This window comes from Ranitomeya imitator, chromosome 9 (genome assembly GCF_032444005.1).
Source record: "Ranitomeya imitator isolate aRanImi1 chromosome 9, aRanImi1.pri, whole genome shotgun sequence".
NCBI classification, from domain to species: domain Eukaryota; kingdom Metazoa; phylum Chordata; class Amphibia; order Anura; family Dendrobatidae; genus Ranitomeya; species Ranitomeya imitator.
In genome coordinates, this window is record NC_091290.1 from 13402036 (window position 1) to 13690393 (window position 288358).

General features: G+C 43.5%; 3 protein-coding genes across 4 annotated transcripts; 1 reads left to right on the plus strand and 2 right to left on the minus strand.

Annotated features, from left to right (window-relative positions):
- Positions 1 to 21417: 21417 nt before the first annotated feature.
- Positions 21418 to 154385, minus strand: SLC1A2 (solute carrier family 1 member 2). 2 transcript variants are annotated; one of them, XM_069739525.1, is made up of 12 exons: positions 153962 to 154194; positions 56422 to 56561; positions 50715 to 50867; positions 46469 to 46719; positions 45939 to 46095; positions 45123 to 45249; positions 42883 to 43116; positions 36815 to 37009; positions 33927 to 34061; positions 30957 to 31185; positions 28945 to 29015; positions 21418 to 22584 (listed from the first exon to the last, which is right to left on the minus strand). In XM_069739525.1, the coding sequence occupies exons 1-11, from the start codon at positions 153976 to 153978 to the stop codon at positions 28980 to 28982; spliced, it is 1674 nt and encodes a 557-aa protein (XP_069595626.1). In that variant the 5' UTR covers positions 153979 to 154194; the 3' UTR covers positions 21418 to 22584; positions 28945 to 28979. The 2 variants fall into 2 exon arrangements, with proteins under 2 accessions (XP_069595626.1, XP_069595625.1); XM_069739524.1 differs by lacking the exon at positions 28945 to 29015 and having other exon boundaries at positions 153962 to 154385.
- Positions 154386 to 161045: 6660 nt separating this feature from the next.
- PAMR1 (peptidase domain containing associated with muscle regeneration 1) lies at positions 161046 to 202172 on the minus strand. Its single transcript, XM_069740172.1, has 11 exons — positions 201788 to 202172; positions 196242 to 196418; positions 193697 to 193825; positions 186145 to 186259; positions 176585 to 176802; positions 175778 to 175885; positions 171746 to 171958; positions 165229 to 165295; positions 164733 to 164977; positions 164008 to 164300; positions 161046 to 162764 (listed from the first exon to the last, which is right to left on the minus strand). Exons 1-11 carry the CDS (start codon positions 201864 to 201866, stop codon positions 162228 to 162230), a joined length of 2181 nt encoding a protein of 726 aa, XP_069596273.1. The 5' UTR covers positions 201867 to 202172; the 3' UTR covers positions 161046 to 162227.
- Positions 202173 to 266829: 64657 nt separating this feature from the next.
- FJX1 (four-jointed box kinase 1) lies at positions 266830 to 268993 on the plus strand. Its single transcript, XM_069740365.1, has 2 exons — positions 266830 to 268578; positions 268663 to 268993. The coding sequence occupies exon 1, from the start codon at positions 267266 to 267268 to the stop codon at positions 268439 to 268441; it is 1176 nt and encodes a 391-aa protein (XP_069596466.1). The 5' UTR covers positions 266830 to 267265; the 3' UTR covers positions 268442 to 268578; positions 268663 to 268993.
- Positions 268994 to 288358: the final 19365 nt, after the last annotated feature.

The following is a 288358-nucleotide window of genomic DNA, read 5'->3' on the forward strand; positions in this document are numbered from 1 at the left end:
TTGGTTGCCTTGGGTGTTTCCGGTCAGGACTTTAAGGTATTTATGTTACCAATGCTACAAGACAAAAGTTTTATAATTGACCTATGTTAGCTGCGGTAAACGCTGTTCCAGATTTTGCATCGGGGGCCCAGATGATTTCCTTCTAGGCCCTCTACTACAACTATAAACAAGTTCCATTTTTAAGACAGGAGGTCCATAGTGTCGTCATCTCGATCAGTTTTTCTACTCTTGCCTACATTAATGTCAAGGTTTACATGGTGGAAACCTCAACCACTAGATTTTGTCCAGTTGTTGCTACACCTACAACTTCCCATAATTGGAATTCTAGGAATTGTCCATTCATGGGTCACAGACTTTTCATTGACCAAATTTCCAAAACTAAATCTTAACCCTAATAAAGGAGATCTTCTGCAAAGTCATCTTGCACTGAATATCTTTTTTTTTTGGCTGGGAGGCTGTTTCTCGGCATTACTTTGGCATTCCTCTTCTTTCTGGCACGCTATGGCATGCTGTACCATGTTGTAAGAATTCCTGGCTTTTCTAGAATTTCGGGAGACACCCAGGTAAATCTTCTCAGGATGTTAGATCATTCACGATGATATATCAAAGACGACTGCATCCATGTACAGTAGGTGCAGCCCTTGTTACAAATTTTACATTTGGGCTCAGAAGCTTAAATTTTCGCCTCCGTCTTCAGCTAGTGGGCACCATTAAAGACCCCTCTCTGCTTTCCTATATGGCTGGAAGGGGTTCAAAAAATAGAGGGGCGAGAATATTTTAGCCAGTTTAAATGTTACTAAGTCAGTGGTAAAGGGTTTTTAGGGCAAACTGTATAGATGTCACAGAGAAGGATAATAATAATAATAATAATTTTATTTATATAGCGCCAACATATTCCGCAGCGCTTTACAAATTATAGAGGGGACTTGTACAGACAATAAACATTACATCATAACAGAAATACAGTTCAAAACAGATACCAGGAGGAGTGAGGGCCCTGCTCGCAAGCTTACAAACTATGGGGAAAAGGGGAGACACGAGAGGTGGATGGTAACAATTGCTTTAGTTATTCGGACCAGCTATAGTGTAAGGCTCAGGTGTTCATGTAAAGCTGCATGAACCAGTTACCTGCCTAAGTATGTAGCAGTACAGACACAGAGGGCTAATACTGCATAAAGTGTATGAGAACATGATGCGAGGAACCTTTTTTTTTTTTTTTTTTATAAATAGGCCACACAGGGATCGTTAGGTTAATGCATTGAGGCGGTAGGCCAGTCTGAACAAATGAGTTTTTAGGGCACGCTTAAAACTGTGGGGATTGGGGATTAATCGTATTAACCTAGGTAGTGCATTCCAAAGAATCGGCGCAGCACGTGTAAAGTCTTGGAGACGGGAGTGGGAGGTTCTGATTATTGAGGATGCTAACCTGAGGTCATTAGCGGAGCGGAGGGCACGGGTAGGGTGGTAGACTGATACCAGGGAGGAGATGTAGGGTGGTGCTGAGCCATGGAGTGCTTTGTGGATGAGGGTAGTAGTTTTGTACTGGATTCTGGAGTGGATGGGTAGCCAGTGTAATGACTGGCACAGGGTAGAGGCATCGGTGTAACGGTTGGTGAGGAATATGATCCTGGCTGCAGCATTCAGGACAGATTGGAGCGGGGAGAGTTTTGCAAGAGGGAGACCGATTAGTAGAGAGTTACAATAGTCCAGACGAGAATGAATAAGTGAAACAGTCAGAGTTTTTGCAGAGTCGAAATTAAGAAAAGGGCGAATTCTAGAAATGTTTTTGAGATGCAGGTAAGAAGAGCGAGCCAGTGATCGGATGTAGGGGGTGAATGAAAGGTCAGAATCAAGGATGACCCCAAGGCAGCGGGCATGTTGCTTTGGAGTAATGGTGGAACCGCACACGGAGATGGCAATGTCAGGCAAAGGTAGGTTAGTAGAGGGAGAGAACACGAGGAGTTCAGTTTTTGACAGGTTTAGTTTCAGATAGAGGGAGGACATGATGTTAGAGACAGCGGTAAGACAATCACTGGTGTTTTCTAAAAAGGTCGGTGTGATATCGGGAGCAGAAGTGTATAATTGGGTGTCGTCAGCATAGAGATGGTACTGGAAACCAAATCTACTGATTGTTTGTCCAATAGGGGCAGTATACAACGAGAAGAGTAGGGGGCCTAGGACTGATCCTTGAGGAACCCCAACAGTAAGGGGAAGGTGAGAGGAGGAGGAACCAGCAAAACATACAGTGAAGGATCGGTCAGAGAGATAGGAGGAGAACCAGGAGAGAACGGTGTCCTTGAGGCCGATGGAGCGGAGCATAGTGAGGAGGAGCTGATGATCCACAGTGTCAAATGCTGCAGAGAGATCCAAGAGAATTAGCATGGAGTAGTGACCATTAGATTTAGCTGTTAGTAGGTCATTAGAGACTTTAATGAGGGCAGTTTCAGTAGAGTGTAAAGAAGGATCCCCCACTTGGGCTACAGAATTGACCTGCCGGGAAAGTGTGTTTTATGGTAAGTAGAGAAATTCACCAGCTTTGTTGAATTTTTCTCCACAAATTGAATTTACGACAAAATAATGCCCAGAAAATGCCTGTGTAACCATCTGAGGTCTCCTAGGAATATATTGAACAGTTTTTAAGCTCTTCAGCACAAACAAAGCCAAATTAACCTCCACATATACGGCTATGGGTAAAAGGATGATAGCTGTTTTTCACTGATGAGCTGTCACACACTAACGGTACAGTTTATTCAGTGTTCTATGGCTTTCTCTACTTATCACTATTGCTAAACTATGACGTCCTCTCACTCTCTAGGTTCACCCCAAAATAGCTGCAGCATTTCCTGCATCGGCTTTTATACAGGTTATGATAGTCCCTACTGATTGGCTATGGTATACCATGTGATGCGATAGCTGCAAAGCATTATGGGTAAGCCCACGTGGCCACTCCCAAGGTGTTTGAAACTTCTGTGGCTGATGGAATAAATTGCTTTCTGTAAAATGATGTTGAGCACTTTTTTGTGCTATTTGTGCAAATTGAATTGTGAACTCTTTACCTTTGCTGGGTCCATCATTTGCTTCAATTCAATTAGCTCATGTCTATTAGCAAGGTAATAATTTGAATGGCTGACTTGTACTATAACAAGTTTGTGCCAAGCCACAAATTACTCTTGTTATATTTTCTGATCTTTGAGGCTTTAGAAGCCAATCCTGCAGCGGGCTTGCCTAATTTGAATAAGGGATTGTGCAGTGCTTGAAATTCTGTTACTCACCGTCCCTGGCTTTAGTTCTGGCTTCCACACTTGTCTATAGTTCTGGACGACTCAGGGTGCACCTTTGAGATCACACTCCCAGACTTTACAGGAGGGCTCAGGTGGTGGCAAGCCACCTGAGTATTCAGGTAGTTGGAGAATTTTCTGTTTGACCATTCCTTCTACTGAACTTAGTCACAGTGAGTTTCCTGATATACTGTAATTCGCTCTGCTACATTGTTGGGCTCTGCTAAATCAACAGTTAGTCTTCTGAAAAACTCAATTCTGCTATGCTGCTGGGCTTGGCTACATCAACAATGACTTTTCCACATACTAAACACTGCTAAGTTTTTCTAGACTGTTAAATCTGCAGTGAAACTCCTTTCCAACTCAAGTCTTTGACATAGCTGTGCTCTGCTTCATCAGTACAGTGAGTCTTCTGACCTGCTCAACTCTGCTACATCATTGATCTCTGCTATGTCGATGAGTCTTCTTTGCCATGCCGTTGTCTTGGTTCCACTTCTTCAATTTTCCTTCGGTGAATCTCCAGCTACCCTGTGCTTTACTACTTTGCTCCTCCAGTAGCCGATCAGTCAATACAGTCTTCATTGATCCGGCATGTCCACCTCACTGCACAAAATGTCATCTGGCCATGCGGCTCAACAATCGGTCATCCAGACCGAGGGCTTTGTGAATCCACCTAGAGAAGCATGATAACGGTGGGATTCCGCCATCTTTATCACCAAGACCCAAGAAATCATCACAATGCACACAATACGCCTGTTGTATCTGAGACTTCAAAGCATAGAAAAATCACAGTGTAGCTAAAAAGCATCAATTCAACAAGCCTCCCAAGAAAGAACAAAGAACACAAGATGAAAGCTTGACAAGCTCAGAACCACAGGGATAGATTGTCCCAGCTCCTCCCGTAACTACTGGGTGATGATAACACACATTAGTTCTAGAATTTTAGGTCAGAACATGGGAATGTGGAGTAGCGACTTGTATAAATGGGGTCACTACGAAGGGACACTGTCAGCTTGTGTCTTAGGTATCTTGATGAGTACAAATATAATGTAAAAGCCACAAGTAAACTTTCAAAAGTGATATTTTAATACATGACCAGGACTTTTATTACTTGATTCACTGCACTACAAAACGTTCTATATGGGGAAAACTAACTTTTATCTAAATTCCATTAAATAACTTTTCTGGTAACAGAAATTTCCACCAAAAATGATACTAACACAAAAACACCAAAACACCAAACACCAAAAATGACACTAACACAACTCCTGTTGTCTTACCCATGAATACATGAATGACTAGCAGTTTGCACTTCAGAGCTGCTCTTCAACATCTGTTTTCTAATTGGAGACAGGAAATAGTTAGAACGGCCATTGGACAATTATCATTTATGGTCACTCATACATCCATCTTGATACAAAAGCCAAATGCCCATTTTTGCCCTCCCTGTAATCTGGCTTTAATGGACCCTAAAGTAGCATGTATACAACTGACAACTTTCGAGAGAAAAAGAAACCTGTAACCAGGGCTTATTTTTGGAGTAGGGCTTATATTTCAAGCATACTAAAAAAAAAATCCAGTAAAATCATGCTAAGGCTTATTTCCAACATGGGTCTTATTTTCAGGGAAACACAGCAGTAGGTGTAGAAAACTGTCAAAACTAATTTGTGATTGTTGGAGACAGGCAGGTCCAAATAAGGACAATTATTGTCCTTGAAGACTGACAATAGGTTTCCAAAAATATTCTAGAATATTTATAAGAAACCATAATGATAGCTTACAGGTTTCTATTTCTTGATGTTGGACTTTATGACGAATGTTGTTACAGGCTGTACAGAAATTCTTGTATTTTTGTCTTCATGAGATATATCAGCATATATTACAATTATTTATCTTAATTACCTCATTAATATGAACATTTGGCTTAGATGCGTCTTGGCCTCAAACTGATATGTCCTTCATCAGACCAAGATTGAAAAGTTCTCCTGAGATGAATTTGGAGCAATGCTGAAGGCTGTCTTCTTTGGCTTTGTGCTTGGTCTACATTTCATGAGACCATTGGAGAACCTGCCCTCAAAGGAAGGGTCAAAGCTTTTTGTGTTGTGTGAAGGTCAGAAGATATGATACTTGGACAAAAAAAAAAGTCTTACATTGGATTCTATATAATCTGCAGAACTAAAACAATTTCCATGTTGGCTCATGATTTTAATTAGATGTAATGTTTTTTTCTTTGATGTGCGGGATATGTCTGGTCATGCCAAGTTGTTGCAGAAGTGACTAGCAATAAAGTCTGCAGACTAAACCCTCATGATTCAAAGAAACACAAGTTACATGATAATTGTATGCAGATTCCAGATTTTTCTTATGGTCCCTGCTTAGTCCAGTATATATATATACAGTTAGGGCCAGAAATATTTGGACAGTGACACAATTTTCGCGAGTTGGGCTCTGCATGCCACCACATTGGATTTGAAATGAAACCTCTACAACAGAATTCAAGTGCAGATTGTAACGTTTAATTTGAAGGGTTGAACAAAAATATCTGATAGAAAATGTAGGAATTGTACACATTTCTTTACAAACACTCCACATTTTAGGAGGTCAAAAGTAATTGGACAAATAAACATAACCCAAACAAAATATTTTTATTTTCAATATTTTGTTGCAAATCCTTTGGAGGCAATCACTGCCTTAAGTCTGGAACCCATGGACATCACCAAACGCTGGGTTTCCTCCTTCTTAATGCTTTGCCAGGCCTTTACAGCCGCAGCCTTCAGGTCTTGCTTGTTTGTGGGTCTTTCCGTCTTAAGTCTGGATTTGAGCAAGTGAAATGCATGCTCAATTGGGTTTAGATCTGGAGATTGACTTGGCCATTGCAGAATGTTCCACTTTTTGGCACTCATGAACTCCTGGGTAGCTTTGGCTGTATGCTTGGGGTCATTGTCCATCTGTACTATGAAGCGCCGTCCAATCAACTTTGCAGCATTTGGCTGAATCTGGGCTGAAAGTATATCCCGGTACACGTCAGAATTCATCCGGCTACTCTTGTCTGCTCTTATGTCATCAATAAACACAAGTGACCCAGTGCCATTGAAAGCCATGCATGCCCATGCCATCACGTTGCCTCCACCATGTTTTACAGAGGATGTGGTGTGCCTTGGATCATGTGCCGTTCCCTTTCTTCTCCAAACTTTTTTCTTCCCATCATTCTGGTACAGGTTGATCTTTGTCTCATCTGTCCATAGAATACTTTTCCAGAACTGAGCTGGCTTCTTGAGGTGTTTTTCTGCAAATTTAACTCTGGCCTGTCTATTTTTGGTATTGATGAATGGTTTGCATCTAGATGTGAACCCTTTGTATTTACTGTCATGGAGTCTTCTCTTTACTGGTGACTTAGAGACAGATACACCTACTTCACTGAGAGTGTTCTGGACTTCAGTTGATGTTGTGAACGGGTTCTTCTTCACCAAATTAAGTATGCGGCGATCATCCACCACTGTTGTCATCCGTGGACGCCCAGGCCTTTTTGAGTTCCCAAGCTCACCAGTCAATTCCTTTTTTCTCAGAATGTACCCAACTGTTGATTTTGCTACTCCAAGCATGTCTGCTATCTCTCTGATGGATTTTTTTTTTTTTTTCAGCCTCAGGATGTTCTGCTTCACCTCAATTGAGAGTTCCTTTGACCGCATGTTGTCTGCTCACAGCAACAGCTTCCAAATGCAAAACCACACACCTGGAATCCACCCCTGACCTTTTAACTACTTCATTGATTACAGGTTAACGAGGGAGACGCCTTCAGAGTTAATTGCAGCCCTTAGAGTCCATTGTCCAATTACTTTTGGTCCCTTGAAAAAGAGGACGCTATGCATTACAGAGCTATGATTCCTAAACCCTTTCTCCGATTTGGATGTGGAAACTATCATATTGCAGCTGGGAGTGTGCTCTTTCAGCCCATATTATATATATAATTGTATTTCTGAACATGTTTTTGTAAACAGCTAAAATAACAAAACTTGTGTCACTGTCCAAATATTTCTGGCCCTAACTGTATATATATATATATATATATATATATATATATATATATATATATATATATATATATATATATATATATATATATATATATATATATATATATATATTTTTAACCTACATGCAAGGTCACATGGTCATTGGACCTTAAAGGTCGGTCATACTGTGCTATAGATGCAAACAGGTCATCAGGTCTAGGTTTTGTCTATGCAAAATAGTCTTCTACCAAAAGTAGTGGGATCTACTGCCATACAACTTGTCAAAAACTTGGTCAAGAACATCTTGGAAGCCATTTTGTACCTTCTTCCTTCTCCTGCTTTCCTGGTACTTATTGCACAATGAATGACCCCAAGATTTAGTGGTCAAATCGTAGGGTAATAATAACACCTTTTTTATAGTTTCCCACTTTGTTAATGTGTGTGTGTAAAAGAATAGAATCAGTTTGAGCTTTATTTAGTATTTGCTGCACTATGTGGTCTTCACAAACCCTGTGAGATAGTCTCTTGGAAGAGTAAATGGGATCGGAGAAGTGTAGATGTCTACCCAAGTGGTATAACCCCTTGTAGGCTTCAGGAGATGTATGGTGGCACTTATGGTGTACCTCTAATTCTATAAAGTGCTGCTCCTCTATGATGTGATAGTGAGACACCATATGAGAGTACTTGTGTCATACCGAATGCATGCTACATTCGTCAATGTGAAATTCTGAAAATTTCTCTAGGTGCCTGGTGTGACATGGATTACCAATATGGAGGAGTCAATGCTGGATCATGGTGTCATTTCTAGAACTCAGTCAGGAGCAGGACAAAGTGTGTTGGCTCCCCAGAAACCCCAACTCTTCATCTCTGTTCCCGAAAATGTAGTATGCTAGTAGCCAGATTGGCTGCCAATCATTTGCACATTTGCACTTTTCAGAGTGCCCAGAAGTCAGGTCTCGTCCTCCACAATTCGACCCAGGTTTGCACACTCACAGGTCAACTAATCAAGGCGTTATTACCATGAGATATCCGGCTCATCATCAGTGCACTCAGAGGAACCTCTCTGGAGCCAACGCTCGACGGATACAACCGTTCATAATCCTCCATACCACTGATTTCAGAATTCATGTACTTCTATGTTTTTCATGTCAGCATCCAATCCATTACCCGAAATCTTTTCCATACTTTCAGAAGAGTAGACGTCTTCTCACTGTGGTATGTCGCTGGGATAAGGCGCACATGTTTCACATTATCCATATGGTTTGCAGCTGTCTTAATATGGCTGTATCTCTGTGTGCCGAAGCAGTGAGGCGCCTGATGCCTCATACCTGACGAGCAGGGGGTAGTGCATGCGTGCTCTTTATTACCATGTATACTGACCTTCTGTAAATCTGAAGAATTTGGTCTTGGGATGTCGTTATTGAAGAGTGTTTCCAATTTCGACTCTGTTGAATTGCAAGATTTGAAAAAATACTAAGCTTGGATTCGATATTGGATTTGAAGAGGCAAAAAATGGAATTGCTTCCACTATCTTTAAGCAAAAAAAAAAAAATGTCCTCCCGTTTTGTGTATACAGCTCAATCGCAGATCTATAAGTCTGGTTAGAAGCATTGTAAAGTGGAGCCTGCAGTCACGTGCTTCTCCGAGTCTCCTCTCCCTTATAACCAGTAGTAGGGCAGCACGGTGGCGCAGTGGATAGCACAGCAGCCTTGCAGCGCTGGAGTCCTGAGTTCAAACCCCACTAAGGACAACATCTGCAAAGAGTTTGTATGTTCTCTCCGTGTTTGCGTGGGTTTCCTCCGGGCACTCCGGTTTCCTCCCACATTCCAAAGACATACTGATAGGGAATTTAGATTGTGAGCCCCCTTGGGGACAGTGATGATAATGTGTGCAAACTGAAAAGCGCTGCGGAATATGTTAGCGCTATACAAAAATAAAGATTATTATTATTATTATTATTACTGGAATGAAGATGGAAGAAAGTAACACTTGACTACGAATTCCATCTGCACAGGATGTGTTTGTAGTCTGTCACCATGGAGACACATCATTTTATGTAGAAGCTGTATACACAAAATGGTTAAAAAAAATTTTCATGACTAATTTACAAAGCTTTTACGTGCATTGGAAAAAGAAAGTATTCATACCCTTTAATGTTTTTCCATCTAGAGATACGTTACATTTCGCGTCCTGGGCTCGGTCTATGATTTCACATGAGAGACTAGAAGAAGAAAGGACTTGCCCACAATTTCTTAGAAATTACTCATTTACAGAAACTAATGAGTAATTATCAAGACGTGAACGCTCACACCACCGAATAATGTCTAATAAAAGCTATAAAACATTAGCGAAACCTCTTCTTGTTGGGTCTTAACACGATCTTTGCCGAACAGGTTTGTCTTGTGACAGGTGGTTCTTGGACCCGTCTGCAAGTTTAGGTCTCAGATTTTGGTTTTCAGTTTCAATTAGAAATATGTTTAGGAAGGGACTTTGTGCACACGTCCAACCAAATTGTACAGCAAGTCATTATTACCCAAACAGGTTCCCCAGGTGGGTGAGTATCCTGCAAGTATGGGCACTGCCATTTTCGGCTGTTGCCCAGAAAATCACTTTAAGGCTATGTTCACACAGAGTTTTTCCAGGAGGTTCTGTAGCAGAAACTGAGCGGAAACTTTCCAAATCCTCTTCCAAATATGAAAATGGTTCAAAAACTTTCTTCTCCTTTTCTGCCTCGAAAACTCAGCAAAAAGACTCTTTGTACACATAATCCAAGGGTGAAGTCAAAAACAATGAGAAATATGGAGGAAGGATTCTCCTCTACTTCTCATTGCTGGATCCACTTCTGGCTTTGGTTAAAAAAAAACAAAAAAACTGCATAAAAAAACAACAGCGGTAGTTTTCCCAAAAACGCTGTGTGTGAAACCACTGGAGCAGAATCTGTCCAAATCCTCCTCAAAATTCCAAGAAAACTTGTAGTTTCTGCTCAATTTTTGCTCCAAGAACTCTGCAAAAAAAAAAAAAAAAAAAACAACGACCAACTCACTGTGTACATAGCCTAGAGAGGTATTGGGTTTTGGTAATCCCTTTCATGAGTCAACAGTGGTTCACATTTGGTTCAGGAGGGCCATGTAGGTTTGAGGACTTGTGGAGTATACTGCACACGTTAGGAGGTAACACAATTTTAGCTCTGAAAAGTGGTTGCCACCTTTGATACCATGTCACCATCCCTTGGAAAAGCATAATTTCTGAATGACTATTTAAGGACTTGGCAATGAAGATAACCCAAACTTGCCAAATCTCCGGAAGTAAGAGAAGACCTTAAGACTCCAACAAATCTCAAAGATTTTGCCGAACCTTGGTGAAACCTCCTAGAAACTAGTGATTGTGGGAGGTTTGTTTGTCCAAGGAGCCTGGAAATGGGATTAGATGAGGTTGGAGAAGCTGGCATTAGTGAGAAGGAGTCATGGCTTCAGGAAAAGGCCATAGTAGCCATTGTAGCCATAGTGTTAAATTGCCAGTATGTAGTTCTTCTTCTCCTCTGCTTCTTGCCTCAGAAAGTTGACAAGTATGAGATAACTCCTTTTCAGATTTCCATTAAACATCACATTGGCGATTCTCAACTCTAAATGGCATTTGCTAACTATTAGAGTTGAGCAAAAAGAACCAAAGGTCCAGCAGCCAAGTCAGTAGTCCATCCCCGCAAGGCCACATATCTGCGAACATCCACCGACCTGCCAGCATCCCTCTTCAGATTAGTGGTCCAGTATGACATCATGCTTGCATCTTAACATAGCAATGATGTCACCCTGGGGGTTACTAATGAAAAGAGGCACCAACAGTGCTGGCAGGTAGGAGAAGATTCACAGGACCCTGGTCCAGCAGCCAAGTCGGTAGTCCACCCCCACAAGGCTATATACATGCGAAGGTCCACATCCCTGCCAGCATCTCTCTTCAGATTAGTGGCCCGGTATGAATTCATGTTTGCGTCACAACACAACAATGATGTCACCTTGGGGTTATTAATAAGAAGAGGCGCCAGGTAGAAGATTCACAGGACTTTGGTCCCATGGCCACGGACTACCGACGTAGCTTACAACTATCACTTCTATACATCGTATAAACCTCTGACATCAGGAGTCAAAACACTGTTTTGTACAATCTGATTGTTTTGGTAATTTTTCTTTTTTGGTACCCCAAGAGTTGGAAACCATGATGAGCTTAGAAGAAGCCACATATGGACCTTGATATCTATGTATTCATGGACCAAAAAAAACAAAAAACAAAAAGAAAACAGATGCTCCTAGTAGTATGTATATAAAGGGCTAAAAGTGGAGTGCCCCTTGAAAAAAAAATAGTTCATATCTGAAATCTTTTTATATTGTGCAAGGATGTTCCTGCTGCTACAGTTGTAATAATTTACTGCATCCCAACTATGCCGGCAAAAGTCAAAAGGGCAAAAGGTGAAATTTGTCATTTTTTCTATCTGATAAAAAGTTCAGAAGGGAAAAAGCTCAAGGTTGGTCAGGTCGGGGGACTTTTGTAACAGCCCACATGTGCAATTCTCAGTATTGTGGGGAAGCCTGCTGTTTGTGTTGTCCTTCCGGTTACTGAACATTGAGGTTTTCCGTTTGATGTATGTACAATCTTATAAGTTAAATATGCTTCTGCTGTTTATGAGGTTGATTTTTTTCAAGTTGTTCAAAAACAATCATTTTTGTCAAGAGGAAACCAAGTCAGGAACTGCTCCTTATTTGGTGAGTTTTTGGAGACATTTTTTGCTTCCTGAGGAGTTTTTAAAAAGTTTTGGAAGTGTTTTTTTAGCAGACTTTTGATTGGACAGTGCAGTGTTTGGAGAAGGATCCATCAGGATAAGCTTCAAGGATGTGGCTTGCATTTTTTTTTGTTTTCAACCAAGTGTTTTTCAAAACCTGTGTGTTAAAAATACCCCTCAAAAGACTTCACGTACTTAGCTACAAAATACTCATTAAAAGACTCAGTGTGCACGTACCTTAATGCAGCTTGTAGCACCAGCTCAGATCACTGGTGTCACGGATCCCTTCTCTGTGGTGTTACTTATTTGTCACGTGCCTGCTCTCACATGTGACTTGGGGTTGTGCCTGCAAGGGTTAATCTATCTCCCCACTCTAAGTCCAGCATTCAACCTCTGTCCTATGCTGTAATGGGAACATAAATCACACACCCACCCAGGCCACACACACACACTCATACACGCTGCCACCGCTCATCAAATACACGGGCAATGAGTCCCGGAACTAATAATACTAATAATGTCTATCACTCATAAGGCTCACACACCTTTAGGCTATGGATTCTTTTAGAACATCCAAGGTTCAACATGTTAAAGTTTTATACTTTAATAACAAAGGGTTCAGTGCTTACAATAAGAAAAAGGTATACAAATATGATAATAAAAAGACATACAACTTTTGCAAAACAGTATAAAATAAAGAGGAGAAACTTACAGAAATTATCTAACTGGTAGTTGCTTCTGCTCCCTGAGGGTTGGACGAATGTGGATTGGATCACACCAGCTTCTCAGGCTGCCCCCATCATGTGAACACAATTCTCTGCAGCCTTAATTTATAACTTTGGTCTGGAGGTCAGGTTTCTAGACCGGCCCCTCAGGTTAATATCATAATTGCTGGCTTTCTGATTGGCCACGGCCGCGCTACTAATGAATATATTATTTTTCTCTTGAGACACTTGTTAAAAGGTTCTCAGGAATAGATACCCTCAGGCCACAATTAACATATCCCCTCCAAGACCTAGGAGGTGCCAAATGTTACCTTTCTTCTGGGCCCTAGCTAGACCTCCTGGTGAGATATGGAGACACAATTCTACTAGTCCCAAGGAAGTGCCTATTTACACCTAGGTGCGACTTGCCTTCAGGACAGATGTTACATTATCACTAGTCACACATATAACCCTAGACATATGTAACTACACACATATAGATATATATATATATATACACATATTTCACCACAACTGGGTTTTGAATTCCTGTCGTTGGTCTTAATGATTCATTTTAGATAGAACATTTTTGCTTTACTTTTTTTTCTCTGAAGTTTAAATTCAGATTTTTCAACTTTTAAAAAAATATTCTTAACAAACAGAGGAGTAAATTAAGTAGGTAACAGCTAATGGCGCCATCTTTCCTTCCTAATGAATAACCATTTTTTCTCTCTCCTATGGGCCTATAGCAATATGTTGTTCCTGTTTTTGACCTGGTCAATACATTCCCCATAAGGTAAGCCCCTTCTACATCTGTGAGGGAGAATTATATGTATACTCACCAACATTTGAAGCCAATTTGTGAAAAAAATTTTTTTTAAATCCAACCTACTCTATTCCAAATCAGACCATTTTTTCTGCAACTTAAAATAAGTGGTGGGACTATCTCACAAAAAAAGGAATAATTGAAGGGGAGTTAAACTGGAAAGTAAAAGTCGAATTGGACCTCGAAGAGTGAAGAATTTGTGCAAATTGAGATTTTAAATCAGTTTTCTTAGTCTATGTTATGAATTCAAATTAGTTCCCTCAGTGCAGGAGGATGCTCAGTGGATGTCACCCAAGTATCCTCAGTGCAGAGGGTGAAATCCATAAGATTTCAAATAGAATGTTATTTTGGGGCACTTCTGGTACTGAAGTGTGACTTACAAATCTTGCACAATTTTGGATTGAAATGTTGCCATTGAGTGTGAAACATTACAGGTCTTCCATTTTCAAGAATTGGACAGGAAATGTTTAGAGGCCGGTTTACTAAGATGAATTAAGCTTTAAAGCAACTTCCAATATATTTTACATCTGGATCTTTTTAGCCAATCTGGTTTCTTATTTGTCATATCATTGGCTCTTAAATTGCACATGACTAATACAGTAAGATTTTTATATGCCAATATTTTGATATTTATATTGCTTGCTTGCATGTTTTTGCATCTACTTTTATGGAGGAGAGGTCTCACGGCGATCTGAGCCTTTTCATTTGTTTCAAAACTACGACTCTCAGTGTTATTGCAGCAGCATGTTAGTTAGAGGATGTGAGTACTTCGTTTTTGCAACAGGTTGAAGACAACTGCTCTAAGGACACTTTTTTTTAAGGGTCTTCAAAAATCGATACTAGGCCCTGTTTCATTATTTCTTTATGCTTATTGTAGTGCATCGGATCACAAATCCCACCACTGTATGAAATTTAATGCACCAGAAAAACTTTATATCTTGATGTACCTGGAGCAGATCAGTCACTTGATCCTTGGTCCTTGACTTTATGACCAGTGACGAAGCTGAAAATGGACCTTCAAATCGGTTGGTATCTCTGGACCTCCATACAAATTTCACAGCAGGGCCCCACCTACCATACACCACTTTTATTAATAGTGTTCTATTATGTGGCAAAGAAACCTTAATTTGGACCACCTAAGACAGTACAGTAGAGTCTTGGTGCCACAGTCTGAAGGTTCTCTATGACAAAAATTCAGGTTTACATCCTTGAAGGACTTTGGTCTTCAACTTACGATTTTCCATTTGTTGCATGACTACAACATCCAGCATGCATTTTTGGTGCTGTAGTTGTACAATAGCTGGAGACTCAGAGATTGGAGACTTCTGCTGTAGATCATAGCTTGCCACCAACATCGGTTCTTCCTTTCATTGCAAACACATTTATAGGCCTGAACTTCTCAGGCCATGTGCCAGCTGGACAATGAGGATGAGGTTTGGAAGCGCACAGAATAATGTGGGAAAAAAACACAAGAGCTACTGGCAGTCCATCGGATTTACTCTCCTATGACTTTCCATGGATTCCAATAGTATAGTGGCATGGTTTCAGGATGCTATGACTCTATCGGGCTTAACTGTACCTGGGTACATGGCACCGAAAACATGGCAGTGTCCCAGCTCTGGAGACATCTATTGGAGTTATGTTTACGTCTTCTACAAAAGAACTAAGTGGAGCAGCCGGATGGCATTTTCCGTACCTGTGTGCATATCATTGAGTTGTCATAAAAGTGGTTGACCGATAGGCTGCCATGGAATGCCCCAAGATGGGTGCTGAACTTGTGGGAGGCAGCGGAAGTTGATAAACCTGTATGAAGAACTCGTTCCATTGAGGCCCCAAGTGGAGGCATCTAAAAAAATGGTGGAATCATTAATCCAACCACTAGGACCCAAACCCCTGTAAGGTCACATGTAGGACAGGTTTTAGGGTCGGTAGACATCAATGGAGAGAGTCACGTTCATTCATGGCCAACTCTACATGGCTTCTAGGTTCAATGTTATTTCCGAAAGGCCATTGGTTGACCTTAGTTTTTCAGAGGGGTGGGCGACCCAAAGGTAAACAGTTTGTATACTACCTATATACAAGATAACCGGTGAGGAGCTGATGCCTTTTTTGCATTAGATTGGAATAACTGATGTGGGCAGAAATAGTGGGTGGTGGAGGCCCCCTAGTTTCCAAAATATTGAAGGTCGCAATGGGCTTCTGAAGAAGAATGTTTCCATTATACATTATGGCCCCAATTTATCATTCCCTTTGTGTCTGTTTTTTTTTGTCTGGTGTTGTGTGTTTTGCACTTTTTTTGTTTTCTCTTTACCCAATTGTGCCAATTTGCGAAATGAGCAGTAAAAAGTTGCAAAAACAGTTCAGGAATTAGGACAAAAAAGGACTATTTTTGACTTCATGAATAGGAAGCACCATTTTAGGTATTTACAAAAAAAAATAACAATTCATACAAGACAAAAAAGGAAAGGGACTTAAAAAAAACAACAACAATTATGAATCAGGGACCACAAATTCTCCCTCCCTTCTGCCGAAATGAAAGACACCCAAGGTCATGAGGCTTTATATACCAACATTTATTAATATGTACATTAGAGGTACGACACTTAGCGAATTATATTATATTCATATCGTCATGTATAAAGAATTTTCCAGTTTTATACATAAGTTACAGAAAAAAAAAAGATGTGACACGGCTTGAGAGCATCACAGCAACTTTCTAGAAATCTCAAAAGGCAGAAGTTTTACACAGTAACAGCACACGTCACGAAGGAGAAGTCCTACATGTCGACATGAGAAACACAGGGAAGCCTGGACTTTCTCACTTATTAGCCATCCAATTAACAATATATGCAAGTTTTGCTAAAATTTAGATTTAAAAAAAAACAAAAAAAAAAAAACACAGAACCTACATTGTCAATCAATTTGCACAAGTACATCTCAATTATAAATCCCTTTCATTTGCAGGGAATGGACCATATATTAATATTGTCGACGTGAAATCATTACAATTACAATAAATGGGTTATATATGTTTTTTTTTTTAAACAGCGCCACTCTTGTTCACAGGCTGTGTCTGGTATTGCAGCTCAGTCCCATTCCTTTTATTGGAAGGGAGCTGAAATGCCAAAAAACATCCTGTGAACAAAAGTGGCGCAGTTTTAGGCAGAAAGTAGTTACGATGTGGCTTAGTCCCATTGGATTGGATTGGATGGAACTGCAATACCAGATGTGGACAATAACGGCGCTCTTTCAGAAAAGAACCGCCATGTTTTCTGATCCTATACAAACCCATCTACCGCTTTCATTGGGTGCGATTTCGACATGAGTGAAGTTTCTTGGCCGCAAGTTGGAATTTGCTACTGATCTTACTTATCTCCAGTCGCTATGACATGTTATTCTGATGATGGCCTGTAGAAGACCGGTGATGAAATTCTAGAAAGTTAATGATTCATTATGTTTTTTTTTTATATTGTAGTTTTATGTTATCACTTTCATCCACTTTCCAGACTGAGCCCGGCACAGATTTCCTTCCCGTTATTCCATCTGTGACATAGGAATTAACCAACATCGGTCTCATTTTGATTGGCGTTCTCCATTAATGGGGTTGGCTACCTAATGTGGACTCGGTTCTGACGTTTGGTAGCAAGAAAATATAACATTTCCTAATAGGTGTTGATTATAAATTCTGCAGTCTTTTTTGTTGAACAACAGCCCTTGAGCAAGCAACAGAGCATCTGTGAATGTGCAGCTAGACTTTTACTGACCTCCAAGAGTAGGGACTGACGGATGAGCTATTGAATCCAGCACACACCTTTAAACTGACTCTCCACCCTGGGACCGAAAAGGGAGTATATAATTTTTTTAGGGAAGATGACAGTATATAAAAAAATGTTTAATCACTTTTTAATCCTAGGGTCAATGGTCGCTTTAAAGGCAGACATACAAGGGACGATTTCTGCCCATAAAATAGGACTAATAGACTATACAGAAGTCAATCGGTGCTCGATTGGTCCACCAACTGTATGGGTGAAAACTATGGTTCTGTCCCCATACACCATAGATGATCCAATCGTTGGCTGATTGGTGACACAAATGATTGGACCCTTAGTGTCAATAACATGATGAAAAATACCTGGAAGAGAAGACTGCCAAGATATTGAGATCACAAGGAGTAACCTTGAATGGAGCCATAGTGGAACCATCTGAACAAATTTTTATCAGTTGGAACCAATGGAGTAACTCGAACGTGATGATTGCCCTTACCCCTAAATAATTAGCATGAGGGTATCTCCTAATGGACATCAGAGGAGACACTCTTATGCACATATTCGCCAGAATTGATAATTCTGGGAAGTTTTGTGAGGAACTCCTGAGTAAATCGAGGGCTCAACATGTCCTACTAATTAGAATCTTGGGAGGTCAAAGCTCCGGCTCAAGAAGACTCTTGTTGGTGTAATATCTCCAATCTTCTACTCCCCTTCCATAATGTGCAGGATCACAAAAAAGAAAGCGAAAAGCTGCAGCTGCATCCCCCTCCTCCCTCACCTCCATGTCTACCCTTTACTGTTTTACACTAAATAGATTTTTTTTTGCTGGCTAAGGAGGTTTCTAAACATTTACAGAAAATCTGAAAGCAAAGGAAAGGGAATTACAGGCTGTTATTACAAAACTGCCATCGATAGGTACACTTTAAGACAGAAAGGAGAGCCTTAAATTTCCCAAGCTAACCTCGTAAAGTTATCAAACCTAATGTCGACCTATGAGAGTCCATTTTGGACAAAAAAATAATAATTCTACCCACCTGAACTTAAAGATACATTTCACTCATTTCTGGCCAGTGAAACGGCACACTCTCCTTGGAGGGAAAAAAACAAACGACAATTACCATATCAACTTTGTAAACTACCAACGATTGTGCTAAATTTTCTACCAACTGTATCTGTTTCTAATGCTGTAACATGCCAAAGTTACCTAATAAAAGTTCTACTTCAGCTCCTAATCTCTTTTTGCTACATCACGCATCTAAAAAAAAAATAAAAAATCACTAAGCCACTGATCAGAAAAGAAAAGAAAAAATAGACAAAAACACAAAATAATAAAAAATGTAAATATTTCCATTTTTACGGCCATTAGTACATCACAAACTGGAGTAGTCACTCGTCAGTAATGAAACATCACAAGCGTTGCTGCATACAGAACCGTCAGACACATTCAGAACTATTTACAACACGCCGGCTGTATATATGTATAGCTTATATACACGTCATATTGTATTATACGTTGGTTACAAGGGGCCAAAAAGAACAAAAAACATTGATGGGAATACACAAACCGAAATGTTAAGAAAGCATTGTGAGAACACACTAACACTTTGCCGAACTTTTATTTTTCACGGCCATATCTACGATTATCTACTTAACAGTGCGAGAGGCACTTGATCCACTCTTCTGCACAAAAACAGGCGGATGAAGCTACCAAACGGGTCTACGACTAGTGATGCTCAATGGAAGCAACCGATGAGAACAACGATTTAACATTAATCTATGAAACCGCTTGGGGGGGAGGTGGAATTCTTCAACCACAGCAAATTCAAATAAAAGAAAGTTGTAAAACTTCTTGGGCAAAAGTAAAAAGTTCCTGGAGAAGCCACCGAGGTTCCAATTCTGAGACCAGACATTTGGACCCCCAATTCTTGATCTTGACATTGTTGGAAAACAAGGCCATGGAGAAGAACAGAGTATTTTACCAAAGGCTACGTCCTACAACATATTTAGCCACCAACTTTCCTAATTCTTTGGGGACAGTTCAGGGATTATTCTACCTGTTCACAACTTGTGCCCTTAGGGACTTTGCCACCAGCATTGAATGTCCTTTTTGGACAAAGTGATCTATACTGAGTTATTTCCTTCATTCGAGACCCTCAGCCAGAACAGAGAACCTCTCCAAAGCCCAACTTTAAACTTTTCATCCATTTTTATACTATTTTATCATCATTTCCTATTATTTTTATTGAAAATTCTAAGGTGGTTGATCTCCACAAGGGTCTCGAAACACGTAACGGGAAAATTTGACAATATCGAAAAAGGTCAAATAGTTCCATACCAATTCTACAGTGTAAGGTTTTTGGGGCATTTTACTAGAAAGGGAAAACTTTCCAAAGGTTTGAGGTAGTGGTGTCTAATATGTACGTGGTCCAGTCATTCCCAATCCCAACCATGCAACACATAAATTTAGTTCACTGAACCTCATGTACAACAATCTTAGAGGAAAAAAAAAACAACAACAAAAAAGTTGTCCTGTCACCTATAAAAACTAGAAATATGGATTCCGGTTGAGTTGGGATACATAACGCTCAGTACATCCTCATGTAGAATTTTTTTTTTTTTAGGTGGAAATCCAGTAAGCCAAAATTTTTATCAATCTTTTTTAATATAACGGAGGGAGGACTGGAACAAAAATCTAAAAAAAAATAATAAGAATTAAAAAAAAGACTTGTAAAAGTCTAAATCCTGTTAATCCCACATGGAATGTAATTTTCAGGAACACATTATCCTGAGGGCGATTTTTATAGGAATGAAAATCCCTGGTCCCGTTACCCTTATATTTGGTCCATAATTTTAAAAGGCAAAGTAAGAGCATTGTAAACCATATGACATTTCTGGCAGTATATTAACCATCATCCTGTTTCATAATGTTTTAGGATGAAAATCTCACTTTATGAGATATTTCCTGGTGAAATGATCGATCTGTTGTGGAACTATTGATGGGGGGGATGGGGTATGCCTGGTGGTGGGCTGGCTCTCATATATGTAGACAATGCAAGTTGATAGCGATTATTGATCCTAATATTTAAATAAACATAAAATAGGCATTTTGCCATTGAAATCAATTTTTTTTGGGGGTGGCCTTTCCACTGTGTTCTATAGGGGCGGAGCATATAGAACACTTCATTCTGGTTCCAAAATAGAATATCGGAATGAGTGTAACATTTATACAGAGCAATAAAAGAGATTGGGGGGGGGATGTAATTATCCAACCTTGACTTTTTTGGTTGCTCGATAGGAAGAACCACCAGCGTCCGCTGGATTCAGAAGTCAGAAGCTTTGCAAATGCAAGAACTAGATGGATCAGATCACATGCATTATGATCATTGTGCGCTCTAGTGTCATTGTGCTTTCTTGATTTGTGCTTTCCTATGGTCCATGATGACCCATTTTTGGAGAAAGGAGTGATGCAAAAAAATTACCCCGGCAAAATTCTAAAATCATCTACGGATATAAATTGAAAAAATCTATATCAAATATATCTTATTTTTTCAATATTAATTAAAATGTATTATGAGAGATGATATTTCAAGGCTATAATTTAGCGCAGGAGGGCGCGCTCGTGGATGGTTATTTTTTAACACAGCACCTGCCATTGCTATATACAGCATTGCAAGATGCAAGGTGCCATGTCAACGGTCTCCGGAGTAATGCGTGCCACCCTAAGACATGCGTGCGCTAAGTAGCTGCCAACATCAGAGGCACTGTGCACAAATTCTGCAATCGAAGACTTTGTAAAAATATATATGTGCTTATCACTTTTCTCATGTATAATGGTGTGAAATAAGGTCATTTTTTGTACAGAAAAAAAATCGAATTAGCGGGATAAGAAAAATAATTATTTAAGCTTTTTTTTTTCCTGCGAAGAGCTAGGGAGAAACTTTCAAGACTGAGTTTCCTTAACTTTCTGAAGATTCTTAATAAAAAAAAAAACATCATCAGTCCAAAGTGACCAATCAGTTCGGGTCTCATTTCCTGAAGTGTACAGTAACTGTTTGTTAAAAAAAAAAAAGTAAATAATTCCAAATTTTTCATTTTTCTCATCCCTTATTGCATTACTCTGAAAAGGTGCAATACAAATGATTAAAAGCAAAATAAAAGAATGATAAAATCTACAATATATTCAATCTAATTGTTTTGATCTCTTTTAATTTTCTATTTCTAAAAGAAACTGTAAAATTCCTGAAATATTATATTAGTATGTGCTGTAATAACCATGAAAGTTAACATATTCTAAAAGGTATTTAGCCAAAGGGAATCTGCTAATCAAGCAAAATAATGAAAAGGTTAAGAAAACATTTGGGTTAATTATAGAAGTATAATATATATTAAAAAAAAAAAAAAATTCACAAAAATAAAATACGAAAAGCAAAACAAACACCGTAAAATACAAGATACACTGAATTAATACAAGTTACAGGTTTCTGAAATTCGAATAAAATTTCACATTTTTAAGGAAACTTTATCAAGAACAATAACAGCAGTGCTAAGCCATGAATTATTTTCCTGATAACCTGGAAATATATTAATATAAAATATATTATATAGAATCTTGGCTAGATGGTCGATGATTGCATGTATGAAAACCGGGATATTTCTTCAATGCTGATAAGGACATTGTGCCAGGAGTACAGCAGGAAGACTGAGAAATATAAGATTTATGACATATATAGGACCAGCTAGGAGTAAAATACAAGACTCCGGTGGTGCTCGTTGAGTAAACTAGTTGGCCACCGCTACGTAATACCATGTATTTATATTGAAGGTAGATCCCAACACGGAACGGATAGGAGACCAGCCATTGAACGGAATGTAGTGAACACTGTCCTGTAGACCGAACCCTCCCAAACTCTGCACGCTTGATTCCTGAGTCCTTACAATGAGGTGTGAGGCCATTCAATCATTCTCGACACCCCAAGACCAAGTCAAGTCATTGGTCTGGTTTTGCCCATTTTGCATATTCGGATGCCCAAAAAAGGTTTTCTGTGCTATGACTTTAAGGGTTGTGCTGGGTAGCTATGGGTGTAATGAGATTCATCAGATCATACTTTATCATACTCTTCATGAAGACAGGCCGTGGCGGTGGGATTCTTTCACCCTTACGCTTCCAGAGGTTCTTCGACTACAGCATTGAAGTCTGCCGTTTTGCCGTTGTTTGCCAGCGTCACCTGAAAATGATCACGGTTATGATCTGTCTCCAAAGAAAAAAAACAACACCAACCCCCCTCCCCCCAGTACACTCGAGGAATGACTCTCAAGCACGATTGTGTCAAAGGTGGATGGAGATAGTTTTAGGACATCTATCATTAGTAATGCTGAAATAACAGTTAGAGAAGAGCTTTTGGACATATTAACCACCAATGAAAGTAGGTGTGTAGGTAAAGTGATATCTCAGGTCTAAGGTCCAAGCCACCAATTCAATGAGAAAGAGTGGAGGTCAAGTGATGACTTAGGTATTAGGTTCAAACCACCAAAGAAAGTGGAAGATGACCTTAGGTATGAGGTCTAAGGCAAAAATGTATGTGAAAATGTAAATAAATTGGTATCTTAGACATGAGGTCCAAGTCACCAATAAAAGTAGAAGAAATGTAGCCAAAGCAGAACTTCAGGTATAAGGTCCAAGTCACAAATGAAAGTGAAAGGTGTGTAGGTGACACAATACCTTGTGTATGAGGCTCAAGCCAAACATATATGTGGAAGGTGTGTAGGCAATACGATACCTTAGGTATGAGGTTCAAGCTTTCGAAATTCCTTAGGTTTCTTCACGATGCCTTGATGTTTTCCCCACTTAAGGACTATTGGCACTCTTACATTCATACCTTAGGTATAAGGTTGAAGCCACCAATAAAAGTGTAAGATGTGTTGGTAAAGTGATCCCTTAAGTATGAGGTCAAGCTTTTGAAAGTCCTTGGATTTCTTCAAGCTGCCTAATGGCATAACCTCTGGTGTTTCAAAAGCTTTCAACCCAACCTATCCAGGTAGCTGAGAGAAGACACCTATAGTATGATGGCTAATTGCTTCGAGACCTCAACAATGGCTAATTATTTATTATTTTCAACACTTTTTAACTAAATTTGCCTCACTTCATCCATAAATATACCAAAGGGCAGTCTAATTTCATTTCCCAAGTCTGGAATGGTCCGTATTTGTTGGCCGATACCTCCATATCGGTAAAACTAGTCATACTGGGCCCAATATTTTTGTGTAATCTGATTATTAGGCTAATATTTACACCATGTAGGGGACCAGAATGGGCACATCTATGATCAAAGGAATAAAACTATGAGCACTCTTTCCATTCCTTATTGACTAGAGAAAAAAAAAACCCAAAGCACTTGCTTTGGGATGGGTCTACAAACGGCTGACGTTCTAACAATAGTTGGTAGAGAAGACAAACCCAGTATTGTGGTCCCAGAGCTCTCTACATTTTCTAAGGATCTTGGGCCTCAAATAAATCTGTAATAAGGTGATACCTGCCAAACAACATATTTTAGGGGACTTCTAATGCGATAGAAGGGCATTACAGTCCCCTCGGATACTGGTGCCCAGGTGTGGCTTCTACACCTATGTGACATGTTGCTCATAGTGTGGCTAATGAAGGTTTAGTATTTGTAAGGGGTCTTGACAATGTTGTTAGTGCAATGAAAGAAAGAAGAATATTTACCATGCAGCAAGCAAGCAAGCACATTTATTAACCCCATGCAGGAGAGGGTGTCAGCTTCACACATGCACATAGCAGGCGACAGCAGTCAGGGAGACGCAGGCGGCAGAATTTAGCAAAGTTCCTTTAATGCATGAAAAAACAGCGGCAGGATTAGCGTCACTATAGAAAAAGTGCAGCCGTGTTACAGGTCACATTTTCCAATCATCAATCATTGCTTCTTATGGTGTCAGTCAGATCAATTATATACAAATATATACAGTAACATGTAACAAGAAGTGACGGGGGCTGGAGGGTAAGGCTGGAATAACGTGGCCAGGCTATCGGGGCGGCGTACATTTACCTAATAAGCGAGGAAGAGGCTCCTTTCATTAAAAAAGCGGCTCATTCAGCCATAAGTGATGCGAGGAGTGTAAGTGATCCGTTACCTGAACTAATCTCATTTATTACAAGGAACTAAGGTCGCCTTACACCTATAACATATGTACATTAGTTATTTACAAAATTGTACAAAATTAACATTAATTCTATTATTTAAAGGCGAAATTCACCTGTAAATATTATTTAGCCTTTTATACATAGAATTATTCTAAATATAAAGTTGTATCACTTTGTAATTATGTTACTGATCCTGCATTAAGTGCAGTGAGTGCAGCTCTGGAGTATAATGCAGGATGTAACTCAGGATCAGTAATGTATTGTATCTACACAGTGACTGCACCAGCAGAATAGTGAGTGCAGCTCTGGAGTATAATACAGGATGTAACTCAGGATCAGTAATGTAATGTATGTACACAGTGACTGCACCAGCAGAATAGTGAGTGCAGCTCTGGAGTATAATACAGGATGTAACTCAGGATCAGTAATGTAATGTATGTATACAGTGACTGCACCAGCAGAATAGTGAGTGCAGCTCTGGAGTATAATACAGGAGGTAACTCAGGATCAGTAATGTAATGTATGTACACAGTGACTGCACCAGCAGAATAGTGAGTGCAGCTCTGGAGTATAATACAGGATGTAACTCAGGATCAGTAATGTAATGTATGTATACAGTGACTGCACCAGCAGAATAGTGAGTGCAGCTCTGGAGTATAATACAGGATGTAACTCAGGATCAGTAATGTAATGTATGTACACAGTGACTGCACCAGCAGAATAGTGAGTGCAGCTCTGGAGTATAATACAGGATGTAACTCAGGATCAGTAATGTAATGTATGTATACAGTGACTGCACCAGCAGAATAGTGAGTGCAGCTCTGCAGTATAATACAGGATGTAACTCAGGATCAGTAATGTAATGTATGTACACAGTGACTGCACCAGCAGAATAGTGAGTGCAGCTCTGGAGTATAATACAGGATGTAACTCAGGATCAGTAATGTAATGTATGTACACAGTGACTGCACCAGCAGAATAGTGAGTGTAGCTCTGGAGTATAATACAGGATGTAACTCAGGATCAGTAATGTAATGTATGTATACAGTGACTGCACCAGCAGAATAGTGAGTGCAGCTCTGGAGTATAATACAGGATGTAACTCAGGATCAGTAATGTAATGTATGTACACAGTGACTGCACCAGCAGAATAGTGAGTGCAGCTCTGGAGTATAATACAGGATGTAACTCAGGATCAGTAATGTAATGTATGTACACAGTGACTGCACCAGCAGAATAGTGAGTGTAGCTCTGGAGTATAATACAGGATGTAACTCAGGATCAGTAATGTAATGTATGTATACAGTGACTGCACCAGCAGAATAGTGAGTGCAGCTCTGGAGTATAATACAGGATGTAACTCAGGATCAGTAATGTAATGTATGTACACAGTGACTGCACCAGCAGAATAGTGAGTGCAGCTCTGGAGTATAATACAGGATGTAACTCAGGATCAGTAATGTAATGTATGTATACAGTGACTGCACCAGCAGAATAGTGAGTGCAGCTCTGGAGTATAATACAGGATGTAACTCAGGATCAGTAATGTAATGTATGTACACAGTGACTGCACCAGCAGAATAGTGAGTGCAGCTCTGGAGTATAATACAGGATGTAACTCAGGATCAGTAATGTAATGTATGTACACAGTGACTGCACCAGCAGAATAGTGAGTGTAGCTCTGGAGTATAATACAGGATGTAACTCAGGATCAGTAATGTAATGTATGTATACAGTGACTGCACCAGCAGAATAGTGAGTGCAGCTCTGGAGTATAATACAGGATGTAACTCAGGATCAGTAATGTAATGTATGTACACAGTGACTGCACCAGCAGAATAGTGAGTGCAGCTCTGGAGTATAATACAGGATGTAACTCAGGATCAGTAATGTAATGTATGTACACAGTGACTGCACCAGCAGAATAGTGAGTGCAGCTCTGGAGTATAATACAGGATGTAACTCAGGATCAGTAATGTAATGTATATACACAGTGACTGCACCAGCAGAATACTGAGCGCAGCTCTGGAGTATAATACAGGGTGTAACTCAGGATCAGTAATGTAATGTATGTACACTGTAACTGTACCAGCAGAATAGTGAGTGCAGCTCTGGGGTATAATACAGGATGTAACTCAGGATCAGTAATGTAATGTAAGTACGCAGTGACTGCACCAGCAGAATAGTGAGTGCAGCTCTGGGGTATAATACAGGAGGTAACTCAGGATCAGTAATATAATGTATGTACACAGTGACTGCACCAGCAGGATAGTGAGTGCAGCTCTGGGGTATAATACAGGATGTAACTCAGGATCAGTAATGTAATGTATGTACACAGTGACTGCACCAGCAGAATAGTGAGTGCAGCTCTGGAGTATAATACAGGATGTAACTCTGGATCAGTAATGTAATGTATGTACACAGTGACTGCACCAGCAGAATAGTGAGTGCAGCTCTGGAGTATAATACAGGATGTAACTCAGGATCAGTAATGTAATGTATGTACACAGTGACTGCACCAGCAGAATAGTGAGTGCAGCTCTGGAGTATAATACAGGATGTAACTCAGGATCAGTAATGTAATGTATATACACAGTGACTGCACCAGCAGAATAGTGAGTGCAGCTCTGGGGTATAATACAGGAGGTAACTCAGGATCAGTAATGTAATGTATGTACGCAGTGACTGCACCAGCAGAATAGTGAGTGCAGCTCTGGGGTATAATACAGGAGGTAACTCAGGATCAGTAATATAATGTATGTACACAGTGACTGCACCAGCAGGATAGTGAGTGCAGCTCTGGGGTATAATACAGGATGTAACTCAGGATCAGTAATGTAATGTATGTACACAGTGACTGCACCAGCAGAATAGTGAGTGCAGCTCTGGAGTATAATACAGGATGTAACTCTGGATCAGTAATGTAATGTATGTACACAGTGACTGCACCAGCAGAATAGTGAGTGCAGCTCTGGAGTATAATACAGGATGTAACTCTGGATCAGTAATGTAATGTATGTACACAGTGACTGCACCAGCAGAATAGTGAGTGCAGCTCTGGGGTATAATACAGGATGTAACTCTGGATCAGTAATGTAATGTATGTACACAGTGACTGCACCAGCAGAATAGTGAGTGCAGCTCTGGAGTATAATACAGGATGTAACTCTGGATCAGTAATGTAATGTATGTACACAGTGACTGCACCAGCAGAATAGTGAGTGCAGCTCTGGAGTATAATACAGGATGTAACTCTGGATCAGTAATGTAATGTATGTACACAGTGACTGCACCAGCAGAATAGTGAGCGCAGCTCTGGGGTATAATACAGGATGTAACTCAGGATCAGTAATGTAATGTATGTACACAGTGACTGCACCAGCAGAATAGTGAGTGCAGCTCTGGGGTATAATACAGGATGTAACTCAGGATCAGTAATGTAAGGTATGTACACAGTGACTGCACCAGCAGAATAGTGAGTGCAGCTCTGGAGTATAATACAGGATGTAACTCAGGATCAGTAATGTAATGTATGTACACGGTGACTGCATCAGCAGAATAGTGAGTGCAGCTCTGGAGTATAATGCAGGATCAGTATAGGAAATATAGTAAAATGCACCATTACTAGATACATTTGCGGTATAATCCTGAGACACTTTACTTCTTCTCTTTATGGTGTCATTGCTGCCAGGAAGTTGTAGCTTTAAAAGCCATTGCTAGATTTAGAGGCGACCCTCCTGCAGGATGACGCTTTACTGCAATAATGGAATTGAAAAGGTGTCAAATAGATTCTATTAAAAGTAGAAATTGACACCTGGATAACACGTTATGTGAAGATGTGAAATTTTAACAAAAATTTTCTCTGCCATTTCCTGGCAGAAAATTCAGTGACATTGCTCTGCTTGGCCTACATACACTCTTACAGATAATTTTTATTGTCTTATTACATCTAAAATTAAAAATGAAACAACTTTACAATAGATCTTAATTAGTGATGGTGGGGGTATATTTCTTTATTTTTGCTATTTGTGTAAAATCCTTCTTCAAACGCCCGATACTATGGAGGACTCATCGGGTCTATGCAGCACACGGGCAGCCCATTGATTTTAATTAGAGCTGTGCAATACCTCTTTTGTCCTGCGGTGGCACTGTAGGGAAATCGAACACCTGCTGCTCAGATCCTCACCGATCACTGGTGATCATTGAAGTTTCCATTGCAAAATTTCAACCTACAGTATCAAATTGTCAAGAGAGGGTCTTTTCTAACTTAAAGGGATTGCCCAAACTTGACCACCCATTTAAAGTCTTCCATTTGTGGCAAGGACTTTTTTTTTTTTAAATAGTAAGTTTTTACTGATAGACATCACTAAAAAAGGCGACGGACTAGGATCCGCTACATCTCCCCCTTAAGGGCTCGTCTGTGCCTTACCTTACATGCTAAGGTCCCCGCAGAGAACACAACACCTACAGACAGGTCTGGTATTCGACTCGGTGGAAAAACTGGATACACGGGAGCGTTGGAATATGGAAACATGACAAAATGCACCGACATTTCAACAACAACAAAACATCATAAAAATGTCCCTCCCGTCCGTAAGAGGAAAGGGTGTAAGCATGCGTTACAAAAAAAAAAAAAGAATTACAAAGTAACAATGAAAAGATGATTATACAAAAATATACAAAAAAAAGTATCATGCAAATATCGCCATTCCACCCCAAATATAATAGAGCGGACACACGGAGCGGTGACCGGAGTGGTGAGTGCAGGAAATCTACGATCTGCGCACAGTGGGACAATCCCACTATAATTCCAGCCTATATTACATGCATAGATGTATGTACAAAATCGGGTTGGCATCTCATTAACCCCTTTGCTGTCAAAAAAAGTTGGCGTTACACTGTTTTGCAACAGGAAACAAACCCCTTGACCAGCAAAAAAGGCACAACATAATAACAATAATAAGAAGAACTACTACTCTCAGCAAAACGTATAACTTTCCAGACAGCTAATATGCTACCGCAGTGTTCCCCAAGTCTGGTCCTCAAGAGCCACCAACGGGTCATGTTTTCAGGATTTCCCTAGTATGGCCCAGGTGATGGAATTAATGCCTGTGCAGGTGATGGAATTAATGCCTGTGCAGGTGATGGAATTATCACCTGTGCAATACTAAGGAAATCCTGAAAACATGACCTGTTGGTGGCTCTTGAGGACCGGAGTTGGGGAACACTGTGCTACCGTGTATCATGGAAGAAGCCTCAGGCTGCAAGTTATAGGAAAAACCACCCGTAGAAGTCTATGGGGTCCTACTGCACCCGTGCTTCTGAATTCATCCAGCGGTATTCAGAGTTGTTTCTCTCCTTTTTTGGGGGGGAGTATTTTGTAGATATTCTACCTTCAAATCAATACTAGAAAATAAAAACTACATAAATCATATTTATTTTAGATTAAAAAAAAATTAATAATTTTACCCTTTAATGATTGCAATATTTTATTTAATAAAACTTATCAATCAGTTAAAATAAATCGTTAAAATCATTTTAGTATAAAAATAAATTTTAAAATAATATATTTAATACATGTTAGCTCATTTTTAATGATGGTGTAGGTTTTATTCCTTTTAAAAAATTAATTATGTAAATAAAAAATAAATAAAATATATAAAAAATTACATATATGTACAATATATAATAATATAGTGTATATAATATAACTATATATGTATATATATTTTTATATACCGTATATGTATATATACAGTAAATATAAATCTAAAAAATATATATACACAGGTTTGTATATAGTTTGTATAATATACAGCGTGTATAAGATATATATGTGTGTGTGTATATACATATAAATGTATATATATATATATATATATGTACTGCATATTATTAAACATATCTGATTAAAACAAAAATAAAATATTAAAATAAATAATATTTTGATATAAATGCTAGATGGCTGTGTTTTTTAAAGGGCTTTTCCGGTTGAAAAATATAATGTTTTCATCTACCCTTGTATAACATTTTTAAGTTCAAAAGGAAATTCTAAAGGAATTGTGTAATTCCTAATTTAACCTGCGGGGGCACTGTTGGGAAACTGAACACTTACTGCCAGGTTTCTCCATTGCAGTTGGATTAATGATCCATACTGGCGTACTTCTCAGCCTTTTGCCAATATTTCGGAATATTCCCCATTTTGTCCTGCTCGCTATTCCATGATACACTGTAGCAAAAAGGGAGGACATTTGCGTATAGCAAGTTCATTAAGGGTTACAATGTAACCATTGGAGGTTGGGCCACTATATTGGGGGTGACTTGGCCTGTTGTAATTGCAACAGGAATAAAACATACAACGCGACCATTGGGCATGCGGGTGCAACCCTCGTAGCATGCAGTCTATATACAGGTCTCGATATCCATAAAGGTGAACGGTACCTTGCAGTCGTCGACTACAACGGAATTGTGCGCTGCGTAAATGCATTGGTTTGAGTTATTCTCCCTGTGGTTTTTCATGTCGTCATAGATGGACTGAGTCTTGGTCATTTCAAGCTCCTGCTGTGCGTGCTGCTTATCCAGATTCTCCAGCTCTGCCTTGGATAGATGATAGACTATGCCGGCACCGAAGGAGTCGCCCACCACGTTGACAGAGGTCCTCATGCGGTCCCTTATATTGAGGAAACAGAAGACTTATTGGTACATAAACCAGAACACATACTGGGTCTTATACACTGCTCAAAAAAATAAAGGGAACACTTAAACAACAGAATCTAACTCCAAGTAAATCAAACTTCTGTGAAATCAAACTGTCCACTTAGGAAGCAACACTGATTGACAATCAATTTCACATGCTTTTGTGCAAATGGAATAGACAACAGATGGAAATTATTGGCAATTATCAAGACACCATCAATAAAGGAGTGGTTCTGCAGGTGGGGACCACAGACCACATCTCAGTACCAATGCTTTCTGGCTGATGTTTTGGTCACTTTTGAATGTTGGTTGTGCTTTCACACTCGTGGTAGCATGAGACGGACTCTACAACCCACACAAGTGGCTCAGGTAGTGCAGCTCATCCAGGATGGCACATCAATATGAGCTGTGGCAAGAAGGTTTGCTGTGTCTGTCAGCGTAGTGTCCAGAGGCTGGAGGCGCTACCAGGAGACAGTCCAGTACACCAGGAGATGTGGAGGGGGCCGTAAGAGGGCAACAACCCAGCAGCAGGACCGCTACCTCCACCTTTGTGTAAGAATGAACAGGAGGAGCCCTGCAAAATGACCTCCACCAGGCCACAAATGTGCATGTGTCTGCACAAACGGTTAGAAACCGACTCCATGAGGATGGTCTCAGTGCCCGACGTCCACAGATGGGAGTTGTGCTCACAGCCCAACACCATGCAGGATGCTTGGCATTTGCCACAGAACTCCAGGATTGGCAAATTCGCCACTGGCGCCCTGTGCTCTTCACAAGTGAAAGCAGGTTCACACTGAGCACGTGACAGGCGTGACAGAGTCTGGAGACGCCGTGGAGAGCGATCTGCTGCCTGCAACATCCTTCAGCATGACCGGTTTGGCAGTGGGTCAGTAATGGTGTGGGGTGGCATTTCTTTGGAGGGCCGCACAGCCCTCCATGTGCTCGCCAGAGGTAGCCTGACTGCCATTAGGTACCAAGATGAGATCCTCAGACCCCTTGTGAGACCATATGCTGGTTCGGTTGGCCCTGGGTTCCTCCTAATGCAGGACAATGCCAGAGCTCATGTGGCTGGAGTGTGTCAGCAGTTCCTGCAAGATGAAGGCATTGAAGCTATGGACTGGCCCACCCATTCCCCAGACCTGAATCCGACTGAGCATATCTGGGACATCATGTCTTGCTCCATCCACCAACGTCACGATGCACCAGACAGCCCAGGAGTTGGCGGATGCTTTAGTCCAGGTCTGGGAGGAGATCCCTCAGGAGACCATCCGCCGCCTCATCAGGAGCATACCCAGGCATTGTAGGGAGGTCATACAGGCATGTAGAGGCCACACACACTACTGAGCATCATTTCCTTGTCTTGAGGCATTTACACTGAAGTTGTATCTGCCTGTAATTTGATTTTCCACTTTGATTTTGAGTATCATTCCAAATCCAGACCTCCATGGGATATTCATTTTGATTTACATTGATAATTGTTATGTTTTATTGTTCTGAACACATTCCACTATGCAATGAATAAAAATTTGCAATTCGAATATTTCATTCAGAGATATCTAGGATGTGGTATTTTAGTGTTCCCTTTATTTTTTTGAGCAGTGTATATTAAATTGGACCAAGAGGAAAATCATTATTGGTGCAAATATTAACCAATCAAGTGCATTATTGAATATTGTCAAAAATACAAAATTAAAGCACTGGGCCGGTCTTCCACATCCAACATGAGCAACGACTGAGGTGGCTGAGCCGCTTGTGACATTCACCAGAGTCAGCGCCCAAATCCAGGGGGTAGAAGTAAAACAAAATTTATTCTGCCATATACAAAGGTGACAACGTCTCAATCTTTAAAAGGTCTTTAGCAAGAACTTGATGAAGACCTTCTAAACGTGGAAACGTTGTCACTTTTGTATATGGCAGAATACGTTTTGTTGTACCTCTACACCCTTGATTTAGACGCGGACTCTTGTGAATGTACTGGATTATCTTCAAGTAGGTTCCTTGGAGCTTCTGACCTTGCGTCCTTCTAGAGAATGTTGCCGACTGCCCCTTTTATTCCTATGCTGAGCCGGTTGCGAGTCTCCTGATCAACAGCCTCATTTATGCCCATGAATGGAATGTCAGATGTGAGAAACCGGCCCTCTTCCCAACTTGGCACATTTTTTAATTTTTACCTATCCAGAAGATAGGTGGTATGTCTGTTTTCTGAGGGCTAACCACTGCTTCTGAAATGCCCCATCAAAATGTAGCAGTAACCATGCAGCGCTTGCTCCATCTATCTCACAGGCAATGCACGGCCATGGCTTTGTTCTTATTGGTTATTTCAGAGGCCCATTCTTGGGATCGATGGGATGCCCAGTGCTCGGACTCCCAGCAATCAGCAAGTAATCTCATATCTTGCCGTTACGTGATAACGTATGAGTTGGGAATAACCCCTACCTCATCTATGCCAACCTAGGAGAACCACTGACTACAAGAGGCCATTATCCCAAACTGTCAAGCCGTAGAGACCATGGGGTAGTTGGCATCGTCTTATAATTAATTCTGCCAATTATTCCTTCCCCTATGACTTCTGTGACAATCAATAAGAACCAGTGGACTCCCAATTTCTATGTATGCTATGTACATAGGGTCACGTCTCACGCCTCTAGAAAGCCATTTTCAGTGTACAGTAATCTTGGGTGGTCGTTTCCAGGAGGTTTCACATCCGATACTTACAGCAGCCAGTCCACAGCGACGAGTAGACTGATATCCTGGGTGGGCAGCCCCACAGCCGTCAAGATCAGAAGCATGGTAACCAGGCCGGCACTGGGAATACTGGCTGCTCCCACGCTCGCTAAAGTGGCCGTCAAACTGGGAAGCAAAATACAAAATGAAAAGTGAAAACACAGAACTGTAGACTTCTGTGATGACTGGAAAAGTGAGAAGACACTACATAGTAACATAGTAACATAGTTAGTATGGCCGAAAAAAGACATTTGTCCATCCAGTTCAGCCTATATTCCATCATAATAAATCCCCAGATCTACGTCCTTCTACAGAACCTAATAATTGTATGATACAATATTGTTCTGCTCCAGGAAGACATCCAGGCCTCTCTTGAACCCCCCGACTGAGTTCGCCATCACCACCTCCTCAGGCAAGCAATTCCAGATTCTCACTACCCTAACAGTAAAGAATCCTCTTCTATGTTGGTGGAAAAACCTTCTCTCCTCCAGACGCAAAGAATGCCCCCTTGTGCCCGTCACCTTCCTTGGTATAAACAGATCCTCAGCGAGATATTTGTATTGTCTCCTTATATACTTATACATGGTTATTAGATCGCCCCTCAGTCGTCTTTTTTCTAGACTAAATAATCCTAATTTCGCTAATCTATCTGGGTATTGTAGTTCTCCCATCCCCTTTATTAATTTTTTTGCCCTCCTTTGTACTCTCTCTAGTTCCATTATATCCTTCCTGAGCACCGGTGCCCAAAACTGGACACAGTACTCCATGTGCGGTCTAACTAGGGATTTGTACAGAGGCAGTATAATGCTCTCATCATGTGTATCCAGACCTCTTTTAATGCACCCCATGATCCTGTTTGCCTTGGCAGCTGCTGCCTGGCACTGGCTGCTCCAGGTAAGTTTATCATTAACTAGGATCCCCAAGTCCTTCTCCCTGTCAGATTTACCCAGTGGTTTCCCATTCAGTGTGTAATGGTGATATTGATTCCTTCTTCCCATGTGTATAACCTTACATTTATCATTGTTAAACCTCATCTGCCACCTTTCAGCCCAAGTTTCCAACTTATCCAGATCCATCTGTAGCAGAATACTATCTTCTCTTGTATTAACTGCTTTACATAGTTTTGTATCATCTGCAAATATCGATATTTTACTGTGTAAACCTTCTACCAGATCATTAATGAATATGTTGAAGAGAACAGGTCCCAATACTGACCCCTGCGGTACCCCACTGGTCACAGCGACCCAGTTAGAGACTATACCATTTATAACCACCCTCTGCTTTCTATCACTAAGCCAGTTACTAACCCATTTACACACATTTTCCCCCAGACCAAGCATTCTCATTTTGTGTACCAACCTCTTGTGCGGCACGGTATCAAACGCTTTGGAAAAATCGAGATATACCACGTCCAATGACTCACCGTGGTCCAGCCTATAGCTTACCTCTTCATAAAAACTGATTAGATTGGTTTGACAGGAGCGATTTCTCATAAACCCATGCTGATATGGAGTTAAACAGTTATTCTCATTGAGATAATCCAGAATAACATCCCTCAGAAACCCTTCAAATATTTTACCAACAATAGAGGTTAGACTTACTGGCCTATAATTTCCAGGGTCACTTTTAGAGCCCTTTTTGAATATTGGCACCACATTTGCTATGCGCCAGTCCTGCGGAACAGACCCTGTCGCTATAGAGTCACTAAAAATAAGAAATAATGGTTTATCTATTACATTACTTAGTTCTCTTAGTACTCGTGGGTGTATGCCATCCGGACCCGGAGATTTATCTATTTTAATCTTATTTAGCCGGTTTCGCACCTCTTCTTGGGTTAGATTGGTGACCCTTAATATAGGGTTTTCATTGTTTCTTGGGATTTCACCTAGCATTTCATTTTCCACCGTGAATACCGTGGAGAAGAAGGTGTTTAATATGTTAGCTTTTTCCTCGTCATCTACAACCATTCTTTCCTCACTATTTTTTAAGGGGCCTACATTTTCAGTTTTTATTCTTTTACTATTGATATAGTTGAAGAACAGTTTGGGATTAGTTTTACTCTCCTTAGCAATGTGCTTCTCTGTTTCCTTTTTGGCAGCTTTAATTAGTTTTTTTAGATAAAGTATTTTTCTCCCTATAGTTTTCTAGAGCTTCAATGGTGCCATCCTGCTTTAGTAGTGCAAATGCTTTCTTTTTACTGTTAATTGCCTGTCTTACTTCTTTGTTTAGCCACATTGGGTTTTTCCTATTTCTAGTCCTTTTATTCCCACAAGGTATAAACCGCTTACACTGCCTATTTAGGATGTTCTTAAACATTTCCCATTTATTATCTGTATTCTTATTTCTGAGGATATTGTCCCAGTCTACCAGATTAAGGGCATCTCTAAGCTGGTCAAACTTTGCCTTTCTAAAGTTCAATGTTTTTGTGACTCCCTGACAAGTCCCCCTAGTGAAAGACAGGTGAAACTGCACAATATTGTGGTCGCTATTTCCTAGATGCCCAACCACCTGCACATGACGTGCATTTAAGCGCCTGGGGCTTGAGCACTTCCGTTCCCATACCTTGGTGCCAAAGCCAAAACATAAATGTGATCTGACTGTGACAGTAGCCTAAAATGTTCAATACAGTAGCTAGCTAAAGGTTATGGATACCCTAGAACTGATTTTATCGTTTAGGAGTTTTCAATATATAAAAATAACCAACTTTCTACACAGCCTCTTTAAAAACGCCCTACTAGTGTACTGCTGTAGAGCCTGTGCAACTCCCTTCACATAGCTGGCTGTGCTGTTGCTTCTAATAAAGAACCTTAGATATGTAGATCATGTTTTTCCATGTCAAAGATGTCCATAGCCTTTAAGTTTGTTCCCATGCTACTTACCTCACTGTTACAATCTGTCCTCCGTCCAGTATCACACCGTTCATCTGGGCAATAAAAATAGCTGCGACAGCCTCATACAGAGCAGTTCCGTCCATGTTAATTGTAGCTCCAACAGGGAGCACAAAGCGCGTTACTCTTTTGTCAATACCCAAGTTTTCCTCCAGGCAACGGAAGGTGACGGGCAACGTTCCGGCACTGCAACACCCAACATTTATATTGTTAGGGTTAAAAGGACACGTGAATATATGTAGACAATAGAAATGTTCACATTCTATGAGAAGGCTATAATATGAACTAATATTCTACAGCAGGACCATAATGCTTTGCACCCTTCCAAAGCCTAGAGACATCTAATATAAGTAGATATCATGCTCACAGTGGCGGTATTCAATATATTGTGCGGTATATCTCATATAACAGTATTGAATAACTGCAATAATATTACTTGGGTTCTCTTACTCTCGCCCTCTTCACCTCGCCTAGTTTTGTCCACTCCTCATTTACCCCTCTGACCCTACCTCCTCATCTTTGCTGGTAATGAGGTTCCTCTTCGTGATGCTCCAAGTTTGCATTCTGTACTTCTTAGTTCTAACCCTTCTTTTTGGTGCTTCCTTTTTTTTAAATTACTTTTTAGGTTATTTTTGTAGGGCAAGCTTTCTCCATCCAAAAGAAGGATAAGATGAAACCAAGTAAGATATCGGCGACACTTTTCTAAGGACCCTGTAGTTGGTAGGATTATGGCCTCCACGAATAAACAATGGACATTTTTGCATCGTCGTCGTGAAGCATTTTGAGAATGCTCTAAGCAAGATTGACCTTGTATATAAATAAACCCGCAGTGTACTATGTATATTGCGCCTCTGGGAATGGCCTCTCTCCAGAGGTTCTCAAAGCACATGAAGCTAAATATCAGCGAGCAACTGTGAGAAAGTAGATCGAAGCTGGTGGCTGTGATGTATGAAAGCTATCTCCATCAGATCACTTCCATTTTGTTCTGCTTCTTCACACATGGTTGCATTTTGATTGTTTGTTTTCATACATTTTTTATGCCTTACTGTTTTTTTTTTTTCATTTTTAAAGTCAGTGGAGGGGAAAACAATAAGAGCATGACTACAGCGCGGTATTAAAAAAAAAAATAAACAAAGGTGCAATACAATACCACAGCAAACATGCCAAAAAAATACTGAAATGTTGCAATTACCCATTGGTAGCAAAGGTGTCCTAAATTAAGCCAGTGCTGATCTCTGTCTGCCAGAGCAATCCACCGGCCAGCCATGCGACCAGCTAGCTAGGATAGATAAACTAAAGGGGAACTACACAACACATTCATTTGTTGCTCCTATTTTATGATTTTGTTGATCTCCCCTTAGTATAGTTCATCAATATCAGGTCAGCAGGATCCTCTAGTCATCAGCTGATATGAGGTGGAATACCTATCCTGGGGTTTGGTCATCAATGTCATAATCCTGGACAACCCCTTTAAAAGTAGGAGTGTGTGGCAAATAGAATTAACAATTCACCATATAGCACTGTGGACACTGTTTGTATTGGTATGTAAAGATTACGGGCATGGTATGGCATTTTTTATGAATGGTATAGGAGGGTATTTATTTGGATACTCTATACATTACTTATACTTTATTTCTCCGGCAACGTATGATATTTTCATAAAGAGCGTAGACTGTATTTATACATTTTTACCTGTTTGACAATATGTACTTGCATGGTATACAGCACTTTTGGGATCTATGGCACTATTTATCTGGCATCATGTCACATTGTCTAGGCTCTGTATGCACTATTTATCTGGTACAGTGTTGCACTATCTAGGCTCTGCATACACTATTTATCTGGCTGGTATCATGTCACAAAATCTAGGCTCTGCATACGCTACTTATCTGGTGTCATGTCACATTATCTAGGCTCTGTATGCACTATTTATCTGGTACAGTGTTGCACTTTCCAGGCTCTGAATACACTATTTATCTGTTAATATGTCACATTATCTAGGCTCTGTATGCACTATCTAGGCTCTGTATACAGTATTGATCTGGTACAGTGTTGCACTTTCCAGGCTCTGAATACACTATTTATCTGGTAATATGTCACATTATCTAGGCTCTGTATGAACTATTTTTCTGGTACAGTGTTGCACTATCTAGGTTTTGCATACCCTATTTATCTGGTATTATGTCACATTATCTAGGCTCACTATGCACTATTTATCTAGCACAGTGTTGTGCTATCTAGGCTCTGAATACACTATCTGGTATTATGTCACATTATCTAGGCTCTGTATGCACTATCTAGGCTCTGTATACAGTATTGATCTGGTACAGTGTTGCACTTTCCAGGCTCTGAATACACTATTTATCTGGTAATATGTCACATTATCTAGGCTCTGTATGCACTATTTATCTGGCACAGTGTTTCAGTATCTAGGCTCTGCATACATTATTGATCTGGCACAGTGATGCACTGTTTAGGCTCTGCATACACTATTTGTCTGGTATCATGTCACATTATCTAGGCTCTGTATGCACCACTTATCTGGTACACTGTTGCAGTACCTAGGCTGTCTGTACCATTTATCTAGTATCACACTGCACTGTCTAGGACTTGTATGCACTATGTATCTGGTACTGTGTCACACAATGTATCTGGTACAGCTTTATACTATCTAGGGCTCCATTTTTACTAGTTATCTGGTATCCCGTCACACTATCAAGGCTCTGTATGCGGTATTTATCTTGTACAGTGTCGCAGTATCAAGGCTCTGTATACATTATATATCTGGCACAGTGTTGCACTATCTAGGCTCTATATAAACTATTTATCTGATACAGTGAACTATCTAGGCTATGTATACACTATTTACCTAGTATCATGTTGCACTATCTAGGCTCTGTCTGTACCATTTATCTGGTACCAAATCACACTATTAAGGCTCTGTATGCACTATTTATTTGGTACTTTTTCACACTATGTATATGGTAGAGTGTTGAACTCTCTAGGCTCTGTATGTACTACTTTTGGCTACGTTCATATTAGCGTTGCGCGCCGGTGCGTCGCGACGCACAAAAAACGCGCGCAAAACGTGCGCAAAAACGCTGCGTTTTGCGATGCGTGCGTCATTTTTTGACGAAAATCAGACGCACGAAAAATGCAACTTGTTGCATTTTCTTGCGTCCGACGCTAGCGTCGGAAACGACGCACGTGTCGAAAAACGCCACCCAAAAAACGCACGCATCCCCTATGTTAAACATAGGGGCGCGTCGCCGCTGCGTCGCCGCTACGTCGCCGACGCAACAGCGACGCACATTAGCGGAACGCTAATGTGAACGTAGCCTTTCTGGTACTCCTTCACACAAAGTATCTGGTACAGTGATGAACTATCTAGGCTCTGTTTACACTATTTATCTGGTATCACGTTGCACTATCAAGGCTCTTTATGTACTATTTATCTATTTATCTGATACTCTTTCATATTATGCATCTGGTACAGTGTCTTGCTATATAGGCTCTATCTGTGCTATGTATCCAGTACTGTGCTTGACTATTTATCTGGTATTGTTTCGCACTAATTACGTGGGCACTGTATTTTTTCACAATTCTACTTCTACCACTGACGTTTTGAAAAGTTTCCTTATTTAATCCACTAATTTTGGAAATCAGCCACTACTAATCATTTAGATTATCTGCACAAAAAGAAACATTTCAAACTTAAAATACAACGTGAAAAAAAATCCAGTGAAAATCAACCAGAAAACTGAATTTACTAAAAAGAATGGAAAATGCTCCAGCTCCTGTAATAGACAATAACCAGGAAGGGAAATAGATTTCTGCTGTGTTTTTGCCAAGGAAAATAAATGCATGCAAGCTTCTAGCTATTGGCGGAGCGTGTCTTCAGTGCAGACAGCTGCAAAATATCAGTCAGGGGCTCAGATTACTGCGCTAACAGTTTCCAAGCCAGCGCTCAGTAGTGAACTGGTGCAAACAGGGTGTGGAGGGCGAGATCTGCCTAATAATGGGCAATAATGGCGCACGTTAACCAATATTCACATCCAGTACAACTTATAAGGACTGACATCCAGCTTTCCAAAGACCATGAATGGCAGCGGGATCTACCGAAAGCTGGATGTCAATCGTTATATGTCGTCCTGTCCCGTGGGGCCCAAAAGGACTGTAATCATAGGAGCAAAGTTACACTGCACAGTGTTATTTAGTAGTATATGGTTGTATTATTTATAAGACATATTGTAGTATTATATGGGCTCTTTAAGGGAGTATTATTTGGATTTTGCATATTTAGACACTGTATAGCGGTATAATGTAGGCTGCAGGTGACAGTATTATGTGCACTATATATAGTAGTATTATCTTGTCACTATATGGCACTATTATGTGCACTATATATAGTAGTATTATCTTGGCACTATAGACAGTATTACATGCGCTATATATGTTGGTATTATCTTGGCATTATATAGCAGTATTATGTGGGCTGTACACAATAGTATCATCTTGTCACTATATTTGGCAATATTATTTGGGCTGTATATGATAGTATCATCTTGGCACTATATGGCTATATTATGTGGGCTGTAAAAATAGTATCATCTTGTCGCTTAATAGCAATATTACATGGGTTCCATATGGTAGTGTTATCTTTCTCCTATATGGCAGCATTACTTGGTCTCAATTTAATATTGTACTGACATCATATGGTGGCATTATATGTGCTTTATTTAATAGTACTATTTTAGTACTATATGTCAATATTGTTTGGATTGCAAATAGTATTATCTTGGCACAATTTGGCAGTATAAAGTGGGCTATATATGGTAACATTATCCTGGTACTATAGAGCGGTATTACAGATGTTGCAATTCTTAAAATTAAAAATATATCCCGGGAAAGAGTTTAATTGGACACTGAACCATACAAGTTTATTGGCTTTTGCTGTGCTAATATTTTATGCCTTGATACCTTTCTTCTGTGTTAGTTTAAGAAAAACTGCATCCGTACGCCAGGTATGTTGGCTGTATATGACAGAGTTATCTTGGTTGGCACAATTTGGTGGTATTATTTGCCCTCCATATGATTGTATTATCTTGTCACTATATGGCGGTATTGTGTTAGCTACATATGGTAGTATTATGCTGTAACTATATTGCAGTATTGTGTCAGCTACATATGGTAGTATTAGGTTGTCACTATATTGCGGTATTGTGTCAGCTACATATGGTAGCATTCTATTCTCACTATATGGCGGTATTATGCCAGCTATATATGGTAGTATTATCGTGTCACTATATTGCAGTATTATGTCAGCTAAATATGATAAAATTATCTTGTCACTATGTGGTTGAATTATGCGCACGCTCTATGATTATATTATTTTGGCACTATAGGGTGATATTGTGTGAACTAAATTCCATGGTATTATTATGTAGGTTGAAAATAGTTTTTCGTTTTTTGCTTCGGTCTACATTTGCAATAAAACGGACCCCGAGTGTTAGGCAGTTTTTTTAAACTCTTGCTTAATTTCCTCTATAGCTTTAAGTATATCCATGAACAAGGAGGAACAGGATGAACTGTGCAAAAGCAGCGGAATATCCGGGTTGTATAAAAGTTGCTCTTGTCATTCTTATTATAGCCCTTTATCCCTCAGCGGAGCATTGAGGCAGAGTGTGGAGTAATGGGTCTATGAGTCTGACTAGCTATAGGGAGGTAATGCAGGGGTAACAGCTGGTCACCGACCTATCTTCGCTTATGAAAGTGTTTTTTTCTTATGGAAGATCCCCTTTAAGGATCATGTACATGGATTCTATCAGCCCCATACTGTGCTGCCATATGTTCCCTGTATGAGACTATGTCCCATAACACGGCGTTTAATGGAGTATGTCATATATAAAATTAGAGACACATGGGATCACAGTAGACATCTATGTGCACCGCATGGCGGCTTTATACAACTTCAAGCTTCTCTGGAGCCATAATACGGCCATGCATGTAGACCCGCCAGGATAGTTAAACCTCCCAAAAAATAATATGGGAACACTTACCTAGAAGCCGTACCAAGAGCCGTGATCCAGGCCTGAAAAATGCCGGCCAGAAAGGAGAATGGACTCTTCCTGGTGATTATGAAGTACAGAGACGGCAAGAAAATGCCTCCATGGATAATGAGGCCCACGATGACGGTGATCATGTACATTCCCAGTTGCCTGGCAACAAGCTCCAAGTCTTTGATGGCGATGATTTTCCCACAGATCAGACAAGCGATACCGAAGGGAGAATACCTGGAGAGGAGCAAAGGGGGACAAATACATCTGAAATCGTCCACATCCATCACTCACATAATGTGTTATACTATGCCCCGCTTTACCACTGGACTCGCGATCGCGGCCTGACCACGGCTGGTGGAGGCCCCTTGACAAAAAAAAAAAAAATGGTGGTGGCTAGAAATGAGAGAAGCAATTTAGGAAAAATTGAATTTGACTCAAATTTCAGAAAAAAATAAATATTGGATTCACTTCCGACTGGCCCCGTTTTTACTGGATTATAGAGGTTTCGGAAGGAGTTAAAAAACGTTCTCCTCGGCCTGGACTTGTCCAACCACCGCCAGCCTTTCCATGTCTTCTATCTCCATCAATGACATCAGTCGCGCCCCTTGTGACCACACGCGGCTCAATGCACTTCAATGATGCGGGTCGTGAACCAAGTGATGAAGTGATGAAGTAGACAAGAGAACTGATAGGAGCAACAGCGGTGATGGGACAGGTATGGAGAAGGCAGAAGAAAGGGGAGGATAAGATATGTAGTTTCTTAACCCCCTTCCCGAATCAATTCACATTCAGTTTATCTGATACAAAACTAATTTTCAGCCTTGAATTGAGCAAAATTGTCTAAATCCAATTTTGGGAGATTCTTTCAACTGTAATGATGGTCTCATCAACGGTAGAACTACCTGCTAGGCCAACCATGGATATGTTCTCAGTGGGGAGAGTGAGATAAGCTGCGCCCAACCAGCCTCGGTGGTGGCATATCTCCTGTTAGAACAAAGCATCAGGCATATTGAAATTCAACACGCCTGATACTTCTTTTCCCTTGCAGTTGATCTCAAGGGAAAGACATTATACATCAACTTAGGTGTTTTCAAACATTTTTTGTGCTGAAACTCTCCAAAATCCTTTTCAAAAACATCTTGCAAAAAATCTTGAACAACTAGTTTGTTTGTATGGCAAATCCATTTTGCTGTTCATATAAGGAGTTATTTCTTTTTTTTCTGAATAGGTTTTGAAGTCCTGAAGGAAAAATCTCCAAACTAGGCACCGTCCAAACAAAAGGCTGCAAAAAAAAGTTCCTCCAAAAGGAAAAAAAGTTCCCCCAAAAGGTTCTTCAAAAAGGAGCATTTCCCGAAGCTGGTTCTGTTTGAAAACTCTTGGCTTTTGAACATCTGAAAAAAACGTAGCCTTACTCTTATGTATTAGGTACTTTGTGAGATACATATTGGTGGAGGTCATATCTCAAGGACAACCCTGATGTGAACTTCTGATCTGTCCAAGTCGTTGCCGGGTGGTTTTCTTCCTTCAAGCTATAGTCATTTGGCAGGCAATCCCATTTCTTGCGTCTGCAAATTTGTGCCCAATCAATTAACAACTGTGACTGGGCACCAAATTGTAAATATCAAATAAGTCTGCAATGAGGAACCAGATGTGCTTCCAGAAGGAACAAAGCAAATGGTAATTTGTTAGACTGGGAACTCATTGTTCTTTGGAGACGTTCTCCAAATTTTCTTTAAGGAGAGATCAATAAAGCTGTGTCAGCCTTCTTCCTCTGAGATCATGGATGTCTTCCACCTGTAACAGGTCCAGAATTTCCCCAGAGACCTCATTGTCTCTCAGAAACTGGGTCTGTGGCTTTTAACAAAGAATTGACAAAAGACCTTTCGGTAAACAGGAAATTTGGCTTGCATAGAATGGTCATTGTTAGTGTGGAAACTGGGTCTGACACACATTGTGAAATAACGTCTGCTTGACTCATTATTAGAAAAATTGCTTTTACAAAAAGGGAAATGTCGACATGAAAAGGGAGTTAGGTAGCAGCCTACTGATTTCTGTGACTGATATGGAGTCCAAATGTCAATGAGAGGCCCGAAGCTGGCCCGGTTGGAGAGGTATCCACAAAAGAAACAAAAATAGTTTCCAAAGAGTCGTATACCAGCTGTGACAGTCCAAATAATTAAGATGGAGCATGGTTGGTGAAAGAAAGAACTAGATTTTGAATTTTGTCCACTTTTACGTACCACATTATCATTGTCACAAGTTTCATCACAATCTCATTCAGGATGTTGAAGAATTCCACCATCAGTCTGGCCTGTTCACCCATTTTGCCCATGGCAATGCCAAATGCAATGAAGAAGCCAATTAAACCTGTGGAAAGACGAGGTGAAAGGCCATGTTGGAGTTTATGTAAAGCAGTCAAGAATCAAACACAGCATTGTCCATCTCCACCACTAGTCACACACCAAGAATCAAATGGAGTGTTGTCCTTCTCCGTCACTAGTCATAGTCACATACCAAGAATCAAACGCAGCATTGTCCGTCTCTGTCACCAGTCAAAGTCACAGACCGCACATCAGATGGACATTGGATTTCGAACCTTCAACTCACAGATGTGTCATCTTGAAAATAGCTTGAAGGAACCCTACATTCTTCTATTTTGGGTCATTGACAATTACATTTTTTTATGTACTGGCTAATTTAGGGTACACAAGGTAAACTTTGTTGGACGACACTTTCTGTTGTTTTTCATAGCTAAACATCTAAATGAGTAGTTGTCCATCAACTACTGAGTGTTCTCCTGCCTATGGCCATCTTAAAATAAGCTTATTCTCTAGAAGAGGACTTCACGTTAATATCTTTATAACTGGCAAACAGAAAGATATCGAGGGAAATTATACAAGAGTATCCACTATGGAGGAAGAGTTGGGTAAATAAAGTCATAAACCCGAGCTTCAAAAACGGGAATCAGGATGGGGATAGCTCGCAATTTCTTACAGTAAGTATGGCTTTGTGTGTAGTCAAAACATGAAAATTTCTCTAGATTTCTACTTTCATACCCAAGACATTCATGCCGTCTTTGAACTCCAATTTTTTTTTAATTTCCTCTGTGGTTGTGACAACCGTTTCGTTCATGAGTGTAAAGACGGAGTCGGTCACATTGGTAGGTTCCTCGGAAGGAGCTTCCACAATAACCTTCTTGGTAACTGTCTGAATCTGGGGATAAAAAAAAAGTATATTTAGATTAGGGTATATTTGGGCAAGATTTTCCTTCTATGCCCGTCATTCTTATTATTATATAGCGCCCTCACTTTCTTCAATATCATAAACATTACCATCAATCTGTTCCTGTCCAAAAAGGGTTCAAATTCTCCACAGCGCTCCCTCAGAGGAAAGTAGGTTATTTATTATTGAAATCAAGGACATGCCGAGTCTTCCAGAGCAGGAGGTACATCTTATAATCATGTTCTGCTCTGGAGGGGGTTATAGTATTTGGCTTCCTAAATACATGTTTGGGGTAAGGCGGCGCATTTGGAACGCAGATCTCTTGCTCTCAGGTTTAATGTTAAGATACTGTAGATCTGCTTACTTGCTGGAAACAGGCTTGCACCAGGTTCTCAGGAAACAGATTTCTGATAAGATCAAAAAATGCATCTAAACTGGAGACTTCATCATTTTCTTGCCCTTTTCCAAGTTGTTTCTTTAGTTTGGGGTCTCCGGGATGTATCGCCAAAACGAGGATGACTCCCAAGACTGCAGCAATAATGGTGGTTGCCATGTAGTAGACCATTGCCCTGGTGCCAAGGCGTCCGCTCGATTTTGCATCCAATCCAGCCAAACCTATAAAATAATTTAAAAAAAGGCTTAGAAGTTTGGTTTTACATGGCAACTTCTTTCTTATACCACGGGTTCAAGGGAGGTCTTTGGAAGTTGAATTTAGCTAAGAGGAGGGCATGGGTTAAATAATTATTTGATCCCTTGCGGATTTTGTAAGTTTGCCCACTGACAAAGACATCAACAGTCTATAATTTTAAGGGTTGGTTAATTTTAACATTGAGAGATAGAATATCAAACATAAAATCCAGAAAATCACATTGTATAAAGTATATAAATTTATTTGCATTTTGCAGTGAGAAATAAGTATTTGATCCCCTACCAACCATTAAGAGTTCTGGCTCCTAAAGACCAGTTAGATGCTCCTAATCAACTCGTTACCTGCATTTTAGACAGCAGTCTTACATAGTCCCCTTTATAAAAGACTCCTGTCCACAGACTCAATTAATCAGTCAGACTCTAACCTCTACAACATGGGCAAGACCAAAAAGCTTTATAAGGATGTCAGGAGCAAGATCATAGACCTGCACAAAGCTGGCATGGGCTACAAAACCATAAGTAAGACGCTGGGTGAGTAGGAGACAACTGTTGGTGCAATAGTAAGAAAATGGAAGAAATACAAAATGACTGTCAATCGACATCGATCTGGGGCACCATGCAAAATCTCACCTCGTGGGGTATCGTTGATCATGAGGAAGGTGAGAGATCAGCCTAAAACTACACGGGGGGAACCTGTTAATGATCTCAAGGCAGCTGGGACCACAGTCACCCAGAAAACCATTGGTAGCACATTACACCGTAAAGGTTTAAAATCCTGCAGTGCCCGCAAGGTCCCCCTGCTCAAGAAGGCACATGTGCAGGCCAGTCTGAAGTTTACATTAACAACTGGATGATTCTGAGAGTGATTGGGAGAAGGTGCTGTGGTCAAATGAGGCAAAAATTTAGGTCTTTTGCATTAACTCAACTCGCCGTGTTTGGTGGAAGAGAAATGTTGCCTATGACCCAAATAATATTGTCCCCACTGTCAAGCATGGAGGTGGAAACATTATGTTTTGGGGGTGTTTCTCTCCTAAGGGCACAGGACTAATTCACCGCATCAATGGGAGAATTGATGGAGCCATGTACCGGAAAATCCTGAGTGACAACCTCCTTCCCTCCGCCAGGACATTAAATATGGGTTATGGCTGGGTCTTCCAGCAAGACAATGACCTAAGACATACAGCCAAGGTAACAAAGGAGCAGCTCAAAAAGAAGCACATTAAGGTCATGGAGTGGCCTAGCCAGTCTCCAGACCATAATCCCATAGGAAACTTATGGAGGGAGTTGAAGCTCCGAGTTGCCAAGCAACAGCCTCAAAATCTTAAAGCATTACAGAATGCTGGTGATAAGCCCCTGAGGGGGCCTAGCTCACCCTCGATTTTGAGGGTGACAGGTTCCCTTTAATGATTCAGAGATGATCTGCAAAGAGGAGTGGACCAAAATTCCTCCTGACATGTGTGCAAACCTCATCATCAACTGCAAAAATTGTCTGACTGCTGTGCTTGCCAACAAGGGTTTTGCCACCAAGTATTAAGTCTTGTTTGCCAGAAGGATCAAATACTTATTTCTCACTGCAAAATGCAAGTCAATTTATATAATTTATACAATGTGATTTTTGGGATTTTATTTTTGACATTTTATCTCTCAATGATAAAATTAACCTACCCTTAAAATTATAGACTGTTCATGTCTTTGTCAGTGGGCAAATTTACAAAACAGCAAGGGGTCAAATACTTATTTCCCCCACTGTAGAGTGTTTCCAAGAATCAAAGCTGTAGTTTTTTGACTTGTGAACCTCCTAAAAATGGCTGTATGTTGAGATAATTCAAGGACTAGCAGTATGAGAAGGTGTGTAGTAGCCAAAATGTCGCAATGCAGCTATGACTGGGTCACCATGTCATCTACAACTATAATGACTTACTGTACGGCAACATCACATTCTACGATACTCAAAAAGTTTTCATTCCAACTTTTGATACAAAAATATTCTCCAGTCACTGGTACATAACGGGTTATTCTGTCTGGGGCCGTATCTCTCCCAAGCCTGCATTCTTTGATTTACCAGATTAATATATGGTTTAATTCCAGCTGTCACGAGGGATTTAATTGTGTGCAGGAAAATAGGGGCTACAGATGTTTCTATCCAGTTGACGTGTTCTGCGTTTAATTGCTGGAGAGCGCTGCACATGAGAGATCTGTCCATGCTTTTAGATGAGAGCGTGGTGCGGAAACAGACACACAAGACGCCTCTTCCTCCGCTTCACTAATGAGCCTCACAAACTGTACAAATATACACTGCACATGTGTGCGACTGTAAAAAGACTCAACACGATGGGAATTGTGCTTAAAGCTCTGTAGCTTAATCTTAATGTGCAACCACCAAGCTCTGTGCTCTGTGCTTCAGTCCCAATAGTTAACTGCTTTGTGCCTCTGTTCTAATGTGTCACTGCCAAGATCTGTGCCCTAATCCTAATGTGTAACCACCAAGCACTGAGCCTCAATCCCAATGTGTAACTGCCAAGCACTGTGCCTCAGTCCTGATATATAACTGCCAAGCACTGTGCCTCAGTCCTGATATGTAACTGAGAGCACTGTGCCTCAGTCCTGATATGTAACTGCCAAGCTCTGTGCCTCAGTCCTGATATATAACTGCCAAGCTCTGTGCCTCAGTCCTGATATATAACTGCCAAGCACTGTGCCTCAGTCCTAATATATAACTGCCAAGCTCTGTGCCTCAGTCCTGATATATAACTGCCAAGCTCTGTGCCTCAGTCCTGATATATAACTGCCAAGCTCTGTGCCTCAGTCCTGATATGTAACTGCCAAGCTCTGTGCCTCAGTCCTGATATATAACTGCCAAGCTCTGTGCCTCAGTCCTGATATATAACTGCCAAGCACTGTGCCTCAGTCCTGATATGTAACTGAGAGCTCTGTGCCTCAGTCCTGATATGTAACTGCCAAGCTCTGTGCCTCAGTCCTGATATATAACTGCCAAGCACTGTGCCTCAGTCCTGATACATAACTGCCAAGCTCTGTGCCTCAGTCCTGATATGTAACTGCCAAGCACTGTGCCTCAGTCCTGATATATAACTGCCAAGCACTGTGCCTCAGTCCTGATACATAACTGTTAAGCTCTGTGCCTCAGTCCAGATATGTAACTGCCAAGCACTGTGCCTCAATCCTGATATATAACTGCCAAGCTCTGTGCCTCAGTCCTGATATGTAACTGCCAAGCATTGTGCCTCAATCCTGATATGTAACTGCCAAGCATTGTGCCTCAGTCCTGATATGTAACTGCCAAGCATTGTGCCTCAATCCCAATGTGTAAACGGCAAGCACTGTGCCTCAGTCCTGGTATGTAACTGCCAGCACTGTAATTTAATCCCAATGTGTACACTGCAAGCTCTGTGCCTCAGTCCTGATACATAACTGCCAAGCACTGTTCCTCAATCGACATGTAACTGCCAAGCACTGTGCCTCAGTCCTGATATTTAACTGCCAAGCACTGTACCTCATTACTGATATGTAACTGCCAAGCTCTGTGCCTCAGTCCTGATACGTGACTGCCAAGCACTGTGCCTCAATCAATATGTAACTGCCAAGCACTGTGCCTCAATCCTGATATGTAACTGCCAAGCACTGTACCTCAGTCCTGATACGTAACTGCCAAGCACTGCGCCTCAATCAATATGCAACTGCCAAGCTCTGTGCCTCAATCCTGATATGTAACTGCCAAGCACTGTGCCTCCGTCCTGATATGTAATTACCAAGCACTGTGCCTCAATCCCAATGCATAAGCGACAGGCACTTATCACAATAGTACAGGTAGCTGTCATAACTGTACCCTCATTGAGCAATTGTATCCACTATGCTAGTTGCTGCGCAATCGTCAAGTGGGGTACAGATTTTAGGATCATCAGTCACACACGAAATAGATCCCATTAATTAATCAATCCACTTACCGGTGATTAAACTGGAGATGATTAAAGGTAGAATCAACATCTTCAGCATCCTCATGAGAATGTCTCCGGGAAAGGCTATGACCATAACAATGTCAGGATGGATGGGAGATGCCATTCGAAGGAGTCCCCCGCACACTGCACCCATGATTACACCTGAAGAAGAGCGGATATGTTAAAAAACGTGAAGGTAAAACTAGAATAAATGGAGGGAAATGTCATAGTTGGTCTAGGTCAGTGTTTCTCAACTCCAGTACTCAAGACCCACCAACAGGTCACGTTTTCAGGATATCCTTAATATTTCACAGGTGATAATTTCATCACCAGCTCAAGCATTAATTCCATCGCCTATGCAATACTAAGGAAATCCCGAAAACATGACCTGCTGGTGGGTCTTGAGGACTGGAGTTGAGAAATACTGGACTAGGTCTTCTAGTTCTAGAGTTTACTTATGGCATTACCATATTTAGGACCTCACCTATTAGGAAAATAGGGGGTTCACCACCATAGCTTGTGGATTCGCAGCCACCACAATCTCCATTGAGGCTACTTTCCTTAAAAATAAAGGTGCCACATTTGTCCACCAGTTGTCCACCAGTTGTGTGTGATATTGGAACTCAGCTCCATTCATTTCAACAGAGCTGAGCGGTAATACCAGACACAACCCATGGACAGGAGTGGCGCTGTTTCTGTAAGAAATCTAATCTTGAATAAACCTTGTAAATTAGATTTTCTTTGTAAATCTGTGCACACAACATACAAACCAAATCTACATCATAACAAAACAAAAAATCCTCAGAAAATAATGAAAAAAAAAAAAATCACAATGCTGATCTCAGCCATTCCAGCAAGCAATGACAGGACATGTAATTAACCACAGACTTCATTTTGCTAATTGGGTATTTCTAGTCAACCATTTAAAATGAGTTTTCATCAGCGGTAAATTGAGATTCCCATGGGTCCTGGATGTTGTGTAAGGAGATGGAAATGCTGCCCGTGTTCACCCTTGAAGAATACTGTATGTGTACTGTTGATGTGCAATGTGAACTGTGAAATGTGTTATGGTGTTGGTATTGTATTCTGCCCAGCAACAGGTAGTTGACAGGGACAGTGAGGGTTAATATTTGGGACTAGCCCGTAGTGGGAAGGGCTAAGCTGAAGGGACAGATATAGTTTCCGGTTAGGAGTTAGATAGGGTTTGGAGAACAGAAATAAGGTTTGGAGTGAGCAGTGCCGCATTTCATGGGTGTACCTATTAGTAAGAGGAAATCTGGAGAAAGAGTTAGCATCAGATGGAACAGAAACGAGACAGACTGATTTACCAGAGACGCGTCCTGGGAGAGGACTCCTAGTAGTATGGCCCAGAGTTTATCACCCTTAAAAGGTAACAGGCCTAGACAGGACAGAGTATGTAAGATGAAGAGAGTAGCCCGGGAGAAAGTTCGAGAGCACCATAGTTCCCCAGAGGGGAAGAAGACTCGGAACCACGGGTTGAGTAAAGGACCCTTCATAGCCGAACTGTAGTGTCAAGCTGGGGAGTGATGAAGTAATGAGGAGCAGTGAAGACAGAGAACAAGTAACGAGAGAAGAGAAAGGGATTGAGTTTGTGTGAGGAAAATGTTACGCATTATGAAACCAACATTTGAGAAGATATGTACCTGCTATCTACTGTATTCAACTCTACACAAGTTAATGTTCAGTAAAAAGTTTTTTTTTGAACTGGTGGTCTCCCTCATTGAATTGTCAAGCAACTTCTCCTGGTCAACCAGCAACATCAGTTACATGCAGCCTTCAAATGCCACAGCATAAGTCCACACACCCAGCCACCACCTTTATGTACCGTGCCGGGGTGTAAAAGATGAGTACCTCACCCATGGCTATTGCTCTGTGCCACGCTACACTTGGCGTAGTCAACTGGATCGAGTCTTGCAGCCGGCAAAGCTAAGTGATCCGAGGAAGACTCGAATTACGCGGAAGATGGCGACCACTATGCGTTCTAAGATGTCGCCGAATATGAACTTTGTAATTGTGTTTAGTGGTGAAGAACAACCAAAAAGGGGCACAAAAACATGTCTAGCCCTCCAGAGGTTATGCCTAGTGTCGGAACTGGAAGTGTCAACAAACAGAAAGGAGTGGCCGATGTGGTAAGATGAAATGGAAAGAAAAGACCCGCTCAGGAAGGTGTAACTTAAGAAAACGGTCAAAAGAGATAGAATGGGATAGTGAGTCAGAGAGAAAGGTGGAGCAGTGACAAAGGGGACCTTTCAACAAAAGAGACAGGGCCATTTGTGTGTTGGAAGTCGAAAAGAAAGCAGTGTGATCCCATGACAGAAGAAGTAATGGCGGAGGGGGAATTTTGTTGGTGCAGAGTTCTGGAGCTGAGTGAGCCATTCGAGGAGAGGATCGGGCGAGGACGATTGCCCCAGTTGATGGCGATGATGGAGGAAGAGGTGCAGCCTGATGAAGGCGATGAAGGCCGGATGTGAGCAGGAGTCAGAGCCTCTGACTGCCGCCTGGTTCATGGTCCACAAAATTGCCAAGCAGCTGGAAACCTTACGGGCCCATATGCTGGTGTGTTTGACGCCGACCCCAAAGGAGGGTACAAGGAAAGGAGGAGACGTCTCTATGTTCCCAAGAAGAAGATGAAGGCTGGTGAAGGAAGATGGAGTTGAAAGATGATAAAGTTCATGTTGTGCTCCTTGCACCCCTTAGCTCTGAAGCAATTCAAGGCTCCAGAAAAAAGAAGATCCAGCAGAGCTGTGGTCCAGCAGTCCGGGACTCCAGTGATCAGATAGCCACAGATGTCTAAACTTGTTTTTCCCCCTGCTGGATTAAGAGACATTGCAGCTGCTGCAGGGTTCTTCACCCAGACAGTTTGATCCAGGATGGACGTCGTGTCATGGGACTCTGTGTGTAAATTTCTCATGGACACGAGTGGAGTTGAAGGACTGTGTCCCTGTCCTACGGACTGATGGGGGATAATGACTGTGCCCTTAGCATGAAGGGCTACCCTTACAGGGATGGACTGTGCCATGTTGTGTGGCTTGAGGGCCCTTAGATAGAGGGGCCAAAGATAACCTGGCTGGCACTAGTCCCTCGGGTTAACAAGGACTCAGTCAGCCATGGTTCCGGGGTCCTAACCCCTGTAGGAATGGGTTGGTGATACCCTATGAGATGAAGAGGACTTGCACTGTTCTATATGTGTTGTGTGGTGAAATGTTTGGTGTCTTTTAGGTTTCAGATGCCTGAGGACAGCCATCATTAAGAAGGGGGAAATGTAAGGAGATGGAAATGCTGCCCATGCTCCCCTTTGAAGAATATGTGTATTGTTAATGTCTAATGTGAACTGTGAAATGTGTTATGGTGTTGGTATTGTATTCTGTCCAGCAACAGGTAGCTGACAGGGATAGTCAGAGTTTATGTTTAGGACTTGGCCTGAGTGTGAGGGGCTGAGCTGAATGGACAGAGACAGCTTTCTTTGACAAAGTCATAAAAGGTCTGGAGTGCAGGGAGAAGAGAAGTAGGGTCCGGTGTGAGCAGTGCAGCATTTCATGGGTGTCCTTAGTAGTGAGAGGAGACCGGGAGAAAGAGCTAACACGATCCAGAGAAGAAACAAGGAAGAGTGACTTAGAGACAGAGTGATTTTCCATAGATGGGTCCTGGGAGGGGACTCCTAGCAGTACAGTCCAGAGTTTAGGTAGCGGGCCTAGACAGGATGGAATATGCAGATGAAGAGAGTACCCCGGGCGTGAGTTCTAGAGCATCAGTAGAAGAGAAGATAAGTACAGGCCATACTGGCACCATAGTTCCCCAAAGGGGAAAGAAGACGAGGAGCCGCAGGTTGAGTAAAGGACTCTTGCTAGCTGAACTGTAGTGTCGAGCTGGGTAGTGGTGAAGTAGTGAGGAATAGTGAAGACTGAGCAAGTAAAGGGAGAGAAGAGAAAAGCATTGAATTAGTGTGAGGAAAATGTTGCGTATTATGAAGGATACCTTTTAGAAGATGTACCTGCTATATACTGTACATAACCTTCCCCAAGTTAATGTTCAGTAGAAGGTTTATTGTGAACTGATGGTTTCCCTCATTTAACTGTCAAACGGCAACATTGGTTACATGCAGCCTGCAATGGTGTAGCGGCCCCACAGCACAAGTCCACACACCCAGCCAGGACTCCCACTTTAATGTAACACGCCGGGCCGTAAGAGATGGGTACATCGCCCATGGCTATTGCCCCACCCTGTGCCACGTTACCATTGCTCAATTATTTTACTAATATTTGACTTTAGAGGCAGCTACGTACCTGAAGAAGTCCTGTGTGGTCCTTGCCTTTGTCACCCTCCAAATATAGTACTGCAATACAACAGTGGCGCTGAATGGGGAAAGCCAGAAGGAAAATTGCCCTGTGCTCAAAAATTCTATAGATCCCCAACATTTTGGGCCTGACCTGTCAGAAGATCCAGAAGGACCAGTGGTGAAGAATCTCCAATGCACAGAGCGGTGTCAGCTAGTCCTGCTTTTCTTGCATTGATAGCCCACACGGTACCTGACGATCTGAATGAGTAGGGCGGCCATCAGCTGCTCTGTCATGTTGGTCACTGCTGGAAGCGCCTATGCAGAGCGAAACAGCCGAGATAAGGTTGCCATTGGCTGCTCTGCTCTGCATAGGCAGTGACCTACTGTAAAAGATGAAAAAGCTCTCAATACAACGAAGTGAGCTTCGCCACCTCGGTCGCTGCCTATGCAGAGCTCAGCAGCCAATGATAAACTCATCTAGATTGCTGCGCTCTGCATATGCCGATACTGAGATGATGGAACCTAATCTAATTAACGGAGACTGTATTGAATCGTGTGCACTATATATGTGCTGCACTGTGCTCTACCATCGCTTTCTACCTCTCCTCTCACTTGTAATTTCATGAGAGGAGAAACCTGCGGGGAGAGATGTTTAATTTTTAAAAAATGTCCCATTGTTTTCTAAGGTTAGGGCTAGAGTGACGGTAAGGTTAGGTCTAGGGTTAGGGTAATAAAATATTTGAAATTCATTAGAAAAAAATAAATAAATAAATATTGTAACAATTCATAACTTTTCAGGTTTTAATTTTTTTTTTGCCAAATTTCAGTAAAAAGAAGAAAACTAGAAGGCAAAAAGGGAAATAAATAAAATAAATAATCTTTATTTTTATATAGCGCTAACATATTCTGCAGCGCTTTACAGGTCGCACACATTATAAAGTATAAGAAAGTATATTTACATCAGTATTTTCTCATAATACAACACATGTGCTTGAGGGATAAGAGGATGAATACTGGACTGGCGGAAGAGACTCAGGGAGTGCTAATAGTTCACGGGATAGGAGGTCCTAGATAATGGTCTTGTCCTAGACGCTGGCAGCCCACACAATGCAGTGCACAAATAATTGCACCATACAGCCTCACAACCAGCCTCTGTATACATCTCATCATGAGAAAGTGACCTTCACATGCAATGTACACAGACACAGTAGGAATTAAGGGTGGAGGACTTGTAGGACTTGGCCTGGAGGTCCCGCAGCTAGTAGGACCTCTAGAGGTGATGGTGCAAACCAAGATCACCACCACTATGGGACACCTGTCCCTGCTCTCCACTGTAGAACCATAGGTCTGTGTATACACGCCATGTAACCTCCATCCAAAATATCCATCAAGGCCGTGAATTACTAGTCATGGACTTACCAAATACTGTGAGGGAAAGCAGTAGGTTTCCTCGGATCTTGTCGCACATTCTCAGGCATGGTGATCGGGGGTGCACTTCATCGGAGGTTAGTTGGCTCTCATGCATACGCACTTCCACCTGTTTCGGGGTGTTGTTGGCACTAGGAGAGAAAAGGCTCATATATGTTAGTCACTCAGACAGGTGAGGAGCAAGTCCATCTTTGGTACATATCAAAATGCAATAGCTTTCCTATGTGCTTCAACTCAGGAATTGCAACGGGATAACATCTGGTGTCCGAAGAGGATGCAATGGTTTGACAAAATGTCCTGTATTTGCAGCCAAAAGTGAACAGAATTCCCGATTGGGGACTGTGTATCAGTCGTTGTTTGGTATTGCTGCTCAGACGAGCTGCAGTACCCAAGGATGGCCACTACAGAGAGTACGGAGCTGTGCTGCTCTGGCAGCAGCAAGACCTGAAAAGAGCTGATTAGTTTGGGGTCCTGGGTGTCGGACACCCACTGATCGATGACCTATCCTAAGAATAGATCATCAATAGTTAAGTCCTGAACAACCCCTTTAAGAGTTCTGTACCAGAGCTTCAGATCTCCATCCTTCTTCTATCCAAACTACAATAGTTGTATTAGACAGAGGCAGCCCAATTTGTACAATTCCTACTTGTCATAAGAGTCCCAGCGTATTACACTGATGAGATTTTCAGCAATCAGCAGTCAACTATAGAGAGACCTGGAGATGAGTGTTCAATTTCCCTGCAGTGCCTCCCGAGGACACATTAGGTATTACAAGGTGGCCATTAATATCAGAGGACTCACTGCATGTCATTGGACAAGAAAGATCAAGAGATGCTCTTCGTCACTGTTATACTTTGGCCAAGAAAAGGATTATGAACCGATGACCCCCCAACTTGTTAACTAATGTGAAGTATGATAATGGGATAACCCCAAAGACTGGTTAGAGGCCATCGTAAAACTGATTAGCAGTTCTGCAAATTAGGAGCCAATTCAATCTCCTCAGTGGTCCTCAGTGTGCACCTCTAGGGACCACCCCAATCCTCCTGGTTCTTCCCATCGCTCAAATACTGAAGAAAAAAAAAATTGATCCTGAATTGATACCAAAGAGATTGGAGGAGCCAAGAGCATTGGGCAACCAGAAGAATGGTGCCAACTGCCAAGGATAGGCAAGCAGGATTTGTCCAATGAAATCCCAAATGTCCTGGTTATGTAAAAACAAAAAATAGTATAATAGGGTCTCCATTAATTTTTGTAACTTCTTGGACCCCCAAAACCCAACTGTTAGCAACTCGGACCCATTTTCAGGGAAGATCTTGAAAGATTCATCAAAGCGTATCCCAGTGATCAACAGACGGCATAAACAATGGATGACCGCAATGCAAACACAGCTCGGACTCAGGATGTTTAATAAGGAAACAACCCCCATCATTTATCCGCAGGAAGCCTCAATATGTCTCGGACTACTGTGATTTATACGAGGGAAAGCTGGGGCGCAGATGAACTGTGAGCACGAAGAGGACGCTATGCCAGTAAACAACAGTTTGTGTTATTTTGCTTAATTTAATTTGTTATGCGGAGAACATCTGTCGGGGTTTTTTAGCGATTTCCATGGAAACGGAAATATAAGCAGCGACAATTATAGCTTTTCTCAGTATTTATAGGAAAAAGGTGATACATGTATGTCAGACTGTCAGCTCTTCTGACAACCTGCAGAAGGCGCTAAAATAGACAGTCACGTGCAACTGGAAATGACATGTACGGTAAACCATATGGAGGATTAGATTGGCTCATTAGTTTATTAGTTTCTTACATTTTTTTTGTATTATGTTCAATTAAGACATTTAAATTTGTCTTAGGATTCATGTGTGCAATTTCCCAACAGCGACCCCGCAGGCAAAATAAAGTATTACAATGTTCTGGTCCTCCAAAGTTAGCGTTCTTTTGTAGCCACTCTCTGCACTGGTTAGTAGATGAATAAGGACCTCCAAAGTCAGTAGTTAATGCTTTTTCTTATTTGTGACTTCTTCTTTTAAAATTCAGGAACCAGAAGTAGGCAAGAAGTGGACAAAGGATGGAGAAATCGACCTTGTAATGAGATTTTCAATTATCCTTTGAAATACATTGCACTTATCGTCATTGTCTTCTTCTGATATAGAATAGGGCAGCCATTCCAGCACACGAGCCAAAAGATGTCTGCAGACGTTCCATCACCGGCCAAGCTCTACTGCCCCCTTTAATATATAGGGTGGGCCATGGAATGCAGAACCATGTTTCTTGCTGAAACAATCCTCACTACTTATGATCTGATAACTCTGTAGAGTTGATGGAAGCTATCCATGTACACGACCGCGTTCACGTAAATTTTCTGTGCACCAGGACCTACCGTTCTTGTTTGGAACCACGTTTCATCGTACAAGGGGTCCAAATGTCCGTCTACCATCACGTTGAGTAACCAATTCTCCGCACACTTCTGTATATCCGCCTCTGTTAACCCTTGCACTGCTGACACTTATTGGTGTCAGAGTGTACCTTTTTTTTTTTTATTACACAGCAACATTTCATTTTGCTTTCCTGAGGCTTCTCATAATCCCCTCTTGGAGGTCTACAACAACAACTGGTGACACAGAGGGCTGGTAATTTTGGCCTCAGGGCAAAAGGGCCCAATTACTTCACATGCCGATATATAGAACGAAGTTAAAGAAACCCCTTTGACTCCCATAGACCATAAAAAAAAAAATGTGCAAGTACCTTTCTTGATATGGCAAAGCCATAATTTAGCTTTCTTGGGTGGACCACGGAACCCGAGGTTTGGCTGGAGCTTTGCTACAATTGCTAATACTGTAGCTTCATCACTAGGATCGGACTATGTTTCCAATAGTCCAGCAGAGGAGATGTTTCTAAGGGGTCCGTGCAGAATATTGTGGCTAATAAATGATTTAGAAGTCACCTCCCAAAATCTGGTTGTCTTCTTCTGTGCTATTAAGGCTTACTATTGCATCAAAGCTTGGTCCATCAGTGGATTTTTTTGGTACTGCAACGGGCCAGCCCAACCCTACGTACCACCAGCCAGATGCCCCGAAAGCTTCAGATATTTATTTTCTCATCTAAGATATTAGAAGAAAAAAAAACATCTTGAAATGAAGATAATAATCCCTTTAATCTGGATCCTGTGGACCATACAAGGGAGAATCCTGGTTGTTCCTGGCTATTAGCAGCACTTTGCCCCTCGCTCAACAGATTTCGATAAAATCACAATTTTTCCTGAGCTGTTACATCACCCATCTCCTGGCTTCATCTGTCCGTCGCGCTAAATAAAATTCTTGCCAAGTCTCATTCTGCAAGACTGAATCTAATTCATTGCCGTCTCCTGGGTATGAATGAGACTCTGGGGGACCCCATTTATCATGAATTACACAGCCAGCGGAGGCTAAGGCAGGGTCACTGCTCCATTAACGAGTACAAGAGGCTTCTATGGGAAATGGCGAGGAGTAGCGGGACTCTGGATACATGGCTACCGCTATTACACCTTCCTAATGTTCATTAGACGTAACATATAATAATGCGAAGTAGTGATGGATCTCTGGGGTAGGAGGAGAACAACAGCACAGCGTTATTTATAAATACCACATATACTGTTATAGGCAAAAGTATTGAGCCCCCCTCAATTGTTTAACTCCAGTTTCTACTTCAGCCCCATTGCCCCCAGTGTATATCACCTGGGCCCATTGCCCCCCCAGTTTATATCACCTGGGCCCATTGCCCCCCAGTGTATATCACCTGGGCCCATTGCCCCCCAGTGTATATCACCTGGGCCCATTGCCCCCCAGTGTATATCACCTGGGTCCATTGCCCCCCAGTGTATATCACCTGGGACCATTGTTCCCCCCAGTATATATAATTGGGTCCCATTGCCCTCCAGTGTATATCATCTGGCCCCATTGCTCCCCCCAGTGTATATCATCTGGCCCCATTGCCCCCAAGTGTATATTATCTGGCCCCATTGCACCCAGTGTATATCAAATGGCCACATCGCATACAGTGTATATCAAATGGCCACATCGCATACAGTGTATATTATCTAGCCCCATTGCCCCCTAGTCTATATTATCTAGCCCCATCGTATGCAATGTATATCATCCAGCACCATTGCACCCAGTGTATATCATCCGGCCCCATTGGACCCACTGTATATAATCCAGCCCCATTGCCCTTCAGTGTATATCATCTGCCCCATTGTCGCCCAGTGTACATCATCTGGTCCCATTGCACCCAGTGTATATCATCTGGCGTCATTACCCCCCCAGTGCATATCATGTGGCCCCATTGCCCCCAGTGTATTTCGTATGTACCCAATGACCCCAGTGTATATAATCGGATCCCACTGCCCTCCCTAGTGAATATCATCTGGCCCTATTGCTCCCACCAGTGTACATCATCTGATCCCATTGCCCCCCCCCCCAGTGTGCATGTTCTGATGCCATTGCCCTCCAGTGTATATCATATGATGCCCTTGCATCAACATGTGTGACAAAATAATTGCTGGTAAAGAACTATTACCAGAGAAGTCGTGTAATAGGAGCCACCAGCAACCAGTCAACCATGAAGTGGGGACTCCAAAAGGCGACAAAGCTCGGGGGAGAGGATAATACTATGGGATGTTATCAGGGGGCGGCCTCGGACCCTCAGCTCCAGTGATGGGAAATCTTCATCTTCAGCACAAGACATTGTGGACAATAGTATCTTCAGCTTTGTGGGAACAGTTTTGGGAAGACCCTTATCTGTCCCCCATGACTGTGCCCAGTGCACGAGCTCCATACAGACATAGAGGGGACATGAGCGGCCGCACAGAGCCCGGACCCCGGCCCCACTCAACACCTAGACCAGAAATTGTGGCCCTATCTATTTTACATCTAGAGACAGAAAAACAGTCTTGGCTTAGAGATGATCACAGGACTTTCTCCCAGATCTCATTTTCATTTAATACTTTTCCCCCCAAGATAAGCATGGAAGTGTCACAAAGAGTCAACTCTTATACACCGGGAAATAGGAAAGGGGGCGATCGGTGGTAGAGAAATCAATTCATAGGACTCGGTCCATCGGCCATGTCGGCAAACGTTGGCCAATTTTGGTGGGACAGGCCGACCATCTGATGTAAATGGGTCTGTCGGGGGATAGAAGGATCCGGATGATGCTTTAGATTTCAGAGCTGAGAAACAGTTATCGTTTGCTTCCTCCATTATTAAAAAAATATTGCAAAAAGTTTGAATCACCTTTTCCTAGTACGAAAATAAAGAAATTAGAAAAATATATATTTGTCATCTCCACGTGCGCGAAAATCTGATCTAACAAAGTATATAAATGACCTGGTCAGTAAATATCAAAGAGAAAAAAAAAATCAAAATGACTAAATGTTTATTTTTTTGGTTACTGCATAAAAAAAAGAGATAAAAAAATTAAATGTATTAATAAAACGACGACTTCCCATGCAAAAAAAAGAATCTCCAGTGCCAGAAAAATAAAAAAAATTCTCAGAAAATGAAGACAAACCAAATTTATTATCATTTTTTCTTTTAAACAAATATCCAAATTTTTTTTAACCATCAATAAATGAATAATAATAAAAAAAATAAATAAATAAATAAATAAATATATATATATATATATATATATACAGCACAAAAAAATGTAAAAAAAAGGACTAATGCCCTGTGGCGTGGCAAGTTTCGGATAAAACAATCCTTTCTCTCTATTCTATATATATATATATATATATATATATATATATATATATTATATATGTGTGTGTTTTTGGCAAAGCACCACTTTGAACAAACAGGAATACATCCAACCTGTGGTTACAGGTTATACAGTTATATGAAAAAGTTTGGGCACCCCTATTAATCTTAAGCTTAATGTTTTATAAAAATTGTTTTTTTTTGCAACAGCTATTTCAGTTTCATATATCTAATAACTGTTGGACACAGTAATGTTTCTGCCTTGAAATGAGGTTTATTGTACTAACAGAAAATGGGCAATCTGCATTCAAACAAAATTTGACAGGTGCATAAGTATGGGCACCCTTATAATTTTCTTGTTTTAAATACTCCTACCTACTTTTTACTGACTTACTAAAGCACTTTTTTTTGGTTAAGGTGTTATCTGAGCATGCTCGGGTGCTAATCGAGTGACTTTGATGTGCTCGAAAAATATATTCGAGTCCCCGCTGCTGTTCGACAGGTGAAACACATGCACGGATTGCCTAACAAATGGAATCCCTGCATGCTGTCCAACAGTCGTGAGACAAGCAGCTGCGGGGACATATTTTTCCAGCGCACCGAAGACACATGATTAGCACATGAGCATGCTCAGATAACACCTTATCCCAGCATGTTCACTAATGGGGAAATTAAAAAGTTATGGAAGAAGGAGAAGAAAAAGATGGAACCCCAAAAACTGATTTTGCACTGGTAGCCTCTGGGAATGGCGCCTGCACAGGTCATGGCCCCTACATGGGGGACGAGGAAGATGACGGGTAATCTGCCTTTGCACTTGTGTTTTCTGAGCCCGCTACTTCTCAGGCCCGCGCTGAAAGGATTACGAGAGTGAAGCCCAGCGTTAAGGAATCTCATGAGGCGCTTTATTTGGGTCTGAAGGCTTAGCGTACGTCTTTTATCCTCTCTCTCCAAGCTGCTTCCCTCTGCCGGGCTCAGTATGGCACAGAACACAGGCCATCTGCCGAGAGACGCTGCAATGGAGCAATCCCTTTAACCAACAATATGCAGCCACATTTGCCGGCCGTGCTGTTGTGGAGTATGTGGGGTATATTTAGTAGGAATAATCTTCCCCTCTCGTAACCCTGACGCACTCATTAATTACAAGGACACACTCCTGGTCACAGGCGGCAAGAAGGCCGGGACCCTACAAGACCTTGACCAAGTTGGTAAAACTTTACATTTCGAGAAAGTCTTATAAACTTGTAAGTCACGTCGAACTCCTAACCCTCCATCTATCCAGCTCAATTATATGGGGAAAAGTATTGGGCGGCACCGGCACGTCCTGACCCCCCGTTTTAGCCTCTTTTCCACGAGCCATAACTTTTGTATTTCTTCGGCAAGTCATGACGGCTTGTCATCTTCATTTCGGCTGGATTTGTCGGTAGTAACGTTTTGAGGTTCATATAACTTATTGAAAAAACTTTTTTTTTTTTAAACTAATTGTTAGAAAGAATATAAACAGAACGGCAATTCTGCTTCTGTTGTTAAAGTTTTGCGCTATTAAAGGGTCAACTAAAATAAAGGGTTAACTCTGTTATTTCCTTCTGCACCATTGTGGAAATACCAAACTAAAATACCGTAGTTTTGTGGGGGTTTGTTTACTTTTTCACAACCCTTTTTTTAAATCTCTGATTTTTTTTACATTTATATTAAATTTAACTGCATAGTATATATTATATATATAAATATATCTAAAATATATATACATATACTGTATATAGTTCAGTCCATATATATTGGACAGAGATGACATTTTTCTAATTTTGGTTATAGACATTACCACAATGAATTTTAAACAAAACAATTCAGATGCAGTTGAAGTCATTGCCAACAAAGGGTTTTCAACCAAGTACTAAAAATGAACATTTTATTTACAATTATTGAATCTGTCCAATTACTTTTGGTCCCTTTAAAAACAGGGTGGCACATGTTAAGGAGCTGAAACTCCTAAACCCTTCATCCAATTTTAATGTGGATACCCTCAAATGAAAGCTGAAAGTCTGAACTTCAACTGCATCTGAATTGTTTTGTTTTCAGACTTTCAGCTTTCATTTGAGGGTATCCACATACTTTTCTCTTTCCATCATTCTGGTAGAGGTTGATCTTGGTTCCATCTGTCCATAGAATGTTCTTCCAGAACTGTGCTGCTTCTTTAGATGTTTTTAGCCTTTTTCTTCTTGATGCTTATGAGTGGCTGCACCGTGCAGTGAACCCTCTGTAGTTACTTTCATGCATTCTTCTCTTTATGGTAGATTTGGATGTTGATCCGCCGACCTCCTGGAGAGCGTTGGTCACTTGGTCGGCTGTTGTGAAGGGGTTTCTCTTCACCATGGAGATTATTCTGCGATCATCCACCACTGTTGTCTTCCGTGGGCGCCCAGGTCTTTTTGCATTGATAAGTTCACCAGAGCTTTCTTTCTTTCTCAGAATGTATTGAACTGTAGATTTTGCCACTCCTAATATTGTAGCAATTTCTCGGATGGTTTTTTTTCTGTTTTCGCAGCTTAAGGATGGCTTGTTTCACCTGCATGGAGAGCTCCTTTACCGCATGTTTACTTCACAGCAAAACCTTCCAAATGCAGCACCACACCTCAAATCAACTCCAGGCCTTTTATCTGCTTAAATGAGAATGACATGATGAAGTGATTGCCCACACCTGTCCATGAAATAGCCTTGGAGTCAATTGTCTAATTACTTTTGGTCCCTTTAAAAACAGGGTGGCACATGTTAAGGAGCTGAAACTCCTAAACCCTTCATCCAAATTTAATGTGGATACCCTCAAATGAAAGCTGAAAGTCTGAACTTCAACTGCATCTGAATTTTTTTGTTTAAAATTCATTGTGGTAATGTCTGTAACCAAAATTAGAAAAATGTTGTCTCTGTCCAAATATACATGGACTTAACTGTATATATATAAACATATATTAAATTAAAATAGGGATATATACAATATATAAAAAATATAACAAATGTTTTTTAAAGTGTAAATAAAATTTCTACACATTAAAACTTTTTTTTTTTTTACAATAATTTGATCACATTCATAATACAATGCATTACTTACCGTATATACTCGAGTATAAGCCGAGATTTTCAGCCCATTTTTTTGGGCTGAAAGTCCCCCTCTCGGCTTATACTCGAGTCATATACCCGGGTGTCAGCAGGGGAGGGGGAGCGGGGGCTGTGTAATCATACTTACATGCTCCCAGCGCGGTCCCTGCAGTCCCTGGCTTCTCCGGCGCTGCAGATTCTTCCTGCACTGAGCGGTCACATGGCACCGCTCATTACAGAAATGAATAGGCAGCTCCACCCCCATAGGGGAGGAGCCGCATATTCATTGCTGTAAATGATCGGTGCCATGTGACCGCTCAGTGCAGGAAGAAGCTGCAGCGCCGGAGAAGCCAGGGACTGCAGGGACCGCGCCGCAGCAGGTAAGGGGAGCGCAGCGCTATAATTACCTGCTCCTCGCTCCGGCTCCGTCTGCAGCGTCCTCTAGCAATGACGCTCAGGTTAGAGGGCGCTGTGACGTAGTCAGTGCGCGCCCTCTGCTGAGCGTCAGTGCTGGAGACGGAGCCGCACGAGGAGCAGGTAATTATTGAAAGCGCCGGCGTCCTGAGAAGAGAGGTGAGTATGTGATTTTTTTTTTTTTTTATGGCAGCACCAGCAGCATTCTAAGGAGCACCTATGGGGCCATAAAGGTGCAGAGCATATAAAGGGCACAGCATTATAAGGAGCACCTATGGGGCCATAAAGGTGCAGAGCATATAAGGGGCACAGCATTATAAGGAGCACCTATGGGGCCATAAAGGTGCAGAGCATATAAGGGGCACAGCATTATAAGGAGCATCTATGGGGCCATAAAGGTGCAGAGCATATAAGGGGCACAGCATTATAAGGAGCACCTATGGGGCCATAAAGGTGCAGAGCATATATGGGGCACAGCATTATAAGGAGCACCTATGGGGCCATAAAGGTGCAGAGCATATATGGGGCACAGCATTATAAGGAGCACCTATGGGGCCATAAAGGTGCAGAGCATATATGGGGCACAGCATTATAAGGAGCACCTATGGGGCCATAAAGGTGCAGAGCATATATGGGGCACAGCATTATAAGGAGCACCTATGGGGCCATAAAGGTGCAGAGCATATAAGGGGCACAGCATTATAAGGAGCACCTATGGGGCCATAAAGGTGCAGAGCATATATGGGGCACAGCATTATAAGGAGCACCTATGGGGCCATAAAGGTGCAGAGCATATATGGGGCACAGCATTATAAGGAGCACCTATGGGGCCATAAAGGTGCAGAGCATATATGGGGCACAGCATTATAAGGAGCACCTATGGGGCCATAAAGGTGCAGAGCATATATGGGGCACAGCATTATAAGGAGCACCTATGGGGCCATAAAGGTGCAGAGCATATAAGGGGCACAGCATTATAAGGAGCATCTATGGGGCCATAAAGGTGCAGAGCATATATGGGGCACAGCATTATAAGGAGCACCTATGGGGCCATAAAGGTGCAGAGCATATATGGGGCACAGCATTATAAGGAGCACCTATGGGGCCATAAAGGTGCAGAGCATATATGGGGCACAGCATTATAAGGAGCACCTATGGGGCCATAAAGGTGCAGAGCATATAAGGGGCACAGCATTATAAGGAGCACCTATGGGGCCATAAAGGTGCAGAGCATATATGGGGCACAGCATTATAAGGAGCACCTATGGGGCCATAAAGGTGCAGAGCATATAAGGGGCACAGCATTATAAGGAGCACCTATGGGGCCATAAAGGTGCAGAGCATATAAGGGGCACAGCATTATAAGGAGCACCTATGGGGCCATAAAGGTGCAGAGCATATATGGGGCACAGCATTATAAGGAGCACCTATGGGGCCATAAAGGTGCAGAGCATATATGGGGCACAGCATTATAAGGAGCACCTATGGGGCCATAAAGGTGCAGAGCATATAAGGGGCACAGCATTATAAGGAGCATCTATGGGGCCATAAAGGTGCAGAGCATATATGGGGCACAGCATTATAAGGAGCACCTATGGGGCCATAAAGGTGCAGAGCATATAAGGGGCACAGCATTATAAGGAGCATCTATGGGGCCATAAAGGTGCAGAGCATATAAGGGGCACAGCATTATAAGGAGCATCTATGGGGCCATAAAGGTGCAGAGCATATAAGGGGCACAGCATTATAAGGAGCACCTATGGGGCCATAAAGGTGCAGAGCATATAAGGGGCACAGCATTATAAGGAGCACCTATGGGGCCATAAAGGTGCAGAGCATATAAGGGGCACAGCATTATAAGGAGCATCTATGGGGCCATAAAGGTGCAGAGCATATAAGGGGCACAGCATTATAAGGAGCATCTATGGGGCCATAAAGGTGCAGAGCATATATGGGGCACAGCATTATAAGGAGCACCTATGGGGCCATAAAGGTGCAGAGCATATATGGGGCACAGCATTATAAGGAGCACCTATGGGGCCATAAAGGTGCAGAGCATATAAGGGGCACAGCATTATAAGGAGCATCTATGGGGCCATAAAGGTGCAGAGCATATAAGGGGCACAGCATTATAAGGAGCATCTATGGGGCCATAAAGGTGCAGAGCATATATGGGGCACAGCATTATAAGGAGCACCTATGGGGCCATAAAGGTGCAGAGCATATATGGGGCACAGCATTATAAGGAGCACCTATGGGGCCATAAAGGTGCAGAGCATAAATGGGGCACAGCATTATAAGGAGCATCTATGGGGCCATAAAGGTGCAGAGCATATATGGGGCACAGCATTATAAGGAGCACCTATGGTGCCATAAAGGTGCAGAGCATATATGGGGCACAGCATTATAAGGAGCACCTATGGGGCCATAAAGGTGCAGAGCATATAAGGGGCACAGCATTATAAGGAGCACCTATGGGGCCATAAAGGTGCAGAGCATATATGGGGCACAGCATTATAAGGAGCACCTATGGGGCCATAAAGGTGCAGAGCATATATGGGGCACAGCATTATAAGGAGCACCTATGGGGCCATAAAGGTGCAGAGCATATAAGGGGCACAGCATTATAAGGAGCATCTATGGGGCCATAAAGGTGCAGAGCATATATGGGGCACAGCATTATAAGGAGCACCTATGGGGCCATAAAGGTGCAGAGCATATAAGGGGCACAGCATTATAAGGAGCATCTATGGGGCCATAAAGGTGCAGAGCATATAAGGGGCACAGCATTATAAGGAGCATCTATGGGGCCATAAAGGTGCAGAGCATATAAGGGGCACAGCATTATAAGGAGCACCTATGGGGCCATAAAGGTGCAGAGCATATAAGGGGCACAGCATTATAAGGAGCACCTATGGGGCCATAAAGGTGCAGAGCATATATGGGGCACAGCATTATAAGGAGCACCTATGGGGCCATAAAGGTGTAGAGCATATATGGGGCACAGCATTATAAGGAGCACCTATGGGGCCATAAAGGTGCAGAGCATATATGGCACAGCATTATAAGGAGCATCTATGGGGCCATAAAGGTGCAGAACATATATGGGGCACAGCATTATAAGGAGCACCTATGGGGCCATAAAGGTGCAGAGCATATATGGGGCACAGCATTCTAAGGAGCACCTATGGGGCCATAAAGGTGCAGAGCATATATGGGGCACAGCATTATAAGGAGCATCTATGGAGCCATAAAGGTGCAGAGCATATATGGGGCACAGCATTATAAGGAGCACCTATGGGGCCATAAAGGTGCAGAGCATATAAGGGGCACAGCATTATAAGGAGCACCTATGGGGCCATAAAGGTGCAGAGCATATAAGGGGCACAGCATTATAAGGAGCACCTATGGGGCCATAAAGGTGCAGAGCATATATGGGGCACAGCATTCTAAGGAGCACCTATGGGGCCATAAAGGTGCAGAGCATATATGGGGCACAGCATTATAAGGAGCATCTATGGAGCCATAAAGGTGCAGAGCATATATGGGGCACAGCATTATAAGGAGCATCTATGGGGCCATAAAGGTGCAGAGCATATAAGGGGCACAGCATTATAAGGAGCACCTATGGGGCCATAAAGGTGCAGAGCATATATGGGGCACAGCATTATAAGGAGCACCTATGGAGCCATAAAGGTGCAGAGCATATATGGGGCACAGCATTCTAAGGAGCACCTATGGGGCCATAAAGGTGCAGAGCATATATGGGGCACAGCATTATAAGGAGCACCTATGGGGCCATAAAGGTGCAGAGCATATAAGGGGCACAGCATTATAAGGAGCACCTATGGGGCCATAAAGGTGCAGAGCATATATGGGGCACAGCATTATAAGGAGCATCTATGGGGCCATAAAGGTGCAGAGCATATAAGGGGCACAGCATTATAAGGAGCACCTATGGGGCCATAAAGGTGCAGAGCATATATGGGGCACAGCATTATAAGGAGCACCTATGGGGCCATAAAGGTGCAGAGCATATATGGGGCACAGCATTATAAGGAGCACCTATGGGGCCATAAAGGTGCAGAGCATATAAGGGGCACAGCATTATAAGGAGCATCTATGGGGCCATAAAGGTGCAGAGCATATATGGGGCACAGCATTATAAGGAGCACCTATGGGGCCATAAAGGTGCAGAGCATATATGGGGCACAGCATTATAAGGAGCACCTATGGGGCCATAAAGGTGCAGAGCATATATGGGGCACAGCATTATAAGGAGCACCTATGGGGCCATAAAGGTGCAGAGCATATATGGGGCACAGCATTATAAGGAGCATCTATGGGGCCATAATCAAAGGTGCAGAGCATATATGGGGCACAGCATTATAAGGAGCACCTATGGGGCCATAAAGGTGCAGAGCATATATGGGGCACAGCATTATAAGGAGCATCTATGGGGCCATAAAGGTGCAGAGCATATATGGGGCACAGCATTATAAGGAGCACCTATGGGGCCATAAAGGTGCAGAGCATATATGGGGCACAGCATTATAAGGAGCATCTATGGGGCCATAAAGGTGCAGAGCATATAAGGGGCACAGCATTATAAGGAGCACCTATGGGGCCATAAAGGTGCAGAGCATAAATGGGGCACAGCATTATAAGGAGCACCTATGGGGCCATAAAGGTGCAGAGCATATATGGGGCACAGCATTATAAGGAGCACCTATGGGGCCATAAAGGTGCAGAGCATATATGGGGCACAGCATTATAAGGAGCATCTATGGGGCCATAAAGGTGCAGAGCATATATGGGGCACAGCATTATAAGGAGCACCTATGGGGCCATAAAGGTGCAGAGCATATATGGGGCACAGCATTATAAGGAGCACCTTTGGGGCCATAATCAAAGGTGCAGAGCATATATGGCACAGCATTATAAGGAGCATCTATGGGGCCATAAAGGTGCAGAGCATATATGGGGCACAGCATTATAAGGAGCACCTATGGGGCCATAAAGGTGCAGAGCATATATGGGGCACAGCATTATAAGGAACACCTATGGGGCCATAAAGGTGCAGAGCATATATGGGGCACAGCATTATAAGGAACACCTATGGGGCCATAAAGGTGCAGAGCATATATGGGGCACAGCATTATAAGGAGCACCTATGGGGCCATAAAGGTGCAGAGCATAAATGGGGCACAGCATTATAAGGAGCACCTATGGGGCCATAAAGGTGCAGAGCATATATGGGGCACAGCATTATAAGGAGCATCTATGGGGCCATAAAGGTGCAGAGCATATATGGGGCACAGCATTATAAGGAGCACCTATGGGGCCATAAAGGTGCAGAGCATATAAGGGGCACAGCATTATAAGGAGCACCTATGGGGCCATAATCAAAGGTGCAGAGCATATATGGCACAGCATTCTAAGGAGCATCTATGGGGCCATAATGAACGGTGCAGAGCATTCTATATAGCGCAGTTGTATATGGAGCATCTATGGGGCAATAATGAACGGTATGGAGCATCTATTTTTATTTTTGAAATTCACCGGTAAATGCTGCATTTTCTACCCTAGGCTTATACTCGAGTCAATAAGTTTTCCCAGTTTTTTGTGGCAAAATTAGGGGGGTCGGCTTATACTCGAGTATATACGGTATGTAGTGCAGTGCCTTGCCTGGCATCACAGTGTTGGACTGATAGATAGGCTTAGTGGACCCCACCAGGATCTGATTAGCTGAGTTATTGGTGCTTCTCACAAAATTAGAATATCATCAAAAAGTTAATTTATTTCAGTTCTTCAATACAAAAAGTGAAACTCATATTATATAGAGTCATTACACACAGAGTGATCTATTTCAAGTGTTTATTTCTGTTCCTGTTGATGATTATGGCTTACAGCCAATGAAAACCAAAAAGTCATTATCTCAGTAAATTAGAATAATTAACAAAAAGCACCTGCAAAGGCTCCTAAGCGTTTACAAAGGTCCCTTAGTCTGTTTCAGTAGCTCCACAATCATGGGGAAGACTGCGGACCTGACAGATGTCCAGAAGGAGTCATTGACACACTCCACAAGGAGGGGAAGCCACAAAGGGTCATTTATAAAGAAGCCGGCTGTTCACAGAGTGCTGTATACAAGCATATTAGTGGAAAGTAGAGTGGAAGGAAAAAGTGTGGTAGAAAAAGGTGCACAAGCAACTGGGATAACCACAGACTGGAAAGGATTGTTAAGAAAAGGCCATTCAATAATGTGGGGGAGATTCACAAGGAGCGGACTGCTGCTGGAGCCATTGCTTCACCACACACAGACGTGTCCAGGACATGGGCTACAAGTGTCACATTCCTTGTGTCCGGCCACTCATGACCAATAGACAACGCCACAAGCGTCTTACCTGGGCCAAGGAGGAAAAGAACTGGACTGTTGTCAGTGGTCCGAGGTGTTGTTTTCAGATGAAAGTAAATTTTGCATTTCATTTGGAAATCAAGGTCTCAGAGTCTGGAGGAAGAGTGGAGAGGACACAATCCAAGCTGCTGGAGGTCTAGTGTGAAGTCTCTACAATCAGTGATGGTTTGGGGAGCCATGTCATCTGCTGGCGAGAATCTATGGAGCATTGTCAAGAGGAAAATGAGAGACACCAGACCCAGCAACGCAGACGAGCTGAAGGCTGCTATCAAAGCAACCTGGGCTTCCATAACCCCTCAGCAGTGCCACAGGCTGATCGCCTCCATGTCACGCCGCATTGATGCAGTAATTGATGCAGAAGGAGCCGCGACCAAGTACTGAGTGCATTTACTGATCGTACATTTCACTAGGCCAACATTTCAGATTTTAAAATCATTTTTCAAGCTGATGTTATAAAGTATTTTAATTTACTGAGATAATGACTTTTGGGTTTTCATTGGCTGTAAGCCATAATCATCAACATTAACAGAAATAATCACATGAAATAGATCATTCTGTGTGTAATGACTCTATAGAATATAGGAGTTTCACTTTTTGTATTGAAGAATGGAAATAAATTAACTTTTTGATGATATTCTAATTTTGTGAGAAGCACCTGTATACGGCACACGAGTTAGGCCTCCATATCAAACATCAGCACTCCGCAGTCGTGCTCCGGGTAAGCTGCTGGGCTGACAGAGGGAGTGATCTCCCTCTGTCACACTCCTCACATGCCACTGTCACTATTAAAGTGCTATGATCGGAGTTGGGTCTAGTCCCAGCACACACAGCAGAAGCTCAGCCAATTCCTGATGTGGACGGCACAGGGCACAACTCATGTGAACATGTCATCCCTGGAACGTAATTGTGAGACGGATGCAGTAAACTACTTGCAATCTGGATGGACTATGAGGGATGGGCTTAGTCGCTTATTTTGGGTTTTCCTTCAGTTCTTATTTCCCCTGGGAATAAAAAAAAGCTCTACTATTGTAAATAGGACTGACCTGCAATACCAGACTTAGACCATGGAGAAGAGTGGTGCTGTTTCTACGGCAATAATAGATCCCTTATTCTTAATTCTGGACAATTCCACAAAGTGTTCTGCTGCTGGTATCTGCAAATTTTGGGGAAGCCCAACTGAAAATTTTCAATGTCGCTGCATCGCCACCACAGGGGAAATGAGGTATTACACCGATTCTATTAATCAATGGACTGTCTGTGTAGCAGAGGACATGTCAAGTCATCCACAGAAGAAAAAAAAAGTTCTATGCAGAGAACCCACACCAACGACTCCGAATTACCCAACAGGGTCATTGACAACCCCTTTAAGGCCGGGGTCACACTTGCGAGTGCAGTGCGAGAAACTGGCGCGAGTTTCTCACATTGCATTCACAAGTGTGACCCCGGACTAAAATGAAGCAAAATCTAATGATTTACAAAATATTGGCAAAGTTTATAGGACAAAAATATATATGAGAGCTTCCCGTGGTCTCAGTATTATAACCAGATGACACGAGCCGGGTGTGAATGTTTTTCTTTCATCTAACCTCGCAGTGGACGGATGCATCTTAATGGCCCTAAATAGATGATCCGTAAACCTTTCCCTGCTCCCTTTTCCGCATAACAAATATACAGATGTCACCGAAGGAATGCATTAATGTCCCAAAGATGTATGAGCCTGTAGGGGCCAGCATGGGGCCCATCCATCTCCTACATCCAGGACGGGAGGGATATAAACACGTGCACTCAGAGTCAGGCAGGAGATGCATAAGGCGCAGGGAACTGGATCTCAACAATGTATCACCAAGAGCAGAACCAAATATACAGACAGGCAAATACAGGCACATCTGAGCCACCGGCAGCTCTGTGTGGTCCGTCCGTCAGGGGTAATGCATCTCAGTTATCTCAAAATATACATCTCTGTACATAGTGTCTGAGCTGAAGATTGTCCTTCTGTGCAGCCGATGGTGACCAGACACAGATGCCTTCATAACAGCGAGCCACCGATCATAGGCGCCTCCATAACAGAGAACCACTGATCATAGATGCCTCCATAACAGCGAACCACCAGCCACAGACGTCTCATAACAGCGCAACACCGGCCACAGACACCTCCATAGGAGCGAACCACCAGCCACAGATGCCTACATAACAGCGCACCACCAGCCACAGATGCCTACATAACAGCGCACCACCAGCCACAGATGTCTCCATAACAGCGCACCACCAGCCACAGATGCCTCCACAACAGCGCACCACCAGCCACAGATGCCTCCACAACAGCGCACCACCAGCCACAGATGTCTCCATAACAGCGCACCACCAGCCACAGATGCCTACATAACAGCGCACCACCAGCCACAGATGTCTCCATAACAGCGCACCACCAGCCACAGATGCCTACATAACAGCGCACCACCAGCCACAGATGCCTACATAACAGCGCACCACCAGCCACAGATGCCTACATAACAGCGCACCACCAGCCACAGATGCCTACATAACAGCGCACCACCAGCCACAGATGCCTACATAACAGCGCACCACCAGCCACAGATGCCTCCACAACAGCGCACCACCAGCCACAGATGCCTACATAACAGCGCACCACCAGCCACAGATGCCTACATAACAGCGCACCACCAGCCACAGATGCCTACATAACAGCGCACCACCAGCCACAGATGTCTCCATAACAGCGCACCACCAGCCACAGATGCCTCCACAACAGCGCACCACCAGCCACAGACGCCTCCACAACAGCGCACCACCAGCCACAGATGCCTCCATAACAGCGCACCACCAGCCACAGATGCCTCCATAACAGCACACCACTGGCCACAGATGTCTCCATAACAGCACACCACCGTCCACAGACACCTACATAGGAGCAAACCACCAGCCACAGATGCCTCCATAACAGCGCACCACCAGCCACAGATGCCTCCATAACAGCGCACCACCAGCCACAGATGTCTCCATAACAGCGCACCTCCAGCCACAGATGCCTCCATAACAGCACACCACCAGCCACAGATGCCTCCATAACAGCGCACCACCAGCCACAGATGCCTCCATAACAGCACACCACCAGCCACAGATGCCTCCATAACAGCGCACCACCAGCCACAGACGCCTCCATAGCAGCGCACCACTAGCCACAGATGTCTCCATAACAGCACACCACCGGCAACAGACGCCTCCACAACAGCACACTTCCAGCCACAGATGCCTCCATGACAGCGCACCACCAGCCACAGATGTCTCCATAACAGCGCACCTCCAGCCACAGATGCCTCCATAACAGCGCACCACCAGCCACAGATGTCTCCATAACAGCACACCACTGGCCACAGATGTCTCCATAACAGCACACCACCGTCCACAGACACCTCCATAGGAGCAAACCACCAGCCACAGATGCCTCCATAACAGCGCACCACCAGCCACAGACGCCTCCATAGCAGCGCACCACCAGCCACAGATGTCTCCATTACAGCGCACGACCAGCCACAGATGCCTCCATTACATCGTTGTGAAACATTAACAGGAACATTGCAAATGATCCGGGATTTAGTGCAGTCAATATGAAGGGTCTTGGCTTTGCAGGATAGAATAGCAGATGTTGAGAGAGTGTTTAATCTAGTAACATCAGAGATAATAATTTTATAATGGAAACAGCTTTTCATGCAGGAGCGCAAATCCAAAACTTGTCCATAGATTGCGTCTGATATTGAAGAAGAGCTGCAATACCTAACACAACCTATGAACAGGTGTGGTGCTGTTTCAGGAGCAAAACAGACATGTTTTGCCAGGACTGTCCAGTTTTTCTGATACAGATACACAGCACATTTTCGGTGTCCCAGACCAAAAAGAGACAGAGCCGGAGGGTACAACTAAAGATTTCTCAAATTGCCAGCACCAATATTGGTTACTATGGTTTATATCACACTAGCTAAATCCTCCAGACTGCATGGGGGGCTCCTGAAAAGTAAGCAGATCTCAGGTCTGGGCACAACCAATGAAGACCACCTGGAAAGTATCGCTGCCTGAAGTTTTCCTGGGATCATCCATTATTATATGACGTCCGAAGCGTTTTCAAGTATCAGCAAAGTGTATGAGATTTCTGAAATCCCATGCACACATGCATTATTTTATCCTTGCTCCGACCACTGACCGACACAACTATGGAAAGAACTAAACCAAACAGGAAAAAGAGCAGCGATTCCCGTGCGCTGCCACAGAGGGAAGGCAAGAGTGGATGTCGTTGGCGGGCACAGACAGGAGAGGCCCTGTGCCAGAACTATATATGGGCCCTTCGCAGTCCAATAGCTTCTCATAATGCACAATTTCACATGTTTTGGAGGTGGTAGTGGCCTCCTCCCCTCTTGAGCCCCAGGTTGCACCAATGATATGTCTGCCCCTGGTATACGTTCTCTAGATCTTTATTCATACAACGCGTTTCAAGTCGACCTCAAAACGCGTTGTATGAATGACTAAAGATCCAGAGAACATACATCCTTGTCTTCACTTTGTGGCAGCGCCCGGGAATCACCGATCTTTTTCCTGTTTGGTTTCAATTATTTTTTACTTGCAGATTTGATTTATCAAATCTGAAGCATGTCAGATATTTTTGCGTTTTTCACCAATTAAAATGAATGCGGAAAAAAACAATGCACCTAAAAAGGCAAGCAGTTTAACAGCATTTTCCCTGCCTGACAACACTCTTTTTTTAGCAGAAAAATCTGCTGCAAATACTAAACGGGCACAAATCTGCTGCAAATACTAAACGGGCACAAATCTGCTGCAAATACTAAATGTGCACAAATCTGCTGCAAATACTAAATGTGCACAAATCTGCTGCAAATACTAAATATTCACAAATCTGCTGCAAGTACTTAAGGGGCACAAATCTGGTGCAAATACTAAACGGGCACAAATCTGGTGCAAATACTAAATGTGCACAAATCTGCTGCAAGTAACATAGTAACATAGTAACATAGTTAGTAAGGCCGAAAAAAGACATTTGTCCATCCAGTTCAGCCTATATTCCATCATAATAAATACCCAGATCTACGTCCTTCTACAGAACCTAATAATTGTATGATACAATATTGTTCTGCTCCAGGAAGACATCCAGGCCTCTCTTGAACCCCTCGACTGAGTTCGCCATCACCACCTCCTCAGGCAAGCAATTCCAGATTCTCACTGCCCTAACAGTAAAGAATCCTCTTCTATGTTGGTGGAAAAACCTTCTCTCCTCCAGACGCAAAGAATGCCCCCTTGTGCCCGTCACCTTCCTTGGTATAAACAGATCCTCAGCGAGATATTTGTATTGTCCCCTTATATACTTATACATGGTTATTAGATCGCCCCTCAGTCGTCTTTTTTCTAGACTAAATAATCCTAATTTCGCTAATCTATCTGGGTATTGTAGTTCTCCCATCCCCTTTATTAATTTTGTTGCCCTCCTTTGTACTCTCTCTAGTTCCATTATATCCTTCCTGAGCACCGGTGCCCAAAACTGGACACAGTACTCCATGTGCGGTCTAACTAGGGATTTGTACAGAGGCAGTATAATGCTCTCATCATGTGTATCCAGACCTCTTTTAATGCACCCCATGATCCTGTTTGCCTTGGCAGCTGCTGCCTGGCACTGGCTGCTCCAGGTAAGTTTATCATTAACTAGGATCCCCAAGTCCTTCTCCCTGTCAGATTTACCCAGTGGTTTCCCATTCAGTGTGTAATGGTGATATTGATTCCCTCTTCCCATGTGTATAACCTTACATTTATCATTGTTAAACCTCATCTGCCACCTTTCAGCCCAAGTTTCCAACTTATCCAGATCCATCTGTAGCAGAATACTATCTTCTCTTGTATTAACTGCTTTACATAGTTTTGTATCATCTGCAAATATCGATATTTTACTGTGTAAACCTTCTACCAGATCATTAATGAATATGTTGAAGAGAACAGGTCCCAATACCGACCCCTGCGGTACCCCACTGGTCACAGCGACCCAGTTAGAGACTATACCATTTATAACCACCCTCTGCTTTCTATCACTAAGCCAGTTACTAACCCATTTACACACATTTTCCCCCAGACCAAGCATTCTCATTTTGTGTACCAACCTCTTGTGCGGCACGGTATCAAACGCTTTGGAAAAATCGAGATATACCACGTCCAATGACTCACCGTGGTCCAGCCTATAGCTTACCTCTTCATAAAAACTGATTAGATTGGTTTGACAGGAGCGATTTCTCATAAACCCATGCTGATATGGAGTTAAACAGTTATTCTCATTGAGATAATCCAGAATAACATCCCTCAGAAACCCTTCAAATATTTTACCAACAATAGAGGTTAGACTTACTGGCCTATAATTTCCAGGTTCACTTTTAGAGCCCTTTTTGAATATTGGCACCACATTTGCTATGCGCCAGTCCTGCGGAACAGATCCTGTCGCTATAGAGTCACTAAAAATAAGAAATAATGGTTTATCTATTACATTACTTAGTTCTCTTAGTACTCGTGGGTGTATGCCATCCGGACCCGGAGATTTATCTATTTTAATCTTATTTAGCCGGTTTCGCACCTCTTCTTGGGTTAGATTGGTGACCCTTAATATAGGGTTTTCATTGTTTCTTGGGATTTCACCTAGCATTTCATTTTCCACCGTGAATACCGTGGAGAAGAAGGTGTTTAATATGTTAGCTTTTTCCTCGTCATCTACAACCATTCTTTCCTCACTATTTTTTAAGGGGCCTACATTTTCAGTTTTTATTCTTTTACTATTGATATAGTTGAAGAACAGTTTGGGATTAGTTTTACTCTCCTTAGCAATGTGCTTCTCTGTTTCCTTTTTGGCAGCTTTAATTAGTTTTTTAGATAAAGTATTTTTCTCCCTATAGTTTTTTAGAGCTTCAATGGTGCCATCCTGCTTTAGTAGTGCAAATGCTTTCTTTTTACTGTTAATTGCCTGTCTTACTTCTTTGTTTAGCCACATTGGGTTTTTCCTATTTCTAGTCCTTTTATTCCCACAAGGTATAAACCGCTTACACTGCCTATTTAGGATGTTCTTAAACATTTCCCATTTATTATCTGTATTCTCATTTCTGAGGATATTGTCCCAGTCTACCAGATTAAGGGCATCTCTAAGCTGTTCAAACTTTGCCTTCCTAAAGTTCAGTGTTTTTGTGACTCCCTGACAAGTCCCCCTAGTGAAAGACAGGTGAAACTGCACAATATTGTGGTCGCTATTTCCTAAATGCCCAACCACCTGCAGATTTGTTATTCTGTCAGGTCTATTAGATAGTATTAGGTCTAAAAGTGCTGCTCCTCTGGTTGGATTCTGCACCAATTGTGAAAGATAATTTTTCTTGGTTATTAGCAGAAACCTGTTGCCTTTATGGGTTTCACAGGTTTCTGTTTCCCAGTTAATATCCGGGTAGTTAAAGTCCCCCATAACCAGGACCTCATTATGGGTTGCAGCTTCATCTATCTGCTTTAGAAGTAGACTTTCCATGGTTTCTGTTATATTTGGGGGTTTGTAACAGACCCCATTGAGAATTTTGTTACCATTTTTCCCTCCATGAATTTCAACCCATATGGACTCGACATCCTCATTCCCTTCGCTAATATCCTCCCTTAAAGTGGACTTTAGACAAGACTTTACATAGAGACAAACCCCTCCTCCTCTCCGATTTTTACGATCCTTTCTAAACAGACTGTAACCCTGTAAGTTAATTGCCCAGTCATAGCTTTCATCTAACCATGTCTCGGTTATTCCCACTATGTCAAAGTTACCTGTAGATATTTCTGCTTCTAGTTCTTCCATCTTGTTTGTCAGGCTTCTGGCGTTTGCGAGCATGCAGTTTAGTACTTAAGGGGCACAAATCTGCCGCAAATACTAAACGGGCACAAATCTGCTGCAAATACTAAATGTGCACAAATCTGCTGCAAATACTAAATATTCACAAATCTGCTGCAAATACTAAATAGGCACAAATCTGCTGCAAATACTAAACGGGCACAAATCTGCTGCAAATACTAAATATTCACAAATCTGCTGCAAATACTAAAGGGGCACAAATCTGCTGCAAATACTAAATAGGCACAAATCTGCTGCAAATACTAAATATTCACAAATCTGCTGCAAATACTAAATAGGCACAAATCTGCTGCAAATACTAAATAGGCACAAATCTGCTGCAAATACTAAATATTCACAAATCTGCTGCAAATACTAAATAGGCACAAATCTGCTGCAAATACTAAATATTCACAAATCTGCTGCAAATACTAAATAGGCACAAATCTGCTGCAAATACTAAATATTCACAAATCTGCTGCAAATACTAAATAGGCACAAATCTGCTGCACACCTTACGGAATAGGCTTAGGAATTTCTGGTGCGGATTGTGCCTCTCCTCGCAGAAAACGCACCTGTGGATTTGTCGCATTTTTTTGTGCGGTTCCCCATCGTTTTTTGTGCATTTTTGCGGCGGTTTTCTTGCAGATTTGCTGAGTTTTTTTTACCTCTGCGGTTTTCTACAATGGAATGGATACAAAAACGCTGCAGATTCACAAAAAAGAAGTGACATGCTACTTCTTTTAAACCGCAGCATTTCCGTAGCGGATTTTCCGCAAAGTGTGCACAGCATTTTTTTTCTCATTGATTTACATTGTACTGTAAATCAATTGCGGATCTACAGCGTTTCTGCACTGCAAAAAACGCTGCGGATCCGCAGAGAATCCGCAACGTGTGCACATACCCTAAAGGGGCACAAATCTGCTGCAAATACTAAAGGGGCACAAATCTGCCGCAAATACTAAACGAGCACAAATCTGCTGCAAATACTAAATGTGTACAAATCTGCTGCAAATACTAAATATTCACAAATCTGCTGCAAGCACTAAAGGGGCACAAATCTGCTGCAAATGCTAAATGTGCACAAATCTGCTGCAAATAATAAATATGCACAAATCTTTGGCAAGTACTAAAGGGGCACAAAACTGCTGCAGATACGAAATGGGCACAAATCTGCTGCAAATACTAAATGTGCAGAAAATCTGCTGCAAATACTAAATATTCACAAATCTGCTGCAAGTACTAAAGGGGCGCAAATCTGCTGCAAATGCTAAATGTGCACAAATCTGCTGCAAATGCTAAATGTGCACAAATCTGCTGCAAATAATAAATGGGCACAAATCTGCTGGAAATACTAAACGGGCACAAATCTGCCGCAAATACTAAATGGGCACAAATCTGCTGCAAATACTAAATGGGCACAAATCTGCTGCAAATACTAAGTGGGCACAAATCTGCTGCAAATACTAAACGTGTACAAATCTGCCGCAAATACTAAATGGGCACAAATCTGCCACAAATACTAAATGGGCACAAATCTGCTGCAAATAATAAATGTGTACAAATCTGCCGCAAATACTAAATGGGCACAAATCTGCCACAAATACTAAATGGGCACAAATCTGCTGCAAATAATAAATGTGTACAAATCTGCTGCAAATATTATTCTGAAAGCCATTTTCACGCATCTGTGAAACACAGACCATGCTTTAAATCGGAAGACCTGGCAGACCTGAGCTAATGGCTACCGGTTGGGCCAGATCTCCAGATAAAAGCACAGTCTGTTAAACCAGCCTAAGATTATGTTCCAAAGAGTCTTTTTGCAGGTTTTTTTTAAGCAGAAACTAAGCAGAACCTCCAAGTTTTTGCAGATGATCTGCAGAGTTTCTGCTCAGTTTCTTTTACAGAAACCTAATCAGACTAGTTTAAATTAGATCTTTTGCAGTTGTACTTTAGGTCCAATAATTTTATGTTGCATTTTTGCTGCATATTTTTTGCTCAGGAAAAGGGCATTAAACCACTAGAAATCTGCATCGCCCATAGCACATCATATTGTGCATTTTTTAATGTGATTTTCGGTGCAGATTGTTTCTGCTTTCCTGTATACAAACTGCGGACCGCATATAAATGAAGCCAGAAGAGGACGTGGTGCTCAGGACTAAATATTCTTGACCCAAAGAACCAAATAATTACTAACACAGAAAAGAAGAAAACAAACACAAATTATGACCTAAGAGAATGGAGGGACAGGCGGTGCCAGGGCGCCCACGGACTACCGCTGCTTCCTAAGGCACACCCACAGCTAGGAAAGTAAAGGAACCCTGCCTCCAAAATATAACAAGCTCCTAGATGCTAAAAGTAATTAAACATCCCAAACTTGTTTGCCACTTGCTGGGACGTATTTTACAACTGCAATTTTGCTGTTAAAAAAATAGCAAAATCGCAGGCAAGTGAAATGCAAGTGCACAGTCGCATGAATCTTACACTGAAGCCTATGAAATGCGACAGAAAATCCAACAAATTTGGAAACGATTGCAAGCCTCACTTAGGCAAAAAAAATTGTTAAAAGCTCTATCCATGAAAAATGGAAATCTGAATGAGATCTAATGCTATGTTCACATGTTGCATTTCAGTGTTTTTAACGCAAATTTTCAGTTGTGTTTAAGCTGCTTACAAAAAAAACTGATTTTGCTTCGTTTTTGCTGCTTTTTTTAAATTAGTTTTTGGTGCATTTTTTTACTGCATTTTTGTCAGGTACATTTGTCTCCTGTGCATGCTGATAAAGTTTAGTGCATAAAAAAAAAATCTGATTTAACCTCATCAGGTTTTGGCACCAAAAATGCAGCAAAAACTGATACCTGCGTTTTTTTGCAGCGTTTTTGGTACTTACTCATTGCTTTCAATGGGTGAAAATTGCTCAAAGAACTGACACGCTGCAATTTGTAAAACCGTAGCTCTTTGAGAAAACAGTCAGGAAAAAAAAACAAAAAAAAAACAAGCTGTGTGCACGAGATTTCTGAAATCTCATAGACTTTGCTGCTAGTGTGAAACCCAGCTGAAAATTTGCATTAAAAACTTGATTCCAGCTCACCCAGTTGCCCTGGCCTCACATCAAGGATGATAGAAAAAAATTGGAGTCTGGCTCAACAGGACTGGATTTTCCTTTTGTTTTCCAGTCCTGTTGAGCCGGACTCCAATTTTTTCTATTATCATTAAAAACTGCTACAAAAAATGCACCAAAGTGAGCATAGCATAAAGCCATGTTCACACGTTGCTTTTTTCTGCAGCCAAAACCTTATATCTCTTTGCAATAAAAAAGCTGAAGCCAAACGCAGGTTTTTCAGCCTTTTTTTTTTGCTGCCTTTCTTGCTCTCTCATTTTTTTATGGGAAAAAACGCAGCAAAAATAATAAAAGAATTGACATGTTTTCATTTTAAAAAAAGCAGCAGTTTTACAATTCAGTGAGGGTAAAAAAAAAAAAAGCAATGGTGTACATGAGATTTCTGAAATGTGAGATTTTGCTGGTACTGTAAAATAAAATTGCAACAAAAAAACGCAATATGTGAACATAGCTGGAGACATATATATTGTATCAGGAAAAGTTCTGCAACTCATATACTTTGTTTCAATTCCTTTCCATTTTTAAGATCTCTGATTGTGAATTGCTACTTTCTTGTACATTCAGAGCTTAACAAGCTTTTCTAAAATATGTGCTCTCAGAGGGACAAAAATGTGTTACTTTGTATATTACTGTATACTCCCAAAATCAACAGACAGCCCTGGCACACCAGCCTGACCAAAGAACTGAGACGGGCTTCCAGGGCTGCAGAGCGGAGATGGAAAAGATCCCACTCCATCGAGCACTTCATCGCATTCAAACAGTCCCTCACTACTTTCAAGACCACAATCACCACCGCTAAACAAACCTACTTCTCATCTCTCATATCCTCCGTCTCACAACCCTAAACAGTTATTCAACACCTTCAACTCTCTCCTCCGTCCCCCAGCACCTCCTCCCTCCCCACTTATCTCAGCTGAAGACTTTGCCTCATGTTTCAAGCAGAAGATTGATAACATCAGAGACTGTTTTTGTTGACAACCCCCAGAGCCCATCCTCCCAACTACCCAGCCCTCCACCTCCAAAACCAACTTCTCCACCATTACAGAAGATCGACTCTCCACTCTACTCTCAAGATCACATCTCACCACCTGTGCAATTGACCCGATCCCATCCCACTTCATTCCAAACCTCGCCACAGTCTTCATCCCAACCCTAACCCATCTCTTCAACCTATCACTAACAACTGGTGTTTTCCCCTCAAGCTTTAAACATGCCTCAATCACACCTATCCTCAAAAAGCCCTCTCTTGACCCATCCTCTGTATCTAGCTATCGCCCTATATCACTTCTCCCCTTTGCCTCAAAACTACTGGAACAACACGTCCATCTTGAACTGTCCTCCCATCTCTCTTCCTGCTCCCTCTTTGACCGCTTACAACCTGGCTTCCGGTCACACCATTCCACTGAAACTGCCCTAACCAAGGTCACCAATGACCTCTTAACCGCCAAGAGCAAGCGACACTACTCTGTCCTCCTCCTCCTCGACCTGTAATCTGCCTTTGACACAGTGGACCATTCCCTATTACTACAGACCCTCTCATCCCTTGGCATCACAGACTTGGCCCTATCCTGGATCTCATCATACCTAACAAACCGGACATTCAGAGTCTCCCACTCACACACCACCTCCTCACCTCGCCCTCTATCTGTCGGAGTCCCACAAGTTCAGTCCTTGGGCCCCTGCTCTTCTCCATTTACACCTTTGGCCTGGGACAGCTCATAGAATCTCATGGCTTTCAGTATCATCTCTATGTTGACGACACACAGATCTACATCTCTGGACCAGATATCACCTCCCTACTAACCAGAATCCCTCAATGTCTGTCCACTATTTCATCCTTCTTCTCTGCTAGATTTCTAAAACTTAACATGGACAAAACAGAATTCTTCATCTTTCCCCCATCTCACGCGACCCCCCCAATGAACCTATCCATTACAGTAAATGGCTGCCCATTCTCCCCAGTCCCACAAGCTCGCTGTCTCGGGGTAATCCTTGATGCTGATCTCTCCTTCAAACCACATATACAAGCCCTTTCCACTTCCTGCCGACTTCAACTCAAAAATATTTCCTGGATCCGAACATTCCTAAACCAAGAATCTGCAAAACCCCTAGTCCATGCCCTCATCATCTCTCGCCTCGACTACTGTAAACTCCTGCTCTGTGGCCTCCCCTCTAACACTCTCGCACCCCTCCAATCTATTCTAAACTCTGCTGCCCGACAAATCCACCTGTCCCCCCGCTATTCCCCGGCCTCTCCCCTCTGTCAATCCCTTCACTGGCTCCCCATCACCCAGAGACTCCAGTACATAACCCTAACCATGACGTACAAAGCCATCCACAACCTGTCTCCTCCATACATCTGTGACCTCGTCTCCTGGTACTTACCTACCCGCAACCTCCGATCCTCACAAGATCTCCTTCTCTACTCCCCTCTTATCTCCTCTTCCCACAATCGCATACAAGATTTCTCTCGCGTATCCCCCCTACTCTGGAACCCTCTACCACAACATATCAGACTCTCGCCTACCATCGAAACCTTCAAAAAGAACCTGAAGACCCACCTCTTCCGACAAGCCTACAACCTGCAGTAACCACCGATCGACCAAACCGCTGCATGACCAGCTCTACCCTCACCTACTGTATCCTCACCCATCCCTTGTAGATTGTGAGCCCTCGCGGGCAGGGTCCTCTCTCCTCCTGTATCCTCACCCATCCCTTGTAGATTGTGAGCCCTCGCGGGCAGGGTCCTCTCTCCTACTGTATCCTCACCCATCCCTTGTAGATTGTGAGCCCTCGCGGGCAGGGTCCTCTCTCCTCCTGTATCCTCACCCATCCCTTGTAGATTGTGAGCCCTCGCGGGCAGGGTCCTCTCTCCTCCTGTATCCTCACCCATCCCTTGTAGATTGTGAGCCTTCGCGGGCAGGGTCCTCTCTCCTCCTGTATCCTCACCCATCCCTTGTAGATTGTGAGCCCTCGCGGGCAGGGTCCTCTCTCCTCCTGTATCCTCACCCATCCCTTGTAGATTGTGAGCCCTCGCGGGCAGGGTCCTCTCTCCTCCTGTATCCTCACCCATCCCTTGTAGATTGTGAGCCCTCGCGGGCAGGGTCCTCTCTCCTACTGTACCAGCTGTGACTTGTATTGTTTAAGATTATTGCACTTGTTTTTATTATGTATACCCCTCCGCACATGTAAAGCGCTATGGAATAAATGGCGCTATAGTAATAAATAATAATAATAATACTACAGTCACACATAGTGGAGTTAAAAGCTGTAAAAAAATAAATAAACACATATGACAATTATCTCATCAGAAAATGATCAGGAAAGTTTCCAAGCAAATTGTAAAATAAATTCTGCAATTATTTTTGTTATTTTTCTTTTTATTGGGAAAATAGCGCAGTGTGAATACGAAAAAATAGTTTCCTTGCAGTGACAGTATGCAGAGATCCTGAAAATGGTGAGGAATTGAATCACAAAGGGAATATATCAATGTATTTGCCATAGTTGTTCTTTTGTGTTAATAATATTTATTTATATTGCTGTTGTGCCATGTTCAGCATTTTTGGGGGAAATGTGTTTTTTGGGGTGTATGTTTTTTTTTTTTTTTAATTTTGTGCCATTTTTTAAACTAGTTCTTTGCCTAATAAAACCAGAATCCATGTATTAAGAATCAAAAACCTGCGCAAAGAATAAAGCGGTAAATCACCCAGACAGGGAAGTTGCAGAACTTAATATTCCTGCCCGCTAATTCAGATTTTTCTGTAAATATTTCCGGATTTGGAGAGCTGGGATCTTCATTATCTATTCCGACAAAGTCTCTGACTTTATTAGGAGCTGTCAGCTTGTTCCAGAAGGCGGCTGCAGGATTGGATCGGCACTGTCTGGTGCTTGCAGCCCGAAATCGTTTCCTATTTTGATCCAAAATAATCATCCGTCAGCCCAATAACCCATTAACCACTGACCTGATCGCTGTGGTCACTTAAGTTCATGCGCATTAACCCTTACAGTACGTTCGACCGCACAGCTGTACATCCGCTGCCTCCATCTTTTATTTGATGATCATTTCCAGCGACTCCCCGCTGCTGAGCACGCCGATGTGTCTAACTGCATCGTACAAGCTGCACATCAGGAGGACGAATCCCTGCTGCTCCCAGCAGTTTTCATTAAGATTATCATCTTTACTATTAAACATAGTAATTAGTTGAAGTTGATAAATAGCAATTCACTTAGATAGAGAAAGCAATGCTGGAACCAGCCGAGGCCTGAAGAGCAAGCATGGAAGTATGAAATGTCCTTAAAATGAGCAGCCTATTGTATAAAGAGAGGGCACAACAAGAGACAAATGCACTCACTATTCTGCTGGTGCAGTCCCTGTGTACATAAATTACATTACTGATCCTGAGTTACATCCTGTATTATACTCCAGAGCTGCACTCACTACTCTGCTGGTGCAGTCACTGTACACATACATTACATTACTGATCCTGAGTTACATCCTGTGTTATACCCCAGAGCTGCACTCACTATTCTGCTGGTGCAGTCACTGTGTACATACATTACATTACTGATCCTGAGTTACATCCTGTATTATACTCCAGAGCTGCACTAACTATTCTGCTGGTGCAGTCACTGTGTACATACATTACATTACTGATCCTGAGTTACATCCTGTATTATACCCCAGAGCTGCACTCACTATTCTGCTGGTGCAGTCACTGTGTACATACATTACTGATCCTGTGTTACATCCTGTATTATACCCCAGAGCTGCACTCACTATTCTGCTGGTGCACTCACTGTGTACATACATTACATTACTGATCCTGAGTTACCTCCTGTATTATACTCCAGAGGTGCACTCACTATTCTGCTGGTGCAGTCACTGTGTACATACATTACATTACTGATCCTGAGTTACATCCTGTATTATACCCCAGAGCTGCACTCACTATCCTGCTGGTGCAGTCACTGTGTACATACATTACATTACTGATCCTGAGTTACATCCTGTATTATACCCCAGAGCTGCACTCACTATTCTGCTGGTGCAGTCACTGTGTACATACATTACATTACTGATCCTGAGTTACCTCCTGTATTATACCCCAGAGCTGCACTCACTATTCTGCTGGTGCAGTCACTATGTACATACATTACATTACTGATCCTGAGTTACATCCTGTATTATACTCCAGAGCTGCACTCACTATTCTGCTGGTGCAGTCACTGTGTACATACATTACATTACTGATCCTGAGTTACATCCTGTATTATACTCCAGAGCTGCACTCACTACTCTGCTGGTGCAGTCACTGTACACATACATTACATTACTGATCCTGAGTTACATCCTGTGTTATACCCCAGAGCTGCACTCACTATTCTGCTGGTGCAGTCACTGTGTACATACATTACATTACTGATCCTGAGTTACATCCTGTATTATACTCCAGAGCTGCACTAACTATTCTGCTGGTGCAGTCACTGTGTACATACATTACATTACTGATCCTGAGTTACCTCCTGTATTATACTCCAGAGGTGCGCTCACTATTCTGCTGGTGCAGTCACTGTGTACATACATTACATTACTGATCCTGAGTTACATCCTGTATTATACCCCAGAGCTGCACTCACTATCCTGCTGGTGCAGTCACTGTGTACATACATTACATTACTGATCCTGAGTTACATCCTGTATTATACCCCAGAGCTGCACTCACTATTCTGCTGGTGCAGTCACTGTGTACATACATTACATTACTGATCCTGAGTTACATCCTGTATTATACTCCAGAGCTGCACTCACTACTCTGCTGGTGCAGTCACTGTGTACATACACTACATTACTGATCCTGAGTTACATCCTGTGTTATACCCCAGAGCTGCACTCACTATTCTGCTGGTGCAGTCACTGTGTACATACATTACATTACTGATCCTGAGTTACATCCTGTATTATACCCCAGAGCTGCACTCACTATTCTGCTGGTGCAGTCACTGTGTACATACATTACATTACTGATCCTGAGTTACATCCTGTATTATTCCCCAGAGCTGCACTCACTATTCTGCTGGTGCAGTCACTGTGTACATACATTACATTACTGATCCTGAGTTACCTCCTGTATTATACCCCAGAGCTGCACTCACTATTCTGCTGGTGCAGTCACTGTGTACATACATTACATTACTGATCCTGAGTTACATCCTGTATTATACCCCAGAGCTGCACTCACTATTCTGCTGGTGCAGTCACTATGTACATACATTACATTACTGATCCTGAGTTACATCCTGTATTATACCCCAGAGCTGCACTCACTATTCTGCTGGTGCAGTCACTGTGTACATACATTACATTACTGATCCTGAGTTACATCCTGTATTATACTCCAGAGCTGCACTCACTATTCTGCTGGTGCAGTCACTGTGTACATACATTACATTACTGATCCTGTGTTACATCCTGTATTATTCCCCAGAGCTGCACTCACTATTCTGCTGGTGCAGTCACTGTGTACATACATTACATTACTGATCCTGAGTTACATCCTGTATTATACTCCAGAGCTGCGCTCACTATTCTGCTGGTGCAGTCACTGTGTACATACATTACATTACTGATCCTGAGTTACATCCTGTATTATACTCCAGAGCTGCACTCACTATTCTGCTGGTGCAGTCACTGTGTACATACATTACATTACTGATCCTGAGTTACATCCTGTATTATACTCCAGAGCTGCACTCACTATTCTGCTGGTGCAGTCACTGTGTATATACATTACATTACTAATCCTGAGTTACATTCTGTATTATACTCCAGAGCTGCACTCACTATTCTGCTGGTGCAGTCACTGTGTACATACATTACATTACTGATCCTGAGTTGCATCCTGTATTATACTCCAGAGCTGCACTCACTATTCTGCTTCTAGTTAGAAACAATCTGCAAGATTTATGTACTGTAAATTATAGTGACAGTTAGGTTTCCCTTACACTTTTCAGACAGCAAATTATCAGAGTAAGTTCTGAAGCCTACAGATTTGTCCCTGCACCTCTGCACTATATTACGGGCATTTTTTTTTGGGGGGGGCAACTTGTACGTTTTCTTAAACGGACCACCAACCCCTTACTGTTCACCACAATCACAGTGATCGGCTGTAATCTGTGGGAAACAAGTAAGGAATTTTCCTGCAGCGCCACCACAGGGAAAATGAAGTATTACACTAGTAGAGGGAAGTTCATGTCAACCCGGGTCCTCCAGAGAGAAAGATGGCGATAAAGGTCACTAAATGGAGACTTCTTTACTTGGGGGGGGGGGGACATTTTTATGGCCTTTGGGTTTTCTAAACTGGTTTGATATAAAAAGTTAATGAGAATTTATTAAGCCCCTTTCATGTTTAGTGGTGACTGACCTTGAGTGGCGGATTGGCATCTCCCTCATATTTCCCGGCTACTTTTCCAATTGATTTTACAAGTATGGTTTTGATATTTTTCCTTCTTTGGGTCCATATAAAATATTCTGTTTTCTGTTAGGGTGCCATGATGGGTGCCGGTCCTGTACCCTTCTGTCTGCCGTGTCCTCGTCCTCGCTATCACCTGAACGCACTGCTGCCTCGCGCTTGTTTTCTGTCACTATGGGATAATTTCAGACCATTGGGGAGAACGAGCTTCGTTACCATGATAATTATCACCCGCGGGAAATCACGTACTCGCAGGTTTATTACAGCGTGGATGAGGCTGATGAACGATGGAAATGGACACGTTTGGGCTAAGCCGAGGCTGAAAAGAATTCCCTAAAATTGGAGGCACAAGTTCTTATGCAATGGTTTCCCCTACACGCCTATCCGAACCCCCAAACTCACCACCCATTGCAGTCCAGCATCTCCGCAGCACCTGAAAAAAACTGTAAAAAATATAGTTTTTCCAAGTAAGTTTGCTAAGACTACTGTGTTCGGCATAAGGTAGTGGTCAGACACCGAAAATAATAATACATAAGCTTTCCACTTTATTACGGTTTTATATCATGCCACAGAATGGAGACATTTAGCCCGTGGTGTCTCAGTATTCCCTGTCATGATTTGAAACTGCAATAAATTGGAAAACTTGTGATTTTACATCAAGTGGTGAGCGCCCATTATTATATTATGAAAACAGTAGTAACATGGAGGACATTATACAGCAGTACTGAGCAGTGTAGCTCTGAATCCAGCTATGGAGTGAGATAAGACACTTACTAGAAAGCAGCAGCATGATCTGTGTGTGTCTCTGAATCTCTCTCTCTCCCTGATCCCCACACCTCCAGACTTTCAGCTGTAATCTGATCCCTCAGTTAGCTGGTAGTCTGTCTTGTTTTCCACACTGAATGATGTTGTTTGGGAAGCAGAGGAAACCAGAGAAGTGACTCATAAGTGGAGAAAGAAGCTGATTTCTCCGACAACAACAACAGACTACAGAGCTTCTTATATTTGCTCGCACTCTTGATTTATGCAACGTTTGATGAAACAACAGCTTCAATAGTGATGTAGATGCACTCGCTACGTTGTATCACATTTCATACAGTTCTAACGTGTGATGCACGGCCTACTGATCAGATTAGGTAGTTTGGGGGAGGATTGCAGGGCTCTGGTCGTGGGGCGAATACTGCACATCTTTTTGCTCAGCTCAAATTAATTAATTTTTATTAACTCTTTCTGGTGAAAAATGCATAAAGTAACAGCAATTCCACCAGAGGATGACAGAGGGAGCCCTCTTTCCACAGCAAATACCTTTAGATACCGCGGCCACTAGTAGGCGTAGCAGCTAGGGAGTTGAATGACCATTAACCTACTTATTATTATTATGCTTTGCTTATACAGCGCCACCATATTTCACAGCGATTTACAGATGTTATTGTCACTATCCCCATTGGGGCTCACAATCTACATTCCTGACAGATGTTGTTCTTGGTGGAATTTGAACCCAGGACCCCAGTGCTACAAAACAACAGTACTAACCACTGAGCCACTGTGCTGGTAACTTAGGATTTTACTTCAAGTGGTATATATGGACTAGTTAATACATTGTGGACTATGTCATAAGTGAGCACCACTGAGGATGCTGTTTAAGCTGCTGGGTGCCTCCTATTGGCTTTTCCTTCCTGGAATAATGTTTTCTAGTATTTTATTTTGTCCCAGAGCTGGATTCACAGCTACACTCCTGAAATATGCCCAACACGCTGTTGCTGCGTCAGAGTATGTGCTGTATAGAGCAGTAAAATAATGCCAACTAGTCTCCACCTACTAGCTCAGCAACAACTGAAAATTTGAGATAGAACCTGCCAAGGTAAAAAGTAGTGAAAACTGCATGATATACAGTCACGGCAGAAAGTGTGGGCACCCTTGAATTTGTTTCCGAAGATTAGCTATTTCTCCCACAAAATTATTTCAATTACATGTTTTGTTATGCACGTTTATTTCCTTTGTGTATATTGGAACAACACAAAATAAAAGAGAAAAAAAAAGGCAAAATTGGACATCATTTAACACAAAACCGCCAAAATGGGCCAGACAAAATTGTTGACACCTTCTTTCCGAAGTTTTGGATAAACATCTTTGTTTCAAGCATGTGATGCTCGTTCAAACGCACCTGTGGCAAGTAACAGGTGTGGGTAACATGAAAATCACACCTGAAACCTGATAAAAGAGGCAGAAGTTGTCTCAATACTTGCATTGTGTATCTGTGTGTGACACACTAAGCATGGAGAACAGAAAGAGGAGAAAAGAACTGTCTGAGGACTTGAGAACCAAAATTGTTCAAAAGATATTAACCATCTCAATGTTACAAGTCCATCTCGATGCGCAACATAATCAAGAAGTTTACAACCCACAGCACTGCAGCAAGCAGCCCCAATCAAGTTCCAAAGAATTTCAAGCTGACCTGCAAGTTCAGGGTGCATCAGTGACAGTGCGAACTGTGCGTCCACATGTGAATGAAATGAAGCGCGATGGCAGGAGACCCAGGAAGACCCCTTTGCTGACACAGACATATAAAGCTAGACTGTAGCTTGCAAAAATCTACATAAGCCAAAATCGTTCTGGGGAAGCATCTTTTGGACAGATGAGCCTTTAGGTAAAACACATCACTCTACTGTTTACCGAAAAGGAATGACGCATACAAGGAAAAGAACACAGTACCTACAGTGAAATATGGTGGAAATTCAAAGATGTTTTGGGGTTTTTGCTGCCTCTGGCACTGGGTGCCTTGACTGTGTGCAAGGCATCATGAAATCAGAAGATTACCAAAGGATTTTGGGTTACAATGTAGTGCCCAGTGTCAGAAAGCTGGGTTTGTGTCCTATGTCATGGGTCTTCTAGCAAGATATTGACCCCAAACATACTTCAAGAAGCCCCAAGAAATGGATGAAAACAAGATCTTAAAATCGCTGTTGAGAGAAGATGCCTTGGTCCAAAACTCCTGGTTAGAGGTGTAGGAAGCTTGTTGATGGTTATAGGAAGCGATTGATTGCAGCTATTTATTTCAAAGGGTATTCAACCAAATATTAAGTTGAGGGTGCCAACCATTTTGTCCAGCCCATTTGGGGGGTTTTATGTGATATTTTAGGGAGACCCCTCTTCATCAGCTTTACGCCTCGTCGTCATTCACCAAGGAGAAGATTTAAATTTACCCCACAAAGAAACCGGCGCTGCCCCCGGGAGAGCTTCCCCAAGGATACCAGCACCTTCACACACAGATACGAGTGTGCATCTCCATTCTGCCGGCGTACGGGAAGCAGCAGAAGGACCTGCCTGAAAATCGGGAAGTGGAGCGAGCGAGCTCCATCCTGTATCCTCAGCAAGTTCTTCTTCAGGTTACAGCTTGTGACTTTCCGCATGTTGCAAATCTATGACTTTCAGCATGCTCGGCAATCGCTGGCCGCTAGTTGGAACTTTGCAACAGCTGGAAAGCGATAGTTTGGAGATCAATGGATTGCACTAGGTTTGTGACATGGACTTGTAGGCTTCTAAATCCTCTGCTAACAATCGTAAACCATCAAGTGTAAGTGATAAAATTCTGTTTGCCTGCAGCCATCACTACGGGGAGCTCATTCCTTAGATCAGTGGGGTCCCAGGGGTTGGACCTCCATAGATCAGCACATTATTGCCCAATCTATGGCCTAATATGGCAGAAGGGGGTGGATGCCGGTTGTATTTTACAGTAACTGCTGCGATTACAAGAGCTTAACCCCTTAGATGCTGTTGTCAGTTGTGACAGTGGCATTCAAGCGGTTAGAAATGTAAAGGCAGTCTCTACCTGCTACCACCTCGGTACTCCTGTGTCTGGGCTATATAGGACACTGTAATTTCCACTATGTACTGCCCTAATGAAGTAATGCAATAAATAGTACAAGCAAACAAAAATATGCTGTCATAAGTAAAAAAAATAAAAAAAAAATTTGAATCGCTCTACATTTCCCAATGATAGCAAAAACAAACACACAAAAAATATTTGATATCACCACATCTGCAAAAGTCCGATCAAAATATAGATTTATTAACCTATAAGGTCAACGCCGCAAACAAATAAAAAAATTGACCTTTTTCAGATGCTGCTCGTCCCACAAAAAAAAAAAAAAGCTAAATGTCCTATGTACCTCAAAAAGGTTATCAGTGATAATGTCAGCTCACCTCCCTAAAAACAAGCCGTCAGGCAGCCCCATCAATCGTCTCGGAAAATGGCGGCACAGCAAACTATACAACTTTGATATTGAAGTAATCGCACTCATCCGAAGGATAATGTCACCGCACAATGAACGATTTATAAACTAAATATAAAAAGTAATGACGGAATTGAGATTTTATTCCCTTATTTATTCCAAATGGTGCAACCAAATGTTAAGCTGAGGGCGCCAACAATTTTGTCCGGCTCATTTTTTCGAACTTTGTGTGAAATTCTGTACAATTTGCCTATTTTTGCCTCTATTTTTTTTGTGTTGTTACAATACACACAAAGGAAACAAATGTGAATCACAAAACATGGGGAATTGTAATAATTTTCTGGGTAAAATGCTTCATTTCCTAGAACAATTTTATGGGTGCCAACACTTTCGGCCAGGACTATAAGTCATTTAGTGACAAGTAATCGTGTAATTCCACATGTACACATACGATATCTAATCAGCCAGTTCTGAACAGTCCCCAGAAGGGACAGGTAGGTTTTAACGCATTTAATAATCTCAGTTCTGCTACATCTGTGCATTATTGACCAATGTTATCTGATCTATATCATATTTTAAAGCAGGCGAGATGTGCCATGTGCCAAAGCTGTAATAATGAGTTATTAATACTGGTAATTAAGGGCATTTTTTCCAACTTTATATCTGTCCCAACAATCTCCTGACAAACCAGCAAAACGCTCATATGTTGGGTGGAATGATTTTATGCTGGATTTAAAAACATCTTTTTCGGCAGCAGATAATTTTGTGTAAACAAGTCAAGTGCTGCCGAGAACAATTATATTTTATAAGCACAGAAAGATTGTGACACATACACACACCAAACACAGGACACATAGGTTATGTGCACACGTTGAGGAATGCTGTGCGGATTTCTCTGCACCGATTTTGGTAATACCGCAGATTTCCTGCGTTTTTTTCCGCGTTTTTTGAGCGGATTCCTCCTGCGGTTTTACACCTGCAGATTCCTATTATGGAGCAGGTGTCAACTGCTGTGGAATCCGCATAAAGAATTGACATGCTGCGGAATAAACAACGCAGCGTTTCCGCGCGTTTTTTTGCCCGCAGCACGCACCCTGCGGACTTTGTTTTCCATACGTTTACATGGTACTGTACAATGCATGGAAAACTGCTGCAGATCCGCAACGTCAAATCCGCTGAGCAAAATCCGCAACATGTGCACATAGCCACACACACCAGTCACACGCTAGACACAGGACACATACACACCAGTACTAAGAAAATATAAAGCTGCACTTTGGATTGTTTAGAATGATAAATCTAGAAAATTGGAACTGCATTACTGTCATAGAAAATAGGTGCTACATTATGTACATATGGAATTTTGTAAAATTGGAAATACAATATTGCTATAGGAAAATATATACACCAGTCACACGCTAAACACAGGACACACGCAAACCAGTCACACGCTAGACAAAGGATTAGAGATGGGCGGACCTCTGTATATTCGGATCCGGCCAAACAGTTATAAACAAAGAAAGTTTGGGTTGGGGTACCAGAACAGTACCTGGGCTCCATTCACTTGAATGGGGGGCCCGAACATCAAGTGTTTGCCATGCTGTCATGTGCATGACGGCGCAGCAAACAATGCTTCTGATCGGTGGTAAAATCATTACCACCAGTCAGACAGCCGCGATTCCCACAGCGTGAGCCCGCAGCAGTGATCGTAGGTATAAAGTTTAGCTCAGGTCACTGGTGTCGGCTAATGGGACTACTGCTGCCATCAGCCTACGCCTGCTGCTGCTAATATCGAAGAGGGCAAAAGCGGCTGATGGGAGTATTCATCAGCTTGCACTCTAAGTAAACTACTAGAAAAAAAAATAAAACGGCATGGGTTCCTCTGTATTTTTGATAACCAGTCAAGCAAAACTGACAGCTGGGGTTGCAACCTCAGCTGTCAGCATTAGCAAGGCTGCTTATCAAGAATAGAGGGGTCCCCACTATGTTTTTTTTTTTAATTTAAATAAATAATTGTAAAAAACAACATGATATCTCCCCCCCCCATTTTTGACAACCAGCCTTGCCAAAGCAGACAGCTGGGGGCTGGTATTTTCAGGCTGATAAGGGTCCAAAAACAACAGACCATAGCCGCCCAGAAAAGGTGCATCTATTATTTGTGCCAGTTCTGGCCCTTTGCCCGTCTCTTCCCACTTGCCCTGTAGCGGTGGCAAGTGGGGTTCATATTTGTGAGGTTGATGTGGAGCGCCCCCAGACACAGGGCCACAAATTCTCAGTACCGGTCCTCTCTGTCTCGGTGCTGGGGTTGTCACGGTGGCTGGACCCGATCCGTGACCCTGCTAAGGGGCGTCCAATAAAAGGGGTGATGGTAGTTTGTCAAGGGTTCGTGACCACACCTGTGGTATTCGGTCAGGGTGACCGACGCTGCTTGGGGTCCGCTAGGGTGATGGAAAGGCAGCTAGATGGTATATCTTCCCACAGGTGAAGTGTGTCCCCAGGGCTTCCCGGTAGTGTAGGTGGTGATGGTGTGAGGCGCAGTTAATAACGAGGACACAGGGTTGCAGTCTCTTTACCTTTTACTGTAAACTTCGGGATCCTCAATCCAGAGCACTGCTAACTGGGCTGGCTGAGTCCGGCCGGTCCGAAGGCACATCCAGAGTTCCCTTTGCAGGTGGAAATCAGTGCCTACCACTAGCACCTGTGTGTTGTAGTTCTTCCCTGCTGAGCATTCGGGATAGTCCTCACAACTCTCGTGTTCGTTCTTTCTCTCTCTCTCCGTCCCCCAAGTTTATCTGGATAGGATGCACCTGTTTGACGGGAAGGCTCAGAGCTATTCTGGGACCCTAGAGACGCCCCTCTCCACGCTTGCCCCCTATGTCTTCTTAGGTGATGTATGGTAGACAGCCAACCTGTAATCAACTGTCCTGCGGTATTTGAAGTAATGCTTGAAGTCAGTTACTCCCTCTGTGTTTTGGTCACCGGCTACGCGCCTCAGTAGGATGTTGCCATTCTCGGGGCACGACTCCTACTGGCTCTCCTTTGTGCTTTGATCTCGTTTCTCACTTTTCCACAATATCCTTCTCTTCATGTCCTTCCTTGGGATACCGCCGCAAGGTAGTGCAGGCGCGGTTCCGTCACTCTCTATCCTTTCTGCCAGGTACCTGCCAGGAACCCACCCCTGACAGGTCTTCCCTGAAGCTCTCCCAGGCTGCGTTCTGTTCTAACTTCCTATCCGACCCCCAGTTTTACCAGTGTGAGGAGTGACCTAATACATAGTGCCTTTTGCTCCCCCTGGTGGCTGGAGTGTGAAGTGTAATGTGTGCTTGTGATACCTGGTCAGGTGAACTCCTTTAGTGGAATCAGACATAACATCACTCCCCTTAGCGGCAGAGCGACATTACTGCAACGACCAGGACTCTGGGGCGCTGCAGATGTCACCTTTGTATTGTCTGGTGACATCAAGCCCACGGATTAGTAATGGAGAGGCATCTATAAGACACCTATCCATTACTAATCCTATAGTTATATGGTAAATAAACATACAGTAAGAACAACGTCTTTTAATTGAAAGAATGACACAGACTCCTTTAATGAATCTAAATTAAGCCATACTCACGTCATCGCCCATTCCATAAAAGCCTTCGGCTCCTATAATAAACCAAAAATAAAAAACAACAATATCCCTCACCTATCCACAATTCTGTCCCATGCCATAAGCCATGTGGGGGTATATACACATTTTTCAACTTGGACAGTGCAAAGATGCGACCGTCCAGGATGAGAACCAGTGATGAATGAGCTGTTGTGGGAATCGGTGAGCAATGGTGACGTCATCGAGATTACCTACGGTTACTGAAGCTCTGTTCTCAGCCGGGCTGAACTGCGGTGACCCCGGTGAGATCACAACTAGCACAATGAGAAAGTCGCACGGTGCAGTGCTGAGCTCAGAGTTCACCGCAGTTCAGTTTGAGAAATTTGCAGAGAGGCTTTTTCTCACTCCTCCCCTTCTCCACACAGCCCCTCATCATCCCCACTTTCTTCACACAGCCCCTCCTCATCATCTTCTCTACTCTATGCAGCCCACTCAAGTAACATCAACCCTTTCCAAAATACATTCTCAGAGTACTCACACTGAGTCCTGGGTCCTTATTTCCATTTGTACAGGGGTCCATGGTGCAGAACCTCAGTACTCTCCTCACACAGCTCCATGGTGGAATGCCGCAGTCCTCTCCTCCTCACACAGCGTCATGGTGCAGAACCTCAGTACTCTCCTCAGACAGCTCCATGGTGGAGCCCCGCAGTCCTCTCCTCCTCACACAGCGCCATGGTGCAGCCCCTCAGTCCTCTCCTCCTCACACAGCGCCATGGTGCAGCACCTCAATCCTCTCTGTTGTGAGTTCTGTTTTTGGGCTCCCTCTGGTGGTTACTGATGGTACTGGGTGATTTGTGTTCTGCTGTCTCTGGTGTCCACCTGTTCTATTAGGATTTGGGAGTTTCCTATTTAACCGGGCTTTCTTGTCATTTCCCCGCCGGCTATCAAGGTTATCAGAGTGTTTTGTTACCTCAGCTTCTGGCTTCAGTAATCTTCAGGACAAGCTAAGTTTTGATTTTCTTGTTCCACGTTTTGCTTTATTTTTGTCTTGTCCAGCTTGCATATAATTGTCTCTTTGCTGCTGGTTGCTTTAGTGGGCTGTAATTGCTCCTCATGTTCCATGAGTTGGAACATGAGTTCAAGTAATTACAGGATGGTTTTTTGAAGGGTTTTTTGCTGACCGCGCAGTTTACTTTTGTATCCTCTGCTATCTAGTTTTAGCGGGCCTCATTTTGCTGAATCTGTTTTCATACTGTGTATGTGCCTTCCTCTCATTTCACCGTCATTATATGTGGGGGGCTGCTATTTCTGTGGGGTATTTCTCTGGAGGCAAGAGAGGTCTGTGTTTCTTCTAATAGGGGAAGTTAGATCTTCGGCTGGTGCGAGACGTCTAGGATCAACGTAGGCACGTTCCCCGGCTATTGTTATTTGTGTGTTCAGGTTTAGGGTCGCGGTCAGCTCAGGTTCCATCACCCTAGAGCTCGTTGGTGCTTGTCCTTTTGTGATTCCCTGCCATTGGAATCATGACAGTATAGCCGGCCAAAATGTTTGGGCTGAAGTAGGAGGAAAAGTAGTCTGAGGAAGTTTTTTTTTTTTCTCTCCTCTGAGGTTGCTGCCTAGCCTTAATTGCAGCCAGGCTGATTTTTCTTTTTTTTCCTCCTCTTAATCCTTGAATGGCTCTGACCTTAGCTGTTTATCATGGACGTCCAGAGTTTAGCTTCCAGCTTGAATAATCTTGCTGCTAAGGTTCAAAATATACAAGATTTTGTTGTACATGCTCCTATGTCTGAACCTAGAATTCCTATTCCAGAGTTCTTTGCTGGAGATAGATCTAGTTTTCTGAATTTTAGGAACAATTGCAAGCTGTTCCTTTCTTTTAAATCTCGCTCTTCTGGAGACCCTGCTCAGCAGGTTAAGATTATTATATCTTTCCTGCGGGGTGACCCTCAAAATTGGGCATTTGCATTGGCACCAGGGGATCCTGCGTTGCTTAATGTGGATGCGTTTTTTCTGGCATTGGGTTTGCTCTATGAGGAACCTAACCAGGAGATTCAGGCTGAAAAAGCTTTATTAGCTCTCTCTCAGGGGCAAGATGAAGCAGAAATATATTGTCAAAAATTTCGGAAATGGTCGGTGCTTACTCAGTGGAATGAGTGCGCCCTGGCTGCAAAGTTCAGAGATGGCCTTTCTGAGGCCATTAACCCCTTTCTGCCATCAGACGTACTATTGCGTCCATGGGGGGTGGGCCCTACTTCCCAAGGACGCAATAGTACGTCATATGCGATCGGCAGCGCTCACGGGGGGAGCGGCGCCGATCGCGGCCGGGTGTCAGCTGCCTATCGCAGCTGACATCCGGCACTATGTGCCAGGAGCGGTCACGGACCGCCCCCGGCACATTAACCCCCGGCACACCGCGATCAAAGATGATCGCGATGTGCCGGCGGTGCAGGGAAGCACCGCGCAGGGAGGGGGCTCCCTGCGGGCTTCCCTGAGACCCCCGCAGCAACGCGATGTGATCGCGTTGCTGCGAGGGTCTCACCTCCCTCCCTGCTCCCTCCAGCCCCGGATCCAAGATGGCCGCGGATCCGGGTCCTGCAGGGAGGGAGGTGGCTTCACAGAGCCTGCTCAGAGCAGGCACTGTGAAGCCTGCACTGCTGCATGTCAGATCAGTGATCTGACAGAGTGCTGTGCAAACTGTCAGATCACTGATCTGTGATGTCCCCCCCTGGGACAAAGTAAAAAAGTAAAAAAAAAATTTTCCAAATGTGTAAAAAAAATTAAAAAAAAATATTCCTAAATAATGAAAAAAAAAAAAAAATATTCCCATAAATACATTTCTTCATCTAAATAAAAAAAAAAAAAAACAATAAAAGTACACATATTTAGTATCGCCGCGTCCGTATCGACTCGCCCTATAAAACTGGCACACTAGTTAACCCCTTCAGTAAACACCGTAAGAAAAAAAAAAAAAAAAACGAGGCAAAAAACGACGCTTTATTATCATACCGCCGAACAAAAAGTGGAATAACACGTGATCAAAAAGACAGATATAAACAACCATGGTACCGCTGAAAGCGTCATCTTGTCCCGCAAAAAACGAGCCACCATACAGCATCATCAGCAAAAAAATGAAAAAGTTATAGTCCTGAGAATAAAGCGATGCCAAAATAATTATTTTTTCTATAAAATAGTTTTTATCGTATAAATGCGCCAAAACATAAAAAAATGATATAAATGAGATGTCGCTGTAATCGTACTGACCCGAAGAATAAAACTGCTTTATCAATTTTACCAAACGCGGAACGGTATAAACGCCTCCCCCAAAAGAAATTCATGAATAGCTGGTTTTTGGTCATTCTGTCTCACAAAAATCGGAATAAAAAGCGATCAAAAAATGTCACGTGCCCGAAAATGTTACCAATAAAAACGTCAACTCGTCGCGTAAAAAACAAGACCTCACATGACTGTGTGGACCAAAATATGGAAAAATTATAGCTCTCAAAATGTGGTAACGCAAAAAATATTTTTTGCAATAAAAAGCGTCTTTCAGTGTGTGACGGCTGCCAATCATAAAAATCCGCTAAAAAACCCGCTATAAAAGTAAATCAAACCCCCCTTCATCACCCCCTTAGTTAGGGAAAAATAAAAAAATGTATTTATTTCCATTTTCCCATTAGGGCTAGGGTTAGGGCTAGGGTTAGGGCTAGGGTTAGGGCTAGTGTTAGGGTTAGGGCTAGGGTTAGGGCTAGGGTTAGGGCTAGGGCTAGGGTTAGGGCTAGGGTTAGGGCTAGGGTTAGGGTTAGGGCTAGGGTTAGGGTTAGGGCTAGGGTTAGGGCTAGGGTTAGGGTTAGGGCTAGGGTTAGGGCTAGGGTTAGGGCTAGGGTTAGGGCTAGGGTTAGGGCTAGGGCTAGGGTTAGGGTTGGGGCTAGGGTTAGGGCTAGGGTTAGGGCTAGGGTTAGGGCTACAGTTAGGGTTGGGGCTAAAGTTACAGTTAGGGTTTAGATTACATTTACAGTTGGGAATAGGGTTGGGATTAGGGTTAGGGGTGTGTCAGGGTTAGAGGTGTGGTTAGGGTTACCGTTGGAATTAGGGTTAGGGGAGTGTTTGGATTAGGGTTTCAGTTATAATTGGGGGGTTTCCACTGTTTAGGCACATCAGGGGCTCTCCAAAAGCGACATGGCGTCCGATCTCAATTCCAGCCAATTCTGCGTTGAAAAAGTAAAACAGTGCTTCTTTCCTTCCGAGCTCACCCGTGTGCCCAAACAGGGGTTTACCCCAACATATGGGGTATCAGCGTACTCAGGACAAATAGGACAACAACTGTTGGGGTCCAATTTCTCCTGTTACCCTTGGGAAAATACAAAACTGGGGGCTAAAAAATAATTTTTGTGGGAAAAAAAAGATTTTTTATTTTTACGGCTCTGCGTTATAAACTGTAGTGAAACACTTGGGGTTCAAAGTTCTCACAACACATCTAGATAAGTTCCCGGGGGGGTCTAGTTTCCAATATGGGGTCACTTGTGGGGGGTTTCTACTGTTTAGGTACATTAGGGGCTCTGCAAACGCAATGTGACGCCTGCAGACCATTCCATCTAAGTCTGCATTCAAATGGCACTCCTTCCCTTCCGAGCCCTCCCATGCGCCCAAACAGTGGTTTCCCCCCACATATGGGGTATCAGCGCACTCAGGACAAATTGGACAACACATTTTTGGGTCCAATTTCTCCTGTTACCCTCGGGAAAATACAAAACTGGGGGCTAAAAAATAATTTTTGTGGGAAAAAAATTTTGTTTTATTTTTACGGCTCTCCATTATAAACCTCTGTGAAGCCCTTGGTGGGTCAAAGCGCTCACCACACATCTAGATAAGTTCCTTAGGGGGTCTACTTTCCAAAATGGTGTCACTTGTGGGGGGTTTCTACTGTTTAGGTACATTAGGGGCTCTGCAAACGCAATGTGACGCCTGCAGACCATTCCATCTAAGTCTGCATTCAAATGGCACTCCTTCCCTTCCGAGCCCTCCCATGCGCCCAAACAGTGGTTTCCCCCCACATATGGGGTATCAGCGCACTCAGGACAAATTGGACAACACATTTTTGGGTCCAATTTCTCCTGTTACCCTCGGGAAAATACAAAACTGGGGGCTAAAAAATAATTTTTGTGGGAAAAAATTTTTGTTTTATTTTTACGGCTCTCCATTATAAACCTCTGTGAAGCCCTTGGTGGGTCAAAGCGCTCACCACACATCTAGATAAGTTCCTTAGGGGGTCTACTTTCCAAAATGGTGTCACTTGTGAGTGGTTTCTACTATTTAGGTACATTAGGGGCTCTGCAAACGCAACATGGCGTCTCATCTCAATTCCTGTCAATTTTGCATTGAAAAGTCAAACGGCGCTCCTTCCTTTCCGAGCTCTCCCATCCGCCCAAACAGTGGTTTACCCCCACATATGGGGTATCAGCGCACTCAGGACAAATTGTACAACAACTATTGGGGTCCAATTTCTTCTCTTACCCTTGGAAAAATAAAAAATTGGGGGCGAAAAGATAATTTTTGTGAAAAAATATGATTTTTTTATTTTTACGGTTCTGCATTATAAACTTCTGTGAAGCACTGGGTGGGTCAAAGTGCTCACCACACCTCTAGATAAGTTCCTTAGGGGGTCTACTTTCCAAAATGGTGTCACTTGTGGGGGGTTTCAATGTTTAGGCACATCAGTGGCTTTCCAAACGCAACATGGCATCCCATCTCAATTCCTGTCAATTTTGCATTGAAAAGTCAAACGGCGCTCCTTCCCTTCCGAGCTCTCCCATCCGCCCAAACAGTGGTTTACCCCCACATATGGGATATCAGCTTACTCAGGACAAATTGTACAACAACTATTGGGGTCCAATTTCTTCTCTTACCCTTGGAAAAATAAAAAATTGGGGGCGAAAAGATAATTTGTGTGAAAAAATATGATTTTTTATTTTTACGGTTCTACATTATAAACTTCTGTGAAGCACTTGGTGGGTGAAAGAGCTCACCACACCTCTATATAAGTTCCTTAGGGGGTCTACTTTCCAAAATGGTGTCACTTGTGGGGGGTTTCAATGTTTAGGCACATCAGGGGCTCTCCAAACGAAACATGGTGTCCCATCTCAATTCCTGTCAATTTTGCATTGAAAAGTCAAATGGCGCTCCTTCGCTTCCGAGCTGTGCCATGCGCCCAAACAGTGGTTTACCCCCACATGTGGGGTATTGGCGTACTCAGGACAAATTGTACAACAATGATTGCGGTCCATTTTCTCCTGTTACCCTTGGTAAAATAAAACAAATTGGAGCTGAATTAAATTTTTTGTGAAAAAAAGTTAAATGTTCATTTTTATTTAAACATTCAAAAAATTCCTGTGAAGCACCAGAAGGGTTAATAAACTTCTTGAATGTGGTTTTAAGCACCTTGAGGGGTGTAGTTTTTAGAATGGTGTCACACTTGGGTATTTTCTATCATATAGACCCCTCAAAATGACTTCAAATGAGATGTGGTCCCTAAAAAAAAATGGTGTTGTAGAAATGAGAAATTGCTGGTCAACTTTTCACCCTTATAACTCCCTAACAAAAAAAAATTTTGGTTCCAAAATTGTGCTGATGTAAAGTAGACATGTGGGAAATGTTACTTATTAAGTATTTTGTGTGACATATATCTGTGATTTAATTGCATAAAAATTCAAAGTTGGAAAATTGCGAAATTTTCATAATTTTCGCCAAATTTCCGTTTTTTTCACAAATAAACGCAGGTACTATCAAAGAATTTTTACCATTGTCATGAAGTACAATATGTCACGAGAAAACAATGTCAGATTCACTGGGATCCGTTGAAGCGTTCCAGAGTTATAACCTCATAAAGGGACAGTGGTCAGAATTGTAAAAATTGGCCCGGTCATTAACGTGCAAACCACCCTTGGGGGTAAAGGGGTTAAAGATGTTATGGTGGGGTTCCCTGCGCCTATGGGTCTGAATGAGTCTATGACTATGGCTATTCAGATTGATCGGCGTTTGCGGGAGCGCAAACCTGTGCACCATTTGGCGGTGTCTTCTGAACAGGCACTTGAGACAATGCAATGTGATAGAGTTCAGTCTAGAAGTGAACGGCAAAACTATAGGCGGAAAAATGGGTTGTGCTTTTATTGTGGTGATTCAGCTCATGTTATATCAGCATGCTCTAAACGCACAAAAAAGGTTGATAAGTCTGTTGCCATTAGTACGTTACAGTCTAAGTTCATTCTGTCTGTGACTCTGATTTGCTCATTATCATCCATTTCCGTCGATGCCTATGTAGATTCAGGCGCTGCCCTGAGTCTTATGGATTGGTCATTTGCCAAGCGATGTGGGTTTAGTCTTGAGCCTCTGGAAGTCCCTATTCCTTTGAAGGGAATTGACTCTACACCTTTAGCTATGAATAAACCTCAGTACTGGACACAAGTGACCATGCGTATGACTCCTGTTCATCAGGAGGTGATTCGCTTCCTGGTATTGTATAATTTACATGATGTTGTAGTACTTGGTCTGCCATGGTTACAAACTCATAATCCAGTCCTTGACTGGAAAACAATGTCTGTGTTAAGCTGGGGATGTCAGGGGGTTCATGATGATGCACCTCCGATTTCTATCGCTTCATCTACTCCTTCTGAGGTTCCTGTATTTTTGTCTGATTATCGGGATGTTTTTGAGGAGCCTAAGCTCAGTTCGCTTCCTCCTCACAGGGATTGCGATTGTGCTATAGATTTAATTCCTGGTAGTAAATTTCCTAAAGGTCGTTTGTTCAATCTGTCAGTGCCAGAGCATACTGCTATGCGGGATTATGTTAAGGAGTCCTTGGAAAAGGGACATATCCGTCCATCTTCGTCCCCTTTGAGAGCAGGTTTTTTTTTCGTGGCCAAAAAAGATGGGTCCTTGAGGCCTTGTATAGATTATCGTCTTTTGAATAAGATTACCGTAAAATATCAGTATCCTTTGCCTTTGTTGACTGATTTGTTTGCTCGCATTAAGGGGGCTAAATGGTTCACTAAGATTGATCTTCGGGGTGCGTATAATCTTATACGAATAAAGCAAGGTGATGAGTGGAAAACCGCATTTAATACGCCTGAGGGCCATTTTGAGTATTTGGTAATGCCTTTCGGACTTTCTAATGCTCCTTCAGTCTTCCAGTACTTTATGCACGATATTTTCCGTGAATATCTGGATAAATTTATGATTGTGTATTTGGATGATATTTTGGTTTTTTCTGATGACTGGGAGTCTCATGTTCAGCAGGTCAGGAAGGTGTTTCAGGTCCTGCGGGCTAATTCCTTGTTTGTAAAGGGCTCAAAGTGTCTCTTTGGAGTCCAGCAGATTTCTTTCTTGGGATATATTTTTTCCTCTTCTACTATTGAGATGGATCCCGTCAAGGTTCGGGCTATTTGTGACTGGACGCAGCCTGCATCTCTTAAGAGTCTGCAGAAGTTCTTAGGCTTTGCTAATTTCTATCGTCGTTTTATAACTAATTTTTCTAGTGTTGTTAAGCCTTTGACGGATTTGACTAAGAAGGGTGCTGATGTTGCTGATTGGTCTCCTGCGGCTGTGGAGGTTTTCTTCTCCTCCTGTGTTGCGTCAGCCTGATGTTTCGCTTCCTTTCCAAGTTGAGGTTGATGCTTCCGAGATTGGAGCGGGGGCGGTTTTGTCACAGAGAAGCTCCGATTGCTTGGTGATGAAGCCATGTGCGTTCTTTTCTAGAAAATTTTCGCCCGCTGAGCGGAATTATGATGTGGGTAATCGGGAACTTTTGGCCATGAAGTGGGCATTTGAGGAGTGGCGTCATTGGCTGGAGGGTGCTAGACATCGTGTGGTGGTCTTGACTGATCACAAAAATCTGATTTACCTTGAGTCTGCCAGGCGTCTGAATCCTAGACAGGCTCGTTGGTCACTGTTTTTCTCTCGTTTCAATTTTGTGGTTTCATACCTGCCAGGTTCAAAGAATGTGAAGGCGGATGCTCTTTCTAGGAGTTTTGTGCCTGACTCCCCTGGAAATTCTGAGCCCACTGGTATCCTTAGGGATGGGGTGATTTTGTCGGCCGTCTTCCCAGACTTGCGACGTGCTTTGCAGGAGTTTCAGGCGGGTAAACCTGATCGTTGTCCGCCTGAGAGACTGTTTGTTCCGGATAGTTGGACCAGTAGAGTCATCTCCGAGGTCCATTCTTCTGCGTTGGCAGGTCATCCTGGAATATTTGGTACTAGAGACTTGGTGGCCAGGTCTTTTTGGTGGCCTTCCTTGTCGAGGGATGTGCGTTCTTTTGTGCAGTCTTGTGAGGTTTGTGCTCGGGCTAAGCCTTGCTGTTCTCGAGCCAGTGGATTGTTGTCACCTTTGCCTATCCCGAAGAGGCCATATGACGCGATCCGTCAGCAATACAAGACTATGGGAAAAAAAAACGCATCCTTCGGGCACATTTGCAGGATCCGTTTTTTTTCCCAAAATGACGGATTGCGACGTACGTCACACGACGCAAGTGTGAAAGAGGCCTTACCTGTACTGAAGGCGACATCATTCCCTCAAAAAATCAACTCCGTTCTAGAGGCCCCGTGCTGTGCACACTCAGTCTCACAGTCTGTGATGGAGCCGGCTGTGCTGTGTGTACATTGTTCTACACCTGGTGCCGTCTGCACTGCTCAGTAACAAGTGGCGTGCAGTGAGCGCTTTCTCATCACCTGCTGCTGCTTTTATTGATCTCATCGAGCACTGTGCAGCTGGGAGAGCAGTGAGTGCAATGAGATCAGTAGAAGCCACAGCAGCAGCAGGTGATGAGAAATGTTCTCTTTTCCAAAATTTGCACCATTTGCATTCTATTACTGGATGCAGAACGAGTTAACGGAGACAGCTTCAGTGAACTTGTACTGATGGCTGAGTTTGTAACTCATCTGTCTCAGCTGGTTTATGACAACAGACTGTGGGGGGAAACAGAATGCCTGTGGAAATCAAACAGTGCAAAGTTTCTAAGGAAACCCAATTATTTTTAGCCCCAAATTAATGCATTTAAGTAAAAAATAAGTATCCAAATCTGGACAACCCCTGTCCACATGGTATATTTTTTTGTGGTGTCCCACTATAGAGGAAAGTTCAGTATGCTGACAGGTATCAGTCTGACAGATGAAGGGCACATTTTTGATGGTACCGTTGGTGCATTCATTAGGAGATACTCCCCTGCCTACACTGAACGTCGATGTGAACAGAGTTTGCCTTTTTCTGACAACTTTTAACTTAAAAAGTCAGACAAAAATAAATTAAAAAAACATCAAAATGTCACGATGTAAAACTTAAACTCACATCCGGGACTTATGGTCTTACTGAAATTCAGAACAGATTCATGAGCCATATGTGACAGCTGGCGTCTGCAGACCGGAATCCCAGACATTGCCGAAAATGCTCTGATGGCTTCCCATATATCCCAACTGTTACAGCTCCTCTGTGAGACCCCCTTCCCCTCTCTCAGCAAAATGTTCAGATTTTGGACACAGTAAGATATAAACGAGCAGCTCAAATTAGAGTTGCGTGAAACCTAAAAATAAAGTCCATTTTGGGTCTGGCTTGGGTTACTTATTTGCCGATACAGCAATAAATACATTTTGTATTTATTTTCTGAAAATGAGAAATGGTCAAAATAACAAAAAATGCATCGCTTGCAGACCTCAAATAATGCAAAAAAAACAAGTTCATAATCATTTAGAAACAACAATACTAATGTTTTAACTCAGGAAGAGTTCGGAAATCAATATTTTGTGGAATAACCATGATTTTTAATCACAGCTTTCATGTGTCTTGGCAGCTTTCCACCAGTCTTTCATACTAATTCTGGAGCAAAAATGTAAGCAGTTCTTCTTTGTTTGATGGCTTGTGACCATCCATCTTCCTCCTGATTACATTCCAGAGGTTTTCAGTGGGGTTCAGGTCTGGAGATTGGGCTGCCCATGACAGGGATGTGATGTGGTGGCCCTTCATCCAGACCTTGATGGACCTAGCTGTGTGGCATGGCGCATTGTCCTGCTGGAAAAACCAGTCCTCAGAGTAATACATAGGGAGATGACCAAGAACTGTCCATAGAGTTCATACAAGGTCCAAAGCCAGTTGAGACGAGAGTCACCACCTGGCTTATCTGACCATCTCCATGGAACCAGGCGACCATAGCGGACAAGCATAGGGAGATGACCAAGAACTGTCCATGGAGTCCATACAAGGTCCAAAGCCAGTTGACACGAGAAAACCCGAAAACCCTTAGGTTGTTTCCTATAGAATCACAGATCAGTGTCCCTCATGATGGTGCCATGATGAATTGGCTGCAGTCCTTTCTCTTGTCATACATAACATAGTAACATAGTTAGTAAGGCCGAAAAAAGACATTTGTCCATCCAGTTCAGCCTATATTCCATCATAATAAATCCCCAGATCTACGTCCTTCTACAGAACCTAATAATTGTATGATACAATATTGTTCTGCTCCAGGAAGACATCCAGGCCTTTCTTGAACCCCTCGACTGAGTTCGCCATCACCACCTCCTCAGGCAAGCAATTCCAGATTCTCACTGCCCTAACAGTAAAGAATCCTCTTCTATGTTGGTGGAAAAACCTTCTCTCCTCCTCCTCTTTGTCTGTTGGGTGGTTTGCAGAATGTCTGGCTGGTAGCTCTGTGTTACTTCCATCTCCCAGGATGTGATCTCTGAGTCTTTTTATACCCAAGGCATGTAAGCTATTTTTAGAACTACCCAGGGTCCTTCAGTCCAACATCAAGATAAGGTAAACAATGGTGATGGGATTAAGCAGCACTATTAGCATATAAGCACACATCAATAAACAAAGCTTTACACACCCTATGTACAGTCACTATTACAGACTTAGGGTACCGTCACACAGTGCCATTTTGATCGCTACGACGGTACGATTCGTGACGTTCCAGCGATATCCATACGATATCGCTGTGTCTGACACGCAGCAGCGATCAGGGATCCTGCTGAGAATCGTACGTCGTAGCAGATCGTTTGGAACATTCTTTCGTCGCTGGATCTCCCGCTGTCATCGCTAGATCGGTGTGTGACACCGATCTAGCGATGCATTCGCTTGTAACCAGGGTAAACAGGTTACTAAGCAGGGCCGCGCTTAGTAACCCGATGTTTATCCTGGTTACCAGCGTAAATGTAAAAAAAAAAAAAAACAGTACATACATACATTCCGGTGTCCGTCAGGTCCCTTGCCGTCTGCTTCCCGCACTCACTGACTGCCGGCCGTAAAGTGAAAGCAGAGCACAGTGGTGACGTCACCGCTGTGCTGTGCTTTCACTTTACGGCCGGCAGTCAGTGAGTGCGGGAAGCAGACGGCAAGGGACAGACACCGGAATGTAAGTATGTACTGTTTGGTTTTTTTTACGCTGGTAACCAGGGTAAACATCGGGTTACTAAGCGCTGCCCTGCGCTTAGTAACCTGATGTTTACCCTGGTTGCCCGGGGACCTCGGCATCGTTGGTCGCTGGAGAGCTGTCTGTGTGACAGCTCTCCAGCGACCACACTACGACTTACCAACGATCACAGCCAGGTCGTATCGCTGGTCGTGATCGTTGGTAAATCGTATAGTGTGACGGTACCCTTACACAGTATGTTAGATAGTATATCAGTTGGCAAGTCTGTCTTATTGATCCACCAGACATAAACACTTAAATTCACAAGCCAATATACAGATAAAAAAGCCAGTTCTTTTGGTTTGCAAAAAACATGGTTGTCTTGGAAATTAAGATACAATCTGGTTTCTTCACATTCCTCCCCCATCTTAATTAACCAGACATGATAGGCTTCCGATCATCCAGTTTCCTTAGAGCATATTCCATATGCTCCTTACGAAAATAAACTCCATACGTAATTGAAGAGTAACAACTGGTATCCATTGGGTCCACGCATGGCTTCCTCCACATTCCGTAGCTCCTGCATTAAATTCTATTCAATCCGTTGAAGCTGGAACATCTCCTGTAGTTTCCGTTTCTTGTTGAGGTCATATAGCTACTCTGGTCCTCTTCCCAAGGTCGATTTAGTGGGGTTGGATATAGTGACATCCGAAACCTGCTGTGCATGCCTTATCAATGGTCTGCTGGGTCTGTCTGTATACCTCCCTGGTTGTGAAGCCCTGGACGGTGTCTATGAACACCAGTCCCCTGCAGCTCCCCGATTCTGCCGGGTTGACTAGTGTCCCACTGCTGCCACCAATTGTGGAGAAATGGGGTCAGTGGGTGCTCCCGTCCGCTGGCCCGGCTGTCTTTAGCAAGACTGCATGGACCACAGCTCATACCATTGAACGCCCGCTCTATCTCCCAGTGGGCAATACACTACACATACAACACAGGGTTAAGGTAAAACAGTGTGGCAATACTTTATTGAACCACAACACACAGTAGCAAACAGAACAATCCCACCATGGCTAGAATGGCTTGGTTACATGGGCGCATATAAAAGATCACTGCGTCTCCACATATTTCCAGTATGACATGATATCAGAGCTCCCAGGGTCGCTACTTCATCTGTGGATGCACGCACAGAGAAGAGGTAAGGACAAGCATAGGGAGATGACCAAGAACTGTCCATGGAGTCCATACAAGGTCCAAAGGCAGTTGACACGAGAGTCACCACCTGGCCTATCTGACCATCTCCATGGAACCAGGCGACCAGCGGGTCCCAAACCTGTCTTTCTCCAAACATATCCATGGTTCAAAGATGGTCACTGGGTTAGATCTGTGTCCTTCCAATCGGAGCCGAAATCCCCTAGGTTGTTTCCTATAGAATCATAGATCAGTATCCCTCATGATGGTGCCAGGATGAATTGGATGCAGTCTTTTCTCTTGTTTGTTGGGTGGTTTGCAGAATGTCTGGCTGGTAGCTCTGTGTTACTTCCATTTCCCAGGATGTGATCTCTGAGTCTTTTTAAACCCAAGCATGTAAGCTATTTTTAGAATTACCCAGGGTCCTTCAGTCCAACATCAAGATATGGCAAACAATGGTGATGGGATTAAGTAGCACTATTAGCATATAAGCACACATCAATAAACAAAGCTTAACACACCCTATGTACAGTCACTATTACAGACTTAAGCTTTAGTCACACTAAACGACTTACCAATGATCACGACCAGCGATACGACCTGGCCGTGATCGTTGGTAAGTCGCTGTGTGGTCGCTGGGGAGCTGTCACACAGACAGCTCTCTCCAGCGACCAACGATCCGGGGAAAGACTTCGGCATCGTTGAAACTGTCTTCAACGATGCCGAAGTCCCCCTGCAGCACCCGGGTAACCAGGGTAAACATCGGGTTACTAAGTGCAGGGCCACGCTTAGTAACCCGATATTTACCCTGGTTACCATTGTAAAAGTAAAAAAAAAAAAACACTACATACTCACATTCTGATGTCTGTCACGTCCCCTGCCGGCGTCCACAGGGTTAAAACTGCTTTCGGCAAGAGCGCTGTTAATGCACGCGCTGCTGCCGAGAGCTTCCCTGCACTGACTGTGTCAGCGCCGGCAGTAACAGCGGTGACGTCACCGCTGTCTTCTGCTTTACGGCCAGCGCTGACACATTAGCAGCGCTCCTGCTGAAAGCAGTTTTAACCCTGTGGACGCCGGGGGACGTGACAGACATCAGAATGTGAGTATGTACTGTTTTTTTTTTTTTTACTTTTACAATGGTAACCAGGGTAAATATCGGGTTACTAAGCGCGACCCTGCGCTTAGTAAAACGATATTTATCCTGGTTACAAGTGAACACATCACTGGATCGGCGTCACACACGCCGATCCAGCGATGACAGCGGGTGATCAGCGACCAAAAAATGGTCCTGATCATTCCCCAACGACCAACGATCTCCCAACAGGGGCCTGATCGTTGGTCGCTGTCACACATAACGAGATCGTTAGCGGCATTATTGCTACGTCACCAAAAGCGTGATGTTGCAACGATATCGTTAACGATATCGTTATGTGTGACTCCAGCTTTATACAGTATGTTATATAGTATATCATTTGGCAAGTCTGTCTTCTTGACCCACCAGACATAAACACTTAAATTCGCAAGCCAATATACAGATAAAAAGCCAGTTCTTTTGGTTTGCAAAAAACATGGTTGTCTGGGAAATTAAGATACAATCTGGTTTCTTCACAAGGTTGAACTGCTCTTTTCTGGTAACTTCCCCCCCACCCCCCCAAATAAAATAAAATGAGATCAAAATCAATGGACACCAAGATGCCGATGTGAAAAAAAAAAACCCACACAGCTCAGATCACCAAAAAAACAAGCCATGTTCACTTCTATTGACTGAAAAACTATAGTTGGAAGCTAAAAAGGCAAAAAGGCAACCTCAGACAGACTTAATGCTAGACAGATCCGAGAAGAGCCTACAAGGATCTGGACTTACTCAGAGATCCTCTGGGTTGAGTCCATGGAGTTTCTGCTGGAAAGAAGGGCGAGTCTAAGGCAAGAGTAGTCTTACTAGCCAAGTCAATAATTGGAAAATCAGGAACAAAAAATAAAATCAGAAGGCAAAGCAGAAGTCACAGGGAAAACCAAAGTAAAAAATCAGGAGGTCAGTCAAGGGCTGAGTAAGACCAGCTGAATACTGGAGGGGGATCAGAACAGATGTGGTCGGGGTCACTAGCTGAGTCGGAGTCAGGAACCAAATCACAAGGGAGTTATCCAGGAACAATATCTGGGAATTTCCAGCATAATTTTGGGAGTTTAAATAGGATGTGGTGCTGCTCCATTAGCCACAGCAGAGAGCTGATCACACCAGTTGGGATGCTGGACAGCACACATCCATTAGTCTAGCATGGTGGAAACACAGGTCTCAGCCACACCGCTATAATTGTCAGGACAATGTCTCTGTTACCCGGAGAGACTGACCGGAACATCTCTTCCATCACCAGCACCACCAGGAGAGTGAAAATGCTCTACAATAGAAGCAGACATCACTTGTGCAAGTCTGGGTGGAGCTGTGACGATAGATTTTTATGGTGAATGTATTAAAAAAAAAAAACATTTTGATAGTGTAGTTAAACAGGTTTCACTATAAAAAGTCTACACACCAAAATTAAAATGCCAGATTTTTGTCACATAAAGAAAACATACTAAGAAGAATTATTTCAGAACTTTTGATAGATTTGCGAAACAAACAGAAGTTATTTTGATGGCAAAAATAAAAATAACAAAAATAAAATAATGTGGTTGCATAAGTGTTAACACCCTCTTATAATTGGGGATGTGGTTGTGTTCAGAATTATCCAATTAATATTCACTCATGTTACATAGTAGTCAGTGCACGGCTGCCATCATTTCCAGCGATTCTGATTAATCCCATAGAAAATGTTGATGTTCTAGGAGGATTTTCCTAGTTGCATTTTACAGCAAATGCCGTGGTCAGTAAACAGCTGACAACTCAGCAAAGGGATCTCATTGTTGAAAGGTATAAGTTATCTAAAGAATTATATCTACCATGGAACACTGTGAACAAGTCATGAATTAGTGGCTTAAATATGACACAGCAGTGATATTACCTAGAACTGGACGTCCTTCAAAATTAATGAAAAGACAAGAAGAAAATTGGTCCAGGAAGGCTGTTCAAGAGGCCTACAGCGATCTTAAAGGAGCTGCAGTAATTCCTGGCAAGTACTGGTTGTGTACCACAATTAACAACAATCTCTTGTATCTTTCATTTGTCTGGCCTGTGGAGTTAGGGGGCAAGATGGAAGCCTTTTCTTAAAACGAAAAACATCCAAGCTCCGCTATGTGTTAGAAAACCTACATCAAATCTGCCAAAAGCATATGGGAAAATGTGTTATGGTGTGTGAGACCAAGGTTAAACTTTTTGGCCATTATTACAGATGGTATGTCTGGCACAAAGCCAACACTGCGCATCACCAAAAGAACACCATACCCACAGTAAAGCATGGTGGAGGCACATTGTGCTTTAGGACTGTTTTTTGATAGATGGAACTGGGGTTTTAGTCATGGTGGAGGGAATTATGAACAGTTTCAATTAACAGTCAATTTTGCAACAAAACCTTCAGGCCGCTACAAAAAAAAAACTGATGATGAAGTGGAATTTCACCTTTCAATATAACAACAATCCTAAGCAACCTCCAAATCAACAGAAGAATGGCTTTGCCAGAAGAAGATCAAAGTTTTGGAATGGTACAGACAAAGCTACTACTTGAATCCAATTGAAAATATGTGGGTTGACCTAGAGAAGGTGCAGTACACAAAACATGTTCCCACAATCAGACAGATATGGAGCTACTGCAAGGAAGAGTGGGTAAAGATGGCCAATTCTAGATGAACCATGTACAATAAAGGTGGAAAAAATTCTGAAATTACTATTTTTTCTACGATTTATTTACATTGAAAAACACCTGGCATTTTATCAGTGGTGTGTAGGCTTTTCATATTCACTGTATAATGACTGATAACACATGATCCACCATTCACAATAGGTGATGTCACAGCTCACCTCCTCCTCCTGTACAATGACTGATAACACCTCTATATACAGTAGATAACACAGGATCCTCCATTCACAATAGGTGATATCACAGCTCACCCCCTCCTCCTGTACAATGACTGATAACACCTCTATATACAGTAGATAACACAGGATCCACCATTCACAATAGGTGATGTCACAGCTCACCTCCTCCTCCTCCTGTACAATGACTGATAGCATCTCTATATACAGTAGATAATACAGAATCCACCATTCACAGTAAGTTATGTCACAGATAACCTCCTCCTCCTCCTGTACAATGACTGATAACATCTCTATATACAGTAGATAATCCAGAATCCACCATTCACAATAGGTGATGTCACAGCTCACCTCCTCCTCCTCCTGTACAATGACTGATAACATCTCTATATACAGTAGATAATACAGAATCCAAAATTCACAGCAGGTGATGTCACAGCTCACCTCCTCCTCCTGTACAATGACTGATAACATCTCTATATACAGTAGATAATACAGAATCCACCATTCACAGTAGGTGATGTCACAGCTCACCTCCTCCTCCTCCTGTACAATGACTGATAACATCTCTATATACAGTAGATAATCCAGAATCCACCATTCACAATAGGTGATGTCACAGCTCACCTCCTCCTCCTCCTGTACAATGACTGATAACATCTCTATATACAGTAGATAATACAGAATCCAAAATTCACAGCAGGTGATGTCACAGCTCACCTCCTCCTCCTGTACAATGACTGATAACATCTCTATATACAGTAGATAATACAGAATCCACCATTCACAGTAGGTGATGTCACAGCTCACCTCCTCTTCCTCCTGTACAATGACTGATGACATCTCTATACAGTAGATAATACAGGATCAACCATTCACAATAGTTGATGTCACAGCTCACCTCATCCTCTTCCCGTACAATGACTGATAACACCTCTATATACAGTAGATAACACAGCATCCACTATTCACAATAGGTGATGTCAGAGCTCACCTCCTCCTCCTGTACAATGACTGATAACACCTCTATATACAGTAGATAACACAGGATCCACCATTCACAATAGGTGATGTCAGAGCTCACCTCCTCCTCCTGTACAATGACTGATAACACCTCTATATACAGTAGATAATACAGAATCCAAAATTCACAGCAGGTGATGTCACAGCTCGCCTCCTCCTCCTGTACAATGACTGATAACACCTCTATAGACACATGGAGGACCAGGCTGGAGACACATGGGGGGCCATGCTGGAGACACATGGGGGCCAGGCTGGAGGCACATGGGGGGGCCAGGCTGGAGACACATGGGGGGGCCACGATGGATATACATAGAGGGCCAGGCTGGAGGCACATGGGGGGGGCCAGGCTGGAGGCACATGGGGGGGCCAGGCTGGAGACACATGGGGGGGTCAGGATGGATATACATTGAGGGCGAGGCTGGAGGCACATGGGGGGGGTCAGACTGGAGGCACATGGGGGGGGCCAGGATGGATATACATTGAGGGCGAGGCTGGAGACACATGGGGGGGTCAGGATGGATATACATAGAGGGCCAGGCTGGAGGCACATGGGGGGGGCCAGGCTGGAGGCACATGGGGGGGCCAGGATGGATATACATTGAGGGCGAGGCTGGAGGCACATGGGGGGCAGGCTGGAGGCACATGGGGGGCAAGGCTGGATATACATAGAGGGCCAGGCTGGAGACACATGGGGAGCCAGGATGGATACACATGGAGGGCCAGGCTGGAGACACATGGGGGGGCCAGGATGGATATACATAGAGGGCCAGGCTGGAGGCACATGGGGGGCCAGGCTGGAGACACATTGGGGGGGGCCAGGCTGGAGACACATGGGGTGCCAGGCTGGAGGCACATGGGGGGGCAGGCTGGAGGCACATGGGGGGGTCAGGATGGATATACATTGAGGGCGAGGCTGGAGGCACATGGGGGGGGGTCAGGCTGGAGGCACATGGGGGGGGCCAGGATGGATATACATTGAGGGCGAGGCTGGAGACACATGGGGGGGTCAGGATGGATATACATAGAGGGCCAGGCTGGAGGCACATGGGGGGGCCAGGCTGGAGGCACATGGGGGGGCCAGGATGGATATACATTGAGGGCGAGGCTGGAGGCACATGGGGGGCAGGCTGGAGGCACATGGGGGGCAAGGCTGGATATACATAGAGGGCCAGGCTGGAGACACATGGGGAGCCAGGATGGATACACATGGAGGGCCAGGCTGGAGACACATGGGGGGGCCAGGATGGATATACATAGAGGGCCAGGCTGGAGGCACATGGGGGGCCAGGCTGGAGACACATGGGGGGGGGCCAGGCTGGAGACACATGGGGTGCCAGGCTGGAGGCACATGGGGGGGCAGGCTGGAGGCACATGGGGGGGTCAGGCTGGAGACACATGGGGTGCCAGGCTGGAGGCACATGGGGGGCCAGGATGGATATACATAGAGGGCCAGACTTGAGACACATGGTTGGGGCCAGGCTAGAGACACATGGGGGGCCAGGCTGGAGGCACATGGGGGGTCAGGCTGGAGGCACATGGGGGATCAGGCTGGAGGCACATGGGGGGCCAGTCTGGAGAAACATGGGGGGCCAGGCTGGAGGCACATGGGGGGCCAGGCTGGAGACACATGGGGGCCAGGATGGATATATGGGGGGCAGGACAAGGGGCCAGGATGGATACACATGTGGGGCCACGCTGAAGACACATGGGTACCAAGCTGGAGACACATGGAGGACCAGGCTGGAGACACATGGGGGGCCAGGTTGGAGACACATGGGGAGGCCAGGCTGGAGACACATGGGGAGGCCAGGCTGGAGACACATGGGGGGGCCAGGTTGGAGACACATGGGGAGGCTAGGCTGGAGACACATAGAGGACCAGAATGGATACACATGGGGGCCAGGATAGATATATGAGGGGGCAGGACAAGGAGCCAGACTGGAGACACATGAGGGGCAAGGCTGGAGACACATGGGGGGTCAGGATGGAGACACATGCGGGACCAGGGTGGAGACACATGGAGGCCATTATGGTTATATAGGGGGTAGGACAAGGGGCCAGAATGGATACATATGGGGGCAGGACAAGGGACCAGGATTGACATATTTGGGGGCCAAGATGGATGTATGGGGGTCCAGGATGCAGATATATGGGGACCTAGGATGCAAATATATATATGTGTTGGGCCAGAATGCATATATATATGGGGGCGAGGATGGATTTATGGGGGGAAAGACAAGGGACCAGGATGCATATATGGGGAGCCAGGATGCATATATATGGTAGAGTCAGGATGGATTTATGGGGGGGCAGAGCAAGGTGCCAGACTGGAGACATATGGGGGGCCAGGATGCATATAATGTTACTAGTGATCACTGTATTACCTGTACACTGACACTATATACAGAGCTCCTGTGTATATTGTCACTGGTAATCCCTGTATTACCTGTACACTGACACTATATACAGAGCTCCTGTGTATATTGTTACTGGTGATCCCTGTATTACCTGTACACTGACACTATATACAGAGCTCCTGTGTATAATGTCACCAGTGATCACTGTATTATCTGTACACTGGCACTATTTACAGAGCTCCTGTGTATAATGTCACTTGTGATCACTGTATTACTTGTACACTGACATTATATACAGAGCTCCTGTGTATAATGTCACAGGTGATCACTGTATTACCTGTACACTGACAGTATATACAGAGCTCCTGTGTATAATGTCACCAGTGATCACTGCATTATCTGTACACTGGCACTATATGCAGAGCTCCTGTGTATAATGTCACTGGTAATCACTGTACTACCTGTACACTGACACTATATACAGAGCTCCTGTGTATAATGTCGCTGGTGATCACTGTATTATCTTTACACTGACACTATATACAGAGGTACTGTGTATAATGTCACCGGTGATAACTGACTTACCTGTACACTGACACTATATACAGAGCTCCTGTGTATAATGTCACTAGTGATAACTGTATTATCTTACACTGACACTATATACAGAGGTACTGTGTATAATGTCACTGGTGGTAATAACAGTGTTGTTAGTATTGTGGTTTGTATTCATAATCAGTGTTGAAGTATTCAGTCAATATGTGGTGGTAATTTGTGGTCTGGTCACAGTTTGGAAGTATTTCTCTTTGTATGTGGTATTATTTGGTCCCTATATGCTGGTAATATGTCATATTATTCGGTCACTATGTAGTGGTAATATGTGGTCTGGTCATGGTGTGGTGGTATTTCTTCCTGTATGTGGTGGTATTGGTCTTGGTATAGTGGATTGTGTTGTGTATGGCGGTCATTTGTTCTCTCGATATTAATTAGGAGAAGAGTCTTTATTTCCATTAGAGATTAGATACTTGGCACACAGCGGCAGAGATGCATTTACAGGGGGTTTCCTGTGGAAAAACAGTAATCACCTCTCCACAGAATAAGTGATAACGTAGTAATTGGTGGGGGGTCTGACTGATGGGACCCATTCAGCAAAATGCAGAACATTTTATCCATATTAGACTGGAGTGGCATGTCCGACTTGACCACTGATCCATTGATTCCCTCGGTGGCTGCACTTGGTTTTTTCTAGAAGCCCCAAAGAGAATGAATGGAGCTGCGGTCAGACATCTCACCTGCTGCTCTATTTTAAAATGGAGATAAAAGTGTCCTATCAGGGATAAAAATGTCCTAATTCTTCCGATTGGTTCAGTTTCTAATAGTCGGACCTAAGGCTAAGTTCACACTTGCGTATGCCTGGTCTGCGGATGGCTGCGTACGTCCTCCCTTAAGCTCCGCCTACTTTCGCATGCGTCCTGCGTACCTATCTTTAACATTGGGTACGCAGGGACATGTGTTGCATGCGGATGCGACGTTTTGACATGCCCGTCAACTGCACAGGAACGCAACTTTTTGCGGTCGGCGGGTACGTCAAAACGCCACATCCGCACGCATCCGCGTACAACGCATGTCCCTGCGTACCCAATGTTAAAGATAGGTACGCAGGACGCATGCGGAAGTAGGCGGAGCTTAAGGGAGGACGTTTGCAGCCATCCGCAAACCAGCCATACGCAAGTGTGAACTTAGCCTAAACGATCACTTATCATATGGAGCCCAAGGATCAGTGATTACTTGTTTTAACCATAGAACCTTTAATGTAAAATACCGTAATTGTACATCTCAGTTATGGGGGCGCACATAACAGGAGCCACCTGTGTATTACAGCCGATGTTCCACTATAATGGGGATAACAACTGACAGATATTTGCATATAGCTGTAGGGTGGGCACCTAGGGTCCATTCCCCCGGTGGGCCCCAGACACCCCAGTCCGACCCTGATAGTGCTTGTCTGTGATTGGCTGTGAGTATCTCCTCACCACTTCCTGGACCTCCAGGGACAAGAGAGGTTTGGCTGTGTGTGCAGAGCGGTGCACAGACTCCATGGCAAGGAGCAAGAAAGGAGAAAGAAAGGGAAGAGGTGGGCAGGAAAGATACAGTGCTGAGGAGAGGGTGATGGGAGAAGCTGCTGAGGAGAGGGTGATGGTGGGAGAAGCTGCTGAGGAGAGGGGTGATGATGGGAGAAGCTGCTGAGGAGAGGAGAGGGGTGATGATGGGAGAAGCTGCTGAGGAGAGGAGAGGGGTGATGATGGGAGAAGCTGCTGAGGAGAGGAGAGGGTGATGATGGGAGAAGCTGCTGAGGAGAGGAGAGGGTGATGGTGGGAGAAGCTGCTGAGGAGAGGAGAGGGGTGATGATGGGAGAAGCTGCTGAGGAGAGGAGAGGGTGATGATGGGAGAAGCTGCCGAGGAGAGGAGAGGAGAGGGGTGATGATGGGAGAAGCTGCTGAGGAGAGGAGAGGGGTGATGATGGGAGAAGCTGCTGAGGAGAGGAGAGGGTGATGATGGGAGAAGCTGCTGAGGAGAGGAGAGGGGTGATGATGGGAGAAGCTGCTGAGGAGAGGAGAGGGGTGATGATGGGAGAAGCTCCTGAGGAGAGGAGAGGGTGATGATGGGAGAAGCTGCTGAGGAGAGGAGAGGGGTGATGATGGGAGAAGCTTCTGAGGAGAGGAGAGGGTGATGATGGGAGAAGCTGCTGAGGAGAGGAGAGGGGTGATGATGGGAGAAGCTGCTGAGGAGAGGAGAGGGTGATGATGGGAGAAGCTGCCGAGGAGAGGAGAGGGGTGATGATGGGAGAAGCTGCTGAGGAGAGGAGAGGGTGATGATGGGAGAAGCTGCTGAGGAGAGGAGAGGGGTGATGGTGGGAGAAGCTGCTGAGGAGAGGAGAGGGGTGATGGTGGGAGAAGCTGCTGAGGAGAGGAGAGGGTGATGATGGGAGAAGCTGCTGAGGAGAGGAGAGGGGTGATGGTGGGAGAAGCTGCTGAGGAGAGGAGAGGGGTGATGATGGGAGAAGCTCCTGAGGAGAGGAGAGGGTGATGATTGGAGAAGCTGCTGAGGAGAGGAGAGGGGTGATGATGGGAGAAGCTGCTGAGGAGAGGAGAGGGGTGATGATGGGAGAAGCTCCTGAGGAGAGGAGAGGGTGATGATGGGAGAAGCTGCTGAGGAGAGGAGAGGGGTGATGATGGGAGAAGCTGCTGAGGAGAGGAGAGGGGTGATGGTGGGAGAAGCTGCTGAGGAGAGGAGAGGGGTGATGGTGGGAGAAGCTGCTGAGGAGAGGAGAGGGTGATGATGGGAGAAGCTGCTGAGGAGAGGAGAGGGGTGATGGTGGGAGAAGCTGCTGAGGAGAGGAGAGGGGTGATGATGGGAGAAGCTGCTGAGGATAGGAGAGGGTGATGATGGGAGAAGCTGCCGAGGAGAGGAGAGGGTGATGATGGGAGAAGCTGCTGAGGAGAGGAGAGGGTGATGATGGGAGAAGCTGCTGAGGAGAGGAGAGGGGTGATGGTGGGAGAAGCTGCTGAGGAGAGGAGAGGGGTGATGGTGGGAGAAGCTGCTGAGGATAGGAGAGGGTGATGGTGGGAGAAGCTGCTGAGGAGAGGAGAGGGGTGATGATGGGAGAAGCTGCTGAGGAGAGGAGAGGGGTGATGGTGGGAGAAGCTGCTGAGGAGAGGAGAGGGGTGATGGTGGGAGAAGCTGCTGAGGAGAGGAGAGGGGTGATGGTGGGAGAAGCTGCTGAGGAGAGGAGAGGGGTGATGGTGGGAGAAGCTGCTGAGGAGAGGAGAGGGGTGATGGTGGGAGAAGCTTCTGAGGAGAGGAGAGGGGTGATGATGGGAGAAGCTGCCGAGGAGAGGAGAGGGTGATGATGGGAGAAGCTGCTGAGGAGAGGAGAGGGGTGATGATGGGAGAAGCTGCTGAGGAGAGGAGAGGGGTGATGATGGGAGAAGCTCCTGAGGAGAGGAGAGGGTGATGATGGGAGAAGCTGCTGAGGAGAGGAGAGGGGTGATGATGGGAGAAGCTGCTGAGGAGAGGAGAGGGGTGATGGTGGGAGAAGCTGCTGAGGAGAGGAGAGGGGTGATGGTGGGAGAAGCTGCTGAGGAGAGGAGAGGGTGATGATGGGAGAAGCTGCTGAGGAGAGGAGAGGGGTGATGGTGGGAGAAGCTGCTGAGGAGAGGAGAGGGGTGATGATGGGAGAAGCTGCTGAGGATAGGAGAGGGTGATGATGGGAGAAGCTGCCGAGGAGAGGAGAGGGTGATGATGGGAGAAGCTGCTGAGGAGAGGAGAGGGTGATGATGGGAGAAGCTGCTGAGGAGAGGAGAGGGGTGATGGTGGGAGAAGCTGCTGAGGAGAGGAGAGGGGTGATGGTGGGAGAAGCTGCTGAGGATAGGAGAGGGTGATGGTGGGAGAAGCTGCTGAGGAGAGGAGAGGGGTGATGATGGGAGAAGCTGCTGAGGAGAGGAGAGGGGTGATGGTGGGAGAAGCTGCTGAGGAGAGGAGAGGGGTGATGGTGGGAGAAGCTGCTGAGGAGAGGAGAGGGGTGATGGTGGGAGAAGCTGCTGAGGAGAGGAGAGGGGTGATGGTGGGAGAAGCTGCTGAGGAGAGGAGAGGGGTGATGGTGGGAGAAGCTTCTGAGGAGAGGAGAGGGGTGATGATGGGAGAAGCTGCCGAGGAGAGGAGAGGGTGATGATGGGAGAAGTGTTGTGAATTCTGTGGCTGAGTTCACTTCTGTGGTCACAAGTGGTATTGCAGTCTCTGGGCTTCCTCCCTCAGGTGTTTTGGTGAGCTCGTTGGCTGCCTTGCTATTTAGCTCCACCTGAGTCTGTCTTCCTTGCTCCTTGTCAATGTTCCAGTGTTGGATCTGAGCTACTGCATCTTTCCTTGGGCCTGCTGCTCTGCTAGATAAGTGCTTCTAGTTTGTTTTCTGTTTTTTTTCTGTCCAGCTTGCTATTGTCTTTTGCTGGAAGCTCTGAGAAGCAGAGGGGTGCACCGCCGTGCTGTTAGTTCGGCACGGTGGGTCTTTTTGCCCCTTTGCGTGGTTTTCGTTTTAGGGTTTTTTGTAGACTGCATAGTTCTCTTTGCTATCCTCGCTCTGTCTAGAATATCGGGCCTCACTTTGCTGAATCTATTTCATTCCTACGTTTGTCTTTTCATCTTGCTAACAGTCATTATATGTGGGGGGCTGCCTATTCCTTTGGGGTATTTCTCTGAGGTAAGTCAGGCTTGTATTTCTATCTTCAGGCTAGTCAGCTCCTCAGGCAGTGCCGAGTTGCATAGGTAGTTGTTAGGCGCAATCCACTGCTGCTTATAGTTGTGTGAGGATAGATCAGGTACTGCAGTCTACAGAGATTCCACGTCTCAGAGCTCGTCCTATTGTTTTTGGTTATTGCCAGATCGCTGTATGTGCGCTGATTACTGCACGCTGTGTTGCCTGATTGCCAGCCATAACAGTACAAGGAGCCACACCAATGATTCCCAATAGAGGGAAAAAAGAAATCCTGACATCATTTTTTTTTCTTAGCTCTGTCTTCAGTCTTTTTTTTCCCCTAGACATTAGAGTGCTTCAGGACACAGCTGTGGACATGGATATTCAGGCTCTGTGCTCCTCAATGGATAATCTCGTTGTAAATGTACAAAAGATTCAAGATACTATTGATCAGAAATCGATGCTAGAACCAAGAATTCCGATTCCTGATTTGTTTTTTGGTGACAGAACTAAGTTCCTGAGCTTCAGAAATAATTGTAAGCTATTTTTGGCCTTGAAACCTCATTCTTCTGGTAATCCTATTCAACAGGTTTTGATTATTATTTCTTTTTTGCGCGGCGACCCACAGGACTGGGCGTTTTCTCTTGCACCAGGAGATTCTGCATTGAGTAATGTTGATGCATTTTTCCTGGCGCTCGGATTGCTTTACGATGAGCCTAATTCAGTGGATCAGGCTGAGAAAAATCTGCTGGCTTTATGCCAGGGTCAGGATGATGTAGAAGTATATTGTCAGAAATTTAGGAAATGGTCAGTACTCACTCTGTGGAATGAATCTGCACTAGCGGCTTTGTTCAGAAAGGGTCTCTCTGAAGCTCTTAAGGATGTAATGGTGGGATTTCCTATGCCTGCTGGTTTGAATGAGTCTATGTCCTTGGCCATTCAGATCGGTCGTCGCTTGCGCGAGCGTAAATCTGTGCACCATCTGGCGGTACTGCCTGAGAGTAAACCTGAGCCTATGCAGTGCGACAGGACTATGACTAAAGTAGAACGGCAAGAACACAGACGTCTGAACAGACTGTGTTTCTATTGTGGTGATTCTACTCATGCTATTTCTAATTGTCCTAAACGCACTAGGCGGTTCGATAGCTCTGCCGTTATTGGTACTGTACAGTCCAAATTCCTTTTGTCCATTACCTTAATGTGCTCTTTGTCATCGTATTCTGTCATGGCGTTTGTGGATTCAGGCGCTGCCCTGAATCTGATGGATTTGGATTATGCTAAACGTTGTGGATTTTTCTTGGAGCCTTTGCGGTGTCCTATTCCGTTGAGAGGAATTGATGCTACACCTTTGGCCAAGAATAAGCCTCAGTACTGGGCCCAGCTGACCATGTGCATGGCTCCTGCACATCAGGAAGTTATTCGCTTTCTGGTACTGCATAATTTGCATGATGTGGTCGTGTTGGGGTTGCCATGGCTACAAACCCATAATCCAGTATTGGATTGGAACTCTATGTCGGTAACCAGCTGGGGTTGTCAGGGAGTACATGGTGATGTTCCATTTTTGTCTATTTCGTCATCCATTCCTTCTGACATCCCAGAGTTCTTGTCGGACTTTCAGGATGTATTTGAAGAGTCCAAGTCTGATGCCCTACCTCCGCATAGGAATTGTGATTGTGCTATCGATTTGATTCCTGGTAGTAAATTCCCTAAGGGTCGTTTATTTAATTTGTCCGTACCTGAACACACCGCTATGCGCAGTTATGTGAAGGAGTCCCTGGAGAAGGGACATATTCGCCCATCGTCGTCACCATTGGGAGCAGGGTTCTTTTTTGTAGCCAGGAAGGATGGTTCGCTAAGACCGTGTATTGATTACCGCCTTCTTAATAAGATCACTGTTAAGTTTAAGTATCCCTTGCCATTGATTTCTGACTTGTTTGCTCGGATTAAGGGGGCTAGTTGGTTTACAGTTAGTTGGGCAGCACGGTGGCGCAGTGGTTAGCACAGCAGCCTTGCAGCGCTGGGGTCCTGGGTTCTAATCCCACCCAGGACAACATCTGCAAAGAGTTTGTATGTTCTCTCCGTGTTTGCGTGGGTTTCCTCCGGGCACTCCGGTTTCCTCCCACATTCAAAAGACATACTGATAGGGATTCTAGATTGTGAGCCCTATCGGGGACAGTGATGATAATGTGTGCAAAAACTGTAAAGCGCTGCGGAATATGTTAGCGCTATATAAAAATAAAGATTATTATTATTATTATTTACTAAGATTGATCTTCGTGGTGCGTATAATCTGGTGAGAATCAGGCAGGGAGATGAATGGAAAACGGCATTTAATACGCCCGAGGGTCATTTTGAGTATCTGGTGATGCCGTTCGGACTTGCCAATGCTCCATCTGTTTTTCAGTCTTTTATGCATGACATTTTCCGTGAGTATCTGGATAAATTCTTGATTGTTTACTTGGATGACATTTTGATCTTCTCAGATGATTGGGAGTCTCATGTGAAGCAAGTCAGAATGGTTTTCCAGGTACTGCGTGCTAATTCCTTGTTCGTGAAGGGATCAAAGTGTCTCTTCGGTGTGCAGAAAGTTTCATTTTTGGGGTTCATCTTTTCCCCTTCTACTATCGAGATGGATCCGGTTAAGGTTCAGGCCATCCAGGATTGGACTCAGCCGACATCTCTAAAAAGTCTGCAGAAATTCCTGGGCTTTGCTAATTTTTATCGTCGCTTCATCTGTAATTTTTCTAGCATTGCCAGACCATTGACCGATTTGACCAAGAAGGGTGCTGATTTGGTTAATTGGTCTTCTGCTGCCGTGGAAGCTTTTCAGGAGTTGAAGCGTCGTTTTTGCTGTGCCCCTGTGTTGTGTCAACCTGATGTTTCTCTTCCGTTCCAGGTCGAGGTTGATGCTTCTGAGATTGGTGCAGGGGCGGTTTTGTCACAGAGAGGTTCTGGTTGCTCAGTGTTCAAACCATGTGCTTTCTTTTCCAGGAAATTTTCTGCTGCTGAGCGTAATTATGATGTGGGCAACCGAGAGTTGCTGGCCATGAAGTGGGCATTCGAGGAGTGGCGTCATTGGCTTGAGGGTGCTAAGCATCGCGTGGTGGTATTGACTGATCATAAGAACTTGACTTATCTCGAGTCTGCCAAGCGCTTGAATCCTAGACAGGCCCGTTGGTCGTTATTTTTTGCTCGTTTTGATTTTGTGATTTCATACCTTCCGGGCTCTAAAAATGTGAAGGCGGATGCTCTGTCTAGGAGTTTTGTGCCCGACTCTCCGGGGTTATCTGAGCCGGCGAGTATCCTCAAGGAAGGAGTCATTGTGTCTGCCATCTCCCCTGATTTGCAGAGAGTGTTGCAGAAATTTCAGGCTAATAAACCTGATCGTTGTCCGGCCGAGAAACTGTTCGTCCCTGATAGGTGGACTAGTAAAGTTATCTCTGAACTTCATTGTTCGGTGCTGGCCGGTCATCCAGGAATCTTTGGTACCAGGGAGTTGGTTGCTAGATCCTTCTGGTGGCCATCTCTGTCACGGGATGTGCGTGCTTTTGTGCAGTCCTGTGGAATTTGTGCTAGGGCTAAGCCCTGCTGTTCACGTGCCAGTGGGTTGCTTTTGCCCTTGCCGGTCCCGAAGAGGCCTTGGACACATATTTCGATGGATTTCATTTCTGACCTTCCCGTTTCTCAAAAAATGTCGGTCATTTGGGTGGTCTGTGATCGCTTTTCTAAAATGGTCCATCTGGTGCCCTTGGTTAAATTGCCTTCCTCCTCTGATTTGGTGCCTTTGTTCTTCCAGCATGTGGTTCGTTTACATGGCATTCCTGAGAATATTGTTTCTGACAGAGGTTCCCAGTTTGTCTCGAGGTTCTGGCGAGCCTTTTGTGGTAGGATGGGCATTGACCTATCTTTCTCCTCGGCCTTCCATCCTCAGACTAATGGCCAGACCGAACGAACCAATCAGACCTTGGAAACATATCTGAGATGTTTTGTTTCCGCTGACCAGGATGATTGGGTGTCATTTTTGCCGTTGGCTGAGTTCGCCCTTAATAATCGGGCCAGCTCGGCTACCTTGGTCTCTCCATTTTTCTGCAATTCTGGGTTCCATCCTCGTTTCTCTTCAGGACAGGTTGAGTCTTCGGACTGTCCTGGTGTGGATTCTGTGGTGGACAGGTTGCAGCAGATCTGGACTCAGGTAGTGGACAATTTGACCTTGTCCCAGGAGAAGGCTCAGCTTTTCGCTAATCGCAGACGCCGTGTGGGACCCCGACTTCGTGTTGGGGATTTGGTTTGGTTATCTTCTCGTCATATTCCTATGAAGGTTTCCTCTCCTAAATTTAAACCTCGTTTTATTGGTCCGTATAGGATTTCTGAGATTCTCAATCCGGTGTCTTTTCGTCTGACCCTCCCAGACTCCTTTTCCATACATAATGTATTCCATAGGTCGTTGTTGAGGAGATACGTGGCACCTATGGTTCCATCTGTGGAGCCTCCTGCCCCTGTTTTGGTGGAGGGGGAATTGGAGTATATTGTGGAGAAGATTTTGGATTCTCGTGTCTCTAGACGGAAACTCCAGTATCTGGTCAAATGGAAGGGTTATGCTCAGGAAGATAATTCCTGGGTTTTTGCCTCTGATGTCCATGCCCCAGATCTTGTTCGTGCCTTTCATGTGGCTCATCCTGGTCGGCCTGGGGGTTCTGGTGAGGGTTCGGTGACCCCTCCTCAAGGGGGGGGTACTGTTGTGAATTCTGTGGCTGAGTTCACTTCTGTGGTCACAAGTGGTATTGCAGTCTCTGGGCTTCCTCCCTCAGGTGTTTTGGTGAGCTCGTTGGCTGCCTTGCTATTTAGCTCCACCTGAGTCTGTCTTCCTTGCTCCTTGTCAATGTTCCAGTGTTGGATCTGAGCTACTGCATCTTTCCTTGGGCCTGCTGCTCTGCTAGATAAGTGCTTCTAGTTTGTTTTCTGTTTTTTTCTGTCCAGCTTGCTATTGTCTTTTGCTGGAAGCTCTGAGAAGCAGAGGGGTGCACCGCCGTGCTGTTAGTTCGGCACGGTGGGTCTTTTTGCCCCTTTGCGTGGTTTTCGTTTTAGGGTTTTTTGTAGACTGCATAGTTCTCTTTGCTATCCTCGCTCTGTCTAGAATATCGGGCCTCACTTTGCTGAATCTATTTCATTCCTACGTTTGTCTTTTCATCTTGCTAACAGTCATTATATGTGGGGGGCTGCCTATTCCTTTGGGGTATTTCTCTGAGGTAAGTCAGGCTTGTATTTCTATCTTCAGGCTAGTCAGCTCCTCAGGCAGTGCCGAGTTGCATAGGTAGTTGTTAGGCGCAATCCACTGCTGCTTATAGTTGTGTGAGGATAGATCAGGTACTGCAGTCTACAGAGATTCCACGTCTCAGAGCTCGTCCTATTGTTTTTGGTTATTGCCAGATCGCTGTATGTGCGCTGATTACTGCACGCTGTGTTGCCTGATTGCCAGCCATAACAGAGAAGCTGCCGAGGAGAGGAGAGGGGTGATGATGGGAGAAGCTGCTGAGGAGAGGAGAGGGTGATGATGGGAGAAGCTGCTGAGGAGAGGAGAGGGGTGATGGTGGGAGAAGCTGCTGAGGAGAGGAGAGGGGTGATGGTGGGAGAAGCTGCTGAGGAGAGGAGAGGGTGATGATGGGAGAAGCTGCTGAGGAGAGGAGAGGGGTGATGGTGGGAGAAGCTGCTGAGGAGAGGAGAGGGGTGATGATGGGAGAAGCTCCTGAGGAGAGGAGAGGGTGATGATGGGAGAAGCTGCTGAGGAGAGGAGAGGGGTGATGATGGGAGAAGCTGCTGAGGAGAGGAGAGGGGTGATGATGGGAGAAGCTCCTGAGGAGAGGAGAGGGTGATGATGGGAGAAGCTGCTGAGGAGAGGAGAGGGGTGATGATGGGAGAAGCTTCTGAGGAGAGGAGAGGGGTGATGATGGGAGAAGCTGCTGAGGAGAGGAGAGGGGTGATGATGGGAGAAGCTCCTGAGGAGAGGAGAGGGTGATGATGGGAGAAGCTGCTGAGGAGAGGGGTGATGATGGGAGAAGCTGCTGAGGAGAGGAGAGGGTGATGATGGGAGAAGCTGCTGAGGAGAGGAGAGGGGTGATGATGGGAGAAGCTGCTGAGGAGAGGAGAGGGGTGATGATGGGAGAAGCTCCTGAGGAGAGGAGAGGGTGATGATGGGAGAAGCTGCTGAGGAGAGGAGGGGGGTGATGATGGGAGAAGCTGCTGAGGAGAGGAGAGGGGTGATGGTGGGAGAAGCTGCTGAGGAGAGGAGAGGGTGATGATGGGAGAAGCTGCTGAGGAGAGGAGAGGGTGATGATGGGAGAAGCTGCTGAGGAGAGGAGAGGGGTGATGATGGGAGAAGCTGCTGAGGGAGGTTGATACACAGTACTGGGGAGAGGAGAGTAACATTTCTGAGGGGAGAAACCTGACAGCACTTTCCCCTGCATGGCTGCTATTCACACACAGCAGCCCCTCCCTCCTTGAATGCTCCCAGCAGCTCAGCAGTCGGGACGGTGGAGAAGTGCAGTGCTGACAAGATGGCTCCCATGGCAGGGCTGCTGATTCCTGACTACATGATCCCCCCCCCATTTCCTGTCCTCTATGAAGAAAAGAGTAAGTATATATGTTTGTATACAGTGTGTATAGTGTGTGTGCAGGCTGTGAGTATACATGTGCAGGGCCGCCATCAGGGCAATACATGTGTATGGGGCCCTCTCTCTTCTGCTCACCGGGCCCAGAGGCAGGATTCTGCTGGTGCAGTAACTGAACCTGCATCCGCACGGCAATAGTTAAAAGCCACCAGCCAATCAGAGGCTGGCAGCTGATGTCAGCACGCATGTCACTGGCGTATGATGTCATTGTCATTTGCCGGCAAGTCCATACTTGAAATGACTGGAGGGGACGTCCCCACTGTACCGCAAGATGGACACACATGGGGCACGATGGAGACAGATAGGACAGGATGGAGACAGATGGGGCAGGATTATGGGGCACGAAGGAGACACATTGGGCAGGATGGAGACAGATGGGGCAGGATGGAGACACATGGTGCAGGATCATGGGGCAAGATGGAGACAGATGGGGCAGGATGGAGACACATGGTGCAGGATAACGGGGCAGGATGGAGACACATGGTGCAGGATCATGGGGCAAGATGGAGACAGATGGGGCAGGATGGAGACACATGGTGCAGGATAATGGGGCAAGATGGAGACACATGGTGCAGGATCATGGGGCAAGATGGAGACACATGGTGCAGGATGGAGACATGGGAAGGATGAAAACAGATGGGATAGGATGGAGACAGATGGGGCAGGATGGAGACAGATGGGGCATGATGGAGATCCATGGTGCAGGATGGAGACAGATGGGGCAGGAATGAGACACATGGTGCAGGATCCTGGGGCACGATGGAGACAGATGGGACAGGATGCAGATAGATGGGATAGGATCATGGGACATATGGGGTCGCATGGAGACAGATGAGGCAGCATGGACACAGATGGGACAGCATGGAGACAGATGGGGCAGCATGGAGACACATGGGGCAGGATGGAGACACATGGTGCAGGATCATGAGAAAGAATGGAGACAGATGGGGCAGGATGGGGAGATCACATGGGGCAGAATGGATATTCATGAGGGCAGGATGGAAGAACATATGGGGCCAGGATGGGAGAACATATGGCTGGAGCCAGGAATGAGACACAAGGGGGCTAGGATGGGGAATATTATTACTGTAGGGGCTAATTAAGGAATATTATTACTGCAGTGATGTATTTTATTTTTTAAGGATTCCGTTTTCTTTGGGGGGTCCTGTTACTGTGCAGAGGTACAATATGTCACCTTTTTTTCTTCATCTGGTGTAGTGTAGGAGTTGGGAAAACAAGTAATGTGTCTGCAAGCGGTGCTCTAGATAACTGTGTTATTTCTTGCAGAGACGAGTCCTGGCTGGAAGAAATTATGGCAGTCTGTGCTGGATGAAGATAAAAAGCGAAGATGAAGGACTTCACCTAGAGACATCACTGGTGAGTCAGTGTATTACATGCACATGCACGCTATACACTGTATATTACATACAGAACTTCTGTGTATAATGTCACTGGTGATCACTGCATTACCTGTACACTAACACTATATATAGAGCTCCTGTGTACAATATCACCAGTGATTACCTGTACACTATATGTATTACCTGTACACTATATATTATATACAGAGCTCCTGTGTATAATGTCACTGGTGACCACTGTATTACCTGTACACTGACACTATATACAGAGTTCCTGACTATATTGTTACTGGTGATCACTGCATTACCTGTACACTGACACTATATACTATATACAGAACTCCTATGTATAATCACTGTATTACCTGTACACTGTGTACAGAGCTTCTGTGTATAATGTCACTGTTAGTCACTGTATTACCTGTACACTATATACTATATACATAGCTCCTGTGTATAATGTCAGAGGTGTTCACTGTATTACCTGTACACTATATACAGAACTCCTGTGTATAATGTCACTGGTGATCACTGTATTACCTGTACACTATATACAGAGCTCCTGTGTATAATGTCACTGGAGATCACTGTATTACCTGTACACTGATACTGTATACTAAGTGCTGATCTCCTGTGTATAATGTCACTGTGATATTAGTATTGTGTTTTTCTATTAATGATCAGTATTGTAGTATTCGGTCACTATGGTGGTAATATGTGGTCTGGTCATGGTGTTGCGGTATTTGTTCCCTGTATGTGGTATTATTCGGTCGCTATGTGGTGGAAATATGTGGTCCTGTCATGGTGTGGTGATATTTGTTCCTTGTATGTGGTATTGTTCGGTCACTATGTGGTGGTAATATGTGGTCAGGCCATGGTGTGGCGGTATTTGCTCCTTGTATGTGATATTATTGGTCATTTTAAAAATTGAAAAATAAATATAAACATACCTAAAGAGTATTGGATATTTTAGCAAATGTTTAATAAGTTACAGTAGAGTAGGGCCCGGCCACCTTGTGGTGGTGGATTAAAAATTCTTTTGGCCAAAACAAAAGCTGCTGTGTATGTGACCAAGAGTGGGCAGTGGGACTGTGGAAGGTTGCTGGCGTGGATCCTGGGCAGAGTCTCAAGGGGCCAAAAAAATTTGCCATTATGGGGCCCCCAAATTCCTAGTGGCAACCCTGGTCACGGCCCACCTCTTCCCACTCATGTATAAAAAGCTCTTATAAACCTGACTTAAACAAAAGGTCAGTCATTTTCTGATGGCACATTCCCTTTAAGGCTCCATGTAGGAATCTAATCAGAGTGACAGGCACATAAGCCTAGAGGGACATAAAGCTGATTTTCAATGTTCCTACATTGCGGTAACTTTATTCATCATTCTTTCACAATGGCGGACAGGACCGATCGCTAATGAGTCGCTTGTCATTATTTCATAGCCGGCGCTGCAGCCGCGCACTCGCTCTTATGACGAATCTCCTGCGCTAACTTCAGATAAGAATGATTAGGTTGTAATTCCCATCAGCACAGACGATGGATGTTGCTATAAATGTGGAAGACGAGGCCGATGTCTGGGCGGCGGCTTCTGCTGGTGCGAAAATAGAACCGCGCCGAGAATCAGCTTTTCTTGTTATTAAGAGCTGCCAAATCCAGTCTGTCTCCCGGTCATATATGGATGGTACGGCTTCTCTGGAGTCACATCTAAGAGAATTGTGCTGTGCCACAAACCTGAAACCAGCCTCGTTAAATACCGACCTCACATCATACTCCCAAACCAGACCTAGAAACCCAGGTCTTCTAACACAAACGCTAAAGACCTCAAATGAGACCCCCTGAAGAAATACAGACCCTAGACCAGACTCTAAATGCCCAACTCATATCAAACTATCTTAATAATTACAAACCCCCAGACCAGATCCCTAAATACAGACCTCGTTAGGAATTGCAGATCTCGGACCATGCCCCTTAAATGAAGACCCCAAAACCAGACTTACTTAACAGAGACCAGGACCTCCTAAAAAATAACTCAAACTAGAATTCCTATAATAATACAAATCTCATATCAGACTCCTTAAACGAATACAAACCCAGGACCCCTTAAATGAGTGCACATTCCAAACCACACTTCTTGGAGACCAAGACCTCCTTAAAATGTATAAACTCCATACCATAACCCCTAAATTAATACAAATGCCATAAAGGAACCCCAAACCGTACTTCCTAAATCACGACCCAACCTTCTAAACAAGTAAAAATCTCAAGCCAGACCCCCTAGACAAATGCAGACCCAAGACCAGATTCTAAACCATAATTTCTAAATAAAGACGCACACAGCTTGTAAGCAACAACAAATTCTTGCCAGATCTCCTACACTATTGCAGACCCTAGAGCAGACCCCTTATACTAAAACAGACCCCAATCCATACCCTAAACTAGAACCCCTAATACAGACCTCAGGTCCCCTAAACTAATACTAGACACAAAACTGTACTTCCTAAAAGGAGAGCCAAATCTTCTAAAGAAATAGAAACCTCAAGCCACACCCCCTACACAAATGCAGACCCAAGACCAGGCCCCTAAAACTAAAACAGACCCCAGACCAGACTCCCTAAATAATTACAGACCCATATTAATCCCGTGACCCCAAAATAATACAAATTTAACACCAGACTCAACTCTAAATCATTACAGACCCCAAACTAGACCCCAGAAATGAACCAGACTTCAGACAGTGCTTCCTAAAAACATACCCAGCCCGCCCACTCAACTACAAATCTCAAACAAGACCCCCTAAACTAATACAAACCCTTAATCTTCTAAACAAATGTTGAGACCTAACTGGATCCCTTGAACTAATACAATTCTTACACCAGACCCAGTAAACAAACACAAAACCCACATCATACATCCTAAAAATGGACTCGAGACCCCATAAATTTATACAGATCACAAACCACACCCTCTGAACTAGTATAGACCTCAAAAGAGACCCCTGAACTAATACAGACCTTCTAAACAAATGCAGACCCCAAACCAGATGCCCTGAACTAATAGAGTCCTCAAACCAGACCCCCGGAGCAAACACAAAAGCCATATAATTCTTCCTCAATGTGTACTTAGACCCCCTAAACTTAGTGTTACCCATAGCAACCAATCAGAATTCAGTTTTCGTTTTTTTCCCCAAATGTCAGAAAATGAAAGCAATGGTTTGATTGGTTGCTATGGGTGACACGTGAGGCCTAGTATATGGTGCTGCCTAATTATGGTATAACTTACACCTCCATTACACAGCACCGCTTACTAGGCCCGATGTGTTGCCTGTAGCAACAAACCTAACATTCCTGGGCCCCATGAATAGCGTAATGTAATTTTCTGCCTCTTGGTGACAGAGGGACCCACAGCGCCCCCGGCGACCTGTCATTATACTTTTGGGAAGATTTATTACGCGTTTGTTGCTATGTGTTCCTTACTCATAGCAACCAATCACAGCGCATCTGTCATTTTACCGGAGCTGTTTAAAAGTAAAAGCTGCGTTTCGATTGGTTGCTACGGGCAGCAAAGACAGATTTTGATTTGTTGACAATGAATGAAAATGCCCTCGTAATATTCCTTGCGAGCTTTAACCCCTTAACCACTGTAGCAATTTTTACTTTTCGCGTTTTGTTTTTTTCATCCCCTTCTTCCAATCGGCATAACTTTTTTTTTCTGTCAACATAGCCATATGAGCATTGATTTTTTGAGTTGTAGTTTTGATTGACGCCATTTATTTTACAAAAGAATATACAGGAAAAAAAATTCAAAGTGTGGTGAAATGGGGAAAGAAAACAAAAAAACACATTTCTGACTTTTTTTTTGTGGGGGGGGGGGCTTTTTTTTTGTGTTAATGGTGCAGTAAAAATGGCTTGGCGACATGATGGTCCGGGTCTGTACAACTACGGTCAAACCAAATTTATCATTTTTATTCATTATTTTAGTGGTTAACAAAAATTCTGAACTTTGTGAAGAAAATCTGCATTGCTGCCATCAGTTTTTGAGATCAATAAAGTTTTCATTTTTTGGGGTCAAAGGAACTGCGCGAGTTTTGGTTTTGATGTTTTTATTGATACCATTTTGGGTGCATATAATGTTTCTAATAGTTTGTATTGTATTTCTTTTTTGGGGGGTGCAGTAACCTAAAAATAGCAAGTCTGATGTTTTGATTTTGTCTTTGGTTTGATTCATTTTATATTTTTATAGTATGGACTCGTATAAATATCAAAGAATACCAAAAATGTGTAGTTTAAATTTTTTATTTTAGGGGAGGCAATGGGGCAATTACATGCAAGAATCAACACCCAAACCAAACAAAATTGTATGTACCCTAAAATTTAGAAACTGCAGCTTTACACACCAAAAAAAGCCCTCACATAGTTTTGTGGATAGAAAAATTAAAAAAAAAGTTATGGGACTGAAAAAATGGCAACACAAACAAAACATTTAAAAAATAAAAGAAAAAATAATAATAAAACCACATTTTTTCACCTTAAGGCTATGTTCACACTTTGCGTCCTGTCCCTGCGGGTTCTCCCGCAGCGGATTTGATAAATCTGCAGGGCAAAACAACTGCGGTTCTCTCTGCAGATTTATCGCGGTTTGTTCCGCGGTTTCCGCTGCGGGTTTCCGCCTATACTATTGATGCTGCATATGCAGCAATATGCAGCATCAATAGTAATGTTAAAAATAATAAAAATCGGTATACTCACCCTCTGATGTCCGGATCTCCTCGACGCTGCACCCGGCGGTCCGGTTCCAAAGATGCTGTGCGCGAAGGACCCTTCGTGACGTCACGGTCATGTGACCGCGACGTCACCGAAGGTCCTGGTCGCACAGCAACTCTGACCGGACGGCCGCGTGCAGCGCTGAGACTTCAGAGGGTGAGTATACATGATTTTTTTTTTTTTTTTTTTTAACCACAAATATGGTTCCCGGGGCCTGGAGGAGAGTCTCCTCTCCTCCACCCCGGGTACCATCCGCACATTATCCGCTTACTTCCCGCAACGTGGGCACAGCCCCATGCGGGAAGTAAGCGGTTCAATGTATTCCTATGGGTGCAGAATCGCAGCGATTCTGCACAAAGAAGTGACATGCTGCGGGTTGTAAACCGCTGCGTTCCCGCGCGGTTTTTCCCGCAGCATGTGCACAGCGGTTTGCGGTTTCCATAGGGTTTACATGTTACTGTAAACGCTATGGAAACTGCTGCGGACCCGCAGCGGCAAAATCGCTGCGGTTCCGCGGTAAAAACCGCAACGTGTGAATATAGCCTTAAACTATGGAGTGCTGCCTGCATTTATATATATATTTATTTATTTAACACCTTATTAATCTGCTATTGCCGTAATCGTACTGACCTGGAGAATCATACTATTAGGTTGTTTTTTATTGCACAATGAAAATCGTAAAAAAGCAACCCTCCCAAAATTTGGCAAAATTGTTCATTTTTAAGCCCATTTTTTTTAGTTTTTTAAGTACATTAAATAGTAAAATTAATTAAAACAAAAGCATTAAAACCTAAAATACGTCCAGCAAGAAAACAAGTCCGAATACTACTATGTAGATGGAAGAATAAAAAAAAGTGATGGCTCTTTGAAGAAGAGGAAGAAAAAACTGAAAGTGTGAAAATGATAAAGGGCGGTCCTACTGAGCGACTGTCAGCCCTCACTGTAAGGAACGGCCCACCTTACTACAAAGCACAAAATGAGATTTAATTCAACAAAATACAAGTCATATTATAGCTTTTCCAACAAAACTGCAAATCGATCCGCTCTGTACCTCCTGCTCTATAACATGACGCCTGCAGATTGCGTTTTATTTTCCCTTTGAACATTTTCAAAAAATATATAAATGTATATATGTATTTACTGCTACAGCCCGCCAAACTATGCTCTGCAAGTGGCGGAGCTAAGATACTGCCCGCGGGAACAGCTCATACTGTTTAGCTTATGGACAATCTGTCATGCTGCATAGAGGTGTAACAATGGCGATATTACCATTTTATGAAGGAAGTAAAATATCCTTCTCATAATGTGTCTAGAAATCATTTATTAATGGTTACGACTCTGCCATAGTCCGATATACAGTACAGACCAAAAGTTTGGATACACCTTATCAGTTAAAGATATTTCTGTATTTTCATGGCTATGAAAATTGTACATTCACACTGAAGACATCAAAACTATGAATTAACACATGTGGAATTATATACTTAACAAAAAAGTGTGAAACAATTCAAAATATGTCTTATATTCTAGGTTCTTCAAAGTAGCCACCTTTTACTTTGATGGCCGCTTTGCACACTCTTGGCATTCTCTTGATGAGCTTCAAGAGGTAGTCACCGAGAATGGTTTTCACTTCACATGTGTGCCCTGTCAGGTTTAATAAGTGGGATTTCTTGCCTTATAAATGGGGTTGGGACCATCAGTTGTGTTGAGCAGAAGTCTGGTGGATACACAGCTGATAGTCCTACTGAATAGACTGTTAGAATTTGTATTATGGCAAGAAAAAAGCAGCTAAGTAAAGAAAAACGAGTGGCCATCATTATTTTAAGAAATGAAGGTCAGTCAGTCCGAAAAATTGGGAAAACTTTGAAAGTGTCCCCAAGTGCAGTTGCAAAAACCATCAAGCGCTACAAAGAAACTGGCTCACATGAGGACCGCCCCAGGAAAGGAAGACCAAGAGTCACCTCTGCTTCTGAGGATAAGTTTATCCGAGTCACCAGCCTCAGAAATCGCAGGTTAACAGCAGCTCAGATTAGAGACAAGGTCAGTGCCACACAGAGTTCTAGCAGCAGACACATCTCTACAACAACTGTTAAGAGGAGACTTTGTGCAGCAGGCCTTCATGGTAAAAGAGCTGCTAGGAAACCACTGCTAAGGACAGGCAACAAGCAGAAGAGACTTGTTTGGGCTAAAGAACACAAGGAATGGACATTAGACCAGTGTAAATCTGTGCTTTGGTCTGATGAGTCCAAATTTGAAATCTTTGGTTCCAACCACCGTGTCTTTGTGCGACGCAGAAAAGGTGAACGGATGGACTCTACATGCCTGGTTCCCACCGTGAAGTATGGAGGAGGAGGTGTGATGGTGTGGGGGGGCTTTGCTGGTGACACTGTTGGGGATTTATTCAAAATTGAAGGCATACTGAACCAGCATGGCTACCACAGCATCTTGCAGCGGCATGCTATTCCATCCGGTTTGCGTTTAGTTGGACTATGATTTATAATTCAACAGGACAATGACCCCAAACACAGCTCCAGGCTGTGTAAGGGCTATTTGACCAAGAAGGAGAGTGATGGGGTGCTGCGCCAGATGACCTGGCCTCCACAGTCACCAAGCCTGAACCCAATCAAGATGGTTTGGGGTGAGCTGGGCCGCAGAGTGAAGGCAAAAGGGCCAACAAGTGCTAAGCATCTCTGGGAACTCCTTCAAGATTGTTGGAAGATCATTCCCGGTGACTACCTCTTGAAGCTCATCAAGAGAATGCCAAGAGTCTGCAAAGCAGTCATCAAAGCAAAAGGTGGCTGCTTTGAAGAACCTAGAATCTATATATATAATTGTCTAAGGGTTTTTCCGTCTGTCTGTCTGTCCTGGAAATCCCACGTCTCTGATTGGTCGAGGCCGCCAGGCCTCGACCAATCAGCGACGAGCACAGCAACGATAGTTGTCCATAGTGAGAGCATAATACCGCTATACTGTGACTACATAATATCAAAACCATAAGTAGGATATAACCACTTTGTTTTCTTTGTTGGCCTCTATATGGTTCTTTAGGTTCAGTCTCGGCTGCACTATGACTGTCGTTACCCGGCCTTGGGTGTCTGCAATCTTTTTTTTTAAGTCTTTTTTTTTTTAAGTCTCTTCCAAAGAGGAGCTAATTACAGGTGGTCCGGCTAAAAGGAACTTCCACAATCTCTGGTGGAATCAATCGTTCAATTCACCAGTTAGGCATTACACATCTCTCAATTATATAATTTGAGGCCACATTGGATACCCATCGTGCGGAGTTTCACAACCGTTCCTATTAATCTCTAAAGGAGAACAAGTTCGGGGCTTTAACCGCCATTCAGTAATGTGCATTGGGACATAATGAGATCATCCGCTGTCAATGGACTGAGTCAATTTAACATCGCCATTCAGTGTCCACTTTTCTGTATTGATCCCTTCATGAAATAGGTTGCTCCACCCAACATCCACCGATTTATGGCCGCAGCTCAATTTATTACTAGCCCAGAGCGATGATCCGGAGGTCAGGAGTTTAAACAATCTACTTGCAGTTTGCAGCAATTATCCATCTGACCACATCTGTTATTATTGACGACAGGTCACCATATGTATCACAACACATGCCGGGTCCCTTTAAAAGTGAAATCGTTTTTCCGAATGACTGTGCCATCATAGATGTGTGTCTGTTTCAATATTCCCGCATTTTGAGACCAGCAAAGGGTAGGTGGAGGCACTTTATATAGTCATTTAATAGTGTAGTTGCCCACTTGCCTGCCAAGCTTAGGTGGATTTTAGCTAAATCATTAGTTCCAAAGACATACGTGAGCATAGCTGGCCCTGTAAGAGTTCCTATTTCGAAATTGCAGTCAAAAAGTGAGAAGCTTCGAGCAGTTACGAAGAGGGTCTCTGTCTTTTGTTTGGAGGACCAGAAGTGTCCATGCATTACATAATTCACATGTAATGCTACATTTCTCCACTGAGGGCACTGCAACAATACTAAACACTTGTTGTTTAGCTTCTCCTGCTGATCGATAGGATTTCCAGTACCCAAACTCCCAGAGATCAACTAATTTTTTTGGGAAACCTTCTAATAAAAATTAAAGTTCCTTAAATCAAACGAAAGGGTTCTACGAAAACCTACTTAAAAGACCACTACAAGTCATCTTTAGACCTACCAAGTAGTTGTAAAATTCTTCCCTTTAACTGCCTCTGTTCAACACTGAGACTAATTTTTATTTTCTCATTATGACCCAAAGACCTTTGGAACTTTCTTTAGAGGTTCTTTTTACCTGTTGGTTTTTTTTTACGCACAAATGGCAGCAGCTTCAGCCTGGGGTTCCAAGACCTACCATAAGATGATTATGATGGCCAAAGCTCTGTTTTACTTTCAACTGACTTGACTCATTTTCCTATCAACCCTAAGAACTCCACATCTTGACCCCAATGAGGAGATGACCCTTGGGACTTTTTTCAGAGGTCGTTGGATCAGTAGGATTTATGGAGGAGTAAATGGCAACCTAGGGTTCTTTAGGTCTACAAGCAGAGATGATGCTGAGGACACAAACCTTCAGTCATACAGAACATGTGCATACATGCTTTTAATTAAGGGGCCTAGATGTGGTCCTTTGGTTATCATTATGCCCTTGCAAGTGGTCTACATGAAATTTTTAGGTTCTTCCCATGTTTATTTGGATTTTCTCCGATTTCCACCAAAACCATACATTGCGAAATTAAATTGGTACAGGGAGTGCTGTAAAGTATCTCCAAACGGAAGCTTCTTCAGCTAGACCTTTAGATACTATTTCTGTGTGGGCCCCCTCTTGGATCCTCTAGTTCTCTGGTGGACCACTCCTTGCCCTAAGGGTCTAGTGATTCATAGTCTGATACAATAAAAAAAAAATTAAGAAAACCAATTGGGTTTTCTTGTCTCTGACCCCTGGATAATGATAATATTTCCTGCACCCTCATCCGAGTTTCCGAGCCGTGTTACATAATTGAGGTTTGCTCTTCAAGAAAATCGCATGAAATGTTGACCGGTTTTAGCCCAATAATTTGTCAATGGAGCAAACGTCTCCTCTTTATTAAATTCTTTATGAGAAAGAGCTGAAATCTGCTGAGTGAGCGAAACGCGTCCGGCGTGGTCCATCGGGGAAGACACTGACAACTTGTTATGTTCTCCCTGCTGAGTTTCTAGCTGTCACTTATTTCTTTTAAGCCTTTGTTTCTTATAAAGAGATGAACCATTTATCTTTGATACTCGACCTATACCCCGAACTGGGAAATATCCAGATTTCAGCAGAAATAAAACACATTTATCTTGGCTGCTATTTAAAGAAGCTCGTGTAGTTTACCGTGCGCCGTGTGCAAACTAATTGAGATACATATCTCAGCTTCGAAAATTTGTCACTTGGTGGCAAATTGAGTAAATTTGCTGAAATAACCATTTGTATGTCGATGACAAATTTTGCAATCAGCTATACGAGTAGTAATTGAACTGATGGTCTCTTTAAGATGAAGCAGCCATAGATGAAGCCTTTAGAGACAGTAACCCAATGAGAGACTCGGACTGGAGGTGGCTAAGGCTACTTCCACACATCAGGTTTTAGCCGTCAGGCACAATCCGGCGCCAGTTTATACCGTCAGGGTTTGGTCAGAGTGCCAGTTTATACTGTCAGGGTTTGGTCAGAGCGCCAGTTTATACCATCAGGGTTTGGTCAGAGCGCCAGCTTTTACTGTCAGGGTTTGGTCAGAGCGCCAGTTTTTAGGTCAGGGTTTGGTCAGGGCGCCAGTTTTTACCGTCAGGGTTTGGTCAGAGCGCCAGTTTTTACCGTAAGGGTTAGGTCAGAGCGCCAGCTTTTACCGTAAGGGTTAGGTCAAAGCGCCAGTTTTTACTGTCAGGGTTTCGTCAGAGCGCCAGTTTATACCATCAGGGTTTGGTCAGAGCGCCAATTTTTACTGTCAGGGTTTGGTCAGAGCGCCAGCTTTTACCATCAGGGTTTGGTCAGAGCGCCAGTTTGTACAGTCAGGGTTTGGTCAGAGCGCCAGTTTTTACCGTCAGGGTTTGGTCAGAGCGCCAGTTTATACCGTCAGGGTTTGATCAGAGCGCCAGTTTTAGGTCAGGGTTTGGTCAGAGTGCCAGTTTTTATCGTAAAGGTTAGGTCAGAGTGCCAGTTTATACTGTCAGGGTTTGGTCAGAGCGCCAGTTTATACCGTTAGAGTTTGGTCAGAGCGCCAGTTTTTACCGTCAGGGTTTGGTCAGAGCGCCAGTTTTTATCGTAAAGGTTAGGTCAGAGCACCAGTTTATACTGTCAGGGTTTGGTCAGAGCGCCAGTTTATACCGTTAGGGTTTGGTCAGAGCGCTAGTTTTTACCGTCAGGGTTTGGTCAGAGCGCCAGTTTTTAGGTCAGGGTTTGGTCAGAGCGCCAGTTTTTACCGTCAGGGTTTGGTCAGAGCGCCAGTTTTTAGGTCAGGGTTTGGTCAGAGTGCCAGTTTTTACCGTAAGGGTTTGGTCAGAGCGCCAGTTTTTAGGTCAGGGTTTGGTCAGAGTGCCAGTTTTTACCGTAAGGGTTTGGTCAGAGCGCCAGTTTTTAGGTCAGGGTTTGGTCAGAGTGCCAGTTTTTACCGTAAGGGTTTGGTCAGAGTGCCAGTTTTTACCGTAAGGGTTTGGTCATAGGGCCAGATTTTACCGTCAGTGTTTGGTCAGAGTTTCACATGTTTTTCTTTGATAAGAAAAAACAACCAAATCTTATCAAACAATCTGTGAAACCCGGATAGCACGTGGATGGCATTTGAATGCTGTCAGATAATAAGTGTGAGTTCTATCCATTAAAAAAAATGAGCATCACTCGTACGATGTCCGAATCAGCACTAAGAGGGGCCAAATCTGCCGATTTTGGCAGGACATATTTTAAATATTTGACCCCAAAAAAGGATACCACCACCAGAAGCCTCTGGCAGCTGTTTATTTCCACTCCCCATTGATAAACATGCACCCTTAGTTGTCATGAACATATATCATACGTTTTATGGCCATTTTAAGGGCAGACATAGGTCATCCAAATCTCATGTGGACCTAATCCTGAATATTGAAGAAAATGTGGACATTTCCAAAAGATGGAGAGATGTCCGACTCCTTACCCCAACTGCTACTCTGAGTTCGTGGGAACAAGTCTTTCAAAAGTTATTTATTATTTTGTATGCTTGTTTATTTTGTGTGCTTGCTTATTTTGTGCGCTTGCTTATTTTGTGCGCTTGCTTATTTTGTGCGCTTGCTTGTTCTGTGCTTTTCATGAAAATTAATGGCTATAGCCACGCATGCGCAGCCTTCTCTCCCTTCCTAACAGTGCACACATCTCCTCCTATCTATCAGACATTTATGGCCTATACTGCCAATGTGCCATAAATGTACCTTATGGGACAACTCTCTTAAAGGGGATGTCCACCTTTTGGCATAAAACGTTTTATTTTTAGTTAAAAGCATGTCTTTTGGGCTCAAAATCATATATCATTAAGAGGATTTAAGCTATATAATTCACCTAGCATTGAATTAGGGAATTGCTTTCTATGCATTTCCTCAGTGTACAGCAATAGATTTTATATATATATTTTTTTTTAAAGAAGTTAATTTTAGCCTTTTGCGCTCGCTGCCACATATTGAGTCTGGGTGAAGTGACAGGAGTCAGTAAAGGCAGATCTGTCAGGGCGCGTTGTGTGATGTCCTCCGCCTCAGCGAGCGCTCAATTAGCAGCTGGAAGCCCAGATGACATTTACTAGCTAAATTCAGGCACCATCTGCCCTGCAAACATGGGTGCGTGCTGCCCCCTGTTGGGAGCCACATATTATAGTCTGACTATTTTTTTTTTTATTTTTTTTTTTTAGTTTATTGCACGGATGCAGAGAATTTCTAAAACGATAATAAATAATTTCTATATAAATAATTTCTATAAAAAAATGTAAAAAAAATCACGATTAATATACACCGCCTCCAAAAAAACAGATTTCTTTTTGCATGCAGCCCTATTATGGCGAAGCGGCAGATACACGGAAAATAGTGGATATAAAAACAGTCATTCAACAGGGAGCTATAGTTTTATCTCCTATGGAAACATTTAAGAAAAAAATACAAAAATAAATAATAAAGAGAGATAAGCGGTGCCGGTGCTCATTGCAAAATATCGAATAGTTTGAAATTCCATCTGTCCAACTTTCAGGTGTCATGTTATACGGCAGCAATGGAAATATCCCTCAATGGAAAATAATGGATAAATCGGTGATTTCATCAAATCCCAGTGGGGTAACTACGATGGGTGCAGAAGTCTGAGTTACACCTGGATTTTGGTGCCCATCTGACACCTAAGAAGGCACCAGTATTTCCGATTTTTTTTTTTTTGCATCAGTGCCTAGGGAATGGACTCGGGTGTTGATAGTAACAAATTTAATTCCACTACATCTTCACGACGCAACGTCGTTACTGCATCTTACTTTACGGCTTCTCAATCTGTGGGCCTTCGTTATTGGTCAGTAATCTGATTTGTGCGCCTGTACGACGAGTGATGATGTATGAAGGCAGAGCACTATAATCTATCATATTGGGCCGATGAAAGATCCCGGTCTGCGCCTCTCCACCGTCATCGACCTGTCACCTCCGTTCCCTTTATCGGACCAGAGTGTCGGCGAAACAAAAAGATGTCGCGCAATTAGAGATACAAAAGCGGCTGAAAATAAGATTAGATAAAAGAAGACCATTATTTTAGAAATGCGTTTTTGCACAAGACATAGAAAGGGGAAAGCTTCAGAGAAAGCCGGGAAAGAGTTGACGTGTGTATCACTTTAAGAACATATAATATTATAGCTGCCCTAACATGTAAACATCAGTTGGCTGACCCCGTTAAGACTGATTGTCTATTTAATGTGTTTTGGGGTCACTTTACCCCCAATTTCAGAAATCAGAGGAAGGAACGATGAGGTTGATTGATTTCCACATGCCCAATCCTTAGCTCCTGCAGGAGATATGCCGCTCTGGCACCTGCTTATTACCCACTCCCTATTGAAAGCATACGCACAAGTAGCAGACTGTCAAGGGTTTTCTTAGCATGTCATGATAATATTATTAATTAATATTGTGAGAAATTGGAGCCCTTAATGTCATCTGTGCACAGTTTAGGGTGGACACGTCTGTATGGATAACAGCTGGCCTCCCTGAGGTCCAAGGACCTAGTTGTCTCGTACATGGTGGATCTGGGATTTATGAAACGTTACGAGGGCAGACTTCCTGTTTAAATATTTTTCATCACTGCCCCAAAAACTGGAACGTAAAGGTGACCGCAACACCAATGTCCACCGGGATTTAAAGGGTTTATCTCCTATCAGCAAGGTAGTTGATAAATTACTACTTGGCGGAAGTCCGATCAATGGAACTCTCACCAACTGGCAGAACAGAGACATTTTATCCCCGAGAGGGAACTTTTATTTGAGTTATAAAATGAGACGGCGAGTCGGACACCCGACCTCCATTCCGTTCATGGGGCTACTGGAAAAAGCCAAGGTCAGCACTTGGCATCACCTTAGAGAATGAATGGAGCAATGGTCAAATGTGCTTTGTTGGTCCATTCTAATGGGGTCCAAAGTTTGCCATTCTGCCAGCTGCTGGACCCCCACCAATCAACAAGTTATCACCTATCTTGAAGAAAGGTGATAACTTGTTTGTATCAGACAATCTCTTTAAGGTGAACCTCCACATGCAAATTCCTGCCCATATCAATGGCTAATAGTCAATATAACAGATCACCTTGTAAACCCCTGTATGGGTATGATTGGGGTACTTTATTACAATCCATAGTCCAATGATCAGGAATGGGCGCTCTAACAAAAACATAAAACCGAGATCACTTTGCAAACAGTGTTTCCATTTCCTAAATTTAGCCAACACTTGACAGCCCAGAAAACTGCCCTTGAATATTGAGTTCTTGCTCTGCATGAAAAGATAGTACTTGTCGTTCCCGGAAGATGTGGTTCCAACACTTTTGGAGACGGTCCTTCGAGCAGTATGGTGGTGCCATGGTCAGGGTTAGGTTGAATTTCTAAAATGAACATTGGCCGTAAAAGAAATGGAAAATGGAGTTTGAACGCTTGCGAACTGATGTGAGAGGAGAAATGGAGAATACTGATGTCTTCAAGTTGGTGGACCTCATCGCTAGCATTCTTCTTCACCTGCTTCTTGCTTCATCTCCGGGATTGTCCTACATGTGTTGATCATTCTAATCACACTTTACAAGCATTTAATTCTCCATGTATACGCTAATTAATTATTTCCGGCTTCACCTGTTTTGTTTGATGTATTAATCATTTTCTTCCACAATGTCTCAAGGTGTATGGATGGAGTAGCTTTGAAGTGTCACCTCCTTCTAGTGTCATGTTGTGAGGGACTGAGGCATAGACCCCCAAAGAGCTTTGAAGTCAGAATTGGAAAGCCACAAATTCTATTGATCTTTTCAGCTTTAGGCATCGAAGACAATTCAATCAGAAGTGTTCCTTAGATATAAGAGGTAACACATGTTTCCTTATGTTTTATCTTTTCCCATTTGGCCATCTCCAATTTAAAATGTGACAATTTGTGAAATTTGTTTTTTTGATGCGTTTCTAATAGGATTCTTAGGGCGACTCACTGTTTAACGAGTCTTTTAGGCTTCAGATGTCGTAGAACTCAAATTAAAGTATCGCATTATGTTAGCTCTTCGGTTCTCATGAAGAATTGTCGAAATAATTAAATTACAAGTTTTGCTCTGACTTCTACATATGTAGTTTAAGCGTCCTCAACTTGGTGAGAGCCCAAAACAGTGCATACAGTGTTTGAAAATACAATGGTGATTTTTGGCCATGGTCACCTAAAAGTCTGTACCTAAGATAACTTGACCAGTTTTATTACTACTGAATCAACCATGTTTTCAAGTTCAGGGATAGCAAGAATTTATCCACTCATACCATAGTAACATAGTAACATAGTAACATAGTTAGTAAGGCCGAAAAAAGACATTTGTCCATCCAGTTCAGCCTATATTCCATCATAATAAATACCCAGATCTACGTCCTTCTACAGAACCTAATAATTGTATGATACAATATTGTTCTGCTCCAGGAAGACATCCAGGCCTCTCTTGAACCCCTCGACTGAGTTCGCCATCACCACCTCCTCAGGCAAGCAATTCCAGATTCTCACTGCCCTAACAGTAAAGAATCCTCTTCTATGTTGGTGGAAAAACCTTCTCTCCTCCAGACGCAAAGAATGCCCCCTTGTGCCCGTCACCTTCCTTTGTATACCCAATGTAGTCCCTGTATTATCCCTCAATTTTGGCCATGAAGAGTCCACTCAAGCTGAAAGAATCACCAACCCAACTTTATACTTAAGAATAAACACTCGGAATGGTGGGATAAGATCATTCATCCAAGGTCCAGAACATTGGAAATAGTAAGGTCAACCTTGCACCTGAAGACATGGCGTTTGTCATAATTGTCATTGTACCACAACTGGTGTGCCTACGATACAGAAAGATTGACCCATGACTATGATTGTAAGTAAAGTTAATGGGGTTTTACATGCATCGTAGAGCTTTACAGTACTCCGTTGATATGAGACGTGGTGCTCGAGTAGGGGTCCAGTCTTCCTTGGTAAAGGGGTTTACCAGTTCTGGAAAACTACTTTCCCCGCCTGTAGTTTGTTTAAAAAAAAAAGAAACACTTTGCATTACTCGACGAGACACCATTGCAGGAATTAACAGACGCCAAGAGCAGTGATGGAGACTCAGCGCTAGACCTGGGGAGGTAGAGAAAAACTGTTTCGAAACTGGAAAACTTCTTTAAGGATCCACCAAATTGCATGTAGTCCGAAATGTTGATCATTCAATAATCCAGGGCTCTTCTCTTTTTTAGAGGGGTTGTCCCCCAAAAACATTAATCATCTATCCATAGGAGAAGTGATAAATGTATGATTGTCAGAGTCTTTCTGAAACCCACACAATCCTGACAGCAGGGTGCCCAAAGTCCCCTGTGTGAATGGCGTTAGTGAGCATGTGCGACCACCACTCCAGTAGACATGAAAAGAGCAGTGGTCGCTCATGCTCACTACTGCTCCATTCACACAAGGGACTTTGGACCCCCCATTTTCATTATTGTAAGGGTCTTAGGCTACGTTCACATTAGCGTTGTGCGGCGCAGCGTCGGGGGCAGCCGCGGCGACGCATGCGTCATGCGCCCCTATATTTAACATGGGGGGCGCATGGACATGAGTTGCTCTTGCGTTTTGTGACGCATGCGTCACTTTGGCGCAACTGTCAGGGCGCAGAGGACGCTGCATGATGCAGTTTTTTCTGCGCCAAAAATCATGCAAAAATGAACGCATGTGTCACAAAATGCTGCGTTGTGCATGCGTTCACATTTGAGTTGTGCGTTGCGTCGCCGACGCTGCACCGCACGACGCAAATGTAAACGTAGCCTTATTGGTTGGATCCCCAGCGACCATACATTTATCACCAATTCTGTGAATAGGGGATATATATAAATTATATGGGACAAACCCTTTTAGGGTCATGCAGTTTACATAGGCACACAGATAGCACAGCCCCTAGAACAATCACAGGTAAAATGCATGACTATTATAGCGATATAAGGGTACATCTATATAGGAAACAAAGACTTCTTGCTTTCTCTTCTTGCTACCAGACCTGATGGATGTGTTTTGTTTTGTTTTTTACACATGAGACTGTATTTCAGAGATATTGTAGTCGTAGTCAGATGGTGGGGAACACCAAAGATTAGATGTGTGATTCAATTGATCGATTGCAGTTACATACAGAGATTTGAAGATCTTTTGATTACTATTTTTAGCTCTGTGATTTCAACTATTGAAAAAGGACGTCTGCAAGTATTTACACCTTCAGGCGATTATAGTTACTTAAGTCAAACTCATTATCTAACTGTGTAGATTTATTGGCTTCCCATAATATATTGATTTACATTATAGCTACCAAGCATTTTGCAACAATTAACCACTGATTATGCAAATTGGATATTGCACAGATATTTAATTGTAATAATTGGAATGGTCTTCTGTTGAAAACAAGTCCACATAAATGGTTGACTGCAAAAATGTCACCTCCTTACTCACTAAAAACCCACAATGTCTGTCTACTATCTCAGCCTTCTTTCCGGCTCGCTTTCTAAAACTGAGCATGGACAAAGCAGAATTCATCATCTTTCCCCCATCTCACTCTACCCCTCCACCTGACCTATCCATCAATGTCAATGGCTGCTCACTTTCCCCAGTCCCACACGCCCGATGCCTCGGGGTGATGCTCGACTCTGCCCTCTCTTTCAAACCACATATCCAAGCCCTTGCCTCCTCCTGCTGTCTCAAACTCAAAATATTTCCCGGATCCGCGCATTCCTTGACCATGAAACCACAAAAACACTAGTGCATGCCCTTATCATCTCCCGCCTTGACTACTGCCCAACCTCCTCTCTGGCCTCCCCTCTAGCACTCTGGCACCAATCCAATCCATCCTACACTCTGCTGCTCTACTAATCTACCTGTCTCCCCGCTATTCCCCAGCCTCTCTCCTATGCCAAGCCCTTCACTGGCTTCCTATCGTCGATAGACTCCAGTTCAAACCCTTACTATGGCATACAAAGCCATCCACAACCTGTCTCCTCCATACATCTGTGACATGGTCTCCCGGTACTTACCTACACGCAACCTTCGATCCTCACAAGATCTCCTTCTCTACTCCCCTCTTATCTCTTCTTCCCACAACTGCATCCAAGACTTCTCCCGTGCTTCCCCCATATTCTGGAACTCTCTACCACAACACATCAGACTCTCGCCTACCATGGAAACCTTCAAAAAGAACCTGAAGACCCACTTCTTCCGACAAGCCTACAACCTGCAGTGATCCTCAGTCTACTGAACCACCGCATGACCAGCTCTACCCTCTCCTAATGTATCCTCACCCATCCCATGTAGACAGGAAATGAGCAAGACGATTGACAAGCCACTGATTGGCTGCAGCAGTCAGTAGGCAGCAACCAGCAAATGACTGCTGCAGTTGAGCAATGTTCTCAGTAGTCACATGCCATACTGGTACCATCATAGATCAATAATGAGAGCCATGAAGCCAGTAGTATGAAATGTGACCGCTGAGGCCAATGACTGGTAGTAGCAGTCACCAGCCAACCTTTAAGATGGGAAGACCAGACAATCATCTGGATAAATTAGCACATTGGCGATGTGACGAGTTGAACAACAAGATTTGCAGAACTTTAGTCCAGTAGCCACATCGTCAGTCCATGGCTACCAGACCAGTCGTCTGGAAACCTCCTATCTCCCGACATGTCAGGTGTCTCTTGTGATTACTAGGCCTGGATAACATCATGCTGGACCGACAAATCGGAAAATGTGGCAGGTGTTCGGTCAGGTAGGAGGAGGTTTGTTGGGATCTGGCCCAGTGGCCATGGGCTACCAATGTGGGTGCTGGTCCATGGTTATGTGAATCTTTTTGCTCAACTCTTCACCTCGCAAATCCCATCAGTAATTCCAGTAGTCCCTCAATCTTAATGTCTGGCACATGACTGCTGCAGCCAATCGGTAACTTCAGTGGTAATATATTGTACTGCTGACGTCACTGCCCCATCACTGAGTGGGGACGCCACCAGTATGACACGTGACCGCTGACGTCATTGCTCGAATGCAGCAACCATGTGCCAGTTACTTGTAAACAAACACCAGGGCCACTGCCGGAGCTTCATCACTCGAAATCCAATGGATTTAAAAGTATTCATTTTTGCTTGTTATTTTGTTACATTTTCTGCTGTTTTTAATTATTTTTTCAACGGTTAGATAACCTCAATTGGTCATCAATTTGGGGTGTAGCTAGGTGGGCTTGTGACGGGGCACGGTGCTGGGTGTCACTGGGGACATCAAGAAGCCACTATACCTTGACAAGGGTGTTGAAAATTGAGCCTTTGTCATTTTTAACGTTTTAGATTTATATTTTTTTTTTTACAATTAACTTATATAGGAATTTAGACATTTCAATTGCTTTTCCTGTTACTGGTAAGAAGAAACATTTGCTCCATCATTTAAAGGAAAAATACATGTACAGCGAGAAACATGAGAGATAAGAATAGCATGTAAAAAGAAAAACCCAAACATTCACAACTTCTCTAAAATCCCTATATCGGCACCCAGCTCGGAAAGTGTACACATCTTTCCATCTAATACCAGATTAATCGTGAGCACACTATGAAATGGTGTAAAATAAATACGGTAATATTTTTTTAGATGCAAATGGAAAAGAGCGCCTCTAGTGGTCAAGCAAGGTATGGAAGAATTATAAACTGTATGACTCCATGGAACACCTGGGGCTATACAGGTTTAATTAAGCAGCAATCAATATGGCAAGCTTTTATTGCTTTTCATATAGTAGTAGATCTTAGATGACCTAATAACCCCCTGATCACCACCAAATACAAGCCATGACCTATCATTCCCATTACGAACGGTCTAGGTGTCATTTTGCTGTCTGCTTACTTTTCCAGTATTATTCCTATCTCATTATTTTAATCCAACCCTGATGTGTCTACATGTAACACAACTGCTTCCCCGCTTGTATTTTAACCAATATTTTGCACTATATTAGAAGAAACCCCGATCAACCTTCTCGCGATACATCGAAAAAACTCCGATGCAATAAAAAGGAGTAAAATTAGACTGGCTGTCTCGTGTGTTTGCAAGCATGCACTCTAATCAAGCGATGTTTAAAAGGCACATCATCCGTGGCCTTCTGCCATCGCTTCCCCCACGGGACCTGCTCTATCTCTTGGTTAAAAAAGAAAAAAAAAAAAGTAATTGAATCATCTCGATTGTGATAGTAAAAGTATTCATCTAAGCGCAATCTGTGAGATATCCTCCGGAGACGCCTCGGCTCTTCCAAGAAAGAATACTCAATGAATGAGGAACCCGTTGACGAGACCAATTTTCGACAATTGGCAACAAATAAGTGCACGACCCCGACATGCTCCATCATTCCACCTACGCGTTCAACAAGGTTCTGGCAATTGTATCAATTAATTATCATTGTATGAATCGGTATTAAAAATCACACCATGGTTACTCAGGAGAGCAGATCTTTCCAAGATCTGGCTAAGATGCATCAAGACGAAGAAGACCTAAGTCACGACCTGTCGAAAACCTGGTTCTCCAGAGCTACAGATCAGGGGACCCCAGACAAAACCTCCGCTCTTAGACTGAGATCTTTTGTCTGGAAGACACGGAGGGAATAGAAACAGCTGTTCACAACAAAGACCCCTTCATGGGATGCATGTAATGCCTGCTATCCCCCCCGCTCTTTCCAACCCTACACCATTCTGCTCAGCTCAGTAGGATCATCTGTCTTCACATTGTCAAAGCCTATTTTCCAATTTCCATAATTAAGCAATTCTAGTTTCATTGTGTCGCCTTCATTTCTCCACCTTGGAGCTCAACATAATCCTCCCGGTTGGACCTACAACAGAGATTTATCAGGAAGAAAAGAGTCATCTCACCCTTCAGTGGACGTCATGGTGTTCCGTGATCTGTATCGTCTCCGAGAGGTCCCTAGGACTGGGTCACTTTAGGGTTAGATCTTTGGGAAGTCCTTCAGAGGTGACATAAGACGTCTTTATTAATCCTCAGAGTTCCCCCCTCAAAAAATAGGAACTGGTTGCACTGAGCACCTGCTTCTGTTCAATGTCTCTCCAGCATCCAGACCTGAAATGACTTAAGGGCTTGCACTGCCACCCCTGGTGAAGATTGAGCGCTCTTGGTTGATGCCAGGGGGGAGGTGGACTTGTAGGTTTGCTTTGATCCTTTGCTTTCTCCTCTTCCAGGAGCGCTGTGTTGACCTGCTGCTGACTAGAGCGGGATTGGAAGGTTTTAGTCTCCTAGCAGTGGATTTGCAGTCTATCCCTCTCTATTTTAGTCAGGGCTGACATCACTCGCTGTTACTCCTTTAAATCCTCAGCCATCCCTAAGAGCATGCATAGCAATAGAGATCTCACTCAGAGCTGGGAATTCTCTGCCTGTGGTTAAATCCATCCTTACATCAAACTCAACATCTGAGCACATAAGAAATGGAACCAAGATGCCTACGGAAAATCAACAATATTCCTTCCAGGAAAAAAAAATGGAGATTTTGCTTTAAAAAAAAATTGGTAAAAAAAATAATAAACTCATTATTTCCTTGTTTTTTGGGGACTTTTTGAGTTGTTACATTTTAGTTTTGAATTTCGTTTCAATACAAAAAGACAAAAAATAAAATTCTTTGCAAATTAATTGCACACAACCCAATATTGTTTTTAACTAATTGGCCCTTCGGGGAATTTTTTTTACCCATTACAAAAACCAAAATTGTATGGCAGGTTGGACACCCAAACGCTGCTCCATTCATTCTCGAAGGAGCTGCCGGAAAAAGCCGAGCGTAGACATAGGCAGCCCCATAGGAAATGAATGGAACAGCGGTGAATTGTGTGCACTGTTTCTCAATTGTAACAGAGGTAAAAGTTAGCAAAGGAAGAAAAAATCCAGCAATGGGAGGAGATACATTAAAACTTGAAGTTTATTGAAAAATCTACAAATCAATGAAAAACTTGACATGGTAAATGAACAGAAAACGCGTTTCAGATTTAGTCCATGTTCATTGGTTGGACGCCGTTCAGAGGTAAGAACCCCACTGGTCCTATGGATAGTTCATAACTTGCTTAGACGGGACAACCCCTTTAAATATTGCAAAGAGAGATGACCGTCCATTGATCGATTCCTTCTCAAAAAGTATTGGCAGTTGTATGAAATTAGAGAACAGGTCTTCCTATCTCAGGAAAAGCGCCATTCTCGTCCATAGACTGCGCTCGATATTGCCGTTCAGTCTCGCCGGGGCTGAGCTGCAAAATCGGCATAGATCATGGCTAAGAATGTTTTGGGGAAAAAAAAACCTTCTTTTTATAATTCCATACAAAATCTTTTGCTTGCTTTTTGTCTATGATCGTCTTGAGATTGCAAAAAGTCAAGTTTAGCCTCAGACTGTTCGTCGTTCTGTAACCCTAATTTTTAGACCCAGCGACCCTTCTACATCAGCAAGATCATGTCTGATGCTCTATTGGAATATTACACAAATTTTTCTCCCCCCAAGTGCACTTTTTCCCATCATTATATCTGCACGGGTCAAGGCGCATTGTGCTCCAGGATGCTATCGCCATCTCCCCTACAAAACCTACCCATACACTACTAATATTCTGCATTCCTATAACACCATAGATATCTGAGGACATTTAATCACAGCCGTGAAACTACATGGCCCTACATTTTTGGGTAACTGCATAGATTGTTGGATTTACTGGTATCTGGACCTGGTCCTTCACATACATATTATAAATGGACTCTGACCACTGAACATTGCGCTTCATGTTTGGCCACTGAAAGCCACACATGGACGCTCTACTATATCTTCGCCGTAAAGAACACAAATTTTTTGCCATGATTTTACAAAATTACAATAAAAAGACAATTTTAGTGGCTTGCAGTAAACTCCGTGATTTTCATGCATTTTTGCAAGCATTTATGACCTATAGTGTAGGCGGAGGTTGCAGTTTCACCTGGGTTCTGAAGTCTAGAGGAGACCCAAAAGGTCATTTTGGCCCATAAGGGGAGACCAATACTATTAAAGACTCGTGATAATTGGGCATCTTGTTGGAGATTTTGTATTGGGGCTCACGAGCTTCAAGGTACGCCACTGTTTATACACAGTCTTAATTCTTTCAATAGGGGAAAAAAAATATGGGAAAACGGCAAATAAAAATATGACCCTAGAATGGCAGTATCCCAAAAATCAAGCAAACAATAGAAAAAGAACCTAAAATACATCTGTTTGTAGTGTTTTCAATATTTTCTTAGGTATAGGAATGATCAACATCCGGCCTCTCTACGGAGAGCCACCAGAAAAAAATTGAATGGCATCAAGAATCAGGTTTGGTGTTTTTTTATGCAAGCCTATGGGTAATATATATCACAAGTCCTTACAGTGCTGAAGTCCAATCCTCCCATCAGAAGTAGTGAACAAATACCACCAAAACAAGACTCAACGTCTATGTGAGCAGATTTTGGATTTTGACATGGAGCCTAATTTTGGATTTGACCCAGACTGATTCATGACTCTGCCTTTGGATTCTCTTTTGGCGACTAGTTTGGGACACGACCTGCACGTTGGTGGCATTTTAAGCCGAAACTAGCGATCCCATGCTCCTGTCCCAGGATGTAAATTTACGGTAGCTCTCAATTATCATGCAACTCAATGTTTTTCAATGCCCAAGTGTTGAAGTTACACTGAAATTTGAGCAATTCCCCCAATGTAAAGGCATCTGTAAAATCAAAATGACTCTTGCGTTTCATGAAAAATATAGTTGGAAAATGAAATGGAAAATACACCTGTATAATTATTTTAATTTAAGACAGATAGATCAGACCAAAGAAATAACTGGAGAGATATTATCCAATATCCCCATAGAATGGCGGATAAAGGACTTTTTGCCCTGTTGTACGACTGGCAGATGGAAGGACTATTGGAAAATTAGGAAGAACTGTTAAGGGCTGTACTACAACATCGCCATTGATTTTCCCAACAAAAACGTTACTTGGCCAAAAAAAAAGTCTAATTCTAAAAGAGCTCCATTTCTTATTGGGATGAGAAAAATGAGTGGTGACCACTTGTACCGACCATGTCATAGGAAACATAGTTAAGCATCAAATAGCTTCTAATATTTCAGCAACTGAACCTGGCTAAAATAATAATCTTCAAAGGGTTTCCATGCTTGATCTCTTGATAGTATAGGAGAAGGTGAAGATTTTAGTCCAGGAGGCCATTGAGCATTTTCGCTTGGTTGTTCATATACTTCATTAATGTCAGTGGGAACATGTGCAGCTTTAGTAGGAGTCTTGTTGGGATCGATGAAGGATCAGGATTGGAAACTATGATCAATGTCTTATGACCTTTCCTAATCATAAATCTAATAAGAATGTGGTGAGACAATCACTTTGTAAATATGGAGGGGCTATCTTTGTAACATTTTCACTTGGCTCTGGTGGTCCAGATTATATGTATTAACGGTCTTCAGCTCGATCTCGAGCCCTGGACATTCGATAGCTGAGCGCTGTGTAGAAAGATCGATCTTGTGCAGCCTAGATAGATCCACCATGGTCTTCTCCACTGTTCCTTTGATAATATCAAGCCATCTTCTTTCTGGTCTTCATCTTCGCCTTTTTCCTTCTATTCTTCTGACCATGGTGTCCTTCTACAGTGATTGCTCTATTCGTATGATGTGTCGAAAGTAGGCAAGTCTTTTTTTGGTGATTTTGGCTTCAAGTGACATGTTTGGCTTGATTTGTTCTAAAATTGATTTGTTTGTTCTTCTTGCCATCCATGGTATTGATAATATCTTTCTCCAGCACCATATTTCAAAGTTGTCGATTCTTCTTCTGGCTTGTTTCTTTATCATCCAGATTTTTAATCTGTATTTCTTGATCGTATCCAGGTTTTCTTTATCATCAAGAGTATTTACCCCATTATTTTGTGTACCACTTGAAACCTGCAAATTAGGAGTGTCCATTATAACTGCCCTCGAAATAAAAACTCTTCATGCTCATCTCCCAGGCATATAATATTGTCTTTGGAACATATTTGAGTAGTAAGAACTTTATCATCCACCTTGTAATGTACAACAGGATTTAGAATTTTGCTCTGGTGACAATTACATTTCTTGGTGTTTTATTCTTATGGCAGTCTTTACAAAGCCTTCAAAGAGTGGACCAGTGAGCAAGAGGTTTGATCACTGAGATTAAAGTACAACGGATAGAAAACAATAAGCGAGGAGACAATAGTGGGGATGATAAGACTGCAGAAGGCTCAGCTGATCCTGTTAAGCAATTTCATATACTACAATTGATATACAGAAGAAACAAATTGGAATCCAGATTAATGTGGGAATAGTGATTAGTGAGTTTCTTATGACACCTAGTGGTAAGCCATAAATGAGTTGAAGGAAGCTTGTCATCACATAGCCCGATAGTTCTCACTGAAGCAGTAGCTATAGGGGATGCAGAATTCTTCATAAAATTCCCTGTTTCAGAACCTTCGAGCTACACCACTGATCTCTTCATCAACACTTGAAGGAACATGTTGAGGGACATCATCATTTTGACGTGAAGTCAATCTCAACTCATGGAGACCATAGTAGTATTTCTCCAGAGAACTTGAGGTTTTGTTTGGCTTTTAAGACTTCTCAATGTCATATTCATAAAATTTACCCATCCAATTGTTGGTCATCTCTTTGCACCTCTTCCAAATGTTTTTGTCTTCTCAAAATGGTCCAGCCTAAGACACAGCTTCTGGTAGCTGGAGGGGACTACCGACACGTGTGTCCATACAGGGCTAAGGTAGAATGCTGAAACTTTGCCCTGGTTAAGAGAAAACTTATGCTTTGTTCTGCAAGATACATTTTGATTTGGCCAAGTTATTTTTCACTTGTTCAAATGTCTTCAACACCACAAAAATGTTAATACTTTTCCTTGTCCTGATTCTTTTACGATCGGTGTGGGAGCTTGCATGGTTTACTGGCTCTTTTTTGGAAACTTGTGCATGTCCAGGTACTTTCATTCACAAAGATGTATGATGGTATCCCAATTTCGATATAAGTGTTGGTCCTAGATATGGAACTTGAATCTATTATATATTTATGACTTATCCTGCACACATGCAAGAAATGTCTAAAAATTGAACCTGTTGGCAGGTTTTTGGACCCCAAACTAAAGGTATTTATCTAAAGTTCCTGTAATGTTGAAGATGTCGATACCTTTTGTTTTAGAAGTCTGTGCATACATTTTATATAAATCCATTGTCAAATTTTTATGCAATGAGCTGCAAGTGCAGGAGGCATGGCTTTGCACTTATAGCGCCGTCATTGTTGGAGGAAGCCCATGCACAGATCAATAGTCCCGCTCCCAAATGTCATCTGAACCTTACTGCGCACACACCTACCCCAGGAATGATGTCTCTTGCACGAGAACTCAGGTGGGGGAGCAGGTCACAGAGCAGCGTGACCTGTCAGTCACTGACAAGAGTCCGGCAGTGGGTGGAAAAAGAGAGACAGATTCTGGAGAGCTGTAAGGGAACGACCAATCCCCTGCACTCACGTCTCATTTGCAAAAATATTGTCAATGGATTTTTGTAAAATGGAGGCTTGGACTTTACATAGATGATGTTAGTCTGGGATCTAAAAACCTGCTCACAGGTTCCCTTTAAAAACACCTTTAAACGTTAGGTTCTGACTCAGGTGTTGACACTGCAGATAAGAACTTCAGTTGTGTTTTCGACTTTCAGTACTCTACCAATGTTCTGAATAAAGGAGTTCTGGCACATGTTACAAGACAAAAAATCTAGGGCTCTCAACTTATATGTAACAGTACCCAGTCATTGTTCTTGAATTCTTGTACAATCCTCCCAAGCAGAATGGATGACCAGACCTGCAATATAGACCTTGCAGGTTTGGGTGTAGGACATGGCAGATGAGAACTTTGGTTGGGTTTTGAATATTGGAACCTCTCCTGATGCTGTGAACTTGGAGTCTTGGCACATGACACAAGACAATCCAAGACTCTCAACATTTTAGGTAATAGTACTCGGTCCTTGTGCTTTTTTACTTCCACCAACCTCTGCAGGTAGAATAGATTATCAAAGCCTACAACATTGACCTCGAAGTGTTAAGCGATGACCATTTCAAATCTTCTCCAAAAGAGGTTATTGGAGCCTAAAAGCTACACGATGACTATTATTCCATATCATGTCTACCAAACTGTATGAAGCACAGTGGGGGGAGCTTGTAAATGATTAGTCATGAGGGGATATTTTTTGATTGGTACACTCATAGTCGATGCTAATTCTGCATGCACAGCACACCCCGATAAGTGATAATTCAGCATTTAGCAGTAACAGTCTGCATATAGTATTCATTATTCAACTCTTTGGGGGCATCACTAATGTCTCTAAAGATCCGAGATCCATGGTTTTCCCATTACAATAATTAACCCTTCAAAGTCCATAGTCTCCAGCTGAACAATAGACAAGAGTCTCGATGCAGTCTTATCTCCACATTCATTGTGCCACGATTAATGTTTTTATATCTCGCAAGCGAATCTGTGGGTAAAAGCGTTGGGTTTTGATCTTGCAGAATGGTCTCTTTGCAACTAGTCTCCATCACTCTATAAATCTTCGGCTGTTATAGTGAACCTGTCAGCAGCTCATCACAAACTCTTCTTCTGGAAAAAAATGACAAATACTCTGCTCTCATACTCATCAGCCGGAGAAAGACTCTGTAGCCAGAAGGAAGCTCACAGCTGTTTTATCGGGAAAGGAAGGAGGTTCGAAATGAAACTTAGTGACCCAGATTTTGGTAGCCCTAAAAAGCATATCCATAGACTAATCTATATATACTGAGTGGCTACTTTACCAAAGACATCATCCCTTTCCGAATTGGAGCTTCCATTTATGTAAATTAGACCCATGATCCTGAAGTGCAACATAAAATCAAGCAAAGTATTCTAGCATTTCATGTTCTTAAAGACTTAAAGTTTATTTAGCAAAAAAAAAATTTTTGAAAATTTTCCAACTTCTTGGACAGATTACTATCACTTGATGGTTGATTGTCTTTTTTGTTGGTCATGGGTCAGAAATGTTGCTCAACAACAAAGATTTATACAAATTCAAAGACATCATGGCACTTCAGGAGGGTTTATCCCATGAAAAGTCTTGTGAAAGGCGGAATGTCCTAAAAAAGGGGGCATAAAAAAAAAATCCCCGAGACAGCCATGCCTCCAAATGGGTAGGCAAGTATTCGTATACAATCATGCTTAGTTCAAAGTTGTGTAATATTTGATCTCAGCATGCATCTATACTATACTTTCCAACTTTGAAGCATGGCTGACTTGGAGGTGTTTTTTCTTTACGTCACCTTTTTTAGGACATTTCCCCCCTCCACAACTCCATTTTCACTCTCTCTCCGTGAGAGTAACCCTCCTGACAGGTTGCTTTTCCGAGAGGCATTGGTGAGGATTCTTGTGCGCCCAGGAGATGTGTCAACTCTTCCGGGAGTCTGGTAGATATACCCTTTTTCCATGCTTCTCATGGACATTTCAGAAGAGTTTACTTTTCCCTAACTCAAATTGCAGGTATATAACCCCCCATACAAATAGTATTCTTTTTGGTCTCGAACATAAGCTTTGTCATGAACATGACCCTCCTGCCTCCTCCCCAAAAAGAGTGAATAATATTGTCTTCTCATCGAAGAGGCCCATGTCCTGGCAGATGGTCCACTGATTATGATGTTGATGATCTAGATGAGACAGAGCTTGAAATTGTCAATGAATGGAACCCATGGAAAATCAAAGATACATCACTGATTTAGAGACGGTCACACTTGACTTTGCTACATTGACAAACTGAGGCCTTACAATACCTTTGAAACCTTTAACAACCTATGGCCACCTACGGAAGAACAGATGAGTAAGTGAAACAAACCTGTCATATGTCATTAGTCCGCTCGCCTTGAACTCTTGGTATCTGGTAGGCAAAAATGACTGCTTCAACTATATCTGCACATTGATTACAAAATATTCTACGTTTCCAGAAGTCTGAGATGTATATTTTGACTGAATATATAAATAAGAGCAAAAGCAAAAACATCCAACTTTTTGAGGCCAAGGTTCATGCTCATCTGGAGTCAGCCAAGTCTACTTCATATTTTTTTCCAACCAGTCTTGGAAAGTGATGACTTTAGTGTACCCGGTATAGAGCTCCTGATGACAGGTCTTGTCATAGCCCCAGCTGACCAGTCCTACTAACTGCCAAGTGCCCTCAGACGATTCCCTTCCTGGCAATAGAGCAGCGGCAATGCCTCCAGTTTCGGATGGACATGTGTGAGCAGAGGCACCTGGTGCCAGTTTGGCACAGAGCATGCTTTCTGTCACGCTGACGGAGATTCCGTTCTCTTCATACTGCTGCTCACAGAGGAGGGAGTCCACCGGCAGCACCAACCCGGCACGAATTGTCTCGTTCTTGAAACCTGTCGCTTTGGGATCGTAGAGGATTCTCCAACCACTGGTGACAATTCTGACGTCTAGCGTGGCCAAGTCAAGATCTGATGATGAGGTGAGACATACCGGTTGGACATTGTTACTCACTCTGGCCTTGTCCAGCAGTTTAATGACGGCAATATCGGAGTCCAACAGAATGGGGTCGTAGTTAGGGTGTACGATGACTGCTGAGATCTGGTAAAACAATAGAAAAAAATTAGAACTAATATTCAAGAAATTCCATTATTATCACCTGCATGGCTGCATTAACTAATAAGGTTATGGTCGGAAGCTTATGGTAGCGGAAGGCTCATGAGCCCTGGTGCAAAAGTTGAGTTTGGGCTCCTCCACCCCTAACTTTTCTTCTTGGCTGTCAGCCATATCTTTCAGCTGAATCCCTAGTAATTTTTCCTCTAGGCCTTTGTAGCTGGTGAGACTCAGCTCCTTTGCCCACTCCATCTTGCATGGGTGCCAGCAGTGTTATACAGCTGGCACCAGAGTCTAACTGCTGCAACAGAAGTTATCTCTGATGGCACCATTTAGGAAATAGGTGGAGGTGTCTCTTCTAATGCACATCACCCCTCTGCAACATGACTGTGTGGGTGTTGATGGGTTGTCCTGGCACAAGCATTTTTTTGGATTTGACCGCCATTTGTAATTTTGCCATAAATATGTATTTTTTCCACCTATTATGAATGCCGCTGTTCTCCTGAATCTGACGATGTTTTTCTTTTGTTCCTGTGCCTTCCCGTTCCTGAGATATGGCCTCCTCTTTCCTGAATATAAATCTAGTCTTTTTAACAAGTGGGCGTCGTCGTCGCTTCTTCACTGTGGATGTTTTCTTGAGGACCACGCCCAGTTGTCTAAAAAAAGAGACTAGATTTATATACAGGGAAGAGGAGGCCATATCTCAGGATTGGAGAGGCGCAGGAACAAAAGGAAAATGTTGCCGGATTCAGGAGAACAGCGGCATTTACACCAAATAAAAATATACCGATTAATGTCAAGCAACAGGTTCTCGTTAAAGCTACAGATAACAGAATTGGAGCTATGACGCAAAGCTCTTTGGCTCAGCTATCAGTTGTAATCCTGGTCTTCGCTTAGTCCAGACCTCTGCGACCCCCGTAACTACAGAATGAAGGAGGTATGCCACCATAGAAAATTGGGTTTTTACACATGATGACATCATGAAATGGCGCTACTTGTGATGTCATCAGCTGTCAGTCAGGGACTTGGGGCTAGCTTGTTTTCCATAAGAGAGCTAATGGCGGCCATTATTAGGATGCTATCGTTCTATCAGAAAAGCCTTGAGCTTGACCCCACTATATCTCCTTATCAGAGGCAATCACATCTATCGCTGTGAATTCAGCTCCTTTCCTATGGGAAAGACCTCGCCGTCCTCCATACGTCCCTGCTCCCAGTTGCCATGGTTACTGACATGTAGATGCTGCAGGCTCTTGTCATCCCGCTCGTCGTCTCTGTAGAATTTTCCCAACACAACTTTCAGGTCTGACACCTTGATAACGGTGCTTTTGCCGAGGTCAGTCACACAGTGAGCAGCCATCACCACGGTGCGCTCGTTTAGCAGGGCCCCGCTGCACACCAGGACCCAGGCGCCCTTCCTCAGGTTCACGTCTTTTACTCCATTAGATCTGCGATATAAGGCGGCCTGCCATGGCCAGCGCATCTCCGACACCCGAGGAACGGTGAAATTCTCCAGCTTTCCACAAACTGAGACAAAAAGAAGACAAAGTAAAATCCATCATCGTATGCACAAAATACAGGCACCGTAACGGGACCCGGGGGCGTAATTACCGCTGACACAGTCATTGGGGGAATATTTACGATTTTTTGAGTTGGATTAAGTATGGCCATTTTATCTTTCCGCTTTTGTTTTTTTCCCGCTTTTCACTTTTTTTCCCCATCCGCAGAATTTTATCATTTACATTTGATGGTTTATGATTGTTAGCAGAGGATTTAGAAGTCTAAAAGTCCATGTCATAAACCTAGTGCAATTCATTGATCTCCAGACTATCGCTTTCCAGCTGTTGCAAAGTTACAACTACCAGCGAGCGACTGTCCGCTCATGCTGAAAGTGATAGTTTTGCAACACGTGGAAAGTCACAAGCTGGAGATCGATGCTGAGCCTGAAGAAGAACTTACTGGGGATGCAGGATGGAGCTCGCCCGCTCCACTTCCCGGTTTTCAGGCAGGTCCTTCTGCTGCTTCCCGTACGCCGGTAGAATGGAGATGCACACTCGTACTGTATCTGCGTGTGAAGGTGCTGGTATCCTTGGGGAAGCTCTCCCGGGGGCAGCGCCGGTTTCTTTGTGGGGTAAATTTCAATCTTCTCCTTGGTGAATGACGACGATGATGAGGAGGAGTAAAGCTGATGAAGAGGGGTCTCCCTAAAAAAAGAATACTAGGTAGTAAAGTTAGGTAAGTGGTACTGATGATGGGGAAATAGAATCAGTGCCAGCAAGCAATGTGTTAGCAGGTCAGTATTAATCTACCTACGAGCACTTGGAGATAAGCTTCACCAGTAGCTGCTTATCTCCCCATTATAAAATTACCAAGTCAAAATGACTAGTTTCACTGATACACCTGCCCCTGTTACCATCCTGCCCCCCAAGATGTGTCAGGGCTCATAATAGCTCACCTTGACTGTACCTGTGACGGAAGCACTTTCTGACGCACCAGATCAGGAATCTTGGGCTCCCGACAAGCTAAACCAAAGAAAGAAACTCTGATTTACTTGTGATCTAAAATTGTAAAATACCTAAAGAAAATCTTTAAAAAAAAACAGGTAAAAATGGCTGCCGTAGACCCTAGTCCTCTTAACGCAGTCATAGAGCAGATATAAAATGATGGTTGCCTGTAGCCACCACTAGGGGGAGCTCACTGTGTACAGAGTTATACAGAAATTTAGGAGTAAGGTTCTCAGCCGACGGATAACTGTGACTAACGCTCAGAACCAGTAAATCGGCCATTGATGCATCACATTAACAATCTGGATTGAACGAAGATTTAGAATCAGATCCACTATCACAACAGGGTTATAATGTTTTCATGGGCTCATGTACAATATAGGCAGTCCAAGTAACTGCCCAGATATAGAGCTGCAAGGTCTTCTCCTCACCTAAAATGGAATTACTTTATCTACCCAAAAATCTTCAAATTGAAAAATCTCTTAAAAGTGGCATCTACAAGGTGTCTCCCTTCTCTGTAACTTGCTGTCTGCTAAGTGTAATTCCTCTCTAGCATCAGAAATAATTACCAAAAGACTGACTGTCACTTACAAACAGAAATCAGGTGTGTAAAGGTGCATACAATTAAGAATACTTAGCGCATAAATTGACCAATTCATGTGTACCCAGCAGCCACGATAAGGCGATTCTCATTGCTGGGAACCTGCCTAATGTAAATTCTCTCTTTGACTGAAGTCTATATTTCTATGGGAAGTTAGGATCCTGCTGTAATTATAAACGCTTGAGGTTTAGGGGTGGAGTGCTCAGTCAGAGAGCCTATGTATACAAATATCAAAAGACGGACCGCCTCTTCCAAACAGAAATCAGGTCTGTACAGGTGATTACTAAGTGTAGCCACATTCATATATAAGCAACAAATAAAGTTGCACTGTCTAACGCTATAGTATGCAAACATGAAATATGTGAAATGTGAATTGCATTATTGCACTAGAAAGAATGAAAAGTTGAGAGTATATAGCGAATAAATTTGCCAATAGCATCAGAGACAATGGGAAAGATTACAGTAAGTGGGGGCAGGTCTTTGTCTCTCTAAAGGAAATGGAGGTGGGTCTTTGTGTCTCTAAGGTAAGTAGGGTCGGGTATTTGACCTTCTATAGGAAGTGTGGGGGGTCCTGGTCTCTGCAAGAAGTGGGGTTGAATCTTTGACTCTCTACAAGAAGTGGGGGTGAGTTTTTTCTCTCTACAAGAAGTATGGGCAAGTCTTTGACTTTCTACTCTAAGTGGGGGCGGATCTTTGTCTCTATAGTTAGTGGGGGTGAGTCTTTAACTTTCTACAGTAAGTGGGGGCAGATCTTTGTCTCTACAGTAAGTGGGGGCGGGTCTATAACTTTCTGCAGTAAGTGGTGGCAGATCTTTGTCTCTACAATTAGTGGGGGCGGGTCTCTAACTTTCTACAGTAAGTGGGGGCAGATCTTTGTCTCTACAGTTAGTGGGGGCGAGTCTTTAACTTTCTACAGTAAGTGGGGGCAGATCTTTGTCTCTACAGTAAGTGGGGGCGGGTCTATAACTTTCTGCAGTAAGTGGGGGCAGATCTTTGTCTCTCTACATAGAGTGGGGGTGGGTCTTCGACTTTCTACAGTAAGTGGGGGCCTTTCTTTGTCTCTACTGTAAGTGTGGGCGGGTCCTTAACTTTCTACAGTAAGTGGGGGCAGATCTTTGTCTCTTTTCTGGAAGTGGGGGCTGATCTTTGTCTCTCTACATAGAGTGGGGGTGGGTTTTCGACTTTCTATAGTAAGTGGGGGCGAGTCTTTGTCTCTCTACATAGAGTGGGGGTGGGTCTTCGACTTTCTACAGTAAGTGGGGGCGAGTCTTTGTCTTTACAGTAAGTGGGGGTGGATCTTTGTCTCTTTTCTGGAAGTGGGGGCTGATCTTTGTCTCTCTACATAGAGTGGGGGTGGGTCTTCGACTTTCTATAGTAAGTGGGGGCGAGTCTTTGTCTCTCTACATAGAGTGGGGGTGGGTCTTCGACTTTCTACAGTAAGTGGGGGCGAGTCTTTGTCTTTACAGTAAGTGGGGGTGGATCTTTGTCTCTTTTCTGGAAGTGGGGGTGGGTCTTTGTCTCTATACAGTGAATGGGGGTGACCTTTGTCCCTTTATAATAAGCAGGGGAATGTCTCTTTCTCTCCCCCTCTCACTGATAAAGTGAATTACTGATCAAGGGAAATGGGACAGATTGTGGACTTAGACTGGTTTGGACACCTAACGCACTTTTAATATTGTGTAGGGAATGAGGGAAGCAACACCAGGACATTGAGTAGCCAACTTATTTAAGGACTACAAAAGTGACAATCAGAGTTCATACAAGATGCATTACGCAGTACCGGGGGCCTAGTAAACAAGGGGTGCAGAGATAGCAGTTCTCATGAATAAGGGGAGCAGAGACAATAATTCTCATGGTCAATTGTGTCTCGGGGGGCTTAAAGCTCTTCTAACATCTACGAAGACGCCCATATTATATATACGGCATTTGACAGGTGGATTTAGCATCGATGCCTAAGAGATTCCTGTTCCACCAAAACTCAGCAGGGGGCGACTATGAGCGTTGGGGGGTCTCCTCCCAGAACATGGAGAAATGGAGAAGTTTAGTCCGTTCTCTATACTCAGGAATGATGGGAATGGACATTTTACAAAAATGATTTTTTTTTTCCCCTAATTTCTTCACCACTTCACTTAGCCCACATCATTAATGTTATTATCAGCTGGGGTCGGAGTTGCCCTTTAAACATATTTTTTTTTTCAGATTATATTTAGCTATTATCTTGAAATGAAAATGGAATTACACAGAAAATATCCACTTCCAATTTATCTAACTGTACACGTGTAATCCGGATAAAGGGACCAGAGAACACCCGGAGAGAGCCAGCGCCAATGGAGTTAACCAGCTGCGTGCTGGAATCTGATCTACTGGGAAGCAAATCTCTCACAGGGATCCGGATAGCCGAAGATAAAGGTGGAGCTGCTTTCAGGGGATGCTTGACCCCATCATGCTCCCGACTCCCCGGAATAGCAGACCCCGATGCCTTTTTCCACTTCTTAGTCCTTATTCCTGTGCAGGTCCCCACCGTCCATGAAATTGGGGGCGAGAATGTACATGTAGGATGTTCAGCTATGTAGGAATAGTCGCTGATACAATATGCATTGATGAATTTCCCTGATTATTTCGGCCTTTGCTCTGCTATCGATTGTAGATTGAGGCATTTTACGGATCAATAATCTAATCTAGTGACCATAATTGGGGGCTAATAAATAAAACAGGAAGCAGGAAAAATAAAGACAAAAATGTCACCAATGTGCTGGAGAGATATATCGATGCACGGGACACGCTATCGGAAAATGCAAACAATATTTGTGCTTGTATCTACACTGTATGGAGAAAAGTAAGTGCCCCTCCTGAATAATCCCCCGCAGGAACTTTTCTGCCCTACCATCCTACATCCATAGATATTAATATGGAGTCGGCCCCTATGTACAAATAACAGATCTCGCTTTTCTGGGAAGGATTTCGACAAGATTTTGGAGGCATTGTTTTGCCCCTTCATCCAGAAGATCATTTGTTAGGTCAGACGCTGATGTTGGGGAGAGGCCGGGTGCAGAATCTCCGATGACCACTCATGTTCTTCCTCAAAACTACCGCCTCCATGTCTGTATTGACCTTGTGCACTGGGGAATAGATAAGGGTCTTCCCCAAACTGTTCCTACAAAGGTAAAGCAGCAATTGTCCACAATGTCTTGTGCTGAAAATTAAGATTTCCCTTCAGTGGAACCAGGGCCGCCATCAGGACATTGTTGGCCTTACTGGTGCATGGGGCCCGGAGAGCAGAAGCAAAGGGGGGGCTGGTATGGTGTGATATGGTGTTAGATGGGAAGTGTCATTGTGTGATTGGTTTGGACGCGGTGCAGAAGTGGAGTTTTTCCAAGAGTCGGTCGTGGGACTGTGGAGGGTTCAAGGGGAGGAGGTGGAGCTGGGGTGGAACCTGGGTGGAGTCTCAAAGGGTCCCAAAAATGTTTCCAGTTTGGAGACCTGAAAATCCTGGTGGCAGCCGTGACTGTAACTAAAGAACCAAAGCTGCCCCTCCCCTCCCCCCCCCCCCCCCGATATCAAGCCCAGAGCATTATCTTCCTCCACCATCTGTACAGTGGGAACGTTCTGTAATCACCAAACCCAGACTCCTCCATCAGACGCAGATAGAGAAGTGCGATCCGTCATTGCACAGAACACGTCTCCTCCAGAGTCCAGTGATGGCTGCTTTACACCAGTCCATTGTGCTTGGTGATGTACGGCTGTGTGCAGCTCCACTGCCATGAAGCTCCCGGCGGGGGCGCAGTGTTTGTGCTGATACCAGAGGAGGTCTGGACTCTGCAGTTATGGGGTCAGCAGGGCGGTGATATAGATAGATAGACAGATGGATAATGTGCATTTGGGAATATGATATTATGCAGAGATTATATTTTTGTGCAACAATCGATACTGGAAATTTCCAGGTAATACTGTAAATAGATAAGAGTCTTTAATGATAAGTGTTGTCTGCAGCAATCTGTGTGGACTTATTCTTGGGGGAAATCACTTTGTACTGATTGTCGTCTATCATTTTTTAATGTGTCGTCTTCACATTCAGTTTTCCGTTTGCTCGGTGCTTGTAGATGGAGGACGATGGGAGATGAAGTTTCTTCTTGGGCATCAGTCACTAATTCTTGTCTTAGCCGGCTCTATTCCAAATGGAATCCCAGACAGAGGAACCTGTATAAAGGGTCCGGTTTGGATACCGATATAGAGAAATACCAGCGCCTCACAGACTCCAAAGTCCCATGTTTATTTCACCCAACAAGCCCTTAGGCCATGTCTTCACCCAATAATTACATGATGGGACCAATCATGAATGGACCCAATCTCCCCACGACACTCCCTACGACACTCCCTACAACACTCCCTACGACACTACCTACGACTCTCCCTACGACTTTCCCTACGACACTCCCTACAACACTCCCTACGACTTTCCCTACGACACTCCCTACAACACTCCCTACGACACTATCTACGACTCTCCCTACGACTTTCCCTACGACTCTCCCTACGGCTCTCCCTACAACACTCTCTATGACTCTCCCTACAACACTCCCTACGACTCTCCCTACAACACTCTCTACGACTCTCCCTACGACTCTCCCTACGACACTCCCTACAACACTCCCTACGACACTCCCTACGACACTCCCTATGACTCTCCCTACGACACTCCCTACAACACTCCCTACAACTCTCCCTACGACTCTCCCTACAACACTCCCTACGACTCTCCCTACGACACTCCCTATGACTCTCCCTATGACACTCCCTACAACACTCCCTACAACTCTCCCTACGACTCTGCCTACAACACTCCCTACGACTCTCCCTACGACACTCCCTATGACTCTCCCTATGACACTCCCTACAACACTCCCTACAACTCTCCCTACGACTCTGCCTACAACACTCCCTACGACTCTCCCTACGACACTCCCTACGACTCTCCCTACGACTCTCCCTACAACACTCCCTACGACTCTCCCTATGACTCTCCCTATGACTCTCCCTACAACACTCCCTATGACTCTCCCTACAAAACTCCATATGACTCTCCCTACAACACTCCCTATGACTCTCCCTACGACACTCCCTACAACACTCCCTACGACTCTCCCTACAACACTCCCTACGACTCTCCCTACGACACTCCCTACGACTCTCCCTACGACTCTCCCTACAACATTCCCTACGACTCTCCCTACGACACTCCCTACGACACTCCCTACGACTCTCCCTACGACACTCCCTACGACTCTCCCTACGACTCTCCCTACGACACTCCCTACGACTCTCCCTATGACTCTCCCTACAACAATCCCTACGACACTCTCTACAACACTCCCTACAACACTCCCTACAACACTCCCTATGACACTCCCTACAACTCTCCCTATGACTCTCCCTACAACACTCCCTACGACTCTCCCTACAAAACTCCCTACGACTCTCCCTACGACACTCCCTACGACACTCCCTACGACACTCTCTACGACACTCCCTATGACACTCCCTACAACTCTCCCTACAACTCTCCCTATGACTCTCCCTACAAAACTCCCTACAACTCTCCCTACGACTCTCCCTACAACACTCTCTACGACTCTCCCTATGACTCTCCCTACAACAATCCCTACGACACTCCCTACGACTCTCCCTACGACTCTCCCTACGACTCTCCCTATCACACTCCCTACGACACTCCCTACAACACTCCCTACGACTCTCCCTACGACACTCCATCCCTGTATCATGCACCGACCCATAATGCCCCCCTGGCTGAGTGATATCCAGATATATACATATTCCTGTAATGTCCCTTTAATTCGATAGTACGGTACCTTTAATGCAGATCGGCTGCTTCCCAGACCACTGACCGATTTCCAGGCATTTTCGTTCCTGGTTCCCACTGAGGACATGGGAGTTGTTACAGAAGTAGTGGATGGTGGCACCTATCTTGACCTGATTCCCATATGTGAAGCCCCCCTGCTCAGAGAATTTCTTATATCCATTCAGTGGTGGTCCTGGATCCGTGCAGCTCTTCTCCTCTATAACTGAAAGCAGAAATCACCATGTAAGAAACAAAAATTATCTTCAACTAAAAATTAAAACTTGTGCCGAACAGCAGGAATTTCAGACAGAGACAATTACACAGAAGTGATAAGTATTGGAAAAGTCGCCATATTCATCCTACTGGGTCCTGAATAGGGAAAATCTGAATTTGGTTCATAAATGAAACTGCAACAGGATTCTCCACATAGCAGGAGACATGAAGCCTGTGCTGTCTGTATGTATGGAGGCAAGAAGGCAGTACTATCTGCACCTATATCATTTACAGGGATAGACAGGGAGGCAGTACTATCTGTACCCACAACATCATAGGGAGAGACAGGGAGGCAGTACTATCTGTACCCACATCATCATAGGGAGAGACAGGAAAGTAGCACTATCTGTAACTACATAATTTACAGGAAGATACAAGGAGAAAGTACTATCTGTCTCTACATCATTTACAGGGAGATATAACAAGACAGTACTATCTGTACCTACATAATTTACAGGAAGATACAAGGAGAAAGTACTATCTGTCTCTACATCATTTACAGGGAGATATAACAAGACAGTACTATCTGTCTACATAATTTACAGGAATATCCAAGGAGACAGTACTATCTGTATCTACATCATTTACAGGGAGAAGGTACTATCTGTACCTACATCATTAACAGGAAGATACAAGGAGACAGTACTATCTGTCTCTACATCATTTACGAGGAGAAAGAGGGAGGCAGTACTATATGTCCCTACATCTTTTGCAGGAAAAGAGAGGGAGGAAGTATTATCTGTCCCTACGTCATTTACAGGGAGAGACAAGTAGGCAGTTCTATCTGTCCATAAATTATTTAGAGGGAGAGACAAGAAGGCAGTACTTTTTGTGTCTATATAATTTACACGTAGGCATTAATATCTGTCCCTAAATTATTTATAGGTAGAGACAGGGAGGCAGTACTATCTACATACAAGTGATTTACAGGGAGAAACAGGGAGCTATTACTAGCAGTTCCCAAATTATTTGCAGGAGAGACAGGGTGGCTGTACTGTCTGTTGCTATATTATTTACAGGCAGAGATGGGGAGGCATTACTATCTGTCTCTACAGCACTTACAGGTAGAGACCAAAAGGCAGTACTATCTATCCCTACATCACTCCCAGGTAGAGACAGGGAGGCAGTATTATCTGTCCCTACATCACTCACAGATAGAGACAGGGAGGCAGTACTATCTGTCCCTAGATCACTTACAGACAGAGACAGGGAGGCTGTCCTATTTGTCCTTACATCACTTACAGGTAGAGACAGGGAGGCAGTACTGTCTATCCCTACATCACTCACAGGTAGAGACAGGGAGGCAGTACTATCTATCCCTACATCACTCACAGGTAGAGACAGGGAGGCAGTATTATCTGTCCCTAGATCACTCACAGATAGAGACAGGGAGGCAGTACTATTTGTCCTTACATCACTTACAGGTAGAGACAGGCAAGCAGTATTATCTGTCCCTAGATCACTCACAGATAGAGACAGGGAGGCAGTACTATTTGTCCTTACATCACTTACAGGTAGAGACAGGCAGGCAGCATTATCTGTCCCTAGATCACTCACAGATAGAGACAGGGAGGCAGTACTATTTGTCCTTACATCACTTACAGGTAGAGACAGGGAGGCAGTATTATCTGTCCCTAGATCACTCACAGATAGAGACAGGCAGGCAGTACTATTTGTCCTTACATCACTTACAGGTAGAGACAGGGAGGCAGTACTATCTGTCCCTATATCATTTACATGGAGAAACAGGGAGGTAGTACTATCTGTCCCAACATTATTCATATGATTTCTAAGTCTTACAGCATAACCCCTAAACCTGGACATAGAGTTTCCCCCCATTATTATCTGTGTCTCATGCAAATCTGACTGTAATTATTCTTTTACCGGTTCTCTGGTCTCAGATAATAGGAATATTATCAAACTCCGGTTATTTAACAATCCGCCACCCTGTGCCAAATGCTGCATTAAACTCCTAGTGACACAAGACTTCAGGTTAATTCTCAAGTGACCTCGGTGAAACCGTGAGCTGTGATCTACAGGAGCAAAAACGAGCAGCGACAAAAATGTGCACATCAAAAATTCAATTATAACGAGCGAGGAAGAGAGTGACAGAAACCATCTGGACTGCGGGATTAATGAATAAAATGTCCATGAAATGTTCATGTTCCGATCATTAACAACGAGGCGCACATTTCTCCCTGTCCTCATACATCGCACAAGAAGTCAATCAGTCAGCTCCTTCTGTCGCTGCTCCAGAAAGTGCAGACAGAGATGTGAAGGTTTCACTGAGAAATCGTAGAGGACCCCTCCCGGAAATCAAAGAACCCCCATCAAAATTTCTGCATCCTCTATGTATCACAGTACATAGCAGACTGCAGAATGAGGTGTCAGCGAGCTTGTTTGATGCCAGACGTCTTGAAATGGCCACAATGCGATCATGCTCTTACATCTTACACATATACCAGTATATAGTCCATCTCAGAGTTTTGATTTTGCTCTTATCTCTCTTCACCTGAAATATGGCCACATCCAAGCTCATCTTTCATTTGGTTAATTTGATTACAATTTTGCTCCAGGAGACGGTTCAGAAGAAAGATAAAGTAAGACTCAGAAAGAACTCACAGATGGATTTACTCTTGACTCATTCTGCAGTCTGTTATGCACTGTGATACATAGAGGATGTAGAACTTAAATGCTCCAAAATACCTAATGAAGCCCAAATGCAAAAATACTTTATAGCCCAAAATATAAGCATTGAAGGGGTTGTCCAGGGTCTCAATATTGATAGATAGGATATCAATATCAGATCAGTGGGATCCAACACCTGACACCTCCCATAATCAGCTATGTGCTGCCTGTGGGTGGCTAGATGCAGTGTACACAGCACCACCACACAGCGCCATAGAGTGTGTAGTGGCCGTTCTTGGGTACTGCAGCTCAGCTCAATTTGAAGTGAAAGGGACTCCATTTATATCTAAGTAGTGAACAATCCCTCAAAAGGTATCCACATTTATATTAATGACATTTTCTAACTCAATTTGATTATTTTTTTTACAGATTATTGCCTGTATCAGGTGACGGTGAAATTTTTTTTTATATATGAGTCGTGAAAGTGTGTGGCCAGTTATAATCTCAGATTAATCCATTTTTGGATATACTGATAACCTGTGCAGGATCTGAATGTCCCAGCATGCTCAGGTAGATATGCCATCAATCTCTCTCGCCCGTTTTTCCCCTCTTCTCATATGTGGCACAGAATGAAGCAAATCCCAGCGACCGTCCGTCCGTCCGTCCCCGATAATCACGGCTCTTCGGTGTATTTACTGTGACAGCTGCTATCAATCACTGACGACAAGGTATAAACTACCAACAAGACCGAACAGCCCTACAGAATACATAATGGTCTCCTATCGGCAGAGGGTGGGAGCAAGGGACTGGTAAATACTGAGTAATGGCTCTCAATGCCAATCTGGTGCTGCTAAAGCCGGCATTTTATTGTATTAGAAAAAGTGTAGCCAGGAGGTGAGACTAGGAGCCCTGTACACATTAGATAAGTGTTGATTGACCTCCCCTCCTATATTTTGGTGAAACCGACCCACCATCTAATGTGTATGGGGTCTCCTAAGTAGGACTGACCTTTTTTTGATTATTTTAGCTTATGGTTCCCGTATGACTACCCCATACACATGAACGGGTGTTTTCTATGGGGACAGTGGAGTAAGCCCCTGCTGGACCCCTTCTAGGGGTATCTCCAGTACCTGGTACTCACCATTTTCACAATGCTTTCCTGTATACCCTGCCAGACAGGCGCACTTATAGGATCCAGATTTTTCCACAATGCATGTCCCATCGTGAAAACATGGAGAAGAGGAGCATCCTGAAATACAATAGCTGCCATCAATTCGTCGGATCTACGAAGCTGAGATATTGGGCACTGTTTGCTCAGTCTTAGATTGTCAGTGATTCACTATTGCTACAATAAATATATGCGTCTCCAAGGTAACAGACTACAAACAAACATTGTGTAGTCTGATCCCACCCACTGCAGGCATATTCCCTTCTGGTTATCCAAAGTACATTATCCTGCATGGCAGCTGCATACAAAATACGGCCAACAATGAATAATCATGACTTTCTTCCAATAAATGAACAGTGTTTGCGCGCTCTGAATATCCCACTTCACACTGGTGTTCGCACTTACCGATGAGTCATTTACACGTTTCTTATGCTGCGATAATGACGTTACCATTTATAACCCATATGTAGTCATATACTTTTTGAGTTACTGTTCAAACAAAATGGACACCGGCGCATTTTACGGATACTCCGCTGATTTCAATAAATTCTGTGTAATACTTAATTTCTCCTCCGGGGGCGCTGCAGGGAAATTACTAATTGATTTCTGCAGGTTACAGAAGTGGGATACTCTGCGTACTCTGTGATCGATCATTCTTTAAAGGCTACTTTTAACCCCCGAAAATTTTCTATCTGACATGGACACCCCCTTTAAGCTGTAGTGGCGTTGGGGGGGGAGGGGAGGGGGCAGAGACGTGTTATAAAACAGTAAAACTTCTACCTGTGACTTCTTTAAAAGTAGCATCAAATCCATCAAAGTTTTTCGATCCATCTGAGCGGAAAAGGAGGTGCAGAGAGTTTCCGGAGCTGCGGATGGCCAGTGGTCGCTCGTTCCCACAGAAGCGCTTAATGATTTTAGAGTCCACGTTGTCGCCATCTCGGACTTCCACGTAATCGTACTGACACATGTAATCAAACTCCAGACTCATCATTGCAAACCTACATTAGAAACAAAGCGCCCAATCGGAGGTCATCAACAGTTCTTCCATGCAAAATTATAGGCAGCCATATATTTAAAGGGGTTGTCCAGGATTAGTGAAACATAGCCTCTTTACTCCCAAAACAGCACCACACCTGTCCACAGGTTGTATATGGTACTGCAGATTAGGCATGTTCACTTCAAAAGGAGCCAATGTGCAACACCAGACACAACCCATAGACGGGTGTAGGGATGTTTCTCAAAGAAAGTAGCCACTTTGAATCCCTGGACAACTCCTTTAAGAGTAGATTACTAATAGGTTTATAACATGTTAAAATAACCATCAATCTGGCCATACACAAGAGTAAGTAAGGATCAGGCATGCCGAATTACAACATGGCCCATCCTTATTCCCCTTTAGATCTGCAATCATAGAAAAGTCAGGAGGTATTCGTACACATTAGATTGTCGTCAAATCCAGCCAAAATTACTTGATTCAGATGGCGTTTTATTTAAAGCATATGTCAAATTTTTCCTAAATCAGGACATTTACGCCATACCCCGGGACAGCCCAGGACCGCCCAAATAGTCATCAGTGCCCGCTTTTGGGATGGATTTGCATTTATCCCACTTTTCTATGATTTGATTCCTGGGATAATTCAGGCAAAATCGGGACCGTCAACAAATATAAGAGCAATTATGTTACACACCTATCCTGAGTCCGGGCTCTGCTCCCTTCAGCTTGGTATGCTAAACTTTCTTGTGCTTCATGTCGGTCTTTGCAAGTAACTCGGCGTGCTACCATGTGTTCATCTACCTTGACCTTATATAGCTACACATGAGTGTCTTGGTATTAACCTACCTGTGTGTGGTCTCTAGGACGTCTCCTGTCTGCCTGCAGCTTCCAGTACCTCTGCTACCTGTCTAGGGTCTCCCTGATGTCTTGGTTCTGCTTGAGGCATCCAATACCTCTACTACCTTCTAGTGTCTTCCGGATGTCTTTGTTCTGCCTGCAGCTTCCAGTACCTCTGCTACCTGTCTAAGGGTCTCCTGGATGTCTTAGTTCTGCCTGTGGAATCCAGTACCTCTACTACCTGTCTAAGGTCTTCCGGATGTCTTTGTTCTGCCTTCAGCTTCCAGTACCTCCGCTACCTGTCTAGGGTCTCCCTGATGTCTTGGTTCTGCCTGAGGCATCCAATACCTCTACTACCTTCTAGGGTCTTCCCGATGTCTTTGTTCTGTCTGAAGCTTCCAGTACCTCTGCTACCTGTCTAGGGTCTCCCGGATGTCTTGGTTCTGCCTGTGGAATCCAGTACCTCTACTATCTGTCTAGGGTCTTCTGGATGTCTTTGTTCTGCCTGCAGCTTCCAGTACCTCTGCTACCTGTTCCTGGTCTCCCAGAAAGCTGCTACCTGTCTGTGATCTCCAGGATGTCTCATCTGCCTGAGGCTTCCAGTACCTCTTCTACCTGTCTGCGGTCTCCTAAACGTATCCGGTCTGTCTGCATCTTCCAGTGCCTCTTATCTATCTGCGGTCTCCCAGATGTCTCCAATCTGCCTGCGGCTTCCAATAGCTCTGTTACGTGTCGCTCCTATGATGGGTCCTATCATATCCCTTCCTTATCCTACTGTACATGTCACTTTTGGGCTAAAAAGCCTACAATAATGGACAAACATGTCTCTCCTAGGCTGCAAGCCTACAATTTGAATGGGCAAGAAGAATTGGTTGAGAATTGGCCAATTTATGCGCTAAGAACCTTTGCTTTCTTTTGTAAGTACATCTTGCTGAGGGACAATGCGGTTGGAAGTTGTTATTTCCATTGACACTATATGTCTTGGCATTCACAGAGCGCTGCTGTGCTTTTTTATACATATTTTGCAATCACTACAATTTGCACCTGTTCACACTTAGGAGGTGCTGGTCAGGTTTTTTTTTGTATGGATAGATAATATATAGATAAATAAATATAGATAGATGATTGATAGATGACAGATAGATAGATAGATAGATAATAGATAGATAATAGATAGATAGATAATATATAGATAATAGATAGATAATAGATAGATAGATGATAGATAGATAAATATATAATAGATAGATAGATAATAGATAGATGATTGTTTAATAATAGATAGATAGATAATGGATAGATAATAGATAGATAATGGATAGATAATAGATAGATAGATAATAGATAGATGATTGTTTAATAATAGATAGATAATAGATAGATAATTAATAGATAGATAATAGATAGATAACAGATAGATAGATAATGGATAGACAATAGATAGATAGATAATAGATAGATAATAGATAGATGATAGATAGATAAATAGATAGGTAATAGATAGATAAATAGATAGATTAGATAGATAAGATAGATAAATAGATAGATAGATAAATAGATAAGATAGATAGATAAGATAGATAGATAGATAGATAGATAATAGATAGATAGATAAATAGATAGATAGATACGATAGATAGATAAGATAGATAGATAGATAGATAGATAGATAGATAGATAGATAGATAGATAGATAGATAGATAATAGATAGATAGATAAATAGATAGATACGATAGATAGATAAGATAGATAGATAGATAGATAGATAATAGATAGATAGATAAGATAGATACTGTAGGTAGAGGAGGTGAAATATTCATGTCTGTTCTCTGACACCACTAGGGGGAGCTCACGACCTTACTGCATACAGTTGCTACATTAAACTCTATAAGAAAACAGTACGCAGTGAGCGCCCCCTAGTGGCGGCTCTAGTGAGAATTTCGGGGTTCTAAGAGAAACGGAGGCTCATGTATCAGTCCACTTTTGGATGCAGACACGGAAAGGTTAAAAATACAGCCGAGATCTTGGGAGAATTGATGGATGAATTGACAAGGACAAGTCTCCACTGGGTATAAAAAATCCAGTTAATCTGAATTTCATTATCGATATTGCGTTTTAATAAAAGAGAGACCCCGTCAGTGCGGAATGGACCGGGGGACCGGATTGTGAACTCATTCCTCATCTCATATCTCCGCGTCTCCTCCCGGGCTGCTGGCATGTTATTAATCTGTACCCAGGGTGCCACATATTAAGAGATGAGTCAGCAGGGAGCAGGGCCGCTCAATAATTCATACTGGTCGCCATTAACACTATGTGCAGCGACTTGGGAAGATCAGCAATGAGACTGTACTGGTGAGGGGTCCGCAGCTAACCCTTTCTCTGCTGACATGAAGAGTACGAGGCTGATCCGAAGGGTCCTAATAGAGAGAATGTAATGATTTATACATTGATGTAGGATTATTAACAATTTCTTCTTGCAATGCCATGCCGGACCACAGGGAGTGCTGTCTCCGAGGAGTGCGACACACATTGCAATGCTTAAAGCGCCATCTAGTGTGCCGCTCCATTCATCCCATTTGGTGCTGTGCTCAGCTTTTTCCAGCAACCCCATAGAGATTGAATATAGCGGTGGTCTGGCATCTACACTCCCGCTTAATTTTGTCAGTAAATCTGCTGATGGGTGTGGGTCCCGGCGGCCGGACCCCCATCCATCTATAAGTTACCTTCACTGGACAACCCCTTTAAATGATTATTTTTTTCACTTTTTTTTGTTTGCAAACTTTGCATCAGAAGTGGAAAATAAATGGATATGACCAATGTGAAAAGGGCCCCCCATTCTCCTATGGGGCCCCAAAGCTGCCGCGTGCCCGGCTCCCCCTACCCCATGCTGCGCCCCCATCACAAACTGGGCACGGGGAGGAAGATTCGGTATGGAGCCTCCGCTCCTTCTTATAAATCGCAGCCTCCCGGATATTTCCTCATCATTATACTGGATTAATTATAGTGATTATTATATAAGTAGGTGTAATAGGATGATAACGCCGCGACGTCCCGCCGGATCCTGGCGGAGGCATTTACCCTCATTACCGTCATTATAAAGGACAATTCCTCATCATCCTCCAATCATCGCACTGATGTAATATTCACAGCAAGATATTTCTACCCGAAAAAGGATTTTCCTGTTTTATCACAATATATTGAAATATTTGGCAGAATTCTGCTTGCTGTCAGTGAATGGAGACGTCCCTGATGGCATTCAAAGGGTAAATGCTACAAGACGGGATTAATCATGACATGTGAGGTGGTGTCGGATCAGGGCGCCCACGGCGCAGCGTCTCCGGGGAGGCCGAGCAGTCACGATTCACAAGATGAAAGGCGACTTTATACAACGCAACACGGATCCCCGGAGACATCACCCTGTAGCTGAGCGCCGCAGCCCGGCACATGGCTCCGCAGACAGGATTCATTCACTATCTCCTCAACTAAAGCAGCCGATTCCAAGCTTACAACACAATTGTTAAATACTCTGTCACATACCCAGCAAAGTGCAGAGCGACAGAAGTGACAATGGGGAGGGGCCGACTAATGAGCACTAGATACATGGACTCATCCACTGCTAGTTCACCAAAACTCCTGTACTGATCCTGAGCTACATCCTGTATTATACCCCAGAGCTGCACTCATTATTCTGCTGGTGCAGTCACTGTGTACATACATTACATTACTGATCCTGAGTTACATCCTATATTATACCCCAGAGCTGCACTCACTAGTCTGCTGGTGCAGTCACTGTGTACATACATTACATTACTGATCCTGAGTTACATCCTGTATTATGCTCCAGAGCTGCACTCACTATCCTGCTGGTGCAGTCACTGTGTACATACATTACATTACTGATCCTGAGTTACATCCTATATTATACCCCAGAGCTGCACTCACTATTCTGCCGGTGCAGTCCTGTGTACATACATTACATTACTGATCCTGAGTTACATCCTGTATTATACCCCAGAGCTGCACTCACTATTCTGCCGGTGCAGTCCTGTGTACATACATTACATTACTGATCCTGAGTTACATCCTGTATTATGCTCCAGAGCTGCACTCACTATCCTGCTGGTGCAGTCACTGTGTACATACATTACATTACTGATCCTGAGTTACATCCTGTATTATGCTCCAGAGCTGCACTCACTATCCTGCTGGTGCAGTCACTGTGTACATACATTACATTACTGATCCTGAGTTACATCCTATATTATACCCCAGAGCTGCACTCACTATTCTGCCGGTGCAGTCCTGTGTACATACATTACATTACTGATCCTGAGTTACATCCTGTATTATGCTCCAGAGCTGCACTCACTATCCTGCTGGTGCAGTCACTGTGTACATACATTACATTACTGATCCTGAGTTACATCCTATATTATACCCCAGAGCTGCACTCACTATTCTGCCGGTGCAGTCCTGTGTACATACATTACATTACTGATCCTGAGTTACATCCTGTATTATACCCCAGAGCTGCACTCACTATTCTGCCGGTGCAGTCCTGTGTACATACATTACATTACTGATCCTGAGTTACATCCTGTATTATGCTCCAGAGCTGCACTCACTATCCTGCTGGTGCAGTCACTGTGTACATACATTACATTACTGATCCTGAGTTACATCCTGTATTATGCTCCAGAGCTGCACTCACTATCCTGCTGGTGCAGTCACTGTGTACATACATTACATTACTGATCCTGAGTTACATCCTATATTATACCCCAGAGCTGCACTCACTATTCTGCCGGTGCAGTCCTGTGTACATACACTACATTACTGATCCTGAGTTACATCCTGTATTATACCCCAGAGCTGCACTCACTATTCTGCTGGTGCAGTCACTGTGTACATACATTACATTACTGATCCTGAGTTACATCCTGTATTATACTCCAGAGCTGCACTCACTATTCTGCTGGTGCAATCACTGTGTACATACATTACATTACTGATCCTGAGTTACATCCTGTATTATACTCCAGAGCTGCACTCACTATTCTGCTGGTGCAATCACTGTGTACATACATTACATTACTGATCCTGAGTTACATCCTGTATCATACTCCAGAGCTGCACTCACTATTCTGCTGGTGCAATCATTGTGTACATACATTACATTACTGATCCTGAGTTACATCCTGTATTATACTCCAGAGCTGCACTCACTATTCTGCTGGTGCAATCACTGTGTACATACATTACATTACTGATCCTGAGTTACATCCTGTATTATACTCCAGAGCTGCACTCACTATTCTGCTGGTGCAATCACTGTGTACATACATTTCATTACTGATCCTGAGTTACATCCTGCATTATACTCCAGAGCTGCACTCACTATTCTGCTGGTGCAATCACTGTGTACATACATTACATTACTGATCCTGAGTTACATCCTGTATTATACTCCAGAGCTGCACTCACTATTCTGCTGGTGCAGTCACTGTGTACATACATTACATTACTGATCCTGAGTTACATCCTGTATTATACTCCAGAGCTGCACTCACTATTCTGCTGGTGCAATCACTGTGTACATACATTTCATTACTGATCCTGAGTTACATCCTGCATTATACTCCAGAGCTGCACTCACTATTCTGCTGGTGCAATCACTGTGTACATACATTACATTACTGATCCTGAGTTACATCCTGTATTATACTCCAGAGCTGCACTCACTATTCTGCTGGTGCAGTCACTGTGTACATACATTACATTACTGATCCTGAGTTACATCCTGTATTATACTCCAGAGCTGCACTCACTATTCTGCTGGTGCAGCCACTGTATACATACATTACATTACTGATCCTGAGTTATATCCTGTATTATACCCCGGAGCTGCACTCACTATTCTGCTGGTGCAGTCACTGTGTACATACATTACATTACTGATCCTGAGTTACATCCTGTATTATACCCTAGAGCTGCACTCACTATTCTGCTGGTGCAGTCACTTTGTACATACATTACATTACTGATCCTGAGTTACCTCCTGTATTATACTCCAGAGCTGCACTCACTATTCTGCTGGTGCAATCACTGTGTACATACATTACATTACTGATCCTGAGTTACATCCTGTACTATACTCCAGAGCTGCACTCACTATTCTGCTGGTGCAGTCACTGTGTACATACATTACATTACTGATCCTGAGTTACATCCTGTATTATACCCCAGAACTGCACTCACTATTCTGCTGGTGCATTCACTGTGTACATACATTACATTACTGATCCTGAGTTACATCCTGTATTATACTCCAGAGCTGCACTCACTATTCTGCTGGTGCAGTCACTGTGTACATACATTACTGATCCTGAGTTACATCCTGTATTATACCCCAGAGCTGCACTCACTATTCTGCTGGTGCAGTCACTGTGTACATACATTACATTACTGATCCTGAGTTACATCCTGTATTATACTCCAGAGCTGCACTCACTATTCTGCTGGTGCAGTCACTGTGTACATACATTACATTACTGATCCTGAGTTACCTCCTGTATTATACTCCAGAGCTGCACTCACTATTCTGCTGGTGCAGTCACTGTGTACATACATTACTGATCCTGAGTTACATCCTGTATTATACCCCAGAGCTGCACTCACTATTCTGCTGGTGCAGTCACTGTGTACATACATTACATTACTGATCCTGAGTTACATCCTGTATTATACTCCAGAGCTGCACTCACTATTCTGCTGGTGCAGTCACTGTGTACATACATTACTGATCCTGAGTTACATCCTGTATTATACCCCAGAGCTGCACTCACTATTCTGCTGGTGCAGTCACTGTGTACATACATTACATTACTGATCCTGAGATACATCCTGTATTATACTCCAGAGCTGCACTCACTATTCTGCTGGTGCAGTCACTGTGTACATACATTACTGATCCTGAGTTACATCCTGTATTATACCCCAGAGCTGCACTCACTATTCTGCTGGTGCAGTCACTGTGTACATACATTACATTACTGATCCTGAGTTACATCCTGTATTATACTCCAGAGCTGCACTCACTATTCTGCTGGTGCAGTCACTGTGTACATACATTACATTACTGATCCTGAGTTACATCCTGTATTATACTCCAGAGCTGCACTCACTATTCTGCTGGTGCAGCCACTGTATACATACATTACATTACTGATCCTGAGTTATATCCTGTATTATACCCCGGAGCTGCACTCACTATTCTGCTGGTGCAGTCACTGTGTACATACATTACATTACTGATCCTGAGTTACATCCTGTATTATACCCTAGAGCTGCACTCACTATTCTGCTGGTGCAGTCACTTTGTACATACATTACATTACTGATCCTGAGTTACCTCCTGTATTATACTCCAGAGCTGCACTCACTATTCTGCTGGTGCAATCACTGTGTACATACATTACATTACTGATCCTGAGTTACATCCTGTACTATACTCCAGAGCTGCACTCACTATTCTGCTGGTGCAGTCACTGTGTACATACATTACATTACTGATCCTGAGTTACATCCTGTATTATACCCCAGAACTGCACTCACTATTCTGCTGGTGCATTCACTGTGTACATACATTACATTACTGATCCTGAGTTACATCCTGTATTATACTCCAGAGCTGCACTCACTATTCTGCTGGTGCAGTCACTGTGTACATACATTACTGATCCTGAGTTACATCCTGTATTATACCCCAGAGCTGCACTCACTATTCTGCTGGTGCAGTCACTGTGTACATACATTACATTACTGATCCTGAGTTACATCCTGTATTATACTCCAGAGCTGCACTCACTATTCTGCTGGTGCAGTCACTGTGTACATACATTACATTACTGATCCTGAGTTACCTCCTGTATTATACTCCAGAGCTGCACTCACTATTCTGCTGGTGCAGTCACTGTGTACATACATTACTGATCCTGAGTTACATCCTGTATTATACCCCAGAGCTGCACTCACTATTCTGCTGGTGCAGTCACTGTGTACATACATTACATTACTGATCCTGAGTTACATCCTGTATTATACTCCAGAGCTGCACTCACTATTCTGCTGGTGCAGTCACTGTGTACATACATTACTGATCCTGAGTTACATCCTGTATTATACCCCAGAGCTGCACTCACTATTCTGCTGGTGCAGTCACTGTGTACATACATTACATTACTGATCCTGAGATACATCCTGTATTATACTCCAGAGCTGCACTCACTATTCTGCTGGTGCAGTCACTGTGTACATACATTACTGATCCTGAGTTACATCCTGTATTATACCCCAGAGCTGCACTCACTATTCTGCTGGTGCAGTCACTGTGTACATACATTACATTACTGATCCTGAGTTACATCCTGTATTATACTCCAGAGCTGCACTCACTGTTCTGCTGGTGCAGTCACTGTCACAATATGCGTTGTGTTGAGCGTTCCCTACCTGAGTTCTACAGTATATCCTGGCGAGACCTGGATGCTCCATTCACAGTGCGCGTTGAATGGGTAACTCTCCATCATGATCTCTCCGTGGGGGGCCTGTATTATCTCCCCACATCCTATGGAAGAAGAAAATAGTAATTAAACCCCTTATAGTGTAAAATATATATATATATATATATATTTAATACAAATAAATTAATGTCCATTGCACAATTAACCAATTAAACCCCAATCTCTCATTCTGTTAATTCTGCAGTACTATTTCCACAATCAGGTGTCAGTGCTCCCTCTTCTGGCCACACTGGGGTACTGCTGTCTGTATTTACAAATCTGTGCAGTTAATAAAAGACACAGAAATAATAAAGAGCAAAGATATGATTTAGTTAAGTGATAAAAGATCGATCCAATTCTTTGCGATTGAAAGGGCACTAACATTAAAATCATAAACTGACTGCACCTTCCAGTACTGCAACTATACATTGCTCCTATATAATCAACTGTGTAATTTCCAGCAACGAAGGAGTTAAGGGCCTTCCCATTTTTTTTTTCCATTCTCATCTCCTGCTGCTAAAATTAAATAGTTGCTGTTGTGGAATTATTTTTTTTTTTTTTTTTTTGGGGGGGGGGGGGGGGGGGAGGGATGCTGTTGCCATGGTAACCATTGCTATTATATAGGATCTGCTACCTATTACCTCTCTGCATTTTGCTAAACCCCTGAGGGGCTCCGCGAATGAGGTTAATGTCACAATTCACAAAGGGTTGTTTTTATTATAAATAACCCGAAACCCAGAAATATGCAGCGGAGGCGAATTCCGGAGTCTTCCCTGGCGATAGCGGCCCCCGGTGTTTGCTCATTACACTCGGTTTCCCAGGGAACTGACAACAGAAATGTGACATCTGCGCCGCAGCGGACAGATCTGCCGTCTCCTCTGCCACGAAAGTTCATTTACACTGCTGGAAAAAAAAAGCGCATACGGCGGCACAGATGCCGGTGCGCGGCGCTCTAGAGCTATTTTTAGGTTGGGTTCATAAAGGGACGTTATGGTTGATGTGCGATGAACCCAACGCCTTCCAGGGCTCGGAGCAGAATTTTGCTTGGGCATTTACAGCAATGACAATGTTGCAAAATGCGCACAAAATTTGGCGCCAAAGCATTGATGAATATCCTTACAACATCTACTTCCATAGGTGGTGCCTTGGGTATGGCGAGACTAGCTGGAAGAGAAGGACTCGGAGTGGAGGGCGCCGGGGCAGCAAGCACTGCCACTGACCCTGCAGGTTTAGACCCAAACCACCGGCTGACCCAATGCGTTTCGGGATATGCAGTTTTTAAAGCCGTAGTGCTGAGTGCACAATGATAGTTAGAAGGCAATACAGTCTCTGGCAGAGATAAGGTGGTGGAATAGTCCTTCCTAAATGATGCCCAGGGTCAGTGGGGCATCCTGCAAGATAGCAATGCCAACTGAGGGCACTGGAGAAGAGTCCGCACCCATTGATTGGCTTAGTGCCACTGGATCAACCAGCTCAGCCAACGCGTTTCAGTACATACAATTATGCTGAGAGCATGATAAAAGCTAGATAGCACGACAGTCTCTGGCAGGGATGTAGTGGTGGAAAAAGCTCCTCCTAGATGGTGCCCTGGGGACAGTGGAACATCCGGCAAGAGAGGAATGCCCAGAGAGGGCACTGGAGAAGAGTCCGCGGCCATTGGTTGGCTTAGTGCCACTGGATCAACCAGCTCAGCCAACGCGTTTCAGTACATACAATTATGCTGAGAGCATGATAAAAGATAGATAGCATAATAGTCTCTGGCAGGGATGTAGTGGTGGAAAAAGCTCCTCCTAGATGGTGCCCTGGGGACAGTGGGACATCCGGCAAGAGAGGAATGCCCAGAGAGGGCACTGGAGAAGGGTGCGCGCCCGTTGATCAAGTGGCACTAAGCCAATCCCCCAGCTCCGACAGGCTTGAGAGTGCAAGGTTAGAGGGGCAAAATCAGAGGAGGAGAGTAAGTTGGTGGGCTGGTTTAGTGCCATTCGGTCTACAGGAGCATAAACGTCTCCAGTGCCCTCAGTTTGGTACCCCTGTCTTGCAGGTTGTCCCACTGTACACGAGGGAACCTTTTAGGGAGAGCTCTTCCACTCTTCTGCCACCACGTTTCTACCTGAGACTTTTGATTTCTAAATTTTCAACGTGCTCTGAAAAGTGGCGCTAAAAAGTGCATGAAGTGAAACGCGTTGGGTCTAATGGTGGATTGGGTTAGAGCCTCTTGGTACTTGCGTCCCCAGTGATCTCAATTTTGGGATCCCTCTCTTGCACCTTGCCCCACCGTACCCAAGGCTGATCAGCGTTGTAAGAGGGGTCTCACACTTTTTACAGAGTAGACATTTTTGGGGAAATTTAGCATTGCGTTTGTTTTAAAAAAAAAAAAAATTGCCCAAATTGCAGCATTTAATTGTTGTTCTAGCAGTCGACACATTTGTCAGCGGCTTTTTTGCCATATAAGAGGACATCTATGTTACAGGTAGATGACCCTGGTAGCTCAGGAGTTTGGCTATGCTTATGACAACCCCTTTAAATCCCAGCATACTTAAAGAACATACTTAGCAACTTTTGACAACGATGCTCCAAGACTTATAGAATTGCAAAAACCTGTTCCCTTAGCCATGCCCATCTTTTCTTCTTAGAGGCCATGCCTCTTCATACACGTTCCCAGCCCCTGAGGAGTATCCTGGTGTGAGGCACAAGAAATCTCCTGGAAGCTCTGGTTCTCTGAAGGTTTCAAGTAGATTTTGGCAGAACCCATGAGATTTACCAACCCTTCTGGGATATCTTTCCTCTTTTTTTTGAGAGTCTCCCAAATGTTTCAGGAGAGAAGGCAAGTGTGACTTAAAAGGGTTTCTACAACCAAATTTGGTGGCCTTTGTCAGATCGGATCGATCAGTAAGAGTCGACTCCCGGCACCCCTGCCAGTCAGCTGAATGAAGGGGATGTGGCGCTACATGAGGGTGCCACATAATAAGCATAGCGCCATACATTTGGTAATGGCTGAGCCTGACATTGCAGATCACTGCGGCTCAGTCCTATTTAAGTGAATGGGTCTGAACGGCAAAACCAGGCGCAGCCACAAAAATGACCTGTAATAGCAATCACCAACCAGTGTGTATAAGGGATGTAAGCGCGTCTTACAACTCTTGGGAAGAAGGATTTATCTTTAGGGTCAAACTTCCATCAGGGGGTTAATAGAATGTTCTCACTTTCCTTCAATAAACTTGCTCTTTTGTGTATCTGATGGCAAAGTGACAGCTATTTACTTAAATGCCCAGAGAAGTGCCAGTGCGAGCAGGAACAGTCCCAGGAACAGAACATCCCAGTCCTCCTCTCATCCTACGCCAGCACATGGAGTACAGACTAACCAGCGGCCTGATCAAGCATAATTAGCAGTTAGAATTTACGGCAATTAAAAAAATCCTTCTGGTCGACTACAAGATGGAGAAAAAAGCCTAATTAATTAGCTGCAGTAATGCAAGCCTGCAAATAAAGGGCTTCATGATTTAAAGAGCAGAGGGCACAGGAGGGTTGTGCGCATTGGGTTGACTCTCCGCTCCTGAGCATTCAGACTTATGCGTACATTACCAAGCACAATATACCGGAGAGGGCAAAAAATGGAAACAAATGCAGAACTTTCTATTTTATAGCAATGTTATTATCCTAACCTTAACCTTAACCCCAGTCCTAACCTTAACCCTAAATTTAAACTTATGCCTAGCCCTAAATCTAACCTTAGCGCCAATATTTGCCCCAGGCCTAACTCAAGCCCTAACATTATCCTTAGCCATAGCCCTAACCATAACCCTAATTCTAACTCTAGTCCTAAATCTAACCTTAGCCTGAGTCCTAACCTTAACCCAAGGTCTAACATTTGCCCCAGGCCTAACCCAAGCCCTAACCCTATCCTTATCCCTAGCCCTAACCATAACCCCTAACTCTAACCTTAGTCCCAGCCCTAACCATTATAACCCCTAACTCTAAGCCTAGTCCCAGCCCTAACTCTAGCCCTAAATCTAACCTTAGCCCCAGCCCTAACCATAGCCATGGCTCTCACCTTGGCCCTAGCCGTAACCCAAGCCCTAACTCTATCCATAGCGCCAACCCTAACCCAAGTCCTAACTCTATCCTTAGTCCTAGTTCTAACCATGGCCCTAACTGTAAACCTACTCCTAACCAAATTTGCGCTCTAAATCTAACCTCAGCCCCAGCTCTAACATTTGCCCCAGGCCAAACCCAAGCCTTAACTCTATCCTTAGCCCTAGCTCTAGCCATAACCCTAACTCTAACCCTAGTCCCAACCCTAACTCTAGCCCTAAATCTAACCTTAGACCCAGCCTTAACCATAGCCCCAGCTCTAAACTTGGCCTCAGCCCTAACTCAAGCCCTAACTTTATCCTTAGCTCTAGTTCTAACCATAACCCTAACTCTTCTCCCTAGTTCCAGCCATAACTCTAGCCCTAAATCTAACCTTAGCCCCAGCCTTAACCATAGCCATGGCCCTAACCCAAGCCCTAACTCTATCCTTAGTCCTAGTTCTAACCAAGGCCCTGACTGTAAGCCTAGTCGTAACCAAAATTTAGCCCTAAATCTAACCTTAGCCCCAGCCCTAACCTTAGCCCCAGCTCTAACATTTGCCCCAGGCCTAACCCAAGCCTTAACTCTATCCTTAGCCCTAGCTCTAACCATAACCCTAACTCTAACCCTCATCCGAACCCTAACTCTAGCCCTAAATCTAACCTTAGCCCCAGCCTTAACCATAGCCCCAGCTCTAAACTTGGCCTCAGCCCTAACTCAAGCCCTAACTTTATCCTTAGCTCTAGTTCTAACCATAACCCTAACTCTTAGCCCTAGTCCCAGCCCTAACTCTAGCCCTAAATCTAACCTTAGCCCCAGCCTTAACCATAGCCATGGCTCTAACCCAAGCCCTAACTCTATCCATAGCGCCAAACCTAACCCAAGTCCTAACTCTATCCTTAGTCCTAGTTCTATCCATGGCCATAACTGTAAACCTAGTCCTAACCAAAATTTAGCCCTAAATCTAACTTCAGCCCCAGCCCTAACCTTAGCCCCATCTCTAACATTTGCCCCAGGTCTAACCCAAGCCTTAACTCTATCCTTAGCCCCAGCTCTAACCATAACCCTAACTCTAACCCTAGTCCCAATCCTAACTAGCCCTAAATCTAATCTTAGCCCCAGCCTTAACCTTAGCCCCAGCTCTAACATTTGCTCCAGGCCTAACCCAAGCCTTAACTTTAGCCTTAGCCCTAACCATGAACCTAACTCTAACCCTAGTCCCAACCCTAACTCTAGCCCTAAATCTAACCTTAACCCCAGCCTTATCCTTAACCCCAGCGCTAACATTTGCCCCAGGCTTAACACAAAGCCCTAGCTCTATCCTTAGTCCTAGTTCTAACCATAACCATAACCTTAGTCCTTGCCATAGCCTTAGTTAGTGTTAGAAAAAGAGTGTAAAGATGTAGATTTTGTTACTAACGGGGTTTTTTTTTTTACACTTTTATAAATTTGATAAATCTTTACCAGCAAGTCTCTGATCTCACAAAATTACATGTGAGAGGAGAAACAGAGGGCTGCAGGAAATCGCAGCGCCGCACACGTGCAGTGCACGCAAATCAAATAATAAGACCAAACAGAAAAAAAATCATCATATAAACTTCACTGGGGATTGTAGCAATAAATATATGATCATGTTTTTCTTTTTTTTTTCTTGTGGTATTTTCTAATCCCCCCACCTTCCCCCTTATACGTATTCCGTATTTTATCAGTAATGTACAATTGACAATATCGATGCCTGCAGTACTGGTCACCGGCCACAGGAGGCCACTGTTTCCCCTGGAACCGTTGGATGACTTTGGCTTAAACCGGTTTGTGCAGGATTTTGTTTCTGAGGCGGCGACTCCGGTTCTGTGAGGAGGAATAGAAATGGCGACTGTGTTGGCTGAGACTTGTGTTGTGATAAATGGACTCTGTTCTGCTGGTGTGAACTGCAGTTTTGGCAGAACCCGAAGGAGCCCCAGGCCAGGAGGAAGTGCCTGACAGGAAGGGGTCGGTTCGGTGGCCATCTTAAGAGGACGGAAGGAGGAGGACGTGTAACGTCTCCGCCAAGCGTTATCCGACATCTGTGACGCCCTCCAGTGAGTCGGCTGTGGTACCACACACCATCACAATCTCGTCATCCCTTGGTCAAACAGCCGTCGTCCAGGCGGGTCTCCTCACTGCGAGGATTACGGTGCGAGCGTGCACGTGGGAGCGTGCATGCACACAGACGGCCATATACAAGCACTTGAATGCCTCAGTGCCCATCAGACTCAGCTTGCTGAACCACTAGAGACTTACAGAGACGACAGCATTAAAGGGGGATCTACCGAAGTATACAGAGGTGATCCAAGGAGCAGCCCACCGCACTCACACGATCCTTAAAGTGAACACGACGGTGTATAATTCCATAACTGGGTTCTGCTTCGGGGGATTTAGCGTGATTTTCATAAGTTTGAAAGCTGCGATGCTGCATCGCCAATAGGCCGCCCTTGGCATTCATCTGATTGTTCCAGTTTTCCAAGTATACAGAGGTGATCCAAGGAGCGGCCCACCGCACTCACACGATCCTTAAAGTGAACACGACGGTGTATAATTCCATAACTGGGTTCTGCTTCGGGGGGTTTAGCGTGGTTTTGATAAGTTTGAAAGCTGCGATGCTGCATCACCAATAGGCCGCCCCTGGCATTCATCTGATTGTTCCAGTTTTCCAAGTTAATACTCGGTAGCCGCAATAGGAGTAACATAGTATCATAGTTAGCAAAAGCCAGTTCAGCCTATATTCCTGTCAGAATAAATCCCCAGAACTACGTCCTTCTAAAGAACCTAATAACTGTAAGATACAATACTGTTACGCTCCAGGAAGACATCCAGGCCTCTCTTGAACCCCTCGCCTGAGTTCGCCATCACCACCTCCTCAGGGAATAAATTCCAGATTCTCACTGCCCTAACAGTAAAGAATCCTCTTCTATGTTAGTGGAAAAACCTTCTCTCCTCCAGACGCAGAGGATGCCCTCTTGTGACCGTCAGGGTGCACAACTAGGTAAATTATAGTAACGTAGTTAACATTTCCATGACTGAGTGACGCAGCGCTGTGATCCCGGTCAGTTCTGACTGGTTTGTGTGCATTAAACGCTCACATTTTGTTGGCTGGTGGAAGCATAATCAGTCTTGAGTTCAAGTTGATTTGACAAGTTTAGTGTTGACTGTTTTCCTTGTCCACGGCTTCGCTGTATCCTCAGGAGCCCACCTCAGTCCACGGCCAACACTCCATGCCCTTGGTAGATTTTTTCTAAATGCATGATGCCTTCAGTGAAACATGGTGGTGGCAGTGTCCTTATGTAGGACTACATGAGTGCTGCTGGTGTCATGATTTTCTTTTTTTTCTTGTAGCATCCTCTAATTACCCCCACCCTTCCCTCTTATATGTATTCCATAAAACAGGTACTTACTCATGCAGTCTCCACCATACCAGCCAACCCGACAATCAGAGCAGTATCTGCCCTTCACGTAAAAGTCGTCCAGTGAGCCGCCCCACGATCCATTGTTACAGGATTTACAGTTATCAAATATAGAGCATCCTGCAAAAAGTAGAAGCAGTATTATAGAAGGTATATTCTTGTACATAGGAGCAGTATTATAGTAGTTATATTCTTGTACATAGGAGCAGTATTATAGTAGTTATATTCTTGTACATAGGAGCAGTATTATAGTAGTTATATTCTTGTACATAGGGGCAGTATTATAGTAGTTATATTCTTGTACATAGGAGCAGTATTATAGTAGTTATATTCCTGTACATAGGGGGCAGTATTATAGTAGTTATATTCTTGTACATAGGGGCAGTATTATAGTAGTTATATTCTTGTACATAGGGACAGTATTATAGTAGTTATATTCTTGTACATAGGGGCAGTATTATAGTAGTTATATTATTGTACATAGGAGCAGTATTATAGTAGTTATATTCTTGTACATAGGGGCAGTATTATAGAAGGTATATTATTGTACATAGGGGCAGTATTATAGTAGTTATATTCTTGTACATAGGAGCAGTGTTAAAGTAGTTATATTCTTGTACATAGGGGCAGTATTATAGTAGTTATATTCTTGTACATAGGAGCAGTATTATAGTAGTTATATTCTTGTGTATAGGAGCAGTATTATAGTAGTTATATTCTTGTACATAGGAGCAGTGTTAAAGTAGTTATATTCTTATACATAGGGGGCAGTATTATAGTAGATATATTCTTGTACATAGGGGCAGTATTATAGTAGTTATATTCTTGTACATAGGGGCAGTATTACAGTAGTTATATTCTTGTACATGGGGCAGTATTATAGTAGTTATTTTCTTGTACATAGGGGCAGTATTATAGAAGGTATATTATTGTACATAGGAGCAGTGTTATAGTAGTTATATTCTTGTACATAGGAGCAGTATTATAGTAGTTATATTCTTGTACATAGGAGCAGTATTATAGTAGTTATATTCTTGTACATAGGGGCAGTATTATAGCAGTTATATTCTTGTGTATAGGGGCAGTATTATAGTAGTTATATTCTTGTACATGGGGCAGTATTATAGAAGGTATATTCTTGCACATAGGGGCAGTATTATAGTAGTTATATTCTTGTACATAGGAGCAGTATTATAGTAGTTATATTCTTGTACATAGGAGCAGTATTATAGAAGGTATATTCTTGCACATAGGGGCAGTATTATAGTAGTTATATTCTTGTACATAGGAGCAGTATTATAGTAGTTATATTCTTGTACATAGGAGCAGTATTATAGTAGTTATATTCTTGTACATAGGGGCAGTATTATAGCAGTTATATTCTTGTGTATAGGGGCAGTATTATAGTAGTTATATTCTTGTACATGGGGCAGTATTATAGAAGGTATATTATTGTACATAGGGGCAGTATTATAGTAGTTATATTCTTGTACATAGGAGCAGTGTTAAAGTAGTTATATTCTTGTACATAGGGGCAGTATTATAGTAGTTATATTCTTGTACATAGGAGCAGTATTATAGTAGTTATATTCTTGTGTATAGGAGCAGTATTATAGTAGTTATATTCTTGTACATAGGAGCAGTGTTAAAGTAGTTATATTCTTATACATAGGGGGCAGTATTATAGTAGATATATTCTTGTACATAGGGGCAGTATTATAGTAGTTATATTCTTGTACATAGGGGCAGTATTACAGTAGTTATATTCTTGTACATGGGGCAGTATTATAGTAGTTATTTTCTTGTACATAGGGGCAGTATTATAGAAGGTATATTATTGTACATAGGAGCAGTGTTATAGTAGTTATATTCTTGTACATAGGAGCAGTATTATAGTAGTTATATTCTTGTACATAGGGGCAGTATTATAGTAGTTATATTCTTGCACATAGGGGCAGTATTATAGTAGTTATATTCTTGTGCATAGGAGCAGTATTATAATAGTTATATTCTTGTACATAGGAGCAGTATTATAGTAGTTATATTCTTGTACATAGGAGCAGTATTATAGCAGTTATATTCTTGTACATAGGAGCAGTATTATAGTAGTTATATTCTTGTGCATAGGAGCAGTATTATAGTAGTTATATTCTTGTGCATAGGAGCAGTATTATAATAGTTATATTCTTGTACATAGGAGCAGTATTATAGTAGTTATATTCTTGTAGATAGGGGCAGTATTATAGTAGTTATATTCTTGTACATAGGGGCAGTATTATAGTAGTTATATTCTTGTACATAGGAGCAGTATTATAGTAGTTATATTCTTGTACATAGGGGCAGTATTATAGAAGGTATATTCTTGTACATAGGAGCAGTATTATAGTAGTTATATTCTTGTACATAGGAGCAGTATTATAGCAGTTATATTCTTGTACATAGGGGCAGCATTATAGTAGTTATATTGTTGTACAGAGGTGGCAGAATTACAGCACTAATTTTATACGACATAAGGCATAAATATTGTGTTTGATACCTGGGTGTATAAGGCAGGAGTCACACTCATTGTCTTCATTCCGGCAGCAGGGGATGGTATACCCCACCTTCTTATTGCCTCCCGGACACACACACTCCACCTGGTCATATTCGCAGCAGTCTCGGCACATGATATTCCACTCAGCTCCTGGGCAGTTTTCATTTATCACTGTATATTCTGGGGTAAAAAAAACCCTTTATATTATTTATTTATGGATTTCATAATGTGAAAGAATTGTGCAATGAAGCAGATGAGCAAAACCTTTCAATATCGACCCAAGAGGACAACAGTTTGCAGCATTGCTTTTCAGCTTGTGCTGCATACACTGTGACTGTTAGTACTGAAAACTTGGCTAATTGTTTTTTAACGTATTACTTACTATTATGTGGATACATCTGTTGCCCATGAGTTCACCATAACTAACCTTAACAACTTTCTTCCAGTTGATGGTTTTCTCCATTACACCCCTTGACGTTTACAACTTCTGACATTCTGCCGCATTTGCTAATATACAGATCTCATGGAGGTAAAAATGGCGCAGAACTACATTTGTTTTGTACAGTTAATCATAATATCAATATCACAGAACAAAAGAATGTTAAACTCGGCTCTGCTACATTGGTTCGGTCTCTTGCTTGTGCTGGATTATCACAATTTCTGGATTATCAGATGCCGGATTAAATAAATCTCATTGTACAGCTAAGTGCATATAGGTGTGAAAGTTCATACGAATTTGACTGCAAAAAAAATTATAATGTAATTCAGGCACTAGGGAGTTAAAGAAAGCTGGACAGAAACTAACAGTAAATAATGTTATTTTTTTTTGGATAATTTTGTCCGGCATGGAAAGTTTGGAAACATTGTAAATCACTTAATTATAGGAATGTCTTCCAAACCCCGGCTTTCCCCCCAGTCTATTTTTCTGCTTTGATACCTAGAGTACAGATGATGGCAGTGATGGAGCAGCTCAGCACCTGTGTCCTCCTCAGAGTGTTCAGATTATTAACAATAATCTCCTGCAGCATCTTATCCCCAGAGTTAGTAAGATACAGGTGCTGAGCTGATCCATCGCTGCCATCATCTGTACTCCAAAGGAGCTGATCCATCACTGCCATCATCTGTACTCCAAAGGAGCTGATCCATCACTGCCATCATCTGTACTCCAAAGGAGCTGATCCATCACTGCCATCATCTGTACTCCAAAGGAGCTGATCCATCACTGCCATCATCTGTACTCCAAAAGAGCTGATCCATCACTGCCATCATCTGTACTCCAAAAGAGCTGATCCATCACTGCCATCATCTGTACTCCAAAGGAGCTGATCCATCACTGCCATCATCTGTACTCCAAAAGAGCTGATCCATCACTGCCATCATCTGTACTCCAAAGGAGCTGATCCATCACTGCCATCATCTGTACTCCAAAGGAGCTGATCCATCACTGCCATCATCTGTACTCCAAAGGAGCTGATCCATCACTGCCATATTAAGGGTCACCAATCTAACCCAAGAAGAGGTGCGAAACCGGCTAAATAAGATTAAAATAGATAAATCTCCGGGTCCGGATGGCATACACCCACGAGTACTAAGAGAACTAAGTAATGTAATAGATAAACCATTATTTCTTATTTTTAGGGACTCTATAGCGACAGGGTCTGTTCCGCAGGATTGGCGCATAGCAAATGTGGTGCCAATATTCAAAAAGGGCTCTAAAAGTGAACCTGGAAATTATAGGCCAGTAAGTCTAACCTCTATTGTTGGTAAAATATTTGAAGGGTTTCTGAGGGATGTTATTCTGGATTATCTCAATGAGAATAACTGTTTAACTCCATATCAGCATGGGTTTATGAGAAATCGCTCCTGTCAAACCAATCTAATCAGTTTTTATGAAGAGGTAAGCTATAGGCTGGACCACGGTGAGTCATTGGACGTGGTATATCTCGATTTTTCCAAAGCGTTTGATACCGTGCCGCACAAGAGGTTGGTACACAAAATGAGAATGCTTGGTCTGGGGGAAAATGTGTGTAAATGGGTTAGTAACTGGCTTAGTGATAGAAAGCAGAGGGTGGTTATAAATGGTATAGTCTCTAACTGGGTCGCTGTGACCAGTGGGGTACCGCAGGGGTCAGTATTGGGACCTGTTCTCTTCAACATATTCATTAATGATCTGGTAGAAGGTTTACACAGTAAAATATCGATATTTGCAGATGATACAAAACTATGTAAAGCAGTTAATACAAGAGAAGATAGTATTCTGCTACAGATGGATCTGGATAAGTTGGAAACTTGGGCTGAAAGGTGGCAGATGAGGTTTAACAATGATAAATGTAAGGTTATACACATGGGAAGAAGGAATCAATATCACCATTACACACTGAACGGGAAACCACTGGGTAAATCTGACAGGGAGAAGGACTTGGGGATCCTAGTTAATGATAAACTTACCTGGAGCAGCCAGTGCCAGGCAGCAGCTGCCAAGGCAAACAGGATCATGGGGTGCATTAAAAGAGGTCTGGATACACATGATGAGAGCATTATACTGCCTCTGTACAAATCCCTAGTTAGACCGCACATGGAGTACTGTGTCCAGTTTTGGGCACCGGTGCTTAGGAAGGATATAATGGAACTAGAGAGAGTACAAAGGAGGGCAACAAAATTAATAAAGGGGATGGGAGAAATACAATACCCAGATAGATTAGCGAAATTAGGATTATTTAGTCTAGAAAAAAGACGACTGAGGGGCGATCTAATAACCATGTATAAGTATATAAGGGGACAATACAAATATCTCGCTGAGGATCTGTTTATACCAAGGAAGGTGACGGGCACAAGGGGGCATTCTTTGCGTCTGGAGGAGAGAAGGTTTTTCCACCAACATAGAAGAGGATTCTTTACTGTTAGGGCAGTGAGAATCTGGAATTGCTTGCCTGAGGAGGTGGTGATGGCGAACTCAGTCGAGGGGTTCAAGAGAGGCCTGGATGTCTTCCTGGAGCAGAACAATATTGTATCATACAATTAGGTTCTGTAGAAGGACGTAGATCTGGGGATTTATTATGATGGAATATAGGCTGAACTGGATGGACAAATGTCTTTTTTCGGCCTTACTAACTATGTTACTATGTTACTATGTATCTGTACTCCAATGGAGCTGATCCATCACTGCCATCATCTGTACTCCAAAGGAGCTGATCCATCACTGCCATCATCTGTACTCCAAAGGAGCTGATCTATCACTGCCATCATCTGTACTCCAAAGGAGCTGATCCATCACTGCCATCATCTGTACTCCAAAGGAGCTGATCTATCACTGCCATCATCTGTACTCCAAAGGAGCTGATCTATCACTGCCATCATCTGTACTCCAAAGGAGCTGATCCATCACTGCCATCATCTGTACTCCAAAGGAGCTGATTCATCACTGCCATCATCTGTACTCCAAAGGAGCTGATCCATCACTGGCATCATCTGTACTCCAAAGGAGCTGATCCATCACTGCCATTATCTGTACTCTAAAGGAGCTGATCCATCACTGCCATTATCTGTACTCCAAAGGAGCTGATCCATCACTGCCATCATCTGTACTCCAAAGGAGCTGATCCATCGCTGCCATCATCTGTACTCCAAAGGAGCTGATCCATCGCTGCCATCATCTGTACTCCAAAGGAGCTGATTCATCACTGCCATCATCTGTACTCCAAAGGAGCTGATCCATCACTGCCATCATCTGTACTCCAAAGGAGCTGATTCATCACTGCCATCATCTGTACTCCAAAGGAGCTGATCCATCACTGGCATCATCTGTACTCCAAAGGAGCTGATCCATCACTGCCATTATCTGTACTCTAAAGGAGCTGATCCATCACTGCCATTATCTGTACTCCAAAGGAGCTGATCCATCACTGCCATCATCTGTACTCCAAAGGAGCTGATCCATCACTGGCATCATCTGTACTCCAAAGGAGCTGATCCATCACTGCCATTATCTGTACTCTAAAGGAGCTGATCCATCACTGCCATCATCTGTACTCCAAAGGAGCTGATCCATCACTGCCATCATCTGTACTCCAAAGGAGCTGATCCATCGCTGCCATCATCTGTACTCCAAAGGAGCTGATTCATCACTGCCATCATCTGTACTCCAAAGGAGCTGATCCATCACTGCCATCATCTGTACTCCAAAGGAGCTGATCCATCACTGCCATCATATGTACTCCAAAGGAGCTGATCCATCACTGCCATCATCTGTACTCCAAAGGAGCTGATTCATCACTGCCATCATCTGTACTCCAAAGGAGCTGATCCATCACTGCCATTATCTGTACTCCAAAAGAGCTGATCCATCGCTGCCATCATCTGTACTCCAAAGGAGCTGATCCATCGCTGCCATCATCTGTACTCTAAAGGAGCTGATCCATCACTGCCATCATCTGTACTCTAAAGGAGCTGATCCATCACTGCCATCATCTGTACTCCAAAGGAGCTGATCCATCGCTGCCATCATCTGTACTCCAAAGGAGCTGATCCATCGCTGCCATCATCTGTACTCCAAAGGAGCTGATCCATCGCTGCCATCATCTGTACTCTAAAGGAGCTGATCCATCACTGCCATCATCTGTACTCTAAAGGAGCTGATCCATCACTGCCATCATCTGTACTCTAAAGGAGTACATTCTGATATCAATGTATGTAAAGGAAGAAAATGGAAGGGGAAAAAGACCGGATTTGCAAATCACTTACAGGCAATTTTTTTTCTTCAACAATGAAGAAATACTTCCTTTTATAACTTTTCCACGCTGGACACAAATATATAAAAAAAAAAAATAAATAAAAGTTTAGTAACTTTTTAACATTCAACAATGAGATCCGTACTGTACATGTTACATGTTCATCCTATGTGAATATATAGATCCCCAACTTTAATGACACTATCCCTGAGTTTTTCCATGGCCATAATCTTGATTATAAATGGGGTCAAGATATTGGGACTGCGACAAGCAAATCGCAAAAAATCCAACTTGGTTCCAAGTGTGTCGCGGTTGCGGTCTCCTGTGGGTTGCAGCGCGACCGCATTTTGCATTAATGGACGCAGCAATATTTGGATGGACGACTTATGTAGTGGCCAAATTTTCGTGGAGCCCCAGACATGACGTCAGTACTTGTGGACAAGGCATTGTCCTCAATGTAAGAAAACAAAGTTTCTACTATTGTCCTTAGACATTTGCTTTTTTACCTTGAGAATGCCGAAACGCGTCTGCTGATAAAAACCTTGCATACACTCTCTGGATCTCATCGCATCACGATAATTTCCATGTTGCCATACTCATTGTAAGTAATAATTACCATAGTTCATATCATAGATTTTCCTCCCCAAAGCAGCGCCTCTTCTGGCCATTAGTTGGTATTGCAGTTTTGAATACCAGGCACAGCCTATGGACAAGAGTGGCGCTATTTCCGACAGAGAAAAAAGCAGCCGTTAAATGCCCCTCTCCTGTAACTCAGCCCTTACCGGAGTCCGGAATCCCCCTGACATCACAGCTGGTACTCACTTGAACCCCTGGGGTGGGCAGAGATGTGGAGGGAGCAGAGGTAGAACAGAGCCAGGCTGGTCCTCCCGATCAGAGTCATGGTGTCCTCTATGATCCCAGTACATACATTCAGGGTCTCCTTCTCTTCATGCTTGCAGTGCTGGGGTCTCAGGTTTCACACTTTCTATCATACAGGCAGTGACCCCCTGATTGGGGTCCTCCAGACTACGTCACCCCAAAAACACTCCGTTAACTCTCGGTGGCCCAGAGCGGACAGCGGTGGGGAATCCCAAGCAATGCAGCAGCGGGGGGACCGTGCCGGTACCATGCGCTGATCCGTCTGAGTCCAAGGAGACGTCTACGTAGTAATGTGCTTCAGACCCCGTCCTGACCTGGCATGGAGTCTGGAAAAAATTCTCCGCTCGGTGTCCAATACATGTGTTTGTAATAACATACATTCCTCAACATTGACGCCATCCCCCAAAAAACTAATTAAATATTAACTAATTTATAGAGTGCGTAATAGTGACATGTGTTACAATGGGACATTCCCGGAATCCTGGGATGGAAACGTATCAACAAACCGTGTGATGGGGCGTCCTTCCAGTGCAGTGCGGCACTTTTATGGCACTGTAATACTGTATATATCTGCGTCTATTCTACTCTTTAATGAAAACCTGTCACTTGCCTTAAATATATAACTTTATCACCTGGTGTAAATGCCGCTGTTCTCCTTAATCCGGCGATGTTTTTCTTTTGTTCCTGCTCTTCTTCGTTCCTGAGATATGGCCTCTTCTTCTCTGCATATAAATCTAGTAGCTTGCCAAATGGGAGTGGTCCTCGTTATCTCTACTCATGGACCACGCCCACTTGGATAACAAGATTAAATGTATATACAGGGAACATGGGGCCATATCTCAGGAACAGAGAGGCGCAAGAAGAAAAGGAAAACATTGCCGGATTCAGGAGAACAGCGGCATTTACACCAGGTAAAAAAAATACATATTTATGGCAAGTGACAGGTCATCTTTATTCAATGTAAGAGATGTAGGGTAGAGGGGTCAAACACTTTTGCAATCTAAGAAATTATCATCCAAGAAACTTTAGATAGATAGATATTATATAAATAATAGATAATGGATAGATAGATAGATACAGTAGATAAATAGATAGATAGATAGATAGATAGATAGATAGATAAATAGATAGATAGATGATAGATAAATAGATAGATAGATAGATAAATAGATAGATAGATAGATAGATAGATAAATAGATAGATAGATAGATAGATAAATAGATAGATAGATAATAGATAAATAGATAGATAGATAGATAGATAGATACAGTAGATAGATAGATAGATAGATAGATAGATAGATAGATAGATAGATAGATAGATAGATAGATAGATAGATAGATACAGTAGATAGATAGATAGATAGATAGATAGATAGATAGATAAATAGATAGATAATAGATAGAATAGATGATAGATAGATAATAGATAGATAGATAGATAGATGATAGATAAATAGATAATAGATAGATAATAGATAGATAATAGATAGATAGATGATAGATAAATAGATAGATAGATTAATAGATAGATAGATAATATATAGATACATAATAGACAGATAGATAATAGATAGATAGATAGATACATAATAGACAGATAGATAATAGATAGATGATAGATAGATAGATAGATAGATAGATAGATAGATAGATAGATAGATAGATAGATAGATAGATAGATAGATGATAGATAGATAGATTAATAGATAGATAGATAATAGATAGATAGATAGATACAGTAGATAGATAGATAGATAGATGATAGATAAATAGATGATAGATAGATAGATGATAGATAAATAGATAGATAGATAGATAGATAAATAGATAGATAGATAGATAAATAGATAGATAGATAGATAATAGATGATAGATAGATAATAGATAGATAATAGATAGATAGATAGATAATAGATAGATAATAGATAGATAATAGATGATAGATAGATAATAGATAGATAGATAGATAGATAGATAGATAGATAGATAGATAAATAGATAGATAGATTAATAGATAGATAGATAATATATAGATACATAATAGACAGATAGATAATAGATAGATAGATAGATAGATACATAATAGACAGATAGATAATAGATAGATGATAGATTGATATTATAGCTGATAGACAGATATTATATATTCCAAACATTTAGAGATTTTCATATAAAATAAATTCCTGAACCATTTTCCTTAGAACAGGCCAGGAAGTTCTAAGAAGTGGAAAATCGTCTTTTTTCATCCTAAACACAAGAGAAGGATGCGGTTTCTGAGAATCATTTTGACAGCTGTGAGGAGCATTTAAGACCCCTGGAAGTTTTACAAGGCGACCGCCGCAGCATCAGAGATTCCCATTTTCTCCATGCATACGTCTATAATGAAAAACACAGAAAGCATGGAACTGTACATATGTAATACTAGGAAATCCCCCGCTCACCAAGGGAGAGATCTACCAAGAAGGATGCTATGGGGGTTGTGGGATTTAAAGTGCTCCTATCATAGAAACTGAAACTTTGAGCCCCTTATTTAGGAAAGTGTTGTGCATGGACTCATATCTCTGTAGTTGCCCCAGATTTTAAAAGATTACAAAACCATGATGGTACTTTTTCCGAAAAACAGTGCCACACCTACCCACAGGTTATGCCTGGTATTGCAGCTGAGGTTGATTGCTCCACACTTGCTGGGGCCTTTCTACAGCCCCTCTGAATGTCTGAGTGCTGAAATCCTTCTGTGCTGCATTGCTGATTTAATAGCAGGTAGAGATCACCCAAGTTGGGAAATATTAAAGAGAGTCTTGCAAGTAACCAATCAGTTAGGCGAGCTGATACTGATGCTCCACCCCCGAGGAACAATTTTACGAAAGAGGATCCAGAGCTCTGCTGCCCCTTGTGGCCAGAAAAAGTATTTCTCCTCTGGAATATGCCCTTCTATAAATACCGTACTTCTCCTAATGACTCATAGACGCTAACGCATCTTTAACTGTTTCCCATGCAAAAAATACTATACTTATTCCTTCCTTCTAGGCTTCTCCGTATGTAAATTATGAGCACCCTGTTGGACGGGTAGACTGGTCTACAGGACTATACCCTATTCTGTAGACTGTCTCCTTCACCTGTAGCGTGTTTCTTCCCCCAGGACTCCACAAACCCCCAGTACAGACATCATAAGCTGGGATCCCACCTCTAGTAGCCCAGGAACATTCCGGTTTTCATGCTTTCACACCCCTACAATGACCTAGCCTTTGTGGGCCCGTGGAGCAAGTTGAGGAAAAGGTCTGATATGCAAATTATGATCACCCCACTGAACAGGTAGCCTGCAGGACTATACCCTATGCTGTAGACTGCCTCCTTCACATGTAGTGTGTTTTTTCAACTGGACTCCACAAACCCCCCAGTACAGATGTCATAAACTGGGATCCAGTCTTTAGTAGTCAAGGGACGTTCTCGTTTTCATTCTTTCACCCCTACAGTGATCTGGCCTTTGCGGGCCGGTGGAGCAAGTTGAGGTAAAAGGTCTGATATGCAAATTATGATCAACCCGCTGGACAGGTAGCCTGGCCGTCAACACTATACCCTATCCTGTAGACTGCCTCCTTCACATGTAGAGTGTTATTTTTTTCCAGTGGACTACACAAAACCCCCAGTACAGATGTCATAAACTGGGATGCCATATCTAGTAGGCCAGGGACATTCCGGTTCTTATTCTTTCACCCCCTACAGTGATCTGGTCTTTGTGGGCCGGTGGAGCGAGTTGACGGAAAAGGTCAGAACCAGAGAGTTGGAAACAATTGTTGATTTGGACATCATAAGCTTTGCTCCCACCTCTAGTAGCCCAGGAACATTCCGGTTTTCATCCTTTCGCCCCCTACAGTGATCTAGCCTTTGTGGGCCGGTGGAGCAAGTTGAGGAAAACGTCAGATATGCAAATTATGATCACCTCGCTGGACAGGTAGCCCGGCCTTCAGTACTATACCCTATTCTGTAGACTGCCTCCTTCACACGTAGAGTGGTTTTTTCCACTGGACTTCACAATCCCCCAGTACAGATGTCATAAACTGGGATCCGATCTTTAATAGCCCAGGGACATTCCGGATTCCATTCTTTCACCCCTACAGTGATCTGGCATTTATGGGCCGGTGGAGCAAGTTGACAGAAAAGGTCAGAACTACAGAGTTGGGAACAATTGTAGATTTGGACGTCATAAGCAGGGCTCCCACCTCTAGAAGCCCAGGGACATTCCGGATTCCATCCTTTCACCCCTACAGTGATCTGGCATTTATGGGCCGGTGGAGCGAGTTGACAGAAAAGGTCAGAATTACAGAGTTGGGAACAATTGTAGATTTGGACGTCATAAGCAGGGCTCCCACCTCTAGAAGCCCAGGGACATTCCGGATTCCATCCTTTCACCCCTACAGTGATCTGGCATTTGTGGGCCGGTGGAGCGAGTTGACAGAAAAGGTCAGAATTACAGAGTTGGGAACAATTGTAGATTTGGACGTCATAAGCAGGGCTCCCACCTCTAGAAGCCCAGGGACATTCCGGATTCCATCCTTTCACCCCTACAGTGATCTGGCATTTGTGGGCCGGTGGAGCGAGTTGACAGAAAAGGTCAGAACTACAGAGTTGGGAACAATTGTAGATTTGGACGTCATAAGCAGGACTCCCACTTCTAGAAGCCCAGGGACATTCCGGATTCCATCCTTTCACCCCTACAGTGATCTGGCATTTGTGGGCCGGTGGAGCGAGTTGACAGAAAAGGTCAGAATTACAGAGTTGGGAACAATTGTAGATTTGGACGTCATAAGCAGGGCTCCCACCTCTAGAAGCCCAGGGACATTCCGGATTCCATCCTTTCACCCCTACAGTGATCTGGCATTTGTGGGCCGGTGGAGCGAGTTGACAGAAAAGGTCAGAACCAGAGAGTTGGGAACAATTGTAGAATCGGCTACAAAAGACTTAATCAGGAAAGTAGCCAGGTTCATGTCCAGAGGGTCAGCCGGAAAGTTTTTGAAACTTTTTGGCAATTTATATTCCATTTTTAACACCAACAAGATATTGTGCTAGACGATGAGGGGCTGGGACAATTACTTTCCACGTCCCAGACTCTCAGACACAAGGGTGGGGTGCCCCATGTGATGGCTTCCAGAGACTGCATCAAACCGCAAAGTGATTTAGTCATCCTACGCAAGAAGACTCGGGGGCTCTATATCCAAGCTAAATGTCTGCAAGTCTGGGGATGTCTGATGAGATAATAGGGCTATGATCAAACGAGGAGCCTGGAATGCAGACATTTTACCCATTCAAGGCAACAAAGAGATCCAAAGCCAGCAGGTTTGAGAGGAGCCCCATAGCTAAGATCAGAATGGGCCCCTCCATTGTGGGGCCAAGTTAGGAAACTTAGGATGGAGGAGCCTGGAGTTTGCCTCCTCTTCTTGTAGCAGAAGGGCTTGGATGCCTAACACTGGGAGCCATTGCTGCCGTGCATGGAATAGGATGCCTTGTATTATGGGCATAAATTGTTCAGAGAGCGAGGCTGCAATACCAGTCATAGCCATAGACGAGGGGGGTGCTGTTTCTACAACAAAGCAGCCGTGCTTACTAATCCCATAGAACCCAATACTTCCAATTATACATACTATGTACCATATCATAGAGGACGCAGTATATACACATGCAGTCCATGGTGTATATATATAGTATATATATATATATATATATATATATATATATATATATATATATATATAAACCGTAAAAAATTGGAACAGCACAATGCTCACCGGTGGGTGCCTGGCCTCCCGGGAAGAATGGTCCACTCATCTGCCCACATAGATACAAAAATCAGCAAATGAAGGCAGCTCTCCAAATCCTTTCAAAGGTGAAAAATGTGACTTTATTGAACCCACATCTCTGTGCGACGTTTCGGCTCACACTGAGCCTTTTTCAAGCAGTGAGTGTCATTAACCATAGTGCTTTTATAGGCATAATCTACATACATTTGCATATTTCATTGATCATTAGGCATAAATACCTGTATACATACATATATCAACAATTGTGTAAAAACATCTCATATGTGCAATCCATATCTCATAAAGTGCATAGTGCCAAAGTGCTAGTAAGTTCCAACATCTTCACTATTATTTTGGTCATTTTATACATATTTCTTTTCAATAAACATCTCTCTCCTAATACATCTTATATTTGTTTATGTTCCTTACCCCGCTATACATAGGTCGAACCACATGGAGGACGCTAAATCTGCCATTCTCGGCGTTCTCTGTCCTCTACTGCGCATGTCATGACGTCATTCCTCTGTGTCATAGGTTGCCGGCCAATCCCAGCCCTCCCCTGGTCAGTTTCTCTTGGCGCATGCGCACTCACCGCTCGTCAGTGCCGGGACGCCATCTTGAATGTGGCAAGATGCGTCTCCAAATGCCAGGCACCCAGTCACTATCAATTTTTCAATCGCTATGCTGCGGTACATCTATATCAGTTATAAGGTATATCCCCAACTATATATTCTAATGATAGGTAATTTCTAATTGTTACAATATAGTTTTACACTCTGGCATAATGGATGACACCCTATTCAGGTTATCTCCATTTGTCAATGTCCCTCCCATCTGACACATAGCCCTTCAAGGCCATATTGTCACCTTATGGGGGTCCATATAAGTGATTCATTTGTAGACTATATTTTAATGGTGAATGATCTCTGGTTATACGGCATTTCTTTTCACTCTGACATAACGGATAACACCTTCTTCATGCCCCTCCGTTTGTCAATGTCCCTCCTAGTTGACACACAGCCCTTGGAGGCCATATTGTCATCCTAGGGGGATCCATATAAGTGATTTTTATTGCCAACCATCCCATTCCCAAAATAAACTTCCGTGTACCACAGTCTTATATTATGCATGCTTTATTTATACTACTGAGACAATGCGATCGGCCGACAACCATGACCAATTATGGACAAAGATGAGACAAAAAATTGTTTCGACTAATTAATAAAAATAAAAAATTATATTTTTGTTTATTATTCTTTCATCCTCCATGTGGTTATGTTCCACCTGTTGGCAGGCCAAGGACTACTTGCAAGTTGCTGGACGTGAAGATGTCACTAAAATAATATAAAATAGTGTTAAAATTGGAGCTCCATATCAAACTCATATAATTCATTTGTATACAATACTCCAACACTAGAGGTCCCCATACATCCGATTCTTAGGGGTACACTTATAGGGCTAGTACATATTAGGGTGGATTTTAAATTCTACATTCAACCCCTTTGGCTTTAGGGTGTCAAGTCAGAGGCGTAGCTAGAGCTTTTGCCGCCCGGGGCTGATCCCGAGTTTGGCGCCCCCCCCTTCCCCCAGCTCAATACACACAAAGGTTACCAAAAATGGTTTTCCTGTTTTGTAGAACTTAAACTGAGCCTAATGGTGTCACCCCCACATGCCACACCTGTGACTTAATACCACCACACCATGACCAGGCCACATAGTGACCGAATAATACTACATACAAGGGACAAATACCACCGCACCATTTCCAGACCACATATTACCACCACATAGTGACTGAATACTACAATACTGATCAGTAATAAAAAAAAACCACAATACTATCACCATAAGTGCCAGTATTCACAGGAGATCTGTACTTAGTATGCAGTGTCTGTGTAGAGGTAATACAGAGATCACTGGTGACATTGTACACAGGACCTCTATATAGTATACAGTGTATAGTGTCAGTGTATAGGTAACACTGACTCACCAGTGACGTCTCTAGGTGAAGTCCTTCATCTTTCATCCAGCACAGACCGCCATCATTCCTTCCAGCCAGGACTCGTTTCTGCAGGAAATAACACAGTTATCTCGAGCTCCGCTTGCAGAACACATTACTTAATTTTTCACAACTTCTACATTACACCACATGAAGAAAAAAAGGTGATATAGTGTCACTCTGCACAGTAACAGGACGGCCCCCCCATTTAAAACAGTATACTCAAAAAATAAAATAAATACATCACTGCAGTAATAATATCCCTTAATTATCCCCTATGGTAATAATATTCCCCACCCTGGCCCCGTTTATCTCATTCCTGGCTCCAGCCATATGTTGTCGTATCCTGCCCTCATGAGTATCCATTCTACCCCATATGATCTCCCCATCCTGCCCCACCAGCCTCCATCGTATCCGTCCTGCCCCATGATCCAATCCTGCCCCGTGTCTCCAATCATGCCCCGTATCTACATTCTGCCCATGCCTCAAGTCCTGCCCCCAGTGTGTCCAGCATATTACCCCCATGTTGTCCAGCAATCTGCCCCAGTGTGTCCAGCATATTACCCCCATGTTGTCCAGCAATCTGCCCCAGTGTGTCCAGCATATTACCCCCAGTGTGTCCAGCAATCTGCCCCAGTATGTCCAGCATATTACCCCCAGTGTGTCCAGCAATCTGCCCTCAGTGTGTCCAGCAATCTGCCCCAGTGTCCAGCCTTTCCCCAGTGTGTCCAGCAGTCTGCCCCAGTGTGTCCAGCATATTACCCCCAGTGTCCAGCATTGCCCCAGTGTGTCCAGTATATTACCCCCAGTGTGTCCAGCAATCTGCCCCAGTGTCCAGCATTGCCCCAGTGTGTCCAGAAGTCTGCCCCAGGGTCTCCAGCATTGCCTCAATGTGTCCAGAAATCTGCCCCAGGGTCTCCAGTATTGCCCCAGTGTGTCCAGCAATCTGCCCCAGGGTCTCCAGTATTGCCCCAGTGTGTCCAGCAATCTGCCCCATGGTCTCCTGTATTGCCCCAGTGTGTCCAGCATTCTGCCCCATGGTCTCCAGTATTGCCCCGGTGTGTCCAGCAATCTGCCCCATGGTCTCCAGTATTGCCCCAGTATGTCCAGCAATCTGCCCCATGGTCTCCAGTATTGCCCAGTGTGTCCAGCATTCTGCCCCATGGTCTCCAGTATTGCCCCAGTGTGTCCAGCATTCTGCCCCATGGTCTCCAGTATTGCCCCAGTGTGTCCAGCATTCTGCCCCATGGTCTCCAGTATTGCCCCAGTGTGACCAGCAATCTGCCCCATAGTCTCCTGTATTGCCCCAGTGTGTCCAGCAATCTGCCCCATGGTCTCCTGTATTGCCCCAGTGTGTCCAGCAATCTGCCCCATGGTCTCCTGTATTGCCCCAGTGTGTCCAGCAATCTGCCCCATAGTCTCCTGTATTGCCCCAGTGTGTCCAGCAATCTGCCCCATGGTCTCCTGTATTGCCCCAGTGTGTCCAGCATTCTGCCCCATGGTCTCCAGTACTGCCCCAGTGTGTCCAGCAATCTGCCCCATGGTCTCCAGTACTGCCCCAGTGTGTCCAGCAATCTGCCCCATGGTCTCCAGTATTGCCCCAGTGTGTCCAGCATTGCCCCAGCCCCAGACAGTCAGACATAAAGAAAAAAAAAAAAAAAAGTAAAATCCTCACCTCTCCCGTTCCTAGCGCAGGTCCGGTGCAGTCAGCGTCTCTCCGGCTCTGCGACGCTCAGGACAGAGAGGCAGAGCGGCGCGCACAGTAGTGACGTCATCGCGCCCTCTGCTCTGAGACGTCGCAGAGTCAGAGGAGGCTGAAGCTGCAGGAACCAGGAGAGGTGAGTATTAGAGCGGGGGGCGGGGGCGGGGGCGGGACCCGGGGGTGGGGGGAGCTGGCCCTGGTCGTGGCGGCGGACGGCGCCGCCCGAAGATTTAAAGGGGCGTCTTTTTTTTTTTTTTTAATCTTCTTCTCCTGCAGCGCCGGCCGCCCCCAGCATTGTGCCGCCCGGGGCGGACCGCCCCCCCCGCACCCCCCTGTGTCAAGTACATAAATCCATTTTAATTCTTGTTTTTTTAGAAGGCTCACTCTATCTCCCCCTCTCCTTTGTATGGGGACCTTGTCTATAATCCTGAATTTGAGATCTTTCTCGGTATGTCCCAACTCTGTAAAGTGTTTTGAGACTGGGAGATCTACTCGTTTCTTCCTAACGGACACTCCAATTTATTTATTTGTTGGAGTGTCCGTGCAAATTATGATACATAGGAGAAACGACTTGTGAATTGAAGGTACGCATCAATAACCATAGACACTCAATTAGGAAGAAACGAGTAGTCCTTTATGTTTATTGAAAAGAAATATGTATAAAATGACCAAAATAATAGTGAAGATGTTGGAACTTACTAGCACTTTGGCACTATGCACTTTATGAGATATGGATTGCACATATGAGATGTTTTTACACAATTGTTGATATATGTATGTATACAGGTATTTATGCCTAATGATCAATGAAATATGCAAATGTATGTAGATTATGCCTATAAAAGCACTATGGTTAATGACACTCACTGCTTGAAAAAGGCTCAGTGTGAGCCGAAACGTCGCACAGAGATGTGGGTTCAATAAAGTCACATTTTTCACCTTTGAAAGGATTTGGAGTGCTGCCTTCATTTGCTGATATATATATATATATATATATATATATATATATATATATATATATATATATATATAATGCCATCAGCTCTCTGATATCTATGCGTCACAGTCAGAATTGATTTTTCCTTCAGGTACTGTAGTTTTCCCATAAAACCTGTGCGTCACATAGAAGATAATAAACCGCGGAGGAGAATCTTTCAGGCTCCTCCAAGACAACGCTGAGATAATCTTGGAGATGGTGATTTGCATTTTCATTCTATGGCCATTTCAGAATTAAATTGCGGCTTTGAAGGATGAACGAAGCTGATTATTAACTACAGTTTACAGGAAATCCTCAGAGAGAGATAAAGAACCAGGACAGAAAATATTTACCAGGAATATATTGTTATTCTGTGCTATTGTTTACCCGACAGTCGTGACACCGCTCACTGTATTAGCCCCACTGCTGGGATGGTCGGTATATACTGCACATCTGCACACGAGGCAGTATTATAGTAGTTATATTCTTGTACATAGGAGCAGTATTATAGTAGTTATATTCTTGTACATAGGAGCAGTATTATAGTAGTTATATTCCTGTACATAGGAGTATTATAGTAGTTATATTCCTGTACATAGGAGTATTATAGTAGTTATATTCCTGTACATAGGAGTATTATAGTTGTTATATTCCTGTACATAGGAGTATTATAGTAGTTATATTCTTGTACATAGGAGCAGTATTATAGTAGTTATATTCTTGTACATAGGGGGCAGTATTATAGTAGTTATATTCTTGTACATAGGGGCAGTATTATAGTAGTTATATTCCTGTACATAGGAGCAGTATTATAGTAGTTATATTCCTGTACATAGGAGTATTATAGTAGTTATATTCCTGTACATAGGAGTATTATAGTAGTTATATTCCTGTACATAGGAGTATTATAGTAGTTATATTCCTGTACATAGGAGTATTATAGTAGTTATATTCTTGTACATAGGAGCAGTATTATAGTAGTTATATTCTTGTACATAGGGGGCAGTATTATAGTAGTTATATTCTTGTACATAGGGGCAGTATTATAGTAGTTATATTCTTGTACATAGGAGCAGTATTATAGTAGTTATATTCCTGTACATAGGAGTATTATAGTAGTTATATTCCTGTACATAGGAGTATTATAGTAGTTATATTCCTGTACATAGGAGTATTATAGTAGTTATATTCCTGTACATAGGAGTATTATAGTTGTTATATTCCTGTACATAGGAGTATTATAGTAGTTATATTCTTGTACATAGGAGCAGTATTATAGTAGTTATATTCTTGTACATAGGGGGCAGTATTATAGTAGTTATATTCTTGTACATAGGGGCAGTATTATAGTAGTTATATTCCTGTACATAGGAGCAGTATTATAGTAGTTATATTCTTGTACATAGGGAGCAGTATTATAGTAGTTATACTCCTGTACATAGGAGTATTATAGTAGTTATATTCTTGTACATAGGAGCAGTATTATAGTAGTTATATTCTTGTACATAGGGGCAGTATTATAGTAGTTATATTCCTGTACATAGGAGTATTATAGTAGTTATATTCTTGTACATAGGAGCAGTATTATAGTAGTTATATTCTTGTACATAGGGGCAGTAGTATAGTAGTTATATTCTTGTACATAGGGGCAGTATTATAGTAGTTATATTCCTGTACATAGTAGCAGTATTATAGTAGTTATATTCTTGTATATAGGGACATTATTATAGTAGTTATATTCCTGTACATAGGAGTATTATAGTAGTTATATTCTTGTACATAGGGGCAGTAGTATAGTAGTTATATTACATATAGTAACATAGTAACATAGTTAGTAAGGCCGAAAAAAGACATTTGTCCATCCAGTTCAGCCTATATTCCATCATAATAAATCCCCAGATCTACGTCCTTCTACAGAACCTAATAATTGTATGATACAATATTGTTCTGCTCCAGGAAGACATCCAGGCCTCTCTTGAACCCCTCGACTGAGTTCGCCATCACCACCTCCTCAGGCAAGCAATTCCAGATTCTCACTGCCCTAACAGTAAAGAATCCTCTTCTATGTTGGTGGAAAAACCTTCTCTCCTCCAGACGCAAAGAATGCCCCCTTGTGCCCGTCACCTTCCTTGGTATAAACAGATCCTCAGCGAGATATTTGTATTGTCCCCTTATATACTTATACATGGTTATTAGATCGCCCCTCAGTCGTCTTTTTTCTAGACTAAATAATCCTAATTTCGCTAATCTATCTGGGTATTGTAGTTCTCCCATCCCCTTTATTAATTTTGTTGCCCTCCTTTGTACTCTCTCTAGTTCCATTATATCCTTCCTGAGCACCGGTGCCCAAAACTGGACACAGTACTCCATGTGCGGTCTAACTAGGGATTTGTACAGAGGCAGTATAATGCTCTCATCATGTGTATCCAGACCTCTTTTAATGCACCCCATGATCCTGTTTGCCTTGGCAGCTGCTGCCTGGCACTGGCTGCTCCAGGTAAGTTTATCATTAACTAGGATCCCCAAGTCCTTCTCCCTGTCAGATTTACCCAGTGGTTTCCCGTTCAGTGTGTAATGGTGATATTGATTCCCTCTTCCCATGTGTATAACCTTACATTTATCATTGTTAAACCTCATCTGCCACCTTTCAGCCCAAGTTTCCAACTTATCCAGATCCATCTGTAGCAGAATACTATCTTCTCTTGTATTAACTGCTTTACATAGTTTTGTATCATCTGCAAATATCGATATTTTACTGTGTAAACCTTCTACCAGATCATTAATGAATATGTTGAAGAGAACAGGTCCCAATACTGACCCCTGCGGTACCCCACTGGTCACAGCGACCCAGTTAGAGACTATACCATTTATAACCACCCTCTGCTTTCTATCACTAAGCCAGTTACTAACCCATTTACACACATTTTCCCCCAGACCAAGCATTCTCATTTTGTGTACCAACCTCTTGTGCGGCACGGTATCAAACGCTTTGGAAAAATCGAGATATACCACGTCCAATGACTCACCGTGGTCCAGTCTATAGCTTACCTCTTCATAAAAACTGATTAGATTGGTTTGACAGGAGCGATTTCTCATAAACCCATGCTGATATGGAGTTAAACAGTTATTCTCATTGAGATAATCCAGAATAACATCCCTCAGAAACCCTTCAAATATTTTACCAACAATAGAGGTTAGACTTACTGGCCTATAATTTCCAGGTTCACTTTTAGAGCCCTTTTTGAATATTGGCACCACATTTGCTATGCGCCAGTCCTGCGGAACAGACCCTGTCGCTATAGAGTCACTAAAAATAAGAAATAATGGTTTATCTATTACATTACTTAGTTCTCTTAGTACTCGTGGGTGTATGCCATCCGGACCCGGAGATTTATCTATTTTAATCTTATTTAGCCGGTTTCGCACCTCTTCTTGGGTTAGATTGGTGACCCTTAATATAGGGTTTTCATTGTTTCTTGGGATTTCACCTAGCATTTCATTTTCCACCGTGAATACCGTGGAGAAGAAGGTGTTTAATATGTTAGCTTTTTCCTCGTCATCTACAACCATTCTTTCCTCACTATTTTTTAAGGGGCCTACATTTTCAGTTTTTATTCTTTTACTATTGATATAGTTGAAGAACAGTTTGGGATTAGTTTTACTCTCCTTAGCAATGTGCTTCTCTGTTTCCTTTTTGGCAGCTTTAATTAGTTTTTTAGATAAAGTATTTTTCTCCCTATAGTTTTTTAGAGCTTCAATGGTGCCATCCTGCTTTAGTAGTGCAAATGCTTTCTTTTTACTGTTAATTGCCTGTCTTACTTCTTTGTTTAGCCACATTGGGTTTTTCCTATTTCTAGTCCTTTTATTCCCACAAGGTATAAACCGCTTACACTGCCTATTTAGGATGTTCTTAAACATTTCCCATTTATTATCTGTATTCTCATTTCTGAGGATATTGTCCCAGTCTACCAGATTAAGGGCATCTCTAAGCTGTTCAAACTTTGCCTTCCTAAAGTTCAATGTTTTTGTGACTCCCTGACAAGTCCCCCTAGTGAAAGACAGGTGAAACTGCACAATATTGTGGTCGCTATTTCCTAGATGCCCAACCACCTGCAGATTTGTTATTCTTATTAGATAGTATTAGGTCTAAAAGTGCTGCTCCTCTGGTTGGATTCTGCACCAATTGTGAAAGATAATTTTTCTTGGTTATTAGCAGAAACCTGTTGCCTTTATGGGTTTCACAGGTTTCTGTTTCCCAGTTAATATCCGGGTAGTTAAAGTCCCCCATAACCAGGACCTCATTATGGGTTGCAGCTTCATCTATCTGCTTTAGAAGTAGACTTTCCATGCTTTCTGTTATATTTGGGGGTTTGTAACAGACCCCAATGAGAATTTTGTTACCATTTTTCCCTCCATGAATTTCAACCCATATGGACTCGACATCCTCATTCCCTTTGCTAATATCCTCCCTTAAAGTGGACTTTAGACAAGACTTTACATAGAGACAAACCCCTCCTCCTCTCCGATTTTTACGATCCTTTCTAAACAGACTGTAACCCTGTAAGTTAACTGCCCAGTCATAGCTTTCATCTAACCATGTCTCGGTTATTCCCACTATGTCAAAGTTACCTGTAGATATTTCTGCTTCTAGTTCTTCCATCTTGTTTGTCAGGCTTCTGGCGTTTGCGAGCATGCAGTTTAGAGGATTTTGTTTTGTTCCAATCTCCTCACTGTGGATTGTTTTAGAAATATTCTTGTACATAGGGGCAGTAGTATAGTAGTTATATTCCTGTACATAGGGGCAGTATTAGAGTAGTGATATTCTTGTACATAGGAGCAGTATTATAGTAGTTATATTCTTGTATATAGGGACAGTATTATAGTAGTTATATTCCTGTACATAGGGGCAGTATTATAGTAGTTATATTCTTGTACATATGGGCAGTATTATAGTAGTTATATTCTTGTACATAGGAGCAGTATTATAGTAGTTATATTCTTGTACATGGGAGCAGTATTATAGTAGTTATATTCTTGTACATAGGGGCAGTATTATAGTAGTTATATTCTTGTACATAGGAGCAGTATTATAGTAGTTATATTCTTGTACATAGGAGCAGTATTATAGTAGTTATATTCTTGTACATAGGGGCAGTATTATAGTAGTTATATTCTTGTACATAGGGGCAGTATTATAGTAGTTATATTCCTGTACATAGTAGCAGTATTATAGTAGTTATATTCTTGTAAATAGGAGCAGTATTATAGTAGTTATATTCTGGTATATATGGGCAGTATTATAGTAGTTATATTCTTGTACATAGGAGCAGTATTATAGTAGATATATTCTTGTACATAGGAGCAGTATTATAGAAGTTATATTCTTGTACAGTCATGGCCAAAAGTATTGCCACCCCTGCGATTATGTCAGATAATACTCAGTTTCTTCCTGAAAATGATTGCAATCACAAATTCTTTGTTATTATTATCTTTATTTAATTTGTCTTAAATGAAAAAAAACACAAAAGAGAATTAAGCAAAAAGCAAAACATTGATCATTTCACACAAAACTCCAAAAATGGTCCAGACAAAAGTATTGGCACCCTCGGCCTAATACTTGGTTGCACAACCTTTAGCCAAAATAACTGCGACCAACCGCTTCCGGTAACCATCAATGAGTTTCTTGCAATGCTCTGCTGGAATCTTAGACCATTCTTCTTTGGCAAACTGCTCCAGGTCCCTGATATTTGAAGGGTGCCTTCTCCAAACGGCCATTTTTAGATCTCTCCACAGGTGTTCTATGGGATTCAGGTCTGGACTCATTGCTGGCCACCTTAGAAGTCTCCAGTGCTTTCTCTCAAACCATTTTCTAGTGCTTTTTGAAGTGTGTTTTGGGTCATTGTCCTGCTGGAAGACCCATGACCTCTCTGGGAGACCCAGCTTTCTCACACTGGGCCCTACATTATGCTGCAAAATTTGTTTGTAGTCTTCAGACTTCATAATGCCATGCACACGGTCAAGCAGTCCATTGCCAGAGGCAGCAAAGCAACCCCAAAACATCAGGCATCAGGAAACCTCCGCCATGTTTGACTGTAGGGACCGTCTTCTTTTCTTTGAATGCCTCTTTTTTTTCTCCTGTAAACTCTATGTTGATGCCTTTGCCCAAAAAGCTCTACTTTTGTCTCATCTGACCAGAGAACATTCTTCCAAAACGTTTTAGGCTTTTTCAGGTAAGTTTTGGCAAACTCCAGCCTGGCTTTTTTTATGTCTCGGGGTAAGAAGTGGGGTCTTCCTGGGTCTCCTACCATACAGTCCCTTTTCATTCAGACGCCGACGGATAGTACGGGTTGACACTGTTGTACGCTCGGACTGCAGGGCAGCTTGAACTTGTTTGGATGTTAGTCGAGGTTCTTTATCCAACATCCGCACAATCTTGCGTTGAAATCTCTTGTCAATTTTTCTTTTCCGTCCACATCTAGGGAGGTTAGCCACAGCGCCATGGGCTTTACACTTCTTGATGACACTGCGCACGGTAGACACAGGAGCATTCAGGTCTCTGGAGATGGACTTGTAGCCTTGAGATTGCTCATGCTTCCTCACAATTTGGTTTCTCAAGTCCTCAGACAGTTCTTTGGTCTTCTTTCTTTTCTCCATGCTCAATGTGGTACACACAAGGACACAGGACAGAGGTTGAGTCAACTTTAATCCATGTCAACTGGCTGCAAGTGTGATTTAGTTATTGCCAACACCTGTTAGGTGCCACAGGTAAGTTACAGGTGCTGTTAATTACACAAATTACAGAAGCATCACATGATTGTTCGAACGGTGCCAATACTTTTGTCCACCCCCTTTTTTATGTTTGGTGTGGAATTATATCCAATTCGGCTTTAGGACAATTCTTTTTGTGTTTTTTCATTTAAGACAAATTAAATGAAGATAATAATACCAGATAATTTGTGTTTGCAATCATTTTCAGGAAGAAACTGATTATTATCTGACAGAATTGCAGGCGTGTCAATACTTTTGGCCATGACTGTACATCGGAACAGTATTATAGTAGTTATATTCTTGTAGATAATAGCAGTATTATAGTAGTTATATTCTTGTACACAGGAGCAGTATTAAAGTAATTATATTCTTGTACATAGGGGCAGTATTATAGTAGTTATATTCTTGTACATAGGGGCAGTATTATAGTAGTTATATTCTTGTACATAGGGGGCAGTATTATAGTAGTTATATTCTTGTACATAGGAGCAGTATTATAGTAGTTATATTCTTGCACATAGGAGCAGTATTATAGTAGTTATATTCTTGTACATAGGGGGCAGTATTATAGTAGTTATATTCTTGTACATAGGGGCATTATTATAGTAGTTATATTCTTGTATATAGGGGCAGTATTATAGTAGTTATATTCTTGTACATAGGGAGCAGTATTATAGTAGTTATATTCTTGTACATAGGAGCAGTATTATAGTAGTTATATTCTTGTATATAGGGGCAGTATTATAGTAGTTATATTCTTGTACATAGGGAGCAGTATTATAGTAGTTATATTCTTGTACATAGGAGCAGTATTATAGTAGTTATATTCTTGTACATAGGGGCAGTATTATAGTAGTTATATTCTTGTATATAGGAGCAGTATTATAGTAGTTATATTCTTGTACATAGGGGCAGTATTATAGTAGTTATATTCTTGTACATAGGGGCAGTATTATAGTAGTTATATTCTTGTACATAGGTGGCAGTATTATAGTAGTTATATTTTGTACATGGGGCAGTATTATAGTAGTTATATTCTTGTACATAGGGGCAGTATTATAGTAGTTATAGTCTTGTAAATAGGGGGCAGTATTATAGTAGTTATAGTTTGTACATAGGGGGCAGTATTATATTAGTTATATTCTTGTACATAGGAGCAGTATTATAGTAGTTATATTCTTTTACATAGGGGCAGTATTATAGTAGTAATATTCTTGTACATAGGGGCAGTATTATAGTAGTTATATTCTTGTACATAGGAGCAGTATTATAGTAGTTATATTCTTGTACATAGGGGGCAGTATTATAGTAGTTATATTCTTGTACATAGGGGCATTATTATAGTAGTTATATTCTTGTATATAGGAGCAGTATTATAGTAGTTATATTCTTGTATATAGGGGCAGTATTATAGTAGTTATATTCTTGTACATAGGAGCAGTATTATAGCAGTTATATTCTTGTACATAGGAGCAGTATTATAGTAGTTATATTCTTGTACATAGGAGCAGTATTATAGTAGTTATATTCTTGTACATAGGAGCAGTATTATAGTAGTTATATTCTTGTACATAGGGGCAGTATTATAGTAGTTATATTCTTGTACATAGGAGCAGTATTATAGTAGTTATATTCTTGTACATAGGAGCAGTATTATAGTAGTTATATTCTTGTACATAGGGGCAGTATTATAGTAGTTATATTCTTGTACATAGAGGCAGTATTATAGTAGTTATATTCTTGTACATAGGAGCAGTATTATAGTAGTTATATTCTTGTACATAGGGGGCAGAATTATAGTAGTTATATTCTTGTACATAGGAGCAGTATTATAGTAGTTATATTCATGTACATAGGAGCAGTATTATAGTAGTTATATTCTTGTACATAGGAGCAGTATTATAGTAGTTATATTCTTGTACATAGGGAGCAGTATTATAGTAGTTATATTCATGTACATAGGAGCAGTATTATAGTAGTTATATTCTTGTACATAGGAGCAGTATTATAGTAGTTATATTCTTGTACATAGGGAGCAGTATTATAGTAGTTATATTCATGTACATAGGAGCAGTATTATAGTAGTTATATTCTTGTACATAGGAGCAGTATTATAGTAGTTATATTCTTGTACATAGGGAGCAGTATTATAGTAGTTATATTCATGTACATAGGAGCAGTATTATAGTAGTTATATTCTTGTACATAGGAGCAGTATTATAGTAATTATATTCTTGTATATAGGAGCAGTATTATAGTAGTTATATTCTTGTACATAGGGGGCAGTATTATAGCAGTTATATTCTTGTACATAGGGGGCAGTATTATAGTAGTTATATTCTTGTACATAGGGGCAGTATTATAGTAGTTATATTCTTGTACATAGGAGCAGTATTATAGTATATTCTTGTATATAGGGGCAGTATTATAGTAGTTATATTCTTGTACATAGGAGCAGTATTATAGTAGTTATATTCTTGTACATAGGGGGCAGAATTATAGTAGTTATATTCTTGTACATAGGAGCAGTATTATAGTAGTTATATTCTTGTACATAGGGGCAGTATTATAGTAGTTATATTCTTGTACATAGGGGCAGTATTATAGTAGTTATATTCTTGTACATAGGAGCAGTATTATAGTAGTTATAGTCTTGTACATAGGGGCAGTATTATAGTAGTTATATTCTTGTACATAGGGGCAGTATTATAGTAGTTATTTTAGGGGTCCGAATTATAGCTAATCCCCAGCAGACTAGTTGCCTATGAGTTTGGGTGTACATCGCCACCACTATCACAATTTGTCATGTTGGACATGGTCACACACACACTACTGCCCTCAGCAGAGAATCACTTCTTCAGGACGGCTTTACAGCTCTGGAAGGACATAGTGCAGCTTCACAAGTATTTACAATCCTCTTTTATCTGTCCTTGTGTTTTCCTTTTGCTCAGATGGGAGATGAATTGTATTTATCATCTTGTCAGACACATTCTCTTTGTTGCTACAACTCTACAGGATGAATTTCAACATGTCCTGGCAAAGCTCTGGGACACAGGACTTTATCTTCTCTATTAAGTCGTCTTTCTCAGCCCCTTTGTTTAACTTGAGATGTTTTTTCCACTCGCCGGTCGCTGTGATTTCGTCCTGTGTGTTTCTTGTTACCATAACGCTGCAAGTTACTTGAATTCTTTTCCAGATATTGCGCCACAAACTAACTAAGATCTGAAACCTCGTGTGATCCGAGGAGTCCGCTGTCTACGCTGAGATGTTGCCTCAAGTAATCTACAGAGGATAGAAATCGGGGCACAAAATAAGAGAAAAAATGGTTCCCTTGTTATGGACAATCTCTGATCTGTTGCTCTTGGGCTGGTCCCCTTCATCGCCTCCTTTGCCAGATAGTGAATGGGGATTGTTATGGTGATTGGTGTTGAGGGTTTCATGGCCAAAGGTAGGGATGTAGCTACATCTACCAGAGACAGCCATGTCCTCTTTCTGGACAGCTACCAGTGACAGCCATGTCCTCTTTCTGGATATCTACCAGTGACAGCCATGTCCTCTTTCTGGATAGCTACCAGTGACAGCCATGTCCTCTTTCTGGACAGCTACCAGTGACAGCCATGTCCTCTTTCTGAACAGCTACCAGTGACAGCCATGTCCTCTTTCTGGATAGCTACCAGTGACAGCCATGTCCTCTTTCTGGATAGCTACCAGTGACAGCCATGTCCTCTTTCTGGACAGCTACCAGTGACAGCCATGTCCTCTTTCCGGACAGCTACCAGTGACAGCCATGTCCTCTTTCTGGATATCTACCAGTGACAGCCATGTCCTCTTTCTGAACAGCTACCAGTGACAGCCATGTCCTCTTTCTGGACAGCTACCAGTGACAGCCATGTCCTCTTTCTGGATAGCTACCAGTGACAGCCATGTCCTCTTTCTGGATAGCTACCAGTGACAGCCATGTCCTCTTTCTGAACAGCTACCAGTGACAGCCATGTCCTCTTTCTGGACAGCTACCAGTGACAGCCATGTCCTCTTTCTGGATAGCTACCAGTGACAGCCATGTCCTCTTTCTCAACAGCTACCAGAGACAGCCATGTCCTCTTTCTGGATAGCTACCAGTGACAGCCATGTCCTCTTTCTGGATAGCTACCAGTGACAGCCATGTCCTCTTTCTGGATATCTACCAGTGACAGCCATGTCCTCTTTCTGAACAGCTACCAGTGACAGCCATGTCCTCTTTCTGGACAGCTACCAGTGACAGCCATGTCCTCTTTCTGGATAGCTACCAGTGACAGCCATGTCCTCTTTCTGGACAGCTACCAGTGACAGCCATGTCCTCTTTCTGGATAGCTACCAGTGACAGCCATGTCCTCTTTCTGAACAGCTACCAGAGACAGCCATGTCCTCTTTCTGGATAGCTACCAGTGACAGCCATGTCCTCTTTCTGGATAGCTACCAGTGACAGCCATGTCCTCTTTCTGGATAGCTACCAGTGACAGCCATGTCCTCTTTCTGGATAGCTACCAGTGACAGCCATGTCCTCTTTCTGGACAGCTACCAGTGACAGCCATGTCCTCTTTCTGGATAGCTACCAGAGACAGCCATGTCCTCTTTCTGGATAGCTACCAGTGACAGCCATGTCCTCTTTCTGGACAGCTACCAGTGACAGCCATGTCCTCTTTCTGAACAGCTACCAGAGACAGCCATGTCCTCTTTCTGGATAGCTACCAGTGACAGCCATGTCCTCTTTCTGGACAGCTACCAGTGACAGCCATGTCCTCTTTCTGGACAGCTACCAGTGACAGCCATGTCCTCTTTCTGAACAGCTACCAGAGACAGCCATGTCCTCTTTCTGGATAGCTACCAGTGACAGCCATGTCCTCTTTCTGGATAGCTACCAGTGACAGCCATGTCCTCTTTCTGGACAGCTACCAGTGACAGCCATGTCCTCTTTCTGGACAGCTACCAGTGACAGCCATGTCCTCTTTCTGGACAGCTACCAGTGACAGCCATGTCCTCTTTCTGAACAGCTACCAGAGACAGCCATGTCCTCTTTCTGGATAGCTACCAGTGACAGCCATGTCCTCTTTCTGGATAGCTACCAGTGACAGCCATGTCCTCTTTCTGGATAGCTACCAGTGACAGCCATGTCCTCTTTCTGGATAGCTACCAGTGACAGCCATGTCCTCTTTCTGGATAGCTACCAGTGTCAGCCATGTCCTCTTTCTGGATAGCTACCAGTGACAGCCATGTCCTCTTTCTGGACAGCTACCAGTGACAGCCATGTCCTCTTTCTGGACAGCTACCAGTGACAGCCATGTCCTCTTTCCAGACAGCTACCAGTGACAGCCATGTCCTCTTTCCGGACAGCTACCAGTGACAGCCATGTCCTCTTTCTGGACAGCTACCAGTGACAGCCATGTCCTCTTTCCGGACAGCTACCACTGACAGCCATGTCCTCTTTCTGGACAGCTACCAATGTCAGCATTGTTCACTCCCATAGAGCTAATCTTTCTGTTAAAGGGTACAAACTCTTTTGTATAACTTTTGAAACATGTCAGAATTTTTGATCAAGGGGTCGGGGAGCCGAGACTTTCATCAATTACTCAAGCGGAGGAGTAGAAACTCTCAGCCAAGCTCGGATCTCCTCCAAGACTGGAGATGCCCTCAGAAGAAAGTCTATGGAGTCTGTCTTCAATCTCGAAGAAAAGCAAAGTTTGGCCAATTGCTTCTGTCTCTTCGTTTAATGGGAGGTTTAGCACTCAGTCTCCCATCGATTAAGAGTAGTGATGAGCGAATATTCTCTGATATTATCTGAGCATGCTCGAGTGCTAACCGAGTGTCTTCGGCGTGGTGGAAAAATATGTTTGAGCCCCTGCTCCTGTATGTCTCACGGATGTTCGACAACCACAACACGTACAGAGACTGCCTATTAGGAAATCCATGAATGTGTTGCAGCTGTCAAACAGCTGCGAGACATGCAGCCACAGGAACGCAAACATATTTTTTGAGCACGCCGAAGTCAATCGGTTAGCACTCGAGCATGCTTAGATAACACCTTATCACATTTCACTATTTAAGACCTATTCCAAAGGTTCAACTACTGAGAAGCAACTGTGATTTGATGTGAGGTCTATCAGACATGTGTCCAAGAGAACAAAGCCAGTTCCTCATTAAGAGGCTAAAGGGTTGTTTATAAGCTGTGTCTAAAATAATGCATGCTGGGAACTGTAGTTCAGAAGTAGGTGACGCTGGAAATGTAAGAAGTACATAGATTCTCTTCCAGATGATTGGTAATGAAAAAAAAATGTAACTGCCGTATATGCAAGAAAAAAAACTACATCTAAAAAAAAAGCTATTTATGGAAATGCAGATCTTAGTGACTTTTCACAAAATGGCAATAAGTTGCATTTGAAAATGAAATATAGTTGTAGTTCTTCTTCTTACCACCAGATGGCAAAAAAAAACAGCCGGATTATATTGTTAGAAAATTCTCTTTTAAATGGCGACGCCAAGAATTCGAAGTTGATGACCTCTGCTAATTAATGCTTTTATGAGCTGTGGACTTCACACAAACCACGTGTTAGGCCGGCTTCACACTCAGCGTATGAAAATACGGTCCGTATATTACGGCCATAATACGCTGAAATGTCCCGAAAATAGTGGTCCGTAGCTCCTCCGTAGGCAGGGTGTTTCAGCGTTTTTTGCGCATGGCATCCTCCGTATGTAATCCGTATGGCATCCGTACTGCGTGGTTTTCTCGCAGGCTTGCAAAACCAACATACCGCTATAGAAATGATCCATGTGTCCCAAAAAGAAAAAAAAAAATATATATACTGTCTGCAAAGAGTTTGTATGTTCTCTCCGTGTTTGCGTGGGTTTCCTCCGGGTACTCCGGTTTCCTCCCACATTCCAAAGACATACTGATAGGAATTCTAGATTGTGAGCCCAATCGGGGACAGTGATGATAATGTGTGCAAACTGATCAATGATCTATATTTAGCTTCATTTGCGGTGAGGCACCCTCTGCTGGATGTTCATAGAAAGCCTGGGAGCTGGGAGCCTGGGAGCTTTCTAGGTAAGTTCCCACGATCTATGAACATCCAGCAGAGGGCGCCTCACCGCAAATGAAGCTAAATATAGCTCATTGATCTATATTTAGCCTCATTCCCCGGGGTTTTGCAGCAAGGAGCAGCCTGCATTAGCGGAACTCCTTGCTGCAAAATGTTTTAACCCCTTCAGAAGGATTTACATCGTTGGACGTTACAGATCTGCGGAGGGTAAGTATATTGTTGGTTTATTATGTTTTTTCTTTCACAGAACGAGGGTCTTCAGTGACTGGATTGGGCGTAGAATAAAATACTGCAACACCCATTGTTTTTATTTCATTAAAATAATTTTAAATAATGTGTTTGTGTTTTATTTAACCCTTTACTACAATTGGATTAATAATGGATAGGTGTCATAATTGACGCCTCTCCATTATTAATTAGGCTTAATGTCACCTTACAATAGCAAGGTGGCATTAACCCTTCATTACCCCATATCCCACCGCTACACGGGAATGGGAAGAGAGAGGCTATGTGCCGGAATAGGGGCATCTTCCAGATGTGCCTTTTCTGGGGTGGCTGGGGGCAGATATTTTTAGCCAGGGGGGGGGCCAATAACCGTGGACCCTCTCCAGGCTATTAATATCTGCCCTCAGTCACTGGCTTTACTACTCTGGCGGAGAAAATTGCGCGGGAGCCCACGCCAATTTTTTCCGCCATTTAACCCTTTATTTTAAGAGCTAGAACGGAAAAATTTTGCAGATACACACTACTGACATTAGTAGTGTGGAATCTGCAAAAAAAATGGAGAGAAGACATGGTTTACTGTATGTAAACCATGTCTCAAATCATGTCGGGTTTAGGAAGGAGAAAGAAAATGCCGGTAATTGAATTACCGGCTTTCAAGCTGTATAGCGCTGGAATAAATATTAATATATATACATATATGTGTCTACTGACATGTATATATATATATACCTATTCTATGTGTACACATTTATTCTACCTATTGGACTGTAAGCTGTCAGTGTGATTTTACTGTTCACCGCACTGAATTGCCGGCTTTTCTCTCTAACAGCGCTGCGTATTTCTCGCAAGTCACACTGCTTGTCCGTGTGTAATCCGTATTTTTCACGCTTCCATAGACTTTCATTGGCGTATTTCTTGCGCAGTACGGTGACAAACGCAGCATGCTGCGATTTTGTACGGCCGTAGAAAGCCGTATAATACTGATCAGTAAAATACGGCAGATAGGAGCAGGGGCATAGAGAATAACTGTGCCGTATTTTTTGCGAGTTTTACGGACGTAGTTTCTGCGCTCTTACGTCCGTAAAACCCGCAAGTGTGAAGCCGGCCTCAGGGTACCGTCACACAGTGGCACTTTTGTCGCTACGACGGTACGATTCGTATAATACAGGATGTAACTCAGGATCAGTAATGTAATGTATGTACACAGTGACTGCACCAGCAGAATAGTGAGTGCAGCTCTGGAGTATAATACAGGATGTAACTCAGGATCAGTAATGTAATGTATGTACACAGTGACTGCACCAGCAGAATAGTGAGTGCAGCTCTGGGGTATAATACAGGATGTAACTCAGGATCAGTAATGTATGTACACAGTGACTGCACCAGCAGAATAGTGAGTGCAGCTCTGGGGTATAATACAGGATGTAACTCAGGGTCAGTAATGTAATGTATGTACACAGTGACTGCACCAGCAGAATAGTGAGTGCAGCTCTGGAGTATAATACAGGATGTAACTCAGGATCAGTAATGTATGTACACAGTGACTGCACCAGCAGAATAGTGAGTGCAGCTCTGGGGTATAGTACAGGATCTAACTCAGGATCAGTAATGTAATGTATGTACACAGTGACTGCACCAGCAGAATAGTGAGTGCAGCTCTGGGGTATAATACAGGATGTAACTCAGGATCAGTAATGTATGTACACATTGACTGCACCAGCAGAATAGTGAGTGCAGCTCTGGGGTATAATACAGGATGTAACTCAGGATCAGTAATGTATGTACACAGTGACTGCACCAGCAGAATAGTGAGTGCAGCTCTGGGGTATAATACAGGATGTAACTCAGGATCAGTAATGTAATGTATGTACACAGTGACTGCACCAGCAGAATAGTGAGTGCAGCTCTGGGGTATAATACAGGATGTAACTCAGGATCAGTAATGTAATGTATGTACACAGTGACTGCACCAGCAGAATAGTGAGTGCAGCTCTGGGGTATAATACAGGATGTAACTCAGGATCAGTAATGTATGTATACAGTGACTGCACCAGCAGAATAGTGAGTGCAGCTCTGGGGTATAATACAGGATGTAACTCGGGGTCAGTAATGTAATGTGTGTACACAGTGACTGCACCAGCAGAATAGTGAGTGCAGCTCTGGAGTATAATACAGGAGGTAACTCAGGATCAGTAATGTAATGTATGTACACAGTGACTGCACCAGCAGAATAGTGAGTGCAGCTCTGGGGTATAATACAGGATGTAACTCAGGATCAGTAATGTAATGTATGTACACAGTGACTGCACCAGCAGAATAGTGAGTGCAGCTCTGGAGTATAATACAGGAGGTAACTCAGGATCAGTAATGTAATGTATGTACACAGTGACTGCACCAGCAGAATAGTGAGTGCAGCTCTGGGGTATAATACAGGATGTAACTCAGGATCAGTAATGTAATGTATGTACACAGTGACTGCACCAGCAGAATAGTAAGTGCAGCTCTGGAGTATAATACAGGATGTAACTTAGGATCAGGACAGATAATTAATGTAATGTATTTTATGGTCAATCAGTTTCTCATGCAGAATGATTGTATATATTATAAATTAGGTACACCTAATGTTCTGAGTGTAAAACGTGCTCATGGTGGGAGTCTCTTCGCTGTCCACACAACATAAAGGTGGAACAAAGTTTTCATATTCTGAAAGGTAGATCTGTCTAGACTACAACATACTTTTATACTAGTTACTAGCAGACATTTATGTAAGCTATGGTCCCCTAGCAGTCAGGTCATCGAACTCCTGCAGAAAAACAGAGAGTTAAAAAAGACCAATTTATCTAGAGAAGAGCCGTACAGAGAACAGGATGACAAGCGGAGAGGTGAGAAGAGATCTCATACAGGGTGATGGCACCTCCGCTATTTATACCTTGGATTAAGGAGGGAATTGTACAATCAGTTATATCCAGAGATTCAGCAGCTCAGTCTCCAAACCCCATCACATTAATATCTCCCCGTGCTCATATGACACAGCAAGAGTCACATCACAGGGCTGCCACCAGGAATTTCAGGGCCCCATACTGGCAAAATGTTCAGTCCCTCTTGAGACTCTGCCCAGGCTCCACCCCCACTCCGCCTTAACAATGTGGACTTATTTTGGCCAGGTCCTACTCTACTCTAACCTATTAAACATTTGTTAAAATATTTTTCGTTAAGGGAATGTGTTACATATATTTTTTAATATATATAACACACACAAGGGACAAATACCATCACACCACGAGCAGACGACATATTACCACCACACAGTGACAGATGTTGTGAATTCTGTGGCAGAGCTCCCTCCTGTGGTCACAAGTGGTACTTCGGCTGATTCTCTCTGTGAGCTTCTGTTGGTGGAGGAAAGTGGTATTGCGGCTTCTGAGTTTCCTACCTCAGGTGATCTGGTGAGGTCGTTAGGTACTGCTCTACTTAACTCCACCTAATGCTTTGATCCTGGCTTCCTGTCAATGTTCCAGTGTTGGACTTGCTTTTCCCTGGATCATTACTGTGGCCTGCTGCTCTGCATAGCTAAGTTCTTCTTTGCTATTTGTTTGCTATTTTTTCTGTCCAGCTTGTCTAATTTTTTGCTGGAAGCTCTGGGACGCAAAGGGTGTACCTCCGTGCCGTTAGTTCGGTACGGAGGGTCTTTTTGCCCCCTTTGCGTGGTTTTCTTTAGGGTTTTGTGTAGACTGCAAAGTTACCTTTTCTATCCTCGCTCTGTTAAGAAAGTCGGGCCTCACTTTGCTGAATCTATTTCATCTCTACGTTTGTCTTTTCATCTTAACTCACAGTCATTATATGTGGGGGGCTGCCTTTTCCTTTGGGGTATTTCTCTGAGGCAAGGTAGGCTTATTTTCTATCTTCAGGCTAGTTACGCTAGTTAGTTTCTCAGGCTGTGCCGAGTTGCATAGGCAGAGTTAGGCGCAATCCACGGCTGCCTCTAGTGTTGTTTGGAGAGGATTAGGGATTGCGGTCTGCAGAGTTCCCACGTCTTAGAGCTCGTTCTATGATTTTGGGTTATTGTCATATCACTGTATGTGCTCTGACCGCTATGTCCATTGTGGTACTGAATTGCCTTTCATAACAGTACAGGAAGCCAAAAGTACTAATGATTCTCAATAGAGGGAAAAAAGAAGTTCTGAGACCATTTTTTTTTCTTTGCACTGTGTTTTGCCTTTTTTTTCCCCTAGACATTTGGGTGGTTCAGTACACAGGTGTAGCGATGGACATTAGAAGTCTGTCTTCATTTGTGGATCAGCTCTCGGCAAGAGTACAAAAGATTCAAGACACTATTGATCAGAAATCTATGTTAGAACCAAGAATTCCTATTCCTGATTTGTTTTTTGGAGATAGAACTAAGTTTCTGAGTTTCAAAAATAATTGTAAATTATTTCTGGCCTTGAAACCTCGCTCCTCTGGTGATCCAGTTCAACAGGTTTTGATTGTTATTTCTTTTTTGCGCGGCGACCCTCAGAACTGGGCATTTTCTCTTGCGCCAGGAGATCCTGCATTGAGTAATATCAATGCGTTTTTCTTGGCGCTCGGATTGCTGTACGATGAACCTAATTCAGTGGATCAGGCAGAGAAAAATTTGCTGGCTCTTTGTCAGGGTCAGGATGAGATAGAGTTATATTGTCAGAAATTTAGAAAGTGGTCCGTGCTCACTCAATGGAATGAATCTGCGCTGGCAGCTATGTTCAGAAAGGGTCTCTCTGAAGCCCTTAAGGATGTCATGGTGGGATTTCCTATGCCTGCTGGTTTGAATGAGTCTATGTCTTTGGCCATTCAGATCGGTCGACGCTTGCGTGAGCCTAAATCTGTGCACCATTTGGCGGTATTACCTGAGCTTAAACCTGAGCCTATGCAGTGCGATAGGACTTTGACCAGAGTTGAACGGCAAGAACACAGACGTCAGAATGGGCTGTGTTTCTACTGTGGTGATTCCACTCATGCTATCTCCGATTGTCCTAAGCGCACTAAGCGGTTCGCTAGGTCTGCCACCATTGGTACGGTACAGTCAAAATTTCTTCTGTCTGTTACCTTGATCTGCTCTTTGTCATCGTATTCTGTCATGGCATTTGTGGATTCAGGCGCTGCCCTGAATTTGATGGACTTGGAGTATGCTAAGCATTGTGGGTTTCTCTTAGAGCCCTTGCAGTGTCCTATTCCATTGAGAGGAATTGATGCCACGCCTTTGGCCAAGAATAAGCCTCAGTACTGGACCCAGCTGACCATGTGCATGGCTCCTGCACATCAGGAGGTTATTCGCTTTCTGGTGTTGCATAATCTGCATGATGTGGTCGTGTTGGGGTTGCCATGGCTACAAGCCCATAATCCAGTATTAGATTGGAAATCCATGTCGGTGTCCAGCTGGGGTTGTCAGGGGGTACATGGTGATGTTCCATTTCTGTCAATTTCGTCATCCACCCCTTCTGAGGTTCCAGAGTTCTTGTCTGATTACCGGGATGTATTTGATGAGCCCAAGTCCGATGCCCTACCTCCGCATAGGGATTGTGATTGTGCTATCAATTTGATTCCTGGTAGTAAATTCACAAAAGGTCGACTGTTTAATTTATCCGTGCCTGAGCACGCCGCTATGCGCAGTTATGTGAAGGAATCCCTGGAGAAGGGGCATATTCGCCCGTCATCGTCACCATTAGGAGCAGGGTTCTTTTTTGTAGCCAAGAAGGATGGTTCGCTGAGACCTTGTATAGATTACCGCCTTCTAAATAAGATCACGGTTAAATTTCAGTACCCCTTGCCATTGTTATCTGATTTGTTTGCTCGGATTAAGGGGGCTAGTTGGTTCACCAAGATAGATCTTCGTGGTGCGTATAATCTGGTGCGAATCAGGCGAGGAGATGAATGGAAAACTGCATTTAATACGCCTGAGGGTCATTTTGAGTATCTAGTGATGCCATTCGGACTTGCCAATGCTCCATCAGTGTTTCAGTCCTTTATGCATGACATCTTCCGAGAGTACCTGGATAAATTCCTGATTGTGTACTTGGATGACATTTTGATCTTCTCGGATGATTGGGAGTCTCATGTGAAGCAGGTCAGAACAGTTTTTCAGGTCCTGCGTGCTAATTCTTTGTTTGTGAAGGGATCAAAGTGTCTCTTTGGTGTGCAGAAGGTTTCATTTTTGGGGTTCATCTTTTCCCCTTCTACTATCGAGATGGATCCTGTTAAGGTCCAAGCCATCCATGATTGGACTCAGCCGACATCTCTGAAAAGTCTGCAAAAGTTCCTGGGCTTTGCTAATTTTTATCGTCGCTTCATCTGCAATTTTTCTAGTATTGCCAAACCATTGACCGATTTGACCAAGAAGGGTGCTGATTTGGTCAATTGGTCTTCTGCTGCTGTGGAAGCTTTCGAAGAGTTGAAGCGTCGTTTTTCTTCTGCCCCTGTGTTGTGTCAACCAGATGTTTCTCTTCCGTTCCAGGTCGAGGTTGATGCTTCTGAGATTGGAGCAGGGGCTGTTTTGTCGCAGAGAGGTTCTGATTGCTCAGTGATGAAACCATGCGCTTTTTTTTCCAGGAAGTTTTCGCCTGCTGAGCGAAATTATGATGTGGGCAACCGAGAGTTGCTGGCCATGAAGTGGGCATTCGAGGAGTGGCGTCATTGGCTTGAAGGAGCTAAGCATCGCGTGGTGGTATTGACTGATCATAAGAACTTGACTTATCTTGAGTCTGCTAAGCGGTTGAATCCTAGACAGGCTCGTTGGTCGCTGTTTTTTGCCCGTTTTGACTTTGTGGTTTCGTACCTTCCGGGCTCTAAAAATGTGAAGGCGGATGCTCTGTCTAGGAGTTTTGTGCCCGACTCTCCGGGTTTGTCTGAGCCGGCGGGTATCCTCAAGGAAGGAGTAATTGTGTCTGCCATCTCCCCTGATTTGCGGCGGGTGCTGCAAAAATTTCAGGCTAATAAACCTGATCGTTGTCCAGCTGAGAGACTGTTTGTCCCTGATAAGTGGACCAATAAAGTTATCTCTGAGGTTCATTGTTCGGTGTTGGCTGGTCATCCTGGAATCTTTGGTACCAGAGAGTTGGTGGCTAGGTCCTTTTGGTGGCCGTCTGTCGCGGGATGTGCGTACTTTTGTGCAGTCCTGTGGGATTTGTGCTCGGGCTAAGCCCTGATGTTCTCGTGCCAGTGGGTTGCTTTTGCCCTTGCCGGTCCCGAAGAGGCCTTGGACACATATCTCTATGGATTTTATTTCTGATCTTCCCGTTTCTCAAAAGATGTCAGTCATTTGGGTGGTCTGTGATCGCTTTTCTAAGATGGTCCATTTGGTACCCTTGTCTAAATTGCCTTCCTCCTCTGATTTGGTGCCATTGTTCTTCCAGCATGTGGTTCGTTTACATGGCATTCCAGAGAATATCGTTTCTGACAGAGGTTCCCAGTTTGTTTCAAGGTTTTGGCGAGCCTTTTGTGGTAGGATGGGCATTGACTTGTCTTTTTCCTCGGCTTTCCATCCTCAGACTAATGGCCAGACCGACCGAACCAATCAGACCTTGGAAACATATCTGAGATGCTTTGTTTCTGCCGATCAGGATGGCTGGGTGTCCTTTTTGCCTTTGGCTGAGTTCGCCCTTAATAATCGGGCCAGCTCGGCTACCTTGGTTTCGCCATTTTTCTGCAATTCTGGGTTCCATCCTCGTTTCTCTTCAGGACAGGTTGAGTCTTCGGACTGTCCTGGTGTGGATACTGTGGTGGACAGGTTGCAGCAGATTTGGACTCATGTAGTGGACAATTTGACCTTGTCCCAGGAGAAGGCTCAACGTTTCGCTAATCGCAGACGCCGTGTGGGTCCCCGACTTCGTGTTGGGGATCTGGTTTGGTTATCTTCTCGTCATATTCCTATGAAGGTTTCCTCTTCTAAGTTTAAACCTCGTTTCATTGGTACGTATAGGATTTCTGAGGTTCTTAATCCTGTGTCTTTTCGTCTGACCCTTCCAGATTCTTTTTCCATACATAACGTATTCCATAGGTCATTGTTGCGGAGATACGTGGCACCTATGGTTCCATCTGTTGATCCTCCTGCCCCGGTGTTGGTGGAGGGGGAATTGGAGCATATTGTGGAGAAGATTTTGGATTCTCGTGTTTCTAGACGGAAACTCCAGTATCTGGTTAAATGGAAGGGTTATGCTCAGGAAGATAATTCCTGGGTTTTTGCCTCTGATGTCCATGCTCCCGATCTTGTTCGTGCCTTTCATGTGGCTCATCCTGGTCGGCCTGGGGGCTCTGGTGAGGGTTCGGTGACCCCTCCTCAAGGGGGGGGGGGTACTGTTGTGAATTCTGTGGCAGAGCTCCCTCCTGTGGTCACAAGTGGTACTTCGGCTGATTCTCTCTGTGAGCTTCTGTTGGTGGAGGGAAGTGGTACTGCGGCTTCTGAGTTTCCTCCCTCAGGTGATCTGGTGAGGTCGTTAGGTGCTTCTCTACTTAACTCCACCTAATGCTTTGATCCTGGCTTCCTGTCAATGTTCCAGTGTTGGACTTGCTTTTCCCTGGATCATTCCTGTGGCCTGCTGCTCTGCATAGCTAAGTTCTTCTTTGCTATTTGTTTGCTATTTTTTCTGTCCAGCTTGTCTAATTTTTTGCTGGAAGCTCTGGGACGCAAAGGGTGTACCTCCGTGCCGTTAGTTCGGTACGGAGGGTCTTTTTGCCCCCTTTGCGTGGTTTTCTTTAGGGTTTTGTGTAGACCGCAAAGTTACCTTTTCTATCCTCGCTCTGTTAAGAAAGTCGGGCCTCACTTTGCTGAATCTATTTCATCTCTACGTTTGTCATTTCATCTTAACTCACAGTCATTATATGTGGGGGGCTGCCTTTTCCTTTGGGGTATTTCTCTGAGGCAAGGTAGGCTTATTTTCTATCTTCAGGCTAGTTAGTTTCTCAGGCTGTGCCGAGTTGCATAGGCAGAGTTAGGCGCAATCCACGGCTGCCTCTAGTGTTGTTTGGAGAGGATTAGGGATTGCGGTCTGCAGAGTTCCCACGTCTCAGAGCTCGTTCTATGATTTTGGGTTATTGTCAGATCACTGTATGTGCTCTGACCGCTATGTCCATTGTGGTACTGAATTGCCTTTCATAACAGACAGAATAGTAACACATTTAAGGGACAAATACTGCCACACCATCACCAGACCACATATTACTACCACATAGTGACCGAATAATACCACATACAAGGAAAAAATACCATCCACCATGACCACACCACATATTACCAACACATAGTGACCCAATAATACCACATACAAGGGACAAATGCTGTCACGTCATGAGTTGACCAGACCACATATTACTACCACATAGTGACCCAATAATACCACATACAAGGAACAAATACTGTCACTCAATGACAAAACAGAGGCGAATCCAGACGTCTCTTTTCTGTGTGTCTTTTCATCCACTCAGAGGACTTCAGTAATGTGGACTTGACGAAAAATCCTTGATGAGGGATTCAGCAGCAGGAATATTGGAGTTGGTAGAAACAGGAAACGGAACATTGGGATGTTGACCGTAGACCACGCAAAACAGAGATTTAGCAGAGGACTCGCTCACATGGTTATTGTATGAGAATTTGGTCCAAGGTAGGAGTTCGGCCCAGTCACTTTGGTGGGAGGAAGTTAGTCAGGATCTGATTGACCCGCTCTACCTGGCCATTGGACTGAGGATGGTAGGCCGATGAGAAATCTAAAGTGATATTCTGTAACTTGCAGGTGGCCCTCCAGAAACGAGAAGTAAACTGGACTCCTCTATCTGAGACCATATGGAGTGGTAGACCATTGAGGCAGAAAATATGTAAAAAAAAAATTTCTCTGCAAGCAATGGAGCAGATGGAAGACCGGGAAGTGAAGTGAACCTTCTTGAAGAAGCGATCCACAACCACCCAGATGACGGTACACCTGGTCAGTACTGGAAGATCAGTGATTAAATACATGTCAATATGCTGCCAGGGAGTAGATAGTACTGGCAAAGGAAGTAACCAACCAGTCGGAGGCTGTTTTAGAGGTTTTTTTTGGGCACAAGTGGGACAGGCAGAGATGGAATCTGCATTATCCTTGCCTAGAGTCAGCCACCAATAGTGTCGGGAAATGAAGAGAGACATTTTCTTCTGTCCGGCATGGCTAGCCAACTAATATGAGTGACCCCAGAGAAGGACCCATTTCCTATCTTGATCAGCAACATAAAGGCCCCTTCACATTAAGCGACGCTGCAGCGATACCGACAACGATCCGGATTGCTGCAGCGTCGCTGTTTGGTCGCTGGAGAGCTGTCACACAGACAGCTCTCCAGCGACCAACGATCCCGAAGTCCCCGGGTAACCAGGGTAAACATCGGGTAACTAAGCGCAGGGCCGCGCTTAGTAACCCGATGTTTACCCTGGTTACCAGCGTAAAAGTAAAAAAAAAAAAACACTACATACTTACCTACCGCTGTCTGTCCCCGGCGCTCAGCTTCTCTGCACTCCTCCTGCACTGGCTGTGAGCACAGCGGCCGGAAAGCAGAGCGGTGACGTCACCGCTCTGCTTTCCGGCTGACCGACGCTCACAGCCGGTACAGGAGGAGTGCAGAGCACAGCGCCGGGGACAGACAGCGGTAGGTAAGTATGTACTGTTTGTTTTTTTTTAACTTTTACGCTGGTAACCAGGGTAAACATCGGGTTACTAAGCGCGGCCCTGCGCTTAGTTACCCGATGTTTACCCTGGTTACCAGTGAAGACATCGCTGGATCGGTGTCACACACGCCGATCCAGCGATGTCCACGGGAGATCCAGCGACGAAATAAAGTTCTGGACTTTGTTCAGCGACTAACGATCTCCCAGCAGGGGCCTGATCGTTGGTCGCTGTCACACATAACGATTTCCTTAACGATATCGTTGCTACGTCACAAAAAGCAACGATATCGTTAACGATATCGTTAAGGTACCTTCACACATAACGATATTGTTAACGATATCGTTGCATTTTGTGACGTAGCAACGATATCGTTAATGAAATCGTTCTGTGTGACAGCGACCAACGATCAGGCCCCTGCTGGGAGATCGTTGGTCGCTGAACAAAGTCCAGAACTTTATTTCGTCGCTGGATCTCCCGCGGACATCGCTGGATCGGCGTGTGTGACACCGATCCAGCGATGTCTTCACTGGTAACCAGGGTAAACATCGGGTAACTAAGCGCAGGGCCGCGCTTAGTAACCCGATGTTTACCCTGGTTACCATCCTAAAAGTAAAAAAACAAACACTACATACTTACCTACCGCTGTCTGTCCCCGGCGCTGTGCTCTGCACTCCTCCTGTACTGGCTGTGAGCGTCGGTCAGCCGGAAAGCAGAGCGGTGACGTCACCGCTCTGCTTTCCGGCCCCTGTGCTCACACAGACAGTACAGGAGGAGAGCAGAGCACAGCGACGGGGACAGACAGCGGTAGGTAAGTATGTACTGTTTGTTTTTTTTACTTTTAGGATGGTAACCAGGGTAAACATCGGGTTACTAAGCGCGGCCCTGCGCTTAGTTACCCGATGTTTACCCTGGTTACCGGCATCGTTGGTCACTGGAGAGCGGTCTGTGTGACAGCTCTCCAGCGACCAAACAGCGACGCTGCAGCGATCCGGATCGTTGTCGGTATCGCTGCAGCGTCGCTTAATGTGAAGGGGCCTTTATGTGTGAAGGTACCTTAAGTCTTTCCAGAGGGAAGACGAGACAAATCCAATTGAGCGACCATAATTATTTTGGAGGCCTCAATAATGTGTTGAGGCTCTTCCTCTTGGTCGAATGACAGAAACGATCTGGAGAGTGCATCTGCCTTCACGTTCTTATCAGCCGAGCAGAAATGAAGAGTAAAGTTGAAACTGGAGAAGAACAGAGACCACCTGGCTTGTCGAGGATTAAGCCATTGTGTAGACTGTAGATAGGAGAGATTCTTGTGGTCAGTGTACATAACCACCGGATGCATACAGTAGCCCCTTCCAGTAAGAATTGCGACTCTTCCGGCACCAGTTTTATCGCTAGAAGTTCTCGATCACCTGTTGAATAATTGCGTTCTGGAACTGAGAAGATCTTGTAAAAGAAGCTGCAGGTCACCATTTGGCTGGATGAGGACTTCTGAGTAAGAATGGCTTCGGCCCCTGAGGAAGAAGCATCTACCTCCAGAAAGAACTGCTTATTATTGTCCGGATGGTGCAGCACAAGAGCTAAGGAGAAGGCCTGTTTTAATGATACAAAGGCATTTTCTGCCTCTAGAGTCCATATCTTAGGATTGGCCCCGTTGCAGGTTAGGGCAGAAATAGACTGCTTTCCTTGAGGAGAAATGGGGAATGAACTGGCTGTAGTAATTTGCAAATCCGATAAACTGCTGGATAGCTTTCAGACCGTGTGGACGGGGCCACTTCAGGATGGGGGACACTTTCTCGGGATCCATTTTCAGGCCGGTCTCGGAGATAACATATCCAAGAAACGAATGAGAAGTCTGCTCAGAGACGCACTTTTTGTATTTGGCATACAGATGGTTGTTCCTTAATCTTTGCAGAACATGGCGAACATCTCTTCTGTGTGAAGGCAGAAAGGGGGGGGAACACCAAGATATCTTCCAAGCACACTACTGCATACGTGTAGAGGAAATCCCAGAAGATGATGTTCACCAGTTCTTGAAAGACTCCAGGAGTGTTACAGAATCCAAATGGCATAACACGATACTCGTAGTGGCCATCACGGATATTATTTTCCATTCATCTTCCTGGTGAATTCGGATCAGGTAGTATGCCTCGCACGAAGGTTGAGTTTTGGGAAGACTCTGGAACCTTTAAGGTGATTAAACAGCTCGGAGATGAGATATGAGCTGAGATGAGGATACTTAATATTGTCGTTATTTCCTTGAGTCCCCTATAGTCGATACAGCGGCAAATTGATACCCGAAGATTTCATCCATTATAAGTTCATGCTAAAGACCTACAATTCTGCCCTTCACCTCTCCAAACAAACCTACTTCAACACCCTCATCACCTCCCTGTCCAATAACCCTAAACGTCTCTTTGACACGTTCCAGTCCCTACTCAACCCAAGAGCGCAGGCCCCAACCACGGATCTCCGTGCTGACAATCTGGCCAATTACTTCAAAGAAAAAATTGACCATATTCGACAGGAAATCATCTCCCAATCTCTTCATACCATGCACTGTCCTCCCTCCCCCACTGCATCTAGTTCACTCTCTGACTTTGAACCAGTTACAGAAGAAGAAGTAAGCAGGCTCCTTGCATCTTCTCGCCCGACCACTTGCACCAGTGACCCCATTCCGTCACATTTCCTCCAGTCCCTTTCCCCGGCTGTCACCTCTCACCTAACAAAAATATTCAACCTTTCCCTCACTTCCGGTATTTTTCCCTCCTCATTTAAGCATGCCATCATACATCCATTACTTAAAAAACCATCCCTCGACCAAAACTGTGCCGCTAATTATAGACCTGTCTCTAATCTTCCCTTCATCTCTAAACTCCTCGAACGCCTGGTCCACTCCCGTCTTACCCGCTATCTCTCAGATAACTCTCTTCTCGACCCTCTTCAATCTGGTTTCCGCTCTTTACACTCTACTGAAACTGCCCTCACTAAAGTCTCTAATGACCTACTAACAGCTAAATCTAATGGTCACTACTCCATGCTAATTCTCTTGGATCTCTCTGCAGCATTTGATACTGTGGATCATCAGCTCCTCCTCACTATGCTCCGCTCCATCGGCCTCAAGGACACCGTTCTCTCCTGGTTCTCCTCCTATCTCTCTGACCGATCCTTCACTGTATGTTTCGCTGGGTCCTCCTCCTCTCACCTTCCCCTTACTGTTGGGGTTCCTCAAGGATCAGTCCTAGGCCCCCTCCTCTTCTCTTTGTATACTGCCCCTATTGGACAAACAATCAGTAGATTTGGCTTCCAGTACCATCTCTATGCTGACGACACCCAACTATACACTTCTTCTCCTGATCTCACGCCTGCCTTATTAGAAAACACCAGTGATTGTCTTACCGCTGTCTCTAGCATCATGTCCTCCCTCTATCTGAAACTAAACCTGTCAAAAACTGAACTCCTCGTGTTTTCTCCCTCTACTAACCTACCTTTGCCTGACATTGCCATCTCCGTTTGCGGTTCCACCATTACTCCAAAGCAACATGCCCGCTGCCTTGGGGTCATCCTTGATTCTGACCTTTCATTCACCCCCCACATCCGATCACTGGCTCGCTCTTCTTACCTGCATCTCAAAAACATTTCTAGAATTCGCCCTTTTCTTACTTTCGACTCTGCAAAAACTCTGACTGTTTCACTTATTCATTCTCGTCTGGACTATTGTAACTCTCTACTAATCGGCCTCCCTCTTACCAAACTCTCCCCGCTCCAATCTGTCCTGAATGCTGCAGCCAGGATCATATTCCTCACCAACCGTTACACCGATGCCTCTACCCTGTGCCAGTCATTACACTGGCTACCCATCCACTCCAGAATCCAGTACAAAACTACTACCCTCATCCACAAAGCACTCCATGGCTCAGCACCACCCTACATCTCCTCCCTGGTATCAGTATACCACCCTACCCGTGCCCTCCGCTCCGCTGATGACCTCAGGTTAGCATCCTCAATAATCAGAACCTCCCACTCCCGTCTCCAAGACTTTACACGTGCTGCGCCGATTCTTTGGAATGCACTACCTAGGATAATACGATTAATCCCCAATCCCCACAGTTTTAAGCGTGCCCTAAAAACTCATTTGTTCAGACTGGCCTACCGCCTCAATGCATTAACCTAACGATCCCTGTGTGGCCTATATTAAAAAAAAAAAAAAAAAAAAAATTAATTAACTGGTTCATGCAGCTTTACATGAACACCCAAGCCTTACACTATGGCTGGTCCGAATAACTATAGCAATTGTTACCATCCACCTCTCGTGTCTCCCCTTTTCCTCATAGTTTGTAAGCTTACGAGCAGGGCCCTCACTCCTCTTGGTATCTGTTTTGAACTGTATTTCTGTTATGCTGTAATGTCTATTGTATGTACAAGTCCCCTCTATAATTTGTAAAGCGCTGCGGAATATGTTGGCGCTATATAAATAAAAATTATTATTATTATTATTATTATCCTTCTTTTTTACAAAGAAGAATCCTGCTGCAGCTGGGGAGGAAGATTTCTGGATCTCGGGTCTCAGCCTGCGACAGAGGATAGATTCGACCTCGTGGCGGTGATGCGCCTGGAAGGAGATCGATAAGGGCAGTCATACGGCCTATGAGGTGGTATTGTCTCAGCTTCCTTCTTGTCAAAGACACCGGCGTACGTCCAATATGGCGCAGGCAAGCCAGGTAAGTTAGATGGAGAAGCCGGGGGTCAAGCAGGAAGAATGGGAACAAGGCAATTTTCACGGCATCGCTGTTCCCAACGGAGAACTTCTCAGGGTTCCAGTCCAAGACAGGCTTGTGTCTCTGTAGCCATTGCAGACCTAGAAGCCAAGGGTCAGACAGACCTGACGGCACGTACAGAGGAATCTTCTTCGAGTGTAGCACTCCTACCAGAAGTTCCACAGGCTCGGTAACAAACAGGATGGTCTCGGAAAGAGGCTTTCCGTCCACCGATGAAACCACCAATGGATCCTGTAGACGTTGGATCTGGATTTTATACCGCTCCACAACAGTCTGTTGGATGAGATTTCCTGCAGAACCGGAGTCCAGGTAGGCCTACTCAACAAAACGGATCTTGCCGTAGGTGACAGATACTGTCAGAGTCAGCAATGGAGAGCAGCGATTCTTGCCCAGGGTAGCCTCTCTAGGAGTTTCCCGGGTTTCTGGAGGCAAGATTAGATTACATGTTATGGACTGCCACAATAGAAGCATGTTCCTTCTGCATGAAGAACCTTCTGACGATGCTTAGCCACTAGTGATGAGTGAGTATATTCGTTGCTTGGGTGATCTCAGAGTATTTGTGACTGCTCGGAGATTTAGTTTTCCTTGCCGCAGCTGCATAATTTGCGACTGTTAGACAGCTTGATTATATGTGGGGATTCCCTAGCAACCAGGCAACCCCCACATGTACTCAGGCTGGCTAGCAGCCGTAAATCATGCAGCTGCGTCAACAAAAACTAAATCTCCGAGCAGTCACAAATACTCGGAGATCACCCGAGCAACGAGTATACTTGCTCATCACTATTAGCCACCTTAACCTAGTCAACCTGCATAGACTCTAGGAGAGGTGCCGATGCTGAGGCTTTCTGAGTGACCGGCCTTTGGAAGGTTGGAGCTAGGCGCACAGATCTTCTTTCGCGGGTCACCTCTTTGGAGCGGTCCTGAAACGTAATCTATCCTGATAGCCAGGGACTCCAGGTCATGCAACAAGTTGGGTATATCACGACCGGCCATAAAGGTCCTCCCGCCCGCCTATGCTTGGCTTCACCTCTGGGAATTGTATTCACAATTATAAAAACTCTTTATTTTCATTACCGTTGTTTTTCCACTAGGGGGAAGTATAACACCGGTTACATTACTGAGTTGTTTTCCAAAAATACAACATTAGAATTGGTGTTTTCTCCTTAGATAACATGGTCTCATGCTGAGATTTCAGTTTTTTACAGGATGAATGGAAAATAAATCTTACCAACTGGTGCTATTCATTGCTTCTTTTGCGGGGTTTGTGCATACGTGGTACGACCCTGCTGCTATTGTGAGAGATGGAATAAAAATTAGCAGGGCTGATATATTAGCACCAAGCAAGCATGGGCAGATGCCAGGGCCTCAAGGGTTTAGGGGCCATGGCAAAAAAATGACATTTTGGGTGATTTTAAAGAAACATTATCCTCAAAGTTGTAATTTCCTTTTCCTTTTATTATTGTTTACAGGAAGGACGTTGCGGCTGCTGAATGTAGAAACACATGTTCTCAGCATATGAGTTAAACATATGACAAATGTAACATTGAGGATCATTTGTACATTATGCAAGAAGTTTCATTTTGGCCTTTCCAATAAAGTTCTATCCCCCGCTTTAAGAAAAATTACCCATAGTTGTCAATATGGGCTCTTTCCAGTCCAATAGCTTCTCATAATGCACAATTCCACGTTTTGGGGGTGATGGTAGCCCCCTTGTCTCATGGGCAGCTGCACAGGCTTTACCTTTGATACGTCCCCGCCCCCCGCCCGCTGAGAATGGTAGCTGTGAATCCTGCACTAGGGGAGATAAAACACTTGCAAGAAAGCAGCAGCATGGACAGCATGACTGTTTTACTTGGTTCCTCCCTCCATTGATTTTAATAGGCAGCTGTAATCTGATCCCTCAGTGAACTGTACTCCCTCTTGTTTAGACCAAGACAAGTTCCTCTTAACCAGATGAGTCTTTTTTTACCTATAATAATAATAATAATAATTTTATTTATATAGCGCCAACATATTCCGCAGCGCTTTACAAATTATAGAGGGGACTTGTACAGACAATAGACATTACAGCATAACAGAAATACAGTTCAAAACAGATACCAGGAGGAGTGAGGGCCCTGCTCGCAAGCTTACAAACTATGGGGAAAAGGGGAGACACGAGAGGTGGATGGTAACAATTGCTTTAGTTATTCGGACCAGCTATAGTGTAAGGCTCAGGTGTTCATGTAAAGCTGCATGAACCAGTTAACTGCCTAAGTATGTAGCAGTACAGACACAGAGGGCTAATACTGCATAAAGTGTATGAGAACATGATGCGAGGAACCTTTTTTTTTTTTTTTTTTTTTATTATAAATAGGCCACACAGGGATCGTTAGGTTAATGCATTGAGGAGGTAGGCCAGTCTGAACAAATGAGTTTTTAGGGCACGCTTAAAACTGTGGGGATTGGGGATTAATCGTATTAACCTAGGTAGTGCATTCCAAAGAATCGGCGCAGCACGTGTAAAGTCTTGGAGACGGGAGTGGGAGGTTCTGATTATTGAGGATGCTAACCTGAGGTCATTAGCGGAGCGGAGGGCACGGGTAGGGTGGTAGACTGATACCAGGGAGGAGATGTAGGGTGGTGCTGAGCCATGGAGTGCTTTGTGGATGAGGGTAGTAGTTTTGTACTGGATTCTGGAGTGGATGGGTAGCCAGTGTAATGACTGGCACAAGGTAGAGGCATCGGTGTAACAGTTGGTGAGGAATATGATCCTGGCTGCAGCATTCAGGACAGATTGGAGCGGGGAGAGTTTTGCAAGAGGGAGGCCGATTAGTAGAGAGTTACAATAGTCCAGACGAGAATGAATAAGTGAAACAGTAAGAGTTTTTGCAGAGTCGAAATTAAGAAAAGGGCGAATTCTAGAAATGTTTTTGAGATGCAGGTAAGAAGAGCGAGCCAGTGATCGGATGTAGGGGGTGAATGAAAGGTCAGAATCAAGGATGACCCCAAGGCAGCGGGCATGTTGCTTTGGAGTAATGGTGGAACCGCACACGGAGATGGCAATGTCAGGCAAAGGTAGGATAATAGAGGGAGAGAACACGAGGAGTTCAGTTTTTGACAGGTTTAGTTTCAGATAGAGGGAGGACATGATGTTAGAGACAGCGGTAAGACAATCACTGGTGTTTTCTAAAAACACCAGTGATTGTCTTACCGCTGTCTCTAGACATTCTCTCTTGTTTAGACCAACATGATCTGCAAATCTCTCTTATTTTGTTCCTCCGGCCATAGATTTTAACAGCTGTAATCTGATCGCTCAGTGAACTAGCGGTTCCTCTTGCTTTGACCAAGACAAGTTCCTAATGACCAAGTCCAGACGAGTCCCTTTTGATCTCCGCAGTCCCTCTTGTTTTGACCAACATGGTCTGCATGCTTCTCTTAAGTTTTTTCTTCCCTCCATAGATTTTAATAGTGAGCTGTAATCTGATCTCTCAGTGAGCTGGCAAACCCTCTTGTTTTGACCAAGATTAATTGTAGCAATTTATTTCAGCGTGAATGTTTAGTACAGGAGTCAGCGATGACGAGAAGTGGCTCAGAAGTGTTCTCTGCTAAGATATGTTACGAAGTTACTTATAATCACTTGTACTATTAATTAATGAAGTTTGTTAAAATGCCAGGAAGCAATGATTAATTGTCTGCAGTCCTTCCTTTCCATGAAACTATATCCTTAAGGACAAAAAATAGCTGATATCATATTAGATCTCACAAGGCTAATGTCTCTGTCACCCGGTCAACCAGTCGGTCCTTTTGAATCCCTCTCATAGTTCTTCCTGGCAGCCAATCACGATGAAAGACATTTCTTGATCTCATCTTCTCATCCTTCTTACTATGGAGAAAGATGGACGACTGCATGAAGGACAATGAATGCCGATCAATATAGTTAAATAGTGACAGCAGTGGGAGATGAAGTAGCTAACTTCTTCCCATGCGTGGGCTCCCAAAGACGGGTGATAGAGATTAACGAAGCCAGAACAGTTTTTGGGGGAATTCACATGAAGGGTTAAATAACCTGACTCCAGATAAATATTTATGATATGTCTTCCTGCCAGTCTGGAGGGGTATAAATAGAATGGCATCAGGTGTGGTTGGCATTTACAATATCTGAATATTTGGCATGATTGTGGAGTGATTAGGCATCTGTGTGGATGTCAGTATTAGAGCTGTCAGCCGGGAGAAATCCCTGGAGGGAATAATTTGCATATCAGCTCATGTGTCAATCATATCCAGCACCTTCTGTGATAGCGCTTGTTTTTCTTCTAAACCTTTGAGAACTTAAAGGGCAATGAAGGATGCAGAAAAGAAACATGAGCCGCAGAAAAGAGACATGAGCCGCAGAAAAGAAACATGAGCCACAGAAAAGAAACATGAGCCGCAGAAAAGAAACATGAGCCACAGAAAAGAAACATGAGCCGCAGAAAAGAAACATGAGCCACAGAAAAGAAGCATGAGCCGCAGAAAATAGACATGAGCAGCGGAAAAGAAGCATGTGCCGCAGAAAAGAAGCATGAGCCGCAGAAAAGAAGCATGAGCCGCAGAAAAGAAGCATGAGCCACAGAAAAGAGACATGAGCCACAGAAAAGAAACATGAGCCACAGAAAAGAAGCATGAGCCGCAGAAAAGAGACATGAGCAGCGGAAAAGAAGCATGTGCCGCAGAAAAGAAGCATGAGCCGCAGAAAAGAAGCATGAGCCACAGAAAAGAAACATGAGCCACAGAAAAGAAACATGAGCCACAGAAAAGAAGCATGAGCCGCAGAAAAGAGACATGAGCAGCGGAAAAGAAGCATGAGCCGCAGAAAAGAAGCATGAGCCGCAGAAAAGAAACATGAGCTGCAGAAAAGAGACATGAGCCGCAGAAAAGAAGCATGAGCCACAGAAAAGAAACATGAGCCGCAGAAAAGAAACATGAGCCACAGAAAAGAAGCATGAGCCGCAGAAAATAGACATGAGCAGCGGAAAAGAAGCATGTGCCGCAGAAAAGAAGCATGAGCCGCAGAAAAGAAGCATGAGCCGCAGAAAAGAAGCATGAGCCACAGAAAAGAGACATGAGCCACAGAAAAGAAACATGAGCCACAGAAAAGAAGCATGAGCCGCAGAAAAGAGACATGAGCAGCGGAAAAGAAGCATGAGCCACAGAAAAGAAGCATGAGCCGCAGAAAAGAGACATGAGCCACAGAAAAGAAGCATGAGCCACAGAAAAGAGACATGAGCCACAGAAAAGAAGCATGAGCCACAGAAAAGAAACATGAGCCACAGAAAAGAAGCATGAGCCGCAGAAAAGAGACATGAGCCACAGAAAAGAAGCATGAGCCGCAGAAAAGAGACATGAGCCGCAGAAAAGAAGCATGAGCCACAGAAAAGAAACATGAGCCGCAGAAAAGAGACATGAGCCGCAGAAAAGAAGCATGAGCCGCAGAAAAGAAACATGAGCCGCAGAAAAGAGACATGAGCCGCAGAAAAGAAGCATGAGCCACAGAAAAGAAACATGAGCCGCAGAAAAGAAACATGAGCCACAGAAAAGAAGCATGAGCCGCAGAAAATAGACATGAGCAGCGGAAAAGAAGCATGTGCCGCAGAAAAGAAGCATGAGCCGCAGAAAAGAAGCATGAGCCACAGAAAAGAAGCATGAGCCACAGAAAAGAAACATGAGCCGCAGAAAAGAAACATGAGCCGCAGAAAAGAGACATGAGCAGCGGAAAAGAAGCATGTGCCGCAGAAAAGAAGCATGAGCCGCAGAAAAGAAGCATGAGCCACAGAAAAGAAACATGAGCCGCAGAAAAGAAACATGAGCCACAGAAAAGAAGCATGAGCCACAGAAAAGAAACATGAGCCGCAGAAAAGAAGCATGAGCCGCAGAAAAGAAACATGAGCCACAGAAAAGAAGCATGAGCCGCAGAAAATAGACATGAGCAGCGGAAAAGAAGCATGAGCCGCAGAAAAGAAGCATGAGCCACAGAAAAGAAACATGAGCCACAGAAAAGAAACATGAGCCACAGAAAAGAAGCATGAGCCGCAGAAAAGAGACATGAGCCGCAGAAAAGAAGCATGAGCCGCAGAAAAGAAGCATGAGCCACAGAAAATAGACATGAGCCGCAGAAAAGAAGCATGAGCCGCAGAAAAGAAGCATGAGCCACAGAAAAGAAACATGAGCCACAGAAAAGAAACATGAGCCACAGAAAAGAAGCATGAGCCGCAGAAAAGAGACATGAGCAGCGGAAAAGAAGCATGTGCCGCAGAAAAGAAGCATGAGCCGCAGAAAAGAAGCATGAGCCACAGAAAAGAAACATGAGCCACAGAAAAGAAACATGAGCCCCAGAAAAGAAGCATGAGCCGCAGAAAAGAGACATGAGCAGCGGAAAAGAAGCATGAGCCGCAGAAAAGAAGCATGAGCCGCAGAAAAGAGACATGAGCCGCAGAAAAGAAGCATGAGCCACAGAAAAGAAACATGAGCCGCAGAAAAGAGACATGAGCCGCAGAAAAGAAGCATGAGCCGCAGAAAAGAAACATGAGCCGCAGAAAAGAGACATGAGCCGCAGAAAAGGAGCATGAGCCACAGAAAAGAAACATGAGCCGCAGAAAAGAAACATGAGCCACAGAAAAGAAGCATGAGCCGCAGAAAATAGACATGAGCAGCGGAAAAGAAGCATATGCCGCAGAAAAGAAGCATGAGCCGCAGAAAAGAAGCATGAGCCACAGAAAAGAAGCATGAGCCACAGAAAAGAAACATGAGCCACAGAAAAGAAACATGAGCCGCAGAAAAGAAACATGAGCCGCAGAAAAGAGACATGAGCAGCGGAAAAGAAGCATGTGCCGCAGAAAAGAAGCATGAGCCGCAGAAAAGAAGCATGAGCCACAGAAAAGAAACATGAGCCGCAGAAAAGAAACATGAGCCACAGAAAAGAAGCATGAGCCACAGAAAAGAAACATGAGCCGCAGAAAAGAAGCATGAGCCGCAGAAAAGAAACATGAGCCACAGAAAAGAAGCATGAGCCGCAGAAAATAGACATGAGCAGCGGAAAAGAAGCATGAGCCGCAGAAAAGAAGCATGAGCCACAGAAAAGAAACATGAGCCACAGAAAAGAAACATGAGCCACAGAAAAGAAGCATGAGCCGCAGAAAAGAGACATGAGCCGCAGAAAAGAAGCATGAGCCGCAGAAAAGAAGCATGAGCCACAGAAAATAGACATGAGCCGCAGAAAAGAAGCATGAGCCGCAGAAAAGAAGCATGAGCCACAGAAAAGAAACATGAGCCACAGAAAAGAAACATGAGCCACAGAAAAGAAGCATGAGCCGCAGAAAAGAGACATGAGCAGCGGAAAAGAAGCATGTGCCGCAGAAAAGAAGCATGAGCCGCAGAAAAGAAGCATGAGCCACAGAAAAGAAACATGAGCCACAGAAAAGAAACATGAGCCCCAGAAAAGAAGCATGAGCCGCAGAAAAGAGACATGAGCAGCGGAAAAGAAGCATGAGCCGCAGAAAAGAAGCATGAGCCGCAGAAAAGAGACATGAGCCGCAGAAAAGAAGCATGAGCCACAGAAAAGAAACATGAGCCACAGAAAAGAAGCATGAGCCGCAGAAAAGAGACATGAGCAGCAGAAAAGAAGCATGTGCCGCAGAAAAGAAGCATGAGCCGCAGAAAATAGACATGAGCCGCAGAAAAGAAGCATGAGCCGCAGAAAAGAAGCATGAGCCACAGAAAAGAAACATGAGCCACAGAAAAGAAACATGAGCCACAGAAAAGAAGCATGAGCCGCAGAAAAGAGACATGAGCAGCGGAAAAGAAGCATGTGCCGCAGAAAAGAAGCATGAGCCGCAGAAAAGAAGCATGAGCCACAGAAAAGAAACATGAGACACAGAAAAGAAACATGAGCCCCAGAAAAGAAGCATGAGCCGCAGAAAAGAGACATGAGCAGCGGAAAAGAAGCATGAGCCGCAGAAAAGAAGCATGAGCCGCAGAAAAGAGACATGAGCCGCAGAAAAGAAGCATGAGCCACAGAAAAGAAACATGAGCCACAGAAAAGAAGCATGAGCAACAGAAAAGAGACATGAGCCACAGAAAAGAAGCATGAGCCGCAGAAAAGAGACATGAGCCGCAGAAAAGAAGCATGAGCCACGGAAAAGAAGCATGAGCCACAGAAAAGAAACATGAGCCACAGAAAAGAAGCATGAGCCACAGAAAAGAAACATGAGCCGCAGAAAAGAAGCATGAGCCGCAGAAAAGAAGCATGAGCCACAGAAAAGAAACATGAGCCACAGAAAAGAAGCATGAGCCGCAGAAAAGAGACATGAGCAGCGGAAAAGAAGCATGTGCCGCAGAAAAGAAGCATGAGCCGCAGAAAAGAAACATGAGCCACAGAAAAGAAGCATGAGCCGCAGAAAAGAGACATGAGCAGCGGAAAAGAGACATGAGCCGCAGAAAAGAGACATGAGCCGCAGAAAAGAAACATGAGCCGCAGAAAAGAAGCATGAGCCGCAGAAAAGAAGCATGAGCCACAGAAAAGAAGCATGAGCCGCAGAAAAGAAGCATGAGCCGCAGAAAAGAAACATGAGCCGCAGAAAAGAAGCATGAGCCGCAGAAAAGAAACATGAGCCACAGAAAAGAAGCATGAGCCGCAGAAAAGAGACATGAGCAGCGGAAAAGAAACATGAGCCGCAGAAAAGAAACATGAGCCGCAGAAAAGAAGCATGAGCCGCAGAAAAGAAACATGAGCCACAGAAAAGAAGCATGAGCCGCAGAAAAGAAACATGAGCCACAGAAAAGAAGCATGAGCCGCAGAAAATAGACATGAGCAGCGGAAAAGAAGCATGAGCCGCAGAAAAGAAGCATGAGCCACAGAAAAGAAACATGAGCCACAGAAAAGAAACATGAGCCACAGAAAAGAAGCATGAGCCGCAGAAAAGAGACATGAGCCGCAGAAAATAAGCATGAGCCGCAGAAAAGAAGCATGAGCCACAGAAAATAGACATGAGCCGCAGAAAAGAAGCATGAGCCGCAGAAAAGAAGCATGAGCCACAGAAAAGAAACATGAGCCACAGAAAAGAAACATGAGCCACAGAAAAGAAGCATGAGCCGCAGAAAAGAGACATGAGCAGCGGAAAAGAAGCATGTGCCGCAGAAAAGAAGCATGAGCCGCAGAAAAGAAGCATGAGCCACAGAAAAGAAACATGAGCCACAGAAAAGAAACATGAGCCCCAGAAAAGAAGCATGAGCCGCAGAAAAGAGACATGAGCAGCGGAAAAGAAGCATGAGCCGCAGAAAAGAAGCATGAGCCGCAGAAAAGAGACATGAGCCGCAGAAAAGAAGCATGAGCCACAGAAAAGAAACATGAGCCACAGAAAAGAAGCATGAGCCGCAGAAAAGAGACATGAGCAGCGGAAAAGAAGCATGTGCCGCAGAAAAGAAGCATGAGCCGCAGAAAATAGACATGAGCCGCAGAAAAGAAGCATGAGCCGCAGAAAAGAAGCATGAGCCACAGAAAAGAAACATGAGCCACAGAAAAGAAACATGAGCCACAGAAAAGAAGCATGAGCCGCAGAAAAGAGACATGAGCAGCGGAAAAGAAGCATGTGCCGCAGAAAAGAAGCATGAGCCGCAGAAAAGAAGCATGAGCCACAGAAAAGAAACATGAGCCACAGAAAAGAAACATGAGCCCCAGAAAAGAAGCATGAGCCGCAGAAAAGAGACATGAGCAGCGGAAAAGAAGCATGAGCCGCAGAAAAGAAGCATGAGCCGCAGAAAAGAGACATGAGCCGCAGAAAAGAAGCATGAGCCACAGAAAAGAAACATGAGCCACAGAAAAGAAGCATGAGCAACAGAAAAGAGACATGAGCCACAGAAAAGAAGCATGAGCCGCAGAAAAGAGACATGAGCCGCAGAAAAGAAGCATGAGCCACGGAAAAGAAGCATGAGCCACAGAAAAGAAACATGAGCCACAGAAAAGAAGCATGAGCCACAGAAAAGAAACATGAGCCGCAGAAAAGAAGCATGAGCCGCAGAAAAGAAGCATGAGCCACAGAAAAGAAACATGAGCCACAGAAAAGAAGCATGAGCCGCAGAAAAGAGACATGAGCAGCGGAAAAGAAGCATGTGCCGCAGAAAAGAAGCATGAGCCGCAGAAAAGAAACATGAGCCACAGAAAAGAAGCATGAGCCGCAGAAAAGAGACATGAGCAGCGGAAAAGAGACATGAGCCGCAGAAAAGAGACATGAGCCACAGAAAAGAAACATGAGCCGCAGAAAAGAAGCATGAGCCGCAGAAAAGAAGCATGAGCCACAGAAAAGAAGCATGAGCCGCAGAAAAGAAGCATGAGCCGCAGAAAAGAAACATGAGCTGCAGAAAAGAAGCATGAGCCGCAGAAAAGAAACATGAGCCACAGAAAAGAAGCATGAGCCGCAGAAAAAAGACATGAGCAGCGGAAAAGAAACATGAGCCGCAGAAAAGAAACATGAGCCGCAGAAAAGAAGCATGAGCCGCAGAAAAGAAACATGAGCCACAGAAAAGAAGCATGAGCCGCAGAAAAGAGACATGAGCCGCAGAAAAGAAACATGAGCCGCAGAAAAGAAGCATGAGCCCCAGTAAAGAAGCATGAGCCGCAGAAAAGAGACATGAGCCACAGAAAAGAAGCATGAGCCGCAGAAAAGAAACATGAGCCGCAGAAAAGAAGCATGAGCCACGGAAAAGAAGCATGAGCCACAGAAAAGAAACATGAGCCACAGAAAAGAATCATGAGCCACAGAAAAGAAACATGAGCCGCAGAAAAGAAGCATGAGCCGCAGAAAAGAAGCATGAGCCACAGAAAAGAAACATGAGCCACAGAAAAGAAGCATGAGCCACAGAAAAGAAACATGAGCCGCAGAAAAGAAGCATGAGCCGCAGAAAAGAAGCATGAGCCACAGAAAAGAAACATGAGCCACAGAAAAGAAGCATGAGCCGCAGAAAAGAGACATGAGCAGCGGAAAAGAAACATGAGCCGTGGAAAAGAAGCATGAGCCGCAGAAAAGAAACATGAGCCGCAGAAAAGAAACATGAGCAACAGAAAAGAAGCATGAGCCGCGGAAAAGAGACATGAGCCGCGGAAAAGAAACATGAGCCGCAGAAAAGAGACATGAGCCACAGAAAAGAAGCATGAGCCGCAGAAAAGAAGCATGAGCCGCAGTAAAGAAACATGAGCCCCATAAAAGAAACATGAGCCGTGGAAAAGAAACATGAGCAACAGAAAAGAAGCATGAGCCACAGAAAAGAAACATGAGCCGCAGTAAAGAAACATGAGCCGCGGAAAAGAAACATGAGCCGCAGAAAAGAGACATGAGCCGCAAAAAAGAAACATGAGCCCCAGAAAAGAAACATGAGCCCCAGAAAAGAAACATGATCCGCAGAAAAGAAACATGAGCAACAGAAAAGAAACATGAGCCGGGGAAAAGAAGCATGAGCCACAGAAAAGAAACATGAGCCACGGAAAAGAAACGAGTCGCAGAAAAGAAACATGAGCAACAGAAAAGAAGCATGAGCCGCGGAAAAGAGACATGAGCCGCGGAAAAGAAACATGAGCCGCAGAAAAGAGACATGAGCCACAGAAAAGAAGCATGAGCCGCAGAAAAGAAACATGAGCCGCAGAAAAGAAACATGAGCAACAGAAAAGAAACATGAGCCGCAGAAAAGAAACATGAGCCGCAGAAAAGAAGCATGAGCAACAGAAAAGAAACATGAGCCGCAGAAAAGAAACATGAGCCGTGGAAAAGAAGCATGAGCCGCAGAAAAGAAGCATGAGCCGCAGAAAAGAAGCATGAGCCGCAGAAAAGAAACATGAGCCGCAGAAAAGAAACATGAGCCACAGAAAAGAAGCATGAGCCGCAGAAAAGAAACATGAGCCGCAGAAAAGAAACATGAGCCGTGGAAAAGAAGCATGAGCCGCAGAAAAGAAGCATGAGCCGCAGAAAAGAAGCATGAGCCGCAGAAAAGAAACATGAGCCGCAGAAAAGAAGCATGAGCCGCAGAAAAGAAACATGAGCCGTGGAAAAGAAGCATGAGCCGCAGAAAAGAAGCATGAGCCGCAGAAAAGAAGCATGACCCGCAGAAAAGAAACATGAGCCGCAGAAAAGAAACACGAGCCGCAGAAAAGAAACATGAGCCGCGGAAAAGAAGCATGAGCCGCAGAAAAGAAACATGAGCCGCAGAAATGAAACATGAGCCGCAGAAAAGAAACATGAGCCACAGAAAAGAAGCATGAGCCACAGAAAAGAAGCATGAGCCACAGAAAAGAAGCATGAGCCGCAGAAAAGAAACATGAGCAACAGAAAAGAAACATGAGCCGTGGAAAAGAAACATGAGCCGCAGAAAAGAAACATGAGCAACAGAAAAGAAACATGAGGCGCAGAAAAGAAGCATGAGCCGCGGAAAAGAAACATGAGCCACAGAAAAGAAACATGAGCAACAGAAAAGAAACATGAGGCGCAGAAAAGAAGCATGAGCCGCGGAAAAGAAACATGAGCCACAGAAAAGAAACATGAGCCGTGGAAAAGAAACATGAGCCGCAGAAAAGAAACATGAGCAACAGAAAAGAAACATGAGGCGCAGAAAAGAAGCATGAGCCGCGGAAAAGAAACATGAGCCACAGAAAAGAAACATGAGCAACAGAAAAGAAACATGAGCAACAGAAAAGAAACATGAGCCGCAGAAAAGAAGCATGAGCCGCAGAAAAGAAGCATGAGCCACAGAAAAGAAACATGAGCCACAGAAAAGAAGCATGAGCCGCAGAAAAGAGACATGAGCAGCGGAAAAGAAACATGAGCCGTGGAAAAGAAGCATGAGCCGCAGAAAAGAAACATGAGCCGCAGAAAAGAAACATGAGCAACAGAAAAGAAGCATGAGCCGCGGAAAAGAGACATGAGCCGCGGAAAAGAAACATGAGCCGCAGAAAAGAGACATGAGCCACAGAAAAGAAGCATGAGCCGCAGAAAAGAAGCATGAGCCGCAGTAAAGAAACATGAGCCCCATAAAAGAAACATGAGCCGTGGAAAAGAAACATGAGCAACAGAAAAGAAGCATGAGCCACAGAAAAGAAACATGAGCCGCAGTAAAGAAACATGAGCCGCGGAAAAGAAACATGAGCCGCAGAAAAGAGACATGAGCCGCAAAAAAGAAACATGAGCCCCAGAAAAGAAACATGAGCCCCAGAAAAGAAACATGATCCGCAGAAAAGAAACATGAGCAACAGAAAAGAAACATGAGCCGGGGAAAAGAAGCATGAGCCACAGAAAAGAAACATGAGCCACGGAAAAGAAACGAGTCGCAGAAAAGAAACATGAGCAACAGAAAAGAAGCATGAGCCGCGGAAAAGAGACATGAGCCGCGGAAAAGAAACATGAGCCGCAGAAAAGAGACATGAGCCACAGAAAAGAAGCATGAGCCGCAGAAAAGAAACATGAGCCGCAGAAAAGAAACATGAGCAACAGAAAAGAAACATGAGCCGCAGAAAAGAAACATGAGCCGCAGAAAAGAAGCATGAGCAACAGAAAAGAAACATGAGCCGCAGAAAAGAAACATGAGCCGTGGAAAAGAAGCATGAGCCGCAGAAAAGAAGCATGAGCCGCAGAAAAGAAGCATGAGCCGCAGAAAAGAAACATGAGCCGCAGAAAAGAAACATGAGCCACAGAAAAGAAGCATGAGCCGCAGAAAAGAAACATGAGCCGCAGAAAAGAAACATGAGCCGTGGAAAAGAAGCATGAGCCGCAGAAAAGAAGCATGAGCCGCAGAAAAGAAGCATGAGCCGCAGAAAAGAAACATGAGCCGCAGAAAAGAAGCATGAGCCGCAGAAAAGAAACATGAGCCGTGGAAAAGAAGCATGAGCCGCAGAAAAGAAGCATGAGCCGCAGAAAAGAAGCATGACCCGCAGAAAAGAAACATGAGCCGCAGAAAAGAAACACGAGCCGCAGAAAAGAAACATGAGCCGCGGAAAAGAAGCATGAGCCGCAGAAAAGAAACATGAGCCGCAGAAATGAAACATGAGCCGCAGAAAAGAAACATGAGCCACAGAAAAGAAGCATGAGCCACAGAAAAGAAGCATGAGCCACAGAAAAGAAGCATGAGCCGCAGAAAAGAAACATGAGCAACAGAAAAGAAACATGAGCCGTGGAAAAGAAACATGAGCCGCAGAAAAGAAACATGAGCAACAGAAAAGAAACATGAGGCGCAGAAAAGAAGCATGAGCCGCGGAAAAGAAACATGAGCCACAGAAAAGAAACATGAGCAACAGAAAAGAAACATGAGCAGCAGAAAAGAAACATGAGCCGCACACTTTAGCTGACTGCGGCCACCTAGTAATTATCAGCTGAAGGGTTCCATCCAATAGATACAAGTCATAAAGGCACAAAATGTGGCTGCTATGATAGCAGTTATGGTTGCGTTGTCTCTTTCCTTTGGCCAGAACTTAGGCAGCAGAATGGCTCAGTGGTTAACACTGTATGGGGGCTCAGTGGTTAATACGGTATGATAGCTCAGTGGTTAGCACTGTATGGTGGCTCTGTGTTTAACACTGTTTGATGGTTCAGTGGATAGCACTGTATGGTGGATCAGTGGTTAGCATTGTATGGTGGTTCAGTGGATAGCACTGTATGGTAGATCAGTGGTTAGCACTGTATGGTGGCTCAGTGGTTATCACTGTATGGTGGATCAGTGGTTAGCACTGCTGCTTTGCAGCACTGGGGTCAAATCCCACCATGAAAAGAAACATGAGCCGTGGAAAAGAATCATGAGCCGCAGAAAAGAAGCATGAGCCGCAGAAAAGAAGCATGAGCCGCAGAAAAGAAACATGAGCCGCAGAAAAGAAGCATGAGCCGCAGAAAAGAAACATGAGCCGCAGAAAAGAAACATGAGCCGTGGAAGAGAAGCATGAGCCGCAGAAAAGAAGCATGAGCCGCAGAAAAGAAGCATGAGCCGCAGAAAAGAAACATGAGCCGCAGAAAAGAAGCATGAGCCGCAGAAAAGAAACATGAGCCGCAGAAAAGAAACATGAGCCGCAGAAAAGAAACATGAGCCGTGGAAAAGAAGCATGAGCCGCAGAAAAGAAGCATGAGCCGCAGAAAAGAAGCATGAGCCGCAGAAAAGAAACATGAGCCGCAGAAAAGAAACATGAGCCACAGAAAAGAAGCATGAGCCGCAGAAAAGAAACATGAGCCGCAGAAAAGAAACATGAGCCGTGGAAAAGAAGCATGAGCCGCAGAAAAGAAGCATGAGCCGCAGAAAAGAAGCATGAGCCGCAGAAAAGAAACATGAGCCGCAGAAAAGAAGCATGAGCCGCAGAAAAGAAACACGAGCCGCAGAAAAGAAACATGAGCCGTGGAAAAGAAGCATGAGCCGCAGAAAAGAAGCATGAGCCGCAGAAAAGAAGCATGAGCCGCAGAAAAGAAACATGAGCCGCAGAAAAGAAACATGAGCCGCAGAAATGAAACATGAGCCGCAGAAAAAAAGAAACATGAGCCGTGGAAAAGAAGCATGAGCCGCAGAAAAGAAACATGAGCAACAGAAAAGAAGCATGAGCCGCGGAAAAGAGACATGAGCCGCGGAAAAGAAACATGAGCCCCAGAAAAGAGACATGAGCCACAGAAAAGAAGCATGAGCCGCAGAAAAGAAGCATGAGCCGCAGTAAAGAAACATGAGCCCCATAAAAGAAACATGAGCCGTGGAAAAGAAACATGAGCAACAGAAAAGAAGCATGAGCCACAGAAAAGAAACATGAGCCGCAGTAAAGAAACATGAGCCGCGGAAAAGAAGCATGAGCCACAGAAAAGAAACATGAGCCGCAGAAAAGAAACATGAGCCGCAGAAAAGAAACATGAGCCGCAGAAAAGAAACATGAGCCATGGAAAAGAAGCATGAGCCGCAGAAAAGAAGCATGAGCCGCAGAAAAGAAGCATGAGCCACAGAAAAGAAACATGAGCCACAGAAAAGAAACGAGTCGCAGAAAAAAAGCATGAGCCGCAGAAAAGTAACATGAGCCGCAGAAATGAAACATGAGCCGCAGAAAAGAGACATGAGCCGCAGAAAAGAAACATGAGCCGCAGAAAAGAAACATGAGCCGCAGAAAAGAAACATGAGCCGTGGAAAAGAAACATGAGCCGCAGAAAAGAAACATGAGCAACAGAAAAGAAGCATGAGCCGCAGAAAAGAAACATGAGCCACAGAAAAGAAGCATGAGCCGCAGAAAAGAGACATGAGCAGCGGAAAAGAGACATGAGCCGCAGAAAAGAGACATGAGCCGCAGAAAAGAAACATGAGCCGCAGAAAAGAAGCATGAGCCGCAGAAAAGAAGCATGAGCCACAGAAAAGAAGCATGAGCCGCAGAAAAGAAGCATGAGCCGCAGAAAAGAAACATGAGCCGCAGAAAAGAAGCATGAGCCGCAGAAAAGAAACATGAGCCGCAGAAAAGAAACATGAGCAACAGAAAAGAAGCATGAGCCGCAGAAAAGAGACATGAGCCGCAGAAAAGAAACATGAGCCGCAGAAAAGAAGCATGAGCCGCAGAAAAGAAACATGAGCCACAGAAAAGAAGCATGAGCCGCAGAAAAGAGACATGAGCAGCGGAAAAGAAACATGAGCCGCAGAAAAGAAACATGAGCCGCAGAAAAGAAGCATGAGCCGCAGAAAAGAAACATGAGCCACAGAAAAGAAGCATGAGCCGCAGAAAAGAGACATGAGCAGCAGAAAAGAAACATGAGCCGCAGAAGAGAAACATGAGCCGCAGAAAAGAAGCATGAGCCCCAGAAAAGAAGCATGAGCCGCAGAAAAGAGACATGAGCCGCAGAAAAGAAGCATGAGCCACAGAAAAGAGACATGAGCCGCAGAAAAGAAGCATGAGCCCCAGAAAAGAAGCATGAGCCACAGAAAAGAGACATGAGCCGCAGAAAAGAAGCATGAGCCGCAGAAAAGAAACATGAGCCGCAGAAAAGAAGCATGAGCACCAGAAAAGAAGCATGAGCCACAGAAAAGAGACATGAGCCGCAGAAAAGAAGCATGAGCCCCAGAAAAGAAGCATGAGCCGCAGAAAAGAGACATGAGCCGCAGAAAAGAAGCATGAGCCACAGAAAAGAGACATGAGCCGCAGAAAAGAAGCATGAGCCACAGAAAAGAAGCATGAGCCGCAGAAAAGAAGCATGAGCCCCAGAAAAGAAGCATGAGCCGCAGAAAAGAGACATGAGCAACAGAAAAGAAGCATGAGCCACTGAAAAGAAACATGAGCCGCAGAAAAGAAACATGAGCAACAGAAAAGAAGCATGAGCAACATAAAAGAAGCATGAGCCCCAGAAAAGAAACATGAGCCACGGAAAAGAAACATGAGCCGCAGAAAAGAAACATGAGCAACAGAAAAGAAGCATGAGCCACTGAAAAGAAACATGAGCCGCAGAAAAGAAACATGAGCAACAGAAAAGAAGCATGAGCAACAGAAAAGAAGCATGAGCCACAGAAAAGAAACATGAGCAACAGAAAAGAAGCATGAGCCACGGAAAAGAAACATGAGCCGCAGAAAAGAAACATGAGCCGCAGAAAAGAAGCATGAGCCGTGGAAAAGAGACATGAGCCACAGAAAAGAAGCATGAGCCGCAGAAAAGAAGCATGAGTCGCAGTAAAGAAACATGAGCCCCATAAAAGAAACATGAGCCGTGGAAAAGAAACATGAGCAACAGAAAAGAAGCATGAGCCATGGAAAAGAAACATGAGCCACAGAAAAGAAACATGAGCAACAGAAAAGAAGCATGAGCCACGGAAAAGAAACATGAGCCGCAGAAAAGAAACATGAGCAACAGAAAAGAAGCATGAGCCGTGGAAAAGAGACATGAGCCACAGAAAAGAAGCATGAGCCGCAGAAAAGAAGCATGAGTCGCAGTAAAGAAACATGAGCCCCATAAAAGAAACATGAGCCGTGGAAAAGAAACATGAGCAACAGAAAAGAAACATGAGCCGCAGTAAAGAAACATGAGCCGCGGAAAAGAAACATGAGCCGCAGAAAAGAGACATGAGCCGCAGAAAAGAAACATGAGCCCCAGAAAAGAAACATGAGCCCCAGAAAAGAAACATGATCCGCAGAAAAGAAACATGAGCAACAGAAAAGAAACATGAGCCGGGGAAAAGAAGCATGAGCCACAGAAAAGAAACATGAGCCACGGAAAAGAAACGAGCCGCAGAAAAAAAGCATGAGCCGCAGAAAAGAAACATGAGCCCCATAAAAGAAACATGAGCCGTGGAAAAGAAGCATGAGCCACAAAAAAGAAACATGAGCCCCAGAAAAGAAGCATGAGCCCCAGAAAACAAACATGAGCCGCAGAAAAGAAACATGAGCCGCAGAAAAGAAGCATGAGCCGCAGAAAAGAAGCATGAGCCACAGAAAAGAAGCATGAGCTGCGGAAAAGAAACATGAGCCACAGAAAAGAAGCATGAGCTGCGGAAAAGAAACATGAGCCACAGAAAAGAAACATGAGCCGCAGAAAAGAAACATGAGCCACAGAAAAGAAACATGAGCTGCGGAAAAGAAACATGAGCCACAGAAAAGAAACATGAGCCGCAGAAAAGAAACATGAGCCCCATAAAAGAAACATGAGCCGTGGAAAAGAAGCATGAGCCACAGAAGAGAAACATGAGCCCCAGAAAAGAAGCATGAGCCCCAGAAAAGAAACATGAGCCGCAGAAAAGAAACATGAGCCGCAGAAAAGAAGCATGAGCCGCAGAAAAGAAACATGAGCCCCAGAAAAGAAGCATGAGCCACAGAAAAGAAGCATGAGCTGCGGAAAAGAAACATGAGCCACAGAAAAGAAGCATGAGCTGCGGAAAAGAAACATGAGCCACAGAAAAGAAACATGAGCCGCAGAAAAGAAACATGAGCCACAGAAAAGAAACATGAGCTGCGGAAAAGAAACATGAGCCACAGAAAAGAAACATGAGCCGTGGAAAAGAAACATGAGCAACAGAAAAGAAGCATGAGCCGCAGAAAAGAAGCATGAGCCGCAGAAAAGAAGCATGAGCCGCAGAAAAGAAACATGAGCCGCAGAAAAGAAACATGAGCCGCAGAAAAGAAACATGAGCCGCAGAAAAGAAACATGAGCCGCAGAAAAGAAACATGAGCCACAGAAAAGAAGCATGAGCCGCAGAAAAGAAGCATGAGCCGCAGAAAAGAAACATGAGCCGCAGAAAAGAAACATGAGCAACAGAAAAGAAACATGAGCCGCAGAAAAGAAACATGAGCCGCAGAAAAGAGTCATGAGCCGCAGAAATGAAACATGAGCCGCAGAAAAGAAACATGAGCCGCAGAAAAGAAACATGAGCAACAGAAAAGAAGCATGAGCCACTGAAAAGAAACATGAGCCGCAGAAAAGAAACATGAGCAACAGAAAAGAAGCATGAGCAACAGAAAAGAAGCATGAGCCACAGAAAAGAAACATGAGCAACAGAAAAGAAGCATGAGCCACGGAAAAGAAACATGAGCCGCAGAAAAGAAACATGAGCAACAGAAAAGAAGCATGAGCCATGGAAAAGAAACATGAGCCACAGAAAAGAAACATGAGCAACAGAAAAGAAGCATGAGCCACGGAAAAGAAACATGAGCCGCAGAAAAGAAACATGAGCAACAGAAAAGAAGCATGAGCCGTGGAAAAGAGACATGAGCCACAGAAAAGAAGCATGAGCCGCAGAAAAGAAGCATGAGTCGCAGTAAAGAAACATGAGCCCCATAAAAGAAACATGAGCCGTGGAAAAGAAACATGAGCAACAGAAAAGAAACATGAGCCGCAGTAAAGAAACATGAGCCGCGGAAAAGAAACATGAGCCGCAGAAAAGAGACATGAGCCGCAGAAAAGAAACATGAGCCCCAGAAAAGAAACATGAGCCCCAGAAAAGAAACATGATCCGCAGAAAAGAAACATGAGCAACAGAAAAGAAACATGAGCCGGGGAAAAGAAGCATGAGCCACAGAAAAGAAACATGAGCCACGGAAAAGAAACGAGCCGCAGAAAAAAAGCATGAGCCGCAGAAAAGAAACATGAGCCCCATAAAAGAAACATGAGCCGTGGAAAAGAAGCATGAGCCACAAAAAAGAAACATGAGCCCCAGAAAAGAAGCATGAGCCCCAGAAAACAAACATGAGCCGCAGAAAAGAAACATGAGCCGCAGAAAAGAAGCATGAGCCGCAGAAAAGAAGCATGAGCCACAGAAAAGATGCATGAGCTGCGGAAAAGAAACATGAGCCACAGAAAAGAAGCATGAGCTGCGGAAAAGAAACATGAGCCACAGAAAAGAAACATGAGCCGCAGAAAAGAAACATGAGCCACAGAAAAGAAACATGAGCTGCGGAAAAGAAACATGAGCCACAGAAAAGAAACATGAGCCGCAGAAAAGAAACATGAGCCCCATAAAAGAAACATGAGCCGTGGAAAAGAAGCATGAGCCACAGAAGAGAAACATGAGCCCCAGAAAAGAAGCATGAGCCCCAGAAAAGAAACATGAGCCGCAGAAAAGAAACATGAGCCGCAGAAAAGAAGCATGAGCCGCAGAAAAGAAACATGAGCCCCAGAAAAGAAGCATGAGCCACAGAAAAGAAGCATGAGCTGCGGAAAAGAAACATGAGCCACAGAAAAGAAGCATGAGCTGCGGAAAAGAAACATGAGCCACAGAAAAGAAACATGAGCCGCAGAAAAGAAACATGAGCCACAGAAAAGAAACATGAGCTGCGGAAAAGAAACATGAGCCACAGAAAAGAAACATGAGCCGTGGAAAAGAAACATGAGCAACAGAAAAGAAGCATGAGCCGCAGAAAAGAAGCATGAGCCGCAGAAAAGAAGCATGAGCCGCAGAAAAGAAACATGAGCCGCAGAAAAGAAACATGAGCCGCAGAAAAGAAACATGAGCCGCAGAAAAGAAACATGAGCCGCAGAAAAGAAACATGAGCCACAGAAAAGAAGCATGAGCCGCAGAAAAGAAGCATGAGCCGCAGAAAAGAAACATGAGCCGCAGAAAAGAAACATGAGCAACAGAAAAGAAACATGAGCCGCAGAAAAGAAACATGAGCCGCAGAAAAGAGTCATGAGCCGCAGAAATGAAACATGAGCCGCAGAAAAGAAACATGAGCTGCGGAAAAGAAGCATGAGCCGCAGAAAAGAAGCATGAGCCGCAGAAAAGAGCCATGAGCCGCAGAAAAGAAACATGAGCCGCAGAAAAGAAGCATGAGCCGCAGAAAAGAAGCATGAGCCGCAGAAAAGAGACATGAGCCGCAGAAATGAAACATGAGCCGCAGAAATGAAACATGAGCCGCAGAAATGAAACATGAGCCGCAGAAAAGAAACATGAGCCACAGAAAAGAAACATGAGCCGCAGAAAAGAAGCATGAGCCGCAGAAAAGAAACATGAGCAACAGAAAAGAAACATGAGCCGCAGAAAAGAAGCATGAGCCGCAGAAAAGAGACATGAGCCACAGAAAAGAAACATGAGCAACAGAAAAGAAACATGAGCCGTGGAAAAGAAACATGAGCCGCAGAAAAGAAACATGAGCAACAGAAAAGAAACATAAGCCGCAGAAAAGAAGCATGAGCCACAGAAAAGAAACATGAGCAACAGAAAGAAACATGAGCCACAGAAAAGAAACATGAGCAACAGAAAAGAAACATGAGCCGCGGAAAAGAAACATGAGCCACAGAAAAGAAACATGAGCAACAGAAAGAAACATGAGCCGCAGAAAAGAAGCATGCGCCATGGAAAAGAAACATGAGCAACAGAAAGAAGCATGAGCCGCAGAAAAGAGACATGAGCCACAGAAAAGAAACATGAGCAACAGAAAAGAAACATGAGCCGTGGAAAAGAAACATGAGCCGCAGAAAAGAAACATGAGCAACAGAAAAGAGACATGAGCCGCGGAAAAGAAACATGAGCCACAGAAAAGAAACATGAGCAACAGAAAAGAAACATGAGCCGCAGAAAAGAAACATGAGCCACAGAAAAGAAACATGAGCCGCAGAAAAGAAGCATGAGCCGCAGAAATGAAACATGAGCCGCAGAAAAGAGACATGAGCCGCAGAAAAGAAACATGAGCCGTGGAAAAGAAACATGAGCCATGGAAAAGAAACATGAGCAGCAGAAAAGAAACATGAGCAGCAGAAAAGAAACATGAGCCGCACACTTTAGCTGACTGCGGCCACCTAGTAATTATCAGCTGAAGGGTTCCATCCAATAGATACAAGTCATAAAGGCACAAAATGTGGCTGCTATGATAGCAGTTATGGTTGCGTTGTCTCTTTCCTTTGGCCAGAACTTAGGCAGCAGAATGGCTCAGTGGTTAACACTGTATGGGGGCTCAGTGGTTAATACGGTATGATAGCTCAGTGGTTAGCACTGTATGGTGGCTCTGTGTTTAACACTGTTTGATGGTTCAGTGGTTAGCATTGTATGGTGGCTCAGTGGTTAGCACTGTATGGTGGATCAGTGGTTAACACTGTTTGATGGTTCAGTGGATAGCACTGTATGGTAGATCAGTGGTTAGCACTGTATGGTGGATCAGTGGTTAGCATTGTATGGTGGTTCAGTGGATAGCACTGTATGGTAGATCAGTGGTTAGCACTGTATGGTGGCTCAGTGGTTAGCACTGTATGGTGGATCAGTGGTTAGCACTGCTGCTTTGCAGCACTGGGGTCAAATCCCACCATGGACAACATCTGCAGAGACTTTGTATGTTCTCCCCGTGTTTGTGTGGGTTTCCTCTGGCTTCCCCGGTTTCCTCCCACACTCTAAAGTCATACTGATAGGGAATGTGAGCCCCATTGGGGACAGTGATGATGTATGTAAAGCGCTGTGGAATATGATAGAGCTATATAAGCAATGCATAATAATAAATAAATACCTTGTGGCTCTAGGAGGAACCTGTCAGCCTCCCAGCTCCTCCTGAACCACCACCATAACTTTATATAAGTCTATTTTTGTGGCTTGGAGATTAGCCAGAATGAGTCCATTGAACACCCCCAAACAAATCCTGCCTTGGATCTTGAGGGGGGGGGAGGGAGGGCGGGTGATTAAGTGATTGACATCCATCACATGTAATGTCTATTGTCTGTACAAATCCCCTCTGTAATGTAAAGTGCTGTCGAATATGTTGGCGCTGTATAAATAAAATTATTATTATTATCACATAGGCAACATCCCCGTCACGGTCTTTGCAACTCTGCTGTTCTGCCTTGCTGGTCATTTGGAGCCAAGTGTACGCTCATCATTGGCGCGCGGTGCATGCCCAGTGAGGCGATGGCGATGTCAATCCCACTTTGCAGCCAGACTCAGAGAAGCCTCCCTGGGCAGGCACAGTGTGCCAATGATGCCGGGGAGCGTACATTGCATGAGCAGGTACCCTTTAAAGGAAGGAGAGAGCACCCGCCGGGCTCAGGCAGTATCAATGTGCATGTACAGACACATGGGCTGATGACAGGGAGCGTGCGCTCGGGCAAGCGAGAACTGTCAATCAGAAGCAAAGGAAGCCCCAAAATGCTAAGTGAGGGAGCCACAACCACTGGCGGACACAGACCGGAAAGGGCCCCTGTCCAAGAACAGTATATGGCTCCTTGCACTCCTCATAATGCACAATTCCACATGTTTTGGAGGTGGAAATGGACCTCTGGGATGCACCAATGACATGTCCGCCCCTGGCCACGACAACGGTGCGCCGAAGCCTCCTCATTTTGCAAAAATGAACAGTGTTAGTAGGATTTTTATAAGCGATAAGTCCCATGAATCACTGCACAGCTCGTTTACTATGATCCTGTGTCCCTATGACAACACTTCTCGTGTCCTATACTGCCATAGCTCCCTAATTTATTTATTTTAGACATAATCAGGATCACTTTCATGCTCCCAGTTCCATCAATGAGCGTTTCCATTCATTGATAGCAAGCAGAAATCTTCAAACGGATCAAGAAGGCACGATAAGAAATTGAATATTATTTTATTATGCCGTGAATATCCTCTTGGTAAATCCCTTTAATTTCTTAAAGGCGCCGGTAATCTATTAACGTCTGCACAAATCTCTTTCTATATAGTAAAAGTGAAAAAAAAAAGGATGCAGAATGTGACCTTTCCAGGGAGCGGATGAGGCAGCTGTCACACCCATGTGGAATACCATTTTAGATGAGCTGTAAACACCAGAAATACTTTGGGGAAAAAACAAACCCTCATTTAATAGCTGAGCTGGACAATAGATAGAAAACTGCAATTCCCCAATACATCCATTAGGGGGAGCTCGTGTCCTGCTCTCTGTGGTCAGTTTGATACAGTAGCAGCAATAGATCCTAATTAGGAGGGGATTCAAGGAGGGGAGAATTGAGACCCTGCATGGATGACCCCTGTCTGAGCAGGTGGGCTGCAGGACAATGTGCTGAGGCTGTGAATTAATAATGGGGGGTGAAATCCTTATGTCGCATTAACTCTTTGCTCCCTAATCGAGGAAAAGATACAATAAATATAAATATTGTGCTTTGAAGATAAATATTTTTTTTTTTGTCTTCAAACGGTTTATTATTGAAGATTTATTTATTTAATTTATTTAATTTACTATTAAATTACAAAAATTGTATTTATTTAATTTATTGAAGATTTATTGAAGATAAATATTTTTAATATGCTCGGCTGTTATAATGTAACAGAGCAGAATCAGTTTCATATTTGCAATGTATTATCCTAATTTTTTTTTTCATTTTTGCATAGGGCTGCAGGGAAGTTTAGTGCAATATCTCAAGGGTTAAACGACATACGATAGCGCCATATGTTGGGCGTTAATTCCGAAATGTTGCAAACAGCTCAAGCTGTGAATAGGAAGAATCCCTTCTTGCATCTGGAATCCTTTAAAAGCTGTTATATCTTTAGCCTGCCCCTTTAAGAGGAGGAGCTGCAGGGTCAGGAGTGGGCTGGGGAGGGTGTGGGAATATTCTCTTCTTCATCTGGAAGATGCAAAGCCTAATGCTCCTCACACCAGATGAGAGGGACTGGCAGAGGGGCTGCAGGCTGAGCCCCCCAGGCCCTGCCCGCTCTCCGCACCTTCCCCACAAGGGTCTGCTGGGTCTTATGCTTCATCCAAGGAGCTGATTGCAACTTTTTAGGAACCGGGAGCCCCTGATTGTCATGAGGGTCTCATCTGCTGAAGACAAAGCCCCCAGCATGTGCCATGCGCAGGACGCAATGAGATGCCGGTAGTTGTGGTCCAGTTCTTCATCCAGCAATGTGCCCCCTGTGGGGTCTCCGGCACTTTGCTCCAACCAGCACAATGTGCCCACTAAAGGGGAGAAGGGCCGAACCCTTGGGATGTGCTCGGAGAGGTTAATAGGATGCCCCCAGCGAGTAATTGCACCGCACCCTGAGGGTCCCTGTGGTGGTCCGAGCTCTGTGAATAGGGCGTTCTGCCAGGATGAAAGCGGCCACGGCGCTGATCGTATCCGGAGTCCTCCTCCTGGTTGGGGGCATTTTCTGGGTATGGAAAGACTCTCACCCGACTGATCACCCTGGATATCTCCCCCAAAGGGCACCCCGAGCTTTGCGCCTCCCTGCACTCTCTCCGCAGACACCTCCAGCAACCGAGGGACCAGAAAATAGTACTGCTGCCTATGGGCACCCGGTGGGCACCACCCATGCGGGGAACCACTCTCAGACCTTTAATTCCCTGGAGCAGGGCATCTTCTGGACTCGGGCGCTGGAAAGGGCACTGCCCCGGGGCTTCTCGGATGAGTACACTTTACACTGGCAGGAGTTTGCCCGGACAGCGAGCATTGTGTCCATGGAGAAGGGCTGCGGGCGCAGCACTAACAGGCTGGTGACCCTATCCGATGGCAGCCGGGCATGTGTACGCTATGGGATCAACCCGGAGCAGATCCAGGGAGAGGTCCTCTCATTCTACCTTTCTCGCCTCCTGGGACTGCACACGGTGCCACCCTGCGTCCTATCCAAAGTAGGTGGCTCTCAGTGGGTACAGGTGCACGCTGAACTGGGGGGCACGGGATGGACGCCGGGCTCGTTGGTCACTATCACCCCTTGGCTTTACAATCTGAGTTCGGTTTTGCCGCCACTAGCCCTCCGCGCCGAAGACGGCAAATTGTTCCCTTTGCGCGAGGAACTGCGCTCGGGTCACCCGGGTGTGGTGGAGCTGGCACAATGGGGGGATCTCATCCTCTTTGACTATCTGACCGCCAACTTTGACAGACTGGTGAGCAACCTCTTCAGTCTCCAGTGGGATTCACGCGTCATGTTGCGAGGGACGAACAATCTTCACCGCACCCCGGACGGGACCCTCGTGCTGCTGGATAACGAGGCCGGATTGGTCCACGGATATCGGCTGCGGGACACCTGGGACAAATACAATGGGCAGCTCCTGAGCACTCTATGCCTGTTCCGCAGGGGCGTGGTCCGCCGATTACGGGAACTGTACTCATCGCGGAAGGCAGCGGAGGAGCTCCACGCGCTTTACGCCGCCAGGGAGCCCTTGGCTGCGGATCTTGGCATGCTCACCGACCAGGAGGCACAGATCTTACAGGACAGGGTGGGGGTAATTTATAGACATGTACAGACCTGCCAAGGCAAGTATAGCTGATAAAGGGTTAACTGGCATCTGAAGGAGCCAGATTCCGTTTGCCATGGACCCAGCACCTACGCAATGGAGGAAGACGAAGGGTCTTTGGGTGCAGGTCATGGTCTGTTCTTCAGACGGGCAAATACTACTGATTGGAGGTCAGTGCTCTCCAGCCGGCGGCTCTCACTAAACCGCATGGTGGGAGTAGTAGTTTTACACCAGCTGGAGACCACCGGTTGGAGGCCACTGTTCTACCCAGAGGGACGAAAATGATATTTCTAACATTTCAGGGACTAAAACCTATAGATAAGCTACTAATAACATTCACAAATGTAACCCAGGCTGATAACAGAGAGCAATAGCTGACGTCACCCTTCCCTCTAACCAATGATGTCAGTTCCTCTCCAGGTGTTTAGAAATGTACTTCTGAATGTTAATATTAATAATGCAACTTTTGTATTAGGTGTGTGGCCCCCGTAAGGTGGGGTCCACGCTGTACATAGACGGGGTCTTATTATCCCCCAACAGCTGTGGAAGAAACCAGGGACCAAATAAATTCTCTTATGAAGCCGGCGATGGTTTTAGTTTATTTTATTTTTTTGCTTTTCGATAAGAAATGATCGTCGATTCCCTCTGGATGTAGCAGAGCTGAGTTTGTCACAGGGGTAAATGTTGGCCCCCGTGAACGTCTGATGGTTAATTTTTTTAGCTCTTGGGTTTAGGGCTGCGGGGAAACGTCCTGCATTATTTTAAGCCTACAGATGTGGCGACATCCCCCTGTAAAGTTACAGGTCGGCTCTGCTACATCTGTGACATCTGTCATTTAGTTTTATTTTTTTTTACATGATATTTGCAGTGAAGAATGAGAATAAATCTGCAGTATCGAGATATTAATAACATTCATTCCCTATTGGAGTGCGGCCCACTGAGTGGGTAAGTTATAGGCCCAGTTTCTGCTTAGACCATGAGACCCCGTATAAAGGCGACTAGAGCGGATCGTTGAGGTGTGTTCACACATTGCTTTTTTTATTTTTTTACCCCCATTCATTGTTTTTCTGCAATTTAAAAAAAAAAAAAAAATACAGCAATGTGGCGGCAACGTGTGATCGCAGACAATGTGCTGCAGCAGGGCGTAAAGTGCACTGGGAATGGGAATGCACTGGAGGGTGGTCCCGGGGGTCCGCGTCGGCCCATCTGCCTATATTGTTTGTGCATTGCAATAATTCATTTTATGCCATCTGATCATAAAGAAGTCGGTCACCGCTCCCGACAGGGATTTTCCACATCAAAGACCCACATTTGTGAAACCAGACTCCCCCTCCCCTCCGCCAGCGCCCACCGCCTCCTTCTCATAACTTCTTCTATTCAGTCCTGACCGCCAGAGAGTTTGCTCCTTAATCCACCTTAAATCCTGACACATTTATAAAGTTTAAGCTTATCAGACGCAAAAAAAAAATAAAATGAAAGGACTGATTGGTTTTTGAGCTTGACCTTTACTTTCTGCGCTGTGACCTGCAGCAACCGGATTACAGCTCTGGGTAAGAAAGTGAACCTCTTATTGCCGAGGGATCCTGTATAACTGGAGCAAATATATAGTAGTATAGTAATAAGAACTCTCCTGTGACAATAGGTTTCTCGCAGAATGACATGTTTCTGGAATCACCAGCGATCAGCTGTAAACTCTAGTTTGATATCCCTGCAGTGCCTCCGCAGGTGAAATGAGGCATTACACCACCGATGTCATTGAAATCAATGGGCTGGCCTTGTGATGCTCTAATGTGTGGAGTCCTCCAGAGCTGCTCTGAGCACTGACTAATAGATCAGGGTACTGAATGGGGAACTATCTTCTATGAAAGAGTTATTTCCAAAATATCAAATTATTCCCCACCTATAAGATAGGGGATAAGTCGCTAACTGCTGGGGAATCCACAGCTGAGACCCTCAATGATCTATACAATCCCAAGAACGGATCTCTGCAGAAAACCCATCTTGAATGGATCAGAGATGCACATGCCCGACCTCTGCTCCATTCATTGTCTATGGGACCCCACCAATAAGATACAGTAGGAGATAACTCACTGACCTCTGGGGGCTCGACTGCTGAGACCCCCAATGATGTATACAATCCTGAGAACGGGTCTCTGCAGAAACCCATCTTGAATGGATCAGAGATGCACATGATCGACGTCTGCTCCATTCATTGTCTATGGGACTGACAGAAAAAAAGCTAAGTACAACTCCAAGATATTGCTGGCAGTCAAATAGATGATGAATGGAGTAGAAGTCTCTGATGCTGGAGAACCCCAATCTTGGGATTGTTGGGTGTCCCAGCGGTCTGACCTCCAGTAATTTGCAAATTATCCCGTATCCAATATATAAGGAGTAACTTGTTACTTTGAAAATAACCCTTTAATCCCAAATTTTTAGGGTGTACAAAAATGGTCGCATACCTCGTGCAAGGGTCTATAGCCTGCTGGGAAACTTTGTCACGACTGCCTGGAAGAAAATTATATAATCAGCTCTCCCTACTAGGCTCGAGGGGCTTTTGGCCTCTTGGTGTACCCACATTTATAACTGCGCTCCTGGGCACGGGTTGGACCCCCATACCTCTAAGTCAGGGGTGTCAAACTGCATTCCTCGAGGGCTGCAAACAGGTCATGTTTTCAGGATTTCCTTGTACTGCACAGGTGATAATTTAATCTCCTACACAAATAATGAGTTGGTGTTGGAGTTGGAGTTGTACTGTGCAGTACAAGGAAATCCTGAAAAACATGACCTGTTTGCAGCCCTCGAGGAATGCAGTTTGACACCCCTGCTCTAAGTAACCCAAGCTAATGTTCAGTATATTAGTAAATCAGCCATTACGGACCTTCTAGAGGCACAAAAAGCCTCGGGCCTCAGATCAGTAGAACAGAACCCAACCATTCTCCCATTAATAACGCTCGGGCCACATTGTAAGACGTGTTCTCTAAACGTAGAACCTGCTGATAATGAAGATGGACGGAATATTCTAATAAATGCGGCCGACGCTGAGATTGCTCATCAAATGATAACAGAATTTCCAACAGATGGGGCGAGTGCTGGTCCAAAATAACAGCGCCGGATATGTAATGTTATGCGATTCGCATGGTCTATAAACGGGAATGGCAGATGGCGACAAATATTTAGCCCGCTTTCCGGTAGGTTCTAGCGCTGATGCCGCGTTGTTTCCTGAGTAAACCAGAGATTATTGACTACATGGTGTATGACAAGGAGGAGAGGGATAATAAACCAGGGCTTGATACATTGTGTTATTTCATTTTGTCACATTTGCAATTTTCCTAGGCTTTATAAGGGGCCATGTTTATACTGTTTCCAAACTGCACCTCTACAACTTACAGGGAATTTGTCACCCCCAAAATATCCGCTATGCCTTCAACCCTATAAAAATCATACATGATACTGGTGCAGTGCTTGTTAAAATGACTTTTAATCTATGCGCATAAGAGCGGGCTTTGGTGCACCCATAACGTAGCCATGAGTTGCATGCGCCATTACATCTCAATTTGTGTCTTGGAGTTCACCCTAGCTTGTGATGAATGTGCTCGCTCCTAGAGCGAATGCTGCCCCACGAGTATGTGCATGCGCAGTGATACTAGTGGCTGGGTGCCTTCTCCTCCTTCGCTCCTCTCTGCTGAAGTGTAGAGAGCGGCATCTTCACAGAGCCACTGTCTGCGGCACAGCTAGCATGCGCACTCCCATGGGGCAACATTCACTTTAGAAGTGAGCAGCATCCATCACAAACTAGGGCTGTCCCCAATAAGCAAATTGAGGGGGCGCAATGGTGCACACAGCTTATGGTCACGCCATGGGTGCTACGGTGACCCCTCATTTACAAATATATTAAAATTTATTTTCTCAGGCACAAGTACAGTGCTAATATGATTTTTTTTAGGGGATGATATCCTCTATATCACTGTTTAGTTAATCTAAAAGACATTTTGGGGCTGACAGACTCCCTTTAATGAGCAAAAAAAAGGCTAAGTCATGGTTCATTAGGCTGCTAAAAGAGTTAAGGCAATTTTGCAACCATTTTCTTACTGTTCAAGCGCATTTAGAATAAAGTCAAACAAAATCAACTCTTCAAATGTCTCAAAAACGAATCCTCAACCATTCGGTGTTCACAGCTCCTGTGCAAATTCTAGTGTCTCCATAGTTACAGACTACAAACAAATGCAGTGTAGTCTGGTCCTTCAGTCATACATTCATCCATCTGTTACTGATATCCATTTACCTGATAAGGAAGAAGTAGAAAGCATGACTGCAGGGTCAGACTGAGCAGAGTTTGTTTGTAGTCTGTTACCATGGCGACATATAGACATGCCCGTAGAAGCTGTAACCCCAAAACAGGCTTTTTCTAGCATGAACATTTTTTAAATTTGCTTTTTTGTTGTTTTTTTTTTAAGATATTCTAATGCAATGTAAGTACTACCTAATGTGTGGAAGAGTCAGTAAATTGCCAAACTTGCCTCAAGCCTTCAGTTATTTTTGGGAGGTTCTCTTCGTTCAGGGCATGGAGGAGTTGAGGAACGGGGGGCATGTAGAGGCACAGATTGGGTGTGGCTTTAGTAAAACGACAAGGCTCCAGACAAAAGATTAACATCGGCCAAAATAAATCACCACCCATGATTCCAAATGACTGTCTACCCCCTGGTGAGTAATGCACTTGTCTGAATCGATTGGGGGAGGGGAAATGACAACTTTTCCGCGCAAAATTTACAAGTCAGAAAACTGGTTGTCACTTTTTCCTGTTCATCCAAACCATTGTCATGATGACTGATCAGAAAATATTTCACTGTTCCTAATACTGCCCCCTATGGACAAAAGAATGGAATTGAACAGGTAGAGAATTGTTGTTTGAATACTGCAGTGTCATTGCCCTTTAAGAGTTTGCAGTCGGCCATAATCCTCGTGTATAACAACATGGACCAAAAGCTGATATTCATAGATCTCTACAGAAACACCCAGGCCTTGCAGATGAGTTTCGCTGTCCCACGGGCCCTGATCTTGCATTTCTTGCAGATATCTTGAGTTTTCCTTGTGATGATTCTTGGAAGTTTCACCTCCGCTATATATAGCTGCTCCTTGTGGAATACAAGTTTGGGCCGTGAATCCTTGTGGAACGCAACTGAATATTTTATCTCCTTTGGTCTGATTGATATCAAGATCTAGTGGTGGCGACATAAAATCAGCATCGAGGTGGTTCCCGAGCCGGGGCCAGAGTGGGCTGTTGTGTTCCCAATGGTACTGATGGTTACATGGTTGGACGGTTCTGATAAATGGGGCAGATGCTATGCTGCAATTAAAGTGCCGTTGACTTATGGGGCCTGGACAAAGCTTTCCATCTCATGGGCATCTCGGGCACGGGTTATAGGGGATGATTTATGGAGTGGGCTATGGTCACAGATGTGGTTGGAGCCATGTCATCTGCTCGTCAGTGGTTAATCTGCTTGGAAAGTGCATAGAGAGCTGATCTGGGCGCTGAGGAGCGGTGAGCGCAGCGCTGGCTGCCTGGGGCTTTCTGACTGCTCAACACTTCTTAACCCTTACAGTAGTAAAGCCATGCAAAAAGTAAAGTAAGTACGGCCTCTCTAAGTCACATGGACATATAGTCTTCCTGACCTTTTGGTTAAGACCAACTGAAGTAAAGAATTTGCAAAAATACGGAACTTTTTAATGCCACATTTGTAGGGTCCGTCTTTTCGCACATTCCCCAACTTGACTTTTGCAACTCAAAGGGAGAGTATCATTAGAGGACGACATATTCTTTCTATCAGGTTTTATTGAAAATGTGTGCATTTATTTTTGATGTTTTTATATTTATTTTGGTGACTTCTTGAAATATTTTAATTTTCACGCTGGCCACTAGAGCGAACAAAACTGTTTTTTTTGCCTGTTCTGTGAAGCTAAATTGTCAGCTTTACTGCATTGCTTGGGACAAATTATAATTTTTTTTTAACTTTTGGTGTTTTTGTATTGTTTGTCTTTTGTGACTACTTACTTTAAAAAAAAACCTTAATATTTGAGTTTTCACACTGGCTACTAGAGAAAGTCATTGTGATGTTAGTCACAACTCACGGATAGGCTAGGCCAAGAGAGCGTGTAGTAAACCAAGGGAATAGACGAAGGTGTAAGTCAGGTCACATTCCAGGGTCAGAATACCAAAGAAATAGCAGATAATCAAAGGGGCAATAACAAACGGGTAGTTAGAGGTCAGCAGCAGTAGATCAGAACTCACAGCACAGGAAGCAGGCAAATACACTGGCAGTGATCTCAGCCAGACAGCTCACCTAAATAGCAGGGCAATTACTAAGAACAGGGAACAGCTGGAGAAATCTCTGCACCTCCCAGTAACAGATAGGTCAACTGAGCGGTCAATCAAGCCACGAACCACTCAGCACGCCCCAGCACAGGATAGGATGACAGAGTTTTCCATCACTGAGTCTGACACTCTAAGCATAGGTATCGTGACAGTCTTCATAAATGGATTTTTCCTGTTCTTTGAAGCTGAATTGTCAGCTTTACTGTACAGCCTGGGATAGAATGAGAGGAGACATCTCATTATTATTCAAGTGTGGATGGAATAGGCTCCATTCAGATCACATCTTAGCTTCCAGTAAGACATCCGTCAGAAGTGTTGCCCTAAATATATCTCAGACACAGACAGAAGGCTTTGATGTATGTCCCTCTATAAGCATAAAGTGGAAAAATGTCCCATTAACACCCTATGAAAATAAATATATATTTTTTGCAGAATGCTTCTGCATAAAGTGGATCTTGTTGAACATCAGCTGGATCAAAACTAAAAATACTGTGCGTGTGTGGGGGCCTGCATTATACTGTGCGTGTGTGGGGGGTGCATTATACTGTGCGTGTGTGGGGGCTGCATTATACTGTGTGTGGGGGGCTGCATTATACTAATCATGTGTGGGGGCTGCATTATACTGTGTGTGGGGGGGCTGAATTATACTGTGTGTGGGGGGCCTGCATTACACTGTGTGTGTGGGGCCTGCATTATACTGTGTGTGTGGGGGGGCTGCATTATACTGCGTGTGTGGGGGCTGCATTATACTGTGTGTGAGGGGGGCTGCAATATACTGTGTGTGCGGGGCTGCATTATACTGAGTGTGTGGGGGGCTGCATTATACTGTACGTGTGTGGGGGTTGCATTATACTGTGTGTGTGGGGGGGCCTGCATTTGTTTAGTGTAAAATCTGTCCTGGGAAAGTCCTTGACCCTCTCTGGAGCTCTGACTTTTGGACAGGATTCACATATACCTCGTCCCTTTTCAGTCTGAATTTGCCAGCACTGTATATGAAATTGAGAAAAGTTGGAAGGCCTTGTCCTCTCCACAGATCCACCTAGACTAGTTGAAACTCTTTCATCTCTTATTTCGCTTTCTTTTCCAGGAGATTAGTCTCCACTTTAGGCCATTTTTTGGGAGGATTTTTACAATTTTATGACATTGTGCTGTGAAGTAGCGAATAAAAGTGCGGAAATTTGAATATAAATCTTTCTCTTGACGTCTTCTTCGTAAAATAAATATAACGGGCGCCAGGATCGTGACTCATTTGGCTGGCGATTTCCACGTGTTGCGCATCCACACAATGTAATCGTCGTTTTGTCCTTTCCAGAGAGTCTAATATAAATGTGGGGTTTGGTTACTCGCATTTAAAGCGACGGCTCAGGGGCTGCGTAAAAATTCTGCACATTTTTATTATTCCTCTTCTGGCGAACATCCAAATTGTTTTCTCTGTCTCACAATGAGGTCATTTGGGGAGACGTGAAAAGGTTTTCATTTTCTCATTGTAAAATTAGAGTTAGAGAATCGATGAAGCGCCTGACCCAGAGGTGTAGGGGGTGCAGGACTAGTAGTCGTACCTGAGCCAACAAGGTCCCTGTGAAATATAGGAATGTTGTCATAAATGGCACGGCCCTGTTACAGATCTAGGATGACATCAGATGGTGTATCTGACCCAGCCGCTGTGGCCAATGGCAGCATGATTTTTATACGCTAAATGTACATCCACTTGGACCCTCAGCAATCACGAGAATGGGACTCACAAAGCTTCCCGTGTGATTGGAGCGATAGTGAGCATGTGCGACCACTGCTGTATTCAACATTTATAAAAGTGGTGGTCGCACATGCTCACTACAGCTCCATTTACACTGTGGACTTTGGGCACCTTGTTCTTAGGATTGACAGTCAGACCCCCGCTGTCCTACATTAGTCATCTATCTTGTGGATAGGTGGTAAATTTGTATAGGTGAGAAACCCTTCAAGTATAGGTGTTAGGGGTGGGAGGGCAGGCAGCTGCCTGGGGCCCCCGCTCTTCCAGGGGACCTCAACCAGTAGCGTGCTGATAATAGTGGCATGCCACACGTCCACTATGGGGCTCATGAGTAAGAAGGGCCTAGCACCCCCCCCCCCCCCCACCTCTTGCATTCAAGTTATAGGCATCATTGATGCTGATACAGTTGAAAGCAGTGATGGAGGAGAGCGCGACACGTGATGCTCGCACTCCCATCACTCTCCCTTTGTCTCTGACTCAGCGTGTGCTAGCAGTGGAGCTGATGAGATTCTCTGCAGAAGCCAGAGCAATGGGGGAACGAGGTGTGTGTGTGTGGAGGGGGCTGCATTATATTGTGTGTGGGGGGGCTGCATTATACTGTGTGTGGGGGGGCTGCATTATACTGTATGTGGGGAGCTGCCTTATACTATGTGTGGAGGAGGCTGCATTATACTGTGTGTGGGGGGCTACATTATACTTTGTGTGTGGGGGCTGCACTATGCTGTGCTTGTGGGGACTGCATTATGCTGTGAGTGGGGGCTGCATTATACTGTGTATGGGGGGCTGCATTATACTGTGCATGTGTGGGGGCTGCATTATACTGTTTGTGGGCTGCATTATACTGTGTGTGGGAGTCTGCACTATACTGTGTGTTTGTGGGAGGCTGAATTTTACTGTGGGTGGGGGCTGCATTATGCTGTGTGGGGGGCTGCATTATACTGTGGGTGGGAGGTTGCATTATATTGTGTGGGGGGCTGCATTATACAATGGGGGCTGCAGTATGCTCTATGAGGGGGCTACATTATACTGTGTGTGTGAGGCTGCATTATACTCTATGAGGGGGCTGCATTATACTGTGTATGAGGCTGCATTATACTCTACGAGGGGGCTGCATTATACTGTATGAGGGGGGCTGCAGTATACACTGAGGGGGCTGAAGTATACGCTGAGGGGGGCTGCAGTATACGCTGAGAGGGGGCTGCAGTATACGCTGAGAGGGGGCTGCAGTATGCACTAAGGGGAGGCTGCAGTATATGCTGAGGGGGGCTGCATTATACTCTATCACGGACCATGGAGAGTGCATTATACTTTAGGTACTACATGGGACCTGCATTATACTATATCGAGGACTATCTGTCCCCATCATTCTTCCTCAGCTGGAGTAGAGGTCAGTAAACAAACATCGAACGACTTCAATATTGTCGAACGCGCTTGTTTCGCAGCCTGAACTCAGCACATGTAAATACAACAGTAATGTTTCTGTGTGATGGTGCAATACGTGAGCATTTCGGGCCCCACTGTAAACTTTTGCCCAGGGCCACACTTTGTCTAAAAACGACCCTGGGTGTCTACCCTAGATTATACATACTGTCACATATAAATGTATGTAGCAGGAAGTAATGTGGTTATGTAAATAACACCGCCATCCTGCACACGCAGCACAATTGATCTGTATGTGGGAGACGATAAATCTAATGTGCACTTTCACAGCTACATCTCATATCCTATTCTACAGGCATTAATAATAATTTCGGGTAAGCGCCGATGACCGCACATTACGGGCCGGATCTGAATTCCAGCCTTAAGAAAATATTGACAGGTGAATAAATGGCCTTTGGTTTTATTCCTTCTGTAAGTAATAGCGTAACTAATGCTTCAAGGTAACAACAAACCATCTATCTTCTTTATAGGATTAGGAGCAGATTCAAAGTAGCACGGTTCTGGGTCGACTTTAACCCTTCCAATGCCGTGGCAAGCTGCAAAATTAAAGAAGTGGACAGCACAGTGCACAGTCCTGCTGTATGTACTGTAGGTTATCTCAGATTCCCTGATACTGTCACAAACAAACCTCGACATTTGCAATAAATAGACACCTATGAAATTCTGTAATTCAGGGATTTTCTGATTTTGAATGTGCATTTTCGAAAAACTGTATTAGCAGCAGCGGATACTGACTGCGGAGATCCTCTAGACAAGACATATATGTGGCTCCCGCCTTACTCAGGCGGTCACCGATCATCCAGGTTGGTAGACTATCTGCAGACTGGAGAGAGGCACTGCCCACGAATAGGATGCCCGACCCCAATTCTGGCACACCACGCCCAACTTAGGAAAACCATGCTTCCAATATGGTAGCGCATGCACCATCACGTTGTCTCCCAGCTGCCACTAGCCCTAGTGCATCATAAAGGACTTCTCCGCAGGGCAGCCATACTGGCTAAATCTGATACTCATCGTTAACATAGAGAAGGAGAACCTCGAGATCTTGGAATCACAATCACTTAGCCACGGAGCTGCCAGTGTACGTGGAGGGCCCATATATTATTTTTGAGGGTGCACCATGTAATATTTGATTTCCCTTTTGGAGGCCCTGCAGGAAAATTAAACAGTTACCCTTTTTTTTTCTACTGCCAACAGGAACAGGTCCAGGTTTTACCAAGCCAAACTCATTTCCCCAATAGTTTAAAGTGGACCTGTCAACAGGTTAGAAATGTCCAGTTTTTGCTCTTATTTTATTCCCACTGCTCCCTTGAGTATTCAATTTTTTTCTTTTTTTAAATCGACCATAAGGTTCTAGAGATATGAGCCTATATATTTAGTGCTAGTGTTCCCTAGGGGCGTGGCTCACAGGATCCTCGGGGGCGTGTTTATAGGCTGCTCCATAAATGGTAGCACCAAATAAAAAGATCTAAATCTCTGGAACCATGTGGCGGATTTCAAAAAGGAAAAAAGCAAAGTACTAAGGGGAGCAGTGGGAATAAAATAAGAGCAAATATTGGCCACTTCTGACCTGGTGGCAGGTTCTCTTTAAAGATCATTTCTTAAGGCCCCCATACAAATGAAGATATTGTCAGGCTCGGACAATCAGCTAATGTGTGTGGGGGCTTCACAACTCTGCCATAACAGATGATGTTGAAGAAAAGGAAGATCTGGAGGCTGGAATTTCCATATCCAATCATGTTGTTCTCCAGGAGAAAAGCCACCACCAGAAGAGTCTGGCAGCGGCTCTCTTATAGATCAGAGGACCGAAGTCTCGGAAAATAGTTACTTAAAAGGGCCAATGATGACCAATGGGGATCGTCCAGAGGACATGAAAAACATACAATTTTTCAGAAAAATCCACAGAGTGATCATGACAATGTTGCTGTATGTCCTTGTATTTTGCATTCGGCGCACACTAGTATACGGCAGTTCTCATTAGGCACAACTTACAAGATAGCTATCGCCATCTGCTTTTCCAGTATGAAAAGTTTGCAATAAGATGTGAGAAGGAAAAATACATTGTGAGAATGATATATTTAGCTTATATACTTGTCAAGTATTACATTCCCATCTGGTAAGTTATGCAGCTCCGCGAAACGTTTAGATTGGGGACAAAATGTTCTATTTTATACAAAAAAAATATATTACATCGTAAAGTGAAACCCGACAACATACAGTGTCGCCTCTGAAAGACGCATTTCGGGGAAGAAAAGAAAAAAAAAGAGCTGCGCTCCACTAAGGTAGTGTGTTTGTGAAACCGGAGTTGGGGTGGGGTGGATGTAAGTGCGAGGATCGCCTAGGGTGGTCGATGGATTTACTGGGCATTGTATCATGGATGAGCTTGGAAGACCAAAACATCAGGGGATGAATGTGGGCGACCGGAGTGGTCCGGACCAAATATTTCGACTTCAATGGTTTTTATTTGGCTTTGCATTTCATGAGCGAATCGCTCTCTTCATCTGAAGAAAATCTGGATGCACATACACATGGCGTGGTCTTTAGGCTATGTTCACACATGGCGGATACGCTGTGCATTTTACACCCAGATTTGATCTCGTCCATGCTCTGCCATTTACATACGGCACAGATATGAAATCTACATTTCAACTATTTCTACGGAAATATCCATGGAAATTGCACAACCAAATTTTGCATCAGAATTGCAAGGTGTTTCTACCTGTTTTGCAGTTTTGCTGCATTTCTTGCCATTCAGCTATTTCCAACGGTCCCATGCCTGTTAATAGCAAAAGTGGACGCTGCTCCATTCCCATGGAGCACGTCAGACTACCATTCTCAGTTTAGTGCAGCTCCTTTTGGAAGAAACTGACCAGAATTTTTTTACTAGTTGTAAATTTAGGTGCTGACTGGCATGTGACACGTCATTAACCATCACCATTGAGCATTGCAAACCCGTGTGAGGTCTTCTACTGTCCAGCTCAGCTGTTGCTGAGTTATCGATGTCTCAGACATGAGTAACTGATACTAAAAGATGGCGGTGCAGATCACAGCGCACTTCAAGGGTTATTTCCACTTTCATAAAGAGGTATTGTCGGATAGTGCTTGGAAATGCAAGAAATTTTGCAATTTTCTGCTTATACAAATGTTCAGGCGTTCTTCAATATTAACGCTTTTCTTTTGATTACTTACATCATTTTAATTATTTACATAATTGAATATTTAGCTTCAGCAAAGCTGGGTGACAACCTTTAAGAGATCTCTAGATATCGTCGGATAGAGCTTGTAAAAACAATCACTTTTGCAATTTACTTCTCAGTAAAATTTCCAACCGTTCTTGAGATATTAACACTTTTCTGCTAGACAGCAGCGCTTACAAGTGCTTCTCTACTAAGTGCAGTGCTTACAAGCTTGAAAGCAGCGGAGGTCGGTCTCCTTGGCACCAAGCTGCAAACAAAAGGAAAAATGTTAATATCTCAAGAACGGCTGCAAATTTTAAGAAGCAGCAAATTGCAAAAGTGCTCGTTGTTACAAGCTCTATCCGACAATATCTAGGAATCTCTTAAAAGGTTGACTCACAGCAAAATATTATGTAAATCCTAAAAAATAAATGTGTCGACAGAATGTGCAGCATGTGTCGATAACGCGCGCCTGTCTGTAAAACCGAATGTCAGGATGCGCTGTACCCGGTGTTCCTGTTATCTGGACAGTTCCAGCAGGTCCTGGGGATTATTGCTGAGTCCGGAGACTTTCCGAAAAGTGATTCTCATCCTCTGTGCAGATGGAAGAAGCCATTAAACATCACGCTATTAATTATGCTGGAGGATTCTAGTAAATATCCTGTTGATGCTGAAGTGCCAGGTTTTTATTTGACGACGCTAAGCACATTTCCTCCTCCTCGGATGTGCAGACTATCCCTAAGAGAATGTCAGCATAAGAACCATTCACAAACTTTATGGATACAGTATATACTGTCCTATGTATCTACATGCTGCAGCCGGATCGGGAGGATTCTGGGAAGTGTTTCCTTATTCCCTATTGATCTGGGTCATCTATAGAGTGGAAAACCAAATGTAACACCGATTGGATGACACTAGACACCTACTGCCCAGATAACCCCTGACGGAAAGTGAGTTGGATTTATCAGCCATTGTTTTTCCAAATATCTGATGAGCCCCCTCCTCTGCTACCGCTAAAAAGGAATGTGCACTTTAGACAACACTTGTCCAAGTGTCCTAGTAAAGCATGATAGGAAGGGAGCCACCTCTATAAGGTACAACAATTTTGGTTCTCAAATCCTCAGACAGTTCTCTTCTCCTCTTTCTGTTCTCCATGCATAGTGTGGCACACACAGACACACAATGCAAAGATTCAATCAATTTCTCTCCTTTTAACTGGTTTCGGGTGTCATTTTCATATTGCCCACACCTGTTACTTGCCGCAGGTAAGTCTGAACGAGCATCACATGCTTGAAACAAAGTTGTTTACCCAATTTGGAAAGGTGCAAACAATTTTGCCCGGCCCATTTTGGGGGGGTTTTGGTTAAATTATGTCCAATTTGTCTATTTTTCTCTATTTTTTTATGTTGTTCCAATACTCACACAGGAAATAAACATGTGTATAACAAAACATGTATCATTGCAATAATTTTCTGGAACAATTTCAAGGGTGCATTTGTGATTGGTGGGTGTCCAACTGCTGAGACCTCCACTGATGGCGACAATTCCCCATCGAAACAGAGTCGTCCATTCATTCCCCATCCATTCGTTGTCCATGGGACTGTGGAAAAATTGCGGAGCGCATTACTAAGGGGAATTTCAGAATTTTTATAATTTATTATTTTTGAATCTTGTTGATGTAAGAAAAAAAAGTTACAGTTTTCCTTTGATTCCAAAAACTGCGCCAATATTTTGTGACAAAAGAATATCTGAATGTACCCTACTTGTAAGGTTCTCCGTTTCTTGGCCGGACTCATGGCGTGGATTAAGCTGTCAGACAAGGTGCAGCTGTCGAGAACTCCTGGGATAGTGGTCTGCAGAGCATTGCCCCCCAGACCTCGCAATAATCCGGTCTATGTTTAGGCTGTGAGAGGAAGCAGGTGCACCGCAGATCGCTCGTGTTACTAAAAACAATCATCAGTTTGTGCGCCTCGGTGCCGCTCCATGGGATCATTCCCATCCAACTTGGCAATTACTCCAGGTATTTCCAATGTCAAGGCCGCAGCTAGAAAATGTTTAAAAAGGCATCAGTCATTAGGGGCCTCAATCAGATGTTAAATTGGCTTATTACAATGCTCTCTACGTCTCACCGTTTGCAAAACATAAAAATGCTGCAAAAAAAATATTTCCCAAAAACTCAAAACAAAAACTGAATCACAAGTGCGGACTTAAGCACATCACAAACAAGGGGGTATTGTTTACTTAGTTGCCTATTTTGCACTTTTGCTGCATTTTCTTGCCATGATTTTTTTTTTTTACTGCCACAATTTCTACAACATTTATGTTTTTTAATGTCTATATGAAAAATGCACCAAAAAAAAACTGCAAAAAAAAAAAGCACAAAAAAACTCAGCACAAACACCCCACGTGCGCATACTCTAATGATGACTCTGTACAACGTTTGCAGCAAAAAAAAAATAGGGGTTGTCCTATCTCAGCAAGTTACCACCCCCCATCCTGGATCTTCCTGAACACTGGGACCCCCACTATTTTCGAAAACGGAATTTGAAAATGTGAAATTCCTCATTAGAATGGATCGGTCGTTAGTGTTGATAGCGCAATTATTTCCACGCTGATCGGAGCAGCGATGTTTATGATTGGCCGCCGGTCCATTCTAACGGAGAACGTCAGAGCCACATTCTCAAGATCGAACAGTCCCTTTAAGAAGCAGCTGGACCCAAATATTTGCACTCTTTAGGTGTAATTTTAGGGGCTTATTGGTATATGACACGACATCGACCATCGTCATGGAGCGACGGGGCTAAAAATGTAAACCCGTGTGAGGTCTTCTACTGTCCAGGTCAGCTGTTGTTGAGTTATTGTCGTCTCTGACATGAGTAACTGATCCTGAAAAATGGACTTAAAGGTTGTCCCCCAGCATTGCCAAAGCAAAGTACTAAAACACGTTACTCCCAAATATAAAAAAAAATGCTAAATAAAATAAAATGTGTCATTTCATGTAGATTTATGAGCCTCGTTATGTAACTGACTTACTAATCTACCGAATGTAAGTTAATAAAAAGTGGAAAGTGGGATACGGATAGCCGGGAATATAACTGCGGGATCAGACTACACAGGGTTTGTTTGTAGTCTGTTACTATGGAAACACATAGATCTGCACAGGAGCTTAAGACACAGAGGATGTTCCGCTCTGGCTGAGCCCGCTCCCTACAAGGCAGGTGCCGACTGTGAGGATAAATATATATTATATATAATAAATAAGATACTATATATTTATATTTCATACAGCGCTAGATAGCATAAAAGCCGGTAATTCAATTGTCAGCTTTTGCTATCTCCTTATCAAACCCGACAGGATATGAGACATGGTTCCATACAGTAAACCATCTCATATCCCTTTTTTGTGCATATTCCTCACTAATAATGTTAGTAGAGAGTGTGTGCAAAATTTGGGGGGCTCTAGCTGTTAAAATAAAGGGTTAAATCATGGAAAAAAAACTGGCGTGGGCTCCCGCGCAATTTTCTCCGCCAGCGTGGGAAAGCCAGTGACTGAGGGCAGATAGTAATAGCCTGGAGAGGGACCATGGTTATTGCCCCCCCCCCCCCCGGCTAAAAACATCTGCCCCCAACCACCCCAGAAAAGGCGCAGGGGAACGTAGCTACCTAGACTTGCGGTGCTGCGCCCCCTGCTGGCATAACTTTATATGAACTCAAGCATGAGAAAATATTCTCAAAAATTCCCACAGTACAGTTCATATGAAGTTATGCCAGCAGGGGGCGCAGCACTGCAAGTCTAGGTAGCTATGTTCCCCTGCATTCCATTCATTCCCCAGTTTTTACAGCTAGGAGCACAGCTGCATTAGCAGAGCTTCTGGATGTAAAATTATTTAACCCCTTCTGATGGATTTACAGCGTGGGACATGACTGTACCGACGGAGAGGTGTGGGATATTGTTGTTTGTTTTTTTTTTACAGAAGACATGGGTCATCATTTGGATTGAGCGTATAATAAACATATTACAACACCCTGTGGATTTATTTCATTAAAATACTTTATTCACAATGTGTCGGTATTATTAACCCTTTACTAGTATTGGATTAATAATGGATAGGTGTCATAATTGACGCCTCTCCATTATTAATCTGGCTTAATGTCACCTTACAATAGCAAGGTGGCATTAACCCTTCATTACCCCATATCCCACCGCTACACGGGAATGGGAATGGGAAGAGAGTGGCCAAGTGCCAGAATAGGCGCATCTTCCGGATGTGCCTTTTCTGGGGTGGCTGGGGGCAGATATTTTTAGCCGGGGGGGGGCCAATAACCGTGGACCCTCTCCAGGCTATTAATATCTGCCCTCAGTCACTGGCTTTACCACTCTGGCAGATAAAATTGTGCGGGAGCCCACTCCAATCTTTTCTGCGATTTAACCCTTTATTTTAACAACTAGAGCCCCTAAATTTTGCACACACACTACTGACATTAATAGTGAGGAATATGCAAAAAAAGGGATATGAAATGGTTTACTGTATGTAAACCATGTCTCATATCCTGTCGGGTTTAAGAAGCAGATAGCAAAAGCCGGCAATTGAATTACCAGCTTTTATGCTATCTAGCGCTGTATGAAATATAAATATATATATATGTGTCTCACTGACATATATATATGTATGCATATATATATATATATATAGACTATATATCTGTTTTCACGAATATTTGAGCCCATGGATCCATTCTATGTCCATTTTGCAAGGTTGCGAGAAAAAAAACGCAGCTCGGATGCCATACTGATTACATACGGAGGATGACGTGTAAAATACGCTGCCACACCTTGCCTACAGATGACATACGGATCACTGTTTTGGGATAATTTCTGCGTATTACGCCTGTAAAAAACGGACCGCATTTTCATACGCCAAGTGTGACGCCGGCCTAAAAGGGATATTGAATAAGGAAGGGTCTGGGTGACCCTAAACTTTTGAACGGTAGGTTATATATATATATATATATATATATATATATATATATATATATATATATACCGTATATATATATATATATATATATATATATATATATATATGAATTTTTTTAAAAGCATACAAGTATGAATATAAAATTATTTACCCTGTTTGGTAAATGCTGTAAGGTGATGTTCACGCATTGCATTTTTGCTGATTTTTTAATGCAAATTTTAAGCTGTGATTTAAGGTATGTGCACACGTTGCGGATTTGCCTGTGGAATTTTCAGTGTGGATTCTGCATCTCTTGGCCGAAAATGCAGGTCAAAATCTGTGCTTTTTTTTGCGGATTTTGTGCGTTTTTATTGCGGATCTACTGTAGATTTTGTGCGGATTACATGCGTTTTTACTAGTGATGAGGGAATATATTCGTTACCTGAGATCTCTCGAGCACGCTCGGGGGTCCTCCGAGTATTTTTTAGTGCTCGGAGATTTAGTTTTTATTGCCGCAGCTGAATGATTTACATCTGTTAGCCAGCATAAGTACATGTGGGGGTTGCCTGATTGCTAGGGAATCCCCACATGTACTTATGCTGGCTAACAGATGTAAATCATTCAGCTGCGGCAATAAAAACTAAATCTCCGAGCACTAAAAAATACTCTGAGGACCCCCGAGCATGCTCGAGAAATCACGAGTAACGAGTATATTCGCTCATCACTAGTTTTTACCCCTGCGGATTTCTATTATAGAATGGGTGCAGAAACGCTGCAGATCCGCAAAAAGAATTGACATGGTCCTTCTTTGAATCCGCTGCGTTTTCTGGGCAGAATTTTCCGCACCATCAGCACAACATTTTTTTTCCTACTGATTTACATTGTACTGTAAATCACTTGCGGATCTGCAGCATTTCTGCACAGGAAAAAAACGCTGCGGATCCACAGGAAATCCGCAACGTGTGCACATAGCCTTACAGCGCAAGGACAAAAGCTGTGAGATTTCAGAAATCTCATGCACACATTGGTTTTTTTCCTGACTTATTTTGAAAACTGCAGCATGTCCCTTTCAGCGTTTTTGCGGTGTTTTTTTTTTTTCACCTATAGCATAGGAAGCAATGAGTAAGTGCAAAAAAAAAAAAAAGCAAACAGCGCAATTATCAGGTTTTGCTGCACTTTTGGTGCAAAAACCTCAGGAAGCTGCATCATGTTTTCTTTTTATGCACTAAACCTTCTCAGCATGCGCAAGAAACAAATGTGCCTGATTAAAACGCAGCAAAAAAAAAACAAAACAAAAAAAAACAAACAAAAAAAAAACAGCAAAACCTGCTTTTTGTAAGAAGGTTTTGCCTGCAGAAAAAAAAAAGTAGCAAAGAGGCAAGGTGTGAACAAAGTCTAAAGCAAAAAAAAAAAAAAAGAAAAGAAAATCAAAACAACAGAATCCCCATTTTTTGGCTGCTAGCCCTCGCTAAAAAAATGCAACCAAAAAAAACAATAAAAACGCTGTAAAATCTAATCCACTGAAAATCATTGGTGGAATTGTATTTCTTTTTTGTTAACCATTTCACCACATATGAATTTCTTTTGCGTTTCCCAGCATATCACATGGTCCAGTTTCTTATATAGCACTAACATATTCCACAGTGCTGTACAGAGATTGTTATTATTTGCATAAGTCCCTGTCCCCAATGAGGATCATGATTTTCTTTTCTTTATTTTCTTTGGAAGCCATTTGACCTTTGAGTATAATTTTGGATTGTGAGAAGAAAACTAATGAACTTACTTCGTCCGGATATTGTCCATGGTGAGATTCCGGCTCAGGACCCCGTACCGGCAAGTCAACAATGATAACACAAAAATATAAAATGCAATAAAAAACCTAAGTTACAACAATATTTTTGTAAAATGTTACAGTAGGTAACTGTTAAATGAGGTTATCCACATTTTGGGGCCAATTTATTTTTCTTCTTTTTACTTAAAGGCATGTATTTGGAGTTAAAATAATTTTTTTTGCAATAAAAACTTTGCTGCGTTTGGTTTTTATAGACTTTTTTGTTTCTCTGCACGTTCAATCTTGATGTGGTCTGTGGTCATAAATCAGCTGAGAAGAGCTCAGAAAAGGGCAGATTATAGAGTTAGAGTATCCCTTTCTCTATATCATAGGGAGCTCACTGATGGAATCTCAGTTAACTCATTCTGCAGCCAGCAATAAATAATACAACACAGAGGCTATAAAAGGCAAACGGTGCAATA

Coding starts and splice junctions, on each gene's coding strand:
- SLC1A2 (XM_069739524.1), bottom strand. Junction 31,186..33,926: donor GTCGCTGTGGACTGGCTGCT/GTAAGTATCGGA, acceptor CCTCAATATAAG/GGACCGCATGAGGACCTCTG. Junction 22,585..30,956: donor TTGTAGTCGACGACTGCAAG/GTACCGTTCACC, acceptor GATCATTTTCAG/GTGACGCTGGCAAACAACGG.
- FJX1 (XM_069740365.1), top strand. CDS start 267,266: ATGAAAGCGGCCACGGCGCTGATCGTATCCGGAGTCCTCCTCCTGGTT.
- PAMR1 (XM_069740172.1), bottom strand. CDS start 201,866: ATGACTCTGATCGGGAGGACCAGCCTGGCTCTGTTCTACCTCTGCTCC. Junction 186,260..193,696: donor GTATGGTGGAGACTGCATGA/GTAAGTACCTGT, acceptor CTTCTTCCATAG/GATGTGGGGAGATAATACAG. Junction 176,803..186,144: donor GGATATACTGTAGAACTCAG/GTAGGGAACGCT, acceptor TTTCTAATGTAG/GTTTGCAATGATGAGTCTGG.